The sequence below is a fragment of the Equus przewalskii genome, chromosome 14 (assembly GCF_037783145.1).
Source record: "Equus przewalskii isolate Varuska chromosome 14, EquPr2, whole genome shotgun sequence".
Taxonomy (NCBI): domain Eukaryota; kingdom Metazoa; phylum Chordata; class Mammalia; order Perissodactyla; family Equidae; genus Equus; species Equus przewalskii.
In genome coordinates, this window is record NC_091844.1 from 34,096,746 (window position 1) to 34,385,103 (window position 288,358).

The 288,358-nt window shown below is 38.1% G+C and overlaps 1 protein-coding gene and 3 long non-coding RNA genes across 6 annotated transcripts; 3 read left to right on the top strand and 1 right to left on the bottom strand.

Annotated features, from left to right (window-relative positions):
- Positions 1-53,207: 53,207 nt before the first annotated feature.
- LOC139075741 (uncharacterized) lies at positions 53,208-86,040 on the top strand. Its single transcript, XR_011526492.1, has 3 exons — positions 53,208-53,622; positions 55,677-55,770; positions 85,383-86,040. It is a non-coding gene; the product is annotated as an uncharacterized lncRNA (long non-coding RNA).
- ETAA1 (ETAA1 activator of ATR kinase) lies at positions 74,521-89,168 on the bottom strand. 3 transcript variants are annotated; one of them, XM_070573856.1, is made up of 6 exons: positions 88,735-89,168; positions 87,424-87,552; positions 86,369-86,445; positions 83,141-83,253; positions 80,825-82,881; positions 74,521-75,523 (listed from the first exon to the last, which is right to left on the bottom strand). In XM_070573856.1, exons 1-6 carry the CDS (start codon positions 88,955-88,957, stop codon positions 75,405-75,407), a joined length of 2,718 nt encoding a protein of 905 aa, XP_070429957.1. In that variant the 5' UTR covers positions 88,958-89,168; the 3' UTR covers positions 74,521-75,404. The 3 variants fall into 3 exon arrangements, with proteins under 3 accessions (XP_070429957.1, XP_070429958.1, XP_070429959.1); XM_070573857.1 differs by having other exon boundaries at positions 87,424-87,548; positions 88,735-89,093; XM_070573858.1 differs by lacking the exon at positions 88,735-89,168 and having other exon boundaries at positions 86,369-86,439; positions 87,417-87,546.
- Positions 88,279-181,813, top strand: LOC139075742 (uncharacterized). The gene is made up of 4 exons (XR_011526493.1): positions 88,279-88,491; positions 162,355-162,459; positions 177,075-177,182; positions 181,754-181,813. It is a non-coding gene; the product is annotated as an uncharacterized lncRNA (long non-coding RNA).
- A 43,029-nt stretch (positions 181,814-224,842) lies between these two features.
- LOC139075743 (uncharacterized) lies at positions 224,843-250,715 on the top strand. The gene is made up of 2 exons (XR_011526494.1): positions 224,843-225,047; positions 248,771-250,715. It is a non-coding gene; the product is annotated as an uncharacterized lncRNA (long non-coding RNA).
- The last annotated feature ends 37,643 nt before the right edge of the window (positions 250,716-288,358 follow it).

Here is a 288,358-nt window from a genome sequence, read left to right on the forward strand (position 1 = left end):
CCCCCTTAAAAGAATACATTGATTGCAGTTAGGGCCCATCTGGATAATCCAGGAAAAGCTCTTCTTCTCAAGATCCTTAATCACGTCTTTTGCCATAGAAGGTGATATGCACCCTTCTGCCATATAATGTAGTAGTCACAGGTTCTGGGAATTAGCAAGTGAGTATATTCTTGAGGGCCACCCCTTCAGTCCACTATAGTGACTTCATGGAATGCCTCATTTGTAAAAGCGAGTGACAGTGGGACCCAAAGCCTGGGGCATCAGCTGTCCATGTTCTCAATACCTAGATCCCTAGTCTGAGGCAGAGCCCCTCTCACTTCAAATGGCCCTGGTTTGTGCCTGGTGCCTAAGGAGTGAGCAGTAAACATTATAGATTATAAGAAGTTCCTTCCCCTTGAATGCCTCTATCTACCTGCCCACCTGCCCCATTCTTGTCCTTCCAGAAGTCCTTTTCTACCCATTCTTTGGGGCCCAACTGGAATCCTTGATCACAAGGCCATTCTTTTTTTTTTTTAAAGATTGGCACCTGAGCTAACAACTGTTGCCAATCTTCTTCTTTTTTTTTTCTGCTTTATCTCCCCAAACCGCCCCCCGTACATAGTTGTATATCTTAGTTGCAGGTCCTTCTAGTTGTGGGATGTGGGACGCCGCCTCAACGTGGCCTGACCAGCGGTGCCATGTCCATGCCAGGGATCCGAACCCTGGGCTGCCGCAGTGGAGCGCTCGAACTTAACCACTCAGCCACGGAGCCAGCCCCTCACAAGGCCATTCTTGATCTCCATTGCTAAAAATAATCCTTCCCACCTCTGAATTTCAATAGCATTTAATGTGACTCTTTCATGTGACTGTTTTATGATACATATTACTTTTTAGCTTGCATCCCAGTAACTTATACATACTTTCTCTTTCCTCCTAAATCCTGAGTTCTCTGAGGTTGAATCCGTCTCTCACCAGCACCACCGCAATAGCCTTCCACCTGATATCTCGCTTCTCTCTTCCTTACCTGCAGTCAGTTCTCCATGCAGCAACCAGAGTGATCTCTACAAAACAAAAATCAGATCATACTATTTCCCTGCCTAAAAGATCTTGATGACTTCCTGTCACACATAGAATAAAATCCAAACTTCTAACCATGGCTTGCAAGATGCGGCAACAGCTCTAAACCCTCCCCAAACCCTCAACCAGCCAACACCACCTTAAACTACTTTCCCCCCAGGGCCCTGCCTTTGTGGATTAGAAAGTGTACTGTTGCGGCAGACCATCCACAACACAGCAGCCTTCTGGGAGACCCATTCAAGGGCACCCTTTCCCTGGGCTCATGCAGACTGTGTCAGTACACACACCTTCTCTGGCAAGTAGAGCCCAAGCTGCACCCTGTCCCCAGGTGGCCCTGTCCACTACAAGCCTCTCTGTGGGTCACGACCTGCGTTTCCCAGTGTAAATGGACTCCTTTCCCTGACTGTAAAGATGGAATATATTCAAGCAGAAAAGTAAAACAATGCAATAAAGTGTGAAGGAGGAAGTACATAAGGATGTTCATTACAGCATTTTTGTAATAGTGAAAAACTACGAAAGACCTAATTATCAGTAAGGAAATGACTGAATTACATTAAGTGCAACTACAGAAAACTAAGCAGTTATTCAAGAATAGGACAATGGTCACCTGGGACTGGAGGATTAGAGGGAAGTGGAAGAGATTGCTAATGGTTACAGGGTTTTCTTGAGGGTGAGGAGGGCAATGAAAATTCCTAAATAGATTGTCATGTTGGTTGCACAACTCTGTGTATATGAAAAAACACTGAATTGTACATTTTAAATGGGTGAATTGTATGATATGTGAGTTATTTATCAATACTGCTGTTAAAAAAGAATGATGGGGGCCAGCCCTGTGGCCAAGTGGTTAAGTTCACACATTCCACTTCTGCGGCTGGGGGTTCGCTGGTTCAGATCTTGGACGAAGACATACACACCGTTCATGAAGCCACGCTGTGGCGATGTCCCACATTGAAGAACTAGAATGTCCTACAACTAGGATATACAACTATGTACTGGTGCTTTGGGGAGGAAAAAAAGAAAGAGGAAGATTGGCAACAGATGTTAGTCAGGACCAACATAAACCAACAAAAGAAGATAACCATGCTTTTACTTTTTGTTTTAAATAAAAATAAATTATAGAACAATTTAAAAATATATTTACACTTCTAGAAAACAAGGAAAACTATATATACATATGCAAATACATTAATGCATACACACATGAGCCCATGTGTGTGTGCACACAGAGAGACTGAGAGAGAGGGCAGAGTGAAAATGGCGCCCTGGAGAGTGAACTCTGGGGAGCTGGATTGGTGGAGGGATTGGAAGGTGATTCTGTTTTTCATTCCTCACCAGTTAGAAATGGTTTCAGCTGCAAGGACTTGAATGTCTGACAAGCTGAAAACAAGGAGACAGAACAGGAAGGTGGAGGTAGATGGCTTGCCTCGATTTCAAGCTTCCTGCTATCAGGCTGGTGTCTCATGGGTTATCTTGGCTTCCCTTACGGCTGTTTTGTAATGGGTGCTGCCTCACTACACATCAAAGTCAAAAGATTCCCCTGCACCCAACACAATTTTACTTTTGCTGTATCACCAGAATTATGTCACATGGCCACTCCTAGTTACCCAGGAAGCTGGGAAAGTATGTCCTTTTCCAGTCTCAATGGTGGAAGGTACTAAGGCAGAAGAGGGTTGGGAATAAATGCTGGATCAGCCAACCAGAAGAATTTACCCCAATGTGCCCCAAGTGTAACCAACTGGTACCCTTTGCATGTGTATATATGTACATATACGTGTGAATGTGTGTATACATGCAGAGACATATATGTAATTTTATGTAAACAGAATCATACCCTACTTCTTATTTTCTAACCTGCTTTTTTCACTCAAAAAAATCATGGAGCTCTAATTTCAATAGATATGGGTAATTTCATCCTTTTAATGTTGCATTGCTATTTCACCATTTTTATTAAACCAACTTCCTATAAATAGACATTCATCTTATTTCAAATTTTTCATTATTTTAAACAATACCACAGCAAACATCTCTATCTATTTTGGCACTGTATTACTAGTGTCTATCTCCCCTGGATATAGTGGCATAATTATTTAAATTTAAAAAATATCTATCAAGGATATAAGAGATGCTTAAAGTGTTCATAAATAAAATCAAGATTTCTCTTGTGTTTTTCAGTGAATAGTTTGCCTCTTCCTCAAAATAATAAAGAACATTTAGAGAATAATATCTCAAAATAAATCAAAAATATCTCAAAAGTATCTTAAATATTCCCTTTAAATAAGAGAAGAACTGAAAGTGTGAATTCAAAGCACATATTAAGGAAAGAAACTCTCCTTCCTGGTATTCATTTCTTGGATATAAAAATAAAAGTCCATTTCTTTAGTTGTTTTAAAAGAGAGAACTTCCATGTTATTTATACTGAAAAGGAAAGATTACATTAAGGTCTGACACAAATTGACAAAGGCCAGGGGATGCAAACTGAACACCATCCTCTATCCCGGTCTCAAGCTTTTTAAAGCCCAAATGATTCTAACAGAACTGTGCTCCAATCAATCAAATTACGTCTTTGGAAGATATAGTGGTGACTCGTAGGACAGTCAAAACTGTATCTAGCATTACATGCTTCCATTGCAGGGACTCGAAACATTTTTATGAACACACTAAAGGAGGATAATGGGAGAGATCTTGCCGAATTAATGGCTAGAGAGAATAAGATTCTGGCAAATCCGACCCAGAGAATAATCTTGCAGCTGCAAAGGCAGATAAAAGGAAGACATAAAACAACCTTGCAAATAACCTGCCCAGACGCGTCTGCATTTTCTTTTCTGCAGTTACTCTGGAAGTGGGTAGTTGTAGGAGGGAATAGACTGTCTGTAAGGAATCTGTGTATGAGCTTATGCGAACTAGCCTTAAGAGCAGTACACCCCATTTGTTCTCCAAGTGAGTCATTCTGAATGAGCCATTCATATTTGAATTTGCTCTTTTCCAGTGCTATTGTCCATTGCCCAACCTTTGCCAAGTTGCCTTCTAAATCTACCTCATTTGTAAGGGACTTACCCAGATTCACCACAGTTTCCTCTTCAAAAGCTTCAGCCTCTTCCATCACTTCCATCCTTCACTCCTACCTGCCTCACCCTCATGCTCGCCCCCACATCTCTACCCAGAATTGGAGACCACAAGGTCCTCTCTGGGATCCTGCTAAGATGGCAGATTTAAGAGTAGTTGAAGAACCCTCTTACTAGATATGATGAGACCACTTGTTAATCAGTTAATCCAAAGTTGGTTCAAGTGGGGAATGATTTAAAATGTTGCACTTAAACATTTGTCTAATGCACATTTATTTTGTGTCTGTTGATGCAGGAGTGAGGCTGTTTCCTCCTGGCTGGATCCTCTTTGGAGTTCGATGGCATCTTTCTTGTATAAACCACATCCAGAATGCATTTCTACAATTTCCAGTTTGGGGTTTCTCTCAGAAAACTTTATGATACTTGCAAAACAATTTGACTGCCAAGAAGCTGTCCACATTTTTTACAGCTTTTTCTAATCTTTTACAGTTGTCTTACCCACTCCTATTTCAACTTTTTAAACTATTAAACTCCAACTCCTATATATATTTTTTTTTAAAAATCACCTATATCAAGTCTTTCCAAAGCACTTAGCTTAATTTTTCATAGATATAACCCTTTCTACTTTCCTATTTTGTCTAATTGTGTAAGATTAGGTTAAATGACATAAGTACACTAATAAGCACAATGATATAAGCAGGTTTGGAGACAAACTACAGATGTTATTGGTTCTTGGTGAGCATTCAGTTCCATGGTGAGGAGCCATTAGCATTCATGCCGCAGTTTTAGGCAGTGAATAGAGAGCAGTGGCTAATCGGGTGGGTCTAATGTTGGCAAAGCGGTTAAATGGGGGCCAGTTAAGCAAACTTCTGCTGTAGATCTGTCAAGCTATAAATTTTAGAGTCTGAACAATTTCTGATAACTGGTAGAAAAATTCAGGACTTAGCTGCTTGCCACAAACTCGCTATGTGACCATAGGCAGGGGTGCAATTCAAAAATATCCAAGAACCATTGGCCAGGATAGCCTGGGCTCTGTTCAATTAGAACACACGGTGGTCATAAACAACCTGTGTGTTCTAGCTGGATCCCAGCTCTGACCATGGATAAGTTGACATTTGGGCTGTATTCACTTGCAAATGAGGGAGGTTGGTCAAGCAAAGCTCTATAGTTCCTTCCAACTCTGAAATTCTTTATTGAGCTATATACAACTCTAATTAATTTCCTCCCATGGGATGCATCAATTCTCTGATTCAATTGTTTGTTCTTTCTTTGGATAGGTGTCGTGTCACAATTGTCACTGAGGCATAGACTCTCATGGGCAATGACATAAAGACAATAGCAAGGGAGGCATGCATGCTAAGGTACACATGAAATATAAAAATGCAGTAAGTATTCTGTATTTTACATATGATCCATAAAAAAACAGAGTTACTTCCATGTACTCACATCCTCCCGCCTGATTTTCCAGGGGTCTGTGTTCTGCGTGTTTCATTTTGTATTTAACCTGGGGATGATGCTTATTTTTGTGCCTTGTGTAGATTACACAGATTGGAGCCTGTTTTCCACATGCAGCTTCTTGTTTGCCAACACGCCCAGCTGTTGGGGGGCACGGAAGATCACCCAATTACAGAAAACAATCGTGAATACCTTTTCATGTCTCCCTTGTCTACCCTAGAGGATCTTTTCCAACAACTGAAATTCTAAGGGCCTTCTTCGTTTACAGGAAACATTTACTCCTTTATTGCTTTTTTTTTTCCCCTTTCTAACTCATCCTAAAAGAGTTTCCCATAGAGCAGGTAGGGGGCCCTTTCCAACCGCCTCTGACATACAGACCAAGGGGGAGCCAAGTCCATCTGACCAGACTTTTATTTTGAACTTCCTCTGAAGGGAGACAGGATGCAACAGATTCGAACACTTGCTTGGGAAAAAAAACCCCAAAAACCTCCAAACTACTTTACAGTGTTAGCCCAGGCTCCTGTATGCCAAGTCGCAGCCCATAATAAATTTTATTGCAATGTTATAAACTCCTGAAAAGAGGAACTTGGAATAGAAGTGCTGACACAAGCTGCCAAAGCCGCGGCATCACATTCTTGTGGGTTCTGTCCTGACATCAGCACACATTTAGGGCAAAACCCAAAATATTAAAACACCAAAATAATGTTTTGCCCATCAGATGGATTCTTTGATTTTTCTCTTAAATTAATTTTAATAAAAAGAGCTAGGGGGTCTCATCAAAGAGAAATGGGCACTCTTGCAAACAATACATGACTTCGTGTGCAGACCCTCATGGCTTAGAGCCCAAAGAGTTATTCAGCCAAAGTTAAATTCATCTTGCAAATAAAGCCGGCCTTTTTTCTGGGGGAGGGGTGGGTGATTATTCATGTAAATGACAGCTTTATGTACTATAATTACAGTCATTAATGAAGGCACAATTACTTTATCATACATTACCAGGATCAAAGAAGGTCTCTTAAGAATCAGTTGTCAGCATATAGAGTCAATACAGAAATTAGACCAAATATGAACTGGAAAATTTTGCTTAAATAATGCCCTAGAGGTTAAAGAAACAATGAGTTGAAGTTGTGAAAGGAGAAAATTAAAAAGACACACTAGAGGTCACTGTTGCTACTTGAGCTGAAGACGTATCCATATATATATATATATATATATACACACACATATATGATTTTTTTGGTAGCCTGTGTGCACATCAGAAAATCTCTAAAAAGATTACTTTCCTTAAATTAAGAAAAAATCTATCATGGTTTTCTTTTTGTTTTCCTCTAGTCATATGTGGATAGGTGGATACCCAAAGACGGGATTAAAAAAGAAACCTTAATTTTAAGGATGTTTTTCATGATCACACCAAATACGTCATCTGTGATGAAAATCTTGCACCTACTTTGTGTGTTCTGAAAAACACCTTTTGACTATTCCCTCACTTGAATCCAAAAGTAAAAGTAATTGAAGAATTCTGGTTGGCCCACCTCTTCTTCTTAGGGGAAAATGATTCCATCTCTTAGCACTGTGTGAAATGTGAGATTGTTAAATATGGACAATATATTTAGCCCCATCTTTGAAACTGTCTAAAGAGTCTCTTAGGTATGGCAAGTCTGTGAAAAATCTTGGATCGGGACTTGGGAATCGTTAGTAAAAAGTTCCAATTCTACATACATAAAAGGAAATTATTTTAGGAAAACAACCCATGTCCCAGGTGGGCCATTGTAAACGTAATGAGTCTAACAGAAACAACTCTCCTGTTTGCAGCTCCTGAAGGAGACTCAGGATCTGTCTGTCTCCCACCGAGATTTTTGGTGCTCGATAAATGCACATTGTTGATAGACAGAAGGACCCAGGCCCTCCGAGAGGCCCAAAGCCTGGCTCCTGAGTGCATTAACAGAAAAGCTAAAGCCTGAAGGGTCTGTCCCAACGAGAGTATCACGTCATTGCCAAGAAAGGGACTCAGCATTCTTTTTCTCAGAGCATTCATCGTAGATAGGTGTCCTGGTAATGCAAGCATCAACCTGCAGGCGTATGGGTGTACCGAACTCTAGGCCTTGAAACAACATTTTCAGAAAGACACTCACCTGAACTCCTTTGCTTTCGGTTCTTTGCCCGTGAAATAGATCACTGTCTGATAACGCAAGGTCCATGAAAAAGAAGGAAGGAGGAAGAGGGGAGAAAACTGCCACGTCTCTTTCCTCCGCTGAACCTCTACTTTGCTTGCAATTGCGTTATTTGCTTTGTTCATGTGGCTCAGAGTCCTGGGAGTAATTAAAGTTCAAAGACCTGAGTAATAACTCCTCAGGAACTGGGTACTTTCTACAAGTTTTACGGGTGTGAGTAAAGTAATTTTAAATTTAATTTTAGGGTTTTAATGGGGAATTCCATATTTTTAATGGTATTTTCCAAAGTATCCTTTGTTAAACTCGTGGTGGGAGAGAAGACTATTCAAAGGCTCACAACCTCGGTGTGAATCAGAAGGAAGCGTCTTGCCCCTGCGATGGTACAGTGGGGAGGAGAGGCTGGGGGCCTGGACTCAGTGCTTCCCCCTTGGCCCAGCCAGTTGAATTGGGCTTTAGATCTTTATAAGTTCTCGACTCTTCCAAGCCTAATTTTTCAATTATAAAAAGGAGATGATAATTTCTGTCTCTCCAGGCAGGCTTACATAAATGAAAGGTTGTGAAGTGCTCGGCACAGGGCTTGGCGTGGGGTAAGTGTTCAGTAAATGTTAGTTATCATCTTTGTCACTGCAGGAGTTCATTGAACTCCTTCGCACCTATCAAGGAGGAATACAGGCAGTGTTTACATCCACAAGCAGGTTTGAAATAACAACACAATAAAAAAAAATAACAGTTGAATTCAACAGCTTGTTGTTTGGGAGGGAAAAAAACAGGTCTTAATTAACAGTTGTGTTTTTGTTTTCGAAACAGTTTTGTGTATACAAACTCAAATGTGGACTTTAGGGAAAATAGAACACTTTACTGTTATAACACAGAACTATTACCAGAATTTTTTTTTGTTAAGAAAATTATGTATATTTTGTTAGGCCCCAAAAAACAGACATTAAATGTGTTTGTGTTTTGCGCGGTGTAACTATTTTTTGAAAATGCCCTGTGATCCGCAGCCTGGGTGGAGGACTGGGGCTTCTTTGAAGGCAGCTGCATTTAAAAGCAGGCCCACAGTGCTCCCAAGGTTGAAAACCACTGCCATCTCTGGTTCTGGTTGCAATTATAATATGCAATACGTTTTGTTTTAAATGGAAGCTTTTATAATGAAATTTGGAAGTCAGCGTCATTTCCCTTCCTCTGCTTACTACAAAAAAGAGGATTTGAGGGCAGACAATAAAGGAAATGGCAGGGAGCTATTATGTGACCTTGGGCAAATCTCTTGGTGGTTAGGCCAAGCAAGAGACACACACCACACACACACACACTCTCTTAGTCTTTAAATTCTTTTTCAAAGCTATGTCAAGCAAAAAGTGGAATGGAGATTTGGCCACCCTTCACTTATTTTGAAGAATGGATATTTGATCAAATTGAATGAATAATTGTTACCAAATTTTCTAATTAACCAAGTAATTGCTAAATCTTCAGTGTAGTTTTACTTAAGAAGTACTGCCTGGGGTAGAGGAAATGAAGTTTCTTCTCCACTTGCGTATACATTGAGAATTTATAAAGCAAGGAGCACTTCAGTGGAGAAATGATCCAGGAGCAGAAAGTATCCTAGTTTCGTCTTCCTGTAATGAAAGTCCTGGAATTGCCTTTTTAAACTAGATTCAAACATTTTTAAAACCCTTGTTCTCAGCCGTACCCTGGAACATCACTTCTAAGTTGTCCTTATTTTATTAGCACTCCAGGTTGACAAAACATGGCTTGAGCAGAAATACAGCAAGATGTCTACCACTTACAGAAAAAAATCCCAGGATCTTTCCCCAAATACTCCCAAACGGATAAAAATAAGTCCCCCGAGTCAGCGAATCTGCTTTGCCTTCCCGATGGGCAGTTGTCTGACGGTGGAGTGTCCGTTGGGTGCCGTGGGGGGAACCAGTGCGGTTGTGTTCACATAGCATAAAAAGAAGTCACACGGCCCAAGCTGAGGAACTAGTCAGAGGTCCCACCTGATGTGGCAGCTGCGCTGTGAATGCCTTCAGGTATTTGTTTTTCCCCTGTGTTGATGCACTGTTGCCACATTAGGGACTCTTAATGCCACAGTTTGACTTTAGGGATAAACAGAATGTCACAGCTCTGCTGAAGAAGAGACACCCAGTGGTGAGGAGCCGCTGAGCAGGAGGGGCTTTTGCAGAAAGCTAGTTAACATGGACCGCGGGCTGAGCAAGAGTGAGCAGGCACAGAATGAAAAGGGACTGAAGAGTTGACACCCACTGTAGCTTTTCACTTCACTCATTAGTTTAGCGTGTGCCTTCAATTGGAGAATTTAGTGCAAAAGGACCTCTTGCCAAAGGGAGATGCCTGTGCTTTGTATAGAGGCCTGCATTCCTGAGTTGGCTCTGCCCCTTTCTGCTTCATGAGTTCAAACAAATCCCTTCTCTCCAGACTTTAGAACTTTTTGGTGCAACAAGGAAAATGCACTCAAGTGCCTTCGTATGTCTTGGGATGTTGCGGGAAGTATGAGGAACTGAGTTTCTGGACCTCAAACACAATGATGCAGGTCCAGGGTGAAGTCTTTCACCCAGAGATCCATGGCAGGATCTTCTCCAATGCTTCTCAAAGTTCCAGCCACTGATACTGTCGTCAGAATCACCCATAGCCTATCTTTAAAGGTAATGTGCCCTAGGCCCTACCCAGGATCCACGGAATCAGTATCTCTGGGCATGGAGCACTAGTTGGATCCTTGGTTACTTTTGTTTTCTTTGCACACGATTGTGTTAGAAATATCGCCAGCTCAGCACCAGTTTTTAGTCTTAATAAGGGCTAAGCTCTGAGCTTAGTATGGACTCTTTCCCGTGGCTTATGGATTGAGCAATGTCAGGCTCTACTCTTATTAAAGGACATCAGGAGACGGCAGTTTATTTCATGATTTGCTTGACAAACCTGATTCTGAGACAGTGCTGTGTAGAGTGCTAGGGTATCAAGAAATTGTTGATCAATTGAATGAGACACAGGGATGAATCCACATCTCAGCCACATCTGCCATAGTGTGGATTCAGTCACTTCTACTAATCACACATTTAATTAGAAGGACAATCGTCACAACTAGTGAGGCAATATTATAAGGTAGGTTGTCGTCAGCTTGTTGTTTTTCCTTAAACTACTCTATAAGTTCGGAATTATTGCTTTGAAAGGATTGTTTTCAAGTAGAAAATTAGCTGTTTTAACTGCCACTGCTCTTGTGATTACTAGAAACACAGGGCTTTCCACTCCCTGAAGATTGTTAAAAATCCTTACGTAAGAAGCCATCAGACGCTATAATTATGCGTGTGTCAAAGGAAGATATATCAAATTTTAAATATCTAAGTTACTCACTTTGTACTATATTCCTTTTGTACCATGTGTAAAAATATATAACATAAAAAATAAACATTTAAAATAAATATATATCCAGACTAACAAAAAAGCATATGGCACAAAAATGTCTTTGTATAAATGCTGAATAAGATAGGGTAAGGGGATATTTATAGTTCCGCAGATGACTTAATACTTACTGTGCTAGGAATTCATCCATCCTTCCAACTGGCTTGAGAGGCATTTGAAACCAATAAAGCATATTTGTGTCCAAGCTGGGAGTGGAGTCCAGGCTCCACATAGCAGACCTGAGATGCGCTGGCCCAGGGAGCTTAACTGATGTCAAATGCAAACCACTTTTCAAAAGCATGTTATCAGGTCCACACCAGACAATCCATTTTGATAATCTCATTTCATTTTTCATTTTATTGTTGAAAGGAGAAATAGATTAATGAGAGTTCAAATCCCCTTAGAAAGAAAACCTTCCTTATAAGGTATGTCTGAAGAGAGATTTGGAAAAATTACTTACTCTGCCTTTGTTTTGCCAAGTAAAGTAACATTTAGACCATTTATATTTGAAAAATTCTTAACCCAGGTCAGCGTGGCCTACTAGATTAAATCTGGAGGGAAAAAAATGAAGGAAAAATGAAGACGATGACGATGACGATAATGATGCATTTAGGTAAGTTGTAAATCTCTCAGACCTTCATTTGCTTGTGTATATGACGGGGATTTGGAGGCAAACCCCTATGATCCATCTCAGATCCAAGAAGAAAAAAATTGGCTCCAAATGGCATTTGTAAATGGTATACCACATGAAAGAAACATTTGTCTAAAAAGAATTTTAAATGTTTAGCTCCTAAATACACAAGCTATATTCTTTCAAGTATCTTAGAACAATAAGAGAAAGCCTTACAGAGAATGATAATCAGAATCATAGCATAGTCTGTGTTAGAACAGAAGGAGCCTTAGAAATCTTCTTGTCACATTGGTGACATCATTTTGCAGATGAGTAAACCGGCGCCTGTAAAGGTGGTCTTCACGATTTCAAAAAACTTGTCCTTATTAGTCTTTCAGTGCATTGGGGCAAATGATGCTGCAGCGGTTTCAGGAGGAAATACCAAGTTCTGGAAACTCTTTAGCCATCCAAAGTTGGAACAAGAGCCCGGCTTTCCAGACTCCCAGGCAAGAGGGCTGCATTTAAAAGGATGGGAGGCTTTATTTTGAATAAGGACATTTTGTTAACCAAAATGCTCAGACAGTCAATCGAGATGTGGTAAAACGTTGTTTCTGACCAAATGTTCCTGCCCTCCGTGAGGATACAGTAAACTGTATTTCTGCCCTAAACAAGTTTACTACCCAAAGGTCATTTTTCAACTTTACCACCCCCTGAAACCCAAGATGATTCTTGGAGGCTGGCACCATCACTGTTAATCCAAGTTTTCAGCAAAATAAGCCCCCATTTTGCTGATAACAGGGTTGTACATTGAATCCTGCCTGTCGTCCTTCCCCAAGGCCATCACGATGCCAGGATCCTATCCGCTGAATTGGGAACGGATCATCAATGTTACAGGAATTCAGAAAAAAGAGACTTCATTGTCTTTGGAGGAGAGACTAGGTCTGATCCAGCTTCATTGTTTATCATAAATAATTGGGCACAGACTCCATGGGTGACAACTGTACCCCAGTTGGTGGATTATGTTCTATTCATCTTATTAGAAATTTTCTTTTTAGGATTTTGATGTCTGCATTTTAAACCATCTGTCTGTCACCTCCATTCCCACAGCACATGGGGAGGAAGGCTGAGTCTTTGTTTGTCCCTGAGAGTTAAAGAACACCTAGGGCCAGGAGGCACAGAGAACATAGTCTACAGCCTTTCAGCCTCAGACGCCATCTTGGGTGGCATCAAGGCACACCATGAGAAGCAGTCTTGGCCAAGCACTCTACATCGAGCAAGCCGGGGAAGCCCCTTCTGGGCCAGAAAGGGTGGGTCATGAGGCTGAAAGCTGGCCCGAAGGGAAGCAGAGCCTCAGTTTGCTCTGCCAGGAAGGGACTACGTGTGCTGTCAGACGAGTGAGGCCTCTGCCCTGTGGTTTGCTGAGCCAAGGCGTCATGCACCTAAGGCTCTCCCACTAAGCTGCCTCCCAGCAAATGCAAAACCACGTTGTGACACAGACACCCCAGCAGAAGGAAATTAATTAAGACCCTGCACTGACATTCCTTTCTGAGCTCACGCCACTCTCCAGCTAGGGCCGCACATCACTCCACAAGAGAGCAGACACAGCTGTGGGAGCTGTCTAGACCTGCTGTGATTAAGAAGGACTCTGCTGCCTTAATGTCGCGTGTGTTTTCTTATGTCAGTATTGTCTCCTAATTTTAACATGGCTGAATTGTCAAAGGTTATTTTTTTTGCCTTGCCTATGAAATGACACAAGTCTTCTCCTTTTCTGGTATCCATTATATTCCATCACGTACCCATGCACAGAGTCAACAATTTTTTTTAAAGTTTGGGAGTTTTCCATCTAATACTGTGCAATAACTATAATGCATAAATATGTATTGGAAAAAGATTTTTAAAATCAAAATGCCTTATGTCACTCATAGGCATGCAGTACTGAAGATGCGTATGTAACTGAGCATGTCGATTACGTAGTCAGAGGAAAACGTCCCTGTAGTTACTGTGCATGCTTCACAGCCACTTTTCAGAGGAAAACGTGTCTGTCATTAAAATAGCGTTTTTATTTTGTCAAGACATTAAAAGCAATTAGGGGCCAATGCTGACTGATCACTTGCCAATTTTCAATTTTTAAATCAAAGCTGCTTTGGACTTAATATGTGTGAGCTCCCCAAACATCCATAGTCACTCTATTTACATTTTACATGCATTTGAAATAACTACTTTCTCCCTTTAAAAAAAAAATGACTGAAGAAACATTTGCTCTCAAGTTGAAAAACATTACACCACAGAGCAATCTGGTACAGCTGAATGATGGTCCTCTAGATATCATGGTTCTTAGGAAAATTGTGAGGAATTTTCTGCTCTCCGATCCTCAAGGGGATTGGGTGTGGGGGGCAGGGAGCCATAAGAACAGCGCCTACCCCGAGGGGCGATGACGTGTCCTTGTTCTCCAGTCCTCAAAGTTTGCTCCCTAATTATTTTAGATATTCTGTCCTTATTAATTGTTTTAGATGTTGTCCTTCTCCCACAAATAAAAGGAAAGTCACTTTTGCACAAAATATAGTATGCTGCAAAAGGATAGGATCATAGCAATCTTCTGACCTTAGGGACCGAGTCACTTAGGATAGAAAAGCTCAAAGCTTATAATTCTTTGCCATTATTAACATTATTTTTAAAGCTTTCAAGTGTGAGCGCCAATTAAATGGCCAGGATTCTAGCTATTTAATTAAGGTGTGGTGAGTTACAGAAGTTGTGGGGATGGTAAACAAATATTGCTTGGTTTGCATTGTCAAAGGCATCAGATGAAGAACGGTTTCGATCTAAGCCGTGCTTCTCAATAAGTGCTCCATTCACCCAAGCTAGAATGTTTATCCCAGAGGATTTTATTGATCACATGTAGTTGTTTAGATGAATCACTGAGTAACTATGAAACCATTAAGAACCTTGTCTACAACACACTTTGTATCTAAAGACCATGACAACGACTAGAGATTCAAAGACGAATGCAATGGTCCCGCTTTCAAAGACTCGCAGTCTAGAACAGGAAACAGATATAAAACAAAGAAATGCCATCTAGTGTAATACATATAAAATCTCATTTGTTTCTGTACAAGAACAGGCCAGAGGATAGAGTGACTCATTATTTTTTTTCTGGAGAAGTCAAGGAAGAGGTAAACCTAAGCAGGATCTTAAAATATGAATAGTAGCATGCTAGGTCACAAAAGGAAGATTTATACACAGGGAATAATATTTAGAAGAACATGGAAGAGTGAGCCGTGGATGACTTGACCCTTAGCAACGAATCCCAGTGCAGCGTTTAGGAAAGGGTGGTATCCACAGATGCAGATGTTAGAGGCGGTCCTAAAATTGTGTTCAATTCCTTATCACTAGCAACAACAACTTGTTCATCTAATATTCCGATTCTGCCTCATGTTCTCTTTATTCCAGAGATAGGGAAGTGGCATGGTCCATCATGCACTACCCCACTTGGCATATTCCTGGAACAATTGGGTAACTGCCTTGGAGGCTCCATGAGGGCAGCCCAGAAATTACAGTCAACAGAGTTGGGCCTCGGGGCCGGCTCCGTGGCCAAGTGGTTAAGTTCGCAGGCTCCACTGCGGTGGCCCAGGGTTCGGATCCTGGGCGCGGACATGGCACCGCTCGTCAGGCCACGTTGAGGCAGCGTCCCACATCCCACAACTAGAAGGACCTGCAACTAAGATAGGCAACTGTGTACAGGTGGGGTTTGGGGAGATAAAGCAGAAAAAAAAAAATATTGGCAACAGTTGTTAGCCCAGGTGCCAATCTTAAAAAAAAAAACAAAAAACAAAAAACAGAGTTGGGCCAGAACAGACCCTGGCCAAAACAATCAGTTGGACAGGGGAAAATTCAGCAAATCGTTGAGTTGTTTGGTCTCTATGATCCCAACCGTTACTACCTGCAAACCTGCAAGAAACTCCTACATACACGCAAACACACACACAGAGGCACTCAAACACAGCAGAACAATGGGAGGAGTATTTCTACAAAGATGATTGGATATTTTGACTGTAAATGCCATGTTCACGGAAACTAAGATGATCTTAACACTGAGGGAATCCACTCATCTCAAGGGCAAGCATTTATTTTAGAAATGTGCTGAGATGCCAGGATTTGTTAGAGGAAAATTTGCTCCTGGATATTTCTCTCATTTCTGCCCTTCCTATCTCTACTGTTATCCCAGAGATCTGAGCCTTTTGTGTATGTGTGTGTGTGTGTCAGGAAAATTGGCCCTAAGCTAACATCTGTGCCAATCTTCCTCTATTTTATGTGGGATGCTGCCACGGCATGGATTAACAAGCAGTGCTGGTTCTGCACCCAGGATCTGAACCTGTGAATCGTGGACTGCCGAGGCAGGGTGCGTCAACTTAACTACGCCACAAGGCCTGCCGCCTGAGCCTTTTTCAATAGAGTTATTCTCTGAAAATGAGTATACGTATATTTAGCTATTTCCCAGGCAGTGTGATGTATTTTATATACTTACCTCATTTAATCCTCACAACAACCTACAGGTTGAAGCTGGTATTACCCCAATTTTCAGATAAAGAAACGGGAGCAGAGAAGTTGAATAACTTGCCCAAAATCACACAGCTAGTAAATATATAGACGTGGTTCAACTCCAAGGAGTCTGACTACTTATCCAAATGATCTTAGTCACTTTCCATGTCTAATTCATTTGGTCTTACAGATGAACCAGGTTTTCTCGTACACAAAGACCTCCACTCAACAGTTTCAATCATTATTGCCAATTATTATCATCATTTTACAACCTCAAAATTCAAATCTGTAGTCACGTGATCCCCTGCAAACTCAGGAAAGCCTAAAATGATGAAATCAAGCTTGCCCTGTCTGGCGACTTTGCACTGAGCTCCAGCTGAACCGTATGAATTGTCAAGGCTCAAACTAGGACCTATATCTTAGCTAACACCTGCCTCTCTCTGCTGAAATATATTATAATTAGCTCCTCTTCCTGGGAGAGACTGTAAAACCGAATGCAATTAAACAAAAAGAGAGACAGCAGATTTTATAGCCAAAAAAAAAAAAGTGATTTGGAAAGCCAACTAGATGGATGCATATTCAAAGGCAGCGATTTCAGAGGCAGGGCAGACCTCCCTTATTTTGCAGTAATGTACTGAATGGCACCTAGCATAGGCTTCTGCACGTGCTTGGACCCTATCCTTGTTCACTGGAGCTCACAAAATGGTTTTGGTGGAATTAGGACATTTACAGGACAGCCATCCTCTGGCTATGGTTTCACAATGGCCAAGGGCCACATAAGCAGGTGATCTGTGCCATCCGGTCCACGATCCTTACTAGCCAAACAGTCCAGTGGAAAGACTCCAGAGTGCCAAGTGTGAGTCTTGGATGCTCCTAGAGGGTCCTGTGCTTGCTAAAGGTGTGCAGGGTGGGACCAGTTGCTTTGCATCTCTTGGTGCAGTTTCTCTAGCAGTGAAACGACAATTTCCCTCAGGAGAAAATGGTGGGACTCAGAAAGGGCTACAAACAAATCGGCTGTTTTATTCAAATTTGGCTAATGAAATGCCTATAATACAACTACTTATAGGAATAAGTTCATAAGTAGTTGCAGAAGAAACACTAGCCCCTGAGAAGAATTCTAGGAGAAGACCCAATTACTCTGAATAACGACTCATCACTCTCCTAAAACTGAATGTAGGAATTGTCACTGTCCAAAGGGTAAACCAGAAAAAACCCATGGTCCAGTCCCTAAACATTGAAAAGATTTATACATGCATCAGAGAAGATCAAGCCTTAATTGGAGAAAAAATGTAGTCAAGACAGATGTGTACTGCAAAAGATTATAGCTGGGCAAGAGCAGCCTTGGGGAGAAGAATCGGGGAAAAATTAAAGCTAAGTGTTAGCCTCACGCTACAACATAGCAGCCTGGAGATACTCTGTGTTTTATTGAACAGTGCGAGACTGCTTTAATTTAGCAGTGTTTATTTTGAAAGGTTTGCTACACCAGTGCTCTTTCCAATATACTTCATTTGCTGATGTGTTTTTGGCTGTATCTGGAGGCCCACTGTGGGCTGACGGATGTCCAGGTGTGGAAAAGCCAGTTAGGCATTTGTTTACGCTGTGGATTTATTTCTTTACACTTCCTCTGCCCCTCCTAATTGAAATAGTAGACATTACTGTACTCAAAATTTAAATAGTCCTTGGATACCAGAGTGTTATAAATTAATCACTAGACATATAACTCCTTTAGTATACCTCTTTCTCATATCACATCTTCCAGATGCAAAGCCAGTTTAGAATAAGAATCAGAGAAATGTAAAAGGCAATCTGATATTGAACTTAAAACTAAACAAACTGTCACAAAACAAAGCAGCATAGCAAGCAGAAAAAAGAAAAGAGAATTTTGAAAATCATCTTCCTAAGGCATAGGAATCCCCAGTGCTCTATTTTTCCAGGTTAACAAAACTCAGTTTCTTCTAGGTGTTCTGAACTAGGTTACTGACTAGCCATCTGTAGCAGGCCTGCTCCTGGATGTCATGCCCCTGTTAATGAAATCTGGACGTGCACTCGTAAACGGACCTGGTGAATGGTAGATGTCAGGCGTTGCATGATGGGCAATCATCAATCATCCATTGTCAGTTATTTCTGTCCCAGCGAGTAAGCCTTCATTTAAAGCATGAAGTAAGAATGTTGCCAGACCACAGGAACAAGCCCTGAGCTGTTTGCAGGTGCTGCTATTCACAGCTGCCAATTAAACCCCTGACATTTCCATATTGGCCATGAGGCACAGCGTATGCTTTGGACATACCATTTTTTTTTTAAATCATCAATCTCAGGTTATTAATACATGTATCTTTTTCTTTTCCTATACTTGCACCACTAGGCTTTTAAAAACAGCTTATTTTGGAAATAGAGGAAGAAGAAACAGAAAAACTCTAGTGAAGTGAATTATTAAGATGTGCACATTGTATTCTTTCTTGTAACTGGGAAAGTGGTCAGCATTTCAGATGTGGAAAGTCTCCCCTGATGCCTAAATCTACACAATACAGTCTCCTTTCAGAATTTCAACTTTGAAAAATCTTTTTCCAGCCTTTCTTTCTTAGATTTTTTTTCTTACTTTTTGATAACCAAATGCTACTGCTTGTCTCATGTAATCCAGTACTACAAAAATTAGATGTTAAAATTTTGATCATGTAACTACGTTCCATTCCTTTCACTGGAATTCAAACATAAATGTGCTTGTGTTTGAAGAATTTCGTGAAATTTTCCAGAAACATTTTATTTAGTCTCGAAAGTTAGTCCATGAACGGATGTATTCCTCTGCAGAGTTTACACGATGCCTTTACTTTCACATATTTTAGGTTGAAGGATAAAAGCTTCCAACCACTCTTGGGAAATTCTGGATATTGTGGATGTGTTCACCTATAAATAGGCAGAGAAAAAAGAGAAATGTCCACATACACCTTTCAGGAATATTTCATCATTTTTAACCCATTTCCCAATTTTTCTAGATATAGGTAGCTCTTGAGAAGAAATGAGGAATGAATTTCTTCATAAGAAATTGTGGTGACAATCTTGGAAATTTTAACTAAATTATCTTTTCTGATCAGTCTTTAGAAAATGACGACATACTCTGCATGGTTTTATTTTGTTGCACCAAGAATGAGACCAAAATCATTTGTGATTCTAAGTTTGAGTCTTGGTTTTCTAGGTTGAGCAACAGACTTTGATCTGAGACCGCCTCCCCTTTCCTTTCCATCGCCCACTCATCTGGCTGAACTAAGCACTTCCTTCCATGTTCTCTGAAATCCCTGATTCCCACAGATTTCAGGGACATCTGTTGGGGAAAGCAAAGTTGACAAAACCAAGATCTCTTTCAAATAAACTTAGCTGATGACTCTAGCAGGTGACTTTTTTTTCCTGTGTTGACAATTTTACATTATTTTCTCACTTCTGAGAAGGGAAAAGGTCGCCATCCTCTCTAAGAGAGGCTCAGCCAACTTTCATTTTTAAAAAGGAGAGAAAATTTTTTACTGCTGTCCACGTAATAAAGGGCTGCTAGAAGAGCTATCTTTAAAAAAAAAAAAAGATGCTTTCCCTTGTTTCAATGAATTTTACAAATAAAAGCTGCCCTACCAACGTGTTGGGTGTGAAGAGCTTAACAAGAGTGAATATTTTAACATTATATCAAGAATACATGTGTGTTTGAAATGAAGAAAAAAATTGAGTGGCTTACAGTAGCCTTGAGCCCTTGGGCTATGTGAACACATTTAACAGAACTGAGGATGCTGTGCTGTGGCATCGGCTTTGGGTTGCTCATTTGGGATGATGTCTGTCCACAGCTTTGTGTTAAGAGTGAAAGGGAAGTGCTGGCCTTGCCTCCGTAATGCCGTCTCTAACTAGCACGATACGGGCCACTTATCGCCACTTGAGACCAGGTCTTCCATGTGCCTCTGGTTGTAGTAATAATGATAATAACAAGAATAGTGATGATGGCAGTGATAAAAACAAAAATAATAATAATGGTAGCTACCATTACAGAAGGTAGCTTTGTGTAGTAGTTGAGAGCACAGATTCTATAGCTAGCCTCAGTAGGTTTTGATCCTGGCTCTACCACTTACTAGCTGTGTGACCCTGGTCAAATTACTCAACGCTTTTCTGTTTCAGTTGCTTCCTCTGTAAAATGGGGATAGTAATTAGCAGCTATCTCATGGGTACCTCAAATGCTTAGAGCAGTACCTGGCATGTACTATAGGAAGCGCCACAGGAGCGATAAATAAATAACTATTCCTAGAACATATACGAATCTCTATCTTTATTCCCATATTTCAGGTGGGGAAACTGAGGCTGTATGAGGTTGAGTAATTCTCCCAAGGCTGCCAGCCAGAAATAGGCCAAATTTTAACCTGGGTTGGTGTGACTTTAAGATCCATGCTATTTGCATCCATCTCCCAGGTTTCCTATCATAGGCAGTCATTTCACAACTATACACCACTGGTCAATGGAGAGAAGGGGCTGAAGAAAATAGAGACAGTGTGAGAAACTTTGGAGAACGCAAGAATTCCAGAGTGTCAGAGCAAAAGAAATCACTTAAGGACAGGGGAAGATAAACATTTCCCCAAGATCAGAGGGCCAATTAGTCATCACATATATTGCTCCTGAATGAATGAGTTCATTTATTTATTCAACAGATACTATGTCCCTCATCCTTCTGCACAAAGGATAGCAGCCTCATGTGTAGCCACTTAATAAGTAAGAGGATATGTTTCATGTGATTTTGTCAAAGAGGCCCACAATAACCCTAGAAAAAGATATCAGTGAGAAGATGTCAGTATTTTCCTGGCAATTGAGTCCTGTTTGGTAAATGCTGGGACTTCCTTCTCTCTGGTTCCTCAATGTCTTCCGGGAGTGCAAGACGGCCATGGAACGAGGCAAGGGCTGGCTGTGCCAGGGCTGGGTTTCATCAGCACCTCATGTCTCCTGTGGTTGTCTTTATCAAGCCTAACCAGTATTGTTTTTGGCACTCTGAACATTGTGATGTTATTTCACATGTTTCCAAAACTGAAACACACAAGGTCTTTCATTTCCTTTCTGCCTACCAAGATTATTTCAGCTCCACACATGCAAAGCAGAGTATTATGCAAGAAATTAATCATATCAGAGCAAAGTAGCTACTGAAAAATTGCCAAACACCATAAACATTGGTCAAAATGGAGTCCAACCATTTGCACAGAGAATAATTGAAGCTATGGATTCACTTGGGGTAACTAAGCAACTTTTCATTATGAATTATAAAGCTTTTCAAACATAAAACGATATCTGAGAGGAGTGCATTACCTAAAAGGTTTCGATAAGCAATGAAAGGAGCTTTAAAATATGCAGCAGGGATCAATCATCCAGCTATATAGCGTTACTTATACTTTGTGGCATCACCTACATTCCTTGATAAACAATGTCCATAACCTCTGAGCATTCCCATTATTTTCATCAGCACCCAGACATAAGAAGTGACAAAAATGTCAGATGATGTTTTATTTACTAATATAAAACAAGTTCTCGTGGAAGTAGACATTCTACGACAATGGAGGTTTATGAAGCACATTTCCCAGCACCAAAAATGATTCACGTTGTCCAAGAAAGATATAAAGCCTGCTGTTCGTGATGAATTTTAATTGGAATGTTACTCATCGTGGGCATGAATTTCTTTCATTTGGGAGATGACATGTCCTGCTTCTATGGCTGAAGGACAGTCGAAAAAGAAAGTGAATAGTTAAAATAGACCTTTTGACATCCAAAGACAGAGGTACTCACGAGTTATCCTGGGGTCACCTGCCCAAACAAGTATTCTGATGCCTTTTACGGTCATCATGTTGCAGGAGATATTTTCACCAATTACACGAGAAATCAAACCCAGCATTCTGACTCAGATGCGGAGCAGTCCTGCCTTCCTCCACCCTGTGAATGAAAAAAAAAAATGAACGGGAATGCCAATGGGAAACAACTTGATGGTAGGGAAGAGTTCCTCATTTGGAATTAGCTGTATAATGCTACCCAAGATGGCACAGGATAGGATATTAAGCAGCAGGGAAGAAAGATCATTGACAATTGTAGATTCTCTTCCTTTTGACAGAACAAGGCGGGGAATGTGGTCCATCAATGTTGATTAATGCTAGGTATTAGAGAAAGGAAACTAATTAAAGGTCAGGAAGAGTGGAGTTAAAGAGAGTGAAGCGCATGGGATTGGAAAGGTTAAAAAAAAAAGGAAGAAAGGCTGGATATGTGAAAACATGGTTTCAGGACTTCATGTTATTTGCAAAAAGAAAATCACTTACCAACCTTCCTGTGTTTCAGGAAATACTTTGGTTTAGTAAGATTGAAGCTAGTGCGATAAACATCCATCTCTGCTTGTGGGGGTAGATACCTTTCTTGACTAGGATGAATAGGGTAGCTGCAGCCAGCAGCCTCTGTGGATCTCAATATGAAAACATCAATTGCATCATGGAATCTTGACCAGCCCTGCTTTATGGAGGTGGTACAAAACAGTCGATGCTCTACAGATATACAAATTGATTACTTCAATTACCAAAAGCAATTTTGCAGAATAGAGTGAAATATATGGAAATGTATCTCAAAAGGTCATTTAAAATTAGCTCAAATGACCCACTAGGCCCTGCATTCAGAATAGCACCTTGCTTGGCATGTAACTCTCCTTCTCCTATATTTTTGCCTACACAAGGTCTGTGGCTCAAAACACCCAACTGGAATCTGGTAAAACAATGACCAAATTGCATCGCTCCCTCTGCTCTCACGAATTTCTTCATCAGCTCACCTGATACAGTTCTCAGCACAGAACCAGGGTTTGCTCCTGTAAATAAAAGGGTCAGATCCATTCATGGTGGTGGTTGTTTTTTAAATTAAATAGGTGTTGTTTGAATTGTGGTTTTCCTTTTTCAACTGGCCCACCATGTATGTTTTTGTATTTGTTGTATGTGTCGTATAAACACATAGACTATTCTCCATTCAGGTATGACTTACACACAATTATCCACATACAGAATGTCTCTCACACAAATATACACAAATTCATGAAGATGTTCTGATCTCTTAAAATCCTCTCAGGTTGCTTGGATGATTTTCTTTACATGTTTTCAACTTACCTAACGGCAAAGCTCACTTCATTCTGCACTAGTCTAATTAATTTGACAGGGCTGGAAACTTGTTCTTCCTGTTCACACTTATTATTCATCATTTAAGAACTCCCTGTAGGGAGGACAAACACCAATAAAGCAGTATTTACCAAATGCCTCTATGCTAAATGCCCTTTCAGGCTGACTCGGAACAAAGGTGGCAGTGAGAAGATCTAACTTTAGGGCAGCTGGAGGAAAATGACATTTTCTAGAACATCATCTATTTGAACAGATCTTAAAGAAGAAAACTATGTCCATTTCCCCCCGAAGTTTTATGGCAGGATCTGGGGACTCCAATTTATCCCCACTGTATCTGAAATCTTCACTAAAGAAATGACAGATGTATCATATTTTGCAAGATAAGTCCTCAGTCTGCAATGGCGAATGTGGAGATAATTTCAAAGTTTTTAAGGGCTGCAAATGTAACCTGAAACATATCAGATATTTTGCGAAGGGATGGGTTAAAATGCAGAATTGACAAATGCAACTAGAAAGAAGTTCTTTTCCTTTTTGGTTAACTTTGAAATTTTCCTCAGAGAGCAAACTTTTGATAGGGGACAAAGATTTTTTTACAAGGTTGGTACAGGTGGGTAATTAAAAAAATAAGAGTGAATTTATCTGCATACATTATTTAAATACCTAAAGCATTTCTCTGCTTTAATGATAAATTACGATCAGTAAAATCTGCTGGCTGCCTTCAAGCTAACTAATGGATCTCTAATCAGCAACAGTCGAATCATCCTAGCTAAGGTGAAATAAATATCTCCAAGGAAGCTGCAGCTAATTTTTACAGTCTAAATCTGTAAAGATGCTTGCATGTATATCTGCATTCTCATACTACGCATGTGTATGGATATGCGCATATATGTGTGCACATGCACGTATTAAAAACCTGTTTTTTGACACTTTCTTGTCCACCTACCATGGCTCTATTCTCCTTGGTATGTTGTATAAGAAAGATTGTTCCTGCAACTAATTAATCCTTATAGAGATCTCCTGATACATCTCATTGTTAGCAAGACATTTTTAATTGTTCCTTTTACTCAAGCACCATTTGAACACAAGTCAATTTGCAATTTCATTAGAGAATAGAAAAGGCCTGGGGTGTATTCCTGGTTTTTTTAAAAAAAGGAGAGGATTAAAGCGGGCAAAATTTCATAGGGGATGTTAATCCTCTAATTAATTTTATGTATCAAGCAAGAATTAATGTGTCCTGCTATTTGAACAGGAGTCTTCTTGCCAAGAAGTGCATTTTGTCATACCTTCCCCTCCAGAGAAACCGCTTTAAAAGCTTTGTGGCCAAATACCCTGGCAACTAATGACGAGCTGTGAAGCAACATTCACAGACCATTTGCTCTGATGGCATTTGGAGACTTCTCTCCCGCCATTCCAATTCTATTGTAAGTAGAGTACACATGCGTACAGCCTTTGAAAACTAATCAATACAGTAAGATTTGTCAGGTTGCAGCTGACTAGTATCACATCTCAACTCTTTTCTGAGCTGACTCGTTGCACACATTTTTAAGTTAAACCTTATGAAGAGAGTCGGGTAGATTATCCTGACCATATTCACAGGCACACTAGTGTGAAATGGCTCTTTCTACCATATTTTAACATCAAAAGTTCATAATCTGTGTAAGTTAACCTTCCATAAAACTAAAATTATATGGTCATCATACATAATCTGATGATTGATTACAGCTGTCAAAAAGTCACAAATTGTGAATGTTTACTCCAGTTGCACCACGAAAATGATTACATACTCTTAAAAAATCCATCTAGAGAAAATAGACAGCTTACATTCATAGGTTGCAGAACTGAAGCATATATGTTTTCTTTGTGACTTTTAGCTCCCTTAAAATCAATGTTAAAACCCTTAGGTCTGATTTTTCATTTCAATGTCTGTGTAATGTGCCTCAACCATACCTCATCTAATTTAATAAGATGCAAGCTAAGGAAGTACTTAAGTTACTTATCAAGAGTTTCAGATGACACATTATTATTGTATTCAAAAGTCAATATTTGCTAATCATGTTAGTACAGGAACTGTTCCAGGCCTACAATTCTTAAATTGCAGAGATATTTAAGATTAATTAAACCTATCTCCCCTGGTCCTCTCTCTCCACCTCTGTGGAAGGAGTCAATCAATGACATCCTAAGCAGGTGCAGAGAGCCAGAGCTTCACGTCTGAAAGCCTCTAACATCTTTAAGCCTCTGTTTGCGTCGGCGCCCCAGAGTTGAGCTTTGCCATTTCTCCACGGTTTAAGGAATATCTGCATGTTTTGAGAGCAAAGTTCACTAATTCACTTGACGTAATTAGAGAGGTATGACCATTCCTGAACATATAACACGGACTCCAATAATTTTTTAAGTCAGGAGAATGCTGAAATAACATATGACCTGACTTCCTTTTATATGACAACTTGTGGGTAAATTTGTGGCAAACAAAGATGAAAGGGCATCTGCCCTTTCTCAAGCTGGGTGTGATGAGAACAGGTGACTAGGTCGGCGTCCCTGGAGGAGTCCATGGAATGACTCAGATGATGCCATTCCAGGGAACCCCTGACCTCTTGTCTATATCCTGGAATGGAGACAGCCAATTGTGCAAAGTTCAAGGATCCCTTTACTTTTAGAAAGTGAAGCCATTACACAAGAACTATCTCTAATCTAATGTTAAGTATAGAGCCCAAAACTTGGCTGAGATTAGGTGCTAAATAAAAGTTTGAAGTTTTATTAACATGTATTGACTGGGAGAAAAGTGGAAAACAGTACTTCGGTGCTGACTTACAGTAGCTGCTAGTTCGGTTCCCTCGGGGAAAAAGACTAGTGCATTAACCTGATGTGCCACTCAGGATATATTTACAGGTAGTTAGTGAAAACAGTAATGCTATGCAAACTGAATATCTGGAACATGAATCAATAGAGGTCAGCTAATTAGGTTATAAATGCATTGATTTTATTTTGAATATGTCCTCAAATAGAGTCTGCAAGTAAGCATTCTGAAATGGGGCTCTTAAACTGAGAGAAGCGACAATCAGATTATTCTCTGCCACTCTCCAATCAATCCAGAAGAGCTGGGTAAGATACTCTGATGCATATTCTATATAATCAGAATGACACATCCTATTAATATTCCAATTACTGTTGCACTATTAGCCATGCCCGAGTCTGGTGTCTTAGAGCCTCGTAGCAGTAATCCGGGAACCTCATGTCATCTTTTGTATTCATTCAATTTAAAATGAGACAATTTTCCCTTTAAAGCATTTTTATTAAACATTATTTTATGCATGGATTTAACATCCTAATTGATTTAGGTGGGCTCTCAGAATGAGTTACTAACTCCTTTTGTTCTTTTCTTCACTGAAGAGGTCAGCAGTTGTGATCTTATTTATAAATTTAAATGCCAAATTTTAGCACAGCAAGTTATTATTAAAATAATAGTTATTCATGTTCATAAAAAGTCTCTATTCACACTGTAAAAACTAGGAATCCAATAATTTAATAAAGTAGTACAGAGTAAGAATGGGCCAGAAGTGTCAACCCCATCTTAGAATACATAAAAACCATAAAATTGTAGGGGCTGGCCCCGTGGCCGAGTGGTTAAGTTCGCGCGCTCCGCAGCAGGTGGCCCAGTGTTTCGTTAGTTCGGATCCTGGGCGCGGACATGGCACTGCTCATCAGACCACGCTGGGGCAGCGTCCCACATGCCACAACTAGAAGAACCCACAACGAAGAATACACAACTATGTACCGGGGGGCTTTGGGGATAAAAAGGAAAAAAATAAAATCTTAAAAAAAAAAAAAAAAAAACCATAAAATTGTAGACCTGAAAGTGACTTTGGAAAAAGCACTGAGATGTTTCCAGTCTTCTGAGTGTTTTCTCAACCTAAAATTTGCTTCTTTTTACTTTTAAACTCATATAAGAAAATAGCCAGTATCATAGACAAAATACAGTTCCATAAGCTAAATATTAAACTACTAGCTGAAAAAGGCAAATTTGCCATTATATTCATATATGTATAGTTAGTCCTTTAGGAGATTTGCTTTATCTTAAATTGAATTCAGTTAAACAGGTTTGTGTGATGATATAGTGTTGATCTACCTCTACTATCTTATATCATGTAGCTGCTACCAGCCATGAATGACAAGAATATGACACTCAATGCAGGTGCCTTGGCACAGCTTGAGAGGAGTGGCGATAGAAAGAGGTAGATGGATTTGAGAGATATTTTGGGGATAAATTCTAAAAGATTAATGAGTTGAACATGCGGTATAAGTAAAATGGAGGAGTCAAGGAGGACACTAGACCTATGGCTTAAGAAATTGAGTAGATGACTATTTCCAAAGACGAAAAATATTGGGGAGATGGAGTTGAGTTTTGAGAGTTCTCTTTGGACAGAGTAGGTTTGAGATGCCCAAGTGAAGATGTCAAGGATGCAGTTGGATATTTGAATCTGAAGCTCAGAAGTAACTCTTGACTAAACATGTCAACTTGAGCATTGTTAGCATATAGATGGTATTTATAGCTGTGGAAATGGATGAGCTCACTTAAGGCATGCATGTAGAGAGAAAAAAGGGACTGAAAACAAACCCTGCAGAATTGCCATTTAAACGATAAGCAGTAAGTAGCCTTTGTGTAGGGATCAGAGACCATGCTCCAGAAGCCTTGACAAAATGATCCAAGATGAGATGTGAAAGGCATTTCTTTCCTCATACTCTAAGAAACTGTGCCAAGTTGAGATATTTGTTTATGAAGGATTGCTTCATTGTTCTTTTTTTTTTAATTAACCTTTCAATAGAAAAAGCTAAGCAATTGATTTGAAAATAAGTATAGTAAAGGGCTAAAAAAAATGAAAGAGGCAGAGGGGCATGCTAACCACACTCCTGAATCAGGACCTTTGCAGTTGCTATTCCTTTTGTCTGGAACATCCAACCCTCAGAAAGTCAAGTGGCTCACTCCCTCACATTCTTCTGGTGTCTATGCAAATTTTATCCATTCAGTGAGGACTTCACTGATGACTATATTTAAAATAGTAACACCAATTCCATCTCTATTGATGCAGGGTCGGTGAGCCGAGGAGTCGAAAGAAAGATTTCTTAGACTCTCAAGATCTGGCAGTAGTGCTCTTTTATTTAGAGAATAGTGTGGAATAGCATGGGGACAGGACCCATGGGCAGTCAGAGCTTCTGCTGCCGCCGCTTCTGCTGCCCCCGCTGGCATGGGGACAGGGCCCATGGGCAGGCAGAGCTGGTGCGTGGGGACAGGACCCACGGGCGGTCACAGCTCCTGCTGCTGCCCCGAGTTGAGGGTTAGGGCTAATTTTATAAGGCATGGGTACGTGACTTATTTTTACTGGAGAAAAGAAAAGATGATGTAAAAAGTCATTAAATGATTTCAGTGCAGATGGGGTCTGGTTATTGTGCGGTCATATAACTTTAGATACGAATCTGGCCATATAGATCGGCATGTAGGTGAGGATGCCCTGGGCTTCTCTCCCTGGGGCGGTCCTAATTCATACCATAAAAAAAGTCCACTGGGTCGTATAGTTTGGCATGTAGGCTAGGTCACCTTGCGCTTCTCTGGCTGGGGCAGCCTTAATCCACATCATCTATCACCATCTACTTCCCTTCCTCTGCCTCATTTTTCCCCATAGAATATATCACCATGTGATACATTTATTTCCTTTTGCCTGTCTCCTCTCACTAGAACATAAGCCTTCCAAGGGCAAGAATTTTGTTTTGTTTCACTGCTGTGACCACAACACTCCCCAAATACTTGACACATAGTAGGTGCTCAATAGATGTTTTTAAATGAATGAATGAAATAAAGAACCAGCACAGGAGGTAAAAGGGAGCAGCCAAAGAAGTAGGAGGAAAACCTGGAGTATCTCAGAAGCTAAAAGAATAGTATTTGAAGATGGAGTATGGTCAACTGTGTTGAATGCTGCTGAAGGGTCCAGGGAGATGGTCAGGCAACAAGCACATCAGGTCTGGCATCATGAGAGTCATTGCTGACACTGAAAAGAGGAGTTTCAGTGTATTGGTGAGGGCGGGAGTCAGAAGGATTAGTGCTGAGGAGAGACTAGGAGGTAAGGAAATGGAAACAGAGTCAGGGAACTAATTTGAGAAGTTGTGCTGCAAAGAAAAGCATTGATATACAGCAGTTAATACAGAGGAATATGAGATCAAGGGAGGGTATGTTATTAATTTTTGCTGTGGATTTTTGAAGTAGTATATTCTTCTATCTCCTGCCACAATAATGCTGCTTAGCAAATAACCATAAAACCTTAGTGGCATTCGATAACACACATTCTCTGCTTCTTTATCTGGAGTGGTTAGCTAGGTGGCTTTGCTTCATGTCTGGATTTTGGCTGGTGGTTGGCTGATCTTGGCTGGCCTCAGCTGGGATGGTTCAAGTATGTTCCCCCGTCTCTCATCCTCCAGCAGGCTAGTCTAGGCATGTTCTCATAGTGATGGCTGAGGCATAACACATTCACGGAAACAGGCAAGTCCTCTTGAGCTCCAGGTTCAGAACTGGCAAATTGTCCCTTTCTCTTTATTCTATTGACTTAAGCCTGTCCAGAGACTAGCTAGAGTCAAACGGGAGCTATTCCAGTTAGTATTGTCATGAAACAAACTACTCTAAAACTTAGCAACATAAAATAACCATTTCATTATGCCTACAATTTCTTTGGATCAGGAATTCAGAGAGCACACAGTGGGACTGGTTTGCCTCTGCTCCATGATGTCTGGAGCTTCAGTTGGTGAGATGCAAAGGCTGGGGGCTGGAATCATCTGGAGGCATCTTTACTTATGTTTGATGGCGCTGTTGGTTGTCAACTAGGACTGCAGCTAGGCTGTTGACTGGCACACGAGCATGTAGCTTCTCTACGTGGGCCAGGCTTTCTCACAGCATACCAGAACAATTGGATTTCTTACATGGCATCTCAGATCTCTAAAGGCTGGTGTCTCAGTGTATGAGGCATAAACTATGTCTCCTTTTATTACCTAGCCTCAACAGTCATGCAACATCACTTCCGACACATTCTGTTGGTTACAAACCAATTCTCAAGTCTTCCCCAGATTCAAGAAGAGGGGAATTATACTCCATTGCTTGGTGGTGGAGTGGTAGATTTAGGAGCGGGGTACAGGCACATTTGTGAGTGTGGCAGTGGGAAGAAGAGAGTAGTAGTAGTTTACTTTCTAGTATTTCCTTGGTAAATGTAAACCTAGTCGTACTTCACTGGATGTTGCTTGTCCTTATCTCCTCATTCTACCTAAAAGTAGGAGGTACAGACGAGAAGACTCTTTACCCTACAAGAAAAGCAAGCGTATTTTTAACAGGAGGCTTGAGCCTCCAGGATAGAGTTCACTCAGATTGACTTACCTAGTTGATTTTGAGGTTAAGTACCTGGAGATTGCTGGGCACGGCTGCTAGGAAAGCTTCTTTACATTTATAAGCTGTAAGGAGGAGAACAGAAATGCAAGTCTCAGCAAGCCTGTGTTATAGGGGTTGGTTCTAAATGTTTGACTCAGTGATACCCAGGGCCTTCTCCTGGGACATTCTTAGGGTGGCCTCATGTCCAGAAACTCCAGTATAGCGATGTCTCACAGACCGTACTAACTGTGGATTCATTTTGCAAAAGCCCATAAGACACTGCAGATCTTTGCAGTTATTTGATTATTCAGTTTAATTTTAACCACAGATATTTGCATGGGATTTCTCTTATTTCATTTGTTATATTTATTTATAACTTGACATTATTTCAACAAATCGCACTTTGGATATGCTAAACCTAAGCAGCTGGGAAATAAATAGAACTTTTAAAAGTAGATTTTACCTTTTCTTATGGGTTTTCTGGACTAAAACATCAAAAATAAGTTGATGTCATCTGTAAATTTACATGATATATTTATGGTCTCTAAAACCATATACAACTATATATAATACAATAAGCATGTACAATGAGTTATATGTATATAGATTATAAATTGATATACGATAGATCTAAAAACAATTTGCTGATTTTTAAAAGAGAAAGTCTCAATTCTTCTGTGTTGCATATTGGATGTAAATGAAAAAATAGAGACTGAATTATTGACAAAACACACAATTTGAAGAAGATGGAATTTTTTTCTTGAGTAGGGAGAGAAGAGTTTGTATAAATATCATCAAATGTTATCAATATTTATAAACTATTTTGTAGTTTAAAAAAAGTTCTTTTGGTCTTCTTTTGCTGGGGAAGATTTGCCCTGAGCTAACATCTGTTGCCAATCTTGCTCTTTTTCATGTGAGCTGTCACCAAAGGATGGCCACTGACAGATACATGATGTGGTTCCACTCCTGGGAACCAAAACACCAGCTGCCAAAGTGGAGCATGCTGAACTTTAACCACCAGGCCATTGGTGCTGGCCCTAAAACAGGTTTTTTGAATCATTCTTTGTATAACCTTCTGTGGTAGTTAAGGCAGGCATTACTGTTTTATATTCATTTTACAGATGAGGAAACTGAGGATCAGAATATTTAAATGACTTTGTTTCACAAAGTAAGAAAATGGCAGAGCTAGAATTTGAACCCAATTTCTCTTGCACCCCACTAAATGGATTATGTATGTTTATGAACATACATCAAAATTTACACATATTTACACACACGTATGCAATAATATAGGTTGATTTTATGTAACCCATAATCACATATCTAATTGAGTGTATGTCTATAGAAATGAGTATACTAGTAATTATTTAGATTTTAAGCAAAATTTCTTATATTTTTATAGATACAAATGTATATTTATATATCTTTTTCCATCTACCTATCAAACTTCCATTTGCTGTCTAGAAGTATGTTTGCATCTAGTACATGTTTTGATAAAAAATATTTAAAAGATTATAGCTAATAAAGATGCCTTTAGGTTTTTGAAAGTTGAACAAACATAGAGCCTTAGCATTCAAACCTGGCATTTTACCCACTCTCTTTTTGGAGCTAAAAGGATTCAGCAGTTAAAATTCCTTGAAACTTTATGAGGAAGAGCCAAGACAGAGAAAATAGTGTATATACATAATCCACCCTCGACCTCAACAAAGCTTTTGATAAAGTGCAACATATAAAACTCATCTGTAGACTCGAGGGCAAAGAATTTATGAAAAAATCCAAATGGCCGGGAGTTTAAAAGGCAGCATGTGCATGTAAGTGGAAAGGAGATGATGGATGTAGGCAAAGCAGAGAAGGTCTCCAGGATTAGTGACTTTCTAATACTGATCCAGCAGAAGGAAACGGCCAAATGGAAGAAGAGTCAAAAATACCAAACTACAAAAGCTCAGGCCTCAACTCACAAAAGGCAAAAATGCTTTAACAGAGAGCCAAACTCTCAGTGAGGGACAGCTAAACAAGCAGTTGAATAATCTAGCACACAAGTGCTCAAACACGCAAACAGTCAGACTGCCTCCATCACCGCTCAGTGCACAGAGCATGAGTCAGAAGAAATGATTTCAGCACCATTGAAAGGAAAAGCCGTGTGGGGCTAATTCTGGCTGACTTAACACAAATAAGGATCTCAGAGAAAATGAGAAGTTTACGGCAGACAGGAGATAAAGTTATTCAGTGACTCAAGGAAACTCATTATAGAGGAAAAACTCAAAAACTAGGTGTGTCTGTCCTGACCTTGTTGGGGGAAGCAAGGACAACAGGTGTTGCTAGGGTGGATACCCTGAAGGGATCGGCATTGATAACAATTGAGAAGCACAAAATCCTCAAGAGAGGCAAGCATGAACAACATCTAATTGATATCTCTCATCCCTCTCCTGATATTAGTTAATATTGGAAAGAAAGGGTTCTGAGACGTGATTAAGATGAATGCAAACAGCCTACATATGGACCTGATTAAGAATTGAGAGGGAAACAAATAGCCTCTCATGAAGGCACTTTTAATTTTTACTTTATCCGGACTTTTGCTGACCCTGACCCTTTACTTAAGCAGAAAAAAATGTGCCCCTATATTGTCGGGAACTGGGATGTGAATTCAGGCTCTAAGTAGACTTTATCTCCAACTAAGTTTTAATATCAGGGAAATTTTTTTCATTGTTTATTCTTGGTATTAAAATACTACATGAAATGATGAAACCTAAGTAGTTTGTTCTAACTGCTGTTCAAACACCACATTTCAGCTGTTACACACCACACTTATGACTCTTAGACTCAGACCCAAAATAATCTCAGGGATGAGACTATGTGAGAGCTCTCAGATGTCTGCTCCCTCTCTTGTTTAAGTCATTTGCATCTAGATCACAGTGATTTCAGCTTTTAGTGAAGGAGAACTGAAAGAAAAAAGTGCTCAAATCTTATAAACCCAGGTGAACCCTTTACAAACTTTATAAACCCAAAGATGAACAACAGCTAAAGGAAAATGCTCATTTGATGTGAAAGGTCGATCAGGACATCTCTTCAGAATATTTCTACACTCACCTTGGCATTCAAGAGGCAGCTTTGGATTCTATTAAAAAGAACCCTCAAGAAAGCCCAGAATTTGCCTAGAAAATAACTAGTGAAAACTGAATGCCCTTAAGCCTCACTATTCTGTTGTTACCAGTAAGGTCACATTAACAGTAATGTTCTTGGAGTTAGGAAGGCTTTTCTTAGAACACTATTACACTTAGACACCTTAATAAGAGAAATGCATATTGTATTTCCTAAAAACTTTAAATGTCTGTATAACCAAAGGCAATATTAACAGAGTTGAGAGAAAAGTGATAAAATGCTAAAATATAGTTTAAAACTATACAAAAACTTATTATCTTAATATAAAAGTCTACTATCTTAATATATAGAAGCCCTTGAAAATCAAAAAGAAAAGATTGATAATTGCAAGAGAATATGGACAAATAATAGAGACAAAACAATGTTCAATTGCTAATCAAGGCAATGCAAAATGAAATAATATATTTTGTCTCTCAGAAAAATAAGTTGTCAGTAATGTGAACTGAGCAGGGTGTGGGGGGAATGATAAAACCTCTTAGATGAGATTTTAAATTGGAATATTTCTAGAGGGAAATTTAGTAAGATGACTAAAAACTTTAAATGTATATATTTTGCCTCAGCAATTCCACTTGTAGGACTATATTCCAATCAAATGATTGGACGAGCACACAAAGATTGTGTGTACATACGTAGGAATTTTATAACAATTAAATGATACAGAAAGATTGAAAAAGTTCTTAATATTTATCAGTGAAGTTTGGTTAAATAAAGTATGGTAGAGTTACAAAATGAAATGCTATAAACCCTTCAAAAGGGTAACGTAATTATTATGTAGAGTTTTTTCCTGAATGCAAGGATGGTTGAACACTAGGAAATTGAAGAATATAATTTCTTATATTAATATATGAAAGATCATATGAGTATATCTATGAATGTTTGTTATAGACTCGATAATGCCCCTCCCCAAAGGAAATTCAGACAATGAGACCATGTAGACAAAGATTAGAAGGATGCAACCAAAAGCCAAGGAATGTCAGTAGCTGCCAGAAGCTAAAAGAGGCAAGGAATGGATTTTCCTCTAGACTCCAGACGAACACAGGCCTGCAGACGTCTTGATTTCAGTTCAGCGAAACTACTTTTGAACTTCTGGCTTCCGGAACTGTGACAGAATAAATTTCTGTCGTTTTAAGCCGCCAAGTTTCTGGTAATTTGTTATAGCAGGCACAAGAAACTAATACAGATTTGGTACCAAGAATGGGATGCTATTGTAATACATAAAAATGTGGCAGTGGCTTTGGGACTGAATAATGGATAGAGGCTGAAAGAATTTTGAGGTGCATGATAGAAAAAGCTTAGATTGCCTTAAACAGACTATCGGTAGAGAAACGGATATTCAAGATGCTGCTGGTGAGGGCTAAGAAGAAAGTGAGCAGTGTGATAGAGAAAGCCTATATTGTCTTAGAGAACACAAAAATTGTCATAAACAAGATGTTGGTAGAAATATGAATGTTAAAGCTGCTTCTGGTGAGGGCTCAAAAGGAAGTGAGAAACATGATTTTGAAAACTGGAGGAAAGGGGATCCTTGTTATATAATGGTAGAAAGTTTAGATGAATTGTATCCTATAAGGTTGTATGGAAAGCAGAACTTGTGATGACCACGGATATTTAGCTGAAGAGATTTCCAAGCAAAATGTTGAAAGTTCAGCCTGGTTTTTCTCTTGCTATTTGTAGCAAAATGGGAGAAGAAAGAGATAAATTGAGGGAAGAACTGTTACGTAAAAAGGAACCAGGACTTGATGATTTCGGAAATTCTCAGCCTATCCAGACTGCAAAAGACACCAAAATTAATGGATTCACTGTTAGGAAAATGTGCTCTGGAAAGAAGACCAAGGGTGTAGCTGGACAAGCTTTTGCAGAATAGACTAGGTGTGTGACTCATGGATACCCTCAACTGTCTCAGCAGAAGGGAGGAATAAAGAAGGGGGGATCCAGGAAAGAGCTTTGGAAGACTATCTTGTCTAATGGTGTGAATCTCGTGAAATAATGGGAGATTCACAAAGTTTTTGAAAATGTCATACCAACACTGCTAGTTGGCACTGAAAAGAACAAAGAAAGAAGGAAATGAAATGAGGTTATTGGACTCCCCAAATTCTACAAGCAAGAAACAGAATGACAAAACCACTCAGCTGCAAACGTGCTACCCTTCAAGAAAGAGGAAGAATGACTCTGAGGGCAGAACCTTGGGCCCAAAGGGTAGAGCCATGGAAATGTGTATAGTTTTATAAGCACATATTTTTACATAAATAGCATTTGATCTCATTCTATTTCTTTTTTTATTCAACACTATGATTTTAAAATTTAACCACGTTGCTATGTATACATCTAGTCTGTTGCTCCCATCTCCCAATCCTTCCAGTGGATATTCTTGTATATGCCCCTTGTCATGATCGGATTAGCTCTTCACGGTAGCACAAGGGAGGATTGTAATTCCTGACCCCTTTGTGATCAGGTGGACCATGTACCTAGTTCTGGCCAATGAATTGTATGAAGGGTGACATGGTGTCACTTCTGAGGTAGAGCATTTAATTGCCCATTCAGGACTCCCAAAACACGCTTTTCTCTCTGGTACAGGGATAAGCATGTTCAGAAAAGGCCTGCTTTATGAGCATGAGTCCCAAAGAGATTTGATGAGTAGAGACTAAAAGTTGGAATGGGAAAATGTTGAAATGTTAAATGTTTGAATGATATGCTTTCTGGTAGTCTTGTTTTCCTTTTTGATATTTGTTGAGCACTCACTAGGTGCCAGGTATGGTGCAAAGTGCTTATTTTATTTAATTCTTACAGCATTGCTTTGAGGAAGATACCACTAGGAATTCCATTTTACAGAAAAGCAAATTGAGGCTCCGAGAGGCCATGTAAATTTCCCAAGGTCTTAGAGCTAATAAGCAACAGAAATTGGATTCCAATCAGGTGGTCCATCTTCAGAATGTCATTGTTTGTAGATAAAGGATAGTACAAGTTCAGGGTTCAACTGATTGACATGTGTTTATTGAGCATCTATGTATGTGTCACACACCAAACAAGCCCTGCCCTTCGGAAAGGTCATCATTTCTTAGATGTATATATTTCTTTTAATATTAAAATAGTAAATAGCTTTCCTTTTTACTTACTCCATAAGCATTTATTGAATACTTACATTATGCTAGATGTTATGTTAGATGCTGGGACTTGGCGACAAACAAGAAAGGAGAGGTCTCTGTACTCCTGGAGCTTATAGGAGGAGACAGTGAATCCCTAAATATCACAAGTGTAAATTAATTGTGTGCATGCATCCAAGGAGAAATACAGGGTTCTCTGGGAACAAATAAAGGGGGATCTATCCTAGTGTGGGATCAGGGGAGTGGACTGGGGAAGGAGTCCCTGAAGAACAAACATTTGAATTGAGACCTGGGAGATGAGTTGACCTCAGCCAAGCAAAGAAGTGGACGAGAACATGCCAGCCAGCAGGAATGGCATGGATGTTAGGAAAGATAGCGTGCATTTATGCAGCAAATCCCTATCGACCACAGGGTTGTCTCTTTGAAGAGGAAATAAATAGAGAAAGCATTAAGTTCCCATAGGATTTAACAAAAGCCCACAAGTTCTTACTCAATATGTCCCATTTTAGCGATTAACTTCATGAGGTTAATCTCTTAAGATAGAAGACTATAAAAAACCCTTTGTTATAACACTATAGTTTGTCATCATGGGATTATTTTAATTAAAGTACTTGATAAAACCTTAATTGTTAAGTGTTTAATTAAAGTATTTGATTCAAATCAAATCACAGAAATCAGTTTTTTCTAATGTTCTTCAAATACACACACACACTCATATTCACACAGTTACACTGATACATTCTCACACATATACACAGTAACACACTCTCACTAATACATGTACTCATAGGCACAGACCCACATTCATGTATGCACATTCATACACCATCATGCATATTCATATGCAATAGTGCACCCTCACATACACAATCATATAAACACATACATGCTCACACATGTTCTCAGGTACACACACACTCACATTCTAAGGAGTGTAATGTATACACATGCACTTTGCACCTAGAAGCACAACTCATTTATTTATTCAATAGTTTTACAAATACTTATTGATAATATACCAGGTGCCAAGTTCTAGAGATATAATAAAAGCAAGAGTCATCTCTGGCCTCATGAGGCTGACATTCTAGTGGGACGTATGGAGACTCAATGAGAAAGTTACAAATGAAGATTATAATTTCAGATTGTGATGAACGGCATGGAGAAATAAGGCAGGCGGTGCGAGAACAGTTCCCCGGGGGCAGATGGGGAAGTCTTCTCTGGAAGGCAGCATTTGATCTGAGGCCTGCATGATGATAATGAGCCAACCATTCAGAGAGAGGGAGAAACAACAGTGCAGGCTGAGGAGAGGAAGTGCCTGAAGAAAGGGCTGGATGGAGACAAGGAAGTGAAATGTGGTCCTGTGGCTAAACTTTGGTGAGCAAGGAGGACACATGGTATAAGATGAAGCTAGGAAGAGAGACAGGAGTCAAATTAAACCAGGGCTTCTAGGCCATGGGGCCGGGTTTGAATTTATTCTAAGAACAAAGAGAAATAATGGACAGTTTATAAGTGTCCTCACTTGATAAGATTTGTAGTTTTAGAAGTCTTCTGGCTACAGTTTAGGGAATGGACCGGAGAGGATAGGGTTGAAGCAGGGGACCCATGAGGAGGCGGATGCAGTTGGCCAGGAGAGAGATGATGGTGGTTTGGGCACGAGTGATCACAGTGGAAGTGGGAGAAGAGGACGGATTTAGGACTTAACATGGAAAGTAAGAAAGACAGGACTTTGTCAGATATTTGATGAGGTGATGAGATTGGGTAGGGTTAAGGATGCCTCCCAGGTCCTTTGCTTGAGTGTCTGCAAGTATTGTAGCTAGCTTTCTCTAATCACTGTCTGTGTTATAGTAATGGCTTATACTTATCCAGTGCTTACTGTGTGCCAAGTATGTGCTTTATACATATTATCTCATTTATTCTTTACAACAACTCTGTGAGGTAGGTCCTGTTATTATCTCTGTCTTAGAGATGAAGAAAGTAAGGCTCAGTGAGGTTAACTTCCTCAGTTCCAAGGACTCGTATGTAAGTGATGAAACCAGAATTTAAATGCAAGAACTCTGAACCCAGAGCCACCTCAGTGAGACACTGAATAATTATACTTCAGGAACCCATCACTCCACATTTGAATTGCCAGCATTCTTGTTACTAACTTTTCTTTTGTCCTCAAGTTGACTCAAATGGTGATCAGGTCACTGCAGTTTGTATTCTCACCTTAGATATGGAAGAACAAGAAAAGTACTAACAATTCATCTTTCTATTTGTGCTAGAAAAAAGGTAGTGCAGGTGGATTGAAATTATAAATGGAAATGAAGTTTGAGGATTGTGTTTGGGTTTTGTTTTGTCTCCAATTAATATAAATCAGATTTAGTCATATATAAATTATATATATATATCAAATGAACAATTTCAGAGACGAGTGCTTTGGGTGCAGTTGTTTGCCCCATTCCTAATTAGGGATGGGAACACACTGTTGGTGTGAATCAGAGCATGTTACTAAATATGATATTACTCTTAGTTGGATTGTTCCTTTTCTGATACTTCTAGGTCTCTTCCCCCTCCCCATTCAACAATGCACACATCCTTGACTCATGACCCTCCTTTCTTCACACTTACTCCCAATATCATCTGCTTCTGTGACTTCAATTCTCACCACCTGGCCAGTCCTGACACATCTGTCCCCTTGACCTTGCTCAGAGCTCTGAGTGGCACCTCTCGTCCACTCGCTCTAGGCAAGAGGGAGATGTAGGAAGAGCGTGAGTAGAGAGGAGAGTGGTGGGAGGTGATGAGGATGACGATGACGATGACGACGATGACGACAATTACTAGCCATGAAGGGAGGCAAGCCCTATGCAAAGTCCTATTTAAGCCATTTAAAGAATGTCTTATCTGCACTAGCCATGCAGGCTCTGTGAGCTTGGAGACAAACTAAGATTCTGAACATTGGACTGTTACTGTTTATAGATAGAGAGCATTCACTCTTCTGTGCTCAATTTAATATATATAATTGCACACACATTACATAGGGACCATAATCCCTATATCTAACACTTTAAGTCCCATCCCTTGTATATAAAGACAACAAACATAATTTAACCAGGGACAGTCCTGGGAGGCCAGTGGAAGCCACAGAGGAATGCCAGGCTGGAGGATTTACAAAATGGGGGAAAGAAGTCCTAACCCATTATACACTGTTTGGAAGATTTCTAAACAAAATAGAAATTACATTAGTGCCTAAAAGGAAGGATGAATGCATTCTTTACACTATGTCCAACCCTCTCAACTCCCTCTGTGCCATACCATGCTGTCTCCTTCAGAAAATAAAACAGCCAGCCAAAACATGAGGCAAGAATACAGACGGAATTAAAAACAGCGGAGAGGGAGGAGGGGAAAGACACCCATCAATTAATCCTCCCATTTTTCAAATCAGAGAAAACCTTGGCATTCAGCAATGATGAAACAATGCTGCTGACAGATACATCATGTTAGGATCCCAACAATCTAATTCTTCCATCAACAGAAAGGCAGGTAATTACCACATTGTCAGAAGGCTTAAACGTACAGGAGGGAATGCCATACAAGTACTGGTGCTGCATTATCTGACTCATTCCTAGTTAAAGACGTAGAACAATGTTCTAAATGATCAGCACTCCTAGAGAGGGTTGGGATGGGGGTGGAGGGAGTAGGGTAAAATCCAGCAGGGCAATTCTTCCTAGGAGAGGAGTGTCTTTTGATTAAAAAACAGAAAAATGTGATGGGTCATATCAGCTGTGGAAAGACAGGCCTTAGGATATGGCCAGTTGTGAGATAAAGAGGTAAATAAAGAGGGCATTGAATTGTTCTGCATAATAAAATGGGAAGAATTTTTAATTTTCAGGGACAAGCATGAGAGAAGGATATCTCATCTCTGGACAGACCAGAGATGAAAGGAGAAGGAGGAAGATGATGTTCAAGGAAAAGTCACAAAATGACTAATTCTCAATAGCACAAATAGCCAAAGGACTTTTAAGAACATAAATGTCTAACATTAATCGAATCTGTTGTGCTATAACTCAGTGTAACTATTCACCAAATCAACAATAAAGGTCTATGACACAACTATCTTTGATAACTGCCTTGTTTGGATTGTGTTTGGAGAATTTTAAAGAAGGTTCTAGTCTATGTTGAGTCAACAAAAGAAAGAAAAGGGAACTTCCATAAAGAGGTCAGAGATAAATGAGATCAAAATTTAGCAGAAGCCAAAAATCTGAACTGGATGTGACTACAAGAAATAAGTCCACAGGATCCTCAAAGATACACGCTGCGATACACACTGGCTTTTCTACCTTAGTGAGATGGAGGCTCAAATTATTTGAATTTAAGTGTTAAAACCCTTAATGCTAGAAGGCTGGGGCTTACATCTGAATTATATTGCATACATCAAAGAATTGTTTACTCTTCCCCATTGTTTAGAATAGCTTAAAATGGAAATAAATACTCAACAATAGAATGATGATTAAGAAAAAAATAACACATCTGCTAGATAGAAAATTCTGCAGTCAATAAAATAATATTTACAAGGGATTTAAAATAAAATGACAAAAGACTGTTATGTTGTTTAAGATGAAAATAAATGATAAAAATTGGATACACAATATGATTGGAACTCTGTATTACCTAAATTCATCCTAGGAATAAAGAAATGACTTGATTCTAAGAAATTTATTAATATACTTCCACCAATTAATAGATCAAAGAAGCAAAATGCATTCATTTCCATAGATACTAAAAATACAACATGTATTCTTGCTTTTTATAACTCATTAATGTAATAATAGATGGATACTTCCTTAACATGATTTTCCATCTAAAGCCAAAAGCCAAGATCTTGCTTAATGTTGGATAACTAAGTACATCCCTATTAAAGTCAAGTACAATTTAACATTGTTCAAGCTGCACTAATTGGCCAATGCAGTAGGCTAGAAAACTAGCAAAAAATCATAAATAATCTTGGTATACGTTAATAGAGAGCTGATTAAGTAAGTGATAGAACACACACACAGTAGAATACCAAGAGGCATCTGCAGATGAGGGACTAATTCCATGTTGCTAAGATAAAAATGAAGAACAAGGTGTAGAGCATTGAAAACATTATATACATAGCACCCTTCTATTCGTATGGGAAAGAAAGGAAGTTTGTATGTACACAGACTGTTTCAAAAGGAGGAGATGTGAAACAGATAATAAGGGGAAGATGAGGAATCTAAGATCTGGGACGGGAGGGAAATTTTTCATATAAATCCTTTTTTTACTGTTTGGGTTTACGATTTGTATGTATTACTTTTCCAATTAAGAGAAACTAAGAATTAAAAGAAAAAAAACTATCACAGGTCAAAAAGTAATGGGAAACTAAATATCCAGTAATAAAAAACTGGTTAAATGAACTATGGTAAATGTACTTCAGGAAATTTTATGCAGCCATAAAAATTATACGTATAAAAGTAAAATAAAATGAAAACATACACTGTTTTGCTTGATGAATGAAATGATGAATCCCAAGTGGGAGGAGAAACAGGATAAAAATTGAGGATACTGAATAATCATAATTAAATAACACTACCCAAATATATATATATAAAGAAAAAAATGTCAGAAGGAAAGAAAGGAAAACGTAATAGTGGTATTTTCTGCTTGGTGGTATTACAATGTATAGTTTAAAACAATTCCTTCTATTTTTCTGATTTTCAGAAATTTATATGATAAATATGCAGTAATTTAAAATGAAAAAATTATTTTAATTTAGGAAGCAAAATGCTCTATCTAACCTTCTGAAGAAAAGTGGAAAATAGAAAAGGAATTACTCCCCAAAAGTGGTTCATGCAGATCCTACAGTGTGGGCACAATTTCCTTAATGTTCACCCTAAACTCAACTGTTGATTTTGAGTTTTCCTTGCAAAATAAACAGCGAGCCAAAAGTAAAACACTGAAAAAATTGAACTTGATCTGATTTATTCTAAAAGCAGAGACTTGCCTACGGCAAAATCTTTTAGGAAAACATTCCAACAGCTCAAAGAAAGTTGTGAGCTTATACTTAACCCAGGCGAATTTTCATTCATAAAATTCTTTCCTGCTCCTATTACAACATCACGAAAAAATTAAAAACTGCTGCCCTTGGACTTTCGATTTAGTATGCGTATGCTTTGTAGGAAATAAGTAAGTGGCCTTGTGAAAAATGTATAAGGCCCTCAATTAGCGTTTGCTCATGTGTTGTTTTAGTAAATATGTTTGAAGTCAATTGGAATCAATGTTGGAAATCAAGTCTTACTAAATAAAGGGATTTTGTTGTCTAACACATATTTAGATTTTTTTAGATTAAAGACCAAACTGTCAGGCCTATGGTAAGTAAATTTGTTGTCAGTTTCAGTATTTACCATTGATTGGTGAATTTCACCTCAGATACCAAATCACCTGTTCTAGTCAAACTCTCTGCCCACTTAAACGTTCTTCACAAGAGCGGTGCTCATCTTTCTTTCTTTTTTTTTCTTTCTTTATACAAAACAGTGAGCTGATTTTTCTTTTGCTAATTTACAAACAACAAAATATTTCCCCTCTGCATTTGAATTATTATGTTTTTTAAATTATGTCTCCAAAATTTTGAGAGGAGAAATAAAACAAATGCCCAAAGACTCCTTATTCATATCAAGTATTCAGTAAATCTTTCAGTATCCTCAGTCATCTACATTCCCCTCAACACACACACAATTCCTAGGCAACGTACCTGTGTCTCCAGGCGGAGTACCGCAACATATCATTTCAGTCCCACGTCATTCCCCTGTTCATTATGTTCTTCCCAGTGCCTTGTCTTCTCTTCTTGGCCTGAATTGTTTTGGCTTAAGGTCTCTCATGAGGTAGGTGGCAGTCAAGCTGTCAGCTGATACTGCAGTCATCTCAGGACCTGACTGGCATTAAAGAATCCACTTACAAGCCACTCTCGTGGTGGTTGCTTGTTAGCCAAGGCCCCCCCTCCTTCCTACATGGGCCTCTCCATAAGCTGTCTGAGTGGTCACACCACTGGCTTTCTCAGAGTCATTAATGAGAGAGGGGGAGAAGACGACAAAAGCCACAAGGATGTGAATACCAGGAGTGGGGATTATTGGGAGTTATCTTGGAGGCTGGCTATCCTCTAAGCCACCAGCCTTGGAAGCCCAGACTGAGTTCCAGCTTCTCCTAGAGGTTTTCTTTAACCACTGCTCCATGATTTCTCTCTTCTCAGAACACCTTTAGAACAAAGTCTCTACCATACTTGGCTTTTAATAATGCGTTTTTTGAAATTTTTGATTTGTTTCATTTTATTTTATTTTTGTTTTGGTTTGGTTTTTTGGTGAGGAAAACTGGCCCTGACCTAACATCTGTTGCCAGTCTCCCTCTTTTTGCTTGAGGAAAATTGTCCTGAGTTAACATCTGTGCCAATCTTCCTCTATTTTGTATCTGGGACACAGCCACGCACCACAGCACAGCTTGATGAGCGGTGAATAGGTCCGTGCCCAGGATCTGGGCCTGTGAACCCTGGGCTGCCGAGGCAGAGCATGCACTTAACTACTACACCACTGGGCCGGCATCTAATTTGTTTCATTTTAAACAATCCTTCCCAGTGCAATGTAAGCTTCTTAAGTGCAGTAACTAAGACTCAATATATTTCATAATTCCTATCTCAATTTTAGCAATTTTGGGCTTAGTAAATATAGGGGTCAGTCTACTTTAGATAACCTAGTTCAGTGATTCTCAACACTGAATGCCAACTAAAATCATCTTAGGAGCTTTTAAAAAATACTGATGGACACCGGAATTTATTTAAATGCTTCCCAGGTGATTCCAATGGGCAGTCAGTGGCTTAGAATATTTCCTGCCTCCATCATAAGATTAAGAAGAACCTATTTTGAATTATGGATTGTGTTCATTATCCTACAATTCTACCAAACAAAACATTTGCTATTTTTGATACAGTTCTCTTAGTTAAAAGAATTGGGACACTGATTAACAGAATCTAGTTTTTTCTCAGATATAGCTTTTACTTCATACTCTGTCAGAAATGGAAATATGCATACTTTTCTAAAATGTGCAATTATCATGTCATCTAATAGAAAAATTAAATCACTAAATATAACTAATAAAAAATTGCCCAAGAGTCATGACAATCAACTGAAATGGCTACAACTGCAGGTCATAAAATTATTTCTAATAGGCAAAATTAAACTTTATAGTTTGAAGATTGCTTTCAATTCAGCCATTTAGGATCTGTTAGGAGAGGAAGTGTCTATTTCACTTAAAGTCTTTAAATGTCTTCCTTCTTTTACATTGTCCATGAAGTTTGTAAATTCCCTACCAGTTCTGCTTCCAAAGCTTCCCCAGCACCCTCCATTTTCCCCCAACTGCAATCCTGAAAAGGATGGAGTAAAAAGGGCCCTTCTGATACAAAAGAGATTTTCAAAGTCATAGCTTCTATGGCTTGAGATGTCGCAAGGAAAAGAGATTCTTTACTGCCTGGTTAGAAAAATCAGCTGTTTTCAATGGCTTGTTTAATAGTGTTAGCCTTAGTTCTTTTGCCACTCTGATCCTCATCCTCTAATTTGAGGAAATAAGTAGTGAGCTCATTTGCCTCTTAAGGATAAGATGCTTCTGTGGTAGCAGGAGCTCTTTTGAAAAGGTTAACTAATTCAAGTCAAAGGCTAAAGTTTAGGACAATTATTCTCAAGTGTGGTGCCCATCCTTTACATTTTTTTGTAAAATACTTATCTGTGAACTACACCAGACTTAATCAGCATCTTACAACATAAAATTTGTGCCGATGGGCACGGAAAGAGATCAAGACAGAACTAAGCTTTGCTCAGCATCTCGGCACTCTAGGGTATTTCTGGAATCCTTCTCCATGTCCAGTGTAAATGGATCAGACTAACACGTAAAAAGTACATGACTGTTAAAAGTAAACTAAGGAAAGGTAAAATTGAAACACTTTAAAACAAAAACAGAAATTCTGGTTATCATTGATGTTCCTGATTTATACATGAAATAATGCAGAATTATAGAAGGCTTATAACAGTGCCTAATCATAGACCAAAACAGAACTGATCCAGAACCTTTTCCCCCACCACCACATAAAAAAAGAAATCCAGTAGATCTCCTCCATGCTAAAAAGCTTCAAAGCCAAATTTCTACCCCATGGCAGAAAACGAACAGGACTTAACATACATTTTGTATTCTAACCTTACTCCTGGCTCATGTCAAATGCTGTCTGAATTTCCTCTCATATTATGCCAGATTCTTTTGGTTGCATGTTATGGAGTGCTTAATTTTTAAAAAAGGACTTTATATACTTCCTAAAAATCAAAGTTTAGCAATTTCATTCTTTTTCTTCCCACTGAATTTTATAAAATAGAACAATATGCAATAAATTGTTTGCATAATTGTCCAAATATTGCTGTACAAGATGGCAATGTAGTCAAAATAAAACTATAGCCTGCAAACAGATCCAGAAAGTAAGTGCTTTAATTGTCCATTCAACTGATGAACGAAAATCTGAGTCTGGCAATAGAGTTCTGGTAGTATTAACATAAAATATATGAAAGTACAGATTTTTATTTATTTTTTATTTTTTTATTGAGTTATTGATAGGTTACAATCTTGTGAAATTTCAATTGTACATGTTTGTCAGTCATGTTGTAGGTGCACCACTTCACCCTTTGTGCCCACCCCCCACCCCACCTTTCCCCTGGTATCCACTAAACTGTTCTTAGTCCATAATTTTAAATTCTTCATATGAGTGGAGTCATACACAGATTATCTTTCTCTCGCTGGCTTATTTCACTTAACATAATTCTCTCAAGGTCCATCCATGTTATTGCAAATGGAATGATTTTGTTCTGTTTTCCAGCTGAGTAGTATTCCACTGTATATATGTACCACATCTTCTTTATCCATTCGTCTGTTGCTGGACACTTAGGTTGCTTCCACGTCTTGGCTATTGTAAACAGTGCTGCAATAAACACTGGGGTGCATAGGACTTTTGGGATTGCTGACTTCAAGCTCTTTGGATAAATACCCAGTAGTGGGATGGCTGGATCGTATGGTAGTTCTATTTTTAATTTTTTGAGGAATCTCCATACTGTTTTCCATAGTGGCTGCACAAGTTTGCATTCCCACCAGCAGTGTATGAGGGTTCCTTTTTCTCCGCAACCTCTCCAACATTTGTTGCTATTAGTTTTAGATATTTTTGTCATTCTAATGGGTGTAAGGTGATATCTTAGTGTAGTTTTGATTTGCATTTCCCTGATGATCAGCGATGATGAGCATCTTTTCATGTGTCTATTGGCCATCAGTATATCTTCTTTGGAGAAATGTCTGTTCATGTCTCTAGCCCATTTTTTGATTGGGTTGTTTGATGTTTTGTTGTTGAGTTGCGAGAGTTCTTTATATATTAAGGATATTAAGCCTTTGTCAGATATATGACTTGCAAATATTTTTTCCCAGTTAGTGGGTTGTTTTTTTGTTTCAATCCTGTTTTCATTTGCCTTGAAGAAGCTCTTTAATCTGATGAAGTCCCACTTGTTTATTCTTTCTATTGTTTCCCTTCTCTGAGAAGGCATGGTGTCCAAAAAGATCCTTTTAATACTGATGTCAAAGAGTGTACTGCCTACGTTTTCTTCCAGAAGCCTTATGGTTTCAGGTCTCACCTTTAGGTCTTTAATCCATTTTGAGTTTATTTTGGTGAGTGGTGAAAAGGAATGGTCAATTTTCATTCTTTTACATGTGGCTTTCCAGTTTTCCCAGCACCATTTGTTGAAAAGACTTTCTTTTCTCCATTGTATGCCCTCAGCTCCTTCGTCAAAGATAAGCTGTCCATAGATGTGTGGTTTTATTTCTGGGCTTTCAATTCTGTTCCATTGATCTGTGCACCTGTTTTTGTACCAGTACCATGCTGTTTTGATTACTGTAGCTTTGTAGTATGTTTTGAAGTTAGGGATTGTGATGCCTCCCGTTTTGTTCTTTTTTCTCAGGATTGCTTTAGAAATTCGGGGTCTTTTGTTGCCCCATAAGAATTTTAGGATTCTTTGTTCTAATTCTGTAAAGAATGTCATTGGGATTCTGATTGGGATGGCGTTGAATCTGTAGATTGCTTTAGGTAGAACGGACATTTTAACTGTTTATTCTTCCAATCCATGTACATGGAATGTCTTTCCATCTCCTTATGTCGTCATCCAATTCTCTCAGAAAGGCCTTGTAATTTTCATTATATAGGTCCTTCACTTCCTTAGTTAAATTTACCCCAAGGTATTTTATTCTTTTTGTTGCGATTGTGAATGGTATTTTATTCTTGAGTTCTTTTTCTGTTGGTTCATTACTGGAGTATAGAAATGCTACTGATTTATGCAAATTGATTTTATACCCTGCAACTTTGCTGTAGTTGTTGATTACTTCTAACAGTTTTCCAATGGATTCTTTGGGGTTTTCTATATATAAGATCATGTCGTCTGCAAACAGCGAGAGTTTCACTTCTTCCCTCCCTATTTGGATTCCTTTTATTCCTTTTTCTTGCCTGATTGCTCTGGCCCAGACCTCCAGTACTATGTTAAATAAGAGTGGTGATAGAGGGCATCCTTGTCTTGTTCCTGTTTTCAGGGGGATGGGGTTCAGTTTTTGCCCATTGAGTATGATGTTGGCTATGGGTTTGTCGTATATGGCCTTTATTATGTTGAGGTAGTTTCCTTCTATGCCCATTTTGTTCAGAGTTTTTATCATAAATGGCTGTTGGATCTTGTCAAATGCCTTCTCTGCATCTATTGAGATGATCATGTGGTTTTTATTCCTAGTTTGTTGATGTGGTGTATCACGTTGATTGATTTGTGGATGTTGAACCATCCCTGTGTCCCTGGTATGAATCCCACCTGATCCTGATGTATGATTCTTTTGATGAATTGCTGAATTCTGGTTGCCAAAATTTTGTTTAGAATTTTTGCATCTATGTTCATCAGTGATATTGGCCTGTAGTTCTCTTTTTTCGTGGTGTCCTTGTCAGGTTTTGGGATCAGCATGTTGTTGGTCTCATAGAATGTGTTAGGAAGTGCTCCATCTTCCCTAATTTTTTGGAATAGCTTGAAAAGGATAGGTATTAAATCCTCTCTGAAAGTTTGGTAGAATTCCCCAGGAAAGCCATCTGGTCCTGGGGTTTTATTCTTTGGGATGTTTTTGATTGCTGTTTCAATCTCTTTCCTTGTGATTGGTCTGTTCAAATTGTCTGCCTCTTCTTGAGTGAGCTTTGGGAGATTGTAGGAGTCCAAGAATTTATCCATTTCCTCTAGGTTATCCATGCTGTTGGCATATAGTTTTTTGTAGTATTCTCTTATAATCTGTTGTATTTCTGCAGAGCCTGTTGTGATTTCTCCTCACTCATTTCTGATTTTGTTTATTTGAGCTTTCTCCCTTTTTTTCTTTGTAAGTCTGGCTAGTGGTTTGTCAATTTTATTTATCTTCTCAAAAAACCAGCTCTTTGTCTCATTGATCCTTTCTACTGCCTTTTTCGTTTCAATAGTATTTATTTCTGCTCTGATTTTTATTATTTCTCTCCTTCTGCTGACTTTGGGCTTCATTTGTTCTTTTTTCTCTAGTTCAGTTAGGTGTGCTTTAAGGTTGCTTATTTGGGATTTTTCTTGTTTGTTAAGATGTGCCTGTATTGCGATGAATTTTCCTCTTAATACAGCTTTTGCTGTAGCCCATATGAGTTGGTATGGCATGCTATCGTTTTCATTTGTTTCCAGGTATTTTTTTATTTCTTCTTTAATTTCTTCAATGATCCATTGCTTGTTCAGTAGTGTGTTGTTTAGTTTCCACATCTTTGTGCCTTTCTCAGCTTTTTTCTTGTAATTAATTTCTAGCCTTATAGCACTATGATCTGAGAAGATGCTTGCTATTATTTCAATTTTTTTAAATTTGTAGAGGCTTGCCTTGTTTCCCAACGTATGGTCTATCCTAGAGAATGTTCCATGTGCACTTGAGAAGAATGTGTATTCAGCGCATGAAAGTACAGATTTTAAATCTGCACTCTGCTGAGAGGTTTTTCCTCAAACAGTTGAAATATAAATTTCTACAATTAAACATAACTACTATGTTACCTGAATTCATGTACTATATATTTTAGGTCTAAACATTTGACAGGTTAAGAAAACTAAGAGGAAACAATTGTGACTTAAATAGTGAGAAGTCAGAGATACAACTGAGAATTTCTTAAATAGGCAAAAACAAACCAAGAGAAACTCAAATGGAGTTGTGTTTGAAAACCGTATTTCCTGAAATATGCTTTAATAATCTCTGTAAATTGGAACAAGCCAATGGAGATAACCTCTACCCTGTTGAATATAAGATCTCAGATAGGGTGGCATCAAAAATGAAGGTGATGCTATAAAGTCAGTTTTCCCCAGTTTCTTCCTGGAAGTCATCCAAAGCAACACAGAAAAGGAGATAGAATAACACAAACTCTTTTTAGCAAAACAAGTACTAAAACAATAAACTAAAAAATAAGTGTAGGGTTCCCATAAGAGGGGAGGTCAAGCAGGGATGCATGCACAAAGAACAACAGAAAGAGTTACAGCTTCAGATCTTAGAAACAGTAAGCAAAACACACTTCTTAAAAATAAGGGGCACTCTCTTAGATGCAAAATCCAAATGCCTTGTGTGCAACAATGCAAATAGGATGCATTTGCTAGAGACAGGAACTCCTCTGGACCTGGTTTACTTCTGAAAATCAAAAGGAGGGCAACAAATAAGGAATCATGCAGATCCGCTATATTTTCAGGAAGAAGTCTTTCTTGCAGAAAGTGAGAGTAGAAATTTGGCATTGTGAAAAACCTCCATAATGCCTATCCTTATTGACTTTGAAAAGTGAAAGACTAGACAAATTTATATATGAAATTCTGGGTTCTCAAGATAATTTCAGCTAACCTGAACTACACTCATGAACTCTCCCATACACAAAACTCCTGAAAACAAGTGATCCTGGAGAAACTCATCTCCTTTAAAGATGAGTAATGAAAAAAAGAAGTATCATGAGAGCCCTACGAATATACTACAAGGAAAAGAAGAAAACAAACAAGAGGAAACAAATAAGAATATCTTACAAACAAAGACTATTAAGCAGAAAAATATTCTACCATAGCAGACAAATTGGGACCAAATTTTTCAACAGAAATTTAAAAAACTCAATCAAGCAATATCCTCTATGAAGAAAGAGCATGAAAAAGATATTGAAGAGATCATAAGACAATAGGAAGAGATAAAATATAAATTCAACTATAAAGTGAAAGAAAAACATAACAAAACCATCATAAAAATAAAGACAAAAGAGGAAGAAGCACAATGGAGAAAAGATTGCAGAAAACAATAAAATAAATAGAAGACATAAAAAAGTAAGGAAAATAAAATAGAAATAAAGAGGTAAAATGGAATAAAGACAAATTGACTAAAGATTTGCATAGAGGCTCAAAAGAAAAAAAGATGAAAAAGAACAAATAATTTATAATATAGTTCAAGTATATTTCACTGAAATAAAAGATTTGGATTCACATAGTGAAAGGAACTCTGTCAAAGAAATGTGTATTCAAAATATCCTAGCAAACTTATGGGATTTCAGTGAAAAAGAAACAATTATTTGGGTAACCAGGCAAAAAGATCAAGTTACTATTAAGGCCTGGCATGTGGGTGGGGGATCAAGCTTGTCTGAGAATTTTCTATAGAAAAGTTCAAAGCTAGAGATTGCAGAGGAATTCTACAACATCCTCAAGAAAAGAAAATGAAGCAGGGAGGGCACTAAAAATTTTATACCTAGCCAAACTATGATTTTAAAAAATAAAGCAATATGCAAGAACTCAGGAAATACTAAAACTATAAGAGCTCAGAAAATATTATTCCCATGGGTCCATCCTGTGTAATCTACTAGAATAAGAAAAACTGTAGAAAAAAATGATTGATGTTGAGCATTGATTCTTTAACATTGAAAATTAAGAAAAGATGTAAGATTTGAGTTACAAAAGAGTGAAATTAATACGACTAACAAAAGATGGAAACGCAGGGCCAAAGGTCAGAAGTAGTGTAAATTTTTCAATTCTCTCATCTTTAATAGCTGTAGTTGAAAGGACATCACTAAAAGCTAACAAATCATTAATACAGATATAATTACATATATAGAGGTTAATAGCATGAAATATAATATAATTAAAAATCAAATGATAGAGGAGAAGGAACAGAGAAGAAAAAAGGAAATGTAAATTTATCATTACTTATGATAACAACTTAGGTATGTTTAAAGAAATAGGGAAATAGAAGATTAAGGAATTACATGATGTTCTTATTAGAAAGGTATTCATTAGAACAAAAATATAAATTTCCTAATTACCAGAAGAAATGAATAAATATGCAGATGGGAGGGAAAAATTCTACATTTGAAAGATTTTTAACATGTATAAAAACAAAAAGCAAAACATAAAATAATATGACTAAGACCAAATATGTTTATCATCATAATAAATATGTTGACTCATTCTTTAAGAGAAAGTGAAACCTAACTCTATAGTGTAGAAAAAATACTGTACTTGAAACAAACTGATTCAGAAGGGAAAAGAGAAGGATGAGAAAAATTTCCTAAGAAAATACAAGTAACCAAACAGTGAAGGTCACAATTTTAATATCAGCAAAGATTGAATCCAGCCTCCAAATCACTAAATGAGACAAAGGAGTTTACTTATAAAACCAGATGGTAAAATTTAAAAAAGAAAATATAATAGTTATGAATGCCTGTATACCAATGCCAACTTAAAAAGCAAATTTGCCTATTTTATCTCAAAATTAATTTATTTGGGAATAGCCAAAAGAATCACAGTTCATGATGTGCACGCTATGGCAAACCATAGGCAAATTCAGAAAAGAAAGGAGAGAGATGCTTTTGTAGAGAAAAAAGGGGAGTAGGGAGGGGCCATTCTAAATGGGGATTCATTGGGGGAAAGGAGCAGTTCTGGGCGGCAACGACTTCTCATTGGCTGAGCTGTTGCTGGGTGGGGAGAGAAGTCTTGGTTCAGCAGTACTTTCACTTCCTGTCAAAGATGCAGCCCTCTCTGTAACTGACCATGTGTGATAGGGCAAGAGTGCTCCCCTTACAGGCCTTCCCGACTCCAATTTAGTTAAAATTTCTTTTATTAATTTCCATGCTAAATAACTTGGGCACGTTATTCAAAAGACAGAAATTGTTGAAAAAGAGTCCCACTTCTCTTTAGGATATAAGAAATCACAAGAGAATGTTTCTCCCATCCTAAAAATGAGATACAGCTGGATAATCTAAGAAAAAAAAACAAAAACTCTTTCTGGAACCTCTCAGAGAGCTGAGGTTACAAGCAATCTATTGAACTGAATTTTAAAAACTGACAAGTTCCGCTAAGGAGAGGCAGGGCACACAACTTGCTTCACGAACTTTGGCAGAGAACTAGAGGAAGAGGCAGCTTCCGTAAGAGCAGGTAAGAAAATATTTTGTTAGTTGTGCGCTATTTGTGTCTTTTGTTCTGTGTTTTTTTCTTTACCTGCCTTCTTTTAGATTAACTGAATATTTTAATGATGTTAATCACCTCCACTATTGCCTTCTTAGTTTTACTCTTTTTTTGTTTTTAGTTGTTCCTCTAGGTTTTCCGATATATATCTTTATTATCACCTTTTACTTAAATAACTTTGCATCACTTAAGTATATTGTAAGAAACTTACAACAGTATATTTACATTTCCTCTCTTTCATAGTTTATAAATTGTTGAATTATGTTTAATTCTACATATTTTACAATCTTCACAATACCGTGTTACTATTTAGCTTGAGATAGTCAATTATCTTTTCATGAATTTTCCTAAAATTACCTGAGAAGAGACGGAAAATCTGAATGACCAATTACCATAGGATAAATAAAATTATCAAATAGCTATTCCTCCAGTAATACCAGACTGTGAGGGTTTCAAAAATTAGTTCTATAAGGAATATATAATCCAATATATGAAATTATTCTAGAATATAGCAAAAAAAGGAAATCTTCTAAATCCTTTTTATAAAATAGTCATGTCATTGATACCAATGTATAAAATACATTTCACACAAAAAAAGGAAAACTAGTAGCCAATTTCCCTGAAAAAAATCTCAGACAAAATATTAGCAAACAGAATCCATCAGCACATTCCAAGAATAGTACAAGAATATGACTGAGTGGGGTTGGATTATTCTGGTTCTACAAGAATGGCTTAATATTAAGAAACCTAATAATACAGACATAAAAGTGAAACAGAAAAGCAACAGAGAAAACTCAGATGGTCACTTTATTAATTAGGCAGCAAGTTTACTTGCTGTAAAAAAGTACTCCAAATAATAGTAGCTTAAACAAAATAAAAGTTTACTTCTCTCTCTGAAATAGATTGAGCACAAGCAGTTAAGAAATGACATAGTGGCACCCTCTTGTTGGGAAGCTTATGGACCCACCCCAAATTAGAAAATTTTATTAGTAAATGAAGAAAGGGAGAATAGCTATTGGGGGAATATCAAATAGTATCTGCCATAGTCGTCTCCATTAAGCATGATAATAAGACATTTTTTTAAAACCTGCAATCCTTGTTTTTTTAAAAAAAATTAAGGTAAATAATAGGATAAATACAATAAAAATTATTACAGGATATGTATCTCATTCTAAAAGCCTTAAACATAGTTGTTAATAAAATACTAGAAGCACCATGATTAAAATCAGAAATAAGACAGGATACCCACAATGACCACAATTACTTAACAATTTTCTTGCAGGTACTAGCCATTACAAACAAAAATGTATGAATGATGGGGCCGGCCCGTGGCGGAGTGGTTAAGTTCGCGGGCTCCCCTTCAGTGGCATGGGATTTCGCCGGTTTGGATCCTGGGCGTGGATATGGCACTGCTCAACAAGCCATGCTGAGGCAGCATCCCACATGCCACAACTAGAAGGACCCACAACTACAAATACACAACTATGTACTGGGGGGCTTTGGGGAGAAAAAGGAAAAATAAAATCTTTAAAAAAAATGTATGAATGAGAGAAATAAAATTTGTAAAGGATAAAAAGAACTCATCAGTTATTTTGGTTATCTTTTGATGCATACAACCCCACACCTAAAAATTATGAACTTACCACTTATTATCTCTCATGATTATATGGGTTAAGTAGGCAGTTCTTTACTCTCTGGAATAATTCAAAGCTTATATTTTAAATCACTCAATTAGTTAACAATTCTAATATAAGATTCTAATATTAGACAATGCTTAACTATGTGGAGAAACATTTTCAATACTGGGTAAATTTTATCTGTAGGTCTTTGGAGGTTTTTGCTCACATATTCCCTCTATAACGTAGTTACCTAAAGCAGAATAGTAGGACAATATTTAGTTTGTCCTCTTTTAACTAAATGATGAATATGTTTCAAACCCAAGATTTCTGTGGTTAAGTTTTTAGGATGACTTTTTCAACTTGGTTCACAAAGTAATATTAGGACTCATGTATTTATACTTCCAGACACAGCACAGAAGCAGAAGCTTGATGAGGAGCCTGGCTTCAGAGAAGTGAAGATGGTGTAGACGGATTACCAGATTGTCACGGCAGAAGAAAGGTAGATGTTCTGTATGCGAACCTTCACTGGGCACATTTAAATAATTTCTGGCTGTCACATAACACCATTTGAATTGATTATTTGTTGTTATTTTAAGCTTACTTCATCAATTTTAGAGGTTTTTTCAGACACATAGAAATGTTCCTATGTTTTATCCCATAACTTGCTTAAAGTATTTGGCTCTCTTTGATGTGGAATATATCCAACTTGGAACCAAAAATGAGAGTTATGTGAGATTTCAATAATACTTTCCTAAGGTAATCCACCCCTTTCATCAGAAGTATTCTGTCTTCTCTCAAATATAAAGACTACATCCAACATTTTCAAAAGAGGCAAACGTGTTTTTGACATTATATAGTTGTCTGGTGTTGAAAGGAACTGTATTATTTCTTTCTATCTCAGAAAACAAAGGACAGTAAGTCTAGAATAATGATAAACAGCATTTTTTGAGTGGGGACAATGGCCAACTCAAGAAAATAAAATGTCTTACTTTTTTGTCTGCCCCACATCTTTTCCTTTTGGAAACTGCATCTCTTGTATATCACATAATTCTGGTAAAATTGTCAATTAAGGGGCAATTTACCTGCTCCAAAAATTGCATTGATCAAGCAGTGATAATCAGAGCTCTTTTTCAGTGATTGCAATGGAAACTTGGAGAGAAAGGGGGCCTGGATCCTTGTAGAGATTAAGATTTAAAACCAGATAGAAGTAGAAATGTTAGGATCCATTTTTCTTACTATGTGAAGTTGACAGAGAGGGACACAGAGGTGAGAGAGAGACATAGAGTGACAGACAGATGGACCCCAAGACATCATTTGAGCACTTGGATCAAGCTATACCTAAAGCATGGATTATAATGAAAATTTAAAGAATAGGGTAAAATGTTTAATTTCATTAAACTATTTTCGACTATTTTGAAAACAAACCTATTTGCAGGATATAGCTTTAAACTTAAAATTTTAAATGCCACACATCAACAGTTCTTAAACCTCTTTTCATATGCCACACTCATTAAAATTACACTTATGCACCTCATGAAAGCCTACAGTTCTGTTTTGTTAGTATTACCATCTTTATACAATGGTGATTTTGCCGTTATTTGAATATTTTGATATATTTTACCCATATTTTACAAAATTGAGTGAAAAACTGAATATTTAATGTGCTTAGATTAGTGGGTTTAGATAATTTTAAAATTAGGAAACAGAACCTCTTTTTGAGTTGACTGTTAAATTTTTAGGACTTCAACTTTCACATATATTTCTTAGGTACTTTATGAGAAAAAAATTAAGGAGCTAATCATAGGTAGTGTTAAAACAGTGAACATAACCCAAAGAAGATTATACATAACAGATCAATTAGAAAAACAGACACATAAAAAACTGCTACCATACTCTGCTACAACTATCTTGACATCAAAAATTTACTCATTTTTTAAAAGAAGCTGAATTTATTACGCGTTGGAGTAGTTGAGAGCTACAAGAATAAAAACAAAAGCCTCCACTCCAAAGATAATTCAAAATCTACATATTTAAATAGACTGATTTGTATAAAGAGGGAATTACATTACATTTAAGTAAATCAGTGACTAGTCTGCTCACATCAAGAATTGTAACATCAGCATAGAATTGAAAATGAGGGCATAAGAAAATACTAGCAAATTAAGCAATAATGAAACAAGACAAGTCGTAATTTAATTTAGAATGTATTTTAAATGATTTGTATTGTCTGCATAACCTCTTTTTAGCTGGGTAAAAGACTGAAAATGTTGAGTTCTTTTTTATATTCGTATTAATTAATTAAAATGATATAAGTACTTTATTCAACAACAGTTATCTACCTGTAAAAGCCAATAATCTTATACAACAAAGCTTATAAGTTATTGCTACCTCAAATCATGACAATAAATTATATCATTAATTCTAATATTTCTAACATAAAGCATGTATCTGTCATCAGTCTTTTTGTGGAAATATACATTTATACAAGTCAAGTTAGGAAGTGATTATTTTAACAAAAAGGATCTCTATAAAAGAATAATCCACATAATTCCTGTAAATGACAATCATCCATTATGTATTCTAAATACTATCTGATATTAATTACCTATTCCAGGAATTGTTTATTATATGACATTATATAACTAAAACCTCCTAATTAAAACTTTGGTATTTAATTGAAGCATTATGATTTTCAAAATATACTGATACTATATTTTGAACACAAACAAAAAACAAACACACAAACAGAAAACTGTATATCCTATGTGGGATGAACTTACTTCCTTTAGAAACATAGAACCTTGAGAAGATCTTAGATATCTAACTTAATCCCTCCATTTTCATAGTCAGTAAACAGATATCCAGAGAAATTTATTTAAGCAACTAATTAGTGACAAAACCAGGAGTAGAACTTTGGTATCCTACATAGTTTAGAAACTAAAATATGGATTTCTGTATCTAGATGTTTTATGTTGTTTTGGACCTGGTGAAATATGATATGTTTATGCCCATAAACATATGAGATTGAGAGCATCTCATGAGCAAAATTTATAGATTATTTCTTTTTATTCAAAATATTTATTTATTTGTTTATTTAGAGGAAGATTAGCCCTGAGCTAACATCTGCTGCCAATCCTCCTCTTTTTGCTGAGGAAGACTGGCCCTAAGCTAACATCCATGCCCATCTTTCTCTACTTTATATGTGGGATGCTGCCACAGCATGACTTGAACAAGTGGTGCCTAAGTCTGCACCCAGGATCCGAACCAGAGAACCCCAGGCCACTGAAGTGGAATGTGTGAACTCAACCACTGCACCACCAGGCCTGCCCCCAAAATATTTAAAATTGGCAATTCTTCTCTAATATAAAGAAAGCTCCTAACAAACAGACTGTCTCCTCATTCCTCATAGGTAACGACTAAAAACTCTGAACAAAATTAAAAGTTCAACCATCTAAGGGCTCTAAAGCATCAACAAAAGCAGACAGAGTTTAGAGCGAAACAAAAAGCGGGAGGCAACAATCTTCAGAAGGTGAATTTTCTCTATTTCAGGCTTCACTTTGAGGTCAAACATAGTTGTGGAAAAGTGCAAAGTGGCTAAAATGCTGAGAGAATGTTTGTCATCTTTCTGTCGAGAGGAAGTCAGGGAAGGAGCCAAGGCATGCAGAGTTGCCAGAGAGAAAATATCAGAAAGGAGACAGCCAGATAAAGCAAATCTGAAATTCTGTGTAAAAACTCTGCTCTAAACTCTGGCTGACTCTTGAACCACACATGTGCTAAGCTGAGTGAAAAGAGTGTAAATTGAAATCTGAGCTGCTACCCACCTGAGGCAAGGCAAAGCTTGCTGTTTGAGTCTAACCAAATTGCCAGCTCAAAAAAAAAACCATCAAGACTCTTCAGAGAAATATAACCAAATTCAGAATCTCTACAACATAATCAACACAGTGTCCAGGATACAACCCAAAATTATTTGATGTATGAAGAGCCAGGAACTGAGTGACCTCATCTCCAGTGGAAAGATAATCAGCAGAAGCTAGTTCTAAGATGATCTAGTATGTTAGGATAATAAGACAAGGATTCTAAAGCAACTTTTAAAACTGTGCTCAATGGTATAAGTGAAAATATGCTCGCAGTGAATAAAATGATAAGAAAATTAGCAGAGAAACTATATAAAAAGAACCAAATGAAAATTTTAGAACTAAAAAATAAAATATCTGAAACTTTTAAAATCCATATGATGGATTAAATAGTTACATGAAGATGACAGTGAAAAAATTCAGTTAACCTGAAGTTAGATCAATAAAAATTATTCAGTCTGAAGAAGAGAGAGAAAAAAGATGGAAACAACATATAAAGAGCCTCAAATACTTGTAGTACAATATCAAAGGGGTAATTGGGGTTGCAGAAGAAAATGAAAGGGAATGAGGCAAAAAAAAAAGTGAAAAAATACTGACCAAAACCTGTCCAAATTTAGTGAAAGACATAAATTTACAACCCAAGCATCTCAATGAATCAGAAACAAGATAAATATGAAGAAAACTAAGCTTGGAGATATCATAGTCAAACTACCAAAAATTCAAAATACTCCAAATATTTTTGACCATGCAAAGTTTTTAATAAATGTTTGTTGATTTTAAAAGTAAATCATTCTGAAAATATAATTCAGCAGGAAACTTCTTGAGTTTTTATTACATCTTATTCACAATTTTAGGTAAGTATAGGAAATTTCATTAAATAAAGTGTGCCAATAGAATTGTTACGAAAAACTGAAGAAAAAATTGTAGTCATGGGCTCACTAAAAGTAACATAATTTTATTAAAATATACAAGAGTAAAAAGAAGCCCATAAAAAAAGCCCACTATTTTTTATTTTAGATAATGTTTGGGAACATAGAAGTTATATTTCATGCTTTTGAATATAGCCAAATTATATTGTTTATTGCATATTTTCCTCAGATATACTTAAAAATAGACTCTTTAGCAGATGAAGATTCAAGAACTTGATAGATACATAAGCAATTTTTAAATTTCCTAACTCTAAACAGAAAAGAGGTTCAGACCTGCGGCTTGATTAATTACAGTGCAAAGTTCAGTAGAATGAGATTGGGAAGGTCTGGGTTCTAGTACTGGTTCTAGCCTTGAATCCAGCCTTGACTAGTCACCTAACCTCATTTGGGTCTCAATTGCCTCACGTACAAGATGTGGATGTCACATTTTCCATGGGAAACAGTAGAGTAATGGTTAAGAGAATGAGCACTTGTGCCAGACTGGTTTGAATTCTGGCTCTATCTCTTATTAGCCATGTGATCTTGAACAAGTTAACCACTTTATGTTTCCTATGTTTATGTTTATGTATTTCCTTATCTACAAAATGGGGCAATACCCTTCTCACACAATGCATGTAAAATGCTTAGGCCAGTGCCCAATAAGTGTTTGGAATTCGCTGTTTTTAAAAATGATCCTGAAATGTGAGGCACAAATGAAAGAACTAATTAAGTGAACAATAAATATAATTCCCTTTGTGCATATTAGAATTCTGAGGCAGGAAAATACTAAGAATATACCTAAGAAAATAGAATAAGCCTGTAATGGAAGCAGAAATAATAACAAATTAGATTTTGTTTCATGTATAGGTGACAATTCACAAAATTAAAATTTAAGACTAAAAAATCAGTTAATATTTTGTCTATCTGTCTATTTACTTTTGCTTTAAAAATACATAGAAGTATTCCAATAACTGGTTGAGTGCTTCTACCTGGTAATTTTTTTTCTACATTTTGTAATAAATGAAAGCAAGCTATCCTTCCTCAACTCCCCACCCCTAAAAAATATGCTTTTTTTGTCTGTCACTAATAACACTTTCAACATCACAAAAAGTGCACTGGCAGAACCAACTAAAAGATGTAATTTATTAAAACAAACCTTTGAGTCTTTAAGTGTACCACCACACATTATGGAAAAATATCATTGTCAGCTGAAATCTTAAGCAGAGGATTAGCAGATTGATGAACTATTCGAACAAGCTCATCAGTAAAGGACATATTCACAAGTGGTGGTACTGTCTACAGAGCCTACTACTGTGCTTCCCTTTCTGAGTAAATCATTGACAAGTTCTGGAAACATCATTTCAACTGTTTTGGAAATAATTACAGCTTAGAGATGTGGAGGTTCTCTTCCCAAGCGTTTAAAGCACGAGTGTCCCCATGGCTTAAATTTCCCTCTTTGTGTATTGGGATAGAGAGACAATGATTTGCATGTCTCATATCTTAAAGCTATAAAGTGCACATTAAAATGTATATTTTCCTCTAAATTTAATATATTTACTCAAATATTTCACATATTTTATTAGGCCCCTTATTTCTTTTCCCTGCGTTTATTTTAAATACTGCTTGATAAAAGCAAAAACAATTACAAAGCTAGACAGTCTGGCAAGTAATTAGTTGGTATATTTAAGACTAAATTTTATTTTTAAATATTCTTAAATGTCTTATGAAAGCACCCTTTATTTTAAAGCTTATTTTCATCTTTCCTCCCTCAGCATTTTCTGTTTCTTGTACGTCTTTTGGGAGACTGAACAGCTGAAACGGTACTAAACCACAAAGAAATCTGAGGTGACTAAATAGTGTCAGGGAGTTCTCTGCATCTGTTTCACTCTGTCTTATAGAGTTCTCCCAGGCTTGGAGATATAATAAATGGCCCAGGATATCTTCAGCACTTAAACCATGTTGTCTATATCTGCATTTAGAAGACACTACTAAATTCTTCATACCAAAGAAGGAAATGTTTTCTATTAAACATTCAAAATTCTCATCCTTTTAATATAGGAGTCCAGTTGTATTGGAGAACAAAAAAGAAGCCCTGTACAGCACCATAAACCAATCATAGCAAAAGAATGGATGAATTTTCAAAGAATAGTAACAGTGACCATGGAATATATGAAGTAGAAAATAATGACTGTGGAAAGAGCATGCAGTTTGGAGTCAGCCTGAACTGGTCTTAAAACTGAGTATGGCTCAGGATGGTAAAACTGAGCCCCAGTCTCTTCATTTCTAACCTGGTAATAATGCCACTGGGCAGCTGTGACAATTAAATGACATTAAACTTGCAAAGTACGTAGCAGAGGTATCTGACAAATAGTTACTCAAATGTTCCCCACTCCTGTCAACCTACTAAGTCTGCCTTGTGTACTTAGGACTCTAATATTTATGGCTGATGCTAGTTCCATCTAGGTGTTCCATCAAAGGACTTAACATTGCAAGACTGTTCATGGAAGTAAGAAAAGACATAAAAAATATTAGAAAATGGAAACATCTATGAGTAAGAAATTAATGGACTCAGACTTCTTACTAAAGAAAGGATTAGAGGAAAGGATTTATTCAATCATCAGACAGTTATAAGGGGCATATTCTTTGAAAGCTTTGTATTAGCTGTGAGGAAACTCCCAGATCTCTGAGTGTTCCCTTTCTCGAGATGCGGATTGAAGACGAGTAATGAGAAAAAGAACTAACCCTTCACCCACCATCAATGACAGTTTTGTGCAAATAAGAACTATGGTATCAAGTAAAGAGAGACATTCTAGAGTTTCTCCACTCAGGCTCCCATGATGAGACAAACAATGACAGTTCAGAATAGCCGACACCAGACAAAGCTCTTCCCCGAAAGGAAGTTCAGGTGGATGCTATAAAGGAATAGATTCTGGGGCTGGACTCAAAAAGAATGAACTGAGCAAAAAGGTCTCTCACATTTGAAAACAATAAAAACGACAAACAACAGGAATAAAAACCATTAGATTTCATTTTACTACCCAAGACAAGAGTAAGAAAAAAATTTTAGAATTTTGTAGTTAGAATTTTGCATTTTGACTCATATTTTCATGGCTCACTTCTTGCCACTTCTTGATTTTTTTGTTCTTAAATGTACTTTTCCATTGCTAGATTTTCATCAATATTTAAGAATTACTAAAATTATTTCAACACTCTTTAGACAGTAATGCAAAAACCTAGAATTGGCCTTATATATTAAAAAATATAAAAATTAACCTAGCAATTGCCTTTGTTGAAAAGAAATGAGGTTTCTCAACCCCATCACAACCATCATAGGTGTTTGATATGTATCCTTTAATCGTTCTTTTAACAATTGTTCTTTATGTACATATATATTTTTCCTATTACCTTTTTCCCCCAAGTTTTGTTGAGAAATAATTGACATACATCACTATATAAGTTTAAGGCATATAGCATGATAGTTTGATTTACATATTGCCTATATTTTTAATGCAGCCATATGGTGTCCTATAATAGATCTTTTTCTACTGCACCCCTCCCCCCCCAACCTCCTGGGACCGTTAATATCTATTCATATTGCTGAATGTAATTCTGTTGCTTCTAATTGTTGCATAGTAATCTCTAAAGTAATGTTTCTCAAAGTGTAGTTTTCAGATCCTGTGGGGTCCCCAAGAGATCTTTTCAAAGGGTCTGTTAAAAAACTGTTTCCCTAATAGTACTAAGACATTATTTCTTTTTTCACTGTGTTGACATTTACACTAGTGGTTCAAAAGCAATGGTAGGTAAAACTACTAGCAGTGTGGTACCAATCAAGCGAATCGCAACAAAATGTACTAGTAGGCATTGTATTCATCACTGCCACACACTTGCAGTCAAAAAAATAAAACAAAAGGAATTTCACTTAATGTCCATGATGAAATAATAATTATTAATTTTATCTAATTTCAACTCTTGAGTATATCTTCTTAATGTTCTATGAGGCCAAATGGGAAGTACAGTCGTGTCACTTAACGATGGGGATATGTTCTGAGAAGGGTGGTGTTAGACTATTTTGGCATTGTACGAACATCAGAGAGTGTACTTACACAAAACTAGATGATATAGCCTACTACACACGTAGGCTATACGGTACTAATCTTACGGGATGCTGTTGTACATGTGGTCTGTTATTGAAGGAAACATGGTTATGTGGAGCATGACTGTATATCAATCTTTTTCTCGTGGTAAATTACACATAACACAAAATTTATCATCTTTAACACTTTTAAGTGGTAAGTTCAGTGATATTAAAAACATTCATAATGTTGTGCAAACATCACCATCATCCATCTCCAGAACTCTTTTCATCTTGTAAAAACTACAACTCTAAACCCATTAAACAATAACTTCCCGTTTCCCCTTACCCCCAGCCCCTGGCAACCACCATTCTGTCTCTATGATTTTGAGAATTTCATATAAGTGGAATCATACAGTATTTGGCTTTTTGTGAATGATCTGTTTCATTTAGTATAACGTCCTCAACATTCACCCATGTTGTAGCATATGTCAGAATTTCCTTCCTTTTTGAAGCTGAATAACATTCCATTGTATGTATACACCACATTGTACTTATCAGTTCATCTGTTCTTGGACACTTAGGTTGCTTCTATGTTTTAGCTTTTGTGAATAATGCTGCTACCAACATGAGTGTACGAATACAACTAACTTTATTTATTTTTTTGAAGAAGATTAGCCCTGAGCTAACATGTACCACCAATCCTCCTCTTTTTTGCTGAGGAAGACTGGCCCTGAGCTAACATCCGTGCCCATCTTCCTCTACTTTATATGTGGGACGCCCACCACAGCATGGCTTGACAAGTGGTGCCTAGGTCCACACCAGGGATCCGAACCTGTGAACCTCAGGCCGCTGAAGCAGAACATGTGAACTTAAAGTCTGCACCACTGGGCTGGCCCACTAACTTTATTTTTAATAAACAGCTTCGAGGGATAACTGACATACAAGAAGTTCTGCATAAAGTGTACAATTTTATAAGTTTAATAAGTTTTACAGCTATGAAAACATCACCAAAATCAAAGATTAAACATGCCCATCATCCCCAAAAGTTCTCTGCTTTGTAATCCCTCCCATCCATCCTTCCCTTCTCCTCTCAGCCCCAAGCAGTCACCGATCTGCTTTTCTGCCACAATACATTAGTTTGCATTTTCCAGTTTTATATAAATCAGAAAACCATTTTCTAAACCGTTTTTACCATTTTACATTGCCATCAGCAACATAGGAGAGGTCTAGTCCCTCCAGATATTGCTAATACTTGACATAATCAGTCCTTTTAATTCAATCATTCTAATATGTGTGTAGTGGAATCTCATTGTTGTTCTAATTTTCATTTCCCTAATGACTAATGATGATGATCTTTTCATGTGCTTATATGCCATCTATATATCTTCTTGATAGATTGGCTGTTCAAATCTTTTGACTGCTCCCTTTTTTGATTGCATTGTTTTATGTCTTGAGGTTGAGATTTGAGGGTAATTTATATATTCTGGATACGAGTCCTTAATGAACATGTGACTTGCAAAATTTTTCTCCCAGTCTGTGGGGTTTTTTTTTTTAATGACATCCTTTGACAATGTGAAAGGCTAATTTAAACCTTAAAGTTTTTAATTTTGATGAAATTCAAATTACCTGGTTTTCGTCATGTAATTTTTGTGTCACATCTAAGAAACTATTGCCTAAGTATTTACTCCTATGTTTTGTTCTAAGAGTTTTATAGTTTTAGCTCTTACATGTAGGTCGATGACCTATTTTGAGTAATTTTTTATACGGTGTGAGGTAAGAGTCCAACTTAATTCTTTTGCATGTCAATATCCAATTGTTCCAGCACCATTTGTGGAAAAGACTATTCTCTCCCTGTTGAATAGTCTTGGCACCCTTGGTGAAAATCTTAATTGTCTTTTGAAGAGCAGACGTATTTTAATTCTGATGAATCCCTATTCATCAATTTGTTCTTTTATGGATTGTGTTTTTGGTGTCATATCTAAAAGAGCTTTGGCTAACCCAAAGTCACACAGTTTCCTCTATGTTTTCTTATAGAAGGTTTATAGTTTCAAGTTTCATATTTAGGCCAATGATACATTTTGATTGAATTTTTGTATAGCATGAAGTTTTGGGTTTTTTTTTTACATATGGTATTCAATTGTTACAGCACAATTTATTGAAAATATTATTCTTTCTCTACTGAGTTGCCTCTGTACCTTTGTTAAAATTCAATTGTCCATGTATATGAGTCTATTTATAAACTGTCTATTCCCCTTCATTAATCTATTTGTCTATCTTTACGCCATTACCACACTGTCTTGATTTCTGTAGCTTTATTTACAAGTCTTGAAATCAGGTAATGTTAGTGTTTCAATTTTATTCTCTTTCAAAGTCACTTTTGGCAATTCTAGATCCTTTGCGTTTCCATGGGAATTTTAAAATTAGTCTGTCAGTTTCTACAAAAAATTGGCTGCTGATATTATGATTGGGATTATGTCAAATCTATAATTTGGGGATAATTGATATCTTAGCAATATTGTTTCCTGAACCATAAGCATGGTATATTTTCATTTAGTTAGGTCTACTTTAATTTCTTTCAGCAATGGTTTATAGATTTCATTGTACAGGTCTTCCACATCTTTTGTTAGATTTATCCCCAAGTAGTTCAGATTTTTTAAAGTATTTGTAAATAGTATTTTTTTTAAATCTTTTTCCTTTTTCTCCCCAAAGCACCCCGGTACATAGTTGCATATTTTTAGTTGTGGGTCCTTCTAGTTGTGGCATGTGGGATGCCACCTCAGCGTGGCTTGACGAGCAGTGCCATGTCCATGCCCAGGATTCAAACCGACGAAACACTGGGCTGCCTGCAGTGGCGCGCGAACTTAACCACTTGGCCACAGGGCCGGCCCCTGTAAAAAGTATTTTTTAATTTCAATTTTATTTGTGGCTAGTATACAGAAATGTAATTTACTTTTGTATATCAGTGTTGTATCCTGCAACTTTGGTAAACATTACGTCTAGTAGCTTTTTGTAGATTACATTAACTTTCTCAATAGATGATCATGTCTGTAAATAAAGATAGTTATACTTCTTTTCAATCTAGATGATTTTCATTTCTTTTTCTTGCCTTACTGAACCTCCAGTACAATACTGAATAGACAAAGTGAGGGAAGAAATCTCTGTTCCCAATCAAAGGGGGAAACGTTCAGATTTTCACCATTACCATGTTACCTGTACCTTTTTTGTAGATGCCCTTTATTAGGTTGAGGAAGTTCCCTTCTAATCTATTAATCATGATATTTCTTTTATAATTGCTAATACAGTCAATTTCATTGACTTTCAAATGTTAAGCCAAGCCTGCATTCTTGGGATAAATGCCATTTGGTCACAATGCATCATTCTTTTTACTTAATGTTGGATTTGCTTTGCTAAAATTTTGTTTAGGATTTTTGCAATTATGTTCATGAGGGATATTGGTTTTTAGTCTTCTTTTAATGTCTTTTTCAGGTTTTAGTATCTGGATAATGCTCACCTCTTAGAATGAATTGAGAAACAGTTCACCCTTTTCAATTCTCTGGAACAGTTAGTGTAGTATTGGTATTATTTCTGCCCTAAATGTGTTGTAAAATACACCAGTGAAGCCATGTGGCCTGGAGTTTTCTTTGTAGTAGTTTTAAACTACAAAAACTACATATCAATTTAAGAAACATGTGACTATAGTGGTTATGTATTTCTTCTTCTTTCTTTTTAAAGATTGGCACCTGAGCTAACAACTGTTGCCAATCTTTTTTTTTCCCCCCACTTTTTCTCCCTGAATCCCCCCAGTACATAGTTGTATATTTTAGTTGTGGGTCCTTCTAGTTGTGGAATGTGGGACACCGTCTCAACATGGCCTGATGAATGGTGCCATGTCCGCAACCAGGATGCGAACCAGCACAGAGCACGCAAACTTAACCACTTGGCCACAGGGCTGGCCCCTATGTATTTCTTCTTAAATGAGCTTTGGTAATTTGTGACTTTTAAGGAATTTGTCCATTTCACTTATGTTGTTGAATTTGTTGGCATACAGTTGCTTATAATATTCCCTTATCATCCTTTTAATATCTGTAGAATCTGTAGTTATATCACTTCTCATTCTTGATATTGTTAATTTGTGTCCTCTCTTTTTTTGATTAATTTTACTAGAAATCTATCAATTTTATTGGTCTTTTCAAAGATCTGACTTCTGATTTTTTTCTGGTTTTCTATTTTCTATTTCATTCAGCCTGCTTTGGTCTTTATTATGTCTTTTATTCTTCTTATTTTGACTTTCATTTGCTTTTCTTCTTTTCTAATTTCCTAAGCTGGAGGCTGAGGTCACTGATTTGACACCTTTCTTATATTTTAATATAGATTTTTAGTACTGTAAATTTCCCTCTAAGTACTCTTTAGTAGCATTTCATTGTTGTGTTTTCATTTTCATTCATTTCAAAATGTTTTAATCCATCCCCGTTTTTTTTTTTGGTCATTGGGTGATTTAGAGTCACATTGTTTCCAAATATTTGAAGATTTTCTAGGGATCCTTTTGTTATTGATTTCTAATTTAATTCTACTGATACCAGAGAACCTACTTTGAATGACTTGAATACTTTTAAACTGAGACATTTCATGGGACAGTGTATGGTCTATCCTGCTCCCTGTTGCATGTGTTCAAGAGAAAACTGTGTATTATGCTGTTCTTGGGCATGGAGTGTTCTATCAATGTTAATCAGGTCAAGCTAGTTGACAGTTTTACCCAAGTCTCTTCTATCTTTGCTGATTTTCTATTTGTTCTATCAATTATTGGAAGCGGGTATTCAAATCTTGGACAAAAATTGTGAGTTTGTCCCTTTCTCCTTACAGTCCTATCAGTTTCTATTCCATGTGTTTTGCAGCTGTTGCTAGGTGCACAAACATTGAGATAGTTATGTCCTCATGACTGACCACTTTATTATGACATGATCTTCCTCTCTGATATTCTTTGCTATAAAATTTACTTTGATATTAATATATCTAGTAAGATTTCTTTTTTAGTGTTAGCATGATAAAACTTTGCCATCATTTTTACTTTTAACTTATTTGTGTCTTTAAAGTGTTTATCTAGGCAGCATATAGTTGGGTCTTTTTTTTCATCCAATCTGACCATCTCTGCCCTTTAATTCAATTGCTTAGACCATTTACACCTCACATAATTATTAATATGGTTAGATTTCGTTTTATTATATGCTATTATTGTTGCATGTTCCATATGCAACATATGTTCCATATGTTCTTTGTTCTCTATTTACTTTTTCCATCTTCCATAGTTTTCGTGATTTTTTTTTTGTGAGGAAGATTGGCCCAGAGCTAACATCTATTGCCAATCTTCCTCTCTTTGCTTGAGGAAGATGACCCCTGAGCTAACATCCATGCCAATTCTCCTCTACTTTGCATATGGAATGCTGCCACAGCATGGCTTGATGAGCAGTGTGTAGGTCTGTGCCTGGGATCTGCATCCAAGAACCCCAGGCCACTGAAGCAGAGTGTGTGAACTTAACCATTACTCCACCAGGCTGATCCCTTCATTCTTTTAATCACAACGACCTCCCTCATTTATGTTCACAAGTTTGCCTTCATTCTGTGCCTCTGACTGCATTATCCAGGAACTCCTGAAAGGTGGTACTGCCAACATTCACAAGGACAGATATTTATTCTATAATTCAATTAACATTTGATTTGAATTTCACTTCTGATATTATTTTTCTATTTGCTGCACTTTCATCTTTGTGGGTTAAATTCTTCTTTCAATTATCCATAAAAATGTCATATGGACTTATCACTAGGCACAAGGAGGTAACTACAAGCTTTGCCATTTGTATATGAACTGACTTGCAAATGTACAGTGACCAATAAACTGACAGACTTCAAGTGACATGAGTGGTCATGCATCATGATCCACATCTGTTATTTAAGTAGTCATTTGTGGACTGAGCTAGCTGTAAAGTTTGTACTTTATGCAAGTATTCAGTTAATATACTGTGTTAACAAAAACGTGAACTGTATTGTTAGGGGACTAGTTTTACATAATTGAACCCCATGCATGTCAAAAATCTGAAAAACTAGGACTGTCTACTCTTCTTTTTCCTCCTGGCCTTTATGCTATTATGTTTTTAAATTTTGCATGTTATAAACCCCACAATATTGTTATTTTTAAGGAGTCAATTATCTTTTAGAGATGTAAATAATTTTTTAAAAAACCTTATACATTAACACATGCGTTTATCATTTCCAGTGTTCATCATTCCTTCATGTAAATCTACATTTTCATCTACTACCATTTTCTATCTACCTGAAAGACTTCCTTTAATATTTCTTGTAGCACCAGTGATGAATTCTTTCAGGTCTTGTATGTCTGAAAACCACTTTATCTCATCTTTGCTTTTGAAAGACGCTTTTGCTGGGTATTGAATTCTAGGTAGTGTTCTTTTCCTTTCAGTACTTTAAAGATGTTTCTCCATTGTCTTCTCAGATAGCTTCTGATGAGACTTCCGACGTTATATTCATCTTTGTTCCTCTGTTCTTATCTTTTCCCTTTAGCTGCATTTATAATTTTATCACTGTGATGTGGCTCGTAGTTTTCTTCGTTATTTCTTGTGCTGAGGTTCACCGAACTTCCCACATCTGTGGGTTAATAATTTTCACAAAGTTTGGAAACTTTTAGGTCAAATTTAAAAATTTTTTAAAATAAAGTTTTATTTATTCAAATTTTTTAATAGTCTCCACCCTTGCCTCCTTCAGGGACTCTAATTAAGCAGATACTATGGCATAGAAGTTGTTGCACTACTCATTGACGTTCTTTTAATTTTTTTCAATTTTTTTCTTCATTTCATTTTGGATAATTCCTGTTATTATGTCAAGTCCACTAATGACTAATCTTTTCTTCTGCAATGTCTAATTTGCCATTAATCCCATCTAGTGTATTTTTCACCTCAGACATTTTAGTTTTCATCTCCCTAAGTTTGATTTCGGTCTTTTTAATATGCTTTACGTTTCCACTTAACTTTTTGAACACATACAATACTTATAACTGTTTTAGTATACTCATCTGCTAATTCTAACATGTGCCAGGTCTAGGTTGGTTCCAACTGACTATTCCTATTTTGGGCTGTTTTCTTGCTTCTTTGCATGCCTACTGATCTTTAATGAGATGACAGCCATTGTGAACTTTACCTCATAGGTACTGGGCATTTTTGTTTTCCTATAAGCATGCTTGAACTTTGTTCTGGGATGCAGTTATGTTACTTGGGAATGGTTTGATCCTTTTCAATCACTCACTGGTACTCTGTCCTATGAACTCTAGCTATCTTGGGCTCCTCAGACTCTCAGCTCTATTTCCTCAACTCAAGGAGTCTACTGGATTCTTACTTAGTTCCCCTTCCTTGCATTGCAGCCTGCAAGCTCCTTCAAGGCAGTAAGCTGGGAAAATTTTAGGGCTCCGTCTGTTTGTTTCCTAATTCTCAAGGATCACTTTCCTCATTGTCTGAGGTCCAGTGTCTTGAAATTCACTTTTCCATGTAGTTTGTCTGTTTTTCATTTGGTTGTTTCAGCAGGAAGGGTACATTCAGTCTTTGCTATTCCATCTTGGCTAGAAACGGAAGTTTCAGCTAACTTTTAAGAAACTACCACATCTTGAGTTTTTGTGTATTATCAAAGAAGAATATCTACAATTATCTGAAAAGACCAATACAATACTCCATTTCTCAACTACATATCTGTGTGAGATTGGACTTTCTTCACATACTTTAACCATAACAACATATTGTAACAAATTTAATGCAGAATACCACTATTCTATATAGTGTGCAACTAACCAGAAACCTTAATTTTATTACCTGGATTAGAGTTTTACTAGCAGCTTGAGGTAAGCCATTACATCTTGAACTAGGCAATTAAGTTCTCCCCAACAGGTTTAAGACCAGAACACCCAGAAGTTACTAAAATAGTGAAGTAAAACGACATTTTAAATAGCTATACCTTTTATGTATTTCTCTATTTTTTGGTTTAATAGTTCAATGAAAAAAAAAGATGACCTCTATGTGGATTCATATGATCAATAACCACCCACCCACTCACATACACATAAAGTACAGGAGTCACCTATAACAGCAATTGGGACTGGAAAAAAATTCTCCTGAGCTATAAAATTAAGCTATAGGATTCTAGTGAGTTTTTTGGTACACATGCCTGAAATGCTACAATTCTTTTTTGTACATACTGATAATTTACATAGACCACTAGTTTTTAGGAATAGTTTCCATGAATGGCAATATACTTAATGGTTAAGATCACAATATTTGGAATTAGATTGTTTGGGTTCAAAGTCCAGCTCCAACTTCTTTATAACTGTGTGACCTTGAGAAAGTCACTTAATACACATACTCCAGTTTCCCTATTTTTAAAATGGTGATAAAATCATTACTTATGGGATTATTTTGAGAAATAAATGAGATAAAGTAAATTTCTTAAAACCATGCATGGTAAATAAAACATTTAGCAACCGTTAAATAAGTTTAGCAATTACAATTTTTTTTGAACCCTGTACCACTAGATGTACTCATTTATGAAGTCTAAGGGAAGCACAAGGACCCAAGTATGTTGTTTTGTTTTTGAGTCCCACAAGTGATTTTGTTCACCACATCCCAGCAAGAATTGAAAACCATGGTCAGACTTTAGATAAATTATCACTTAGATTAATCAGTATTAGGTTAAATTTAAACTGTTCTTGGAAACATCTTCCAATCCTGAAGCTCAGCGAATGAGAGTCAAATTGCTTCAAGTAGGGCAAGGAAGAATCTCTGCCATTAGAATTTGTCTAAATTCATTCAACATTTAATAAGTAACCACTGAATATCAGTATCAGGTAGACAGAGATAAGTAATGTACCTCTGTTCTCAGGAACTTAAACATTTGTGATAATAGAGTATAATGATATAAGCAGTGTTTCTCAAAGTGTGGTACATGCCTGCCCACCACTGACTGTATCTGTAACATACAACCCAAGTTTTCCTGAGATTGGGGTTGCACATCTGCAGCAAGAAAGAATAATGATAGACAGGCTCTACTCTGCAGTAGATTTTCCTGTAATAATGGCATTATTAGCATCAGTTTTTCTGCAGCCAGCCTGAGATACATAAACAGCAGCAGAGCTTGAGCTGGAATAGAACTGCCAGGGCTACCAATTACTCCTTCCCTGTGTGGAAACAGATTCCAGAGAGACTGGAAAGAGACACTATCTAGACAGAGAAACTATCTACACCTCTGCATGCTCATTCATGGTCCACTCAATGCCTGCTGTTTCCAACAACAGGAAAGGGAAGAAGAATCAGGATAGGAAAGCAGAGTGTGAACAGCAGGAGTAATCCTAGAAACTCAATTATGTTCAGGTTCAGATGTGCTGGGCCAATAGTCCACCCAACATTCACAAGTACTATAAAGTATCCTTTTAAAGAGAAAGAGGTCACTTTAAGACAACTATTAAATAAACAGCAGTATAGGCTATATGAGAATATGGCAAAATGAGAAGTTTTAGAAATATTACTAGAACTGAATAATGAATTGCCCCATGAAAGATGCAAGAAATAAGTACCACCATGATCAGAGAGAAGAAGTCAATTCCAGTGAGGATGGTCAGGTATGAGTTTCAGAGAAGCTGAGACGTATTAGGCTGAGTCTTAATGAATGGACAGAACAGGCTAAAGGAACTCTGGAAGAAGCAAGTGGCAGGTAGGGAAGAGCTTAAGCAAAGGTAGACATACCCAAAGCATAGTAAGAACACAGTGAACTCACTTTAGAAAAAGATAAAGATTCTCAGTTCTTCATTGTCTTACATATAAAACTTACCTGTATTTATTTAGGTTCTTTATTATCTATTCTTAGACAAATAATAAAGGTTGCCTGGAATGTGTTATTTCACTGTATATATGAAAATGCAGTATTCAAAATGATATATCTCTATATGGCAATACCTTAAAATGCATTAATTATTTTGATATTATCATAGCTCTAAGATACCTGAATAGTGGTGAACACCCTAATAGGTATTTCACATCTATAACTTTTGTCAGGTCTCTTAAAGCCATTTGGGATGAATAAAGCATCCTTACTGCCCTTATGCTCTCTAAGATTTTTACTTCTGGCTTAGCAAATTCCAAACAGGCAAAAAGAAAAAGGAGCAATAGGATGAACAAATTACTAAAATCAGGAAATTAATCAAGGTAAAATTACATAGTTATAGGAAAACTGAAAATAGAAGATTCTCATTTTTATATCCTGGAATGATTAATTCTTTAATACAAGAAACAATGAGCATTATTATTAAACAGTCCTTAAGGTAATTTTAGTTACATTTTTTGTTTTATACTATAAAATAATTAATACTCCCACAAACAAGTTATTTTATGTGCTAATTAATACCCTGAGGCAAATGATACAACTGTCAAAGTATCCATTAGAATGAAAAAAATTCTAATCCTAGCACAGCTTTAACTTGCCTTGTGACTTTCAGAATAACAGTATTCATTTCTCACCTATACAAGAAAGAAGCTGAACCAGATGATATCTAAAGTTTCTCACAGTTCTAAGTGTTGATGATGTTACATTACTTATATAGCCAATCCACTTTCTTTTTTCTAAACCAAACTTCTTAAATCAGCATTTTCCCTAAAAATGGTGGAAACTTTCCAAAATGTATCACGTTTTAGAAAATTAAAATTCAAATATATTTCAGACTAGGAATTGAAAATAGTAATTTCCTTACAAATAAATTGAAGTACTTTATTTCCTACCAACCATGTTCCTAAGAATATGGAAGTATTAATTAAAATTTAGAAATGTATAAAAACTTCAAGGAACTGCTACTGAAAGTAAAACTATTACAAAAAGTCTCTATTAACTTACTAAGTCGAAGCTTTGTAATAGGAAAAGATTTATTACAATAAAAGTTACATAGATTACCTATTTTTTGATGATCCTCTGTCACAGTATTTAAAAATGTAACTATTTTCCTGTGTATAATTTTACCACATAATTGCTAACTTTGCAGAATTTCCAAAACATACGCAATTACTTTCACACACATCTCCAAGGAAAGGTTTCACTGACTACTGCAAACACTGATTTATCAAATAAAGTAGAAGTCCATGCTTTATAACTCAGCATTAAATTTCTCATAGAGAAACTAAGAAAAAATATTTTCTATCATAGATAGTTATCAACTGTCTTTGTTAAGTCCTCCAACTAATATTTCATTAAAGAAATCAAGTTAAGTGGGAGCTGCCTTTACAGATGATGCCTGTGATCTGGCCATTCTTCGAACCAGTGCTTCTTGCCTTTTTCTCTTAATTTCTTCAGGAGAATACCTTCTATTTTTCTCTTCTTCCTCTAAAAATTAAACAAAATATAAATATTAGTTTTATAGACTATGAAATCATTCTGAATATGAGTCTTCATTTTTACTTGTTTATTGCCCAGATTTGCCACATTGGTTTGGCCATTAAATCACACTAAATTACTGCATGTAAGATTCCAAGTACAGATATAACGCTCTAACCCAGAAAGAAATCAAGCACTGACCACTTTGTCTCCATTTGATGCACTCTTTTTCACAGTGTGATAAAATTCATTGTATTAAAAACTGTACATTTTGACTACCCAGCAAATAATTCTTGTGAACAATGACATCTAATTTATACAAGTGACAAATGAATACATTTTAAAAACAAACTGGGATTTTAAATGTTGTATAAACTTTAATACAAAAGGAGTCAAAATATAACTAATTAAATTAGATATCAATATAGTATTTTTACTATAAGATAAGCTATATTAAAATCACACCTACTTTTTTCCTCTATAAAGCTCCAAGATTTTCATTTCAGCCACTTAGGAAAAATTAAACTAGAGTGATAGAGTGAAATCTATCATGTCAACAAATGTGTAACTTACTGTTAGATATTATATTTTTATTTTGAGAACACATTTTACTTAAACATTAGAAGATTATTTCAAATAGCAGAATATTTGAATAAAATCAATTTGAATATCTTTTTAATACATAAAAATGCAAAGCATTCTGACATTTTTTTTTCCCAAGGAAGATTAGCCCTGAGCTAACTGCTGCCAATCCTTCTCTTTTTGCTGAGGAAGGCTGGCCCTGAGCTAACATCTGTGCCCATCTTCCTCTACTTTATATGTAGGATGCCTACCACAGCATGGCTTGCCACACAGTGCCATGTCCGCACCCGGGATCCGAACCAGCAAACCCCGGGCCACCAAAGTGGAATGTGCACACTTAACCACTGCGCCACCAGGCCAGCCCCCGATATATTCTTACATAGCACATGTTAGTGTGTATCTGAGATAAACATACTGTAAAATAAACGTTTTGTAAATTAAATAAATGAAAATAAGAAAGTGCAGTTTTAATAAAGCCTGCAATTCTACCTCTGCCAAAATACCAAATTCTAATAAAATGAATTTCAGTTAAGTCACTTTGAGCTAAAATTATTAGATTATCCATATAATGCTAATAAGAATCAAAGTTCGAAATTAGCAAACCTATTTCTTCACTTCAATGTTGTTTTAAAAATTAAGATCATCACCGCAATATATATTTACGTGACCTTGTGTTGGTAAAACTGTTTATCTTGTAAATTCTGCCTTTCAGAGAAGTGAATAAGAACCCACAGTACTGTCAGCAGAGCAATATTATTTACAGTGACATCCAGACAAATGTTCAGAATTTATTTGTTATAAGACATTTCTCTTGCTAACTAAGGGAGATATTTGCCCAAAATATATCATCAGTCTGTCTCCCCTTCCTTACTTGGTATAATCAGAAATGAGAGTGGGTGTTGAAGGCAAGATAGCTATAATTTGAATAAATTCCCCAGATGATTCTGATGCCTTTTATTTCCTAAATTAATTATCTCACAGACTGTAGCTATTTTTTCTTACAGAAAGATACAAGATATTTCATAATTAGCTTGACTATCTAATATTTTAGTCTCAAAGCTGAGAAACACAAACTCAGAATACACACAAACACAGTTTATATTCAATTGACCATAAGTTTGGAAGAAAAACAGGTTAATAATCCATGATGGCAGAAAAGAACACAGCTCCCTAAAATTGGCCTTACAATTGGCTTGCTGATATTCTGGAAAATAACTTCCAATGATATAATAAAGTCACACCATGAAAGTTTGACTTAAGAGTCATCCATTTCTCCCATCAGCCTTTCTTTAACTCAATCCGCAATAAAAATACATGGCAAAGTCTCAAACTATTGCAAGGTACAAAGCAAGAGTTGCTCTTCTTAATCTTTACCCTAAAGCAGGGGTCAGCAGTTTTTTTTCCCTGTAAAGGGTCAGAAAGTAAATACGTTAACCTTTGAGGGTCATATGCTCTCTCATTGTAACTGCTCAACTCTGTCACTCTAGCATAAAAACAGCCCCAGATGATACATAAACAAACACATGTGTTAAAATAGAATGTTGTTTATGGACAATAAAATTTGAATTCCATATAATTTTCAAAAGTCATGAAATATTCTTTTGATTTTTTCAGCCATTTAAAATGTAAAAACCATCTTAGTGTGCTGGCTGTACAAAAAACAGGCAATAGGCTGGATTTGGACAGGCCATGGTTTGCCAAACCCTACATCAAAGCAATGAGGTAGTTAAATGGGTTTTGTTTCAAAGACATTCCCTGGAGAGCAGCTTGATTGCTACATACCAATGCAAAAGGAAGTGGAAACAATAGAAAATATCAACAAGGTTAATATTAATGAGAAAATTAGGTACTGTCAATTAACTTAAGGGAAAAATTGATAAAGTTAGTTGAAAGGCAGATCATCCATCCAGAAAAAATGCAGACAGGAGAGCAGACAGGAGTTTTGGGGAAACTCAAATATTCCAGAGGGTTTAATGGAGTTGTAACTATATGTAAATAAATTCACGTTGGAAGTATAGTTCAATTAATTAGACGTATTTAAATATATAAATTTAAATATTTAAAATTATTAGAGATGGACAACAATATTTAAAGTTTCAAAAATCTAATTTGGGCTGTAATGTAGAGAAATACTCATTGTCAGTGTTGACAAGAATATAAACCGATATACCTTTTTGGGAAGATTTGGCAATATCCATCAAAATTCAAAACATTCTCTTATACCAATTTTTCAGTAATTAATAGATACAAGTGCATGAGCATGCAGAAATTTACATAGAAGGATATTCACTGGAGGATTGTTTGTAACACAAAAAACTGCAACCAAACTAAACTTCCATCAATAGAGAAAGTTAAATAAATTATGGCGCATACATATAATAACATAATTTGTAGTCATTAAAAGGACTGAAGCAAAACTATATGTACTAACAGGAAAAAAGAACTATAATATATTAAGTGAAGGTAAAACCAATTTGCCAAATAGTGGGTATATAGTATATAATTCTATCTATTTAAATAAATCTACAGGTATACACACACACATTTGTATACGCACAGAAAATTCTACATGATGTATTCCAAACTGTTAACAGTGGCTTCCCCCGAGGAATGGTTGTGAGAAAGGAGAAACAGAGGACTTAACTTTTTACTTCAAATTAATCTATATTGTTTTCTTTATTTCTTTTTAAACAACCAGCATAGTCCTGTTATAAGCTACCAAAAAGGTGGGAGGGGTCATTTAAATAGGAAAGTTCTAGCAGTAATGCCAATAAAGCATCATCTAGAATCTAAACATTAAACAATAATCTAATGTTAAAAGAAACTAAAAACTCCCTCACCATATTAGCATTGATCTACATAACAGATAAGAATCCTAATGTTAGCTCCAAGTGAGGGAAACTGGTTAAGAAAATCCATAATTACAAGCTAGAATAGTAAGTGCTGTAACAGAAGTTAGCACTAGGTATTGGAGAAACCCAGAGAAAGTGACTCTACATCATTCGGGGTGGTTAGAAATACAGTGTGTTTTAAAGACAAATGGAAAATGGCCAGGCAGATCTGGTGTGTGCATATGGGGGCACTATGTTTCTGGTGAAGGCAACAGCATCTGCAAGGGATGAGGCTGCGAGAAAACACTATGCCTAAGAAGCACAAGTAGTTATGCCAGACATATTCCCTTTTAAAAAATATTACAGTACCAGGGAATAACAGACTTTTCACATTATATCGTACAATGTTTATTCAAATATTTATTTATTTATTTACTTTTTGGTGAGAAAAGATTGGCCCTGAGCTAACATCTGTTGCCAATCTTCCTCTTTTTTTTGCTTGAGGAAGATTGTCCCTGAGCTAACATCTGTACCAATCTTCTCCAATTTGTATGTGGGATGCCGTCACAGAATGGCGAGTGGTGTGTAGGTCTGCATCTGGGATGCAAACCCACAAACCCCAGGCCACTGAAGAAGAGCATGCAAACTTAACCACCATGCTACCAGGCTGGCCACTCAAATATTTATTAAACATCTAGTAGGTGGCAGATGCCCTGGCAGGCCTAGGTATTCACTAAAAAGACAGACAATAATCAATATTTAATTGAAAATTGTAATAAAGGAAATGAAGGAAATAAGAGAGATAATGGAAATAACATGGAAAAGACCTACTTACAGATTGTTCAAGGAAGAACTCTATGAGAGGGTACTACTTAAACTGAGACCTAAGGATAAACAGATACCAACCAAAGGGTTGGAGTGGGGGTCAAATGTTGGGAAGGAGCAATCATAGTTGGGAATAGCCTAGTCCAAGCTTCTGAACCAGGAAAGAATCTATTCTGTTTGAGGAATTGAAACACAGCTGGTATCCCTGAAGCTTAGTAGGTAAGGGAAAAAAGAGGACAGGCAGGTTAAGGAGAGATATTCCAGGGCCTTGTAGATCATAGCGTAAAGTAAGGATCTTATTTGAAATATTATGGGCATCCATTGAAAGTTATGCTTAAGCACTGAAATGCCATGTTCACCTATTTGTTTTTAAAAGATTCTTCTGCTATTTGGAGACTAGAATTGAAAGGAGGCAGGTAAAAAAACTGTGGTAGTCTAGTCAAAATATTGGCTTGGATAAGAATGAGAGCAGCAGAGTGAGAAAAATGGTTTTGAGGTAGAAGCAACTGAACTTGTTGATAGAAAGGAGAAGCGGGGAAAGGAGGAATTAGAAGAATCAAAGACGACAGGCTGTACCCAGTAAATTAAAATTCTAACCATCACAACTTTTATAGCAGATACTATATTAGCAAAAGTGTCTAATTAGAATGCTCTAAATTTTCAAATACTGTTCACCTCAATGTTCCACTAAACACAGGATTACGATTATTCAAGTTTTAAAACAATGAGATATTTAGTAAATATACACAATCTCACAGTGCAATACATATATCTAAAAGTATGATTTTCCAGGAAATAACAGAAAACATTCAACAAATAATATTGAGTGCCTACTATATGCTAGTCATTGCATTAAACATTGGGAAAGAATTCAATGTGGTCTTGTGAAAACATAAATCACCCACTCTTTGTATATTCCAGCATAATTATTTGTAAGAACCACTTTAAGCATTCTAGTTAAACATCATAGAATAGTATTTACCTTATATGTTAAACAAATTCAATACAACAAATAACTAGTTCGGCTATTTTCCAACATAATACTTTTCAATGAAAATTATTACATACAAACCTTTTGAAGGTTGTCTCAAAGATTCAGAAAGTTTCACCAAAGATTGCGGTTGAACAGCCTTCCCACATAATGGGATGCCAGGAGTGTTATTTTTCTCCAAATCCTGTTTAATTTTGGTATCAGAAATACTTCCTGTTACACAATTTTCATTAAACTGGGAACAAATCTGAGAATTTTCCATCTTTGTAAACGTATACTTAGAAAATCTAACTGTCCTGTTAAGGTCACTCTGTGCTTCAGCTGTTATGGTCCTATGGGATAGATGCTTAGAACTCAATTTCTTCTTACAAGTAGCAGTTTCTGTAGTCATATGATCTGAACTCACATTGAAACTTGAACCTCCTGTAAGAATTGATTTGGAACCATTCACTTGTATTGGAACATCTGTGTTATTCCAAGAGACATGGAGATTATTGGCCTGACAATTCAAGTTCTTAGGGTATATAGTCAAATTTGTCGTAGCACCCAGAAAACCTGGAGAATTTCCACAAATTTCCCTTTTCTCCATTTTCATTGATTTATTTATTTGTGAATTATTTGTCGATGAAGACATATGCACTGAAATGCTATTCAGATTCAAATGCTTCCGTTGCATCAACTGGCTCCTTTGTTTAGATGTAGTAAACATGTTTTTGGCTCCGTGTGTGGAACTATTATTGATCTCAAGTATACTTTCTGATGTCTTGCTGTCTCTTCTAACGTCTTGTTGCTGAGTTAGTCTTTCAACATCATCACACGCTTGGTATAATAAATCATCATCTACATCATCTGCTTCCCAGGTATTCTCTAATTGGTGACATGCTTTAACAATTTCATTGGCAAATGATGGATCACTCCAATCATCAAAGAAAGAATCTAACTTGGATGCATTAGTCTGATTTGGGTTATGAACACTGGTTTCATTGTCCAAAGCTGCAGAGCCAAAAGGATCTATAGTAGCAGGTGCTTTAAAAGACTGATTAAAAATGGCCTGATTTTTTTGTTCATTAGAATATCCTGTGTTCAAAGTAGACTTTTTTTCAGAAGCATTTACTTTAGAAGTAAATTTAGTATGAATATCTTCCTTGACTTTTGTCAGATCAAATGCAGCTGCACAATCTTGCATTTTGTCTTGAACAACAATTTTATTGAAAGATTTCTCAAATTTCATTTTATTTCCAGTGGATGGTAATTTGTTTGGTTTACCATTTGGATCTGGCAAAAAACTATATTTTCCAGCATCTATTAATTCACTGTTATGTGTCTTTGAAGGAAGATCTTGTAAAATTTTTGAATCTTTTAATCTGGCATCTAGACTTGAATTAGTTCTTGACTTACTTTTATCATTTTTATTGTTAAAGGTACAAATTCCTCTTCGATCAACAATTTGGGTTGTTTTAGAAGCAGGGAAAAGTTCAGACATTTCGCCATTTTGCATAACAAAAAGTTCATTACTTAATAAGTTTTCCCAATCATCCTCAAAATCACTGGTAGCAAACGCATCAAGGTGCTTATTAAAAGCTTCCGGTTCCTTAGTACTGGAAGTCGCACATGATTTTGTCATTCCAGGATTATCTACTTGACAAGAAAGCGATCCTGGGGTTTTATTTGGCAGTTTTTCAGTGACCCGAGTTTCGTTAGTAATGATTTTCTCCTCTTTCAAAACACTCTTCTTTCCAAAGGTGGTATTACTGATGTTCAAAAAAGTATCTGACAGATCTTGGCTTATCTGTCCGCTACATTTCTGAGTAGAACCATCAAAAATGGCATTAAAGGCTGCTTCAGCATTTTGGTCAAATGGCTTCTGACTGCTATTTTGATCATTTACCACAGGTATCTTGGTGTTTTCGTTCACTGGCTTCCTTATTATAGCATTATCGATCTCGAGAACTCTATCATGGAATAACTGCATCTGTACATTATCTTCATAATTATTTAAAGTCTCTGTTTCTGAAATCATCTGGATAAAATCATGATTTCTCTTGTTTTGCTCTTGAATCACATCTAGCTCTTCCATATTTTTATCAAATTGCTTAGCCAATTTCATAAGTTCTTCCTCTCGACTTTGTGTTTTTAACCTATTAAACAAATATTTTAAAATTATAACTGAGAAAAGTTCCGAGTTATTATAAATATTCAATTGGTATTTAACATATTTTAATGCGTTAAACTTGAAAATTTTATCTTACATTATAATTATTTTGTCCAAAATTTTACATGTCAAAACCAAGGAAAATAATTTATAACCATTTTGATATATTCACAAAACCAAAATAGGATATTATTAAAAATATTTACTTCACTGAATGTCAGAAAAGCTGAAAAGTTTGAGCTTACTTTGTGCAGCTGATTTTTGCTCTTGATTTTCCTTTTGCAACATTAGGAGTGCAAGGAATGGCAGTTTCACCAATCCACATGCCCAGCATGGAGTTTGCTGCTGGTTTTTCATCCTTTGGCAAAAGAGGAAAAAAAGAGGTTTAAAAGCAAAAGGATAAAAAAAAAAGAAGAAAAGAAAAAGAAAACTTCAATTAAGTTGAATTATTTTCCTAAAGCAATAAATTCTGGTACAGTGATAATTACTAAACAAACTCCCAAACAATGAGAAGTTGAAAGATGGCAATAATAAATTGCAAGAAGTGATTTATTTAAGCTTCAGGGAATGAAAACATTTAAAATTGGGAATTTCTTATTTTCAAAAAGTTATAAGAATTTAATTAATTAACAAATATACATTTAATAGTAAAAGCACGTTTTTATCAAAAGAAAACTGATCAACTTATTTCAGCTGTCATAAGATATTCATAAAAATAAACATTAGTATCAGAAATAAACTGTGTAGCAGAAATCATCGAATTAAGAATAGAAATACATATGGAATTCTTTCTGTATTATCTGATTCTCCAAATTTTCCCTATGCCCATTATAATCATTACCTAAAGTTGGACAATCCATGTTGACCTGAATTGAGAACACTGAGAATTAAGGTCAGGCCTGAGTTAGAGGATAAGTGCAAGGTCAGAACTGATGCTAAGAATAAGGCAGGGATAAGAACAAAAATAAGTAGTGAAAGCAAAAAGAGAAGTTTAACCATTGTATAAAGGAGAGGAAAAAGTCATTTCAGTCCTGGATATTTTTGCTATGCTTTTCAGTCACTTGATCATACAAAAAATTAGAGAATGAGCTCATGCATGAGTTACAAACCAAACCAACAAGTCAAATAGGTTATCATTTTCTACTCTATTTTTATAGTACTACAATGAACATAAATAACTATCACATGAGGTAAAACTAATCTTTTCACTAGATTACAGGTTACTTGAAGGTAAGGACTATTCTTATGAGAGTTCAGCATCTAGCAAAATTCTGGGCATAAAGATGTCAGTTCATGTTTATTTACTAGAAGGTTTAGGTGAAAAGCTCCCTACAACTTGGTACTTTAAAATCCTCAATCAACAAGCAGTTTTCTGAGATGTCCAGTTGAATCTAGTAGATTTTAGCTTCACAAAATACTCAAGTCAACCAAAAATTTCACTTTCAGACGCAATATATATTTTCCTTTTTATTTCAATAACAATATTGAATTTAGGGAAAATAACATTCTTAAAGATTTAATGATGGACTTTTTGTCCATTTACAAGTAATTTTAAATTCATTCAAATTTTATAAAAGTATGACAACTTTATAAATTTTTATATATGTGTGTGTATATATATATATGTGTGTGTCCTATATATGTTTTTACACTATTTATAAGTGTTATATTTAAAAAAATTTCTTCATTAATAATTTCATAATTTATTGATTCCCAACTATAATCCAGGTGCTGTACAAAGTATCTAAACACACTACTTCATTTAATCCTAAAGAGCATACTGTATAGAGATGTTTAAAAATGGTGGGAAAATATACACCATCTTCCCCAAAAAATACTGTATGAAAGGTATCCCTAAAGAAAGAAATGACTGTCCAGTGAAAACAAAAGTGTGTATTTAATAAAGAATGTGATCCCTGAAAATACTAAGGTGACTTAACTATTTGAGGGGGATAAGTCACTTAAAAATAAACATGAATATGTCATTCTGAGAACACGACAAGCTTTAAAAAGCACCTCAAAACTACCAAAGATTTATATGCTTTAAAAGTGTTCAGTTGAAAAGGGTAACATTTAAAAGCAACTAATTTCCTTGTATTTATTCTTATACACAAGTTACCACTTGCATACTGTTGCCATTTCTTTATGTGAGCTTTTATTTCTAGCCCACTTAGGTAAAGGGTCCAATAATTTACTCAACTGTTATCTTTTTATCACTATTTAGGCTGGCCAGCCCAAACACATTTTATTATGCTTCTTTCATGTGAAACCCACAATTAATGAAGATCTATTGTTAACTTATGAAGTAAGTAGCAGTATGGCATAAACGCTATTTAACTAATGAACCATTTGTAAAATGAGTTTCTATGACATGCCAAAGATGGAATGCAGAGCTAGTAGCAACAGAGTTGTTTTGACTGTGCTAATTGTAATTTCAGATATTTTATAGCCACTAAAAAAAATGTTATTTCCTGTCTCCTCTACCAGGATGGCGGTGCTTCCTCATAACCACATTTTGGCCAGTGCCAGCCGTTGTTTATGGTCAACACATAGTCGCCATCCAAGCGCATGTCAAGGAAAAACACCATACCTCCTACAGAGAAGATACTGAGCAAAAAGTGGATGTTTTCTGGATTTAAATGTTATTAAATAAGAAAAAGAGAAGGAAAAGTAAAGAAGTTCAGAACAGAGGCTGACTTACATTTATATTTATATTTCACTCAAGCAGTACAAGTGAAATAAACTTTCGAAGATGGTTCTATTACAGCAAATAATTTAACTATCATAATTAACTGTAAAATAACCTCACATTTATAGTGCTCTATACTTTACAAAGCACTTTTATCCTAACTGAATCCTCATAATAATCCAATCAAAAGGGCAAGACAGGCAATACCTCCAGTTTATGACTGAATAAACTGAAGTTCTAAGAGATTATGTGACTTGTTTGGGGTCACCCAATACATGAGGCCAACTGAGAACTAACTCCAAATGCAAAGTTCCTTCCACCTTTATAAGCATTTCTTGATGATCTTCTCAGTCAGTAAGTATTAAGACGAGCAGTTTCAATGGGGAAAAGGTGTGCTATAGACAGTAAACAAATACCAATCACAAATAACTGAAAAGTTCACATTTTTATTGACTATTATTTTAGTAACTTGAAAAATGGTGCCATATACTGTTAAACAACATGAAAGAGAAAAGAAACACAAAGCTCTAGTCAAAAATCATCACTCCAAAAAAATTAAAATAAGACATATGCCTAGAAAAATATATATTACCAATTACACATTATGTTCCTTTCTTTGAAAGATGCATTTCAGTAGTAGAAAAGGTAAAAGTAATCTGCTGCTTTATCTTTGGAAAAGAGAATAGTAAAAGACAAAATATTTTTCACACAAACAAACCATACAAGGATTTAGGGGCACATTTTTCACTGTTTTAAAATAAACTATAAAACTAGTGATATTTACCTGAGGAGCAATACGACTAACAATATGTGAGATCTCATCACTATCTGTGGTGTAAATCTGTTTTTTTCTTCCTTTACCTAAAGAAATAAAGACGTTTCTATAAAAATCATAAACAAAAAAACCAATTTTTAAAAGTAGCAGTCACTTCTTAGAAAATTTTCATTAGCACAGCTTAGATCAGTATGCACTCTGACATCACATGCCTATCACAGCAATACAATCACACAAGGTTCTCAAAAAACATCTGCTGTATTAAAGTTCCTGATGTCGTCAGAGAAATGCAAATCAAAACTACACTAAGATACCACATTTAGACCCATTAGATTGGTATAACCAAGACAAAAAATAACAAATGTTGGAGAGGTTGTGGAGAAAAGGGAACCCTCATACACTGCTGGTGGGAATGCAAACTGGTGCAGCTGCTGCGGAAAACAGTATGGAGATTCCTCAAAAAACTAAAAATAGAACTACCATAAGATCCAGCTATCCCACTACTGGCTATCGATCCAAAGAACTTGAAATCAACAATTCAAAGAGACTTATGCATCCCTGTGTTCCTTGCAGCATTATGCACAATAGCTAAGACTTGGAAGCAACCCAAGTGCCCATGACTGATGACTGCACAAAGACAATATGGTGTAAATATACAATGGAATACTACTCAGCCATAAAAAGACAAAATTGTCCCATTTGCAACAACATGGATGGACCTTGAGGGTATTATGTTAAGCGAAATAAGCCAGACAGAGAAAGACAAACACTGTATGATTTCACTCATATGTGGAAGATAAACTAACACATGCACAAAGAGAACTATTTAGTGGTTACCAGGGGGAAGGAGGGTGGAGGGTGGGCACAAAGGGTGAAGGGGCACATATATATGGTGACTGACAAATAATACTGTACAACTGAAATTTCACAATGTTATAAACTGTGACGACCTCAATAAAAATTTTTTTAAAAAGTTCCCGATGTTGTTACCTCAGTAGTTCTACAGCTAGATCATAATCATTTATGAAATATTTAACCAGATAAAAATGTTAATAACAAATTACCTAACTGCTTTGTCATTGGAGAATTTTGATCCCAAAAGATATCATTCTGTCCATCTGGATCATTAGGAGAACTGAAGGTAGATGACAATAAATCCATTCTGAGCAATCGCTTTGGTGTTTCATATCTTTCTACATAAAATGAGATTAAAATAACAATTGTTGCATTTTAAAGTTTTACTTACTTCATCATACCCCCAAGTCAAATAGTAGCTTACACCAGACTACTTTTTATAGTCCAATTATAAGACTCTCTCCCAGAGATGGCTATATTACTTTAACCACAATTGAAATGTTTGCTTCACATAAAAATCCTTGTAATACTTCACAAATGTGACACTGTAACTAGCAAATTAAAATTGACAATCTAGTAACTCTATGAATGTATAATACGGTATAACCTAGCCAGTCTATTCATTACCACTAGAACTTGGCAGCTTTGGGAACCACCTATAATTTATCGATAGATTTCAAAAATCAAAAGGGTCCCAACAGAAACTTGAGTAAAAAATCTAGTTTATCCCCCTTTTACCCACTCTAGCAACTTACAATAATTACTTCAAAAGGCTTTAGTAGTGATCATCCATTTCTTAGGAAGTTTTGTCTAGTACCATTTTTAAATTTCTACAAAGATTTATTTTTGTTCATTCCGGAATTGCTTTAGGGGAGTAAACTAAAGACAAGTAAAGTAACAAAAGCTGTATTTTAAGAACATGTTCTAGAAAAGACCTTTTGTAAGAGTTTCTGTTCCTACCAGGATTTACTAAAACTTTTAAAACAGAACACCCCAAGTTGATCAGAAGGAAATATTCAGGTGCACTCGGGTTCCTACTCCTAGGAACTTCCGATTTATTCATCAGGTGAGACAACACCACGGATCTGAAGATGCAGACAGCTGGAGCTCGTCCTACAGGCCCTTCTCTATAGCAAGTCAGGGCACACGGTGTCAGGGGAAATAAGTGCCCAGGGAACTAGTCAGCGGAAGGCCTCAGCGCTATCAAGGTTCTCCTCGCCCGGCCGCCACTGAGGCCCGGAGGCGCAGCCGAGCCAGGCGCCGCCCTCCCCAGACAGGTAAACCACACGACCCACTCCTGTGGCTGGGGCGGCAAGTGGGCGGTCAGACCTAACCGGGCGACGCTCAGACTCAGGGACCAACGCCTCGGGGGGAGTGGTGCCGGGTTATTTTTGGATCACGAGGGGAGAAGCCCAGAGAGGAGCGCACTCAGACTCCACCCCCTACCCCCGCCCAGCCTGCCCGCGGGGCCGTGGGGCTGCAGCGCCGAGGCCCGCAGAGGCCGCGCAGACCCGCCTCACCCTCGGGGTGACTTTTACTGCACGCAGCGGCTGCCGGAGGCTGCTCCTGCTGCGGCCGGGCCCGTGGCGGCCCCTCTCCGACCCCGCCGAGCCCCGAGCCGCGGGCCGCCCTCAGCCGTCTCTTCCGTGGCTCGACCACTGAGCTGCATTCCTCGGCCGCCGCCGCCGTCCGCGGCGGGTTCTTCAGGCCAGGGCTGTCTCCATGTTTCCTTCGCCGACTCATTGCCTAGGACCCCCTCCACCAGCCGCTTCTCCTTTCACATTTTGCCACAGGCAGATGGGTAAGGCAGTGGAACTATAAGCAGGATCCCGCGCCAACGGCCGCCGCCATTTTGGCCGGTGGGGGCGCTCCTAAGGGCGGCCGCTGATTGGCTGTCCGGACGAGGGGCGGAGCGATCAGGGTGCCGGCGGCGCGCGCTTACGCAGCCCGCACCGCGCCTGCTCGGCCCTGCTCAGACTCTCCGGCTTTGAAAGTGACAGCCAGGGCTAGTGGTCTGGCCTCCCTAGCTGAGAGTGAGAGTATGTGAGGTGGAAAGAAAATTGAATCCACTGGCATTTTTTTAAACTGAATTTACAATTAGAATTACACTCTACTACGATTCAGGTTATTGTGGGTATTGGTAGTTTTTAAGAAGAGAAAGTAAGGTACAGATTAGGAAGAAGAAATAAAACTTTTTCATAAATGATATGTGCATAGAAAAATCCAAAAATAGGAAAAGTTATTCATAAATTTATTAAACAGTTACTGATACAAAGTCAACAAAGATCAATTGTTTCAGTAGATTGGTAACAAATGTAACATTGACATTTTAAAGAAATGATTTATAATAGCATACAAGATATCAAATAACTAAGAATAAATTTCACCAAAGATTGCAACACCTCTACAGAGAGAAATACGAAATAGGTTTGAAAGAAATTGAAGACCTAAATAAATGGAAGATTATACCATGTTCATGGGTTGCAAGACAATTTTGTTACAATGTCTGTTCTTCCCAAATTGCACTATAGGTTCAATGCAAATCCATTCACAATTGCAGTAGGGGTGTGTGTGTAATATAACAAGTTTATTTTAAAATGTACATAGATATGCAAGGGGCTGAAAATATCCAAGAAACTCTTGAAGCTCTCTTTTTGAATAGTAGAATTGGATATCTATCAGGTATCAAGACTTTCAAATTTATGATAATTAAGATAGTGTGGCAATGGTGAAAATAGGCAAACAGATAAAAGAAACAAAATAGCTCAAAATCAGACTTTTAAATAAATGGACACTTGATTTAAGACAAAGATGACCCTCCTGAGCAGTGGGAAAAGGACTTTTTGATAATAAATACTACGTGGTCAATTTGATACTCTCATGGAAAGACAACTTATAAGAAAGGCAACTTATACCTCAAACCATATCCCCAAATTAAGTGCAAATTGTTTATATGTTTAATGATGAAGATAAAATAATTAACATTCTAAAAGATGATAGAAATTATCTTCATGACAGATAACTAATTTTAAATTGAAAAAAGATCACCAACTATAAGAAATAATTATACATCTGACTGCATTAAATTGATACCTTGAGAACTTCTGTCCTTCTGAAGACAACACTAAAGAGAATGGAAAGCAAGTCATAGATTGGGAGAAAATATTTACAAGATACAAGATTAAGGGCCCACACATAAAATATATGAAGAACTGATATAAATCAGTAAGAAAATGATTGACCACCAATAAGAAAAATGGGTCATGGGGCCGGTCCCATGGCAGAGTGGTTAAGTTCGAGCGCTCTGCTTCGGCGGCCCAGGGTTTTGCCACTTGGAATCCTGGGCATGGACATGGCACCACTCGTCAAGCCATGCTGAGGTGGCATCCCACATGCCACAACTGGAAGGACTCACAACTGAAAATACACTTCTATGTACCGGGGGGCTTTGGGAGAAAAATAAAATCTTTAAAACAACAAAAAGTAAAGAAAAGTGGGTCATATACTTTAGCAGGCTCTCCAAAAGAAAATCTAAATAATCTACAAACTTGTATAAATGGGCTCAACCTCATTTGTAATGAGGAAAATGAAAATGAAAACCACAATGTGATACTCCTTACACCCATCAGAATGGCTAAAATTAAAAAGACTGACAATAGGGGTATCCAGGAAGTAAATGAGAGATGAGACCACAGCCCCAGGTAAACTCCTTGATTGCAGCCTGTGAGAGACCCAGAGCTAGAGGACGCAACGAATGGGAACTGTCACAGGCTCCTGGTGAGAGCATAACTTGGTGCAACCACTTTGGAAAACAATTTTTGATCTAGCAGTGCCACTCCTAGGAATATAACCAATGGAAAGGCATGGACTTATGCATCAAGATACATTTTATGGAAATACTTTTGGCAGTAAAATTTGAAATTACCCCAAACTGGAAACAAACTGAATGCAGTTCAACAGTAGAGTGGGGAAATATGTTGAGCTAAGTTTGCTCAACAAAATGCTACACAGTAGTGAAAGTGATGAACTACAGCTCCTGGCAACTATGTGGAAAAATCTCATACAGTTGAGCGAAAGAGGCCAGACTCCCCATCCTCCCTGCCTCTTCCTTCCCAAGAATACTATATAATTCTATTTGCATAAATTCCAACAGGCAAAATTAACCTATATTGTATAGTAATGTAAGCTTAAATGATAAAATTGTAAAGATAAAGGATGTGGTTACCATAAAAGTCAGGATAATGGTTACTTTGGCAAGGGGGGAAGGGAAAATGATTAGAAGGGGATGGGGGAGGGGAAGCATCTGATGCGTTGGCTTTGTCCCTTGTCTTATTCTAGTTGCTGATTTTGTAATAATTCATTGAGCTGAACATGTTTTTTGTACTTTTCTGTGTACATGTTATAAAATAAATAAAATAAAAATGTTTTAAAATTTTAATGTAAGGCAAAAAAATCTTTTGTTTCTGCTGAGGAACTGATATATATCTCTTCTTTGTAATTTCCTCTGTTTTCCTTCTTCAGTTTGGCTGACAGGAATCCTAGAACTAAGTTTGAGGTTCCATTCTAGCAATTATGTGGACTATTGTGAACAAATAATTCCTTTCTTTTTGCTCAGTGCTTAACTTTCCACTAATATTTCCCTTGCCATGACTGTTCTTAATCTACATATTTTAAAACCATTATTTAGTTTTATGTATTTATAACTGGATATGACTGGTAGAGAAGTTACATCTCTTCAAATTCAAATTAACTACTTGAATCTCCAATTGTCTAAATTAACAGGAATACTGTTATTTCTCTCTAGAATCTCTCCCACCTCTCAACTGACCAAGAATCCCAGAAGCAGCAAAAAAAAAAAAAAAAAAAAGGCCAATATCCATTATGACATGTTATTAAATAGATGGTGATGAGGATTTTTAGGCTGCTTAATTTTAAAATGGCTTATGATGAGGATTTTTAGGCTGGTTAGTTTTAAAACTACAGCTGAGATTCAGGCTCCAAGGAGTGGAATTTGTTTGCCCCTTTGTTGGGAAACATTCACATTTCTAAGGGAAACCTCTATCTGTGAAGATGCCTCCCTCTCTGTGCCAGGAAGAAGGGGGATGGTCTTATCTCTAGAAGCTCTTGGTCAATGCCAGAGGCAAGATCTTAAGTTGGTTACTGTCTGGCAACCTCATGTAACTGACCCTCCCCCCCACAAATCCTCGTTTGTCTTTAGCCGAGGATAAAATTCAAGCAGTGACTTCTGCCATTTACTCAATCCGGTTTGATTCTTATCTAAAAGTTGTGGGACCGCCAAATGGCCAGACCGTACGGGCACTGATACCATTTTAACTTTTTTACATATTCTTTGTCTTGTAAAGAGATGACTCACATACCTATGCCTTAAATTTAGTCCTAACCCTCAACTCTGGGGCAGCAGCAGGAGCTCTGACTGCCCGTGGGTCCTGTCCCCACGCACCAGCTCTGCCTGCCCATGGGCTCTGTCCCCATGCCAGCGGGGGCAGCAGAAGCGGCAGCAGCAGAAACTCTGACTGCCCATGGGTCCTGTCCCCATGCTATTCTACTCTCTAAATAAAAGAGCACTACTGCCAGATCTTGAGAGTCCAAGAAATCTTTCTTTCGACTCCTCGGCTCACCGACCCCGCATCATTTCGCATCATAGTTATCTAAAAGACTTAATTTACCCTAAAAAACACCTAACTCACACTTAGGAAATAGTTAAGGTAGTTCGAAGAATTTAATGATGCCTATAGGAGTAATAACCATGTGGTAATGCTTTAGAGCATATTAATGCTGCAAATAAAATAACAATGAATAATTTCCCGTAACTGTCCCAATTCTATAGTGCCCAAGTAACCCTTGTAAAAAGGAACAGCTTGAGCCCAAAGAACAGACGTGTTGTTACCTTAGCATGCCCAGGATGGCTGTAATCTGTAATCATTATGTGGAAGAAGACAATCATAAGTTTTAGCTGGAAAGTTACTTAATTCACACAATCTGTTACAGTTCTAAATGTAGTTCAAATTTACTGTATTTCCTGAGTATAATTCCTGAAATAAGTACAGTACAATTAACTCCTTGATAAAATGTTTTAATAAACAAAAGATAAGTCTTGAAGACATTTGAATGCAATATGATTCAAAACCCCAAAACAGCATTTCCAGGCATTTGAATAATATGTACATATAAGTAAGGTGTAATACAACTAAAATCTTTTTGTGTGTGTGTGAGGAAGATTGGCCCCGAGCTAACATGTGTTGCCAGTCTTCCTCTTTCTGCCTGAGAAAGATTGTCGCTGAGCTAACATTTGTGCCAACCTTCCTCCATTTCATGGGGGATGCTGCCACAGCATGGCTTGACGAAAGGTGCCAGGTCTGTGCCTGGGATCCACACCTGAGAACCCCAGGCTGCCAAAGCAGAGTGCATGAGCCCAACTGCTATGCCACCAAGGCAGCCCCACAACTACACGCTTTTTAACAAACCAGAGTTAAACTCTTACTTGTTTTACTTGCAGAAATTATCCATAAGCTTGATGGGGATTAGTAAACAAAAATTGAGACATTGAGAGTCTGTGCTAAGGAGCTTTTTTGTGGAGTGATTGCCTTGTCACTTGCATTACAATGATACTATCTGCTGGATCAGCGGCCAGTTGTGAGAAGTCTTTATTTCAGGAAAAAATATAAAAATCATAATGTGCTATTGTGTAGCACAGTGTATATACAAAGCCTGCCCCAGTACCAAATCTATCAGGATACAATTGACAGAATCTGAACAGGCTACAAAATGAGTAGAGAATTTTTTTACAGTCTTGTTACTATGTTCCTTAAATATACCCCAAAGTACACCTGGTAAGTACTGGGCCCATTTTCTCTCAGTCCTGACCTACTACCACTTATAATTAAAATCACCTACCATGCCTGTCCCTCTCCTGAGGGAACTGCTCCGTCAAGAGCCTCTGCTGCCTAGATGACTTTGGTCCCCTGAGGTGGCCCCAATCAGGTAAAACTGATTGGACTTTGGGAATCAATCCATAGGCTGGCTGTCCACTTCTGAGTGCTACAGAAAGATACATTGAGACACAGACATTTGGAAGCTATTTTAAGTACACATGGGATAAACTATTGGTAAAAGTTTATCTATAAACTCTTACCTCATTTACATCTAAATCATTTGTTCCCAACAATTATGTTTAGATTACCCATGAAAACATCATGAGACATTAGACAAAATTAGCTGTCATTCTAAGCTATTTCTGCTGACAAACTTGTAACAGGGATAACATGAGCTTATTTCACTAGTAAACCCAGGCTGCATGTCTGCATCATATCCAATGCTGATAACTCAGGACATGTCTATTTTAATCAAACCAAGAAACCTGAAAAAGTTTTCATTCACCAAAGATGGTTTCATGTCATGTTAACTTGAAAGCCATTTGGGTTAGTTTCTTTTACATTTAGCAATAATTTATGTAAGCTCTTACTTTAAGGCAATTAAACGGAGCTCTTAATTTTGGTCGTACCATCTGGAGGTAAAATATCACATGTATATAACATACATATAGACACACATGAACACACAGGTTGACACAGACAGAGACATTAAATTTTTGTTATGAATCAGTTTCGATACAAAACTCACTAGTTTATGAGAAACATTGGCATGTCAAACAATGGCTCCCAGGTCCTAGAGAAGATGGGAGCAGAAAATCTACATCATGGAGACATAGAGAAAGCAGTCAAGTTTTCTTCAAGTTTCTGGGGTTTGGGGCATATTTGCCGGATCAGTTTCTAATGTCTCAATCTTTTGTCTCAATGAATATCTAGGAGCATTTTGAGAGGAACAGGGGAGGCTTTGGGATTGGCAAGCGAACTTTGAACTGCTTTCTGGAGCCATACAACTGGCCTTGCAGAGATTCGCAAGACAAAGACAGTTGCCTCCAGTTCCCCAAAGAATTGAATTATAGTTTGAATGACAAAAGAGGTTAACCCACCCTTCCAGCTACATTTTTCCAATTGTTTCTTTACATCAGGGAAAATTTTAACTTAAGAGGTGAATCAAAAGATTTGTATGTTCTAAAACTTCAGGACAATGTACCACACCTTTAAAAGTCTGCACAAAGCATTTAACAGAGGCACTTTTTCTAAGTGTGCAGTGTAGCCCTAGACCATTTTACCTTGGGGGTGGGAGAACTTTTATTATCTTTTTTATTAGCACCTGATATTAGTTTCTAGTTTTTATCTCATACTGTGTGGGCTCAAGCAACCCTATTGACTTCTCTTTAGTATGTTGAATTAACATTGTTTGAAGGGCAGATTTTTATGCTCTTTTACAATCAGGCAGAGGAAACGTTCCCCAGTGAGACACAATGTGTATCTCCACAATACAACCTATAATGCAATCATGTAAAAGGTATGTAATCATTTAATTCCATCCACTCCTACACTTCTAATCATAGCTTTCATTAGGACTTTATCAATAGGTCTTGATCTTATAATTTTGGATAGGGGAAGCATTCCCAGTCAGACGTAATGTCCATTTTTAAAACACATTCATTCAAAGTTGATATTACCTCTTTACATAAAATTAGCTGAAACCTTCTAACATTTATAATCTTATCAACACTTCTACTTTTACATTTTCTCAATTCAAATGTAGCCCGAGTCAGGGTCTGAAGGCTAGTCATTATATTTTTTGCATTTCTTTTTTTTTCTGATTTGGACTTTTTGTATGTACCAATAAAACAATTATGATGAGAGCTCTCGAAAATGTTTTCCAATTTAGAAGTTTTTCCAATTTCAGTGATTCATCATCTGGCCACATTGATAAGTAGGATCTTAACAGTGACGCATACCAATAACCATGGATGCAAGAGGTGTCCTTAAAAGAGATTGACAAATAAAAATAGCAAGCAATAGGATATATTGGAGAATATGAGGAAGCCATTTGGTATAAACCTAATTCGGCCTGACCTTGTCTTTCCAAAAGGGCCTGACAGTGGCTGTTGAGCATGCATTGCATATCTGCTTTAGATATTCCCTACGGCAAGAACAAAGGCCCTTGAGATAAAGGTGCAACTTCCCTCCCCCTCCCACGTTGGCATCTCCTTAAGGATTAAGCATCTTTCCTTAGGCTAGAAACTGATTCTGCTGCTGCTGCGCTCACTTGTGACACCCAGCTCGAGTAGATAAACTTGCCTCTTGCTATGCCCACCAAGATAGCAGACCCACTACCTGCTGTGTCCATGAAGTGCTGTGCCCACAGGGCAATCTTGTGACTATTGTGGGAGGGACATTTCATATGTGAAACACCCTGTTTGGGGGTATATAACCACTTTGTGCACCCCACTTCTTCGGTGCCCTTTCTTCCTTTGGGAAGAAAGGCCCTGGGCCATGGTCCTCAGATTTCAGCTCAGAATAAACTCACCCAAATTTTCATTTATAGATTGGTTATGGATTATTTTTGTTGACAAGATCCAGAAACATTACTCCCAAAAATAGTCTAAGAAAACAAAGGCCATCATTGCACAAGTAATGAAGTTTGAGACTACAAAGACCCCTTATGAAAGCAACTGGGACCCCTCGTGTCAAACTCCCCTGAGAGCTGAACCAACCAGACAAAGAGAGTGTGTCCCAGAACCCCAGTCTATTTGCCTTGCCTCCAAGATGTGTGGCAGTACATACATCCTCCGGATGGCGGACACCAGCAAGGTCACAAAGCCACTCTCTCAAGACATAGAACAAGGCAAAAGAAAAAGCCTCATCTTATATGCACATTAACAGCTTTAGCTAAGCCTTGGGTCTCTTGGAATCAGATTAATACCTAGGAGGGAGCTGCAGTGGGTTTGGGGAATGTGTGTGGTTTTACAGAGTACCTCATTGTTGCATGGACATTTTCTTGAAGTTGGCAGGGGTCCTGTCATCTACCCCATTCTGTGACCCAACTTATCCTATCCTAGGAGACTTCTTGAGGTGACAAGTGCCCTAATGGCTCTTAACTGCTTGACTCATGCCCACCAAATTTGTGGCCTTTTTGGCTTCCAAGAACTTAACAACAGCTTTCACCTCATGTGCATGTTCCCAGACAACAGGCTTATAGAGATGCCTGTGTCCTATGACAAATGACAAAAAAAGACAGAGACAAGGAAAAATAGTGACTATCTCTGGGAGGAAAAGGATACTCAAACCAAATCTAGAGTTGCTGAGCCCAAGAAGCTAGCTTTACCAGTATTTTCTCCTGCTAATCAAAATTTAGAAAAGGAAAAAACCTTACCACTCTCGCTTCCATTGGACCCTGCAGACAGAGATGCCAGAGAGTGACATGGTAAGAACTTAGTTCCTGCTGGCTCTTGTCAGGGGTCCAGGAGCTCTCAGCTGCAGTAGTCTAGGAACAAGCAGTGTCCAGCCAGGGAAGTTTTATCCCGTCCCATCTTGATCACCAAACTGTAGGGGAGGAAGAACATTTCCTCTACCCTGTCTCCATCCTTCTGGCTGGCCTAAGAGTTAAACCGGCATGAGACAGAATAACAGGACAAAATCAAACAAAGCTTTGTAACTTGTATACATGGGAGAAACTCATGAAAACAGGGAAATGTGCCAGAATGGCTGAGGTCACCACCTTCAGCTAAAGACAAAGGAGGATGCTGGCAGGGATGGGGTGGGGGGGCGGGGTCAGTTATGGGAGATTACCAGAAAAGCACAGTAAACAATAGTAAGGTTATTATGCAGATTTAAGTCCTTGCCTTCCACATTGATAAGAGTTTCTAGAGATAAGGTCATCCCCCTCTTCCTGGTACAGAGAAGGAGATATCTTTACAAATGGAGATTTCCCTTACGAGTGTAAACGTCTCTTACAACTACTTGGTTTTCGGAGCTTCTTCCATGTCTGCAGTTTGACAGTTTAAAAAAAATAATCAGCCCAAAATAATGCTCATGCCAAAGACATACATCTTGAGGTGGCAAATTCTGATCCCCTACAGCCCCTTCATATTACTTTTGTTCATAATATGTAAGTTTATGTAATTTACTTTTGATTAATGACTATGTTTAACAATCAGCTCACAAAATTCCTATAAATTTAACAGTCAGCTCTTAAGAGAGAGTATGAGCTGGCTCCAGCACATCACTGATTTTTTACCTCTCATTTTCCTTTCTCTGGTATAAGTAACCTCAGTTCCTTCAACATTTCCTTGTCTTACCTATTTTTCAAACCTCATCAATTTGAAGCCTCTCAATTCAGTGATTGAGCTCAGAAGTTGACCAAGAGAGTCCTACACTATAAGTTATAGGCCTAACAATGAAGCCAAGCTGGGCCTGGCCCAGTGGCTGAGTGGGTTACAGTTCTATGTGCTCCACTTCAGTGGCCCAGGTTCATGGATTCAGATCCCAGGCATGGACATACTCTGCTCACTGTCCACACTGTGGAGGTGTCCCACATACAAAAACATGGAGGAGGATTGGCAGAGATGTTAGCACAGGGCTAATCTTCCTCAGCAAACAAAAAAAAAAAAAAAAGAAAAGAAGAAGAAGAAGAAGCCACACTGTAAATGTTAAAAGGAAAGAAAGCCTGAGGCAATTCACTGGGGCTAAGAAATTAGAAGGTTACTGGGAAAGGGAGTGACTGTAGGCAGGGACACTTTCTAACTAAGTGACCCTTGGGAGGTCAGTCTGTGGATGCTAATAGGAGAAAGGAAGTAAAGAAGGTTATTCAGTTCTGGAGTGGGGCATAGTTTTTTGCACACCATGTTTTCTGCAGGCACCACTTAGCACTACCACTAATTGAATTCACCCCACTGATCCTTTCAGGTACCAACCCCCATCAGGCCTATATCTACCCAGTAATAATGGCTGTGGGTGGCATAGAGGGAATTTGAAAAGACATTTTTTCTCTACTGCTTTAAGTGAAACCACGGGGGAGAAACCTTTGAGCAGCCCCAAAATGTCTTATTTAGGGTGAATAACTTTCTTTTCTCTGACTGTGACGGAATCTAGTCATCATCTATGTGTTTTTGCTTTTGTGAATACCAGGAACATGACCTGATTTTAAAGATTGCTCTCGACTCTTCTTCAAGCGGGAAGATCCAGAGCATTCACTCTGTCACCATAATTTTAAAACACTTCTAAACTCTACCTGAGAGTATTACAAATTTCTTTATTTTGCAGTAAAAATAAAGTCTTCTTAAATCTTTGACAAATGTTACTAGTGTTTAGGTTAGCCCAGCCAAATGCTTGCTTGGAGATGGTTGAAGTGTCCTGGATGCAAATGGTTCTTTTGGTGAGTGGTGATTCATACAGAATACTCTGGCCAGAGCTGAAAATGGCTTTTGATTGTTTAGGAATGAAATTAGGGCATTTAAAACATATTAAAGTTTTAAATAACATTTTAGATCGATTTGAATGTAAAAGACTAGATAGAAAAGAAGTTAGTTAGGTTGAAAAATCTATATTACAAAAGTAACTCTACTCATATCCATTCAATTCCCAGTAGAAGAAAATTTTTCTTTCAACAGGGCTTTTCCTGTCTTTCAGACTACTGGAGAAAAATGATTGGTGTATTTCATATGAATGTAAAGGACTCTTTTGGCTTTGGTGTATTATCAGTAATCTGGGTAACAGTGTTGGGGAAAACGGGACCCTGGGGGTTGACATCCCATTGGCAATAAACGTCTGGAAAGCACAGGTGCATTTGTTCTGCTGTTGAACTGCTTTCCTAAGCTGTTACCACAGCCTCTACGCGCATCAACAGGTGGCCCCTTTACCTGACCCTCCTTGTGCTCTACGTCCTTGCTATTCAGAATGTAGTATGTGGAAGAGCAACCTGTGTATCTCCTGGAAGCTTGTTAGAAAGGCAGAACTGGAGCCTATCCCAGACCTGCCGATTCAGAATCTGCATGGCCACAAGATCCCCATTCATTCAGGCCCGCAGGAAAGTTTGAGATGATCATCTTCAGGGACTTTCCCTAATAATTTTGGCCCACAATGATTAATGCCTCTTTTCTCTGAACTCCCACCTTACCTTTAGTCTATTCTGTGTAATTTAGCTTTTGATTATATAATCCCATGTTTCTCACTAACTATTGGACATACACGAATGCATTTCCCTGACAGTATTGTGACCTCCTAGAGCAGGGGTTGGCAAAATTAGGTAAAAGGCCACATGGTTAATATTTTAGGCTTTACAGGCCACATACTGTGTCAGTTGCTTATTCTTTTGGGGTTTGTTGTTTACTCTTTAAATATGTAAAAGCCATGAGGGTCTGCCCGTGGCCAAGTGGTTAAATTTGCATACTCTGCTTCGGAGGCCCAGGGTTCGCTGGTTTGGATCCTGGGCGTGGACCAGGGTGTCCCACATAGAAGAACTAGAAGGACTTACAACTAGGATATATAGCTATGTACTGGGGCTTTGGGAAGAAAAAAAAGGGGGAAGATTGTCAACAGATGTTAGCTCAGGGCCATTCTTCCTCACCAAAAAAGCAAACGAAAAAAAAGCAAAAACCATTTCAGGTAGAGAGCCATACAAAAACAGGCCCCAGGTTACATTTGGTCTGTGGGCAGTAGTTTGGCCACCACTGCCCTAGATGGCAGGGCTGGAGTTTGTTTGGCTCCTGGTACAGTGCTAACTTTGATAGAGGTTTATAATCAGTGCTTATTACTCAATGGTTTGTTAAAGTCATTTCATATTCCCTTCTGCCTTATGTTCTAAAGCACTTTGAGGTAAGGTTTAGGAAAAGTTATGAAAAATTATTTTAATATCAATAAAAAGAAATAACGTACTTTAGAAAGAAGCAATTAATAAGAAAGGAAGATTTCAAATGACCTCACATATAGTTTTTCTTTTCTTATGGATGGCAAGACGTAAAAGTAAACCATGAGTCCTCACTTGGTAAAAGAATATAATCTTAATCCTTAAGTTTTCGTTAAGACCATTGTCGTAAAGAAGTGTTGATATTCATTTCAGCTCAATATAAGTACAACAAGAGCAGAAAGAATAAAGGTAATATGCCACGGGAGTTAGTTAAAAACTTTTTATGCCAATATCTATTTTGTGACTTGACCATAGTATTATTCTTTAGTCTCTAAGTCCTTATTAGATTGCAACTTAATATTATTTTGAGCCATCCCTTGTGTTTGTGGTATATATCCATCGAGATTAGTTCTTTGATTGCATGAATACTAAAAGAATTAAAACAGTATTAGCAAGAGAGGGATGAAAAAATGTTCTAGGAAATGCAGCAACATAACACATCTGTCTGTCTGTCTGTCTGTCTGTCTCTCTCTCTCTCCACACACACACACACACACACACACTCAAGCATGCTGATCTGTGTTACTGCTCCAGGTAATGTTGGGGAGAAAAATGGGTTTTCTGTTTAGGCTGATATTCTGTGGACTTTTTTTTTTTTTTTTGACCCTATAAGAAACACAGCAATGAGCTTATTTTAAGACCAGGAAAAAAAAAATGTAGTTTTCCTGGTAGGAAAGACCAAAAAACATTACTGTTACGTAGCTATAGATTGTTTCTTTCCATGGTATCAAAAGAACTGGCTTGTGTTTGAAGTTCTGAATTTAATTAAGGCTTCACAGAACATATTTCAAGTTGTGAAAATATTTGCTATCAATACGATAAATCGCTTTTCTTAAGACGTTCATCTACAGAGAAAGATTGTATAATATTCAAGATTTAAAAGTCAATTATTTCTGTTTATATCTTTTTAAGCTCAGATTTTGTTTAACACATTCACAAGAAGAGGGCCTTTAATTTATTTATGTTGTAAGAATAGTTAACTGCTAATCTACAAATAATCAGCTAAAATACCATTATTTTTGTTTGGTTCCCACAATATTTTTTTCATTTTTCCACTGAAGGTTTTCCAAATTTTGTTTTATTTCCATGTCTTTTTTCCTCTCTGGGGTTATTTTTAATAATCTAAGAACACCATTGTAAACTGAGCGCAGTTGACCCCACATCCCAGAAGCATTAGATAATCTTCATCATTTTGAGGGACTGCCCATTCTGCAGGTATCTGCTGGGGTTCCTGGGAGTGAAAACGTGTACTTTTTCAGCTTGGCGTGGAGAAGGCTGCTCTGAAATGTGTCCAGGACTGTCAGGATTAGGTCTTCACAGCAAGTCAGGTCTGGGGGAATCATTCATTCAAGATGATGATGTTAGGTCGTGGGATTCAGTTAAGGTAATTTCAGCGGTTAGAGGTCATGACCCCACATTCTAATTCACATTCTAATTACTGTAATTGTGTTTGGAAAATTCCATTTTTCCTCTTTACACATGCACATAAATGTGTAGATCCCTTGGAGATGTGTCTGTGCAGACTCCATCTAGAACCATGAAGAAGAGCTGAGTAGAGGCAGATTTTGTACTGCTGCTGTCTTGGGCCCACCGGAATCAACGCAGAGACACAGCTTGTCTCTGTTCCTGCTTACACACAGAACACATTCTTCTATATATAGAGGGGCCTTATAATTTAACACCCAAGCTAGGACACTTCTGATTGTAAAAAGGGATGCTATTAATAATTTCCGGTGAAAACGGGTGTATACTAGGGGCATCCATTAATAACATGATGGATTAACAAGGAATGTTATTCAGAAGAATGAATGAACACCTTCCAAATTTTTCTTAATGGATTCTCAAAGGCCCTAGATCTCCAGACTTGAGAAGAATGTGGTATAGCAAAGCACAGGCTTTGGAGATACAAAACTGGTTCATATCCTACTTTATCACTTGCTGACTGTGTGATCTTGGGCAAATTTCCTAATTGTTCTGTCTGTCAGTTTTCTGATTGTAAGTGGGAATACTAATCCTAACTACCCAAGGTTGTTTTCAAGGATTAAAGAGATGATGTCCGTATAGTATTTTTCATAGTGTCTGGCACAGAACAAGTACTCAGTAAATAATTATTATTCTTTGTTATTGTCCCTACTTGACCAGAATCTAGTCCTCTGTATAAGAATAATGACGCAGCCACAGTCAAAGTGGAAAGAAGTCTTTTTGATTTCTTGTCCTGTATTTGCTCCATTGGTCTTCCCAGACAACCTCAGTCTGATGTCCTACCGTCATTCAGCAAGCTCCTGCCATGGACTCCCTTCATAAAAACTGGCCTCTTGCAGATGTTTAGGCTGAATCATGAGAGCCAGGACCGACTGCATGAATAGATTAGGACTTATGCAGCCACAATGACCCAATTTTCCAAGACATTTCCCTGACACTGCAATATTTGTCTTCTTGGAAGAACACATTAGCAAGATGGAAGATGTTCAGGCTACTTATGGATACATATATTCCATGGTTCTCTTTATGAATGTACAAATAAAATGTGGAAATCCACTTTTTTGGGGAACACAGGGGAGCTGGGGCCAGTGGTTTGCTCATGGAAACATTTCAGGAATTTTGAAAGCCATTATTAAAAATTAATTTATGTGAACACCAACTATGTTATTTTAAAAACAAAGTAAAAACTAAAACTCACCAATTACTAATAATTTTACCACATTTAACTATTATATATGCTTTTGAGCTTATTTCTGTTCATTGTGTCTATGTGGTAGAATACTGTACAGTGGTCTGCTGCTGTCACTGCACATCCCTTCTCAACTCCACGTTTAGTGATGTGGCTTGGTAGTTTGGTCAGCCATGATGGAAATAGTCACTCCGAGGAAACTGATGAACACTACAAATCAAAGCTTGATTTATTGTTCGTTGATTGTCTAGACTTTAGAAAGTGATGGAGAAAATGCATCTTAAACTTAAAAGAATGCCTTGACTGTAACCAGTATGGTGTGAATAGCACACAAATTGAGGAAGTATTCTTCCAGTTCTCAAAAATAATTCTCTGATTGAGCAAAGAAGTCACTCAGATCATTCACAAACTACTGAAGTTCCTACATTTATCTTCGTTAACCTACTTTCTCATTAACATGAAGGAATGTATCAATCAGCATTCATGTCTGAACTATACTCTTGCTCTTCAGTCGCAGCCTTAGCTTGGCTATGAATGCAAGAATTTAACAAAAATCTACAAAAGCATTCTGTGAGATTCAATTAGCTATATGGAATTCGCAGTAAAGAGTGTTGTATATTTTATTATTTGCAAGTTGTGTGCTAAGCATCCTTCATATCAGTAAAAGTTTATAATAAATGAATATGTGTGTATGTGTGTGTGGGTCTATCTAGCTATATCTGTATCAATTATTTATTTATTTATTTTTTGCATTAGGAGCTGATTGTTAACCATTTATCAGACCACTTGCTGGGACCTGTGGAGCTACTCTTGTCTGATGTCAAAACTGCCCCTGAGGGCAGTATTTAAGCACTGGAAATTCAGGGCTTGGCCATTGTTGTACTGTTCGTCCATGGAAATGCCAAATCAGTAGGGATTAAAGCCAGAGAGATGAAGTTTAAAGATCGAAAAATAAGAGGGTAGAGTGAATGGTGACTTAAATTGGAGGCACACACTCGAAAGGGACAGAGAATAAGTCAGGATGGGAAACCACAAAGCCAGAGAGAGACTGAGGTGAAGGGTGGGAGTGGCTCCTAATTCATTCATTAAAGCAGGCCCATTTTGTGTGAGGCCACCAGAATATTTATTGTTCTGGATACACTCCTAAAGGCATTATGTTCTCCCAGACAGGTGGGGAGCCTGTGAGGTTAGGGGTGTTGGTGAGATCATAAGAGAAATTTGGTTTGGGTAAGCTTCCAACTCGAGGAAATTGGGGAGAAGTGATAGCCATGTTAGGGAGCATATTTTCTAGTACCGTAGAATGATTATTAAAAACATTGCAAATCTTATTTATTCCATTCTGCAATTTTATGTAAGATTTCTTGAAGGCTCAGTCTTAGCAATTAAACTCTTTCACTTCTCACATGGTATTTATTCTTGTGCCCATTATTTGCATCCGTGCCATATAATATTTTATGCATTTTTTTTCTGACTTTAAAGGAACTTCATATTCATCATAGAAAATTTGGAAGTCCCAGAAAAACTAAAAATTTAGTCAAGTGCCATACTTCAGATGTAACTATTGTTCATACTGGAATATTTCCTTGTGGATATGGGTATATGTGTACGTATGTGTAAAATATATGCTCATATAGATACATATACTCACATATATGCAGACAATGTATTAGCATATGTAGATTGCTTTTATTTGATGCTACATTATATTATGAACATTTTCATTTGTTCTTAACATTTTTTACTTATACTATTGTTCATATAGAAAGAATGTCAATCCTTTGTTACAGTTTCTAAAAAAATTTATGTCAGTTGCCTTTTAAATTTGATTGTGTTTGTGTGTTCTTGCTTTAAAATTTATTCTAAAACTTTAGATAGTTAAATGTATTGATATTTTTATTTGTGACTTGTTGTCCTTCCTTTACTCTTAGAGTATCTTTCCACAATTCAAGGACAAAAAGAGCCACAAAAATTTCCTTTCAGATATATATGTGTGCATGTGTGTGTGTATGTATATATGTATATATGTACGTATATACATATAGAGAGATATAAAATCTTGAATCCATCTTAAACTCAATCTTGTGTATAAAGGAAATACCTAACTTTATTTTTTTTCTGAAAGGCTAGTGAATTTACTCAGCATGATCATCAGCAGGATATATTTTTAGTTAGAATTGCATTTGGCTTTTACAGAGACCTGAAAGACAATGACTTAAACCAGAGGTTCTCAGACTTTTAAACAGCGTCAGAATCTCCTGGAGGGCTTGTTAAAACCCAGATGTTGGGCTTCTCCTCCAGAATCTTTGAGTCCATTGGTCTGGGGTAAGGTCCAAGAATTTGGATTCCTAATAAGTTCCCAGGTGATGCTAATGCTCCTGGTCTAGGGACCATACTCAAAATGACTGTTTTAAATGAATAAGTGGTTGAGGAATATCAATGGAAAGAGAATGATCATCTAGAGCGGGCTACTCAGGCCTGGTACCTGATTATGTGATAGGTACCTGGGAAACTAGGCTCCTTGAATTTTTCTGCTTCTTAATCTTAACATTGGGGCTTCAGGCCTCATGGTCCTGTGATAGATCCTGCAGTTCCACGTTCCCTCTAGGAAGAGGAGGAACAGATTCCACCCGGACTGTTCCTTTCCCTTCCCTACTCTCTCTGCTCCCCTCCCACAAGCTCTACCCAGGGATTTCTGCTAACAGGTTTTTAGCTAGAACGGTGTCACATGGCCACCTTTCCCTGTAATAGCAACTTGGATGTGTAGTTTTTGTTTGTTTGTTTTAGCCAGCTACATTGCTACCCTGAACAAAACTGAATATGGCAGGCATTTGTGTGTTTGTGTGATTTTGGTGAAAATGTTCCCAGTGTCATCATTAAGATATTGTTGGCTTATCATATTAAGGAGATGATATCTTATTTTCCTTCCTCACTTATAGGAGGCTATCAAGCACAGAATCTTTAAATGTGATAACATGTTTTTCTTATTTGGTGTATTGATGTAGCTGGACTCATTGCACAAGCACGTGTCCTAATACTAAATCATCATTGCATTTATGCCCATTATTCTCTAATAGTCTGTTGAATTCAATTGCATATATTTTATTTGGATTTTTACATCATTTCTCATTAACTAAATGGGTATGTTGTTGACTTGACAGTTACGTTTAACAAGTTTTTATATCAGGGTAGTTCTAGCTTTCAAAAAGAAACTTGTCAAGTGTGCACTGTCTCCCTGGGAATCTACTAAGCTGAGGTTTACGTGAATTATCCCATCTAAATTTCATAGACATTTTATAAAGCTCATACCTTAACTATTCTCATTTTATAGATAAGGAAACTGGATTCGAGAGCAGTCATCTAAGTTCACCTATCTAGGAAATTCTAGCCTCTTATTCCCTAGACTCTGCTTAATTTATTTGGCACACGGTGAAGCCTTCCATCTTTTGTTATGTTGTAGAATAGTTTGTATTGTGTGGGAATTATTAATTTCTCAGAAGGTTAAAATAATTTATCTGTAAAATAAATCCAGATATCCATTATCTGATTCTGTAGTCTTTTGGGGAAGTTATTTCATGATAACTTAAAATTTTCCTGATACTTAATTTAGATTTTCAATTTATTCCTTGTTGAGGTTGTCAAATTTATTAGTTAGAATTGAACACAGTAGACACAGATGAAAATTATCTCCATATCTGTCACAATCTCTTTTTATTAGATTTATTAAAGAATTATAATTGCATTATGTTTTTCTCAAAGAGCTAGACCTTGGCTTTATGTGTCATTTTTCTCTTTCTATTTTCCAATTCATCATCCTATAAACATAACTGACATTACTTTTTACCCCCTGCTTTCCTTAGAACATTATTATAGTTGTTTCTTTTTCAATATCTTAATTTAAAATTGATTAGTCTATTTTCTCTAATATTTTTTTATTTTTAAAAATTAATGCAAGCTTTTGACTCTATCAATTTATTTTTAAATTTACCTTTTGGTTGAATCCTTTACCTTTTTATATATGTTATTTCATTTTGCATTTGAGTTCACGTTTAGCCAACAGCTGTTTAGAAGAAGTTATCTTAATTCCCAAAGGATTATAAATATTTGTCTAATATTTTACTATTCATTTTTAGTGGTTTTGTATTTTTTTTATGTTTTGTTTCACTATGATCAGAATGGCCAGTACAATTTCCATTTTATCAAGTTTACTGGGATATTCTTTGTCCCTAGAAAATGATGAAGTTATATTTTTGAAAGACACTTTAAAAGAAAATATTATATATGTTTGTCATAAAGATACATCATATAATTTGTCTTTCTTAATTAGTCATCAATTAAATATTTTCTATTAGATGTTTCATAGACTAATAGTGGTTTAGGAAGAATCCTACTATAATCATATTTCTGTCCATTTCTTCTGTTTTATCAATATGAACTTTTTATATTTTTATTTATTTTCTTGTCAATGTTAATATCACTGTCTCTGCTTTATTTTTTTTAAGATTTGTCAGAAATATTGCAGCCCATCTCATTCTCTTTAAGCTTTTTGTTTAATTTCGTTTTAGATATTTTTCTTGCAAACAACAGTTAGTTAGGATTTTTATAAAACTAGATCTAAGCATTTTCTTTTTCTTAATAAGGAATTTTAAGTCAATATCCCTTCATTGTTATAGTTAATCTTTTTGATCTACTTTGGAAATTTTGTTTTATTTTTCTAAGTTTTTCCCCCTTGTTCTTTTTCTTATTATCTTCCTTTTACTAGATGAACTATGTATTTTGTCATTTGTATTTCTTCCAGAGATGTGGAAGACAGAATCCTGCTTTCAGTTCTATTTAGGGATTATTTTTCAGTTAAAAATACAGAAATCTATCAATCTTTAACTGTTTATTAATTAAGCATTTTTTTGGAGTGGGTTTTCTAAGCTAAGTACTATGTTATGCTATGGGTTACCATAGTTGGCAAATATATAAATAAATACATAAATAAAAATGGTACAATCTCTGCCAGTATGAATTTTGTAGTCCAGAGACTGAAACATATATTTACCAAAGAATCACACAGCAATGTTGTAAAAGTCAGATTTCAACCAGAAAGGTAGAACCAGTAGAAGACATGTGTTAAGAAATTTTTTATAAGAAGGTGGCTTACTCCATTGTGTGCACTAGGTAGGCGAATCTGAAATTTGTAGGGCAAGCTATCAGAAAGGGAGGGCTGGAATCTCTCAGGCATGGGCTGAAGCTACCGTGCACACAAAGTAATTTCTTTTTCTTTAGGGAAAGCTCAGCTTTCCTTTTAAGACCTTTCAACGGAATAAATCATTGCAGGCACTTTCTCTGCACTTTAGGGACCCAGATGTTTCATCCAATTGAAGTTTTACTCAACAAATAAACTTTTTTTTCTTACCATTTCAAAGATGCGGGTAGCCTTTAGAGTTTTCAAAAAGTGTTCATAAACTAGGAATTTTTCTTGGGTGACTCAGTATGGATACACTGGATAAAACCCAGGAGCTGGCTGCAGAGAGATGTCAGGAGCAAATTTCATCCTGAAGATAAAGAGAATAACTGTCAATTCATCCATATTCTGCTCCAAAACTCTAGAAGGCCAGCAATTCTGGAGTGGATAAAATCATTTGCCAAAGTCTCTACCTCACTTTTTTTCCCCTTCTTGAAGATGCAAACAGTCCCATCGATTCCAGGGCACATGGCTCTACCATGGCCTCCATAGCTGTGAGAGGCTTCTTTTGACTGGATTTGAGATAAGGAAATTTGGAGGATACTTCTGACAAGTGTTGTGTGTTAGAACTAATCCAAGTTTTGATAAGGTTCTAGTCTTTACACAGTGAACCTCCTTTTTAGGCAAAGATCTGTACTGGTGTGTTGTTAGGATGAACAGTTGTAAATTTTTGTATCAGCCTTATAATCCTCATATTTTTGTAACGAGAATGTGATGCGTTTCCTTGGGTACCCTTTGCTTTGATCTTGAAACTACCTGAGAACAGAATCAGGCATTTGTCCTATCCAAAAGAATGCAACTCTAATTTTAAAATCATTGGCAAAGAAAGACTCTATTTCTGGGTCTTTTTCTTCTCTCTCCTCACTCTATTTACCTTAGCACTTAGGCTGTTTCTCAAATTGCATTGTCCACTTGGCAAAACGACAGCAACAAAATTCCACCCAGCAAAACAACAGTCTGAGGGAAGCATGAATCAGAGGAGTGTGACTACAGAAGCAAGCATGTTGAAGATTGCCATCACTATTTTCTCTGAAGGAGCACTATCTTTTTTTTTATTAAGATTTTATTTTTCCTTTTTCTCCCCAAAGCCCCCCAGTACATAGTTGTGTATTTTTAGTTGTGGGTCCTTCTAGTTGTGGCATGTGGGACACCGCCTCAGCATGGCTTGATGAGCGGTGCCGTGTCTGTGCCCAGGATCTGAACCGGTGAAACGCTGGGCCACCGAAGGGGAGCGCACGAACTTAACCACTCGGCCATGAGGCCGGCCCCAAGGAACATTATCTTTAACATTAAAACAAGACAAAACAAAACAAAACTCTACTGGAGACTGTAATCCACCAAAATAAGGGAATAAATAAAAAAAGAAAAGTCTTGAGACTCAAGAGACAGATAATCTAAGTCAGGAGATAGTAAGGGAATTGCTAGGACAATTAGGAAATGATATACTAAGATATTAATTGCACAACTAATTTCTACTCTAGATAAAAGCAGAAATGGAAATTCTTAGGAAGGAAGGCTTCGAAAACAAAGACTTCTCTTTGCTCAGGAGGGAAGAGAAAATTATTCTCACTATTCACAAATGTGTGAACAATTAGAAATAAATATAAGGAAAAGCTAAATAAATGAAAACAGACAGGTATCTGGGATGCCAGGTGGCCTGGGTGGAGATTTCCAGTTATGGCAAAGTGAAAGGGCCCGGTAAATCCTCTCCTCCCACCAAAAATAAGTGTAAAACTTGACAAACTTTGGAAAAAATTTTTAGAATTCTGGAAATCAAACAAAGGCAAACACCACATCGTGAAGTATTTATTACTGAAAAAATATGCTGACTTTCAGATAAGAGCAATGGAAGTCTGTGCCATTCTTGCCTGGGGCTGTCCTCATTCAGTCTTTCAGCTCAGTTGGGTGGGTATTTGCACCAGGCTGGGGCTAGCCATAAAACCAGCAGCTATACTGTTGAAGGGCCTTACTTGATTTGGAGTAGAGGGCAAAAAAATCCCACACTCAGAAGTAATAGTAGCAATCTTGGTAGAAAAAGAATGACGAAAGCCACAATCCTGCAATGTAAACCTGAGGCTATAACCCTGGTTAGAATGAGTGGCAGACCTGTGACCTACCAGAAATTTAGCAGGAGATGCCAAAAAATTAAAGAGTCATAGAAGAGCTAGAGAAGGTCTTCACACATCACTGGCTCACTGGGACGCTGTGCATGAAAACAAAGAATATCTGAAAGAGCATGACAGAGGGTAACAACAGGGCCGAAGATTCAAACTGCCTGAAATTTGGATAAAATTTGGAAACAGATCTATGAGCACTGACTCAAGGTGTTTGAGCACATCTGGCCCATTATGGGGTGACCAATTTGACCCCAGATTTAATCTGACCAAGACAAAAAGAGAGAAAATACCAATTAATAAATTCAAGAATAAAAGAGGGGGGCTGGCCCTGTGGCCGAGTGGTTAAGTTCGCGCGCTCCACTGCAGGCGGCCCAGTGTTTCGTTGGTTCAAATCGGCACGGACATGGCACTGCTCACCAGGCTATGCTGAGGCAGCATCCCACATGCCACAACTGGAAGGACCCACAACGAAGAATATACAACTATGTAGCAGGGGGCTTTGGGGAGAAAAAGGAAAAAAAATAAAATCTTTGAAAAAAAAAAGAATAAAAGAGGGGACATCACTACCAACTCTCAGAAATTAAAAAATTATAATGAAATATTATCAACAATATTATGTCAAAAAATTAGAAAATTTAGATGAAGCAGATGATTTCCTAGAAAGACACAAACTAGTGAAACTGACTCAAGAAGAAATAGAAAATATGAATAGACCAACAAGTAAAGAAAGTGAATTGCTAATTACAAATCCACAAGGAAAAGCCCAGGCCCAGATATCTTCACTAGTGAATTCTATGAAACATTTAGATAAGAAATAATACCAACCCTTCACAAATTCGACTAGAAAATAGAGGAAAAGGAGATACCTCCCAATGCTATGAGGCTAGTATAATCCTGATACCAATGCTACATAAGGGTATGTCAAGAAAAGAAAACTATAGACCAATATCCTCCTTGAAGATAGATACAAAATCCTTTAAAAAAATAGCAAATGAAATCCAGCAATGTATGAAAATGGTAATCCATGGCCACATGGGATTTATCACAGAAATGCAAGGTTATTTTAACATCTGAAAATAAGTCAATGTAATATGCCATATTAATTGAGAAAAGGATAAAGCCACATGATCATCTCAAGAAACACAGAAAAAATATTTCAAAAAATCAAGTACCTATGAATGATAAAAACTCTCAACAAATTGACAATAGCAAAGAACTTTCTAAATATGATGAAGGACATCTACAAAAACCTACAGCTAACATTATAGTACATTTTGAAAGACTTATTTGCTTTGTCCCTAATATCAAGAATGAGGCAAAATGCCCACTCTCACCTATTCTATTCAGCATTGTACTGAAGGTTCTAGCCAATATAATAAGACAAGACAAAGAAATTAAAAGCATATAGATTGAAAAGGAAGAAGTAAAACTGCTTTTTTTCCAAAATAACATGACCCTGAATATAGAAACTTCTAAGGAATATAAAAACATACTAGAAAAAATGAGATCAAGGTCAAAGAATACAAGATAAATATGCAAAAATAAATTATGTTTCTATATGCTAGCAATGAACAACTAGAAAGTGAAATTCCATTCCTGATAGCATCAAAAAGAATAAAATACTTAGAATAAATGTAACGAAAAAACTACTTCTTATTCACAGAAAAATACAAAACTGCTGAGAAAAATTAAGATTGAAATAAATAGACATTTTACATTCTACACTGAAAGAGTCAATGTTGTTAAATGGCAATTCTCTATAGATTCAATGCAATCGCTATCAAAATCCCAGGAGGATTTTTTTTGAAGAAATTGACAAGTTGCTCCTAAACTATATGGAAACACAAAGAACCTAGAGTAGCCAATGCAATTTTGAAAAAAAAGAACAAATTTAGAGGACTTGGAATACCTGATTATAAACCTAACTATAGGGGCCAGCTGTGTGGCCGAGTGGTTAAGTTCACGTTCTCCACTTCAGCAGCCCAGGGTTCACCAGTTTGGATCCTGGGCATGGACCCATGCACTGCTCATCAAGCCATGCTGTGGTGGCACCCCACATGGAGGAATCAGAATGAATTGCAACTAGAATACACAACTATGTATTAGAGATTTGGAGAGAAGAAAAACAAAAAGATGAAGATTGGCAACAGATGTTAGCTCAGGGCCAATCTTCCAGAAAAAAAAAAAACATATTATAAATCTATAGTAATCAAGACAGTGGAATCATTAGGTAAGGATAGACATCTGGATCAATGAAACAGAATTGAGAGTCCAAGAGTAAACCCTTACACTTATGGTCAATTGATTTTCAGCAGAGATGCCAAGGCAGTTCAATGGGGGAAAGAAGAATCTTTCCAAAAAATGATGCTGGAACAATCAGATAGCCATAAGTTTAAAAGAATGAACTTAGACCCTTATCTGACACCATATATATAAATTAACTCAAAATAGCCAATACATATAATTGTAGGAACTAAAACTATAAAACATCTAGAAGAAAACACTGGAGAAAATCTTTGTGGCTTTAAGTTAAGCAAAATTTTCTTAGATATGGTATTAAATGAAAAAAGCAACAAAGTAGATTTAATAAAGATGCGTCTTCTTTGTATTAGTTTGCCATGCTGTGTGAAAAATTACTGCAAAATTAGTGCCCTAAAACAACATATACTTATTACTCCACAATTTTTTTATGAGTCAGAAATCAGAGTCAGTTGGGTCCTCTGCTAAGGGTCTTCCAAGGCTGCAATCAAGATATAAGCCAGGGCTGAGACCCCATCTGAGGCTCACCTGGGGAAGGTCCATTTCTCCACTTGCGGGGTTGTTGGCAGTATCTGGTACCTGCGGGTTACAGCATTCATGGCAGCTTGCTTCTTGAAAGCCAGGAAGGAAAAAGAGGGAGAGAATCTAGCAGGAGAGAGACTCTAGCAAGATGGGTGTTATGTGGTAATTTGTTAGGGCAGCAATGAAAAACTAATTCAGTGGGCAACAGATTTGCGTAGACATTTCATCAAAAAGATCATGGGCCCGTGAAAAGATGTTAAAAAAACTAGTCATTAGGGGAATGTGAATTAAAATGAAATGCTGTTATATACCCATTAAAACGGCTTTAAGAACTGACAATTTCAGGTGTAGAGGAGGATATGGAATAACTGGAACTTTCATACATTGCTTGTGTGAATGTAGAACGAGACAGCTATTTTGGAAAACAGGTTAGTAGTTGCTTAAAAGTTAAACATAAACTTGCTATACAACTCAGCAATTCCATGCCTGGGTATCTATCCAAAGGAAATGAACATATAAGTCCACAAAGACTTGTACACATATATTCACAGTGGCATCATTTATAGTAGCCAAAAAGTGGAAATGATCCAAATATCCATCATCTGGTGAGTGGATTAGCAAAGTGTTATATATCCATAAAATAGAATACTATTCATCAATAAAAAGGAACAAACTACAGACACAAGCTACAACATAATGAATTTCAAAATATTATGCTACATGAAAGAAGCCAGACACAAAAGACTACATATTGCATGATTCCATTTATACGAAGTTTCTAGAACAGGCAAATTTATAGAGACAGAAAACAGATGAGTGGGTTCCTGGGGCTGGAAGTGGAAGCAGGGATTGACTGCAAACAGACACAGGGGAGCTTTCTGGGGTGATGGAAATGTTCCAAAGCTAGATTGTGGTGATAGTTACACAACTCTATAAATTTACGAAAATTCATTGAATTGTAATGATAAGTGCATAGTATGGTATATAAATTATATCTCAATAAAAAAAGATGGTAATAAAAAGAAATTTGGCAAAAATATAAGAAAGGAAATGTAATCATAGAACAGTGCTCAGCTGTGAGTAATATTCACATAGACATAACTGGATATTGATTTAATCTAAAAAAAAATGAGTACAACTACACTGAAATCATGGTGCAAGGAGAGCAGAGGAGATGGGAGAATAAGAGAATAAAATGCTCAGCTATCGTAATAGGAAGTAGTTAGATTATGTCCCAAATTGATGAATCTAAACATATCAAAATACCCGTTATTTAAACATATTAAGTTAGGTAAATGCCAACAAGAAACAGCTGAAAGAGTCAAAGTGCTTACCTCTGAAATCACCAAGTAGGGAGTAGGAAAAAGTGGGCAGGGGAACTAATCATTTATTTTATTATAAGCCATTAGTACAATTTGACCTTTTAAAACATGTACATTTATTTATTAATCAAAATAAGAATTTAAACCAAACTCACAAGATTTCTTATTTTTTCTCTCCTATTTTCTCTTTCATTTTTCTTCTTTCTGAGAAATTTCTTAAATTTTATTTGCTGATAAATCTATTGACTTTTAAAAAAATTTATGGTCTCATATTTTAAATTCCATGACCTGGCTTTTGTTCTTTTTAGTGTTCCTTTTTATAGTGTCTTATTAACTGCTCTTCTCTCCCTAGGATTGTTGAGTTTTTCTCAAGCTTTCTGTTCCCTGCAGAATCTTTGTTTCCAATTATCTTTTTTCTGTTTGCTTGATCTCAACTATTCCTGTTATAAGGTTTCCTCAGCTGTCTTGGAATCTTGGTACCCACTTACATTTAAGAGTGTCAGATGAGGCTAAATCTCCAGAGAATTATTGCTGGTCTTCTGTCCGGTGATTGGGGAGTATTTGCTCCACTTCACTGAATAGAGGAGAGTATCTGGTCTCTAGATGCTCCTTAAACTGTTCCTAACCAATTTTCCTTATGTTAGCATCCCATTTCTGCAAGTTCTTGGTCCTTTCAATACTTCAGCTTTTGGAAGACTCTGTAAATACCTTCAGACTTTCCTCACTTGCCAGATTAGGATTCATCTTCTTCTAGTCTTCTTAATAGTTATTGCTCTTCCATCTGCTTTCCCTTTTCCAAAATGTTGTTGAAGTCGTATTCCCTCTTGTTGTATCCCTACTTGGGGATTTATGTCTCTAAAAGCAAAAATCTCTTTATTGCCATTTTATTAGAAGGAAGCAAAAGTAGATGCATGTATTAGATCTGCCATTTTTACCTACATAAGTCACATAGATATGTTGATTGCTGGGTCATTTTTAATGTTGCATAAACAAAGAAACAACTACATTTTCAGTTTTTAAGAAAAATTGCTAAGTGATCTTTGGAATGGACATCCTTACCCTAGACCGGATTGTCCCAAGTCCTGGAGAAGTCACAAGATTGAGGGAGCTTAAGGTCTGAGGATGAGGGAAGTTTGGGATGGGCTGGCATTGGTGCATTGGGTGAAGATGAGGCAACTGTTAGGTAATATCCAGTAGAAAACTGCATAGAACCGAGTATCATATGTCTATTCTATCACAGGCTTTTCCCAGAACCATTCTGAGCAAAGTGTGTATTCATTCTCTGAGAAAAATACTTGTATCCTACATGGTACACATATCGAATCCTCTCATTTCTCTTTTAAAATAATAATAATTTTAAATAATACATGCATTTTTCAGTTGAATGATGATACATGTTTTCCACTGGAAAATTTAAAGGAACCCTCTGCTTTTGATAGGTTTCTTGATTGCAATTCCCAAAGCATAGTTTGAGAAATTCAGGAATGCACTTCTTAATTTATCCCAATTGATGATATAAATAGAGAAATGTCCCCCAGTGGAAAGTGTCTTCTTTTGTTTTTAGTCAGGGGTGTTATCAATTTGTTTCTTTTTACATACAATGTTAATTTTTATCTGGTATTTAGTATAAAGTAAGTGTAAGAGAAGGGATATTTATCTTATGTTATGTAGTCCTTTTCTCGTCTCCAGATTACACAGGATATTCTCAAGTAATTTTTTCCATCAGTTCTTTTAGTATTCAATATTACACATATATTTAATTGGATACTTTAGGCTATTGTATAATAATTATTTAGGGGCTATTGACACATCCTTAGAGGCTAATTCAGTTATAAAACTTAAAAAATTGTTATTGTTAGTTCTAAAAGTAATACATATTTGTAAGAAATTCATGTCATATCAAAAATAAGAAAGTAGAAGGTGAAAGCCTTAATAGTGAATAGTTTTGTCTGCTAAACAGCTTACTTGCAAAAGTAATAATATGCTAGTAACAAAGTAATGCTTTTACTTTCTGACAGATTACTTTGGATGTTATAACAGCTAGGATAATGGTCTCACTGTCCGTTACATTGTGATCAACAAGTCTGCTTCAAATTGCTCTGTCCTGTTGATTCTTGTTACTGTTGCATCCTAGGATGGTTCAGGATGATGCAGGAATGGTATCTGAATGCAAATAGGAAAAGAACAGCTTTGGAAGTCATGGAGGAGAGAGATGTTGCTGGAATAGAAGATAATGCGTTTCTGGTAAATGCAACCAGACATCTTTGAGTTGGGGTGTGGTCAGTGATGTGAATCAAAGCCTTTTCTACCTTCTAGGTACCTCTTCTTAATGTTCTAATTCACATATTAGAATCTGAGCCATCCAGGAATGCATTTCCTAGTTCATCTTTATTGTTTATAGAGATAGCGGAAATTCCTCTGAAGTCTAGGATATAGTCTTTTGCCTTCCATCATGTAGTTGCCAGTTTTTGTCCTTTTATGGATTTTCGTAAGTATTGTAATTAGAAGTCTGGAGAAGATGAATTAGGCACTGCTAGTCTCGTTGCTATGATAACAAAGAAGCTCTTAAATATTTTATAAATCCTTGCCATGGAGGTGAAGACCAGAATTTAAATGGAAACTTGTAGGATATTTATACAGACAGGAGATTCAAATGTACCATGCTTGTTTTATTTCTGCTCTCATTTTACAGCTTCCATATAGTAATTCTATATGGCATACAAAACATGGTACTATGGTTTCCAAAGCAGGGCTTTACAGGACTCTGCTCTATTTCTATTTGGGAGGAGGAGGTGGTTCAAAGGAAACAGTACTGGCCTTGAATTCAGAAGACAAGAATTTGAGTGCTGATCTTTACTTACTGTTGTATGAAACCAAGGTAAATTACTTAACTTCTCTGAGCTTCAGTTTCCTCATCTAAAAAATGAGATAAGTATGACCTACCTTGTGGTGTTGTCGTGAGACTTAAAGAAAGATTCTATTTGGGAAAGTGCAACATCAACTGTATAATGGTAGATAATGACAAGTGGGATCTTTGCCCTCGTGGAGCTGGCTATCAAGAGAGACAGTAGGTCATCAGATAATCAATATCAGTAACAAATGTAAAATTACACCTGTGACAGGTGCTGTGAAGAAGAAACTCTTCTTTTCACACCCCATATCCCATCTCCCAAAAAATTTGATTGTCTCTGCCTTCAGAATACAAGCCATCTCACTTGTGATTCTGACAGGTACGAATTTCAGTTACCGTGATTTAGTTAAATAATACCAGTTCACCAACAACATGGTTCAAATTTCAGTTACTGTCATTTATTAACTATGAGTAATTACATAAAGTTCAACCTTCATTCCTAGTTCTTCAGTCCACAAATCCCTACATAAATAACAGATGCACATCAGAATCAATGAGCAATCACATAACTTCTTTTAAAGCCTGTTGGTGATTGGCCACTTCACATCTGTTATTCAGTTCACGCACAGACAGCAAAGTGTATACTGGTGTTGCCTCCTTGTTTATTAGTGATAAACCCACACGAAATTTTGCAAAAATGGGTAATCAAAAGAAGGAATTGACCCACAAAGGTGAAAGTGCAGCAAAGAAATGAAAAATGATAATACTGGAAGTGAAATTCAAATTGAACATAAGTGAAATTGTAGAAGAAGTACCTGCCCATGGGAATGTTGGCACGGCCATCCCTCAAGAGTCTCGAGGTTTGTAGCCAGAGGGATTTAGTTAAGGTAGACATCAACATAAGTGAACAAATTGGTTGTGACAAAAAGGACGAAGATGCCCCAGAGGACGTAATACTGACAACTTCACATTAAAGGAACTCTCAGAGGTATTTCAAGACATGGAAAGTGCAAGGATAAAATGTTGGAAGCTGACCCAGACTTAGAAAGGAGTATAACAATTTGCCAGGGCACAGGAAATACACTTGCTCATTATTGTACGATATATGACAAGAAAACAAAAGCAAGCTCAGTTCAAATTACTCTCAATGAGATTTTACAAAGAAGTAAAACACTAAATCTTGATATTTCTATTTTAAATTACAGTGTCCTAAATAAATAATTGTTTTACTATTTTTTTTCTTTTCCTTGTTGTTGATAACTGACAGTAGAGAGTTTTTAATGTTTTGAGAAAATTTTTTAAAGCTTTCTGGAACAATTGTAACTTTTCTCATTGATTGCTAAGATAAGATTGATTATTGATTATTAAGATGCATGGTTTCAGTTTGCATGGACATAGTTACAGTTCTGCAGTCCATTCAAAGCAAGGACTGTCTGGATATAAAAAATATTCAACCACCCCCATTGCTACCACTCTGATCTGAACCACTATCATCTCTTGCCTGGATTATTGCTATAGTTCCTTAACTTTTTTTTTTCTTCTGCTTCTGGCCTTGCTCTCCTGCAGTTTGTTGTCAGTATAGAAGCCAGAGATCCTGAAAGACGTGATAGATCATGTTATGCTTCTGCTAATGGCATTCCATCTCACTCAGATCAGAAGCCTTAGTCCTTACTTTTATAAGGCCTTATGCGATCGAAGCCCCAGGTACTTTTCTGGCCTCATCTTCTACTCTCTTCCTGTTTTCCTTTGCTCCAGCCAAAGAGGCCAATTACTGTTTCTCAACCCACCAGGCATGCTCCTACCTCAAGGCTTTTGCAATAGCTGTTCCCTTTCTGGAATGCTCTTCCTCTAGATTTCTGCATGGCTCATTCTCTCATTTCCTTCAGTCTTTTTTTGTTTTTGTTTTTGTTTTTGAGGAAGATTAGCCCAGTGCTACCATTTGCCATCAGTCCTCCTCTTTTTGCTAAGGAAAACTGGCCCTGAGTTAACATCTGTGCCCATTTTCCTCTACTTCATATGTAGGATGCCTGCCACAGCATGGCTTGCTAAGTGGTGCCATGTCCGCACCCAGGATCTGAATCAGTGAACCCTGGGCCGCCCAAGCAGAACATGTGAACTTAACCGCTGAACTACCAGGCTGGCCCCTCCTTCAGAGCTTTATTAAAAAGACCTACTCCGTGATTACTTCCCTGGCAACTCTATCTAAAATTTCAACCCCTCCCTAAACATTTCTCATATCTCTATTCTTCTTTATTATTATTTTTTTTACCTAAAAAGTATCAGTAACACTATATAGTTTACTGTTTTTATCCTATTTACTTTTTATTACCCTTATTATAATGTATATTACCCTTATTATAATTACAAGGAAGACAGGGTTTTGTTCTCCACCTTACATCCTGAGTGCCCGGAACAGTGCCTGACACATGGCAGGTGGTCTTTAAATATCTGTTTAATTAATGTTGAGTACCTCATTCAGAGCCTACAGTTTTTAACAAGTTTTAGAAATAAAATTATTTCTGTATCATAAAGGAATTATTTTAAGCTATTTGGCAAGTAAATGTATATTTTTCCTGCCTGAATATTAAGTTCTACCAGAAGATAAAAACAACTAAGTATAGTTGTGCCTTCGATCACATATGTTATCATTTAGTTTACTATTAATCTTCTGTTTGTGTATGTTGATGGAAGTTATGCCTGAGTCCGTTTACAAATCTGGTACCATAATTTTTTTTTGGTGAGGGAGATTGGCCCTGAGCTAACATTTGTTGCTAACCTCCCTCTTTTTAACCCCCCTTCGCAAAGCCCTAGAACATAGTTGTATATCTTAGTTGTAAGTCCTTCTAGTTCTTCTATGTGGGATGCTGCCTCAGCATGGCTGGATGAGTGGTGCGTAGGTCCATGCCCAGGATCTGAACTGGTGAACCCTGGGCCACCAAAGCTGAGTGTGTGAACTTAACCACTCTGCCACCAGACTGGCCCCGTACACAATTTTGATTAATTCTCTTCTTCCTTTACTGTCTTTAATGCCTCAGTTCACCAGATGGTGTAGATCTAAGTGTGTCATATTATGTACTGAGTGTCTCTAACAATATAAAGTGACAATATAAAATGACGATGAATTTTTGGTGGACTGAAAAAATGTCTATTTTTGGTAGAGTACAGAATATTCGATAACCACTTGATGAGAAACAAATAAGTCTCCATCATCGACTCTTGCCCCAACACTGTCATTTTCAATAATTACTTCTATAGCTCTCATTTTTTTTGCTAAAAATAGGTATTCAATCTCTAAGAATGTATTCCTTGAAATTTTATACATTATACATTAACAGTTTACTTTGAAATAATTTCAGGCTTACATGAAAGTGAAAATAGTACAAAGAATTCCCATATATCCATCACCCATATTCCCTGAATGTTAACATTTTACCATATTTGCCTTATCATTCTTCCTCTACATGTATATGTACATATACAAATATTATTATTTTTCTTCAACCATTTGAGAGGAAGTTGCAGGCAATGCCCCTTTAGCCCTAACTATTTCAGTGTTATTTTTACAAACAAGGGCATTTTCTTAGATAACTTCAGTATAATGATCAAAACCAGAAAATTATACATTTATGCTTAGACACAGCATTTCTAAAGCTGTATATATTGGTAACTGATACCATCTTGATTATTATTATGACTATAATTTAATCTGCTTTCAAAGGGAGCACTACACCACTGCTGTCTTTTGTTGTTACTTTACAAATTTTGCTTCAAATGATGTCAAAGTGAAGCTTCTTGTGTCCTGACAATGGTTATATCACACAGTTTCTTCCCTGTGAATTTAAAGCTGCAGATCAAAAGTTATTCTGAGACCTCCCAGAAATAACACATCTGTCTCAGTTTTTGCTGTTACTATTTTTGGTCTGGTAAAATTAGAGAAGACCCTTGGGATTCCAAGATTTGTGATGAATGGCTTTGAATGTTCCCAGAGCCATTTCTTCCCACAAATTATGATGCCCTTTGTTGCTGTGATGTCACAGCACTGCCCCCCTCAAGCACTGTATCACTCCAACTTTTATAGCGTGGTGAACACATGATGGATTCTTCTTGTATTCTGCTCTTTTGGTTTGCTCCTGCCAGCCCACCGGGTGCTGAAAAACTTTCCACAAGTTCTTTGTAGACAAGTCTTAGTTGGTACAGTTCTTACTATAACTCTCCAAATCATCTTTCTGGTCAGTTATCTATTATTTTACTGTCTTTACCTTCCCTTCTTTCTTCTGTTTGGGCCTTTGAGTGGTAACAACTTTCTTGCCTCTAGTGCCAGATTCCTGCATTATCCCATGTGGTTCTTTTACACCCTATTCACACCTACGTAATCAGTTCCTTTCTAAACGAACCCTCAAGTTAAAATTATTTTAATTTAAGTGTGCCATTTGTTTCTTAATAGGATCTTGACTATACAATGTCCTTACTGTTTAAAAGCCAGTTTTCATTGGGTTTTCTATTCTTTCCAGCCAAAACAATCCTAAGGGGTATGTTATGTGTGTTTGTACGAGTAAGTGAGTGTGTGTGTGCACACACCCACATAGAAACAAACCACATTTGTGAACATATGTTTGTAATTATTCTGTATATTCAATTTTCCTAACATTTAATGTATCACATAAGCCTTTTCTATGATATTAAATAGTCTTTAGAGTTCTCACTTTTAATAATTGCAATGTTTTATATAGTGGCCGATTATAAGGTAATTAAGTTACATGTTTTCCTCTTTGAAATATTTAGGTCCTCCCAAACCTTCCAATTTCTCTTACTGTAAATACTGTACAAATATCTTGTGTATAAGGCTTTGGTGATCAATTCACCAAAGCGAAATTATTTGAGTTAAAGTGTACATTTGCATTTATAAATATTTCTTTTAATTTTATATTTTATAAATATCTTATATTTGTATTCAATATGTTACAAAATTGCTTTCCAAAAGAATTAGAGCAGGCCAGCTGTGTGAAAGTTATTTTGCTGCATCTTAGCAAGCAATATGTACCTTCGTTTTTTCACTCTTTGCTAATTTATTAGAAGAAAAATATCTTGTTTGTACACTTTTGTTATTGTGAGTGGAGTTTAAATTATTATTATTTTTAATTTTTATTTATTTATTTATTTTTGCATCTTCTTTTTTTTATTGAGTTCATAATAGTTTACATCAATCTGAGATTTCAGTTGTATATTATTTCTTGACTGTCACCACATAAGTGCTCCCTTTCACCCCCTGTGTCCCCCCACCCCCTTTCCCCTGGTAACCACTGAACTGTTTTCTTTGTCCCAGTACTTGTTTATATTCCACATATGAGTGAAATCATCTGGTGTTTGTCTTTCTCATACTGACTTATTTTGCTTAGCATAATTCCCTCTAGGTCCTTCCATGTTATTGCAAATGGGATGAATTTGTCTTTTTTTCTGGCTGAGTAGTATTCCATTGTATATATATACCACATCTTCTTTATCCAATCTTCGGTCAATGGGCACTTGCGTTACTTCCATGTCTTGGCTATTGTGAATAGTGCTGCAATGAACATAGGGGTGCAGATGTTACTTTGGATTGTTGATTCCAAATTGTTGGGTAGATACCCAGGAGTGAGATAGCTGGGTCATATGGTAGTTCTATTTTTAGTCTTTTGAGGAATCTCCATACTGTTTTGCCGGAGTCCAGCTCCAGCCAGTAGGGTTTCCTGAGGGATGAACGGCGTCGGCGAAAAAAGAAGTTACGGTGAGACTGGAAGTGAGGTTTCCAAGTCTGATTTATTCGAAGCATTCAAGCACTTATATAGGGTCCAGGTCATGCGTTTATGATTTCATGGAATTGTCCCAGTACATAATTTTGGCAAACAAAATGGGTACATAAGCATATCTTGTTACAATATTAGCACAGTATGTCTGTGAGAAGTAAGCAACCTTTATTAAATACAGATATTGACCTTTTCTATATGTCTATTAAGTGTCTAGATGTCCAAGACTGATTGCAAAATGGGGTGTAACGTCTAGATTCAGTTCCTCATGGGTCGAATGGCCGTAAGCCTCTATCTTTATTCCTGTAATAATGAAAGTAGAAATATTGCAAAGTATAAGGGGACTGAAAGCCACACAGGCACAGTGCTTGGGGTTTCTCTTTTACCATTAACTATATTATAGGCTTCCCAATCCTCATCATAATCCCAGTTCCCCTGTGTCAATATATTATGATATTTCTTTGCAACTTTATCAGGATCGTGAGTTGCCTTAGGAAGGGGTAATTTTTATATGCCTCTGCTCCTGGGTGGGTGCCATCATTTACCTCCTGTCCTAACAGGCCTAGGATAATATCTACCTCCTAGAAGGACCTGAGGAGGGAATGTTCTCCTTTGAGGCTGATTATTAGAAGGCTTCCTCCTTGAGGGCTGTCCAAGTTCCTTTACCGCCTTTCCAGGAGGGGATCAGAACGTTTTTTTCCCTTCAGGCTGTTGTTCCCTGAACCCTCCCTAGAAGGCCAGGTTACATCAGCTTTTTTCCCCTGCTTGGAGAGATTTTCCCCAAGATATCTCCATGTACAGAAAAAGAACAGCAAGAGCAATATTGCTAAGATTAGTAGCATGAGTAGGATCAGGAGTGGCCGACTGCCATCTTCTGAGGGTCTGCCGTGCGTTCACTCATCTCTCTCCCGGACTGTTGCCCTTGGGTAGTGGCTTAGCTGACTGGTGGGCGGCTCCCGGCACTGTTTTCCACAGTGGTTGCATCAGTTTGCATTCTCACCAGCAGTGTGTGAGGGTTCCCTTCTCTCCACAACCTCTCCAATATTTGTTATTTTTAGTCTTAGTGATTATAGCCATTTTAACAGGCATAAGGTGGTATCTTAGTGTAGTTTTGATTTGCGTTTCCCTGATGATTAGTGATGTTGAACATCTTTTCGTGTGTTTATTGGCCATCTGTATATCTTCTCTAGAAAACTGTCTGTTCATCTCCTCTGCCCACTTTTTGATTGGGTTGTTTGCTTTCTTATTGTTCAGTTGTGTGAGTTCCTTCTATATTATGGGGATTAACTTCTTGTTAGATATGCAATTCGCAAATATTTTCTCCCAGTTGGTGGGTTGTCTCTTTGTTTTGATCCCAGTTTCTTTTGCGTTGCAGAAGCTCTTTAGTCTGATGAATTCCCACTTGTTTGTTTTTTGTTTGTTTCCCTTCTCTGAGAGGATATGGTGTTTGAAAAGATCGTTTTTAGTTCAATGTCAAAGAGTGTACTATCAATATTATCTTCCAGGAGTTTTATAATTTCAGGATGTATCTTCAAGTGTTTGATCCATTTTGAGTTTATTTTTGTTTATGGTGTGAGATAGTGGTCTACCTTCATTCTTTTGCTGTTTTTGGATGGGGTGTTCTATATATGTCTATTAAGTCTAACTGGTTTAGCTTTTCATTTAATTCCACTGTTTCCCTGTTGATTTTTTGTCTGGATGATCTGTCTGATGATGTGAGTAGGGTGTGGAGGTCCCCTACTATTTTCTTTTTTTAGGAAGATTAGCCTTGAGCTAACATCTGTTGCCAATCCTCCTCTTTTTGCTGAGGATGACTGGCCCTGAGCTAACATCCATGCCTATCTTCCTGTACTTTATTTGTGGAATGCCTGCCACAGCATGGCTTGCGCAAGTGGTGCCATGTCCACACCCATGATCTGAACTGGCAAATCCCAGCCTGCTGAAGTGGAATGTGTAAACTTAACCACTGCACGACCAGGCTGGCCCACTTGGTCCCCTACTATTATTGTGTTATTTTTAATATCTTCTTTTAGATTTGTTAATAGTTGCTTTGTGAACTTTGATGCTCCTGTGTTGGGTGCATAGATATTTATAAGCGTTATTTCTTCTTGATGGAGTGTCCCTTTGATCATTATATATTCCCCCTCTTTGTCTTTCCTTACCTGCCTTATCTTGAAGTCTACTTTGTCTGATATAAGTATTGTGACACCTGCTTTCTTTTGTTTGCCATTAGCTTGGAGTATCGTCTTCCACCCCTTCACTCTGAGCCTGTATTTGTCATTGGAGCTGAGATGTGTTTCCTGGAGGCAACAAATTGTTGGATCTTTTTCTTTAATCCATCTTGCCACTCTGTGTCTTTTTATTGGAGAGTTCAATCCATTTTCATTGAGGGTGAATATTGATGTATGAGGGCTTAATGCTGTCATTATATCACTTGTTTTCCAGTTTTCCTGCATTTCCTTTGTTTCTCACCCTGTGTGTTTTGGTCTACCCATTGAATTATGCAGTTTTTTATGATGTGTTTCTTTGTTTTTTTCCTTATTTATTTTTTGTATCTCTGTTCTGCTTTTTAGTTCAGTGGCTACCCTGAAGTTTGTGTATAACAGAATCTCGTGTATAACATAGTCCATTTTCTAGTGGCCTCTTATTTCCTTAGCCTAAACTGATTCAGTCCCTTTCTTCCTCCCCTCCTAAGTTATTGTTCTCATATCTTATTCCAACTTGTGTTGTGAGTTTGTGGTTAAAGTGACAAGATTGTCTTTGTTTTTGGTGTTTTCCTTCCCTTTAGCCTAATGCTATAGTTGAATATTTGCTATCCTATTCTGATTCTGCCTGTTTATTTGTCTCCTTACTCTGTATCTTGTGACCCCTTTCTCCCCTTTTTTCTTTTCTCAGGTATGAGAGCCTTCTTGAAGATTTCTTGTTGGAAGGATGGTCTCGTGGCTATGAAGTCCCTTAGCTTTTGTTTGTCTGGGAAAGATTTAATTTCTTCCTCATATCTAAAGGATATTTTTGCTGGGTAGAGTATTCTTGGCTGAAGATTTTTATCTTTTAAAGTTTTGAATATGTCATTCAATTCTCTCCTAGCTTGTAAGGTTTCTGCAGAGAAATTTGCTGAAAGTCTGATAGGGGTTCCTTTGTAGGTTATTTTCTTCTGCCTTGCTGCCTTGAGTATTCTTTCTTTGTCATTCATTTTTGCCAGTTTTACTACTATATGCCTTGCAGTAGGTCTTTTTACATTGACAAATCTAGGAGATCTGGAAGCTTCCTCCACACATATTTCCCTCTCCTTCCCTAGATTTGGGAAGTTCTCTGCTATTATTTCTTTGAACATGCTTTCTGCTCCATTCTTCTCACCTTCTTGAATACCTATAATTCTTATGTTGCATTTCCTTATTGAGTTGGATATTTCTTGGAGAATTTCTTCATTTCTTTTTAGTCTTAGTTCTCTCTCCTCCTCTGTCTGAAGCATTTCAACATGTCTGTCTTCAATTATGCTGATTTGCTCCTCTGTGGTGTCCACATGAACATTCAGGGAATCCATATTTTGTTTTATCTCTTCCATTGTGTCTTTCATCTCTAATATTTCTGATTGATTCATCTTTACAGTTTCAATATCTTTTGTGAAGTAGCTCCTGAACTCGTTGAATTGTTTCTCTATATTCTCTTTTACCTCATTGAGTTTTTTGGTGATAGCTATTTTGAATTCATTGTCATTTAGTTTACTTATTTCAGTATCCTCAGGGCTGAGTTCTGGGTGCTTATCATTTTCTCTCTGGTCTGGAGATTTGATGAAGTGCCTGATGTTGGAAGGACGGGATTTTACCATTCTGATATTATTTGGTTGCAGTTACAGCCTATCGCCACTGAGTGGGGGTCGAGAGTCACGTATTCTGAACTCTCTGCCTTCAGCCGAGATGGTGCAGCGTGGGTCAGGGGAGGGGCGCTTTCTCCTGTGTGCAGTCCCCAGTTTCCAGATCAGCTTTTGCTATCTGGTCTCCTGGGATTTTGGTTTGATGAGGTCACCCTGTGCAACAGCTTTCACCCTGTTAGAGGGCCTCCCTCTAGGCTGCAAAGGACCCAGGGAGTTCTGGGTGATTCAGCGGATGTGTGACCCCCTCCCCCACTCCTTCCCTCATGGAGCCTCCCACGGCAGCAACCAGAGTCTTTAGGGGAGGGATGGAAGTTCTCTCTTATTGGGTCCCAGCTCCTCCGAGGGGGGCTCCAGCCTCTCTGCCCTCCATTGTGTGGCCGGGTGACTCTCTGAGGATTTTTGTGCTGTTAGGGTATTATCCATTGGAATATTGCTGCTCCTTTTTGTTGTATTTTGGAGCGGAGACAGTCCCAGGCAAGTTCACTCCACCATGACACTGACGTCACTCTCCTCCAGTTTAAATTATTTTTACACAAACGTTTTCATTTCTTCTCCATAAATTTTCTTCTTTGTGTAGTTCAGAAGTTCCTTTAACTTTCTATTTCATGCCTTTCCAAAAATTATGTAACTAAGAGAAATTAAACCAGCACTTTAAAAAACCCTAGATTCTGGAATTTTAATCAATTAGGAAGAAATTCTTGGCCTATAGATACTACTTATAAAGTATTATCCTTCATTGGAGGCTGCTTCTTTAATGTTATATTACTGTAATCAGATGCTAGAATTTCTATCAACTAAGAGCAGTCAGAGATCAAGCACTGGTATAGTTTCCTGTAATACAAAAAGTTTCTTTTTCTTTGGAAAGTGTGAGTGATTCTGGTGAGGAGTGGTATGAAGGATGTTTGTTTGGGTTATTGGTTTATGGCATTGAGAGTAATGGAGTTAGTCAAGGGATATCATTCATCAAGGTGCTGAAGGATCTAGTTCAACATCAAGGTGTTTAGTTACATTGACCAGCCAGTGGAATTGGGAGGGAGATATTTTGTTCAAAAGAAATCATAGTTAAAAAATTAAAGAAAAAAGGGGACAATTTACAGAATAATATCCTTAATTATCCATTGATTTTAAAAAAAAGAGAACTAGAGTAGCTCTTGATAGCAATTTTTACTTTTATCTTCAGTAAGAGTCATACTGTTCCCTTCCTTCAAGTTTCTAGAACTATTTTTAGTATATCACAATTTAAAAAATTTTCTCCCTCTTCTATTTAACACTTTGACCAAACTTATGAATCCATCACTTTCTGCATTTTTGTTTCTCATTTTTATTCCTATCCTTTCCCCTGCCCTGTTCCCTAAACTGAATTTGGCTTTCTTTTTCAAACTAGCTATTTCTTTTTGCCCAGTTCTCTCCTTACACTCTCTTTTTCTATGAAGCTTTTAGAAGTTTGTTTTTGTGGAGATGATATATATACTTAAGTTAGAATGAAAGGACAAAGAAAAATGAAATATTGAGGGACAGTTTTCCTAGATTTTCTTTGCTTTGCCCAGTTTAGCGAGTGCCGGGCTGAGGCCTCTGCTTACAGGATGAATAGGAATATAGCATGTGACCTCGCTAGTCTTTGAGTCTAGGCCTGTGTTGGGCTCAGCAGCCCCCAGCACCCTAGATTCCCTGCAATCTCAACCTGTGCAGGACTAGGAACCACTTTGTCCTGGACCTCACTTGGACCCTTGAGACCAGCTAATTGCCCCAAACTGCTCCTTTCAGTTGACCTCAGCTGTGCCCTAAATGCCAGCCTCTCAAGTCATCTGTTCTTTCTAGTCCTCTCTCCCTAAACTCTGTATCTTCTCACTGCCCATCCTTGTGTGACTGCCCTTCTTCCTGGTACTTTGCCCTCCACCCGCAGAAGCCTCTGCTCTATAGTAAATAAATTCTCCTCTTAGTCTTCAACACTCCATAGATCTTCCTCACCTCGGTGTCTGGAAAAATATCAGCTCTCCCCCAATGTGCTGCTCCTTTCATGAGCACTCATCACCTGATCAGCAGAACAACCAGAGGGAAAGCGGAAACAATCTCCAACTTTTTATGCCTACTCATTATTACCTTATTGTAAAAAATTGTCCAGTTTTGAGGTTTGCTATCTTCAGATGCTAACCATTTACTATACCAGGTGTTGTTATTCACTGAACCTCTGGTCCGTGCATCCACCTTCATGAACAACAGTGGCACTTGGTGCAGGCATCCCCCTCTCTAAGTCTCACATTCACTCTTGGTCTGTTGTGTCTACTTTGGAGGCCCTTTCAACCATCAGGAGAAATGCCCAGGGTAAGCCAAAATTCATTGACTGTTTTTTTTAAACAGTGAGACAAAATTTCAGAATACTAAAAATAATAGTCTATATAATTGTTTACAAATATTCAGGCCCTATAGAAGAATGAAATGCCCCATTCCTTTGTATTGAGGAGTGGCCAAGTAACTTTCTCTGGCTAATGAAGCATGAATGGACCAATCATGTGTTAATTCCATTCAAAAGCTTTAGAGCCAATGAGTGGCTCATTACATTTTTCCTGCCTCCGTGGTTGTTGAGTGTAAAGGAAAAAATTCAATTATTACCTCCTTTTCTGTAGGGAAAAACCCAATTCTTCCTTACTGTGTGTTTCTCTCCTGAGGGTTTCCTCTACTACCCACAGGGAACATTCACTTCTGATGTTTCTGGCCAACAAATGTGTAGAGGTTTTATCCCACACCAAGCAACTCTCTGTGATGCCAGCTGGATGTCCTACTGTTCAACTCAATTCTGACACTAGCTAAGCAGAGATAGTGTCAGATTCCGTAGGTTGTGGGCTTAGTCCCACAAGACTGTCCCCTCTCCAACTTCAGATGCCAATTGCAAGTCCAGGTTGTTATCTGTACTTCTGACTGACTGGCTGTAAATCAAAAGTTCCCACAACCCTGTCCTTGCGTTCAGCTAATTTCCTAGGGTGGCTCACAGAACTCAGAGAAGCATTCTACTTATGTTTACTGGTTTATTATAAAAGGATGTGATAAAGGATACAGATGAACATCCAGATGGAAGAGATGCATAGGACAAGGTGTGTGGGAAGGGCGCAGAGCTCCCATGCCCTCTCTGGGCGCACCTCTCGCCCAGTACCTCCATGTGATCAACAACCCGGAAGCTCTCCGAACCCTGTACTTTTGAGATTTTATGGAGGTTTCATAAACCCCATTTTCAGCCCTTCTCCTTTCTCAAGAGAATGGGGGGCAGAGCTGAAAACTCCAAACTTCAGATCATGGCTTGGCCTTTCCAGTGACCAGCCCTCATCCAGGAGCCATCCAGGAGCCCACTCAGAGTCACCTCATTAGAACAAAAGACATTCCTATCACCTAGGAAATCGCAAGGGTTTCAGGAGCTCTGTGTCAAGAACAGAGGTCAAAAACCAATATTAGAACAAGAGATGCTCCCAGTGTTCTTATTACTTAGGAAATTACAAGAGTTTAGGAGCTCTGTGTCAGAACCAGGGTAGAGACTAATGTATATTTTCTATTGTTTCACACTGAGGTATGATATAAATGTGCAATAGACTATTGTTTTAAGCTACTGATACTTTCTGATTGTTGATTCTCTCAGCACAATTTACCATGTACTGATGGATATGTTAAGAAACAGCGATTACCCTCCTCCTCTCCAAAAATGTTTTATCTGTTTTTCCTTTTATTTTCTATCTAAAATAATCTATGCTGGTGACTATGTGTGTATGTGTGTGTGTTTTGCAATTTTTGAACATCCAAGCACATTGAACTCCACCAAGATAAAGGAGCATATGAGAAGAGTTTTCCTTTTCTGGCTAAGTTTTTCTATTACCTGCCTCTAATGGGAACTTTACTGGAACAGATATAATTGATGATGATGTCATCTAAGTACACCTTTCTTTTGCTATTTCAGAGACTGAGAAGGAGATTTCCTCTAACAAAATATTAAAACATTTCTTCTCTTTCCTTCCTTTGCTGCAACGTGTGGACGTCTCTTCTTGGGCTGGAACAGTCAGAGCCTTCTAGAGCTTGGTCTGGAAATTAAAGTGCCAGCTCCAAGCTTCAGAAACAATTCTGATAATGCTGATCAAGTCCGTATCTTCCCAAGAAAATGAAGCTATCCAGAAAAGCTCCTTGGCCTATAAATAAGATAATTGAAGAGTCTTCCTGGAGGAGTGATAATATTCAGAACATAATATTGATTCTGACCTCTTCTTCAGTCTCCATTTCTTGTTTTCATTGTCCCAGAATGAGAAGGATATTCTTATACATTTTTCCCTGTCTGGTTAAAGTTCTTGAACATCACATCCTCTTTCTTCTTGAGGTATCACTCACTCTCTCTTTCAGTGGGTGCTGGATCCAGCTCCCACAGCCTCCTGAGAATGGATTGCATATTTCTTCCCAACTTCAGGTTCAGTGACTTCACGCTGGGTTCAGTGACTTCAGGCACGGTCACTGATTTACAGAGGAAATAAAGCACACTGGTTTATTTGTTTAAAATTTCATCCCCACATATATATCCATACAGATAATTTTCATCCAGGACTTGAACCTAAACCTCCTTAATGTCTTTAACTCCAGGCATCTTCCTACATATTCCATTTCTGCTGCTCATTTCCAAGTCATATTCTCCTTGACATAATTTGGAACTGATTCATCTCTGAAATATTCAGCCAAAATACCCTACCCTGAGTTCAAACTCCAATATTTTCAGCTCATTGCCAATTTTTCAGGGCTCCAATCCATTTATTCTTCCACTTCCTCAAATATGTCAGCCCTTTTCTGTCTATGCTTCTTTTTCTCACAAGCCTAGTTCCTGTGATCCAATACATCAATTATTTTTTCCTTCTCCCTTAATGCCTTTTGCTCCCACGTGGGTCAGTCAATCCCTGTAACTCATGTGTTGCAGGCTGTGAACAGAACAGGAGAAGTTCAAGTAACCATGGAGAAGCCTGCTGCATATTCATGTTTTCTGACCCAGGGGTTGGCAAATGTTTTCTGTAAAGGGCCAGATAGTAAATATTTTAGGCTTTGTGGGCCACATACCATCTTATTCTGTGTTATGGTAGTTGTTTTCTTTTTTGTACAATACTTTACAAATGTAAAATTCTTAGCTTGGGGGTTTATAAAAACAGGCCAACCACTGGAACTAAGAGCCAACCGCGGCTCTTACCTCAGATTGACCACAGTGATGCTTGGCAAGTCTCATCGAGAACCTTCATCTGATTCCATTCTCGTCAGTTTCTCTTAACTTTCGCCATTGAAAGGTCCCTACGCAACCTCCCTTCTATTTCAACTTCCCAAATTGTGAAGACTGAATTCCTGAGTGCCAAAGACTTTTTGTATTGACAGTTCTGGAAGAGAGCTTTAGACTGTCTGTCACTTCATCCTTTTCACCTGAGGTTGCCCCTGCCTAGAAGACTCTTCAACCGCCTCTCCCCCTTTCTTTACTAGGGTAGGCCCTACTTCTGGGATTAGTGGGTTGAAATACAGAAACATTAAAATGTGATGCATATCCTTGAACTATTTGTCAGAAATTTGTATTGACTTAAACTCGCACTAACAGCTGGTGTGCTTCCCGCCAAATGGAGGACATATTTTTAATATTGTGTTTCAAAATAACATGAATTAAGTTGTTTCAGAAGAATGTTTAAACTATGTAATTGCACACATGTCCAAACCCAATGCTCTACTTTGTGAATGTTTAATATGCTATAATTACAATACCAATAACTCCCATAATTCTTTATCTTAGTTTATTCTATGGAATTATTTTAGCACTTTGGGAGAAATCATCCAGGGCTTTTTGTAAAAGTTGTTTTCCTAGCTATGAGTAGCACCTGAAACTGTAGGTATTGAAGTGACTGCTTCTTGGGAGGTGTTCATCCAAGTGCAAACGAGTTTGGCTCTGAACGGATTTTAGCAGGCGTTTGACAGCTTGAATGACTGGCACGTTGTCATCTTCGTAACACACCTAAAATGCAGAGTGCCAAAAATCACAAACAGGTTGGGTGTAGTTAAAGATCTGAGACCTTGTCCAACTTAGTTAATCTTTTAAACCATACCAGCAGAAATATGCCAACATTAATTAAAATTGCTGCCTATAATGTAAAATATGATCTTACCTGCAGATAGATATTTTTGCTTTAATATTCCATATTTGTGTTAAAAAGCTGTCTTTGTGAGACTCACATGTGATGTGGGGTTGACATCTGATGGGACTGGAGACCTCCGTGGGGAATGGAAGGTAATTTTGGTATACCAAGCAGCATTTTCTTTCTCTGGAAATTTTGATGTTTTTAATCTAGGGCGATAAAATGTGGGGAATTTTTATTGATGAGGAGCAAAATGCATTTTTGTTTTATTGTATGTTGATGGTAGACATTAATAAAGCACAGCGATGGGACCCTGAGAGAGTAAGTAATTCACAACACATAAAAAACACTCTTTTCTGGAGCTTCTTGGGTTTAAAAAAGAAGGAATTTGGATCATAGCATGTGTGTATTTTAGTTAATATCCACAAATTAGTGAAATACAAAAAGAGAACAAGGGCTTAAAAAGGTATAAGACTTGGGGCTGGCCCGGTGGCATAGTGGTTAAGGTCACGCTCTCCACTTTGGTGGCTCAGGGTTCATGGATGCGGACCTACACACTGCTCATCAAGCCACGCTGTGGCAGTGTCCCAAATACAAAAAATAGAGGAAGATTGGCACAGATGTTAGCTCAGGGCCAAAAAAAAAGGTATAAGAGAATCATTTTTTAAAAAATTTGGTTTTCAGAAATTTCTATCATATTGCAAAATGTTCTCTAGATGTTTTTATTCCTAGCAGGATAAATCATAAACATATATTGAGTACCTGTTATAAATTTCCTAATTTTTTCCTCCCAAAGTGAGAATGTAGGAATCCTGATCAGTTAAAGACCTGAGCAGGGATAGGACATAAGTAAAGTAAAAAGAGAAATCAGGGAAGGAAGGAGGATCAGGAGAGTCTGCTATCCTGAGACTCAAGGCTGAAAGTGTCAATATGATGGAAGCATGGAGGCAGTTTAGAGGGATGGAATGGAGAAGAGAATGCTCAATTTCATTAGTAAGTAAATTACTGATGCTCTGGCATTAGTGCTGTGAGGAGGGTACTTATCCTAAAGCCACAAATATAAGAGCTGTGAGAGACTGTGGTGAGTATTTTATTCCATTATTCATTTTTCCAGACAAGGAAATTGAGATCCAGAGACGTGTCCAAGATCTCACAAGGAGGCGGGGTTAAAGAAGAGACCAGGAGGCAGATTTTTGTCTTTTCACTTCTGCGATCTCTCTTTACGACTCAGAAAATATGTCCACTTGGTAGTTTGAATCCTGTGAAATCTGGAATATTTGTGACTGATGTTTCTTAAAACAAACATGCTACAATTTATACATTCAAATGAGATTTATCCCTCCCCAGAATCACGTTAAGACATTATACGTTAATGCCAAAACTGATCTATGATCTGGATAGCCTTGGGCAACTTTCTTAATCTTTCTAAACTTTCATTTTCTCATCTGTAAGATGAAGTTCCTCTTGACCTTGCAAGGTCGTTATAAGGTTTAGAGAGAATGTATATAAGCACTACAGGTACTCACGAAACAGTGGCTAGTGATAAAACAAAGAAATAAAACACAGCTTCCATTTATCGATACATACTACTGTTTAGCACTTTACATGAAATATCTCGTTTGATCACTTAGACTATTTTTATGAAGATTGACATTTAAAACATGTATATTGGCATTGCTCAAAGTATGTTCTAGTTCCTCCTTTGAAATTTTTACATTCGAGCGATCAGAAGAGCCAGCTTTCCAAACGTGAAGTTGCTGCTTCCCTGCTCCAGGAGCCTCTTTCCCCAGGACCATCTCATGGACAGAGCTGGACCACTGTCCACGGTGCTTCTAATCATGACGCTCTGTGTTGTTTTACATGAAGGTGTATTCGATTTCTATTGCTCCTATAACAAATTACTGCAAACTTAGAGGTTTAAAATAATACAAATTTACCTCATGGTACTGGAGGTCAGAAGTCCTCACTGGGCTAAAATCAAAGGGTCAACAGGGCTACACTCCCTCTGGAGGCGCTAGGTGAGAATCTGTTTCTGTGCCTTTTCCAGCTTCGAGAGGTTGCCCGCATTCCGTGGCTTATGGCCCTATCCCTCCGTCTTCAAAGCCGACACCATTAGGCCAAACCTGTCTCATGCCGCTGTCTCTCTGGTTCTCCCTTTTCTGCCTCTCTCTTCCACTTCTGAGGACCCTCAATATTACATTAGCCTATCCAGATAATCCAGGATAATCTCCTTATTTTAAGATCAGCTGACTAACAAACTTAATTTGATCTGCAACCTTCATTTCCCCTTGCCATGTAGTTTAATGTAGTCACGGGTCCTGGGGATTAGGATGTGGACATCTTTGGGAGAGCCAGCACAGTCATGCATCGCTTACCGACTGAGATTTGTGCTGAGAAATGCGTCATCAGGCAATTTCCTCACTGTGGGAACATCATAGAGTGCACTTACACAAACCTAGATGGTATAAACTACTACACACCTAGGCCATATGGTCCTAATCTTAGCAGACCATTGTCTTATATGTGGTCCGTCATTGACCGAAACGTTGTTATGTGGTACATGACTGTATTCTACTTACCACAGGAGAGTGCCTAAAAGGAAGTAGAAGCTGCTAGTTAGGGGCTGAATAATCTTAATTTACTATAATAGATTCTCCAGGGGGAAGAATCTGATAGCCTTGATGTATCCTTTAGCCTTGTTTTATCATCAATGCTGCCTTGCAAACGCGAGATTTCTCTGCCAGCAAAATAGTTTGTCATATATAGTTTGTGTGCAGCAACTTCTTTCCGGTATTTTAGTATTATAATCCGTACTATTTCTCAACAATTTGCCCTTGAAGAGATAGTGTGGTAGGGGAAAGACATTCTTGGGAGGACGTATGGGAGCTGAGTATTGTGGGGACCTGGAAATGGCCACCCTAAGATATGTCTCTTTGGCATCAGGATTATTTGAGGCTGATTGCTTTTGATAAACTGGGACAGGGAAGGAGGCTCTGAGGAATGGAACTTGCCCTTTGTTAGGACACGTTTACATTTGTAAGGTTAATCTCTATCTGTAAAAGGTGCCTCCCTCTCTGTACCAGGAAGAAGAAAGGAGATGACCTACTCTCCAAAAACTCTTAATCAATACCAAAGGCAAGGACTTAAAATCTGCATTCTATTGTGCTAGTCTGGTAACCTCCTGTAACTGACTTCCCTCCCCCTCCCAACGTTGGCGTCTCCTTAAAGATCAAGCATCTTTCTTTAGGCTGGGAACTGATTGCAGCGCTCATCTGTGACCCCCCCCCCCCAGCCCGAGGCAACACACCTGCCACCCCGCGGCGCTCACTGGGACAGCAGACCTATCTGTCGTTTCCATCGAGTTCTGTGCTGACAGAGCAGCCTCGTGACTATTGTAAAAGGGACTTTTCAATCACATGTGAAACACCCTGTTTGGGGGTATATAACCACTATGTGCACCCCACTTCTTCGGTGCCCTTTCTTCCTGCGGGAAGAAAGGCCCCGGGCCATGGTTCCTCATAAAGCTTTGTTTAATTTTCTCTTGCTATTCTGTCTCATGTGAATTTAATTCATTCTCCGGCCAGACGAACCCCAATTTGGGGAGAGGAAATGTCGGCCTCCCCTACAGTTTCAAGCATATCTTTGCTGCGTGCACCTGGCTTCCCATCGCTGTGTCTAGGAACACAGGGCAGGAGGCAGATGAAACTAGGTTTGAATCCCAGTGACCCTGGTTAGCTAGGTGACCTTGGGCAAGGTATTTAAATTTCACAAGCTGCAATTTGTTCATATGCAAAGTAAAATGTTAGTGCTTATTTACAAGGTTATTGATAATAAATGAGATAATGCAAGTAAAATGTTTAACGTAGTAACTAACTCATAATGAGGACTCTGGTTCACATGAGAGTGACTGTTATTTCCGTCTCTGTGAAGTTCACTTCCTTTATCAGCAAGAAAGGGTTGGGCCGGGTGCTCTCCAAGATTCATCTAGTTCTAACAGTCCATGATTCTGGCCATGGTTCTCATTGTATGAAAGAATTAAACAAATTAACTTTGTTTTGTTTTGTTTTTGGAGACTGAGGTGCTTGGATTTTAATTAGGGATTAAATATTTGTGCTCTAAAGGTTACACATCCATTTACTTTTTTTATTTTTGTTTTTTTTGAGATGGATCAGATTGTCACTGAGCAAGGGCTCTCTCCACCTGATGCTTGCAAAAGCCAGTACTGTGGTATGCTGGTCTAAGAGGGGAGAAGCAGTTTATTATGCAATCCATCAGTAAGAAGACAGAAGGAAAGGCTCTCAGCTCTGTCTCCTGGATCCAGGGTATGGAGTAGGGTTTTCAGGAATCAGGGAGGACAGGCTGGTATTTGGAAGCGCTGGCAGGATGGGTTTGATTGGCAGATCAAAATTTTCTCTTCTGCCCATGCCCCTGGCTGGCCCTCCACCCCTGAAAAATCGCCTTAAAGTTCTGTTAAGATGAAGTCAGCACAGTAACCAAGGATAAAGTTGTTATGCAGATTTAAGTCTTTGCCTTCTCCATTGACAAAGAGTTTCCAGATATTTGGTTATCCTGTCTTTCCAGGCACAGGGAGGAGGGCACCCTTACAAATGCAGATCTTTCTTTTAAATGTAAATTTCCCTTACAAATGGGTGACTTCTATTCGGTTGTCAGAGCTTTCCCTGTGTCTGCTGTTTCTTAAAAATAATCAGCCTAAAATAATTTTTATGCCAAAGAACCATGACAAGGTATATATTTTTAAGAGATTATCCTTTTTATCTTGGGTTTCAAACTTTATCTCATAAGTTTGTCCATAGTATTCACTTTTAATTTAAAAAAGCTCTACTCTTTCTGTAGATATGTCCTTTTCCTCATTTTTAATATTATTTAATTTCCTTTTCTCTTTGTTTTCTTTATCATTTTGTCTAGTGGTTTGTCTAATTAGTTTTTCGTTTTGAAATCAGCTTTTGCTTTTGTTGATTCTCTTTATTTTCATTGTTGTTTTTAGATATTAATTTTTGTTTTTTTATTGTTTTGTTTCTTATACTTTGTATTTGTACCTGTTGCTTTCCTTCTAATTTCTTGAGTTGGATAGTTTAGTTATTGATATTTACTATTTTTTTTAAGAAGTATATGCAGTTAAGAATATACATTTTCTGCTGAACATGCTTTAGCTGTATCCCACAAGTTTTGATATGGAATCTTCCTTGTTGTTTATAAATATTTTGAAACTACCATTGTAAGAATTAAAATCCATGAATTATTTAGATATGTCTTTTTTATTTCCAAATATATTGGTTATCTTTTTGTCTTTGACTACTAATCTTATTGAATTTATTCAGAGATTGTGGTCTGAATTGATGCGGGCTCAGTGAGTTGAGTCGAAAGAAAGATTTCTTGGACTCTCAAGGACTGGCAGTGCTCTTTTATTCGCGAGTAGCATGGGGACAGGACCCATGGGCAGTGAAGAGCTGCAATGTGTTGAGGGTTAGAGCTAGATTTATAAGGCATAGGTATGTGAGTTATTTCTTTACAAGACAAAGGAAAGATCATGAAAAAAACCATTAAAATGGTACCAGTGTAGATGGGGTCTGGTTTTTGGGCAGTCCTATTGATGTGGATTAAGGCTGCCTCAGGTAGAGAAGCCCAAGGTGACATAGCCTACATGCCAAACTATATGACCCAGTGGATTTTTATGGTATGAATTAGGGCTGCCCCAGGGAGAGAAGCCCAGGGCATCCTCGCCTACATGCCGATCTATGTGACCAGATTCGTATCTAAAGTTATATGACCGCACAATAACCAGACCCCATCTGCACTGAAATCATTTAATGACTTTTTACATCATCTTTTCTTTTTCCAGTAAAAATAAGTCACATACCCAAGCCTTATAAATTTAGCCCTAACCCTCAACTCAGAGCAGCAGCAGGAGCTCTGACTGCACATGAGTCCTGTCCCCATGCAGCAGCTCTTTACTGCCCATGGGTCCTGTCCCCATGCTATTCCGTACTATTCTCTAAATAAAAGAGCACCACTGCCAGACTTTGAGAGTCCAAGGAATCTTTCTGACTCCTCCACTCACCGTCCCCGCATCACTATAACTTTAGATAAGAATCAGATCAGATCAGGTCAGGTCCTATGCTTCCCAGAAGATGATATGGATTGGTATGTAGCACAGGACGCCTTGGGCTTCTCTCCCTGAGGCAGAGGCAGCCTTGATCCTTGTCATGAATGACAGAGATTCTTTGATATTTGCTGAGATTTGCTTTGTTTCCTAGTGGTCAAATATTTGTGAATTTTCTCCATGGGCTTGAGAAAAGTGGTTAGTCTTTAATTGGTGGATGCAGTTTTATATGCAAAATCTGACATAACACATACTGATATTTTGTCCTTGATTTATCAATTATTAAGAAAAGAGTATTAAAATCTCTTACTATGTTTGTGGCATTATCAATTTATTCTTGCATTTCAATAGGTTTTTGCTTTCTATATCTTGAAACTACTTTGTTAGGTTCATACAATTTTGCAATTTTTTTTATCTTCTTTGTAAATTGTTAAATTGCTGATGCTTTCAGTATATAATGAGCTTTTTTTAAAAAGACTTTTTGGCCCTAAATTGCATTTTGTCTGCTATTAATACAGTGATGAAAGTCTTGTTATTTTTTTGGCCAGGAATCGTTTTTCTCCCTTTACTTTCAAACCTCCTATGTCTGTGTATTTTGGATATCCCTATTTCAAATATATAAAGGTGAATTTCTTTGCTTATTCAATCTTAGCAAATTCTTCAAAATTTGTAACCAATTTGCTTTTATCTTCACTGAAAATCTTTTTAAGTGGAGAATTTAGTTCTTTTATATTTGCTTTTATGAATGGCATTAGGGATTTATTTCTTCTATATTGCCTTATACTTCTCCTGCTTTCCTCTTTACGAGTTAGATTAGAGTTTAAGTGTGGAAATTATGTACATACATAGATATGATCTATGTATTAGTGGTAGAAGCCATTGGAGTAGATTGACAAGATTGAGAGTAAAAGAGGTGAAAAGTGAGGGCAGAACTTCGAGGAAGGTTTAACAACAGAAAGAGATGCACAAAAAGACAAAGAATGTCTGACCTGAGAGACAGAAGAGGATCTGGAAAGGCAACATCTTAGGGTCTAGTAGTTGAAAAAATTTCAATAGGAGCACGTGGTAAGTGATATCAGATGCTATAGAGTCTATGAAAGAGGATTAAATTTGATGATTAGAAGATTCCTGAAGACTTTTGAGAAAATTGCTTCAATGGAGTAGTAGGAACAGAAGTCTTGTGGGCAAAGAAAAGGCCTGATGTGGAATATAATGTTTGAGTAAAAGATTTACAAGGATAGAAGGACTTCGGCATGGGAGAAGATGCCTGTCAAGATGTGGAAGCAATGATGCAACAGCACAGAGGTAACGGATGAATCAACGTCTTCAAGATAATAAAAATCTCTGCACTTCCTTCTGATACAGGTTTCTCTTCGAGAGTCCACTTAGAGACCGCACAGATTACATGCCTAATTACGAGTTGGAAGAAATGCAATATAAATGACGAGGGTGTCTCAATAGGCAGCACTGATGAATCCATTAATTTGGGTATCATTGATCAAGCACTGTGAAGTTAATCCTGCAACGTGGGTTAGACCAGAGCATACATTAATAAACGCACTTGCGCTTGACCTATAAAATGAATGATCAACATGTCCCATAGGGCCATGAAACCGGTGAGCTCTCTGAAGAATCATCACTATCACTAAGCCATTTTAAAGGCCTGGTTTTAGATTTTCATTAGGAGAAATATATCTGAATGCCTTTCCTAATGAAAACCAAGTGCCTAATTTCTGCTAAAACAGACTCAGGGCAATTATGAAAGTTTTTGCTCTTAAAGTGAAAATAAAGTAATTTTACTTTACTTGCACCTTTTGTCTGCTTTCCTTTGGGAACTGACTCCAATTACCAATTTATTTCGTAAATATTTATTGGACAATGCTAAGAGTGTGTCACTCAACCTGAATGTCATCAGCTTATAAAGTAGTTTAGGAGGAGCTATTTATATTTTATTTAGGAAAAGAATACTTAACTAGCATGTACTTCCTCTAGGCATCTTACATAAAGCACTGTTTTGGGGTAAAGGCAGTTATCCATATGGCTGGGAGCTTTGCCTGCTTAGGCAATTTCATCTCCTAGAACTCTAAATATTGGATATTGAGAACAATATAATAAAAGGTGGCCTCCCTTTGAGATGGCTACCTTCAAAAAAGAGGATTTCTCTTTTTGTAAGGAAAATCCTTTTTTAGGCTCTTTGGTTATGAAAAGTGAGTGACCCTGAAACTCAGTTAGATATTAGGGAAAATGCTTTATTTGCTTTACGTAATCAAGTAACAAGAATTTGGCAATTGTCTCCTAGTAACTCAAGAAGAAGTTGTTTTAGAGCTTGAGCAGTATTCAAAGAGGAGAGATGGAGTAAAAGGGTCTTAGTAGGAAGATAACATGGCCAAAGGTCAGGACTGAATGAGGATGAAGGTTGGGAAGAGGTTACCTGTGGCAGAATGGCTGGATACACTTATGGTATAAAATATTCCACTTGAAGCTGGTTTTTGATGTGAGGTAGAATTTAATTTTCTTCCATAATCCTCAATAAAAGTCAATTTTGCACAGCAGCCCTTATTTAATGGTGCTTTTGGTAATGAAAGAAGAGGAGCTCCCCTGTGCTTGTGATAAAGTGGGAATGAAGATTTCACCTGGAGGTGCGATGGCAAGAAAGGTGATTTCAATTTCAGGAGTAGGAATTGGACAGAGGAAGCTTCTTGGCAACCCATGGAAGTATTGTGGAGGGGCCAGTCTTCTCACAGAAAGTGGAATGGTTACAGAGTGAGTTTATTTATAAGAACATGGTTCCTGGTTCTTGAATGCCAGCGAACTAGGGGTAGCTGGTTTATGCTTGAAACACTGATAGGAATGTCAGCTGGTCATGAGAATTTATTCACTCCAAGCAGTCCAGGAAAAAATAGACCTTGAAACCTCTAGGATTAGAATTGGAAATAATAGACTTTTCAAAAAGGGAAATAAATATGTTACATTCCAACATAAATACCATTCCAATATTAACATTTTCCTGGCTAGTTAGCACTTCTTTTTCAAGCCATATTCAGCTGTAGGGAAACTTATTAGGTCAAACTTAATTCTATTCAGTAAGAATAGATTCATTCTTTTGAGAACTTTAGTGGCTTGTGGCCCAAATGAGGTCAGACTCTATTTTAGCATTTGCTTTGCATCTCAATAGCTTTTAGCAAAGGATTCTTATGCAGAATGTAAATTCAGTCATGGAGGTTAACATTTGCTGAACATATTAATAATGTCTTCCAGTGGGAATTATTGTTTTGTTACTTTTCCTGGGCTAGTATTTGTTATGATAGAATAGGTCATGCAACCATATAAGAGAAAGCTGAGAAGTCATGATGTGTCCGATAAAGCTTGGGAGGAGAATAACAGTTAAGGAATTGATAGCACAGACAATGGTGTTAAAACTGAGTGGGTTGAAATCCTGACTCTGTCTCTCACCTGCTGTGACTCTGGATAACTGACTCATCCTTCCTGAGCTTCAGTTTCTTTATCTGTAAAATGAAAGGATTCAATGTTACCTACTAGAAGAGTGCCTGGCCCATGGTAAGTGCTTAAGAAACACTAGCTTTCACTGAAGGTGATTCTTGATGCTACCCAAAGAAGTCATCCATCCATTTAACATCTAGTGCATGCCTAGGATGTGCCAGGATCTGTTAGACGGTGGAGATATTAAAAGGAAACACTGCTCCTTTCTTCTAAGACTTCACAGGCTTTAGAAATTTGGAAGAGCCTAAGGCTAAGACTCACTCTTCTCTTCTGTGGCTTTATAACCAATGAGAAATAGCCAGGAGAGGCTGGAATGAGATCCAAACTTTATTCTTGGGGGCTCAATACTTCCATAGCACAGGGCCCCCGGTAGAGAGATGGGAAAACGGGGCATCCCAAAGTCCACCTATCGTTGCTTTGTAGACTGAGCAGCAGAGGGAACCATTTTTCCCTTTTAGGGAGGAAGACCCCACCAAGGTGGGCTTGCTTCATGCAGACAGGAAGTGGATGAGGAAACCTCTGCCCCGGTGAACAAGCAGGCCTGAAAGAACGTGGAAGGGCCACCTTCCCCAGTTTAAATCAAAATAACCCCGCCCAATTGTGGGTGGGACTTGGCCCGATCTCGTCATCATATAAATGATTCCTGGTCTAGCCTCACAAATGTGCGTGTGTGTGCAGTTTTGAGCATTCAAGAGGCATTTTGTATTAAAGATGTCTCCATTCACGTTTATTAACGGAGAGGTTGTAGAAGCAGGACTGGTGTTTGTTTCGTTTATTTAGCACTTGTGACAAGATGGTTCTGGGCCTGGCTGGTGCGAAGGCATTACTTTATTGATTAAATAATGTGATGAAAGGGAACAGTGCTTATGTGTTGAGAGACCATTACCAGAGACACTTGGCCAACAAAGTGCTGAAAGGAAAGCAGGGTGACACTTTCACTGTAAGTAATTAGCAGCCAGTTGGAACCAAAATGCAGTGTCCTGGAAAAAGTTCCAGTTAATACTGCAGGTTTGGGTTTTTGAAGGCATGCAGAATCATACATTTTGTTTCCCAATTGAGCTCATTTTTTTGACTCTGAAATAATAAAAAGTAAACATCTGAAAATGCAGTGATATAGAAAAATATATTTGAAATGGCACAAAAGAAATCTGTCCAATTGTATAAAAAAGGGACATAATTCTCATCTCAGGAATTGTATATAAAATGGTAAAAATTTTCAAACAATACGTTTAATACCTTACTTTATTGCAATTCTAAAAAGTCTATAACTCTGAGAAATGTTGCAGGATCTATGTGAAGTGGATGTGTTTGTTCACGCATTTCTGGGAGAAAATAGGACCGGACTGCTCAAAAGTGTAACTTGGCCTATGATTTAAAAGATAGACATTTTGCCAAGAAAGATGGGGATCTTTAAAAACCTGAGGCACTGGTGGATCTACTTCAACTGGCATTTACTCTCTGCCCCATGCGCATAGTCTAGTCCAGCTGGAAGGAACTGCATGGGACATTTGTGGCTCCTTTTGATAACTTGACCTCTATTCTACCATTTCCATTCCACAAATAGGTCAGAGTATTGCTTTCAGCTTTCTGTTTTGCATCTTTTTTTATTTGCCTGAATTCTTTATTTTCTTTTTCTCTCTCTCTCTCCCTTACTAAATAGTTAAAGCACGGACTCTGGAGTCTGTCTTCCTGTCTTCAAGTCCTGGTTCTGTGACTTATTAGCTATGTGACCTTGGGAAAACCACTTGACAGTTCTGTGCCTCGGTTTCCTCATTTGTGAAATGGTGATAATAATGGTACCTATCACATGCAGTTGTTATAAGAATAAAATGTTTAAAATATTTAAAGTGCTTCAGTCATTCTTGATGCTATCATACTTTGTATTTATACCACTAATAAATACACTGTCTTGATACCTATGGACTCAAAAACATTTACTGGCTCCCTATGACCTGAGAAATGAGGTAAAGGATTCAAGCAATGTGACACTTTCACTGTGAGTAAGTAATTAGCAGCTGGCTGGAACCGAAATGCAGCATCCGAAATGCAGGCTTTTGGCTACAATCTGTCTTTCAAAACTTTTTCACAATATGCTTCAGCATACTCCATATTCTAGCCATTTGGTTCTATTCATCAACAACTTGAATTTGCCATATTTTCCTACTTCTCCAAACTATTCACTCAGCTGGAAATAGCCCCATTTCTTCTTGTTTTCTGCCACTCAAAAGCTGAGTGCCAATGTTTTTATCACTTATCTTAAGAAACTGGACACTGTAAGTATCTATGTAAGTGTGTAGACTGCTCCCATTTAATGTGGTTGTGGAAAGTGAATAATGGTTCCCCTCCCCAAAATATTCACGTGCTAATCCCTGGAACCAGTGAATATTACTTTTTATGGCAAAGAATTTGCCGATGAGATTAATTTAAGGATCTTGAGATGGGGAGATTATTTGCGATTATTCACGTGGGCCCTAAGGCTATCATGAGTGTCATCATAAAGTGAGGCACAGGAGACTTCACGCAGTTGGGAGCGGAGGGGGCCATGTGCCCGTGGAGCCAGGGACCGGAGGGGTGCAGCCGCGTGTCAAGGAACACCAGCAGCCACCGGAAGTTGGAAGAGGCAAGGAACAGCTGCTCCCTCAGGGTCTCCAAAAGGAGCGTGGCCCTGCCAACACCTTGATTTTAGCCTGTAAGACTCATTTTGGACTTCCGGCCTCCAGAACTATAAGAGAATAAATTTATGTTGCTTTAAGTCACCAAGTTTGGAGTAGTTTGTTACAGCAGCCGTAGGAAATGAAGACAATGGTATTGTGGTCTAGTATTTTATTTCCGACATTTTTCTTCAATTATTTTTAAATTTACATAGAGTAAAATTCACCTTTTTTGTGTGTACAGTTCTATGAGTTTTGACAAATCTATAGACTCACGTAATCACCACCACAATCAAGATATAGAATAGTTGTGAAAGAAGAACAAAGCTGGAGGCATCATAGGTCTTGATTTCATACTATACTACAAAGCTATAGTAAGCAAAACAGTATGGTACTGGCAAAAAACAGACACATAGATCAATGAAACAAAATAGAGAGCCCAAAAATAAACCCATGCACATATGGTCAATTAATTATGACAAAGGAGCCAAGAATATACAGTGCGGAAAAGGTAGTCTCTTCAATAGTGTTGGGAAAACTAGATAGCCACATGCAAAAGAGTGAAAGTGGACCCCTCTCTTACACTGTACACAAAAATCAACTCAAAATGGATTAAAGATTTGAACATAAAACATGAAACCAAATAGAACTCCTAGAAGAAAACATAGCGGGTAAGTTCTTTAATATCAGTCTTGGCAATGATTTTTGGACCTGACACCAACAGCAAAGGCAAGAAAAGCAAACATAAATAAGTGGAGCTACATCAAACTAAAAGCTTCTGCACAGCAAAGGAAACCATCAGCAAAATGAAAATTCAATCTATGGAATGGAAGAAAATGTTTACAAATTATATATCTGATAATGGGTTAATATCCAAAATATATAAAGAACTCACACAACTCAACAGCAAAAACAACAAAACAAAAAAAAAGCAATCTGATTAAAAGGTGTGCAGAGGAACTGAGTAGACGTTTTTCCAAAGAGGTACAAATGGACAACAGGTAACAGGTACATGAAAAGGTGCTCAACATCACTAATCATCAGGGAAATGCAAATCACAGCCACAATAAGGTATCACCTCACATGTGTTAGAATGGCAGTCATCAAAAAGACGAGAAATAACAAATTTTGGCAAGGATGTGGAGGAAGGGGGACCCTTGTGCACTGTTAGTGGGAATGTAAATTGCGCAGTTGTTATGGAAAATAGTATGGCAGTTTCTCCAGAAGTTAAAAATAAAATTACCAGATGATCCAACAATCCCATTCTGGTATATATCCAAAGGAAATGACAACAGGATCTTGAAGAGAAATCTGCTCTCCCGTGTGCATTGCAACATTATTCACAATGGCCAGGTTTAGAAACAATCTTGGTGTCTATCAGTGGATGGATGGATGAAGAAGATGTGGTACATATATATAATAGAATATTACTCAGCCACGAGAAAGAAGGAAATCCTGCCATTTGCAAAAACGTGGATGGACCTTGAGGGCATTATGCTGAGTGAAATAAGCCAGACAAAGACACAGACTGCATGGTATCACTTATATGTGGAATCTAAATAAAAAGTCAGATTCATAGAGAGGAGGAAAGTGGTTGCCAGGAGATGATGGATGCGGGAAACAGGGAGAGGTTGGTAAAAGGGTACAAACTTTTGCAATAAAGTGAATAAGGTCTAAGGATCTAAGGTAAAACGTGGTGACTATAGTTGATAAAACTGTGTTGTATAATGGAAAATTGCTGAGAGAGTAGAACTTAGATGTTTTCACCAAAAAAGAAAAAAAGAGAAAGTAGTAAGGTGATGGATGTGTTAATTAACTAGGTGGGGGAATACTTTAACAATATATAAGTGTATCAAATCACCATGATGTACACTTTAATTATCTCACTATTTTATTTGTCAATTATACATCAATAAAACTGAAATAAAAAAAATAGATATAGAACAGTTCTGTCACCCACCCCCAACCCCCACCAACTATCCTTGCTCTACTCCTCGGTCATCAAACTCTCCCCACACACTTAAAATCTGGCAACCGCAGAACAGTGCATCACTATGAGTTTGCATTTTCCAGAATGTCATATAAATGGAGTCACTCAAATATATAGCTTTTTGAGTCTGCTTCTTTCACCTCTTAAATTCTTTTGAAATTCATCCCATGTTGTTGCATGTATCAATAGTTCATTCCTTTTTTATTGCTGAATAGTATTCCATTTTGTGACTACACCACAATTAGTTTATCTATTCCTCAATTGAGGAACATTTGAATTTCTAGTTTTTGGCAGTTATGAGTAAAGTTGCTATAAAGATTCATATACAGATTTTTGTAGGAACACAGGTTTTTATTTCACTCGGGTAAAGATGTAGGAGTAGAATTGCTGGGTTGTAAGGTAAGTGTATGTTTAGCTTTATGAGAACCTGCAAAACTCATTTCCAAAGTGGGTATACTATTTTGCTTTCACACCAGTGACATGTAAGAATTCTAGTTGCTCTACATCTTTGCTAGAACTCAGTATTGTCATTTAAAATTTTTTTTAGTATTTTATTTTAGCTGTTCTGATAACTTGTATATTGGTATCTCATTGTAGCTTTTATTTGCTTTTCCTTAATGACTAATGATGCTAAGCATATTTTTCTTGTGCTTGTTTTCCATCTATATATCTTCTGTGATGAGATGTATGTTTAAATATTTTACACAACGTTTTAATTGTTTTCCTAATTTTTAGCTTTGAGAGTCCTTTATATATTCTGACACAAGACCTTTGTCAAATATGTGATTTACAAATAGTTTTTCCCAGTCAGTTGTTTTCCCATTCACTTAACACTGTCTTTTGTAGAATAAGTAGTAATTTTGATGAAGTCCAATTTATAATCTTCTTTTGCTTTTCAGATCACGGTTTTGGTGTCATACCTAAGAACTCATTGCCTAACCCAAGGTCACAAAGATTTTATCTTACATTTTCTTCTAAAATTTTTATAGCCAACACTTCACATTTAAGTTTATTATCCATTTTGATGTGGTTTTTGTAAAAGGTGTGAGGTATTTGATGAGGCATATTTCTTTTGCACGTGGATGCCCATTTGTTCCAATTGTTGAAAAGGCTCCTTTCTCCACTGAATTGCCTTTGTGCACTTTTGTCAAAAGTAAATTAGCCCTATTTTTGTGGGTCTATATCTGGATTCTCTTCTGTTCTATGAATCTATGTGTCTATCTTTTTTTCTAAATTTTTTTTTAAGATTTTATTTTTCCTTTTTCTCCTCAAAGCCCCCTGGTATATAGTTGTGGGTTTTTTCAGTTGTAGATCCTTCTAGTTGTGGCATGTGGGACGCCGCCTCAACATGGCCTGATGAGCGGTGCCATGTCTGCACCTAGGATTTGAACCAGTGAAACCCTGGGCCGCCGAAGCAGAGTGCGAGAACTTAACCACTCGGCCACGGGGCCAGCCCTTGTGTCTATCTTTTTGCCAGTATTGCACTGCCTTGATTTCTGTAGCTTTATAGTAAGTCGTGAAATCAAATTGTGTTATTGCTTCATCTTTGTTCTTCTTTTTCCAAATTGTTTTGACTATTCTAACTCCTGCGCCTTTCCACATGCATCATAGAATTAGTTTGTTGATATCTACAAAAAAGCCTGCTGGAGTTTTGGCTTGGATTTCATTGAATCTATAGATCAATTTGGGAAGAACTGACATTTTAACAATATTAAGTCTTCCTGAATTTGTTTGTTAACCTCCATCAATAAGTCAGGATTTAAATTATTTTTACAGCCAACTATCATCTGGATATTTTCTTTGTCCACTGTTACCTCCTGCAAACTGTTCTTTATTTCTGCGTCCAATTTCTTTGCTTCTGAAGTGCTTCTTCACTGTGACCATCAGCAATCAAAATAGGTAATTTTGAGAGTGGCTAATTCTTTTAGTATTTGTGCGAGATATCTTTATTTCATCTCAATTGTTGCATAATAAGTTAGCTAGGTATTGAATTGCAGAATAATTTTTCCTCTATGTGTTGAAAATGTCTCTTCAAAGGCTTTCATTTTCTAATACTGTTTAAAAAATTGTTATTAGCCAGACAGTTTTTTCTACCATTTTTTTCTGTTTGCTTTGTTTTTAGTGGTCTGCATGGTCACTATGGTGTGTCTAGACATAATTTTAAAAGTCTTCTCCTGCTCAGGACTCATGATTCAGGAATCTGTGGACTCATGTCTTTAATCAGTTCTGGGAAATTCTTGGTTATTATCTCTTCAGTCATTGCCTCACCCTTTTTCTCTATGTTATTCGAGAAGACCGTGTGTCTGCATGTGTGTTGTACACGTGCTCATGTAATCTTAAACTCTCACATTTTCCATCTCTATATGAGATTGTCTGGGCAATTTCTTCAGATCTATTTTTCAGTTTGCTAATTCTTTTATCATTTTGTCTAACTTTTTTTACCATTTCTATTGCTTTTCATTTTATTATAGTTTTCATTTCTAGAAGTGTCATTTGGTGATTTAAAAAATCTGCTTGTTCATTTTTCTTAGTGTTTTGTTCTTAGGGATTTTCATTTCTTTTTTGGCTTTGTTCATTTTGCACTAATTTATTTGAGACATTTTTAGATAGCTGTATTGTATAACTTTTCTCTAGATTCTTATCCTGTGTATTCTGTCTGCTGACCCTCACTATGTGGCTTCACTTCAGGTGAATTTTGTAATTTTTCTTCAGGAGATAGCTTTTTCAGTTGTTGGGGTATCAAATCTATGGGGTCAATTTTTATGTAATTTTCTGGTCTTTGGATCCCAAATCTGCAAAAAGTAGAGGCCTGTGGTTTTGATTTCTCAAGGGCAGTTTTTTGTTTGTTTTTCCCTCATACCCTATGCTCGAGGATAGACTTTTCTCTTTTCCATCATCTCTTACCTCCTCCTACCTATCCTTTCTATAACCCCTCAGCATTGTATCAGTTCTCCATGGTAACTACTCTTTGTTTGTGGACCTGGACATTTTCCTTTATTTTCTTACAAGCTCAACATTTACTTCAGACATTTTGTTACTGTTGTTAAATGCTTGTATAACCTTAATTCTTGAGGGAGTGAACTTTACTGTTGGCATGCTCTGCCCCTTTGCTTGAAGAAGTCCTGTAGTTTGTCACTTGTCTACCCTACTCCACCATTCCTTCAACATAAGCACCATTTCTTAATGACTTTTTTCTTCCGTAACACCTAGCATAGTACATATGTGTAATAGATACCAAAAATTGCTTGTTGAAGGAATGAAGGAAAGTAAAGTGTGTGTTTTGGGATTCTCTGGTAGAATGGAGAGTAAGGTATTTCTAGAAATGTGGAATAAAGATAAGACTAAATATATCATTTTGGCCAGGTCAAATTCTGTTTGTCTTCCCAGATTCATTCTCTCTGCACTTTTCTGCCCTGTTCTGTGTCCTGGGGAGATGAACTTCTATGACTGAATCATCTAGGCTCCCTGGCCCTCTGGCTTCCACTAAGATTGGGTTAATGGGAAACCAGTAGGACAATGAAAAACAAGAAAAGAAATAGGTTAGAGTGGGGCTTCTTAAACTTTAATATGCACAACAATTACCTGGGACATATTTTTGATGTGAAAATTCTGACTCAGTAGGTCTGAGATGGAGTCCATGCATCTGTATATCTACCAAACTCCCAGGTGACTGCTCGTGATGCTCTGAGGCCCACTCTGTTAGTGGCAGGGGTTAGAGTATTTTTCCTTATTGTCTCCCTTCACCTGGTGCCTGCATTCTGGTGGTGGCTTCATCCATCCCTTGTTGACAATGGTTCTCTAATCTGGCTATGTCTTAGAATTACCTATGAGGTTTTTGAAAACCTGATGTGCTGGCTACATACCAGATGAACTAAATTAGAATCGCTAGGGGTGGGACTCAGGTGTCACTAATTCTTAAGCTCCACTATGCAGCCAAGGTTAAGAACATGGATGGATCTTTGACTAGAGCTTCTGGCCTCTCTTTTATGGCTACAACTCTCCAAAGGCTGTGATAACCCTGTCCCCCCCACTCCTCGCCCCTTCGGGTCTATAAGAAGTAGTGGCTTTTGGTTGTTGCTAGTTACTGAGTGTCTCAACATCCTATTTTGGTTCCCTTAACCCTGCCCACACCTCTATAAATGGTCCCTTTAATGAATAATCTTTAAACTCCCAGCTCTTTCCTGCCACAACTCTAGTTGATATATGAAGATAAGAAAGAGGCCAGTCCCAGTGCCCTAGTGGTTAAGTTTGGCATGCTCTGCTTTGGTGGACCGAGTTCAATTCCCAGATGCAGACCTACACCACTCGCCTCTCAGTAGCCATGCTGTAGTGGCAGTTCACATACAAAAAGAAGATTGGGAGCGGATGTTAACTCAGAGCAAATCTTCTTCAGCAAACAAACAAACAAACAAAATCTATATATATATATAAATTTGATTTTTATTTTGCAGGTAATTGGAAACCAATGTAATCTTAGGAATAGTGAGTGTCATGTTCAGAATTATGCTTTAGTTATTGCTTCCCAATGAAACTTTTCATTTCACATATTTTAAATTTAGAAGTATTAAATTTTACTATAAGATACTATGCTTAAACGTTTTTTTTATGTAACGGTTCTGCTAAAAGTATAACTCAAGCTGACACTAACTTTTTGAAATTAGATAAAAAGAGTACATAGCATTAACTCAGTTTCTAATTACTATTGTTCTTTAGCCGTGACGTAGCTGTAACTTAATCTGTAGATCAGAGTGATATCTTCCTCATTAGGGTTTTCTTAAATTTGTGCCTTTACTTAAAAGCTGACCGAAGTCACCATGCTATTGGTCTCTTGTTTTTCCTTGGAAACCATTGGCAACTCCATCACTTTGTGACCCACTTACAGTGTCATCACTTAAATAGTGAGTTTGAGTATATCTTTTCTTCTTAAGTACTATCCTGTTCCTTAGAATTCACATTTCAAGAACTCTCTGGGTATTCTGACTAAATTTCCATTTTAAGAGGCTCTCCATTTCAATTTCTCAACTCTCTACCAATAATCCTGCCTTTAATCCTAGCAAAGGACTTCCCCTACAAAAGACCCCTAAGCCACCATCCTTCCCCAGGAGAAAATTATTCTCTAATCTTCCCCTCAGTTTCTTCTCGTAAACATTGAGTGTCTGACCCTCTACCTAGAGCCTTGTTAGCCTCTTGTCTCTTCTTCCATATGAATGGGCTTTTGCAATCAGACTTGAGTATAATCTTGAACTGAACTCAAGTGAACAAATGACTTCCTCCCTGCTCTTGTATTGCAACTCCGTAGTGGAAAAAAACGCTTGATAATTTGTTTTCACTGCTGAGAACAGAGTAAGGGTTTGCTGCTACTAATCCTACTTCAGGGGCATTGCCCTATTTTTAAGATGGGGATAAAAAATAATCAACTTGAGAAAGTGGTTTTTGAGTAAAGCAAAGTGTTTTGTAGTTTCAGCTACAGATTTAGATGCCTTGGCCCAGCTCACTTGGAAATATTCTCTTCCTCGCTGTAATTTCTTCCTTCTCTTTCAGGAAACTGGAGAGAGGGGATGGGGTCAGTTTGAATTTTGGCTATAACATGACAGCAAATAATCATGTTGGCGGGTAACTTCTCTTTCACGTGATAGAATAAGTTGGCTTGAAAAATTTTCAGAAAATATTCAGAAAAAGAGACATGTGTAAGACACACTTGCCCATGCGTTTTGGAACCATTTATTCCTAAAGTATCTGCTTGCTGCTATATCAATGCGATCTAAGAGACTAGAAAATTAACACCATTGATATGCAGTGTGAAAGAGAAAGAGCTTCTTAGGCTTTAGTGGACTTTTAAATATGTGACTTTTTTTTGGTAGGCTAATTCAAATGCTAATAAAAAAGATAAGAGAATTGATCTGAATGTCTTTATTCTTATACTCATAAACCACATTCTGCACATTAGTACAGAAATAATGAACCTTTAACCAATTATAAACACCTCTATTCTAATTATTTAGATTGAAGTACTTCTAGGGATTGTATCTAAGTATGCAGTTATTGAAATGAATGTTTTTGTAAGGTTTTTTTCCTATAATGTCTTCGATTTTTTTCTTTTTTAAAAACTTAGAAATGTTTCAGGCGTTTTGAGATATTCTTGTAGCTTTTCATGGGCACTAGATGAATTGATTAGTAACAAGCCAATGGACCACCTGGTTCCCCAGTTTGTCCTTCATATTCTGTGGTGTAGGTCCAGATTTCTAAAAGGAGAGTGAAACTGTACTCCCACCAACTATGCCTGCTGAGGGAAAGCTGCAAAGGCAGCCCAAATCTCGAGCAACCATCCACACAAATCCATGGCTTTGGAATGATGTTTGCTGTCTTAAGTACGTTTTACTAAAAACCAATATTAAAAGCATTTTGCCAAGGAAAGATGAGGGACTGTTTCAAAATAAAGGAGATTAAGAGAAATGACAACTGAATGCAAGCGTGACCTATGATTGTTTTGGCCATAAAAACGTTATTGGGTTACTTGGTAAAGTCTGAATAAAATCTAAAAATTAGATAATAATATTGTATTAATGTCAATTTTCTGATTTTGGTAATTGTATGTAGTTTTGTAAGGGGATGTCCTTCTTTAGTAGGAATACACACAGTATTTAGGGCTAAAGGAGGATCACGTCTGTAACTCATTCTCAAATGATGCAGAAAACATGTTTGTGTGCGTACACACACATCATATATATGAACATGTAAGGCATGTACGTATGTGTGTGTGCCTGCACGTGTGTTTGCATGCACACAAAATAGACATAAAGGAAATGTGTTAAAATGCTAACATTTGGGGAATGTGGATGAAGGCTATACAGGAATCCTTTGAGCCATTCTTGCAACTCTGTTGTGTGTCTGAAATTATGTCAAAATAAAAAGTTAAAAGAAAAGAATAAAAACCACTTTGGATGTTTTTGACAGGGGAACAGGTTGCACAAAAGCAATAAGATAGCAAGAAAAATTCACCTAAATATGGGAAATTGAGGGTCCTATTAAAACTTAGTTGACACTCTTTAGGCTATATATTTTCATAGGGCTGTTTTTCAAAACCACAACTAAATTTTCACTTAGGAAATCATGTTAAATGAATTAGAACAAGTACATCCAGAAAGTAGGAAGGAGTAATTTCTGTCGCATTTTACCCTGTGGTTGTTGACAAATGCCAACCTGGCTTCAGTGTATTAAGCAGGATGGTATGTGTATATTTTCATGAACATTGATACTTTTCAGATGTTTGTTTCATTACTCTACCTAGTTTTCTTCTTTCTGGTAACAAAAACACTAGGTCCTATTAAGTTCAGAGCAAACAGGAAATACATAGTGAATTCTTTATAGATACGTTTCTTTGTTGTTAAATTTGCTAGTTTTTCTGAAACATCAAATGCATTAAATGGTGGGGAGTGGTTCTACTTTATATTTCACCAAATCTTTCCTTCAAAACATTTTTCCATCGGAAAATGGACACTTGCATCAGACACTTCTTACTCAGTATATATTTTCCCACAAGACCCCACCTTCCTTGTCCACAGACCCATGTGCTTCAGGACACGCAACCTCATCCTTGCTTCCAGGGGTGAGGGCTCTCCTAACCTAGTCATGGTGATCCCATTTCCCTTGCCAGTGACTGGTTTAGTAATAACAGGTAGCTCACTTTTAGCAAAAGAAAGATGCTGATTAGCATCTAAGGAACATTTAATTTACTCTTGAGAAAGAGACCTTTTGCCTTGCCATTGTGGAGTCTGGATATGACAGCTGGAACTGTGTGGCTGTCTAAGGGCAAAGCTGGCGAGGGATGGGCGGTAGGAAGATGGAAAGACTGAGTCCTCAACAACATTGATGAGCTACTGAATCAACCAGTCCTGGAACCAGAATTGCCTTTGGACTTTCAGATGTTACAGGCCCTATAACTGGGAATTGGCGTTAACTTGAAAGCAAATACATGCTAACCTACTATTGTATACTCTGGAAGTTTTCTGCAAATTTTTTTTAATTCCATGATTTATTACTAAAAAGGCTTACAGTTCATCAAACCAACCTGATGATACAGGCTTTTATATTTCATTTAAACAAACTGTAGAAATGCAGATTCCTTGAGTCAGAGTCACAATCTCATTCCTCTTCTGAGGTATATAATAACAGTTTGGAAAGGGAAATTTGTAATAAAGAAGATGAGGAATTCTGGCTATAAAGTAGAAGTAATGATATTTACCTACTTCATAAAGTGATAGAATTAAATGAGTTCTCAGATTTAAAACTCATAGAACAGTGACTGGCAGGTAGTGAGTTCACAGTGATTGTTAATAATAGCAATGATAATAATCATTATTCCTTTTAATGGCTTTTATATCTAAGAAACGTACCACCTCTATGTTAAATTGTTTTTATTCTAAGAACCAGACTCTTTGAGAAGCAAATGAACACTACCAGCGAATTCAACTTCATGAGAGTTTTAGGGAGTAAACGTTACAACTCTCAGTTCTGAGATGAAAAACCTGAAAACTTAAATCATATTGATGGAACGTTCTATGTACTACCTGCAGGTACAATTTTGGTCACCATACTGATACCAAGTTCTTAACATAGCAAAATTTAAAATTTTGAAGGGTAGCGTGATGTAGCGTGGTTTTTATCAAATTGGGGATCATGCTACAATAGTAGGTTGTGAGACCAGTTTAGTGGAGTTGCAACCAGAATTTTAGAGAATTGAACTATGATAGAATAGGATGAGTGAAATCAGAGTAAATTGCATGTGTATAAGTAAGCACTGCTTCCTGAAACTTTGTTGCAGTAATGTATGTGTATTGCATATGTTATAAAATATATCTCCCATTGTGCGTTTTGGCCACTGGGATGGTGGAAACCCATGGGCTCGGTAGAAAGACAGACTGGCTTCAGATATTCAACTCCTTGGTTTGTTATGTGGAAGGAGCGTGGAACTGTGCATATGACATAATAGGCATCCAAACAGTGTCACTTCTTTCCTGCCCTGTCCACAAGTTCCCTTCCCTTCCTCTTGTGGGCTTGAACTTATAAAATCATAGAGTAAAGCAGCGCTGACATTAGCAAGCAAAGTGTCCTCAAACAAACAGATATAGCTGTTTTGTGTATTACATATTCATCCCAGCTTGAAACGCCAGGGGCACATTGAGTGATCTGGGTCTTGAAGCGGGGAAATCAATGTTACTTAAACTACAGCAAATAGCATCTCCTGCGCTCCTCAAAGCTAAGAAATCACTCTGACCTTATTCTTGAAATAACAGGTATTTGGGTAGACCTATTGATTGCTTTCAGTTTTGTTGCCTCAGCAGAATAACTCACCATTCATTAAAAATCAGAGTGGGAGGACAGTGGGCCACCCTGGTAAGCTAAGCGCTCAGATGCCACCCGGCCATGTGTGCCGAGGCCACTCTGATGCATAGCTTCCTCCTATTGGAGGTGAACAAGGGGAGATGAGAGGATAAATGTCTTATCACATGGTGACCATCATGTGGTCATTATTCCACAGAGGGCCCACATTACCATAGGAACGGACCATTTGTTTTTTCTCCAAGTCCAATGCTTTTATTTGATATTACCTTAACTGTTCATTTACCGTGTGGAATGCCGCAGTGAATCCCAGGCAGAAGAAACAAAACATGTTATTTGGTTTCACCGACACAATATTGAACAAAAAAGAGACTGATTCTCTTCTTTCCATGCCTCTCTCCTTCCCTTCCTCTCTCCCTGTTTCCCTGCCCCCCACCGTTCCCTTCTCCTTCCTTCTTTCTTTCCTTCCTTTTCCTCTTCCTCCTCCTTCCTCTCCTCTTTCCTTTTCTTCTCCTTTAATAAAATATCCATTTTTGTGACAGAACTTAGTGAAACTGCTGAGTTAGTCAAGGTAGTAAATCGAACTGGTCCTTTTTACCTCTAGAAAATATGAAAGCCTCCTTTTGCCACTGAGCTGGCACCCATGGTGGGATCAAGTGCTACTGTTAACGGGAAGGCAGGAAAGTACATTATCACTTCAGGGCTGTCATTACCAGAGGGTTTCACTGTGAACTATGGCATTCAGAGAAAGCAGGCGGGAGGGAAAAGAGGGTGCCAGATGCCGGGGGAGAAAGGGAGGGGAAAAAAACACAAGTTTTTTTTTTTTAAGAGGCTGACCAGGATGGTGGTGATATTAAGAGCTGAGGAATTCAACTTGAATGCAAAACGCAATACTGCTTTCTTTTAAAAGGTGATTAAGATGCCAGCTCCTTCCATTATCCTGTAGGTACATATTTGGAAAAACACACCTGAATGGCTTCAGCTAATCAATTTATGCGCATCTTAAACCTGTCAAGACAAGATCTCCGATTTAGTTATAAACCTAAAGATGTCTGTTTTGTACCAGTGAAATTCCAAACAGATCAGTGCATTTTATTTTTTCTTGTTGCTTGTAGACGAAACTCATTTTAAGATATTTGTTTCCTCCCTGGTGTAAATTTTTTTTTTTTAAGATTTTATTTTTTTCCTTTTTCTCCCCAAAGCCCCCCGGTACATAGCTGTCTATTTTTAGTTGTGGGTCCTTCTAGTTGTGGCATGTGGGACGCCACCTCAGAGTGGCTCGATGAGTAGTGCCATGTCCGCGCCCAGGACTCAAACTGACAAAACACTGGGCCGCCTGCAGCGGAGGGTGTGAACTTAACCACTCGGCCACGGAGCTGGCCCAACCCTGGTATAAATTTTCAAATTTATTTTAAATAAATCACTTATCTAATATCCTAAATTACAGCAATAAAATGACTAAAGATATGGGAGTGCTTTAGACTTTTAACTTAGTTCATAATATTGCTGCCGAGTGCGATTTCTAAGATGTATCTCCATGTTATAACAGGAGAATTTTGCTGGAGGCCAAGGAGGAAAGTTCAGAATCTTGGGTTTTGCTTGCTTCATTCCTTTATACCCAGGTTGCTGAGCACAGACACTGAGCTCTTAACTGAGAGTGCTTATAATCATTTTTATCTGTTTCTTCGAAGTCTGTTTTCTGTCTGGGTTCTGCTGTGCAGCATGTCGGATAAGCAGATCCCTAATGAGTTCAAAGTTGGCTAGTTAGTTCCTGGATGTGTAGCAGGCCTTGTTAATCCGGTTATGTGTAGCTGGTTACTCATTTTTCCCATTTCTACCCTCTACCCTGCCTACAGTAACATTTCTCATTTTGATGCAGAATGATCCACCTTTTAGCAACCGAGAAATCATTATTTTTTAAAAGCAATAGTGGTAAGAGTAACTCGAAGCCAAGCGTTATAGAGAGAGTAACAGTATGGAATGGCTTTTCTATTATTCCCTACAGAACCATCTGTTTTCCCAACAAAAAAATCTAGTGCTTCCCCAAGTTATTTTTTAAAGGGCTTAAGCAGTCATTCAGATAATCAGACTTCATTGCTGTGAAATTTCATCAAAGTGTACTCAATCCTTGAACTCATATCTGGGTCCATTTTGCCAATCAGATAAAACTTCGTAGTCTTTTTCCTAGAGGCATGAGGGTTAACTTGATCTTATTGCACTGCAAAAGATTTTGTGCTACAAACCATTTTTCATAAAAGCTATTTGTTGTGTTAGGAGAACTCCAGACAGGCTCCTTGTTAGAATAGATTTGGGGGATGGGACGGCTTGCTCTGCTTTGTCATTTTGGATGAAATGAAAATTCTTGGAAATTCACACAAGTTAACCACAGAAGAAATGGACAGACAAAAAAATGATACAGGGGAAATTAGCATCTTAGTAAGTAAAAATGTTATTTCTCCTGCACAGACCAACAATTATTTAAAACCCAAAAGAGGAAAAAAGAAAATAACCCCAAGGAAATCCTTGATTTGGAAGCGGTGAATTAATTTGTCTTAAGATTGTCACTTGCTTCTTTTCTTTTCTTTTCTTTTTTTGGGCATAGAGGCTGAAGCCAACTGACTCCTTTCTTTCCTTTGTAAAGGTCAGCTACCCAACGCACGCCCACTCATGTCCACACCGGCACAAACAGCCTTTGCATCGAAAAAGCACTAGGTGGTGCCCATTTTCTTTGCCGGTGAAGGAGCTGGATTTCCCCAAGGGAGTCACTCCAGGGACGTTCATCAGCCCCCAGCCCCGTCCAGTGCAGTCCTTTCCTCTAACAGATGACCAGGAGCACGTTGTCATGTTCTGCCATCTCCCTAAACCATCCTGGGGCTTGCCCATTTGGGGGACAGAGCTTTGGTTTGGGGAGACCACGTTTTTAAATGTGAAGGTGGGAGTGGAGGGGTGGTGGTGGCAAAAAGCTTTGAATATTCCCTTTGAAAAGGAAAGATAAGAGGAATAAAGGCTGCAACCCTGCCATCTGTGTCTCTAAAAAGTCAGGGTAGAATATCTTTGCCAAGGTTTTCCTCCTGCCAGATCAGGCGGACAATGCAGTCCATGTGCTACTTTAATTTTTCCCTTTTTTTTTTTTTTACCCATAATCAAGCGGTTAAATTAATAAAAGAAAATAAAAGTTAATCTTAAATTTCAAGTTGCCTCCTCATGAACATAATTCTTTGTCAAATGAAGTATGGTTGAACTGAGAATTTTTCCTGCCCCTGTCCACCCTCATACCTGCTATTTGAAGAGATGGCTTTATACCACTGGGTTTATTTCTTAAAAAAGAAAAATCTTATTAGGCACGCTTAACAGATTGTTGCTTTGTGTGAAAGGAGAGCAAATAACTGGCTAAGAAGATGTTTTCTTCAGGATAATTTTATCCAGGAGATATGCCCATCCAATTTGTTTTAGAATTTAGAAGCATTTGGAAAGTTTTTGTTCTTGTAAAGATCTGGTAGCAGCAATTGGCGTAATCATATTATTGCCACAAAATGAAAAGAAGAAAAGAGTGTATCCATTTTTTTCCTATTAGAAATATGTAAAATGCTTGTCTCTCCATGAACTATTCTCTGAAATTTGGCTGAATGGGGTTAGTTTGTGCAATTATATTTATTTTGATTTAATGAAGGCAAGAAAATAGTTTTTCGAGTATCAAAATTAATTTCTTGTGGTAAAACCTGAATCCTCTTTCATAGTTGGTGAACCATACTCCAAAATAAAGGGGAAATAAAGACTGTTAGTAGTTTTAAAAGTTGAACTAAGAAAAAAGCTTTATTATGAAACTAGAACGATTGTTTCTGTGCTCTAGCTGCCCTGTCATATGTCATGACATGTGGCAGGTTGACTGCTCATTAATTCTATTTATATCAGTATGATAATCCACCCCACTGAGTACACATGTGTTAAAATATTCATAAATTATGTTTATTGCGAACAAATATACATTAAATGCCAAAGGAAGACCATTATTTAAAGACAAAACTAGTCAACAATCAAACAAGCATAGCCTTTTTAGTGTCAGTCCAGGACATTATGTTTTATCAAATTCACATTAATTGCCTCTCCTTCAGATGCCTCATAGGGAATGTTTATCTTTTGTTTTTAAACTGTGCAAAAGAAATACATTTCACTGAAAGGAATAGACTTGGAAAACAAAAGATATTATGTTGTCTCAAACCAATAATAACATCAACTCGAATAAACTGTCTAAAAGGAAATGCACTTCTGGCCTCCACAATTATTAAAAATATGTCGTTTGAACCCTAATACAGACTTGAACTGAATTTGGTGGTGTTTCATGAAATTGCAGACCAAGTTAAATAAATCAGATAACTTCTTGATAAAAGGCTGCAAATAACAATTTTAAGTTTATATGTATTTTGAAAACAAGTTCCATAAAAGATAGGTAAGAAAATCTAGAACGTCGAGAACTGAAACCGATAATTAAAATAGACTGCAGCACACTGTGTTTTAGAACTTAGGACTTCCAAATGAAACAATCCTGCATACTCTTGTTTTGAGTGATTTCAGGAAGTTGAAAAAGTTGAGGTGATTATTCTTTTTACAAGCTGCCTGTGCAGTTGCAGAGCACAGTTGAAAAGTTTGAATTCCTTGTCAAAATCCAAAGTGGTTTTAGTTAAAATATATTGCCTAACATACCCAATTCATCATATTCTGAATTAATGCCATGAAAACATCTAGGGTTATTAATTATTAGGACCACACTTCAGGTATAACTAAAATAATGGTCATTTAAAAAAGTGAACTGTGCGCAGGCCTAATAGTCTATTTGCAATACTCTCTAGAAAACCGTAATAAATTTTCAAAACTTTAATTATACTTTAAGGGGCACTTTTTTTCTGGAGAGAAAAGACAAATGATGAGTAAACAAAATAGGAAGTTCTGATTGTATTTCATTGTTATTTGTGTGCTTCTTTTAAAGAGAGAAGGGCAGGACACAACAGTAAAAATGAAATACTTTTCTCATGTTGCCTGCGCTTTGCTCCAGGAATGAAGCCATTAGCTTCGGATTACACGTTCACTTCAGGTAAGATTTTTGTTTCTTTATTTTTTTGAAATTTCAGCTTTATTGAGGTACAATTGAAAACAAAATTGTAAGATATTTAAATTGTATGTAGTGATGATTTGATATATTTTGGAAGGATTCCCCCATCTAGTTAATTAACACATCCATCACCCCACATATTTCTTTTTTTTTGTGGCAGGAGAGTGAGAACCTTTAAGCTCTACTCAAAAAATTTCAGTTATACAACAGTGTTCTCAACTACCATAGTCACCATTTTATGCATTAGATTCTCAGACTTTACTTATCTTCCAGCTGAAAGTTTGTACCCTTTTACCAACTTCTCCCTATTTCCACTACTCCTGGAAGCCACTTTGCTTTTCTACTTTCTGTGAGTTTGACTTTTCTTTTTTTTTTTAGATTCCACAAAGAGGTAGTATTTTCTCTATAGTGATACCACACGGGATGTATACTTTCCACTTTCCCTTGGAAGAAAAATTTCTTAGTTATGCATCATTGAAAGAAACTTGTAGGTGTGGGAATCTATCCTAAGGAAATAATTCAAAATGTGGGAAAAGTCATATCTACAAAAATTGTCTTTATAGTGTTATTTATAATAGCAAACATTGGAAGGTGTTTTAATATCTAACAATGGAAGCATGGTTAGAAAAATGGTACTCATTTGATGAAATATTATACAGTCAATAAAAATTATGACTACATAGCAGTAGGGGAAATGTGTAATAAAATATCAAATGAAAAAATGTCAGGTTGCAAGATTAGGGCATACTATTATCACAATAATTTTAAAACATGCAAATAATGAAACACTGAAAAGGGATGCACAAAAATGCTGATCACCATGTTAAGGAATGAAACTGATTTTTTGCCCTCTCTTTTCAAACTTTTAGTAGGCTGATTTACGAAGATAATTTAAAATGCATTTTAAAATTTCAAAGAAATTGTTTGAAAGAAATCAGTTGTCAATTTCCATTTTTTTCTTTAGATGTCTTAAACGATTACCACAGATTTTTGAAGAGAAAAATTAGATAAGTCTCACTTCCAAAAATATGAACTTTGAAACTGGGATCCCAATGTGTGGTTTTTAGCAGTCAAACCTAATTTGCTTTTTAGTGAATCACAGTGCACATATATTTTATTAGATAAGAATTCTCTCTCTTTTTTTTAACTTCCCTTTTACTATATTCAGCTCCAAACCACAGCGTTTCATCTATCAGTTCTCAAAAACCTGGTGCAGCCATTTCAAAACAAAACAAAAGAACACATATCAAAACACCACCAAATCGGCTCCTGGAGAGCTCTGCAAAGTTTCGAACGTACTTTCATGTGAATCTTGGCCTCTGTACAGCATGGCTGCACAATCGTTTTCATCTGAGATTTGAACATATTGGAAGAACCAGAGCCTTCCTTTCTTTTATCCTGTCATTTCCCCCCCTGGAAGTGACGGGCATATGGCAGGCACCCTCCCTGGATTCTCAAACAACAGGAGGGACCTGATTTCAATTCCTACATCCTGTCATCAGTGACTCTCGGGATATTTTGTTCTTGCAAGGCTAAAGATGGGATTCGAATTTGCCATACGGACAGAGCTTAATGCGATGCCATTTTTACCACTGGAGCCCTCAATCAGTTAATTAAACATGATATAAATCACCGCGTGTATTTGTAAAGTAAGATTAATATGGCAAAGTCAAAGTAAATGAGGAATCCTCCCCATCCTAGGAGTGTGAATCACCCATAGGAAGATTACACTTCTGGAAACTCAATACTTGTGAGCAGGCTTTGTTGATTTAATCCCTCAGACTGCTTTGTGCAACTTGAAACCTGGAGCTGTCATCTTTAGCCAAAATTTCAGCCATAACTTCCTCAGCTTTCACCCCATTATTGAAATCAGCATTCACAATACTTAACAAAGATCAAACCTTTCAGCGGACCACAGGGCAGCCTCTGACCACCTGGGACACCAGAAACATGTTTAATAAATATTTCATTTTGTTTTAACATGAAGACTTTCCTCAGTTCCCCATTTTTTTTTTCCTTCCTGGGGAGCAAGGGCTACCCCGAAGCTGCACATTCCATCAGTGTGGTCAGCTAGGTTTATAGCCTTAATAAAAGGATTTTCTCCTTTCCCGTGCTAGGGAGCCTTGTTAAACCAGAGCAATTATCGAAACACAAGATACGTGCTCTGCGAAGATCAAAGCTCACCTAAAGACAGCTCTGTAGGAATTTGGAGCTCTCTTTGAAAAGCGCTCAGTTTACAAAGTATAGAGGTATTAAACCCCAGGAATTAAAAAAAAGAGCCTAGTTTCAAATAATGTTAAAAGTCTGACAGTAGTTAATATGGGATCTCCTTCAGCCACTCTTTGTGTATTATTCCTAATATCTATTCACGGCATATCTGTAATAGCTCCAAAGGAACCATTATGCTCAGAAGACATACGCATGTGATGGATCCTTAATACCAAATACATTACCTACTCAGTAGGTACATTTTAACCTCAATATCTTCGCTCAGGGGGAAGGGTGAGAAAATGGGTTTGAGGACGCCTTTTTTGATTCAGCTATCTGCAAGCCAAATAATTTCTTTTGTGAGCAGCAGCATAATACAAGAGAGCAGTGTAAATGGGCTCAGGCTGGGATCTTGGAAATCCTCATTTTATATCAGCATATCCATTTTTAAGAAAACATTTTGTTGATGATAAAAATAAGAGCTGATATTTATTGAGTGCTTGTTCTGGGCCAGGCTCCATGCCAAGCAGGTTACGTGGAGTATCTTATTTAATCTTCTTGACAACAATAGAGGTAGGCTCTATTGTTATATTTATTTTATAGACGAGGAGACTGTAGTGCAGAGAGGTTGTGTAATTTGCCAAAGATCACACAGCTCGTAAAAGGTGAAGTTGGGATTCTAATCTGGGTTATGTGACTCTAGAAGCCAAGCTTTTAGAGCCTGTGGCTACCGGATTGGAAGTTTATTTTGTACTGTGACCTAAAGTTTCTATTTTATAATTTCTTTTTATTTAGCAGTAACTTGTAGGAGTTGACATTAAAGTTAACCGAGTTTTTTTTTTTTTTTAACTTTCTGCTTTAAATTTTGGTGTTAATTGAATAGTATAACTTTAGTTTTGTGTTTTTCATAATTTACTTTGGGAAATGACATTCACCAAAAGTAAACTGAGAGAGTTTCATGATAGTAAGCAACCTTTTTTTTTTTGACTTGGAATCACCGTTTCATAATTCACTTAAGAAAATGTCATTATTGAAAGTAAAAACCTTCAATTATCTTGTTTGCCTACCCTATAAATAAAGCCTTTCCTTTGACTAGCTCAAGATTCTGATATTTTATCCAACGATGAAGGAGATTGTTCCAGATTTGGAAGTATTATGTTGGAATCTTAGTCAGGCCTGAATGAGAATCTTAGATTCATCAATATTTGGTTCTGTAATCTTGGGTAACTGGCTAAATTCTCTTAGGGTCAGCAGATAATCATTGGTAAAATGAGAAAAATAATGCCAAGCACGTATTGTTATTATGTGAATAAATAAGTAACATTTATATAACACCTAGCAGAGGTCTGACCTATAGGGGTTCAAGAAATATTACTTTCCTCTCTCCTCCCTTTGATTGCGTTTAAAATAGATCTGGTTGAAAAGGTTCCCCCTTCTCCCTTAGAAAGGCTTTGGAAGTCCTGATTTCACAGTCTGGCACTTTATTGGAAAATAATTCTGATCAAGCTTGAGTGTTTGTAACAGGAAGCCCTTTAACCACCTTGTCAGGCCTGAAATTCTGAACACAGGGAAACTGACTTCTTCTCAGGGCTTTGCCTTATCTTTGGACGTCAAGAGGACCCCTGAAATAGAAGGAAATGTTCAGTTTCAGTTTTTCGATTATGAACATTGTAGATTTTAAGAATTTTTCTAGCTATCTTTTGTGGATTGTCAGATCTCATTTGAACAAATATCTCAACCCGCTGTCGGCAACAACATATGTCATCTTCCCTTCAAGACCTTGTCACCCACTGCTCCAAGGCAGGCCACTTCCTCCCGAGGCTGTAGAGCCCTGGCCTGCGTGTTTGAAGAGCCTCTAGCTTCTTGTTGGTATGTAATAAATATTAATAATTATTCAATCAATCAATCTGCCACCTTTCATAAGCACTACATTTCTTTCACGGTATAAAAACACAGTTGACATTTTATCAAAATTCCAGACTCTTTGAGGGGTCATTTTTATCTTTGATCTGAATGTATGTCTATAGAAACATATATGCATACCAATAGCCTCTTAAAAGGGACTGTTAATGTCAAAAAATATTTATTCTGCCTCTTGACATCTCCTCTGTCTTTGCTTTCTTCACTTTTTGTAATCTTTCTTTTTCTCCATGTCATACTCTCATTGTCTTTGGAAGCTTTCAACATGCAGCATGGCTGTGAGATCAGCCCCTTTAAAAATATCATTTTACTGAACTATGAAAAGTTGGTTATCACTGAATAATGCATCAAGATGATTCTGCCATTGCTTCTTACTCAAAGGTTTCCCTACTCTACCAGAGTCTGCATGCATAGAAATATCTGGTATTTAGTCAGAACATTTGCTTTCCTTCTGGGATTGCCATATTTAGCAAATAAAAATACATAGTTCCCGCTTAAATTAGTTTCAGATAAACCAGGAATGATTTTTAATGTAAGTATGTCTCATGCAATATTTGGGACATGCTTATACTAAAATATTGTTCCTGGTTTATCAAAATCTGATTTAATTGGGCTTCCTGTATTTTATCTGGCAACTCGATTTCTTCCACCTCTTTAGTGAGTAAAATAATAAACTCAGTGCTGCATCTGTCAACTCTTAGGGGATTCAATGACATGCCATTTGGTTGCCGTGGGAGGGGGGGGCTCTGCCTTTTTGTAAACACTGGGAGGACTTTGAACCAAAGGTTGAGTTCTAAGTCAGAAGAGATGGTTTTGGTAGTCCAGAAGGCCTGAGAATATCAGAGAGCTATCAAGCCACAGATTGTAATTCAATTTTCTGATTTGCTTTACTCATTTCTCTTAAAGGTAAAAATGAAAATGACTCAATTAAAATAGCATAGGAAAGTGGCCTGCCTCTGGATATGTTACTCATTTATTCATTATTCATTGTTTCATTAATTCAACAAATATTTATTGATGACCTACTATGTGTCAGGAGCTGCATTGCAGTTATAATAATAATTTCATGTTTATATTATATTTACATTCAGGTTCAAGGGCATTGTGTGTACCTGGATTTTAATGATGATCATTTGGAATAGCAGTGGCCGTTGCTGCCTAAGTCATGCTCGTTGGCTTCTAATCAAACATTAATGGTAGACATCATCTGTACTCATGATAACTAATATTTTTTTTTTTTTTTAAAGATTTTATTTTTTTCCTTTTTCTCCCCAACGCCCCCCAGTACATAGTTGTATATTCTTCGTTGTGGGTCCCTCTAGTTGCGGCATGTGGGACGCTGCCTCAGCGTGGTCTGATGAGCAGTGCCATGTCCGCGCCCAGGATTCGAACCAACGAAACACTGGACTGCCTGCAGCGGAGCGCGCGAACTTAACCACTCGGCCACGGGGCCAGCCCCTAAGATATATATTTTATTGAAAGTCTTTTGGTTTCCCCTTAAAAAAATAGCTGTATGTTTAGAAGATTGTTATATCAATACCTATATTTTTATATCTGCAGCTACATCTTTGAAAATAATATGTTTCTCCATAGCACTAAGGTAAATTATGATTCATTCTATATTTTTAGAAACTAGGAGGTCAAAATATTGTTCAGGTTTATTGCTTCATCTGTCAGACACCAAAATGACTCCTATCAATTGTCCTTCTTAATTTTTAAGTCATTTTTCCCCATTTTGAAGTTATGGAGAATCGTACATGTGTTTGATCGGCTTCAGTCAAATAGACTGTGCAGCTTTTACTATGCCTTGTAAGTTTTTTCATTACAATAAAAAGCCTTTTAAATCACTGCTACTTAGAATTATATTGAAAATACTTGTGATACTTTTATATACAGTGAGTTTAATGCCAGGATGTGAAAGCAAATTGATTGTAGGCAATTCTGTGCTTGAGCACCCCAGAGTCAAAGAAATTACACGAGTAACCCTGGGGACCTCCTGCTCTTGGCAAGGCTGTCTGTGCACTCAGACATCCACTGGCAGGTGAAAAAAGAAGGGATTGCTTAATTCTGATATGAAATTGTATAAACACATTTTAATTCAGAGAAATAATTTTTGAGGGAGAAAAAAAGCACCTCAAGAGACATTTATGTTTAATGTTTTTAATTTAGTAAAATGAGCTACAAGGAAAGTGTGTCATCTTTGCAATGAGCATTTGAACATCTTCTAACAGTAACTCCAGCACAGACAACTTGCCATCTGGAGGGTGTGTTGGGTGTGGAGGGGCTTGACTGGATCAGTAGATAAAACCCTCATGGACTTTTTACCTCTGACACCCTGGTCCGAGTGAGAAGTACTTGGGACTTTTAACAGGAGTCTCCAATGACACATACCTCAGTCAGCTTGAGGAGCAGCTGACGTGTTTTAGGAGTGACCTTAGACTGTCATGCAACCATTAGAGGGAATGAATTAATATTGTTGGGAGGGGACTTTGGTCCAGATTATGATCCCTAGCGAGTCGCTCTTGAGTCTTTCCTGGGTCTTCAAGGTGAAATGTTTGTGAAACCACAGAGTTCTTGGCTTTTCAATGAAAGTAAAAACCAGAGGAGTCAGGTTTGAGTTTAGCAAGCAGACTAGCTGCATATCCTTGTTCACTTCCCTTCCCAAACTTAGGTGGGGCAGATACTGAGAGAGGGAGTGAAGAGGGGAAGTAAAGAGATAGAATGTGTCTGTTGACATGGGCCGTTAGTACCTGGAGAGGCCAAAAAGGAAAATCTGCACAGCCTAGTGGGCCTGGAGACGACATGGTTCCACGTGAAAGTCAGGCCTCTCATATGTAAGCACATCTCTATCAAGGATACGGCCTTGAACAATTTCTAGAGGGAACTTCATAACACAGTGGCCACAGCCATTCACTGGGACTCAGGCCTCTTACCACCAGTTCTCTTGAAGGGTGTGCCTCCCCCAAGAACTTACCTCTGGGTTCTAATCAAAGGATGCCCCCTTACATTGACTCTACGATGTAGGATATCATAATGGTTATAAACATAAGTTCAGGAGCCAGACCAGCTGGGTTTGAATCCTGGTGCCAGTACTTACTAGCTATGTAACTAGTCAAATTTATTGACCTCTCTGGGCCTCAAATTCTTCATCTGTAAAATGAAGATAACAATAATACCAATGTCATAGAGGTATGGTGAGGATAAAGAAGTTACTGTATATAAAGTGCTTAAAATAATACATGCATAGAATCAATCCCTTGTATATTTTTGTTATTATTATTTATTCTATATTTTTGTTAGTCACGTTTTATGAAGGTCTCATCAAATTTTTGAGCTTGATCAGAAGCAATGTCATCCTTATTATCTGCACCAAATCAGAGGCAGGTTTAAGTTCCCACTAAGAAAATAGGATATTCAAAATTTCATGCAACAATTGAAGCTCTAACATACAACTTTTGCTCTTAAAGATAACTACTCACAACATCTTTAATTTTCCATTTCCCCTTCAGGTCCATTATATTTTATGGACATATGTCAATTATATTTTAGGATTTAATTTTAACTTCCTTAAAATGTACTTGCCAAGGGAATACAATTGGATAGTCACTTTGCCTTGTGAATTCCTGCTGTGATAGCTTTGTTCATGTTATATCTCTTACCTGGAATGGCATTTCTTCTCCCACCCATCTTACAAGGTCCCGCTCAGTGTTACCTGTCCCATGGAACCTGTATTAAATATTCCAGCTCACCGCTGGTTAGTCAAAGCAGGTAAGGGTTAATTCCACATTCTGTTTTGATAAACTGGAGCCAGTAAACATCTGTGATATCTCACTGTCCTTTTATGAATATTGCTCAACCTAGACCTCTGCTCTTTTAGGCCAGAGCTGAGTATGTTTCTACATGCAGTCTGACCATCTGCACTATGGACTAATGCAACTTCTTGTTGTCTGGTCTTCCTGAGAATGCATTATATAGATTGCAGTTCATTTAGAATGCAGCTGCCAGGGTCGTGACTCACACAGAGATTAATCATTACGCCTGGGTTAGCTTCATTACTTTGACTACCCATTACATCTTGCCGAGATTATAAAATGTTGCTTTTAACTTGCAGGGCCTACACTAGCATCCACTTACCTCCAAGACACGCATTTATGCTGTTTTCCTTGGTATTATCAGGTCACTGGAAATTGGTAGTATTTCCCATAAGCTTTGACTTCAAAAATTAAGACATGCTGAAGCTTTCTGACATCGGATTGAGTAACATGTATAGAAAAGAAAGTATATCATATGTTTTATTATAAATAGTATAAAAATTACAGGGCACATACAAAGGGCTAGGATGAAAGTGTTAATAAAATAACAAAGCTTTTCTTGGACTTTAAGTTAATAATGTCATCACAAAAAAATTAAAGATTGTCCTGCAATTGTAGAGTTATTTATAAATCATCAAAGCACTTGTCTCCGGTTCTATTGCTTTCGGAACAAGGAGGCAGGCACATCATTTAGAAAATAGTCTGAAAACATTCCTGCAATCTTTCCAGTATACCCCCCACTTCTGGATCTAAACATTTGTGTCAAAGAATAGAATAATGATTTGAACGAGAACACAGACAAAGTTAGAGAGAATTTGTTCATGTGGATAAAGTGTAAGTCTCAACTATTTTAAACTAGCAGAACTTGCAGTAGTCAACCAAGGACCAGCCACAAAAAAGAAGCAAAGACATAGAAAGAAAAAAGCATGTAAGTTGTTATCCTAGCTCTGGAATTAACATGTCCCATGGATTCAATAATACCAGACCTTCTTCCTAGTTTCTTGGGAGCGTAAAGAAAAACTGTATGCACCAGTGCCTTAAAATCACAAAACAATCGTTCAGAATTTTTTTATTGTTATTAGAAAAGCCAATACATTTATCTAGTAGTGTGAAGTGTTCTCCTGCGCTGTTCTTTTCTGTACCATTGGATTGTAATTTCCTTTGACCAAGGACATTTCATTTTTATAATTTATTCACCATACCTTGAATAGAGCTTTTCACTCAGGAGAACTTCAATATGTGTTGACATACTAAATGTAGAAACTGGAGTTTGATCCAGTTTACCAAACATGAGTGGGCTGTTGACTGCGTTAACAGGAGCTGTGCTAGGCACAGGGGACTGAGTGGCTTAGAAGTGAGCCCTGCCCTTGAGGGACTTAGTCTTGTCAAATTCCCCGTAAAGCATTTACCTCAGGATCATTGGCGTAGATCCTGCCAGTCATCCCATAGATTTCCTCTCCAGTGTCATATTCTTGCTGGAATCAGTTTGTGTGTCTCACCCTTAGCCACTAAATCCTGTGAACTGGTGAAAACTTATCTGCCATCCATCACTCGGAGGCTTGGCAAGTGCCATTTTTTCAAAAAAAAAGAAAAAAAAAGAAGCAAAGAAACGCTTTCTTAAAAAACACAAAACAAAGCAATAAAACATCACGACATCTCAGAGTAATTTTTGATATCAAGTTATGAAATTTGATATTAAAATGAATTATTGGTATTAACTTTTCTTCTAAAGAAGAGAAAAGACCTTAGTAAAGCATGCTATAACATAGCTGACATACTGGCTGAGTCATTTATATTGTTTTGCCAAATGGAAAACAGAGCTAAGAGCTCTTTTCCTTACTTTCTGTGTTCCTGGTTTATATCCCAAATGGAACACATTTGGTCTAATAAGCAGCTTAAGCATTTTAATTTGCTGTTGTGTTCTATAAAGTCCCTGTCCTGTTTCTAAAAAAATCGACTTGAAATTTGACTTGAACATTTTTTCTATGTCAGGGTTTATAATTCTTCTCTCATCACTCTACAGGGGGGAATAATACATCAATAACACAGTTACATGAAACTCATAATACAAGTCAGCAAATGTGCTGGGGCAGAGTTCTTCATGATCTTACCCAGAGGTTGACAAAACCCCAGGGCCAAATCTGGTCTATTGCCTGTTTTTGTAAATAAAGTTTTATTGGAATGTAGCTATAGACACTCACTTACATATTGTATACGTCTACGTTTGCACTACAATGACAGAATTGAATAGATATGAAAGAGATCATATAACCCACAAAGGCTAAAATGTTTACTATCTGGCCCTTTACAGAAAAAGTTTGCCAATACCTGGTCTAAACTATCCTCCAAATAGACGTGTTCTGGGTAAAAAAAAAAGATGCAACTTTAAAATTATATGTAGCAGGCTTTCAATCTATTTTTGACTAACATGATTGAAGTATAACAAAAGTTAAGATTTTTCTTTTAACTGATTTAATGATCAAAGATGCAGACATTAGACTCCTATTCAGATTGATTCATTAGACACAAGCTGGACAATTTTAATTTGGAAGTAGTGGGTTAAGGTATGTGGGACTAGAAAGATGACTAGGAAGAGCCCTAAAATTTGCTCATAATCCAGAAGTAACAATAACAAACACATAAATAACTATCATACAGATCCAATGCAATTAGATGTATTTGAGGAGGGAATAAAATATTGAGAGGAAGAGGAAATGCTGGGAGTGTTTCACAAAGAAGGTAACAGTAGGCCTAGATCTTAGAAATCTGAAGGATTCTGCCTGCACAGTTGAGGAGAAGTCATTTTAAATAGGAAGAAGAATGAGCAAAGACATGGAAGTAAGAAAGCATATGGTGTTGGGTATGGAATGTCATATTTTAGAAAGAAGCAGTTAATTTTTGTGGAATGTATTTATTCTAAATTTAAAAAATTGGTGTAAGAGCTAATGATTGCACAATGGATTTAGAAACGATAGAAGACATGGTTCTGGCCATGGAGAAGCTTAAACTTGAATTATAGATTCAAAACTAAAGCCCATAATGATTTTTTAAAAAAAGAAATGTGAGACTTGTATATTGAAAACGATAAAACATTGTTAAAAGAAATTAAAGAGGACCTAAATAATGGGAAGACATCCATGTTCATGGATTATAAGATTTAATATTTAGATGGCAATATTCCCCAAATTGATCAACATATTCAATCTTTATTAAAACCTCAGTTGCCTTTTTTGAGTAACTTGATGGACTGATCCTAAAATTCATATGGAAACGTAAGAGACCTGGAATAGCCAAAACAATCTTGAAAAAGAACAAAGTTGTAGGACTCATACTTGCTATTTAAAAACTTACTGTACAGCTTACAATAATAAAGACTGTGTGGTATTGGCATAAGAATAAATATATAGCTCAATGGAACAGAAGTGAGAGTCCAAAAATAAACATTTATGGTCAATTGATTTTCTACAAGGATGACAAGACAATGAAACGGGAAAAATAGCCTTTTCAACAAAAAGTGCCAGGACAACTGGATCCACATGCAAAACAATGAAGTTGGACTCCTCATACTGTTTATAAAAATTACTTCAAAACAAATCAAAGACCTAAATGTAACACTAAAACTATAAAAGTCTTAGAAAAATATAGGTGTAAATATTTGTGACCCTGGATTAGGCCATTGTTTCTTCAATAAAACACTAAAAGCACAAGCAACCAAAGAAAACATAGATAAATTGCACTTCATCAAATTAAAAACCTTTCAAAGGACACCGTCAAGAGAGTGAAAAGACAACCCACAGAATGGGAGAAAATATTTATAAATCGTATATCTGATAAGGGTTTAGTATACAGTATATGTAAAGAACTCTTACAGCTAAACAATAAAAAAGGATAACCCAATTTAAAAATGGGCAAAGGATTTGAGTAGACATTTCTCCATAGATATCATACAAGTGTCCAAACAGGTATATCGAAAGATACTCAACATAATTAGTCATTAGGGAAATCAAAATCACAACCACAGTGAAATATTACTTCATACTCACGAGGGTAGCTATAAGCAGAAAGATAGACATTACCATGTGTTGGTGAGTATGTGAGGAAATTGGAACCTTTATACATTGCTAGTGGGAATGTAAAACGGTGCAGCCGCTTTGGAGAACCATTTAGTAGTTACTCAGAAAGTTAAACATAGAGTTACTGTATAATACATCAATTCCGCTCCTATGTATATGCCCCAAAGAACTGAAATATATGTCCATACAAAATCTTGTGCATGGATGTCCATAGTAGCATTATTCATGGAACAAACTGAATGTCCATCAACTGATGATGGATAAACAAGATGTGGTATTTCTATACAATGGAATATTATTCAGCCATAAAAAGAAATGAAGTACTGATTCATGCTATAACGTGATGAACCTTGAAAACATTATGCTGAATAAAAGAAGCCAGGTACAAAACACTACATGTTGTATGATTCTGTTCATATGAAATATCCCAAATAGGCAAATCCCTAAAGGCAAAATGTAGATGAGTGGTTTTCAGGGGGTGGGAGGAGAGAGGACTAGGGAGTGACTGCTAATAGTTGTGGGGTTTCTTTTTGGAATGATGAAAATGTTCTGGGGTTAGGTAGTGATGACGGTTGCACAATTTGGCAAATATAGTAAAAAACCACTGAACTGTATACTTTAGAAAGATGAATTGTATGGTATGTGAATTATATCTCAGAACAAGCAAGACAAGAAAATGAAACCCTGTGAAGCAATTAGCTAACTGGATGAGGATGAGTCTATGGGAAATGGGAATTTAGATAAGAGAAAGCTCCTATGTACTAAAGGGGCTAGAAAGACCAGAAAGATAGATGAGGTAGCCTTGACTGCGGCAAATTGAATGCTGGGAAAAAATGGAAAATCAGTTTAGAAATGAAGTTGTGGTTGTGGTACGTAGTGTCCTTAAGAATCAATTAGAAAAATTTCATAAAGTGTTAAACATGGAGAAATAGAGAATCATTGTAGGTTCAGGAGGTTGAAAGTAGAAGGAGGAAGAAACGCCACAAAAAAGTCAGAGGGGCTGGCCTGGTGGTGTAGTGGGTAAGTTTGCATGCTCCACTTTGGTGGCCCAGGACCTAGCACTGTTCATCAAGCCATGCTGTGGCAGCATCCCACATAAAATAGAGGAAGATTGGCCCAGATGTTAGCTCAGTGACAATCTTCCTCAAGCAAAAAGAGGAAGACTGGCAACTGATGTTAGCTCAGGGCCAATCTTCCTCACCAAAAAAAAGGGTCAGAGATGAAATAGTAGAATTAAAATGCAAAAGCAACAAAATCTCTTTAACTGGGACAAGGCTAATTTAAACAAGTCAAATATATTCTACAATTATATATGTTATATCACATATAACATATAACTTGTGATATATGTGATCCCATATAATAGTGTTGTAGTGCACTAAATTCTGGCACATATTGATAATTACCTCTTTTGTTTGAGTTAGACACATAGACTCTGTTGTTTTATCTATTCAAGAATTATTCAAAATTAAAAAAAAATTGCAGATGTTGAAGCTCTCTGCAAATAAAAGTGATTAAATAAAATCCTTCAGTTTATTGATTTTCCCATATTTAATGTTTGCTGTAACAACCTGGCGTACCTTTATAATAAACTAAATGACTCTCTTTTATTAATATGTAAGTCTAGGTTTTGGCTATGCTCCCCACCGAATATCACAAAAGGAAGATTTTATCTTGTTTATTAGCTGCCCTCTTGAAAGTCATCACAAATTTGTCTAATGTTTGATAGGTCTGTTGATCGAAAGCTCTGATAGGACAAAGTGCTTCCAAGCTCATCTCAGTTTTATAGGGTGACTAAAACCTATGGGCAGAACCAAACTTGTAACTTTGAATTTGTGACCAAGAATGCAGGACCCACACCTAATCCTCTGGCACTTTTTGACTTGAATGAAGCAAGATCTTGGGTTTGAGTTTAGTGCCTTGGGTCTCTAGCTATAAACGAGCTTCCTCGTTTTGGCGGACTTGTCTAGTCCAGTGATTTTTTAATAGCCATCAACCATAAAACTCAACAGAGCATGTAGGACTATCCACGGCGAGGGTGTGTTCGTCAATACTCAGTGTCCTGTAAGTCACTCAGCCACCGGCTTGATTAGTTGGCATGAGTAGAGTATGAATAAAGGGTGTGGGCATCTTCACTCGCCTAGTTTATGTATTTAGTTAACAGAGCTTTTGCGTAATTTAGACATTAGGGAAGAAGTGATAAAGTGTTTGCAATAGGCAGGGATTTCCCAGAGTGACTCATCGTATAGTATTTAGAAGAGACTTGCCATACTTTTAAAGTCAGTTGTGGCATATGAAATTCTCGGTAACTTTCCACCCTTCTTTGTGCACTGAACGAACGCGTACTAAACTTCTGTCAGTTGCAAAGCACTAGTTTGGCATGTTGTCAAAGGCACAGTCCTGGTCCCAGCATTTCAGAAAAGAAAAGCATTAAAAATGCAAGAAGAATTCTGTAAGCTGTGTTAAGATCAGACCGAAGATGATTTTGATGGTGGGTGTATGTATTTTTTTTCTGCGTTTTTAACATTTTCAGTACTTTAAAATTTTTCTATAATGAGTACTTATTACTTTGATGACCAAACAGCCAAACGACGGCAGAAACAAGAAAACATTGAAAAAGTCGGTGCTTGAGAGAGGAGACCAAGGAAGACAGCCAGCCTCCGAGGAAGCTTGAAGGATGATCGCAGACAGGGTTGGTACGAAGGGGTTTTCTATTCTCTGACAGAGGGAATGAGGAAAGGCTATATGCGAGGAAATTTGAAGGTGACCTTCACGACAAGCAAACATCCATTGCCAGCCCATGGCCCCCCTATTGCTTGACCCTCCTTTTCTGACATAGCCTCTCAATGGCTGCAGTCTGCCTCTCCTTTCTCCTGCTTCTTGATTCTAAAAGCTTCTACCGTGCCTACGCTCAAAGCTTCACAAATTTTTCTTTTGTCAGACAAATGAAATTTCATCTCATCCTGCCATTGAAGACCTCTGGTCAGCTGACTGCAGTTGTACAACCCAATTTGAATGCTCAGTAGATGCCTCCATTAACCTTCCTGCCACACAGGCCTACTCTGCATCCTCTGATGAACCTTTATCATTTCCGCCTCCAGCCTTAGTTTTTGAACTTGTTCCTCACTTTCTGACTAAATAACTCTGACACATCTTTCAAACCTCCATTTGAGAGCTCAATTCACAATGCTTCCACAAAGGGATTCAGTTTATTATGTCTTACTTCAGTATTATTTTGGCACACATTGCTCAAGTTTTTGACTGGAAATATCACTTAACATTTGTGTTACTGACTCCCTCTTTCTATTTATAATATAGATATGAATGTACTGTCTCCTCAATGAGATTTTAAGTTCCTTGAGTGTGGGAACTATATATCATATCTGTTTTTCTTCCAATAACCTTAATATGGCCTTTTGTACATAATTGATGATCAATAATAGTAATTTCAATGTGCAATTATGTAGCATTTGCTATGTGCCAGGTGATGCCCTAAGTACTTTACATATATTTAATTTATTTATTCCTCACAATACTCCTATAAAGTAGGAACCATTATTATTCCTATTTGGCAGACATGAAAACAAAGGCACTAGATTTGCACTGTCCATTATAGTAGCCACTAGCAGTATGTGGTGATTTTAATTTAAATTAATTAGAATAAAAAAATTAGAAGTTTTATTCCTCAGTAACATTAGCCAAATTTAAAGTGACCAATCGTCACATATGGCTAGCAACTACTGTATCGCACAGCACAGATTATAGGACATTTCAATCATTGCAGAAAGTTCTATCAGCCAGTGGTGGCCTCTCTGGTTAGATGACTTCCCCAAGGTCACACAGATAGTTAGAGTCAGAAGTTCGAACCTAGTCAGCCTGATTCCATGTTAACATGCTACAAAGATTGTTCATGAGCACAGGTGCATGAGCAAACACACATATATGCACGCACTCAGGCACAAACACACACTCACCGAGGGCTGAAGAGGGCTGAAGAAGAAAGGCCTTGAATAAGATAGACGTGAAAGCAGAGTTTTCACTGCCGGATGGAGGTACAGTAAACGGCAGCCTGCTCTACCTAGTGTCGTGCTGCTTATTGTATGTAGAAAAGGAAGAGGACCCAAAGGAGACCTTCAGCAAGGTTCACAGAGAGGTCCGAGGCTGGCTGCCAGTGCTCACTCATCACACCCACAAATGCACAGCTTTTGATTTCCAGAAGAGAGAGGTTCTTAATCTTGGGTTGAACTTCTGGGGACTATGAAATATAAAAGTTCAGTATATTCATGTCTGTGCACCCTTTTCTTGGGAGCAAATCCATAACTTTTATCAAATTCTAAAAGGGATGTGTGACTCCAAAAAGTTTAAGAATCATTAATCTAGGATAACAAATCACTTATATCATTAGTCTGGAATTTGGACTTTATTATTACTTTTAAAATTTGAGTTGTTAAAGAACTCTCATTCATTTTTGAGGGTTATGTAAATTGGTACCAACTTTTCAGAGACCCATATGGCAGGCTCTAATAAAATTTAAGAATGTGTTCTTTGGATCAGCAATTCCCCTCATGAGTATCTGTCCTACAGAGATATCTGATTATGCATGTCCACAAAAATATACGTAGAACAGTCCACTGTAGCCTTGTTTATAAAAGTGAAAAAAATGGGAAATAAACTGAATGTTCATGAATAGAATGATTCATGAAATAAGGGAGGGAATAGCAATATTTGGAATATTCTGCAGCAGTAAAAAGGGTGAGATAGATATATTATACTACATAGAAAGATCTTCGATCGTATTGTTAAATGAAAGGAAAATTGAAAAAAGGTACAGTTTTAAAAAGCTTAAAGGTTATACACACTTGTAATTGTGTAAAAAACTTGGAACACTAGTCTAAATTCTTAACAACCAATAAGATGGAAGTGATCCTGGGAGCTGGGAGACAGGAGGATGAAGAGAAACTTCAAGTTTTTACTCTGTTTGCTCCCATACAACCAAAATGCATTTATCTACCGCTTATATAGTTAAAAAATAAAAAATTCAAACAAAATTTGTACTGGACTGTAACATAAGTCTTTAATTTACCAGGCAAATCGATCTTTTCTGTAACCTAGATTTCCTATATTTCTAGTGATAATTACGAGTCACATACATTTTTGATGTCAAGTCACTAAGTATATGCAGCTCACCAAAATCATCTTCGTAAAGTAGTGCTTTGACTAATATGCATCTTTGGATGATTGTTTCTCTGTGGATCTTCAGTCTCTAATACGGTATCTAAATCTCTCCAGTGGTGATGATGATGATGATGATGATGGTGACAGTGATGACAGTGATCTTGATAGCTAACAATTTCTGAACTCTAACTGTATCCCAGCTCCTGGTCTAGGTGCTTTACGGATAGTAACTCATTAAATTCTCACAGCCACACTAAGAGGTAGGCACTATTGTTATTCTCATGTTATAAGAGAGGAAACTGAAGCATAGAGAGGTTAAGTCATTTGCCAACCCCACATGGCTCCAGAGAGGCAGAGCTGGGATTCACGTGGTCTGGCATTCCAGAGTCTGCATGTCTCACCATGATGGTTTTCAGGCTCAAACCCACTTTTCCAGCCTCATATTTTACTCACCTCTAGTGTTTCTACCTCCCCCACACACTATGACTCAGCCACACAGTGCTCTTCAGCATTTGCCAATATCCCCTGTGTTTCTGAGGAAGATGGGATTTCTACAATCCTTGGACACACAACTTGTGGATGTCTGGAACACAGTGGACCTGCAGCTTGGGTCTTTGCCCACATCATTTTCTCTAATTTCCACATCCTTTCAGGACTCAGATCAAATGCTATTTCCTCCATGAAGACTGTCTTGCTTTCCTCCACCTGAATTCCTTCCTCCTACTCTGTTCCCAAAGCCCCTCTGTCACTTCTCTTACAGTGTGTACACCACATTCTGTCTTTTATAAGCCTCATTGTTATTCATGTCTTTCTCCTCCACTGGATTCTAAGCTCTCTGAAGGCAAGGGTCAACTCTTGTTTATCTCAAGTGTATTGCCTTAGCAATACCTTTTTGAATTTATTTGACTTTGAAAAATTGTCAAAAAGTATACTTAATATTTAGATCATTAGAGTCAGACAATCAACTTAGAAGCTTTCTGAGCAGAGTTTTATGTGTGTATATAAGAAGTTAGAATTCTCATTTTAGCAAATAAGTGTAGTCAAAAATTATCAGCAAAACTAAGGGTTTCACGTGTCTCATGTTTGAATAATAATAAATAATAATAGTAGTCATAGACATTTATTTAACACGATGTGTCAGTACTTTAAATTATTTCATTTGATATTCAAACAAATGTTTGAGGTTGGCACTATTAAATTTCCTTTTTATAGAAAAACTCAGGCTTGCGTAGGTTAAAATATGTTGTCCAGGCTCACAGACGTGGTCAGAGTGTGAGTCAGGACTTGAAGTCCTGTCGGTTCAGGAGCCGTGGCTTCTCATGCGTAAGGCTGACTTCCAACAGTGTGCAGTGCGGCATCACGGAGGCAGCATTGTGTGGTGGGTTTAACAATGGGCTGGATCCAGTCCTGGCTCTTCAATTAATTACACAAACTTTGGACTGTCCTTCAACATCTTTAGGTCCCATTTGCCCAATGTGCTGAGCTGGGTTGGGATCGTGGATCAATAAATACTCAGGATCCCCTCTAATTCTAGTCTATGATTCTCAGAAGAAGCCAAGCTCTTTGACGTTTACCAAGCATTACATATGGCACGTGTCAAGAGCTGTGAAAATTTTATTTAATCCACTGTGTTTATTTTCTTCAACATAAAGGTGAAATATTTTTACATTTTCCCAATGCATTTCTCAGTAATAACATAGCCAGTAAAAATATTTTTGTTCGTGTAGAGCAGTGCTATTATATCTCAGCCAAAGAAAAAGCACACTATTATATACTGGTGGAGGAAAAAAAGCCTCATTTGTTATCAAGAAGGAGAGGAAATATAGCAATTATTATACTGCCCTTTCCCTAATTTGACTTAAATTAGTGACTTTAAGTTATCAGAGGTTATGAAATATACAGTATGTGCACATAGGAGACAAAAATATTGCTTGCTACTACCTACGTTTATGACATTAATCTATCTCTCAATGATCTAATATAAAATAAACCATTTGAAAGCAATTTCATTGAAATACTTTCAGAAATGTTGAAATGAAAATATTAATCTTTTGGAAGTGTCATGTTGGATGTTTTTTTTTATCCTAGGAAGATGGGTTAGGGAGTGCTGAGAATAAAGCACCAGCCGAGAAGATTCAAAACCAAGAGGTAAAGATGTCAGCTGCTAACCAATAGTGATGTTTCCTTCTTACCTTCCACTTTCCTCTCTCCTTCTCTTTTTCCCTCTCTCTCTTCTTCCTTTCTTTCTTCCTTCCCTCCTCCTACAAATATTATGGTGAACAAATGCTAGATAAGATATTGTGCCAGGCACAGACATACAGACGTGAAAGAAAGCAAGAGCATATCCCACAGAGTCTGGGCACTATGGATTTTTCATAGCAGTGGGTCGGGTTCCCTGGAGGGGCTTCCAAGTGTGATGATAGGCTGAGGGGCCATACCTAGTTCACTCACGGGTACTCGCTTTAGGCTGGTGCCTGTTCAACAGGTCCTTTTTAATTTTTTTTTTTCTGCCTCTTGTTTGGTTCCACTCCTGCATGTTAGCATACTTTCTTAGTCAATGTATTTTCTCCTTAACCAAAAAGAAATAAATAATAGAAAAGCTAATTTTAGTCTTTTAAGAGCATTGAAATATGTTCGCTATATGTAATTGAAGCCATTCCAGAAAAATATAATCGAGGCTGGGAGTTGTATGCATTTTTCTACCTCTGACACACAGGTCTATTTCATACCTATCCACATAGCTTCTTTGCAATAGGAACAGAGGACAACTTTACATCAAATATGATCTTCAATAACTACTGCTTCACCTAAAATAAAATCCAGTCTGCTCTCTGTGGTCCAGGACGATCTGGCCTTTCTCTGCCTCTGCCTTGTCTTGTCCCCTTTCTGTACCTTGCATATGCCATGGTCCTTTCCAAATCACCTGCTCAAACCACAGTCTCTGTCTTGTTTGTGGTCGCTTACTCGTCCCCTCCACAACATGTGAGCTCCATGAGGGAGTCCCTCTCTCTTGTTTGCTACCATATCCAGAGGGTCTAGCATAGGTGCCTGGTACATCTTTGCTGAAGAAGCGAATGAACAAACAAATGAATGGGCATACTCATTTGAAACTCAGAGAAAAACAGAATGGCCAACTTCCTGGAAGAGGGAATAAAGTGCTAAGAGTACGAGATGGAGGCGACACAGCCAGGGTTCAAACACCAGCTTTACCACTTACAAACTGTTACCTTGGGGGGAATGGCTTAACTTCTCTGTGCCTCAGTTTCTAGAGACTGAAGATAATACTGATATCTACCTCAAGGTCTGATTTGATTGTTAAACAAAGTAGCACATCTAAAGTAGTTTGATTAGTAAATACTCAAGAATGGGCAGTAAGTCTCAGATTCAAGAACTTTAGAAATGCCATCAACCACTAGGATTCAAACGCTAATGGAAGTTTGGAGGTAGGATGTCCCATTGCTCTTTGCTTGGTGCAGTGTGTGAACCTGAGAGCCAGTAGCCGCTGCTAGACAAGGGAGGACCACGGTGCCCCCTCCCACACGGTGGGCCCGGCACATTCTAAATGCACATGGCTCTCGTCTGGCTTTACTGATAGAAACAAAGGCCGTTTGCACGTAGGTGCAGTGTGGAGGTGGCTATCACTGGCAGTATTTCACTAACAGTTCAGAGGAAAACAACAGTGAGATAACTCAGTGAATGCCTGCCCAGCGGCCAGCCTCCACAGCATCAGGGGTTTGCTAGGCACAAAGGACAAGACATTGACATTTTTCAGACTCTACATTGGAATTTGATTCAGAATCAAGGTTTGTAACAGGCTGAAAGTGACTCATCAGTTCATTTTTGTAGATAGATGAACAGTCTTGTTTCCCTGGAAACTCGGACCTGAGCATATGTAGCTCAGAATGCGCACCCTCATGTTTTCAACTGAGCAGATACAGGATGAGTTTCTCCCAAGAGATTCAATATGTTGCCTTAAACAGAAGAAACAAGAATAGGAGAGAGTTGCCATGTTAAAATCAGATACTACGAACACGGCTGGATCTCACAAGGCATAGTAATTCCAAACAAGAGAGACAGACGTGCTCATAATCTGGCCCTTCTTGGTTAGCGGATTCGTTCATTTGCACAAGTTATGTTTTTCTGAATTGAAAAGTGAGTGTTCTTCTTGAAATACCTCTTTGTGTACATTTAGAATGTCTAATGTTTATACTGCTTACTTTTTGGGTATCTTCATGAGTTAAATCAAGCATTAAGCCCCTCTTTCTGCATAGTGGAATGTAGAGAACCGGATAGATTAATCCTTGCCCTGGAATATTTATGACATACTTGAGGTAACGTTAGCCCTTAAAGGAAGTCTTAAATATAGGATGATCTTCAGTTCCTAAGATGCTCCCAGTGCTGCCTCTGGCTAATGGTTGGGGCCTCAGAATGCTCTGGCTCTTGCACGTTTGCCCCTAGCACATTTAAAACACCTGCTACTTTCTACTACGACTAACAGCTCCTTTTGTGTCAGGCATCCTGCTGGACCTTCTACATACCTCCTTTCAAATTCTCATGTTTTCTCTGTTCAGCAAATGAGGAAATTGATGCTCAGAGAAGTTAAAGCAATTAGCCTGAAGCCACACCACTTTTTTTTTGGTGAGGAGGATTGGCCCTGAGCTAACATCTGTTGCCAATCTTCGTCTTTTTTTTTTTTTTCTCTCCAAAGCCCCCAGTACATAGTTGTATATCCTAGTTATAGGTCATTCTAGTTCTTCTATGTGGCATGCTGCCACAGTGTGACTTGACAAGCAGTGTGCAGGTCCGCACCCAGGATCCAAACTGGCGAACCCCAGGCTGCCAAAGTGGAGCCTGCAAACTTACCCACTAGGCCACAGGGCTGGCCCCAGCCACACCACTTTTAAGTGATGAGACCAATAGTTAAACACAGGTCTATCTGAATCCAGAACCTGTGCCTGTTCCTCCAGACCTACTTTATCCACCATGATAAGGCAGAGTGGAAGGATGGAGTGCTCTGTTCAGTTAGTATTCTCTCTAATAAAAAGTTACACATATATCATTTATAATTTAGTAACAGTTAAAATATTAGAATAAGGCAAGTGAGTGGCAAGGAAATAGACATTAACTCAGTGTGGGGCGAAAAAACCAAACTTAGCAAGACTAAGAGTCAGAGCTGCCACAAAACAGTGTGGGTATCCTGTGAAGTCGTGTGCCCCCTTTCATTGGGTCTGTAATTAGAGACTGCAGGACCACATGGGAAGCATATAGAAGAGGTTTCTGCTTTTTTGTGAAAGATGATGTTGGAGCTTCATAGCAATTTAAGACTATGAATCTAGACATCAGAGACCTACAGTGAGTGAGACTTAATCTTTGCTGATTCAGAAGGTAGTTCAAGGCCTTTCAGTGCTTCATGGACATAACTGTGACCATCAATTAGGAGTCCTTACCTGAGAGGAAATATTGGATTGTTGGCTAAAAGAAGACTAGTTAAGACAAACTTTTTTATTTTTAATTTTTTTAAACTATTGCCAGGAGCCAAAGTTCCCCCTAGATCAGGGGTCTGCAAACTTTTTCTTAAAGGGCCAGTTTGTAAATATTTAAGCTTTGCACACCATATGGTCTCTGTCACTACTACTTGACTCTGCCATTCTAGGGTTAAAGCGGCCATAGACAATATATAAATGAATGGGAATGGCTGAGCGTGGTTTTATTTATAAAACCATTTGGTGGTACAGATTTGTAATTTTCCAACCCCACCCCTAGACTCAACATCTCCAAATTGTCACACGTATTTCCTTATCTAGTGGCTATATGAAAAGCCAGACCCCCAAACCTCATAACAATGGCTTAAGATCACACAAGGGTCTTTTTCTCTTGATGCACAACAGAGCTAATACAATCAAAGATAATGCAATGCCAACTGGCTTCTTAGAAAAAGGAAGCCAATAGAATAAGTGTATTTGGAAATGATTTCCAACGTTAAAAAAGGAGTACTTGAAAAAAAGAAAAGAGTTTTCAGAATAGCCTCTGGGAAATTAAGTAGGACCATCAATTATGCTGAAATAATCTCCAAGGATTTAGTTGACACATAGCCAATGTTCAATGTGATAAACGTGACCAAAAATTATTTGTGAAAGTAACTACAAATGAGTTTAGAGGAAATTGTAATTTTTCCCTTTAGTTATTTAAGTGGTAAAAAGCCCATCAGAATAATGACAAATGTTACAAGCTGACTTTGCTCCATGGAAATGATGTTCAAATAATACAGTGTCTGAGCACCTCCACCTAATTACCTAGGCACTAGAGTGACAGATAGTTTAAAAGTATTGAGGTAGCTATTGATAAAGCACATGGAAAATGCGAATATTCTTCAAATTTCTGACAGTAGGGAGAGACACTGAACTCCTGGTTTAAATGGAGAGCTCATGGCTCTCTGAATTGCTTGGAGCTTGCTCTGGATTTAGCTCATTTCAGGTCCATTGAGCGTGCATTAGAATCAGTAGGGGTCTTTCTGTGGGATGTCATCCTTACCCTTGATTTACAATATTGTAAACCCCTCTTTTTTTCTCTTTTTAAAGAAAGAAAACCTACCATTGACTCACTTGTAATTTGAAAATACCTAACTTATGAAAAATGCTTGCTCGCAACACCCAGGAAATTCCCCAGAGGGAAGAGTCTGAGGAAGGGCCATCTCTGGAGCTCTACTTATGAGTTGGGTTAGTCATGGGACCTCTCAGCCTCATTTTCTTCAAGTTTAAAATTAGATCCGCAATATGTACCTGGAAGTCCATTGTGGAGACTAAGAGATATAACAGATAGGGGAGCATTCTATTCTATAAAATAGTAAAACTATGATGGTTATTAATGTTAAGTGATTTTAAAAATAACTGTGTTAAGAATATTTAGGCAAAACAAAAGTTAATTAATGAAAAGTCAGTCAACTCTCCTCTTTGCTTAAAAAGTAATCTACTTTAATTGAGTCAAAATAATTAATGAAATAGCCAGGTGTTAAGATAGCCACAATTTTCAGATTCATGAGGACTCCCCTACATGGAATTTCTCTGGCTGTGGCTTTGTTTGGAAACCTTACAGAGAAATTGGTATGACTCTCTTGGCTGAGTGCAGGGGGCTTGGCCTCTTTGACATCGTTCCTATTCAGAGGGATTTATTGGCTTGGTCTATGACTATGCATTTCTGTAGCTACTCTGAAAAATGTTTACCCCCAAGTACTTAAATTCAGATTCTGCTTGTGCAAAGTTCATTGTGTCTGGAGGCCAGCCTGGTGGTATAGTGGTTAGGCTTGTGTGCTCTGCTTTGGTGACCCTGGGTTCACTTGTTTGGATCCTGAGTGTGGACCTACACACTGCTCATCAACCCATGCTGTGGTGGTGACCCACATACAAAATAGAAGAAGACTGGCACAGATGTTAGCTCAGGGACAATCTTCCTCACCAAAAAAACTCCCCCCAAAACAAAAATAATTCCTTGTGTCTGTTTCCTGATGAGAGAAAAGCCAAAGTGATACACTCAGGTCAATGACACTCTGAATAATCCCTTTATTTTTTTCTGTTAATCTTTCAAGTGCAAGAAATCTGGAGTAATTCAAATCACTATGTTCTACCTGAAGACTTGCTGTTTAGTTAACTAAGACTAACAAAGTTAGTCTTATTTAGTTAACAAAGTACCAAAACATATATATATTATTAAATATAAGAATCATATATTATATACAATACTATAATATATACATATTATATAAGAATCAGGTGGCTTACCTTAGCCTGGAAGAAAAACTCCAACATTTTATTGCTTAAATATGAATTCCTCCACAAACGTTTTTCCTTTTACAGTCCATCCCTGGACTACCCCCAGACCTTTGGGTCATCTCCCTACTTAGGTTCAACTCTTTAGCAACTGAAAATCCATAAACCTTGCAGTTTGTTCAATAAAAAACTATGATTCTTTCTGTTGTTATTTTTATATTAGAAGCAGAATAATGCTTACAGAGATATTGTGTTAAGTTCTTTGCTTGAATTTTATTCATCTTTATAACAACACTCTGGGAAGCAGACATTGTTATTCTTATTTTAAAGATGAGGAAACTAAATATTAGTGAGTAAAACTGTCTAAAGACATAGTACATTTAATGAATGGTGTAGCCAGTATTCAAACCTAAGGCAATTTGATATGAAAACTCAAATTCTAATGCATCTTTCATAATCTGTTCCTTGAACCAGTAAATTTGGAAACTACAAATGAGAATGATATCTTGATATTAATTGTATATAAATATTATATATTATATTATTGTAATATATATGTGTCATATTGTATATATGTATAGATGTATCTGTAGCGTATGCCAAATATGCATTATATGCATACACATATACACATATATTTCATGTACACCTAAGTAAAATTCTGCAGCTTATTGCAAATGCAGCATAGACCTTACATGGTCACTTACATTTTTTCTGCATGTCTACAAAGGAATCTGTAATGAAAGCCATTAAATAGGATATATTTTGTAAGCCTTTCATTAAATAATGATTCTCAGCTGGATTGCTGAAAAGGGAATATTAATGCAACCACATGTAACTAGCATTGCAAGAAATTAGCGTTGCTGATTTAGTCTTGAATCAATCATTTTAAGCTACGCGTTAGACTCTTTGGTGATACATTTCTGTCTTTGACAACTTAGCTCAAATTGTGGGCTGAATACAGCCGTGTTCAGAGTATAATTTTTGTGAAATACCACTAGTATTTTAAGTTTCTTGGGTTTGGTGGGAAATGATCAAATTCATATGCAGAAAGTCGAAGTGCTGCCACTCACGTTCTAGTGGCTAATTATTAATCTCTAGCATGTACGTCCTTGGGCATGATGTTAGGTGATAAGTCACGTTTCCACTGCCAGCCCAAAGCTAGACTTCTGGATGTGGAAGCTGGAATGAGTTAGGATGTGGGTGTGGCTGCTGTGTATTAAAAACTCTAAAGCCCTAATCTGGTTGCCAAGGTTTAAGAATGCTTTAAGACACTTTGGGATTTCCTTAGAAACTGTGTTATTGGGCCAGTTCTACAGCATTTTTTCCAAGATGGAAGGGTTGAAGTATGCTATTGTTCATGCTTATTTTACTAGTCACAAGAAGCTGTTTTAATAACAAAGACTGTCATCACCTCATGACAGAGTTTTATCTAAGATAGATCACTAGAGGAGAGGAAGCAGAAGGATTCTAAATAGAACTAGATAAGACATGTCTTCTAGGGGAGAACATGTGCTAAAATGCTTTGCTTGGTGAGGCATATGGATTTGGGGCTGCTTCAATGTCTGAAATGTTCACTTTAGACAGAACTTTATGAAACTTACACCATGGTTGTATTTGATTATTATTTATCTTAATTTCCTTTTATTCTATATTAACTCCCCTCCGTCACTTTTAATTTGAATAATCAGTTATTTTTATTCTGAGGAATAGATTTTGTTGATTGCTTCCTCTTGGTGTCGTTTAACTGGTTTCTCTATTTCCTGCACACTAGTGAGATCTAGACATTTGATTAGATTATGGTTCAAACTTGTGGCCAAACAGACTTCAGAGGTGTTGCTGTGTCTTTCCTATTGCATTGTATCCATAAGCACATAATATCTGGTTGATCAATCAGTGAGCGGCTTCCCAGGTGGCGTCAGCTTGATTTATCCATTGTAAAATTTCCCATCAACCTTTCACCTAATGATTTTGGCAGCAATGGATGACGGCTACCTTGATTCATTATTTCATTAGAAGGAATTAAAATCTTTTTGAACGAAGTCTACGCCAGCTAAAAGGAGAAGATGAAGTGGGTCACAACCCATGAGAAATAGCCAAGGGCACTAGGCAGTATGGAGCAACTGAACAGAATGATTCAAATGGGCAAGCTTGTAAGAGACCTTCAACATTCTCAAGTATGTTTCGTAAACGTATTTGCCAGTGTTAAGTGATAAGAAAATCTCCAGTCTGGTAGAGCAGCCAAAGCCTCAACTCAAAATAACTCAATCAAAATAAAGGCTCAAGAACAGAATGGCCATAATCTTTACGCTCCTTCGTGTATCTTCCTCTGGTATCCAGGTGGTTTCAGTCTCATTCAAGCCTCAAGTAAAACTCAAAGGAAGGTAACGAGGTGACTGTCATATCTCTTTCTATGAATATTGTACGTGTATTTCTTCCAAGATAAATATTTAGTTAAAACCAAACAAATTGTAGAAGCCAAACTGTCTTGCTGTTTCTTAGTATATTTATCCCGTAATAACAGCCACAAATATAGATGGTTTGAATGTCTTCAAAAGTAAACAACTACCACCAAAAATAAAACAGAGCAGAACAGGTTTAGGATCTGTTTTTTATCCATACCCCTTTCTGTCTTTCTTACTGTGGTTCCTCAACTCTACCATAGAAAACAGAAAGCGATTTGAGTAACTATTTTCTCAATTATCCCAAGGAAGATTCATAACTAATAACACTCTGGCCGCTTATGAAAGAGGTTAATTCATTACTTAAAATGGATACCCAAAGGCATTAGGCCTTCTCTTGTGAGACCCCAGTGGAGAAAGGCTTATAGACTGGAAACACTTAAGCATCTTTGTTGGCCTGAAAGATCCTTGAAAACATTCCGTGTTCGTCTTTGTCTTCACCATGTTGCCTAGCTCAGCATCTTGCCCACAGCAAGTAATCAGATAACATTTGACATTCGTTAAATAAGAGTTTGATTAAGCCTAGATACATGGCCTTGGTTGTCACAGTCCACAAAATTTGCTCTTTTGCAAGAAACATAAAAATGGTGCCAACATTTCCTATTGCTCTGCTTGCCAAACATGTCTATTTCCCTTTTCTTTTCAATTTTCTTTATAGAATTATTATTGTCCAACAGACTCTATACTTTTACAAGTTTTTTTCTATTCCCCCCTTGTAGAATATAATTTTTTAAAATTTTCTTCACTGCTTTTCTCCCCCAGTGTCTAGACTATACTATATGTCTAGGCATATAACAGATATCTAACAAATATTTAAGGAACAAATGAATACTCAGGGGCTTATATGAAATGTATGAGCAACATGCTCCCTGCCCGTTTCTTTAACTCCATCTTTGTTTCCCAAATATTCCCAAGTTCTTCTGTTTTTATCTTTAATATCTAAATAAAGCAACTCAAACTTATTTCCCATGTAACTATAGGAAATCCTGCCCCTGAATTATTTTGCTGATTCCTGATAGGTGCTTAGATATACCATTCATTGTCTGTCACGTCTCATCCTGGGCAATGACCCAAAACTACTCTACTGTTGCCACTTGCTCTCCAGGTGGCGCTTGGGGGGTGACATGGCCTTTTCCCTTCCTCATTCCTGTGCTGGCCATTTCCCTCCTTTGGTCCAGGTCTCCTGTCATGTTTCTGGGGCCCAGGCCCTTACTCCTATCAGAGTCTCCTTTCCCCTCTTCTCTCTTTTCTTGTCTGTACACTTAGCTCCTCCCCAAGGCCTGCGCTTTGATAGTATCAGAATAACATCTCTACCTGTAGAAAACACTTTGTTTTACATTGCTGGTTACTTCCCATTGCTGGTGGCTTTCCTTCTAGACTAGGCTCCAAGCCTTGCCTTTGAAAACCAAGCAAGCCCAATAAACAGTTTTCCCAAATAAAAATAAACGACTCCCCCATCTGATACACTCTGCTGCCACTTTTACGAGTGTGACAAAATGTGCTTGATTTACCCTGGTTTCCCTCCAGAGAGCACAGCCTGAGACAGATTTTTTTTTGGAAGTGGTTCCAGGGAACAAGAAATAGGACTGGGAAAGTAAAACAATTCAAGAATGCATTACTGAGCAAGCCACCAATGTGGTTAACAAGCTTGATCCCACTGGCACTGTCTCAGGAACTGTGCAGACAAGTTCCAGAATTGACTCAAAGAATGATTGGGAAAAGCCTTTAGCCACTCCCGCCACTTCCAGGCACATAATGGATATTTGTATACGTCACAGTGTCACAGGACCTTCAGGACCTATGCCATACAGCTGAGGGAGGTGCTCCAGGTTGTTCCTATGCGAGACTGGCTGCCACCACTGTGGCTGGGCTGAAAGGTGGGCTGAAGGCATAGAAGTTAGTGCTGCTATATTGTTAAAATCTCACACTGGGCAGGGACTCAGAAATCTTGGGTTTGTAATCCCACGCTGCACCATCACTGACTGCAGGAACTTGGGCAAATCCCTTTACTTCTCTGAGCTCCGTTTCCTCAAAAATAAATAATACCTACGTCAGAGGATTATTGAAATTTGGAGACAATTTAACTAAAACCCAAAACAGTGGAATCAAGCATATAGGTGCCTCAAATAGAGTAACTATTATTATAACATATGTATTTAAGTAAAAAACATTGGCTATTGTGGGGGCTGGTCCTATGGCCAAGTGGTTAAAGTTCCACCACTCCACTTTGACGGCCCAGAGTTCGCAGGTTCAGATCCTGGGTGCAGACCTACTCCACTCATCAGCCATACTGTGGAGATATCCCACATACAAAGTAGAGGAAGATTGGCACAGATGTTAGCTCAGGGCTAATCTTCCTCAAGCAAAAAAAAGGAGGAGGATTGGCAATGGATATTAGCTCAAGGCGAAGCTTCCTCACCAAAAAAAAAAATTGACAGTTCAGTGACTATCCAAATTGAACTCAAGAAATAATAAACTATTTCTGCAGTAGTAGGTAATCAGATTTCCACAGTAGAGGATGCTGCTCCTCACTGGGGGACTTAGGTGCCTACATTTGTGTCTTTTTTTAATTCTGGAGAGTTATGTGAAGTGTAGATGCCCTATTGCCTGAGGAGGGCCTTGAAAGCATGGGAGCAGATGCACCACAAAGATGGCGGCATGCTTGAGCGTCCCTGATGTGCAGTAACCTCAGGCAATGTTAGTGCCGTAACAAACAGGCAGGCTTTGGGTTGTAAATGAAGGAAGGAAGAGTAGCAGTGTGATAATGATCCTTCCCAAAGGAGGAAATCTATCCAGTAAAGCCAACCACCACCCAAGGCTGGAGGCTTTTCCACTTCAGAGCAACATGGCTGCCACACTCTCTCATCGTGCTTGTGAAAAGTTTAGCAATGGAGGCAAGATATTTGACCAAAGTTTCAAATTGGTTTTTGAAAAGATAATTGATCCTTCCGGGAAGTAACAAGTTTAATGAACCTGTCACTGGTTTGTCTAGACACATCTACAAACAAACTACATCAAGAGATGTAGGCAAATCCAGATTTGCTCCTCAAAATGTTATCTTGAGGCATAAACAGAGCTGCCAGGCCAAAGTGAGGCACATCAACCAAATACTACAAAAAGTTTTCTCGTGTCAGATATTCCAGGAAAATAGCAAAATGGTAAGAAGGACCACATTTCTCTAAGAATTATTGTATCTTACAATTACTAGAAATTCTTTTTGTTGCAGTAACGAAATACACCACTAATTCGTACTCCCAGAGCCTATGAATGTAAAACAAAGTTTAAAAAAAAGAACCAGCTTTTGTACACATATATAGCTTTGCCCAAAATTACATGCTTTACAAAACAGGACAGTTTATATTGTTGTCAATGTCTGGTCACAGCAAAATGAGTGTGGCTGTTTCTGTCACCTGATAAAAACACTATCTTAAAACTCAGTTCTTCAGGTGATTCTGCAACCAACTGAGTTATTTGGGATTTGCCTGGGCTAGTTCATGCTATTTCTGTAACTCTTTATTTTTTCTGTGATTCTTTATTGTTTCTTTATTTAAAGGAGCCTGTGTCAAATGAATCAACACACATTAGCACTATATATTTATAAAATCTGTGTAAGTTTTCAAGGTTGTCTCATATTTGTTCATCTCACGTTGACATGTCTTGATATTTCAATTTGAAGTGTCTGTGTATGTCTGTGTGCGTGCGTGTGTGTTTGTGTATATACGTTTATATACGTCTCTGGTTGAACACACAAATAGAAAAATCCCAGGAGGTCATCTCATCTACAAGGTATTATTTCAGTGGAATCTGGAAAACTCCTTTTCTGCCCTCACTGCTCTTCTTCAACTACTAATGCTCAGAATTCCACTTTTTGTGATTCATTGCTTTCGCTCAAATGTTAGTCCTTTGTAATTCCCCTAAGAGAGGTGAAACATCAGACATTGAGTGCCTATAAGCCAGTTTGTCAGAAATGTTTAGTTTGAAGGAGGTGAGTAGCTTGTGAGGGCACTGGGCACCCAGAGGGCAGGAGTAGAGTTGCTACTGAAGGGTGGAGGATGGTAAAGGACACAGAAAGGAGGAACTGGAAGCACTGGGACCTGCCATCCCCACCATGAACCCTCTACCTAACTCTAATGGAATGCAAATTAGAAACTACGAAACTGATCAACCTTTCATTTTTCTTCACATAAATTGTGTCCTATTCTTAACAGTTACTCTCTTCTCATTGTTATAGAGAAAGGGGGAAGGCAAATATCACTCTTGGAAGGATGACGAGATAGAGCAAGAGGAAATCCCCATGGCTTGACTGAGAGAGGAAATAAAGAAAAGCCCTTTTGGTTCTCAGGGACTGTGGAGAGAAGGCCATGGGTAGGTTGCGACTGGTTTTCTAAGTTTCCTAAAGAAATTGAGGCAGAGTGCCAGGCAAAGCACGGGTTGACTTGCCAGCATGAAAGGCTGGGTATCTTCAGAACAGCGAACATGCAACATGTTAGAATCAGCCAGCACCCGCCAAGCACCAAATGAGACGCTGAAGCAGAGAACAGCCCAGAAGCCAAATGGAGACCCACGATGGGCTCTACACTCCTGCACCAGTTAGGGAAGGGTTTGGGTTGGGAAGAAAGTTCTCACAGGAGGTCGAACTGTCAAAATTAGAAGAAATGGGAATAATTTTAGGTCAGCTGTAGAAAATAAAGATGCTACAATTTTCCAGTACACCTGACTCATATGAATAATTTTATGACGGCAATAACAATTTTCAGGGAAATAAACACTTTTTGGGATCTTGTCCACGCCATTGTCTAGGTGTTTTATTGGGGAAAATTCCTCAAAATCCTTATTCAAGGAGAAAATTCTAATGCTCTCCTGTCTTTCTCAATGGGCAGAAACAATAATCACTAATGTGATCTGTTTCTGTCTTCAACAGGACTCGTAATTTTATGAGATCAGATCGGAAGCCCCTGTTCATGATGAGAATACCATAGCTTTGGTGGATATATTTTGTTAGCAGATCCGAATTGTTAAATTTTGTAAAAATGATGAATATCTGTCAAGAAAATACTGCCAGAAACTTGAGAAACTTTCAGGTCTTTGGGACTCCTAGTTCTGTTTACTAACCCCAGTCCTATAATTCTGTGTTTTGGGGTCATTGCATAGATTCTAGGTAAAAGCAAAATAGTGGCAATCTTCTGAATAGGCTCATTGATGGAGGACCCAGGCTCCCTATCTTTAACGGCTGGGACTTGGGCCTATGGTGGTGGGTGGCAATAAAAGTTATTTGAGATGTTACATTATACAAAATAATAATGACTTTTAAAAAAGGTGTGAATTGAAATGAAAAGACTGCAACTCTGAAGTTTCAAGACAAACTCTGCAGTATAAATAATCAAAATATCATTTGGCTTCAGTTTGAGTCTTAATTCTAAACAGCTTACACATTTTCAAGTCAGAGCTACAGGAAAAACATTGATAGCTAAATAAACAGAGTGAGTACATGATTAATGTTTTAAAATAGTAAACACTTCACATTTGTAGCATTCCTTGAACAGACTGGTCTGGGAGACCTTGTTTTCATTCTTGCTTTGCAATCTGTGTTTTGTTTATTTATTCTCTTTATGTTGAATTCCTCTCTTTTAATTTACCTTTCATCTTAATTTACTCTGGGGGGCAAAGTGAAAATGTCTAAAATAAGTGAAAAATCTAAAACAATTAGAAAATTTAAGACTGAGCAATAATCAACTCTAAGAACATAACTGCCTTTTTCAGCAGGATGAATTGTAGGCAATAAAAAGATACTATTAGTAGCTATTTTCTTTAGACTTTTAAAGACTCATAAAGTTGCATTTTATATTTCTAACAAAGAAATAAAAACGTCCAGGAAAATTTGGAGGCTAAGAAGAGGTGGTGTCTTTTTTGCTTATTATCTTAGGAATGATGTAAAAATGTGGGCGGATGAGGGACTCTGAGGGGGGATTTTCCCTCACAGACCCCAACAGCCCTGGCCAATATGTGCACATATTGTGTGATATTGAGTATCAAACCCATTAGAAAAAAGAATTAAAGACATATGTGATTCCTGTGGTTTTTAAACATCAAAAAAAAAAAGATTCTCTAGAAACTGCTTGGAGATAATGCTTCACTCAGATTGGATCTCAGATCTACTCCAACTGGAGATACTAATATGCTTTTTGGGTGGAGAGAATAAAAAGTCCTGTGCAAAAAGCCTTGGTGGTCATGACTGGGTTGACAAACTCAAATGGTGAGCGTGTGGGTGCATTATTTTAAATGTTCGCTACTGCCATCCAATGGGAGAAGGATAGGGACACATGATCCCGATAATTTGTTGGTGATATGATCCATGTCCTTGTTACTCAAAATAATTTCCCTGGGCGGAAATGTGAATTCCTTCTGTGAGCTGAGCTGAGCCTCTAATGCAAATGTAGACAGCTCTCATTCATGGGAGAATTATGCAATGTAAAGCATGGCCCAGGTATACACAGTCTGTGCACCTCCCTGGTTCTTCCTTTGATTAGTGATATGCCTTCCTGGGACACTACCAATGTGTTGTTGTCTTGTTCGTTATCGCCTTTGGTCAAAGGTTTGCTTTTGGGAGATAGTTTAGAAAATGTCTGCTAGTGGTCCAGTACTTTCATGATGTGATGTCATTACTTTTGTATAAGTAAAGTCAGTTTTAATTCTTAAAAATCAAGAGCCCATAAAAAAACAGAGCTGTTCTAAGTCTGTAGCTTTCCAGCAAGAGCAGTACCCACAAAGGAGCATTTGGGTTCCAGGCTCCTTTCCTCAGGTGGGGAGGGTAGGCCTTGTGATGCACCCAGAGGGTGCTGCAGAAATAATTTGTATCGGAAATTATTAAGAAAATAAATGGACTGACTGTACTGTGTGTTTAGATCAAGTGTCACGGCTTTCAGTCCTTTAAGAGTGTGACTATCCTTTCATGCTGCCATAGTGGAAGAAGCCTAGATATCTGGCATTAAGTAGAACATGTAATGGAGATTAGATAAATTTTGCACTCATCATCTGAAAGATATTGTGCCTGATATTGTTGAAAAGCCACTTGATATGCATAAATTCTAAAATACAGCACTTGGACAAAGTGGGTATTTCACAGAAATGGTCTGAAAGGCCTGCCACACTCTCCCTCCCTCTCACCCTCTTATGAGTATTTACTGAGCACCTCTTTTAGACACGTATTTTGAGAACTACAAGCATGAATAATTCCTTGAGGAACATACAATCTAGGGTGAGTGCAGACAAGCGTAGACCAAGCTATAAAGAGCAAGCAAAGAATGGAATGAAACAAAGATTATAATGCTAAAGTACACAACGAGCTATGGACATGCTAAAGTAGGACTAATCTTTCAGGAAAAATTCCTTGGGAAAGTGCATTTCGAAGGATGTATGTGTAGGATTTCAGTACAGTCTTGTGTTACTTAATAATGGGGATATGTTCTGAGAAATGCGTCTTAGGTGACTTCGTCATTGTGTGAACATCATGGAGTGTACTTACACAACCCTAGAAGATACAGCCTACTACACACCTAGGCTATGTGATACTAATCTTATGGGACACTGTTGTATACACGATCCGTCATCGACCAAACGCCATTATGCAGCACATGACTATATACAGAGAAAGAGAAAAAGGAGTTTAAGTCAAGTTGGGGGAGTATACACCATTGAAATATAGAGGGGAGAAAGGGGGCATAGTCAAAGACAAACTTAAAATGTGGTTATGGACCAGATTGTTGAAGAATACAAATATGGATTTGACAAACACTTTTCTAGTGCTGATGATGTGCCAGGCACTCATAACAACTTTATGAAGTCAGTGCTAATATTATCCTCATTTTACAGATGAGAAACCTGAGGCTCAGAGAGGTTAATCAGTGGTGCGAGGTCCACAGCCAGTAAGCCCAGAGGTGGGATTCATATCCAGGCTCTCCGGCTCCAGTGTCTGGGCTCACCTTGGCAAGATATGAGTCTTAGGACTTTGCACCATGTTCTTTATTTGATGAAGAATCCTCGGCAGCTTTTGAAGAGGCTGGGGAATCTAACGTGGGTGGCAGGAAGATCATTCTAGCAACAGAATGATCGCTATATTAGAAGTTACAACCAACAACACAGAGGTCTTAAGCAAAAGAGGTTTTGTATTTGTTGAAGCCTGTTACATTCAAGGAAATGTTCTGGGCTTTGTTATACATACACTGAATTTTCCCAGCTTTCACCTTAGGCAAAAAAAGGTGATGTTAAAGAGAATAACTCCTTTTGCACCAACTCTTATCTCTAACTGCTGTTTCAGGACCTCATTCCTTTCCCTTTGTCACTGCCGCTGCCTCAGTCTTTGGGCACTTCAGAGGTCTCTAGGGCATCTTTCACATGTGCTTTGGAACAAACTGATGTTCTAGTCCAGTGCTGTCCAATAGAACTGTCTGCAATGATGGATCTGTTACTGAGACTGAGGAACTGAATTTTTAATTTTTGTTCATTTTGATTTAAAGAGCCACATATGGCTAGTGGCACCATATTGGACAGCACAGCACAAGTTGGTGTTTCCTGCTCACTTCTGTTCGTTACCGCTTCTCCCACTGGGTACTTTTGGGGGAATGTTCCTTCTCTGAGCACGGCAGCTACCTTTGTTGGGAAAATCCCATTCTCCTATACCACTGCTTCTGCCAGGGACCGCTGCCAACTCTCTCCAGGATCCGCTGCTTCCACCAGGCATGGCCATTGCTACTGACACCTCCCCATGGTGCCGCCCTGGAAGTGGGGAATACAGATCCCCAACGAGTACAAACTCGAGTACAAATGAGTATGTTGTGGAAATTTCAAAGAGACGGCTCTTTCGATTTTAACTTGGAGTTATTTTTGACTACTACACTAGTTCACAGAATGACAAATACCAAACACCAGTTAACGTCACTCCTCTCCACCAACTTGGAGGCTTGGTTTCCGTTTGTCTTCTTGCCTGACCCCCTCTTCTTTTGGGATGACTTTTCTCTCCAAAAGCTCTACAGTACATAAGACACCAAAGTTTGAGCAATTTCAAATCTTTGGCAAATTAGAATGCCAGTTTAGGTGCAGATTTAACTGTCCTCATAAACACAAACTACTTCATTTAACACTTACAGCAAAAATACCCCCCTTAGTAGACAGATGGGCAAACGGAGACCCAAAGTGTTTAAATGATTTGCCCAAGGTGACCCAGTTTATAAATGGTTGAACTAGGATTCAAATCTAGGTCTGAGGTCTTGATTCAAATCAAGTCTGACCTCTTTCCGTTTGTAACAAGCCACCCCTCTGTTAAGAGCCTATTGCAAAAAGAGAAGAGAATTTATAATTACATGAAAAGTTTATATGTATAAGATACTGGTTTGAAATTTAAGTACATTGAAAGTAAAAAAAAAGAATGCATATTTAAGAATAACTAGCAAATCTCAAACAGTAGATTAGTTCATAATTGCAAATCATTGTTTCCAAATTAACTGCTATTTGAGTTGGGATTTCATGTTTCAAATCAGTTTGGCATGCACATGTCACAAAGTACTAAATCAGATATCAAAATCATATACTAGCTGATGTTTGAGTGGCCACAACCACGTCACTCCTTAGAACCAGCTAGGAGTCATCAAGGAATTATTCATGGTGTCTGGATTGCACACATTGCTTCTCCAGTGTACATGTAACTTAAGATGGGAAATCCTTTGGAACGGCCATGCTATTACTGCAGAGATCTGTATAGGGTCAGCCCTGTGTCTCCAACTGCATCAGGAACACAGTTGCTTTTGTAAAGCAATGACTAAGACTGGAAGATAATGGACAGGCAGCAAAATCAACAAACACTCCCCCTTCCCACAGGGGCCTGTGGTTTAAATATTTCGAAATAACAGCACCTAATACTTTGCAGCCTTTGCTTTAAGTATGCTTTCTCCTCAGAGTTAAGATCAGGGGAAATCCCACAGGATCTCATAGCCGGTATTATTTTTAATACTGAACACAGTGTTGAAATTTCTTTGCTGGAAAGGAAAAGAAATCTTCTCTCTCCCTCATCAAAAATCCATTCTTCCCCGTTTCTTCTCTAATTAAGCAAACTATAGTTTTTCATGTAATAATGACCTTGCAAAGTTTGGAATTCAACTGGGAGAATGTACTTCATAGAGGGCAGATGATTTGTTGTATCCCTTCCACCAGGCTATATTAAGACTGATCGTATCATCCATTATCTTGTTCTCTTTATGTTTTCATCACATATTCCAAACATACTATCATCTGGGCAACAAATATATTTTCCAGTATTTTTTGGTAAGTAACAACTTTTAGATGCTTTGAAAAATAATATGACACCCCACACATGATTTCTCCCCGTGCTGTCGGGACTCTCGGTGTATCCGTTTTCCCTATCAGTCATGCAGCATTGCACCATTATCTAACCTGGGTTCCGTAGTGCTAAGTGGGCTAAGCAAAATCTTTCTGCTTAATCAAATCTTATTTAATAAATGGTATTACCTTAGGCCACTCCTTTGGTGTGAAGGTTTTTTATTTGATGTGAGGACAAGAGAAACTCTTAGTGTCACCTCCCTTCCAAGCCTAGGAGGCGTGGGCCTTCCGCCCTGGCATATGAGGTCTAAAACTGAATTTCCAGAAATCAAACTGCAGTCTGCCATTCCTTGATGTCCTCCCAGGTGAGCTCCTGGGCTTCATGCACATACTTCTAAAGCAAGCAAACTTTAAGCTAATTATGTGCTGGAGTATTCTCCCTTGCTGAATTTTGGCAGGTTGCTTCTGTAAATTATGAAAAATAAATGTGAAATATGCAGATGTCTTTTGTTTGAAGCAGATGTTTGGTCCGTCTTGCCAGAATCCAATCAGCTGTCCCCCTGGGGGCCTTCCCCCACGACATTATCCCAGAGCAGCTTGGAAACATGAAGAGGTGATCAGAATAGCACTTCTCAGGCCTTTGAGGAAGCTTCTGGACTTAGAGGTCTTTGTTAAGGAGAGATAAAAATAGAAATATCTCAATCCACAGGAATCAGACTGTTTCTGGTAAAAGACACTGGATGCAGAACACCTTTCTCTGGTGGTATCTGATGGAATTGGGAAAAGGGTGAGTTCAGTGTTCCCATGGTATTCTCGGGGGGCTTTCCTTTCGTTCCACCATCTTGATGATTTATAGCAATACCTTGGGCTGTTCCAGTCACAAAATTGCTGCCAGTGCTGCTCATACCATGGTCCAATGGCCCCTCACACAGAAATCCCACCCTAGACGATCGATTCTATAATTCAAAAGTAAGTCGACATTTGACCACTACATGGCTAACTGACAGAGTTTACACAACAGTACAGGATAATTCAATGAAAAGATCCCTTTATTGATGTATAGCTAGATGACAGGAAAATAAATATGTTCAGGGCCACATAGTCTGGTTTATTTTTTTTTTTAAATCTGAGGTATAAACTGAGAGTCCACAATATATTCTTACAATCAATCACTTTTCTATCTTTTTTTCCTGAGATCAAAAGTCATCTCTAGCATGTTTCTTTTTTTTTTTTGAGGAAGATTAGCCCTGAGCTAACTACTGCCAATCTTCCTCTTTTTGCTGAGGAAGACTGGCCCTGAGCTAACATCCATGCCCATCTTCCTCTATTTTATACGTGGGACGCCTACCACAGCATGGCTTTTGCCTAGCGGTGCCGTGTTCGCACCGGGGATCCAAACCAGCAAACCCCGGGCCACCAAGAAGTGGAACATGCGATCATAACTGCTGCGCCACCGAGTCGGCCCCTCTAGCATGTTTTTGTATTTATGCCATTGCATAACCACACACATTTTCTGTTCCCTCCCTCCTTTCTCCTCTTCCTTCTTTCAGTTGCTTCCTGATATACCTTTTTTATATGTAAAGCTGTTACATCCCAATCTGAGATCAATTTCCCTTCCGCACATATTCTCTTTTGAAGATAAAATCTCTCTACTTGCTGACTCAGTGCTTCTATTCTATTGGGCTCTAATTTTACTGTGAAATCTAGATCAGGAAGACTTAGTAAGAGTAAAATATTTGCATAGGTATTACATCTCTTTTAGCAAATAACTGTCGGAGGCATTAGTAAAGGTCATGTTGAGACTGAATGTGGTGGGTGACTTTGCTGACCACTGCAGAAGGTAGAGGTGTAGACTCCTTCCAGGCTCTGCTGACCATGTGACTTTGGAGAAGTCACTCAGCTGCTCCTAGCCTCAGTTTCCGCCTCTACAATAACACCTATTGCAGAAAACTTGTTTAATGAGACAACATAAGTCAAGTACTTAGACACACAGTGTCTGTGCCTGACACATAGCTAAAGCTCCATGGTGGAGAGCTAACGCCGTAATTTTCTTTTACGCTTTCTACCCTTTCTGAGTGAGGGTTTACTTTACGTATGTATTTATGTATTTACTTGTTTACTTTTGCTAACGCACATTTTTTGTACCACAGATGAACACATTTCCCCCGCTTTTTTCACAGCAGAGGTAAGGAGGCCCTTGCCAAATGTTTTGCTTTGTTATAGATATCTTATAAGAAGCTGTGTGATACTCATGCTCTCCCCTTATTTTTCTCTTTTTGAGTAATAAGTTCTTTACTGCCTTTGATGGAGTCCATCTCCAACACTGTTTTCTTTTCTGAATCCATCTCAAAATTCTGAGTTCTTTTTTAAGTGCAGAGTCTTCTAAAGGTCTGATTTATATCAGGAGAAGGAGAGACTTTGTACTTAGCTAATGTTTATTGAGCACCAACTATGTGCCAGAACCCAAAATTTGGAGAGTGAACGAGAGAGACAGGGCCCCCCTCAGACGGAGTTTGCTTTCTACTGTGGTAAATAACGAGGAAATTCCTCACAGCATCTGTGCCTGAGCCATTGTGCATGCTTTCCAGAACCGTGTACTGTACCTTTTCTTTTAGCAACAGCATTATAAAGTAGATGTACATTTTATTTCTGTACTTCGGGAATTTCTTTGCTTTCCAAGAATGTTTTACCTTGTGCATAAGACCAGTACAACTGATTAAAAAGTGAAAATTTTGATCAAATGGCAGATTATCTTTTTTTCCTGACATCAAGTAAAATTAATTGGTTACTCTGGTGACATACAGACATAACCTTATTGAACATTTATCTTGCCAAATAGTTTGTTATCTGTACTGGAAAAATCTATCTTAAATCTATTCATCAAGCCACCTAAAAGAAAGGAATAATAGGAAACATTAAAATAAAATAAAAAATAAATAAAAGGTAGATATGGCCTGTATCCTAAGGCTGTTAATATTAAATTGATGATATAAAATCTACAGACCTAAAATAATAACTTATGCTGTTAAAAATAGCATTTTCCTATAACTCACATAAAAATGGATGAGTAATAACGCTTATCTTATACTATTTGTGTATTAAATGAGATAAATACGCAAGAATTTTATATACCCAGAGAACTGTACAATTATCAGGTGACATATTGCCAACTCTGCAAAGCACATAGGTAGGTTTTTTTTATTCCTCTTTGACATCTAAGAAACTGAGTCCCAGACAAACTGAATACACGCAGCTAATAAATCACAGAGCTTCAGTGTGAGCCTGGGTCTTCTGACTCCAAATGGGACCTTTCCCTACTATATCTCTCTGGCTCTCAATGATTTATGAATAATTTAAAAACTCCATAACAATAAGACCATATCAATGACATATAGACTTGATCCATAAGTGTTTGAGAAATATAAAGAAAACAAGCATAATCAGAAAGGCTTCCTGAGAGAGGCTGCAGGTTTTGATGAAGATGGAACTGGATTAATCTATACATTACATGTGTTGTATGTATGGTGGTCTTCCTAATCCCTTTCTTTGCTTCTGGCTTCCTTTCTGATTCAGGTTCATAATTCAAAATTATTTTTCCAATTGGAAGATATTGTCCCTGTTTTCCAGCATTTATTGTCTCACAGGGACCAGTTTCCACATCTTGAGGAGGTATAACCCTGGCCAAGGGGCAGCCTTACATGAAACAGAGGTGATGGCAGAGCAGAGAGCACATGCTGACAGCTTTCCTCGTTCACCATTCAGGGGGGCACCCCAAATAGTGACCCAAAGCTAAAAGATACTATGAGCCATGACCAACCCCTTGAGGCAGTCAACGTTTAATTTCCTGGCCATTTTTTATTGGAATTTTTCTTGGAAAAATGGAAAATTCTGGAAAAAGACTGATAATATCAATAATAATAATAACAATAATATAATAATTCTTTGTAGATCTACATCCAGAGTTAAAGGGAATATATTTTAAGGACACCACTAAAGCATTTGTCTAGCTTTAACTGCCTCATCAAAGAATATTATTTTTTAAAAAGAAGCCTCATAAAGATGTATGAATATATAGACCTATGATTATTCAAAAAAAATTGTACAAATCAAAATAAATTTGCCAGAGCAATTTAAAATAATTAACCTTTGACAAACTTCCCTCTCTGGTAATGGAATAGTAACTATATGAATAAAAGATAAGTCGTGACATTCAATGAATTACAATATTCATCCCATAAATTACTTGATATAATAGCTCTATAGCCTACATTTTTATAACACTAAAATGTCCCAAACACTAAGGAACTCATTCATTTCCAGTGTGCGGTTTGCAGACAGGGTGGGTAATTTCTTTCGCCTTCTTCAGATATCCTTTAATTAAGTCTTCACTATTATTTTCCTCTCAAAATATACCTTGTGGCAGCCTGTCAACCATTTCTGCAGTACAGACTCCTGGAAGAATCGAGCCTTGTGCTCACCGCCCCAGTAACTCATGGAAGTGAGTGTGAACCTGATTTGCATGCTGGGTTGGATGGTTAAGGGGGCTGGTATTGCCATCTGGCCGATTGCCACATTTACGGGTCCGGTGGCCCAGCCACTTGTGCAGACGGGGGCCCTTCAGCAGACTGCTGCTCCTCTCCGTGCTTTCTCCATGTCCACTTCCTTGAGATAAAAGAGTGGCAGTCATCTGCCCTGCCAGAGTACACCGAAGCCATCTTTGACCACATAAAGATGATCAGAGACCACGGCATGGAATATCAGTGCTTAGTAATGATAACTAGGACGTGTTCATTGGCTTATACAATCTTAGGATGACAGAATGGTTGCAGAATACCCAGAGGTGGTTGGTCCAAAATGTGTTGATATTTTAAACAAAGAATGGAAATCTGTGGCAAGAGGATGTCTCCTGAGAAATGGCTGCTTCTCTGGCTACCCATTTTACCCATTAAGTACAAGATTTGCTAATCATCTAGGGGTGACCAATGGTTTTCTTCAACTCTTCCGAGCCATTTGCTAAAATAAAGTGAACAAAATGGACCATGAAGGCAGCACTAGTTTCCAATTCAATGTGTATACCTCCCCAGGGTCTCTCTAAATTATTTTACATCACAGCAGACTGTGTCTACACCAACATATCATTTAAAATTTCCTTATCCTTGCTCTCTTAATCATGGTCTAGATTCAGTTATACCATAATAGAAATAGACACCAGTTATTGAGCACTGACTATGTATCAGATACTGAGTCAAGCCCTACGAATATCTTTTCTTATTTAATTCTTTTCACAACCCATGAGGTGTGTTCTCATTTTATTCCCATTGTGCATGAGGACATTGAAGCTTGGAGTTCTCAGTGAGTTGCCTAAGTTAACATCACACTTTTAGCTATTGTGCTGTGCTTCCCCAGATAAACCATGCTCTCCAGTTCCCCAAACTGAGAATAGCTTCCCAGGAGGGGTTATCCTAGTTTCCTAACTCCAGCGTTAGCAAGCCGGGGTTGCTTCTGTAGGTGATGGCAGGTACAACTCCAGAACTGGGACTCCTGTGGCTCTTCTTTTATCCCAAAGTCACAGACGTAGATGGATCGTGTTTGTGCTAATTTCAGGCCTCTAAATAGATGCTGATACTACAGAATCACTCCTGAACAAATGGTGCAGAGTGCCCGTTGCTCTGTTGTTTTTTGGGTAAGATAGTGATTTGAGCCAAAAATGCTTTGTATTTCTCTGTCCTTTTTGTGAAAGACCAGATGAATAAAAATAAAGGACATGGGAAAAAAAAGAGGTCACTAATTCACAGCCAAAACTATTGTTCCTTAGTTTGAGGAGCTTAATAGAATCTGGTCTATGTAGTTGGATATACTTTTTGTTTTCTATTAAAGAAATACAGAGTGATTATTACTATGCTTTTTAAAGGGATGCTTTTGTTTTGTTTTGTTTTTGGCAAGGAAGATTGGCCCTGAGATAATATCTGTTGTCAATCTTCCTCTTCTTTTTCTTTTCCTCCCCTAAACTCCAGTACATAATTGTATATCCTAGTTGTGGGTCATTCTGGTTTTTCTATGTGGGATGCCACTATAGCATGGATTGTTAAGCGGTATGTAGTTTGGCACCCAGGCTCCAAACCAGTAAACCCTGGGCCGCTGAAGCAGAGTACATGAACTTAACCACTCGGCCGTGGGGCCCGCCCCTATTTTGGATTCTTTTTTTCTTTTCATCTTCTTTAGAGACTGTTGTTTCTGAGCCAGGAAGTTAGGACTTGTCAGATGATCATGAATGAGGATGGGGAACAGAATGATCTGTTGAAGGACCACCTATTGACTATCAGTTATAAATGATTTTCATGGGCTGTCTATGAACGTTCCATGGAAAGAGTTCTGCAGATGTTCCTGAGAGAAACACTGCTCTTGCCCAGCCATTTCTTTTTTATTGCTGAGAAAGCTGGAGCTCAGAGAAGTTAACAACTTGGCCTAGCTTTGCACAGCAAGTTAGGAGCTGAGGCTAAAGTGGTCTCCTGTCTTAGTTCAGCATTCATTCAACATATATTATTAAACATTTACTATGTACCAGGAACTGAGTAAACTAACTTTGTTTTCCACCCCAAACTTTGGTTTTAGGAAAGAAAAAAATATGTCTTAAAACCATGAAGGAATGTTCTGTTTCCTTTTTTGTCTTATGCACTTATCCTTTTTCCTAGTTTCTTACATTTAACGTTTCCTTATTGGTAACCTAGGGCAGAGAGAACATTCTAGGCTGCAGTGATTTCAGAAAAGTAACTATTTAATGCAAAGTTCCCCAAATTTTTATGAGAAGGTGCTATTTTATATTTCCTATTTTTTTTTTTTTTTTTAAGAAGGTTGGCTGGGGCTAAAAGTGAAAGTCTTACTGAAATGAATTTCCATCTTTTTAGTATGACCCACAGTAAGAAAGATATTATAACCAGCCTAAGTATGTGTGTGTATACATATAGATATAGTTGAAACATGAAAAGTTTCATGAGATAATACTCTTGTATGATATAATAAAAATGACAAAATTTACCTCAAATATGACCTTATTAATATTTAAACACTATAAGATGTGTCACACTGCCTATTCTACTCTATTTCTTTTTCTTTCTTTCTTTCTTTAAAAAAAGCTAAACAAAGCTCAATAAATTAACCAACACAATTTGGGCAAATGTTTCAATTCTCTATTTAGTTTTGCTTGTAAAAATACCAAAAGGTCAGGTGTCCAGTGAATTTTGCCTGGCGCAGCCCTTGATCTCAGATGGAGTCATTTGCCATTCAAATGCTAAGGGTACAATGAGAACTCTGCCCCCAACTTCTCTTTAGCCTTTAGATTTCCTGAAATCTAATCATGTGAGCAACCTGGAGCCACAACTCAACCTCTCTGAACTTTCACCACGTATGTTGAATGAGAGGGTAGGTCTTGTGACTCTTGGGTCCCTTCCAGCTTCAAAGGTAGGTTATTCCGTGATATTTTTTATTTGAAACCTGTGAAAGCAAAGTTGCCTCAAATGCAGTCCACGTATAAACTAGGAATTTCTAGAACCACAAATGTATTCCACTTAAAGTTTCTCTAAAATGTTGACAGATGGGAGAGCGCGAATTACCGAATGCTTAGTTTTAGATTTGCATTCAGATCTGTTGTTTCAATGGGGGCATTTTTATAAAATAAAAATATGTTACCGCTGTTCTTGGAATTCTCCTGGTTCTGCAGTAGATTTAATTAGCCAAAGCACTGCATACTCAGGTGCACTTTGGTTTTGGGGAGGCTTAGCCACTGTTGGGTTTCGGGTATCCCAGGGAGAGAGGTCCAGTTTTTCATTGTCGTAATATTCCGACTGTAGTGCCTCTGGGTGTGCGAGGGAATCACTGTGGCAGCAATGCCAGCACCAGTGCATTTATGCACGTTCCTCAGAGGCACAGGGATGGCATTTTAGCTAAGTTTAGTAAAAGTAGTCTGGGTAATGGCCTGAAGTGAAACTACCTTTATTGGTTATGTAGCTCACTTGCCAAAAAGGTGAGTTGTGTTTCTATTTTCTCCATAGATGGCTGTGTGAACATTTTAGTCCTTGGATTAATAAAATAAGCAAATCAACTGAGAGACAGCATTTAGGGATGTGGAGCTCACGTGGGTTTGTTACAGAGTTCGACAATCAGCAAGGCCTTAGGAAATCTTTATCCTTTCAGTCCAAAAGCAACTGAACTGAAGTTTTTGTCAAATTGATTTTATATAGAACAAAGCCAATGTATTCACTTACAGCGAGAAATATGACCGCCATATGGTCTGGAATATTTACATAAGCATGACCTGCTTGTACTTTCACCGTTGGCAGCGGCAGGAGAAGCCAAATGATAACCAGCAGGTTGCTGGGTGATCCAGAATTCCAACAAGGGGCATTGGTTACACAAGTGCCATAGGGCCGAGACAGTCTGTGTGTCTATCTCAAAAAGAGGAATTGGAGTGCTCACAGCCTATTGGCTATGCTTCCTGTCTCTCTAGACAGCTGTTGGATGCTGGGAAGAATATCATCTATTCTTCTTGCTGCTGTGAAGGATGAGATAATACACACCTAGCACCGTGGCTGGTGCGTTATAAAAGTGCTCGTAAAATGGTAGTTATTTAAACCTTTGTAACAGGGCTTTTATCTGACCAAGTATTCTCCTTCACTTCTGAATGATATTTTCTTTCTTTTTTCTGTTACGCAGTGATAATAATTTGCAGAAATTATAGAAATTTGGAAAATTCAGAAATGCATCCCAAAAAAGATAAAATAGTGAGTATAATCTACACAGACCAAAAAACTCTTGTTTTTTTAATAGAAAAATCTTTTTCAAAATGTGGCTTCATTTGAAATACAGTTCTTTAAGATGGAAGGACAGAACTCATTCGACGGCAGTGAAAATGAGTCTAGATTCACCTTTTCTATGAGACTGACCTAGTTCATCTGCCCCTTTTAAAAGTTTTTCATAATTCAGTTCTTCCTTCTCCATCTCTGGCTAAGGAAAAGAAATAAAGAGAAATAAAATCTCTGGATTGGGTCTTCAAATTACACTAAGCCAAGTGGATACATAGCAGGCCAGAAATAATCTGTGGAAAAAAATCCTGGTGTTGTGATTTGCCATGTAATTGCTGGGAGCCTGAATTTCAGAGCTGCAGAACTAGGGCGAAGGCGGGGAAGAGTCGCGGGAGGGCTGGAAGAGGTGGGGAAGGGAAAAGAGGACAAGGGAGGTGTTTAGCTTTCATTTGCAAGCATGATACCCGCTGCTTTGTTTATGGATTTGATGCTATTCATACAGTCTTTGCAATATTAATTTTTAATTTATGATGCTCATTAGGAGACACTTAAAACAGAACAATTATCATTTATCTTGATATATTATTTACTAGGACTGACTGTCATGGTTAGGGGCCCATGATTAGTAAGAGGGGGATGCAGAAGAGCTTCTGCAAGGTGCTGGGGTAAAAGGATAGGAGCCTAGGAAGCAGTTGTCAAAACCCAAGGCCCGAAGTTCTGATGTCAAAGTGAAAGCCACACAACCCCTAATCAAGGCTCAGGAGGCCCCCTCCAAGACAAGCCTGGAACAGTACTTAATGAACCTGCAGGATCATATTAATGAGACTCTCTGTTAGGCCACCAGCTCATCAATTATTCATCCAGCTGCATTCCTGAGACTTTGCTATCTTCCTCCTCTTTTTGCATTGGTATGATTACTTTTTTTAACCCTCCCTTTCCTTACCTGGAGTGTAAACAAAGCCTTCTGTTCTATAGTTCTCTTTTCTTCTGCTCCGACACTGTCTCTTCTCAATACGCAGCCACGTTATCACACATGATGATGGAAGTCTGCTAGAGTGGGGTCTGGCTTCTCAGAGTCTTCAGGGAATCAGGGCACTCCTGTCTTTGTGCCTCCTCAGTACTGTGGGCCTACCTTTGACAGTATGCGCATCACACTGTGCTATAATTATCTATTCATGTGTGACTTTTCTCCCCTAGATTGCGAATTCCTAGAGAACAAGGCTTAAGTTTTATTTATCTTTGTATTTTCAATTCCCAGCATAATGCTTGATGTATAACAGACACTCACTGAATGAGTAAATGAGTGACTGACTAACTGAATGAATGAATATGAGTACTCAGTCATGCCTAATACTCAGCCCTGTCTGTCTATAGTCAAGCAGAGTGTGAGGTGGAGGCCTGAGTACCGCCTGCATGTTTCACAGGAAAATAAACAAAACAAAACAGAACTTTGCGTTTACAATCTGGGTCATGTGGCTGAAGATGTGTCTGCAGGCTTGAGAGAAAGTACCCAATTCTGTTTGGTACCCAGTACTACATATGCTTATTTAATTTTTTCTTTTCTTTAGAAATTACCTATTAAAGTTGGATGTGATTTTAGGAACCAGTTGTGTTTTACTAGGACTGTCTGACATGGTTAGATGGCTGTTGTGGTCTAGATGACTAGACAAGTGAGAGGAGGATTTCGATGAGCTTTCACAATAAAGACCAATGAGGTTGGAGTGGCTGAGCTTTGGAGTGGGCCAGACACGGAGGGCCGAGGCTTATACCCAGTCTGATGTGGTTCACTCACTGGAGATCAACTGGAAAACCAAGAAAGCCAGTTTCCATTCCTTAGGAAGTAGAATGCTAGAGGCTGTGATGCTGACCAAGGTCATGACCTCATAGAGTGAGGAGCAGAATAGGAGAGGACTGGAAGTATTTCCCTTTTGTCCTGCACAGGTAGGATGATGAACAGTAGAGGTGGTATTACCTGAGAGGTGGTTTGACAAAACAAGGAAAAAGGAGAGATGGGTGTGAGGAAGTGTTTTGACAGTCCACCCCCTAGCAATATCCCCGACCAGCTGAAACTAGTCAAACACTAGGAAAAAAGAGCAAGCACGATTCAAATTGCCCGAAAGAATGCAAAAAATGAGAAGGCATGGATATAAATCCTCAGCTTTTGCCATGTAGACTGCAAAGCCAAAGGCAAGTAGTGACTTTGGCCAAATGGATTCTAATTTGTTACATCTCAACTAGTTACAATTCTACAGTCATATTTAGAGAAATATTGTCCAGAAGTTCTCTCAATAAACCTCTAAATTGGCTCTTCTTGTCAGTGTGCCAGGCTGACAATGGATTCCGGCTGTGCTTGAGCTATTGTCTTTCCTCCTTGGGGCACCTGAGTGGGCCGGGGCTGCTGGGGCCCTTGTACTGGTTGCCCTGGACCAAGAGAAACCTTACCCATTTATCCTTATTTCAGATGTACATTTTCTCTTCCTCATTTAGCATCTCTGAAATCCGAATGTGGTTCCCCGTCACTATTTTACAATCACTTTTGGCCAGGTGGCAGTGATGAGGTAGTTGTCGCAGCCTGCACATGAAATTAACAAGGTAGTTGTCATAGCCTGCACATAGCCTCACTAAACGTGGCTGCAACTGTCATTATTGTCCTACCTTCAGTTGAGTAATGTATATTGTTGTGCTGCTTGCATTGGATTGAGTTTCCCTTAAGGTGTCTTCAGTAAAATACACTATGATTCAGCATTGAAACCAAAAAGTTATCATGTGCACAGAAAGGTGTGGGAACAGAGAGGTGGATCTAAGTGCGATATGGATGCCTTAGGAGGGATGAACAATCAAACACTTTGTGGTTCTGGGGAAAGGAAGATGCCCCCCAATACAGGAAGCCTATCAGAAGCCAAGTTTGGCAACGAAAGGTGGGAGAAGTGATTTTCTTCTTTCTTAGTGATATATAAAATAATGGTGTGTCTTCCAGTGGCTAGAGTCTTAGCTTCTCACCATTTTCTGTGTGTGCCATGATGTGTGCCACATTGAGAAGCATGGCTTTAAGCTCCTGGAGTTTTGTTTTTTCCTCAGTTAAGCTTTCTGATAAGGAAGTAATTTCAGTTCAAATGGAAGTGTTGATTGTATTCAAAAAGAGCAAACTTGGGATTAATTTACCCTTTGTCTATATTAATTTCTATCTAATTTCAGTTCAGCTCTACACGCTAAAGATGGAATTGAACTGTGGGTCCCTGAAACAGGTTAAACTCAGGCAATTTACATAAGGAATGCACACGTGGTCCAGCATGGCCATTCCCGTTGGGAGCAGTGCGAAGTGCTCAGAGAGCTAGAGACAATGGGTTCTTTCTGTATTACCTGTGATATTTATGTTAAATACTCCACACTGACTACACGCAGTTAAAAAGGATATAGTTTTGCTTATTTTTGGGGGTGTAATTGGAAGCTGGCCTCCAACTATCATTGACTTCCTTTTTTTATCTAATTGTTTTTTTACTGAGGTAACATTGGTTTATAATGTTATATCAATTTCAGGTGTACATCATTATATTTCGACTTCTGTGTAGAGTACATTGCATTCACCACCAAAGTCTAGTTGTCATCTGTCACTGTACAAACGTGCCCTTTTTCCCTGTCACCCTCCTCCCTCCCCCTTCCCCCCAGTAACCACAAATATATCCTCTGTATCTGTATGTTTGTTTATTTTTGTTGTTTTATCTTCCACATATGAGTGAAATCATATGGTATTTGGCTTTTTCCATCTGACTTATTTCGCTTAGCATAATACCCTCAAAGTCCATCCATGTTATCCCAAATGGCAAGATTTCATTTTTTTTTATGGCTGAGTAGAATTCCATTATATTTATATATACCATATCTTCTTTATCTATTCATCCATTGATGGGCACTTACATTGTTTCCAAGTCTTGGTTATTGACAATAACGCTGCAATAAACATAGGGGTGCATATATCTTTTCAAATTAGTGTTTTCATGTTCTTTGGATAAATACCCAGAAGTGGAATAGCTGGATCATATGATATTTCTTTTGATTTTTTGAGGAATCCCCATACTGTTTTCCATAGTTGTTGCTTCATTTTGCATTCCCACCAGCAGTGTATGAGGATTTCCTTTTCTCTGCGTCCTCTCCAACACTTGTTATTTCTTGTCTTTTTAATGATAACCATTCTGATGGGTGTGAGGTAATATCTCATTGTGATTTTGATTTGCGCTTCCCTAATAATTGGTGATGTTGACCTTTTCACGTGACTGTCGGCCATCTGTATATCTTCTTTGAAAAAATGTCTGTTCAGATCCTTTGCTCATTCTTTAATCAAGTTGTTTGGTTTTTCATTGTTGAGTTGTGTGAATTCTTTATATATTTTGGATATTAACTCCTTGTGGATATATGATTTGCAAAAATCTCCTGCTAATCATTAGGTTGTATTTTTGTTTTGTTGATAGTTTCATTTGCTGTGCAGAAGCTTTTTAGTTTGATATAGTCCCATTTGTTTATTTTTCCTTTTGTTTCCTTTGCCTAAGGAGACATGATATTCAGAAAGATACTGCTAAGACTGATGTCGAAGAGCATACAACCTAAATGTTCTTTTAGGAGTTTTATGGTTTTAGGTCTTACATTCAAATCTTTAATCCATTTTGAGTTAATTTTTGTGCATGGTGTAAGATAATGATCGGCTTTCACTTTTTTTTTAATTATTGGCTTCATTAAAACAAAGTAGATCATTCAGGAAATACAACTTTAGGATATGAATTAGGAAATCAAATAGTTTTATGTAGAAAGGACCTTAAGATCATTGAGTTCAGTTCTTTCATTTTACAAATGAGTAATCTAAAGCCCAAATGAAATGGCTAGCTGGGATCTCTCAGCTAGTTCATGGCAGTAACTAGGTCTTCTACCCATGGTGGAGTGTCCTGCCACTGTCACACACATTGGTCTTGCAAGGCAAATTTTCACATATATAAAATGTAAAACCTTTTTTGTATTTTGGTTTTGCACAAAACTTTTTTAGGTTCAATTCTTCTACATCTTTGTGCTATTTGCAGTGATGAACATTTATTAAGATTTCGTCACTGGTTAGGGACTTAATTCTGGGTTTAAAGAAGAGTCTTCTGCCCCAGAAGTTTTTACTTCTAAGTGATTATAACCTTGGTGATTTTTCACTCTCCACCCTCTAATCTTCTTCCTATTTTCCCAGTGAAAAACTTAAACCTGGAAAAATGCTACCATCTCTCTTGGATTTAAAAATGCATCAACATGACTCTAACCAAGAGGACAGAGCAAGGGGAGGAGGTGGCAAAAGTCATTTTCTCTTGTCCCTACTCCGCTCCCTCCAATGGAATTGACAATATATTTTACAGAGGGTTATTAATATGATAAATACATCCTGGGTAGAATGACCCACCTTACTGATTTTGGGATGTGACATGCAGGGTATATGAAATAGAGCAGAGAGAGCTTGTCAATATATCATAGTATACAACAAAACAAGGTTTATCCTGACTTTTTTTTTTATGTTTTGCTGCAGATGAGGCTTCAAAACAAAAATCAAAAGGAATTTATTGTATAGTGTGTGATATAGGTTTGTACATTTGTGAGGGTCTGTGATATAACACGTGTGGGTATATACAGACATATACACCTAGGAATTAAACATAAGGCATAGATTTTCCTTCCCCCCCTAAAGGATCTTAAAGTCTAAGAAGACCACTGTCTGGGATCACCATGAAAGCCTGAGTTAAACATCTCCCTTCTCTATGAAGACACTTATGTGTCCTTAGATGGTTGTTCTAAAAATCAGCTTCATCTTGAATGTGTAGTTTATCTAGAGCAAGTGTCAAGTATTTTTTCAAATAAAAAAATTAAAGTAAAAAAGAACTTAAGAAAATAAAGAAGACGAGAATGAAAAAGAAAAAAGAACAAACTCTCCTCCTAAGTATCAAATAGAAGGGGCATGACATAATAATCTAAGGGCCTTTAAAAGTCACATCTGAAAGCCTAGTGCCTGGTCAGGTGATACACGATGAACTGAAACCTATGGCCTCAATCACTATAAAAAGAAATTTTATATATATATATATATATATACATATATATATATATATATATATATATATGTATAACAAATCTTCCTCTTGATAATCTATAGAGAAATGTTATTAGGGTGAATCTCAATATTGTACTAATGATTATATACAAACTCTATTTAAAGTAGAAGTACTTTATTTTACTTGACTCTACCTGTGACTATTTTATAACATAAGAAGCTTTGTCAGTATTTTTCTTGAAAATGTTTTGCTGTTGTTTCAAATAATCTTTGGGAAAATAATTCAAAGCATATGGAAAGCAGTGTTGAGCCATGGAGTGAGTATGGGAGTAGAGGTGAGGGTGACATCCAGTCCCTAACAGGGACTTACAGGGTAATTTACAGACCCATCACCCAGGGAGGGCAATCCTGGGTCTGCATGTCCTAAACTGTGAAGGGGCTGACCAAGTTCATTGCTATCATTTCTTCTAACTTCAACATCCTGTGGGCCATTTGCTTATCTTGCATCATGGAACCTGCCTGGAAGCTTTAGCATGAATAAAGGTAGGAAATAGTCATTAGGTCATAAGAACAAATTTTAGTTAAAAAAAATATGAAATTGATTTCCATTGAAATCCTTTTCTGGCCTCAATTACCAGCATATACACTTGCTAAGAAATCAAATTTGTCAATTCTTATTTCCAGTTGCTAGCAGGGCATCATATTTTCCAAATGCCATTTGTAATCATTCTTCCTCAGTATGGTGCAGCATCAAAGTTGAATGTCTGCCTGGACTTTCTTTTCTTAGCCCTCATGTCTCAGTCATTTAAAGAACAATGCTTTTGAGTAACAGAGTTACTCTTTCCTCCTGATTTTTTTTTTCCTACAAAATTCAGTTTCCTAGGCAGCTTCTAGGGAGAAAATTCAATCATGAGATGCACTGTAGAAGAGGGCACCATGCTACTTTTAATATTAGCCACTTTTAATCTGGGTAAGGTCATCGAACTTTCCTGATTTTTGCCTAGGGAGAACTTTCCCCTTATTTTTTAACATATCCTTTTGTCTGGTTGGCCAGTAATTGACTTTGTCCCTTTTTTCATTTATTTCCCTGTCTCCCGATTGTAGCATCTTCTCCCTGGAGTCTCAGGTTAGAAGTTTTCCCTTTTGTGAAACCATGACAGGTGCCTAATTGAATGATGAATGTCCCTTTATTACTCTGTAATTGAACTGCCAGCTTTTTGATTGGTTTGTAGAGATGCTCCCCCCAACATCAGACACTGCGGGGGGCTTGGTAGTTGGCAGTCTGGTCCTACACTCCATCTGTCTAATCCCATCGAGCCCCCACTTGCTTTTTGGGGGCTGGTGATAGAGGTAGGGAATGAGGGGGAGGGGAGTCATAATAAATTATGCTAATTCGATATGGCTCTGACAATGAGAAGATCGTATTGTTCCGAGCATCTTGGGGGTAAATGCTTCAAGACATTTTGTCGTCATGGGTGCCTAGCCTGACAGGCCCAGGATGAAGATTAATGGGCCTCACCTGAGTGACAGAACAGGGGATTGTGGGGAAGAGAGGGTCATTCATCATACTCTGACAGGTGTCATTCAATCCGACAGCAGCTCCACCATCACCCGGCTAGCAGTTCCATTTTTCTGCCAGTTAAGCAAGGAGTTTAATAACATCCCCAGAATTAAAACTCATTCTTTGTAGCAGGTCTGACAGCCGAAAATAAGAAAATCAATTCTTCACATGTTATAGAACAGTTAACTGACTGGGGCTTTGACTCTAATTTAGTCTTTGGGCTGCACTTCAAGCAAAGAGCTTTTTGTAAGACATCATCTATTAAAATTTATCCATAGTGCTAACTTTGGTGGTAGTGTTATTGTGGGCAGATTAAAGATTCAGGCTTTCATACCCAGTGTCCTTTTACTCACTGCGTACTGAAACACACCCCTGCAGTAGCTGGGGCTTTCCTGCTTCATCCTCATTAGCAATGTTTACTGCTTCTCTCTTCATTAATATTGATCCTCTCCCCAACTACCAGCAACAACAAGACAGACACTAATTTGAAACATTTGGTACCATTAAACTGTTTGGATTTCTGGTTTCAGGGATGTTGGAAGGCAGAGAAGATGGTTCAGAGATGAGAAGAGGAGTTAAACTTTAGTGCTATAGGATTGTCTTGATGAATGATGACACTCTAGGTTGAGTGAGTATGGCAAACTGCAAAACATGGCTCTAGATTCCTTTCCTCCCTCTTCTCATCTGGAGGAGGAGTCTATTTCTCCACCTCCATGAATCTGGGCTGCCTGAGTCTGTCACTGGTTTTGACCAACAGAATATGGCAGAAATGGTGCTGTGTAACTTCAGAGACCAGAGCTAAAGAGATCTACATCTTCTAATTTCACTCCCTGTGGAAGCTAACTGCCATGTAAGATGTCAGTCCGCCATGCTATGAGGAAATCCAAGCTAGCTACATGGAGAAAGAGAGGCTACACAGAGATGCACTGAGACCCTAGACATGGGAGTGAAGCATTCTTGGATCTTCCAGCCCGTCTCAGCTGCCAGCTGGATGTAGCCACATGGTAGCCATCTTGGACGTTCCAACCCCAGCTGACGCCATATGGAACAGAAGAACTGTCCTACTGAGCACTACCCAAATTTCTGGCCCACAGAAGTGTGAGCAAATAAAATGATTGCAGTTTAAAAAAATTAAATTTTGGCGTAGTTTTTAATATAGCAATAGATAACTGAAACAGTGAAGGAGAGACACCATAATTGCAACCCTTTAGATTGCTGAGTAATAATCTTGGAAAGAACTGGGACAAAAAATGTGATATGAGGGGATGGTTATTTGTTTAAAGAGAAGTTCTATAAAGATACATGCTATAAGCACACAAAAGGCGTGCAATAACTGTTTTGGATTTTCCACATCCACAAATCATGGATATTTATTATAGCAGAAGAACAGCAGAAGCTTGGGAAGAAGAGAAGAATTATATGGGGCAATAGCATCATGAGAAAGTCTTGAGCCCATGGTTAATTCCAGGGAAAGAAACAAAAGGAAAGATCACCATGGCGTTGTTTATTATAATAATTTACACAACAGAACTTTTCCTTTCCTTTAGAACAGCCTTTGAAACAAATATCTAAAAGTTCAGACTTTGGGTTCATGATACAGTATCTTTGAAACCAGTGAGAATTACTTGCCTTAAGAGTCTTAAAAAGAGGCCACGGCTGAATACTGTTGCTGTGAACTTGAGTGTACTATCTGCACTGGCCTTGCCTTCTTAAGAATTCCTGCTGTCCTTAATTTCAAACTGCCCTGTAAACTTGCATGCCTGGCTACAGCAAATATTTCCCAATCCCCATATACTCGCACTCTAACCTGGTGCTTTGAAGGCATCTCCTTAGCATCTGTCATGGTTTTTTTTCTCCTGGTTCAGGTTTAGCTACTCAGTTTCAACACTGATATCATAAATAAACCACCCTGATACACCACCCTTAGTATAAATGGTGGCCCCTCTAAGGTTCATTATATCTTTCCGCTGAACCTGAAAACCAAGAATTAATTACAAAAACAAACTTTTGACAGCCAAAACGATCAATTCCTTTTAGAGCATCTGGAGTGATGCTCCAATACAAAGTAGACTATATTGATTAATAGCTCATTAGCTAGTGGAGAACCTGGCACATAGCAAGTGCTCAAGAAATGATTGTGAATAAATATTAACAAGTCAACCCATAATTATCAGCTGCTTCCTGCCTGTTGCAGGTAGGAGCCTTACCTAATATGGAAAAGGCACATTTGCTAACTTCTAAAGACATAGTTGAGACTAGCAAGGCAGTTTTATATATGCACCAGCTGTATCTGAGAGCTAGAAAGATTAGTGAATCTAATCCATTATCCTGAATCCCTGAATTTCTTTGATTGCAACCAAGTACCAGACTCTACCATCCAAATAACATTTTGGAGGTAGAACTTTGGACTGAGTCAGAAGATTTGGATTTTGGTCATTTAGGCTCTGTCGCTTAGTGGGTAACTTGGGGCAAATCATTTCACTTTTTTTTTTTTTTTTTTGAGGAAGATTAGCCCTGAGCTAACATCTACTGCCAATCCTCCTCTTTTTGCTGAGGAAGACTGGCCCTGAGCTAACATCCGTGTCCATCTTCCTCTACTTTGCATGTGGGACGTCTACCACAGCATTGCTTGCCAAGCAGTGCTGTGTCCGTGCCCAGGAACAGCACTGGCAAACTCCGGGCCACCGAAGTGGAATGTGTGCACTTAACTGCTGCTCCACTGGGCTAGCCCACTTCACATCTTTAAACACCAATTTTCTTACTTAGAAAAATTAGTTAGTCTCTAGCCCTCCTGCCTAACATTGGTTTTCTGAGGATCAACTTACTTGATGAATATTAAAGCAGTTAGCCAAAGCTTAGGTTAATCCCATGCCCAACCCTCTCACCATCTTGCTGCCCCCAAAACAGCTGAAACTTATTTAAATATTTTTGTATTGTAACTGTAACTCAAAACATTATATTTTTAAAAACCTTAAAGACAGTCATCTAGGAGCTTCTAAAGTATATAACTAATCATATCAAACTTTATTTTGTCTCTAGTCCAGATACACCTTCTGCATAAACATCTATTCCATGGCATCTTTACGTATGACCCAAATGTTTCTCAACAATAGAAAACAAAAGTATATCCTTGGGTTTTGTAAATGATGCAGCACAATGTCTACGGAAGCAGAATCTGTACCAGGAAGTCGTCTTTTTTTGGGAATAGAAGATGATGAAGAAGAAGAAGGGAATTGAAGGAGAATGGAAAAAAGGAGGAAGGAAAGAGAACAGGCACCTTATTTATCAAAGATAAAGGTCCAGAGGGTAGGACTCTGGAAATCTGACAGTTTTGACCAAAACTCAAAACCTAGGAATGAAAAATATGAATGCTAAAACCACAAGTGCTCTGTTGGCCTTCTTTTCGCTGGGTGGAAGAGCGCAAATAACTGACCCACCATAACGATCCAAAAAGGCCAACAGCATCGGCGTGACAGGTCCTACTTTGCACTAAGACTTGCAGTTTCCACTCTAGGGAAGCTCCAGTCAGAGGAGCAACATTCCAGTGGGTGGGTCTGATGTCAGGGAGGTGGATTCCATCTGACTTACAGCTGCACCAAAGGCTGACTTTGGCAGCAATTCCTGGGCTATAATTTTATAAACATTCTTTTCTTTCCAGACTTCCAATGTGAATTTAGACCTCAGCACAGATCCGTCTCACATCTTTATTTTGTGTCATCACATTCTAATCCGATGACAAACAGTTGGTCTGAGATTTCAGTATGTTACTATATTAGTGCAATTTATGTCCCATGTGGAAGTTGATGATGTGTAAAGTCTATATTGTGGACTAGCCTGGATTCTAATCCAGGACCTAAAAGGATAGTGTTGCTTTGCTGGATCACAATGGCGCTTTATTATGCAATCAAATGGTTGGTTTGTGGTGCTGGCTTGCCAGTAGACATTGGCAGGAATATTAATTACATTTCCCCAAAGCTCTGCAATTCACCTTTGAACAATCACCATTATAATTTAGCATCTAATTGTACTATTTCTGCTCAATATTGTTTCTAGAAATATTATTAAAACTTTTATGTTTTTAAACAAGCAAGATATATAGAATCTGTGGATCCAGCTGAGGAAGGGAGAAGATAACTACCTAGATGACTCATAGGTCACATGAGTAGACAGTGGCTTGATTCTCCCTGCTTAGTAAGAGATGTAGCGCTAGATGGCAAACCAATGAGCCAAGTGCCTTCTCATCCCAAGTCTCCTTTAGTTGTTTTTTGAAAAGAAATTTCCACAACTTGAAAGCAATGTGGTCTCTTGGTACATCCCAGAAGAAGTAGACCTGAAATAGATGAGCTCAAGAAGAATAGAAAGTAAATCAATTTCCACTTTCACAAGCCCGAGTCTGCTCATTTTCAGAGAGGACAACTCATGCAGAAAATAGTGCCAAATTACTCATGGTTTAATGACAATTTCACAGAAAAGACTACTGATCTCCCAAGTTGTTGTGCTCAGGACTATGTTGGGATAGAGGTGCTTTAGACCTGGATTGGGGCATCAGGGCAAAGACTTAATGCCTCAGGGCCCAAAGTCTCACTCCTTCTCCCTGGCGTGGCGTGTTGTTGTAAACAAGGTGCTCTTCCCTGGGCAGCTGCCCAGCTTCTCTGCAGCGCACCATGGGTTTTGTTGTGTTTCCTGTGGCTGGCCTTTTATCCTTGCTGAGATAAGAGAGATCAGACAATGTCATGTAGTATTACATGGAGTAAATTCTTGGCAAACTCAACTATTTGCACGGTAGCCTCTGGTTTACAGCATCTCATTGTTTTTGCTAGGTCAACAGCTATTTTTCAGGCCACGTTCCTTTTTGGAGGGATGAGTATACAGAGTTGGAGAGGGGCTGTTTACCAACTTTGTTGGACTATTTTAAGACTTTTGAAAGGAAGAAGAGTGGATGATTTAGCCTTTAGTCATGAGACACGAACTCAGTCTTCTCATAATATTTAAGAGGCAGATGTTGACTTACTGAGCAATTCTTTTCCTTTTTGTTTAAGATATGAAGTCAGTGGAATATCATCAGAAGAGGTATAGAATAATAGTACATTTTCTACAAGTGTATATCAACTTTCCTATCTGATTGGGCTTGCCTTCATAAAGATTTTTTATTTCCTCCACTAGAAGGAAGTTGGTTTGTAAAGCTTCAGAGCAGCACGCTCTGAAAGAAATACAACATGAGACACATGGATAATTTAAAATTTTCTAGTACACATGTTAAGAAATGAAGAGACAGTGAAAATAATTTTAATAATGTACTTTATTTAACCTAATATATTCAAAATATTATTTCAACATGTAATCTTACAAAAAATTACTGAGATATTCTACATTTTTTTTGTACTATGTCTTAGAAATCCAGTGCGTATAATGCATCTCAATTTGGCCTAGCCACATTTCAAGTACTCAATAGCCACGTGTGGCTAGTTGCTACCATATTAGACAGCATGGATCTAGACCAAGCATGATTACCTGAAATGTTTTCAAAGTGTGTTTGTAATACCAATGAGCATCTCTAAAATTTTGGAGTATTTAGCAACAGTCTAGCCTATCGATGCCTTATGTTTTATCTGGACACTTTCCATTTGTAAAGGCTCAAAATAAGTGTGTATGAAGCTGGTTGCCTGCAGGATTTCTTCTTACTCAGGTTTTTAATGACAAGGATGCCAGTAACCCATAGTGAAACCATAAATATTAGACCATTATTCCACCTTTTGGTGACTGTGTATCAAAGAAGAAAAAAAATTACAATTGCAAAACACGTGTTTTATTATTTCAGTCAAATTCATACTATTTTTAAACTAAGAAAAATCACATGATAAGTCAACTCTTGATCAAAATTCAGGCTGTTAGATGTCCCTTGGCTTAGGAAAAATTCTAGAGGCAGAAAAGTAAGGGGATGCTGGTGGGGTCTTGAGGTAGAACAGTTCCTGTGTGCATGGAAGTAAGTGCTCATCAAAGCTGCAGCTGAAATCTGAGGGGAGCCCACCCCACTCAGGGCCAGTTATACTCCACATTAAATCCACTCTGTCCCCAACTCTTCAGAAAGACCTAAAACGGATATCTCTAGTCCTCTCTGCTACTGCTGCTACCAGGCTAACGAATCGTACTCGTTACCTTCCTCTTCCTCTGCTCATTCTAGGTCTTCTTTAGTCTCAGCCAAGTGGTTAGATGGCTTGTTGGAGGCCCCATATCTTCCTTTCCGAGGGGTCTGTCTCTCGATTGCCTTACTTTTGTCAGGCTGTGGTTGCTACAATCGCCCTTTCACTGTTCTCCCAGTCATGACAGCACCAAGAGATGCCCCGTGAGTCTCCCAAGCTCCATACACACTCCTCACTGCCCACATTATGAAGCAGCAACCCCAGTTCCTCATAATGAGTCTGATTAATTACTTTGCCATTATGGTAACCCCTTTTCATTGCCTGCAGGGTCACCAGCATGAGGAGCCCAACGTGACCAGGCAGTTATCATAGCCTCACATTTAGAGAACTCCCTACTGTGTCCCCACATGAAAATATTCCTCACACTCCCATGTCACCCCATGGCTTTGACCTTGTCAGGGTGATCAGGAAGGCTTCTCTGAGGAGATGATAATTGAGCTGCCATTTGGAAGACATTTAGAAGTTAACTATAAGAAGAGGAGCCAGCCCTGGTGGTCTAGGGGATAAGATTCAGTGCTCCCACCTGTATGGCCCTACTACATTTCCCAGTTGGGGAACCACACTACCCTTCTGTTGGTTGTCATACTGTGGCGGCTGCGTGTTGCTGTGATGCTGAAAGTTATGCCACTGATGTTTCAAATACCAATAGAGTCACCCATAGTGAACAGGTTTCAGTAGAGCTTCCAGACTAGACAGACTAGGAAGAAGGACCTGGCCACCAACTTCTGAAAATCTGGCCACAAAAATCCTATGAATAGCAGTGGAGCATTGTCTGATGTAGCACCAGAAGGTGAGAGGATTGCATAGAAAGACCGGGCAGGGTTCTGCTCTGCTGTACACAGGGTCGCTAGGAGTTGGAATCGATCTGATGGCACTAACAAAGGTGAAGAGGAGTGGGAACAATGGTCCAGGCAGAGGGAAAAGCATGTGCGAGTATTGCAGGGTCAAGGAAATGAAGGAAGGTCTCCCGATTTTGGGTAGAATTTGGGGGCATGTGGTGTGAGGAAAGGATGGAGAGAGAGGAGACAGACCATGCAAAGGCTCTGGAGGTCAAATGGAGGAGTTTTTGTTTCATCTTCAGTGGAATGGGAAGCAACTGAAGCACAGTGTGTACAAGAGCTTGGGTGTGTGAAGAGGCGGGGCCGAGATAGGGAGAGAATCAATTTTGTAAATCAACTTCACAGGGCCCACCCTGGTTCTATATGGAGAAGACATCAGAAGAGGCCAGAGAGGGAATACAAGTATATCGGGTTAGGAGGCCTCTGAGTGTCCAGCTGGGAGCTGAGGGCAGCTTGGCCCAAAGGAAGCTCTCAATAAATTGTGGTTGCTGCAGTCGGTACTATTGCTGTTTCCTAAGGTAGAGGACAGGCTTGTGTTGGTTGGAAAGCATAAGCTTCTTTTGTATTTATGTGGCATCTTTGCTCTCTCAGGAGCAAATGTGCCCCTGTGAAGGCACAGACTTGGGAGTAGGATAAGCAGAGGCACAGCATATGCATGTCAGCACTGCTCAGATGGCGCCTATGCTCATTTTTAGAGTCTATAACATGCACCCAAAGCACTGCTTTATTAATCTGGTGCTGCCTACAGCTGAGTGGCCAAATCCACAGCAGAGAATTGGATGAAGGTGATGGAGTGACGTGGGTAAATACAGGAGTGAAAGGGGAGAGTTAGCATGAAGGTTCTCCTCTTTAATCTCTAGTCCCTTTCTTTTCTAGAGGTCTCAGGGATTAAAATAGCTGCCTCTTTTTGGACCTTTTACTTAGAGTACAGAAGGTGAGTCACTGGGCACACCAGGCTATTTCTGGGTCATGAGATCCACTCTGACCAGAGCACGATCCTCCTAGTCACCTCTTTTCCTTCACTAATGTACTCTCTTTTTAGAACCCAAATCAGCTCATGAATCATTTCCTCCAGTCTTCTCTGACCAGCCTACCCCCCCCCCCCCACCCCAGGCTGGGTTTCTACCTCCTCTGTGTTCCCAGAGTCCTCTCTGCTTTCCTCCTTCTTCACTGTCTCTCCACTCTGGACTCTCTCTGATCATATGTCACTCTCCTTGAGTTGTGAAGGCTTTGGCAACAGGTGATGGCGTCTCATTCATTTTTGCATCCTTAGCACCTAGCATGGTGCCAGAAACTCAATTATAGACACAGACGAATGATCGAAAGAGAAATGGATAAAGGTGAATATCATCTGCAAAATGTGGTGAGTACACATGGGGCTTTCAATCCCCTCTCTGCTCCTTCCTACCTCAGGTGTCCCCAACATGTCACTTAACTTCAGGGAACCTCAGTTTCTTTGTCTGTAATTGGAGATGATTCTAGTTCTTTCCTCATAGGGTTGGTGCGAAGATGAAATGAAATAATGCCCTCTTAGCACAAGGCCTGGCACGTGGTAAGCCTGGAAGAATGTTAGCCAAGGCTATTATAATAGATTAATTTACATTAATGCAATTCTATGTTTTAAATAGTCTTAGGTTTTTTATCTATGAATCTTTCCAGTACAAGGATCATTCACATGCATAGATTTCTCAAATTATTCTGCATATTTATTCTTGAAATTTGGCAGATAAATATAAAGCTGAGTATATCTTAGAATAGGATCTTCATTTTGCCCCAATTGATTTTATCTTTTTGATTCAGGAAAAAAATATAGTACACTTCTTTATCCTTTGAAATTAATCAAGGGGCCGGCCCAGTCGCATAGTAGTTCAGTTCGCCCGTTCCGCTTCCGTGGCCCGGGGTTCACAGGCCCGGATCCTGGGTGGTGACCTAGTAGTACTGCTTGTCAAGTCATGCTGTGGTGACGTCCCACATAATATAGAGGGAGATTGGCACAGATGTTAGCTCAGGGCAAACTTTCCTCACCAAAAAAAAAAGAGAGAGAAAGAAATTAACCGAAATTGCACTTGTTCAATTTATTCAATTCTGAGTCATTCTCAGAAGCATTATCTCAACTGGGAGATATAAAATCAGTATAACTTTACATCCTTCCGCTTTATCTCGATGTGCCTAAACTTAGCAACTCAGGGGAGCCATGTTCCTGCCAGTTGGGGAAAACGACCACTAGTTTAGCTCCTGGCAAATACAGACATCTCTTTCAGGAAGAATTGAAATTGGGTAAAATAAATCAGTTACCCACAATGACATTTACGGATATTGTTAGCTTTTCTGAAATGTGGTCCATTTAGGGTTCAGACTAAAGGCAGCATATTGTACTAGAGAGAGCATGAGATTAGGAATCTGGAATTCCAGTTTAATCCTTACTATCTGTGTGACCTTACACAAGTCACTTAATCTTCCATTATATTCGACTGAAATGAGGCTAAAATAATCCCCTTTCTGCTATGAATATGGCTGGAGATTTTATTATTATTGTGAGGATGTTACATACATCACCCACTTCTCTCCCTGAAAGACAGGTTTTCTAAGATTCAAATATATGAATATATTAAAGGCCACAGAACTGGTGATGTCGGCAGTGATGAGACCTACTTATCTCATACTTGCTGTAAAATCAACATTGATATATCTATAGTTCTCTAATCTAACCAGGAATATATGAGAGAGAAAAAATGTAAGCAGTTTATCAAAGGACAAATATTTTTCAAACATTCCTGATTCTTCAACACCAAAAATTTATTAAAATGGAACAAACTTTTCTTTCCTTGCAGACTATAAATAATTCTCCTTTGAAGTGAGTTTGCTGAGTTAGGAATCCCACTTCTTGCCTAAGGAAAAAAAATTCTTTCATAGTACAATAACATTTTCACCTTTTTTAGTTCTTCCAACATAGTTCATATTTTCATCTCACTTTGTGATCTGAGAAGCAATTATCGTGTTACTCAGGGGATCAGCTCTTCGGGAACTTATCTCAAAGTCTCCCTCTCTCCTGGGGGACATGCCTTTGTTATTCTCAGAAGCTCTGTCTCTGAGCTTTCTTCTCTTGGCCAAGGGTATAAATCAAGAAGCCAGTTCAATTTGGAATTTAGGCCTTAGCCTTAGTTGCTGTAAGAAACAGCCTGGATTATTTATAACCATGAGTGTCCAGGTTTTCATCACCACAGACGGTTGGGTGTTTGAGAGCATTCACCTTTAAGATATCCAGAATACAAGCTGTTGATCCTCTGTGGATTGTAAATTTCTAGAGTTGGGCTTCTTGGTTCTTGTCGGCGAGGCAAGTTTTATGATCACCATTACATTAGCTCCTCTGAAATGCTGGGAAGCTGGGAGCCTCCTTCCTATTAGGAAGCCTTGCCTTGACTTTCATACCAATAAAGTTGTTCTTACACTAGAGTTCATCCTAATAAGCATCTTGAGAATTGCACCTGAACTAAGAAATATTTCTCCCTCTGTCTGCCCTAAGCCTCCGAATCTCAAGCAGCCTACATGCTTTGAATCTAAGACAAGGCTTACAGTCTAACAGCTTTTTTATCACCTTCCATCAAGCAGAAAAGCCTCCAGGTGGATTAGGCTGAGTGTGTAAGAAGCTTACAAGGTAGCAGATGTCAAGCCTCAGTAAAGGTCATTCTATTAGGGCTATTCTCTTTCTAGGCACAGATTTCCTTCTGGACTAGTGTGGACCTGGGAAGGAGGATTGGTATGCTGCCACAGACCTTTGGAATGCTTAAGAGGAAGGGTTATGCATGACAGATGTGCACACGGTTTAAGGATCTAAGCTTCAAAGGGACAGCATGTAAAAGGACAATGGAATACAAATGGGAAAATGTTACTTGAGAAATCTTTCCAAGTAAGACACACCAAGGATTACTGGAATGTGATGATGCTGTGGTTTCGGGATAAAGAATCTTTCTCTGATACAGAAATACACATTTTTTTCAACAGAAAAAGCAGTTGGAAGTCCACATATGGTTCTGTCTGAGAAAGATAGATATAGAAAGTTCTCTACCATCTGACCAGAGTTAAAGCATAAAGCTCTTACCTAGTTGAATGTAGCACAATAAGTTGTTGAAGGGATGCAAATAAATGTGCTAGAACAGGAAAAAAATTGGCTGTAATCAACTCTTCCTAAGAGCCAAGCTCCACATTATGGTGGCAAGCTGCACAATGGTAGAATTGTCTTAGGGATATAAAAACTCCACCTAGAACGTTGGCTTAATGCTCTGGCTCAGTTGAGTCAAGTGACTTTGGCCAAGTCATGGCTGTTGGTGTGTCACTCACTGGTGGGGGCAATTGGAGTGATATGATTAATCCTGCCATTTACCGTCAAAATGACTCTCCTGTCATAAGTACAAGTGCCAGGATCACACCGATGGGTGGGGGGAAATCAGGCTGCATTTATCCAGTTGCTTTAGTCGGTCAGTATCCAAATGCATAGCACTCCATTCTCCTGGTCCCAGCTTTTCCAAGAAGTCTGGCCCTCTGGCAGACGACCTAAATTAATGTCAAGTACAAATGGGTTCTCCATTAAAGCATTTGACTAATTCATTGCCTAGATCTTAACATTTGTGGCCAAATTTCCAGCCTTCCTGCTGAATAACTTCTTGTTGGAAAATGTCAAAAGAGCCTTCTGAGTCAAACTATTTCCTCCCACACACCTGAGTCATGGGTCAAGGGTTTTACCAATTTCCTTTTTCCTAGGCTCTTCTCTAAAAAGAGTTTAATGCCAAATGGTGGGAAGTAGGGATGTGATCAGGAACTCATTTGTATTTTTTTTTAATGTTGGATACAATCTTATTGCCGCGGATTTCCATTCACCATCTCTGAATAGAAATCTGGTATTTCTGAGGAAGTAGTGGCGTAGGAGAATGTCTTTACATGGCAATACAAAACCTGTCGCAATCTGCTGAGCCCTTGGAGTGTCTTGCTTAAAAGGGTTCTTGTCACTGGGAGTACTCACTGGAGCCAAGCCAGTTCCCCGGGGAAGGCTGGTGTCTGCTACTTGCAGAGCTGGTTGTCAGGTTGGTCCTGTGTGTTTGTAATTAACTACGATGTCTGGATGTTGATAGAGTGAGTCTGGCCAATGGTTCCCCTCCAAAGAGGGGTTTCCTGGCTAGCTCTCCTGTGTCAGAAATGCCAAGTTGGGAGTTGCCTGGAGACTCCAGAGATGCAGATTCATTTGGCTGAGTTCCAGTTGTGAAGCCAAGTGCTGAGAAAGCAGATCAGAGACCTAACCTGAATTATAATCAGTGGGCTTCTCCAACCATTTGGCTCCTCTGCTTTCCGATGTTATGTTTAATGTTTTAAAGCATATTTAGTAAACATGTCACTAGCAATTGCCAGTCCTCAGTCTCTCCTCACTCTTCTCTTAATGGTTTTCCTTTTCCCTTTAGGTTAGTGTGGTAGGTTGGTTTTGCAATGTGTGTGTAAGTGTCTGTGTATGAGTTGTGTTTGCTCATGTGTATGCATGTGTCGTTCAGGCTATGCAGACTCAGAGATTTGTTTTTACCAGCTCAGTAGCTTGTTTATAGCATCCACTACTTATGAACCAGGTAAATAATCTGAATTCCTCACTTTTTTCACCAAATTTGGCCAGTTCTCCTCTCCTGAGAAAGCTGAGCTTAGGGTACATATCAATTACCACCTTATTTTGAATTTATAGACTCATGCAAGCTGAACTCTTTTTTCCTGAATTGAGTTCAAAGAACAATATTCCTCTGTGTTTTGATCTATGTAGAATATAGACACACTTGCCAACTGGGAAGTGAATAGTTTCCAAAGTCCATTTTGTTAATTATTCTTTCTCATTAATTATCCGAATGGGATTAAGTTAGGATCCTTGGTCTTTGCAGTCCCTGCTTCTATCTTTCTCATTATCTCTGCTATTCCTCCCTACATGTATATTTGACTCCAGTCATTTTCCATCTTCTTATAGATCTCTGAATGTATCATGTTGCTTCATGCCTCCTTGCCTTCATATATTGTAATAGTTCTCTAAGGATGCTGTAGGAAATTACCACACATTTAGTGGCTTAAACAGCTGAAATTGACTCGCACAGTTTTGGAGGCCAGAAGTCCAAAACCAAGGGTCAGCAGGTTCATGCTCCCTCTTGAGGCTCCAGAGGAAACTCTGTTCCATGCCTCCTCCAGTTTATGGTGGCTGTCTGCGTTCCTTGGCTGGTGGCCACATCACTCCCATCTCTGCCTTCTCTTCTTCTGTCAGTGTCAAATCTCCCTCTGCCTTTCTCCTATAAGGACAGTTGTGATTACATTCAGTGCCCACGCAGATAATCCAGGATAATCTCCCCATCTCAAGAACTTTAATTTAATCACATCTGAAAAACTCTTTTTCCATATAAGATAACATTTACAGGTTCTAGGGGTTAAGACCTGGATCTCTTTTGGGGAGCCTATATTCACTCTACCACACACATACCTGGGATACTTTTCCACCCTTTGTCACCTAGTTACAGCTTCTCAGACCATCTCTAATAAAGGATCTTTTTAAAAAAAAAAACAATAAATTTCAATTTGTTGCAGACCAATACTTTTTCAAAATCTCATGCTTGGACTTCACAGCAATACCAAATTGCTATAAAAGCTCCCAAACTCTTAATTTTATCTCATACTAGACCAGTAACACACAGTTTGAAGACTCCCACTAGTTGACAGGCCATACTTTAAGTAGCACTGGTCTAAAAGACTCCTGCTCATTCGAGTACTGCCTTTCCCAGGAATCTTTTCTGGTTTAATGTCGGACATGAGTTTAATGGTCCTGCCGTATGCTCCTGTATCCTTCCGAGGATACCTTCTTCTGTTCATTAGAACATAGTTCCTCATTATTTGAATCCTCTTGATCCGTTAGCCTTGAGCTCCTTAAAGGTAAGAATCATGCTTTGGTGGACTTTGAGCCAAGCATAGATACTGAGGCATAGTAGGTGTTCAATAGATATTTGTGGCATGAATGAGTGAGATAGATGTGGAGTCTGGAGATTGGATCCAAAATGAACAGAAAAGGACTTCTTTGGAGAAAATGACAAGACAGGATGATGCTAACAAAACTGAAGGGAGTCTAGAATGGTGTGATAGATTGCAAAAATGGTCACAAATTCTGCCCATCAGGAAGGGAAATCTATTTCCTTACCCTTTAAATCTGGGCTGGCCCAGTGGCAGAAATTATACATGAGATCTCAACTAACATTCAGAGTTTTCACAGCGTCTGTTACCTTCTGCCACCATAGGAACAAGGCTGACTTAGCCTCTGGAGAATGAGAGACCTTGCAAAGAGAGGTACCAGGCATCCATTTGAGACCCCCAGATATGTATGTAAGTCCATTCAAGAACAGGCAAGCCCAGATTAGTCCAGAAGAACCCCAGTCTGGGCCCAGCACAAATTGGTAATACACAAAATTGTGAACTAAACAAAATGGTTATTTTAAGCCATTAAGGATGGTGGTTTGTTACATAGCAAAAGGTAACTGATCCAGAGAGACATCAAAAACAGGGATGAAAGTTACTGAACAGTTGTCCTCTGACTGCACCCAGGGCAGAATGGAGATGGATTCAGATTGTGACAAGGAGAATTAGGATTAGAGATTAGAAAGTACTTTTCCTTGCAGACTGTGAGACATTAGAAAACTAACAGCCAGCAAGAGAGTTTATCACAAATATAATTTGGGTCTCTGGCTGTAAAGCAGAAGGACACTAACTTATCTATGTGGAGCTTAAACCCAAGACCTGTTGTCTTTAAAGATTTTATTTTTTTCCTTTTTCTCCCCAAAGCCCCCCGGTACATAGTTGTATATTCTTTGTTGTGGGTCCTTCTAGTTGTGGGAGACCTGTTGTCTTTAGAAACAGAGTCAACAGGCCACAGTTGATGATCGTGCAGTTCAGCCCATCTTCATAAAACTGACAATGAGTTTTACTGAAATTTGCAAACAATACTAAAAAGGAAAGAGAAAAGCAGCTGAGAAATACAGCTTTCCACTTTGATAACTCCAATTGAACTTGTGCTTCTCCCTCCTCATGACTCATTGGTCACCCTCTTACTCATCCCTTCCACAAATATGTACTCTGCACCTCCCATGTGCTGGGTGCAGGGCTGGGCACCAGATATTCAGTGGTGAGTAGAACAACACAGACCTCACAGATCTTACAGTCTTGCAGGAAAGACATCTCAACACGCAACTATGAAGCTTTGAAGTTTAGGCCTTTTTGCTTTTTTTAGACACATCAGGCATACTTTTCTGCCTTTGTGTATAAGCAGCCTCCATCAAGCTCTTGGCGTCTGTTCCTTTCAGAATGACACTTAGACTGCTTCATGACTAGTCTGGAATCAGCCATTTGAAATCATGCATCGCTAAGTTACTGATGTGGATCATGACTGAATCAGGGAGAGTGGAGTCAGAAGGTGTGAAAAGAGAAGTAACACATCTAGTGGAGGCTTTTCTGGGCTTACAGGTGAGCTTATCTGTGCCAGGCTACGGTGTACATTTTTAACTTCCACTATAAAACATCTGAGGCCTGGAGATCACAAATCAGATATATTGCATCCAACGTTAAAAACATCTCGTAATTTACCACAGTAAATCAATCCATGTTTTCCTAGAAATATTGGAACTAAAACAAGAGTTGAGTGAAAACAGAAAAATCTCTGGAGGTTTAGTTGGCTTAAAGGTACTTCTTGAAATATTGAATCCCAGGGGCTAGACCACTGTATTAGAGAGATCCTTGAAAGGTGTTTTTCCAAGTGATGGAAAAATGGTTTCCAGAAAGTTGTTTATTACTTGCTGGAAGGAACCAGTTAGTCAGATCACAGGAAGTCAGCTCTCAATTATCTGGAGGCCACTTATTCCAAACCTGTGCCTCTTTGATCCTTGTGTCTGTTTCACCACCCCTTAGAACTGCCATCCAAAGGATTGCTGAGGGAGGCAGAGGACACGTAACTCAAATCAGCTATAATTTAACAATATATTAGCTCTGCTGGTTCTTTAAATAGCTTTGTGAGAGTGGTTTCATCTTTCTACCACGGCAGTCTTATATACCTGTGGATTTTATTTATTCTGCTATCTTTGTCCATATTTACAGTAGTGAGTAACCAATTAACTAGTAAGAATATCGTTTTCCATTTCTTCCATTATTTTTGCTTCTATATTTTAATTTTTAGCATTACCTTTTTTCCCCTCAAAAAAAGTTCTTTCTAGGTGAAGTAGAAAGGCCATAGGACTGGGTTTCAAGAAACAGACTTCTACTCTTGGCTCAGAGATCATCTAACCTCTAAACCTGGGTTGCCTTATCTAAAAAATAGACACAAAATAGGGCATTCCAGTCCTTGTGGTGGGGAGGAGGATGTGACACTAATAAACAGAAAACGGAGGTACTTACAGAAGTTAAAAGCACTGTGTAAATGTAACATGACATTTTAAATTTGAAACTCTTGATATTATACTCTTTGGAAACTACCCCTGAAGCAGCTCTCAGTTCTGACCCCGGTGCAAGGTGAGGTTGTAAAGGGCTGGCTGTGGGCCCTTTCGTCCCCTATTTGAAGGTGCAGCCCCTCACCGTGGAATGTCTTTCTTCTTGTTTTGGCATCAAGCCTCAGCAGCTCACCTTTCCAGGTTGGCAGTTGTCCACTTGCTGTCTCCTGAGAAACCCTGATTGGCCTAATTCACGGGCATGGCATTAAACTTGGAAATTAGAAGATTATTTCTTCTGTCACAATATTCAGTGTGCACAGAGCACATTTCAGGATTTGAAATCTCGATAACATTTCTTTAAATGTCACTGCTGTATCAATTCCAAAACCTTAGAGACACTTTCTTTAATATGAGGACACTGTGAAGAATTTGAGTCCTTGAATTACTTTAAAATCATTTTACTTGGATAAAGAAACCCCTATAGACATTATATCTTGCTCTCTTCTTTAAATTGCAAGGGAAAACACACCCACACATGCACACACAAACCCATGCATACACACCAGAAACAGGAAATGCTCCATTATTAAACACCAAAACTGATTGTGTCAATCTATTACATTAAATAAATAAATAAGTACGTCATATATTACTTAATGGTTCTAAGAGAAGTGCACTTTGCTGTTTGAAAACATAGAGAATGTTGACACAGGCCAGAAGCTCTCACTAGAGGCCTCACAGTATAAGGGAAAGGCTCTTGGACAAGGGCCAGGACATCTCTGCTACAACCTGCAAGTGACCATGGGAAACCACTTGACTCTCAGAACCTCGGTAAATGACAGGCTGAGCTCAGTAACATTCATGAGATTCCTTCCAAGTTTAGTATTGGATTTTGATACCAAGAGCAAGTCCAGCGTCCTACATTTTTTGTGTTTCTCCATGTTGTTTAGAGTCTAGGATAACTTCTTCCTTCTTCCCTCTTTTCCTCTCTCCATCCTTCCTTGTCTTCCTTCCATAACAATATTTCTTGCGTGTCTATGATGTGCCTAGCACCTTGCTAGGACTGACAATATAGCAGTGACAAAGACAGATGAAATCCCTGCCCTGTGCAGCTTGTATCAGTGAACCCAGAGAATAAATGATGAGTTCAGTAAAAGTCTAAAGATTTTGTGAGTCTCTGCCAGGGTGGTTCCTGCCGTCTTGGATAGCTGAAGGTGATAGACTGTTTTAGGAAAAGCCAAGGTACGTCCCTCCCTGGTCATTTAGGCAAGATTTTAACTTCTAATTTGTGTCATCTGACAAGAGAAAGTTTAGATTTAGAAGCTGGAACCTGGAAGGCAAAGAGTAGAGCATGCATTGATGGGTACCTGTCACCCAACTCTTAGGTCCTGTGGTCTCTTCTCTGATCTCTATTTGAGGGGTAAATTGAGAGATCAGGTGTCTTGACTGGGTCACATAGCAATAGTAGCCACATTTCCTGTTTGTTAGAGGGGAGCATTGACTGTCCCTTCCCTTTCCCCCAACTATAGGGCTCTGTGTGGTTACAGATGATGAACCAGACAGACTGCTTATATTTTAATTAGCTGCAAAGTACGAAAAGTTCCTCCTGAAGGGACCCTTTGTCTTCTTTGTTGATATTCAAAAGAGGGTGAAGATAAGATGGTTCTAGACACAATCTGGAGAAATCTCCGGAAAAATTGATCTGAAACTTGTGATAATCTTCTGCCAAATGAAACTGACTCATATTCTTTGATGCAGATGCCATCCAGCACGTTCAGGAATCATTACAGTAACTCTATTTATCCCCGTGAGAGGGGTCTGCATTCTACAGCTTCATGTGTCACAGGAAGGAAGGGGTCATCATAAATATCAAATGGAGGTTTATGTCCCTTGTTTCATAATCCAGCCAGATGTGCTAATGAAGCAAGGCCTTCTATGAGGGTTAAATAAGTTAGCGGGTGTAAACAGCCTAGCACAATACATGGCACAAAATGAGCATGTAGTGAAGTAGAAATTGATAAATACATAGATTGCAGATACATTCCTGGGTCATTTGATATCACCAAAAATGCTTAAGTGATTGAGCATGCTGGAAATAAGCATAGTTAGGCTTTATTTTACTTACTTGATTTTTTTTTTTAGTGGAAACAACATATTTATTTCATTTTATGATACTAGTCAGGTACTCACATCTCTGCTTGTTATGGGACCAGAAATTCATTACTGGAGTTTCAATTGTTAGAGAATGGGTATTTCCCAGTTTTCAAAATTCTTTCTGGGATTCTTTGGGAGAGGGAAAACTTGAACTTCTTTAGATTCATGCCTAACGAGATAGTTAGGAAGAACAAACCAAATAATTTCTGAAAATAGCCTTTGAATACAATTGTGACCCAAGACAGAAAATAGAAGCTGTTATCTATTGAGAGACTGCCATGAATTAGAGCAATATTAGGCATTCTCAGCTGATCTTTCACTTGTCATATAGCATCCCTACAGGGAAATGTAGTTATTTTTATTTTAATAAATGTAGGTATTATGGCTCAGCGGGCTTAAGTCCTAATCTGGATTAGGTGCTAGAAATTAGGATCAGGTTTGCCTAATGTCAAAGTCCCTTCTCTTTCTCATCCTGCCAAAGGTAGAGGGACGAGTGGAGAATAAGAAAAGGGGTTAGGCTGGAGTGGGAAGGCTTGTAAGGCCTTTTGCATAGGACAAGTCTTGGGATAAAAACAGATGAACAAATAGGAAAAAATACTTAGTCTATTTGGGCTCCCATAACAAAATACCCCAACTGAGTGGCTTAAGCAATGCACATTTATTTTCTCACAGTTCTGGAGGCTGGAGGTCTGAGATCAAGATGCCAGCATGATCAGTTTCTGGTGAGGCTTCTTTTTCTAACTTGTAGGTGGTCACCATCTATCTGCATGCTCATATGACCTGTGTGCAAGTGGGGGACAGGAGAGAGAGAGCAAGAGAGAGGAAGTGTGCAAGCTCTCTGGTGTCTCTCCTTATAAGGACACTAGTCCCATCAGATCAGGACCCCATCCTTATGAGCTCATTTAACTTTGATTACTTCCTTATAGGCCAAACATAGTCACGTTAGAAGTTAGGGCTTCAGTATATGAATTTTGGGGGTTACAATTCAGTCCGCAGCAATACTTTTCTCTGAATTAATGCTTGTTTATGTCTACCTTATTTTTATATTACCAATGCTTAATATGGTCCCCATAATAAAACTCAATTACTTATTTTGGATGAAACAATAAATGAATGCATGAATAAAAGCAATCGCAGGTCTTTTCTTTCCAAGAGGCTATAAAAACTGAGGCCAAGGTATAGTAGGGCTATAAAAAGAACTTTCTACAGTTTAATTTTTAAAAAAAATTTCCCAAGAGTTTTCATTAAGTAGCTAATTAGACATTTTAGATATCTAGTTTTAATCTAGAACACGGTTTCTCGATAGGGTCACTGCTGACATTATGGGCCAGATAATTCTTTATTGTGGGGGCGGTATAGTGCGTTGTAAGGTGATTAGCAGCGTCCCTGGCCTCCACCCACTAGATGCTAGTAGCACCCGGCTGCCCCAATCATGAAAATAAAAATTGTCTCCGAACATTGCCAAGGTCCCCAGGCAGGGGTGGGGAGTGGCAAATTCATTTGAGAACCACTGACCTAGATTCAGATTCTAGACCATAGAGTATTATGGGTCTTAGAAAGGCTTTCCAATTCCAAAACACAGAATCTGCTTTAACTTCATTGGATGCATGATCCCTTGAGCCTTCCCTGAGTTCTCAAGCTACAGTCCCTTTCTTGACTGCACTTAACCTCTAACCTTAGTGTGTGCCTCATGTATAGTTGCACAGGTGGCCTACCTTGTGCTCATCTCCCTTGACCACTTGTCCTTCTGCTGTTCCTCTACTGATAATTTCTAGTCCTGGGAAGTGTCCGCTCTCTGCTCCTGCTCCCAGGCAGGTAAAGGTCAACTGAATAAGCTACAAATATGGCATCTTAGATACCCTTCTTCCTGGTTCTGCTACAATGTATACTCTCTAATCTCAGCTAAGCAGTGACCTGCAGCTTACTTCTCAAATTTCTAGTGAATTCCCCACTCTCAGATCCTATCGTTAGGTGAAGCTCATCTACAACTTTATTTAAATGATCAAGACTCTCTGCTTTGACTGATCTTAACATCTGTCTCCTCTTTAGGGACCTTCTCTTTCTTTCTTTGCTCTGAAGGAAAGTCCATTCTTCTATCCAAGGCACTCTTGGCCTTCTCTGTCATTACCTTCTTCAACTTTATGGCCCTCTGTCCAAGTTTCCTTGTCCTCACCAGCATTTTCAATCTCTCCCATTCTACTTGTCTTTTCTTCTGTTCCTGAAAATTTGCTTAGTTTTTTCTACCTTAAATTAAAAAACAAAAGTCTCTCCCTAACCCAGTGGTTCTCAGTCAGGAGAGATTTAACCCCCAACAGACATTTGACAGTGTCCAGAAACATTTTTGGTTGTCACAACCGAGGGGAGGGGTGCTACTCGTGTCTATGGGTAGAAACCAAAGGTGCTGCAAAACATCCTAAAAAAATCACAGGACTTCCCTCCCCAACAAAGACTCATCTGGCTCCAGATGTCAACAGTTCCTGAGGTTGAGTGTACTGAACCCTCCAATTCCCTGGAGGTACTACATCACTTCTGTGCTTGCTTTCACTTTTTAGCTTCTTAGAAGATTTGTGCACATCTGCTGCTCTGCTTGCTCACTGCTTAATCACACTCACTTATTCCTTAATCCATTGCAATCTAACTTCGTCCCATTGGTCACCAAATCATCAAATCCAGTGACCCCAGTTCAGCTTTTAGCTTCCAAGGCCTCTCTGCAGTAACACATGCCACCTTCCCAGCCTGCAGCTTGGGAAGTGAGGGAAGGACCAAAGGATCACGCATCCCAGTGAGACCGGAGCAGATCCTCTCTTTGGAATTGGGAAGTCTTCCATGACCCGCAATACTTTATGGTCTAGCACCCAGATTCTAGAGCAGTGGCTCGCAAGTGAATTTGCAACCCTCCACCCCCACCTGGGGACATTTGGCAAAGTCTGGAGACAATTTTTATTGCCATGATTGGGGCGGGGGGTGCTACTGATAACTAGTGGGTAGAGGCCAGGCATGCTGCTCACCATCCTGCAGTCTTCTTCCTTCCCGTCTCCTCCTTTGGCCTCCTTCCTCAGCTCTGCCTTGTCTTTAGTCTCCTCCAATTTGATAGATCTGTTTCTGTTAATTCTGCAGCCTCCTCCTCCCCCTCCTCTTTGTCTTATCTACTATGCTGGATTGTAAACTTACTGAGAGCATTTTAATCATCCTAGAATGCCTTGCAGGGTGCCTTACTTGGAGGATGGCTCAATATATATTTGTTTGCTTAAATTAGTATTAAATGACATATATGTCTAGGTATAAAATAAAACAAACAGCCCTCACACCTCAGGAAAAATCCTTGAGCAAAATTTGGGGCTTTTATACATCATGTGGTATGTCTTATCTAAATCGTTGTGTGATGGTAAAAGAGTCCTGTGGAAAGCTATGAGAAGAGGGCATCAGACTTGAGACACCACTGCTAAGGAGCTGTGTGACTTCACTAAATCAAGTATCATTCTTGGGGATGTTTCCTCATCTGTAAAGCAAAGGACTCTCGAGCAGATGAGCTTCAAGATCCTTTCTAATTCCAAATGTCTCATAAAATTGAATCCCCAGTAAAACATTTTTTAATTCAGCAAGTTTTTAAGTAAAATGACTTACTTAAGTTGGTCTAATCAATTAATATGCATCTACATTTTTATGGGTCAAACATGGTGTTTAAATAGATGTATGTATACATTTATAAGAAATATATATGTGTGAGTATGTGAGTGTGTGAGTATGTGTGTGTATTTTTAACTTTCCACCATGTAAAATTTGGTAAAGCCAGGCTTTATTCCTAGATCAAATGTTCCAGGGGAGTTCTAAGTGAGTTAAAAGAAGTCAATCATAAAAACATGGATTCAGCTTTAACAGTTTTGTTGGAGATAATGACAATGTAATAAGTGAGAATTTAAGAAACAATCAGAAATTATATGGTTTTTATCCCCACAAAGCACACGTTAAATTAACCAGTAAGGCTTGAAACCATACATACCTGATGATTATTTTACATTATCTTGTGTTTTAAAAAATGGTTCCAAAATACTAGATTTACAGCACTGCAGAATCCCACACTATTGCAATGCTCTCTTCAATTCAGCCACTTCATATTGAAATTTCACACACAATAATTGGCTGACCTTCACAGCTGTGGCAGAAACTAATTAAAGCTGCAAGGCTGTGCTAGTTATGCTTTTGTGTGAAATGTGAAGTTTGGTGATAATGAAATATGGGGTGCAGATGTTATTGTCTTAGATAGACTGTGCCCTTGGTTCACACTAATGAAGAACAGCAATTATTAAACAAAAAGTATTTTTTACTCATTAATTATTTTGTGTTGTGATAGTAGAAATAAAAACACAGTGGCATCTCTCCTACCAGCTCCTCCCCAAAGTAATTTTATGGAACTTTACCAGCTGACTTCTGTATCATTGGACATCCAGTTTCCACTCTCTTCTCCTACTGATCTTACACCTTTGGGAGCCTCATGCAAGGACCTGGCTCAGTTCAGAAGGCAAAGGGTAAAGGGCAAGCTAAATATGGTCACCCATAAAGAGTTCTGGACAGCTGGAGGATTAAATAAATGAAGCTTTTTGGAAATAACTTCACACGCCAAACAGAGATGTCAGTAGAAATATGATGCCCTCCACACTGTTGGTGTATGACAGACAAAGGTCACTGCTGCTATTGAGGTGCAAGTGGAGAAATAAAGCAGGCCTGAGCTCTGTTTCTTGGTTGTTAGGAGGCTGAGTTTCTTTTAATAGGTCAGTGTGACTTGCAAGACTCCCTCTGGGTCAAATATAACAAATCACCGATATGCAACAATTGAGAAAACGCGCTAGAATAAAGAAAAGGCACATTGTGTAGTTAAGTCTTAACTTTCCATGGGCTAATGATCGACTCTGCTTCTCTTTATCCCGCTCCTCATTGATTTTGGGCCACTCAGTTCTCATTAACAGGGTAGGGATGGGAGAGACCTGAGTTAAACTCAAATTGGCCAATTTCCCTATTTGGGAAAGGGGACTGAAATTCCTTGCCAAAAATAAAACTTAACAATTACTTGTGTAATTTTTCCTATCATCCATGTCCCGTGTTATCCATATCCCACTCCACTGGCCTCTTAAGGCATTCTCTAGGAGGCGCCGGCCGTTAGCATACAGCAGTGATGAGGGTGGGAAGTGGCAGACAAAGCGGTAGGGGGAGGTGGGCATCACTGGGTCATGTCACCTTGGATGAGGCAGGAAGCAAAGGTCAGCGCTTGGGAGGGACAGGGGTAATGACCATGGAAATACTATGTGGGGGAAGATGTGCTGTAGAATAGAGTTAGTCTTTAGGTGACAGAATATTCAGTGGGACTGTGACTGAATTTGAGGAGTAATTAATATAGCTGGTGATGGGTATAATGGCTGTTGAGAATACGTGTCTCTTCATTTTGGGGAAAGGGTAAGAACGTCTTCCCTGGGGAAACCATAAAGGATAGCTGTATACTGTTAGGTGACAACATAGACTTGTTCTGTGGTTGTATAGAAGTTCAATCGTGTGGAGAAGGGTGTGTACAGAAGCTGAGTAGCCAAACGAGTGGACTGTGCCAGTGATCAGACTATTGCCTCCCCACTCCAAATCCACCCTTCACTGCCCTGCTTTGGGTAATGGAACATTTCTTCCTTGCCAGGTTGCACATTGTTAAAGTATTTATTGAGGGCACTGCAGGGGCACTAGAAGAGGAAAGGGCTTTTCTTCCTGGTTCCAGTGTGTTCTCTGTTTGCTCCTGCAGTGTAAGGTGTCTGGGAGCTCACGCAACACCAGTGGTGCTCAGCACCAGCAGGTTTCATCATCTTTACCCCGTTATGTTGTGTGGCTTCTCCCGCACCCCAGAGGGTAGCTTGGCAGACAGTTCCACTGGTGCAGCAAACTTGTCTGCCACGCAGTGACCATGGTTCTGTGCTTTCCCACTGGGCCTGGATCTCAGCCCTCAAGGAAAAAGGGATTCATTGGGCGCTCTGCCTCAGGCCTAGAGGTGGTGGCTGCTTTCTTTTTTTTTTTTTTTTTTTAAAAGATTTTTTTTATTTTTTCCTTTTTCTCCCCAAAGCCCCCCCGGTACATAGTTGTGTATTCTTCGTTGTGGGTTCCTCTAGTTGTGGCATGTGGGACGCTGCCTCAGCGTGGTCTGACGAGCAGTGCCATGTCCGCGCCCAGGATTCGAACCGATGAAACACTGGGCCGCCTGCAGCGGAGCGCGCGAACTTAACCACTCGGCCACGGGGCCAGCCCCGGTGGCTGCTTTCTTTATCTATGTCAGTAATGTTATCCCTTAGTAGGGAAGAGTTACCTACTGCTAGTAGGCAATCCCCTCCTGTAGTTAACGATCTTTTTCATTAAATGTTCCTTGTTCAAATTACTGTGTAGTTTTTGCCTCCTGATTGGAACCTGACTGAGTCAATGATCCTCCCATCTTCAGTTCAACAAGTTATAAAAGAAATAAATGAATTCCTTTACTATCATGAGCAACCGAGTTAAATAGGAAAAATGTGGCAGGCAAGGAGGTATTGGTAATAGCAGAAGTACTAGAATATAGAAGAATGCAATTAAAGCAATTATCAGCTTTCAAAAGAAATAGACATGTGTTACAAAAGATTACAATCCCATGCAATTTTCAGTAGAAAGAACAAAGCAACAATTTGTCAAAATTCTTGACTTTACTAGATACCAAATAAAACAGTAAATGAGAAAGACTGAAAATACAGAAAATGCAAAAAGGTGATGATGCAGGCATTTTGTCCTACGTCAAAACTGCAGAGTATCCACTTAGAGATTATAAAAGACCTTTAATATTAAATCTTTTGGGCCAAAATGTGAAACAACTACTTTAGAGTGGTTCTGGCTTCCAATATAGAAGGACGCATTAGATCTTCTCAATCTCAGGATCTGGTTTTGCTCCTATCACCATTCATCCAGAATACACCTCCAATTCATTTACTTGAGGCAGACTCCATAGCATCGCTAAATTGTATAGACACAAGAGCCTATACACTGCCCTGTCTTTACAGCATAACCATCATTTTCCTCAGCAAATGTACCATTACAAACAATATGATCAATATTGGAGTGGATACAGTTAAATAGAGCAGTAAAGAGACCTAGCTGGGCACATTAATGAGGCAAGGCAGAGCAATGGAAGCCTGCCCTTCCCCAAGGAGAGAAATTGCCCCCTAGAATATCAAACTATGTTTCTCCTCAGGCTGCTTGGCACATGGACCTATCAATACGAGGAGTGGAGTGTTGTGATGGTGGAGGCTGCCCATGGGAATGGCATGTAGGGACAGCAATTCCAGCAAAAAAGGAGAGGGGAATAACTTGTTCAGTGAGAAATAAATGAGTTACAGTGCTCCTGACCAGGTGTCTTGTCTGATATGTCGATGCTAGGAGTGCCCCTTTGGCTTAGAAAAAATAATGTCAAACTTTGTTTCAAGCCATAGTCCAGGGGACAGCTAAAACTGGGTTACTGCAAAGAACTGCTTTTTAACAAGAGGCTGAGCAAAGTGCTGCTAATAAAACATCAGATGTCTTTATGGTGGTTTCTTTCAGATGAGGCTGGCTTCGGAGTGATGAGTCTTTGGCATCTGCTTGTTTTTAGCCAAGTTTTAACTGTGAGACCCTGTTTGCGTTGGAATCTTATTTGTCCCCATGAAGGAAATATTGCTTTAAGTCAGAAATAGAGAGTGACAGTGACTGTGAAGTTGGTTCTTGTGTCTCTAGGTTACTCAAGGAGGGCAGTTTGCACCCATCCTACCAACTACCTATAGGAGTAGGAATAAATTGCTACCCTATTCAACTAGTGCTATAAAGTATATTGCTGGTTGTCTCACTAAATCAGTAGTTCCTAAATCAGATGTACTTTCTGGATGGGCCCTACCTCTGGGTATTCAGATTGAATAGGTAGCTATATATGGACCAGTATCCCAGTTGGTTTCTAAACAGCTGTTCCAGGGACTATTGTTTAGTAATCACTACATTTGATGATACAGATTCTTCAAAGGCTGAGGTGATGTGATTGGATAAAAAGTAGAAAGTAGAAAAATTGATGCTCTTGGAAACTTACTACAAATTAGAAAGAGACCTGGTAATTTGGAGTGGTCTATATAAAGCCAGGAAAAATAAAGATGGAAGAGTTTAAACTCGATATGGTACAGGTTTTGGTATAACATTCTGGCACATTATGAGTCCAGTATTCCCAGAACCGTATTATACATCTTGAGGGACTATATTCTCATTGTGTCCTTCATCAATGACACCGTTGGACACTGTGTTTGGTAATCAAATTGGATATTGTGTTCAATAATTGAGAAATCAGAAGAATCATTCAATATGGTTCAATCCAGCTACTTCATCACCATGCCCTCCAGGTTAGGGAGAGGTGACCACTATTGACCAAAGGGGATCTGTGTCTGAATGAGTAGTGGCAAAGATGCCAAGGCTGATGAAGTATTGAGAGAATGTTCTGTCTACATCATTTTTAGTTTGAAGCATAAAAGACAATTTGCTATCCTCAGTTCCAAATCAAGAAGAACTTGCTTATGGAATGATCTTGGAGAATATCTTTTATTTCCCCATAGTGATAATTCATTTATGCTAATTTATTCACATTGTTTTATCAGGAATCCATTAAAAACAATGCAAAGTTGAGAGACAGATGATTGATATTAGGGTACAGCCCATAGCCAGGTAACAGGACAAAGATTACTGGCCCATGTAGGGATCACATACGTGATGTTGATAACTTAGCACTGCCTTCTAAACAGTCAACATACATTAGAGTCAAGCTAACATACACAAAATATTTGTTGACTCATTCTAAGGATAATGTATATTCTGTGTAGACTCACACGATAATAATCTATCCACAATATACATCATAGTTCTGAACAATTCTTTTATAGTTACACATTCCACATCTGCAGCCAGGCATTCTTCAGGGGTTAAAATATCTTAGACCAAGTTGATTAGGTTTCCTCAGTCACATTCATTGAAACCTGGTTCAAAGGTCACTTCCTTAATTATTTGGTTGAACCACAGTGTATTACTGTTTGTTAATATATGTGTGTTTGGGGGCTGGCCCCGTGGCCTAGGGGTTAAGCTTGGCTCGTTCCACTTTGGCAGCCCGGGTTCCGTTCCTGGGTGTGGACCTACACCACTCGTTGGTGACCATGTTGTGGCAGCAACCAACATACAAAATAGAGGAGGATTGGCACAGATGTTAGGTCAGGATGAATCTTCCTCAGCAAAAGGGAAAAGAAAATCTCAAAAAAAATAACGTGTGTTTGGATACATCTCAGGCCAAATATAGTTTTCAAGCAAAGAAAAAAACCCAAAAAATAGTCAAAACCAGATATATTGTATTTCCTTAACTCAAAGCAACAATTTGTAAGATTTATCCTCAAATGTTTTCAAGGAAAAACAAGATAAAACCCCAAACATTAAATGTATACATTGTTTTAAAGAAATATTTTGATTTTAGGGGGCCGGCTGGTGGCTTAGTGGTTAAGTGTGTCCGTTCTGCTTTGGCAGCCTGGGGTTCGCCGGTTCAGATCCCAGGTGTGGACGTGGCACCGCTTGGCAAGCCATGCTGTGGTAGGCGTCCCACGTATAAAGTAGAGGAAGATGGGCATAGATATTAGCTCAGGGCCAGTCTTCGTCAGCAAAAAGAGGAGGATTGGCAGCAGTTAGCTCAGGGCTGATCTTCCTCAAAAAAAAGAAATATTTTGATTTTAGAAAGGTTAAAATGTAAAAACAAAGAAAAAAAAAAAAGAAGAAGAAGAAAAGAAACAAACAAACAAAAAAACACCCAGATGCCTTAAAACTGAAGAAAATGAGAAAATGCAAGCTGTTACATAGGAGGTTCTTTCCATACCTTGACATTGTATCATCAAATGGGCTAGGGTATTTTGAGATGTAGGTCAATGTCATTCATGAAGCTCAAGAAAGTCTACTAGTAATTCAACACCAATAATATATTCAATTTTAAAAAAAGAACATCCAGAGTATTGTTTGAAATACACGTATCAAAAGGGGTTTTTATCTTGAATTCATAATCTTCGTTGGAGACTGAAACTTTTCTAGGCAAATTTATAGGACGTGTGGATGTACTTAGTGGAGTCTGTGCATAAGGGATGGAGGCATCTGTTAGAAACAACTGGATGGTAAGAAGAGAGATCCCCAGGGGCCAGCCCTGTGGCTGAGTGGTTAAGTTCGCACGCGCCACTTCGGTGGCTCAGCGCTTTGCCAGTTCGGATCCTGGGTGCAGACATGGCACCACTCATCAGGCCATGCTGAGGTGGCATCCCACATGCCACAACCAGAGAGACCTACAACTAGAAAATACAACTATGTACTGGGGGGCTTTGGGAGAAGAAGAAGAAGGAAAAAAAAGTTCATCCATGTCGTTACAGATATCAGTAATTCAGTCTTTAAGAAAAAAAAGAAGAGAGATTCCCCAAAGCATGGAAGCTTTGTCCAATGGCACCAGGCTTGGGAGAGGAAAGCAAGCCTATGGGGTGGCCCACATAGCTTTGGGCTTAAGTTCTAGGCAGAGGGAATTGTGAGCAAATAAAAGCAAAACAAAAATAAGTTCAGAAGGATCTGTTTTTTGGTAAATCTATAGAAAAACAGTTTGTTTAAGAGAGTGTAACACGAGAAGGCTGGAAGTTCTGACAAGGTTAAAGCATATTCAAGTGCAAATATGAGGGCTCAAGCAACGGTAGACTAACCTACAGCCAAGTGAAGAAAGACCGGGAAGGCCCTCTTACCTCATTGATGTCACAGGTAGCATCAGAGGCAGGGACACACTTGGAGGGCATTAGTGGTATCATACTGGCATCACCGAGGTCTTTGATGGGCACTAATGGTGGAGGCTTAGCAGCAAGTGCATGCCACTTGAAGGCAGCTGAAAGAGACGTTTTCAGAGAGAATCACAGCAGGAGAGGAGAAAAATGCTGGATGCCAGATTATAACCAGGAGCTCCAGAGGGACCCCCTCAGGAGCCTTCCCAAGGTGATGTGTGCAAGAGAGAGGGGGTGCATGAGGAGCATGACTTTAACAGAAACTTGGATTTCTTTCTCTTCTAGGTGGAGAGAGAGCCCACCAAAAACATTTTGTTGTGATTTTTAACTTAATTTTAACAGATTCATCTAGTGAGGGAAACCCATGTTATACTTGTAAGAGTAGAAGAAAGACATATTGCACATTCTAAATGAACTTCCATTTTAATAGCTCATATTAAATAATTCCATGTAAACAGTGCTCTATATTTTAAAGAAATAATACAGAATATAATAAATTATTTGGCTATTAAATATAGATGATTTAATCTTAAGTATTGTAGAAATGTATTATTGTCCTATTGTCTGTTCCTATTATTAATCAAGCAAATTAAGTTAGTCAAGTGGTTCCAAATAGAATGTGGTAATTTATCATACATATAGTGTTAAAAATTGTAGAATTAAACTGTCTATGGTAACTGTATTTCCAAATTCAAACATCTAGATGTTTATAAGTCTTGAAGACTAACTAACCAAATAAAGAGTTCACTGCTTGGTAGGGTTTTTTTTTTGGTGAGGAAGATTGGCCCTGAGCTACCATCTGTGCCAATCTTCCTCTGTTTTGTATGTGGGATGCTGCCACATCATGGCTTGATGAACAATGTGTAGGTTCCTGTCTGGGATCCTAATGTGCAAACCCCACGTCACTGAAGCAGAGCGTGCAAACTCAACCACCACACCTGTGGGCCAGCCCCTGTAGGATTCTTTAATAGTTATTTTTATTATGATTCAAAATAGGTTACAATAAAATGATTAAACAGTTTCAGTGTGTGTACATACACACGTGTTCACACACTGTGTGGGTGGTTTTTTTTTCCTTTGAACGAGATGCAATGTTAACAATCCACCTCTCGATAGAGTGTAAGATGCTTCTTGAGCCTTAGCCTGAGTTCTCTTCTCCCTTTCTCTGTGGCATCTTTGGTAATTTTAAAACCAGTTGGCAATAAAAATTGAATACACATAAACAAGTAAATGTGTTTATTTAATAGATGCTGCTCTTTATTTAGAGTCTTAAATTATATTTAAAGGAAGAAACATGATAAAATCTCCAAAAGGACAGCTCATAATTTTCAAGCAGGTTCATGAGATCTGGGTTGACTTCACCTTGACTTTCTATTCTTGAAACCTCCGACACCTGTGTGTTATGTGGGGCATCAAGACAATGCATGTTGCCATGAGAGACAAGATGAAGAAAAAAAGTCACGATTACTCCTTCTTAATAGTTTTGATTTTTTTAGGGCTAATGTGTCCTAGCCCATACACTACCATGTGAGATTCTTAGGCCCGCAAATGAATCGGTAAAGATGGAAATGGTATGCGTGTTGATGTTAGTTTGAAAAACAACGTGTGTGTGTTCTCCCCTGGCTAAGGCAGATGCACACAAAGTGTTTGTTTTTATGTGTGTTTGCAGATGAATAAACACAACGAGACAAAACCTCTAATTTTATGTGAACCCCAAAGGTGCAAGAAATTGTATTTATTAAACCTACAGTAAAGTCATGAGATAATATGAAATTGCTGTTCAAAGACTGGAATGCTTTTATGATGGAAGGAAATACGTGGGCAGGTATTTTTATGAAAATTATTTGGAAGGACTTTTCTTCCCAGTCCTTGGATTGTAGTACCACAGGATCCAAAAGGGCCGTTTGGATCATAACTCTCAAATGCTATCATCTTTCTTTTTTCTTTTTTTTTATTAGAATGCCAATCCATTGACCTTCAACTTCCCCTGAATATAATCTATACAATTTGGTCTTGCCTAGGAGACATCTGAAGCAAAGTTCTGAGGATTTAAGAAATGAAGCTTGAAAAAGTTTCTTCTTTCCCTTAAATTAGAAAATTGAAGTTACATCTTTCAAAGAATTCCAGATCATTAAGTAACTAAACACACACTTTTTTCTGCCTAATGTCCCTACTTAGACCAGGGTGTTCTGATTTTGTCTGCAAGGGATGTTTCAACTCTGAGGTCAGCGAGGATTTTCGTTGGGTTCACTGCATTGAATCTGAAGGTCTGATTAGATTGAGTAACTCCGCTGAGAAATAGGCACAATGCAATCCATGCTTAGAAATGTCCTCGTTAAACAGGACTTCGTAAGCTTGCAAATATTGCCAAATTTAATTTAATTCTGAATATTTTAGGAATGTTGCCAAAACTTAGGGTTGGCAAAGTTACAGCTAAAAATCCCAGAAAAAATATGGAAGATGTTGAGGCTATTGGTTCACGGAAGTATTTTGCAAAACATTACAATCTTTCTAGTAGTTTTGCGTGTCTCACTAAACAAGCACAGGAGTGTCAGTACCCAGGCATTTATCCACATCGAGGCTTTTCAGTGACATGACTATTTTCCTTTTTTTTTCAGGAAGATCAGCCCTGAGCTAACGTCTGCTGCCAATCCTCCTCTTTTTGCTGAGGAAGACTGGCCCTGAGCTAACATCCTGCCCATCTTCCTCTATTTTATATGGGAGATGCCTACCACAGCATGGCTTGCCAAGTGGTGCCATGTCTGCACCCGGGATCCGACCGGCGAACCCTGGGCCACAGAAGCAGAACGTGTGCACTTAACCGCTGCGCCACCGGGCTGGCCCTGACCACTTTTGTACGGGGAACCGCCTGTAACCTTGCATGGGCGCTGCTTTAGAGGTTCCAGACCTGCTGATCTCCTCCATTAGTTTAACTAGTCCAAACACTTAATAGCTGAAATTCACAGACTCTTTTTCTTCAAGCACATTGACAGTCTGAAAGTCAAGTAACAATATCTTCAGAAAGCTCTATTGTGAAGCTGAATTTTGGTAATTGACATCAATAACATAACAGCATTAAATCACCCATATTTTTATAGTGAATAAGCTAGTCTGCTTGTAAATATGTTCAAGGATAGCATATAGGTGGCAGAAGAATTATGCTACAACTTTAACAGCTAATAAATCTTTATTTAAGCAAGGGACCTCTAAAATTTAATTAGACATGTGAAAGCAGAGATCATTCTGAGGGTAAAAATATGCCAATTCTCACAAGAGAAGACATCTGCTTCATGGAAAAACTTCAAGTTAAAATTTACTCTTCTGTTACTTTGTCAATAGAAAGGCTTTCTGGTAGAAGAGCAAATATCTAACAAAAAAAAAGTGATGGAGGTAGACAGAAGGCATTTCTGGCACACACTAGAGAGCAGAAAGAAAGTCCCATTTGTGAACTTTGTGTGCATTATTTAACTAATTTAAGTAAACGCCTCTCCTTTCTTTTTCTCTCTGTCTCCTTCCTGGGTCACATAGGGGTAGTTAAGGAGCTATGTCAGACTCGATAGTACCCAAAATGTAGAATTGGCGGTCACGTCGTAAATCTAGACTTTGCAATGCAGTGCTCCCTAACTGCTGCCGACCTAAAAATGTCTCCTTCTCCACTGACATCACAAAGTATGGCTACAGTAAGGTAACACCCCACCTCCCCAAATTTACAACATATATATCTAAGTTATGATTGGCCCTTGAGCCCTTTATGATCACGTATGCCTCAGTACCTAACATTGCTTCTTGTTAAAATGCAGAGGCCACTGGGGCTGCTTCCATTCTAACTCCTGGTTCTCTCACTTAAGCTTGTGTTTTTCCTTGATTTCTTTCTTCAGAGAAGAGCTTCTGTCAGAGAAAGAGAAAGAGAGCAACAAACTTTAAACATTACTTATATTCTTTTAGCAAATTTTCTCCTTCTTACAATTTGGTAGGCATCGTGGAGGAATATATTTAAGTTACAGCCTCTACTCTCATTCAGCTTGATCTAGTTCAGGAGATGAGACAGGAATACTCGAAGCATGCAGTAACATTTCAATTGTAGGAGGTAGAGCCCAAGGCAATATATACATATGCACCACAGGACTAGCATAAATAACTCCAGTGTTTTTCCATTGGTCAATCCTAGTCCTTGAGCCAACAAAGCTGTTTTTGTTGTTGTTTGTTTGCTTTTCACTTCTCAAGACTTCTTCATCTAAAAACAGAATAACATATTTTAACAAAATTAGCTTTGGGAATACAACCTTTGTTTTTAAATTGTGCTGCTAAGAGATGTGCAAATGAAGCAGGATGAACATCATGAAAACAAAACCGGTCTATGATAGGATGTTTTGCTTTTTTCTGCTCCCATTTGATGTATCCTGAAGATGTTCTGTGGCTTGCATGGTATTTTCTCCAAGTCACTTATTTTATGCTAAGAAGGTAACATTGGTGACTCACTTCAAATGTCAATAAGCATCATAAATAATGAATTCAGAATTGAGCTCATATTGCCCAATTAAATAGTTCTTTCATCTGATCAAATGCCATTCCGTCCTTTCTGTGCACTTTTCTTTATGTTACTTTAAAAGTCATCCTGGTGTTGTTTTTAAAAAATAAATAAAGCAGATGCTTTCTGTTGTGAAAGACTTTAGATCTAAACTTAAACGACAACATATGCAATTTAACAAAACTAGAAGCTATGGTGTAAAGAGAAATGTAATCAGTTACTCTTTCCAAGATTCTGGAAGTCGAGAATCCTACACTAGTGCCCATGGCAAGTGCTCAGTGGACTGGGAATCAGGTACCTGGCTTCGCCCTGCTGCTGTGGTGGACTTAATTCTTGGATCTCAACTCTTTAGTCATGATATTGGAGGCTTGGACCAGATGACTTCTGAGCTTCATTTCAGCTCTAAGACTCTACGAGCTAGCCCAACTCCATCAAAAGGCTACTGTATAATGCTTGATACAAACTCGAGTCTCGTTTCCATCAATATGAGAAACTAAAAATTTTGTTAGAATCCAAATGGTTTTGGTCTTCCCAGAACTTACGTTAGGCTGGAGCCTGCAGTCTCCAAGACCTAGCAATAGGCTTTTAGCTTACTGGGAAATGACAGAGATTTATTGGAAACATTTGGGGGTTTCTGATTTATTGCATGAAGCAGAACCATACTTTTATACAGAAAGTTTCTCTTCAGTGTACTCCTTGATGAGGAGGGAGAGTTTCATGGTTTTACTGCCAATTATGATTGCCTTGTCAGTTCAGGGGTTTGTGGAGCAGTCTTTACATTCAATATCTGTCTATTCTGATCCACAGTTTCCTCAGTGTGAAATGGGTACAATACCTACTTCAGAAGGTTGTTCTGAGCATTGACAATACAGTAAAAATTATCTTGTATATCAGTTGTATACTGACATGTAACAAATCATGCCAAACCTTAGTGACTTGACATAACCACTATGTGATTGCTCATGATCGTGTGGGTCAAGAATTTGGGCAGGGTTCAGAGGGGCCTGCTTATCTCTGCTCTGCGTGGTGTTGGCCAGAGCTAGAGTGTTTCAGTGCTTGTCCATGTGGCCTCTCCCTCCACGTGGTTTCTCATCTTCTAGAGTCTTCCTCTCCCCATGTGGCCTTTCTGTCCACAGAGATGGGCTAGACTTTTTAATGTTAATGTAGGATTCCAAGAGTGAAAGCAGGTCTGGGCATGGAAATCCCAGAAAGCCAGTTCTGCTGCATTCTCTTGGTCAAAGCAGGTCACCAGCCCAAGCCAGATTCAAGGGATGGGGAAACAGCCTCCGCCTCTTGATGGGAGGAATGGCAAAGATACTTTGCAATTGTCATGGATCTAAGGAAGTTTGATTCATTACGGTCCATTTGAAACCATCAACCACACCTCAGATAAAGCCTGGCACATAGCAGGCACTTGATGAATCTATCACATCTTACATGTTGCAATTTTCATCAGCATTCAACCTTGTTGGATAGGCAGCACATACTAATTCTGTGAGTTCAGGAAAGTAAGAAGAAACGTTGTGTTAGTTGCCCAAATTGATAGAGTCAGTGAGTGATGATATTAGGATTTGAACAGGCTTTTTCTGACTCCAACTTCTCTATTCTTTCTACTATAAATTACTGCTGGTAGATTGGAAAGAAAATGAAATATGGAAAGTGATCAGTGAAAACGCCATAGCCAGGGAGCCTTATGTGGCTTTGCTATTTTAGAAAACTGCACTTCTTTGTTTATGAGCCAAATGTTGCTTGGAAACAATGAAAGAATATTTTCTTGACTACGTTTCGTAGATATTTTTCTCCAAAATTCAGCTACATCTGGGGCAACTTTTAGCTGAGCTCTAGACATTTATTTATTAGTAAATAATTTCTTGAAAATATATCCAAATTTTCGCATAATTTCAACTAAGAAGTCTACAGAGAAAAGAGATAAAGGTGGTGGAGTTTCGTCAAGCATAATTGGAAATCTATGCCTATCACCGTCTCCTGAATTCAATCTCTGCTCATTCTTTTCCTCCTTCAAGTTTGGTATGAAAACCATGACTGCTTTCGGGAAGAATGCAGAATGAAGAACAAGGGAAAACATATTGATATTTAAAAAAAATATAGAGTACTCATTCAGTACAAGCTGTTATATTGTGTTTATATAATACTTAACATCAATATATGAAACTCTTTACATAAAAGTGTCATACAAAGATTTTTATTCTTTGTATTACAGTTGTTATTATTGTCATTATTTTGATTGAGTCCCTTGTTGAACTCTGAATTCTATTTGAACCTGAAGCGGTAATCAAAACTGTGGGCTATTTGATAATCCCCATGAATATGACTGCAAAGTTTTCGTGAAAGCCCTACAGACTGAAGCCATTGAACTTAGAATAGTTCTCATTCCAGGAGAAAGAGGCAGATGTCTCAAAGCAAACACACTTGGTTGAATATACTTTTACATTGGCTTTAATGGACAGATGTTTTGACTATGACATGGCAAGACAAGGATTTGAAATGGTGGATTGGAAAGATCTTGTTCATAAAAGTAATTGCTCTTACATTACAAAGTGCAGGATTTACATGTGGAAAATGTCAGCCTGTTGCAGCATCTTGTGATGGATTGTGTTACCACAAGCCATGGAGTTCACCAGAAATAACCAGCTTACTTCTGAGGGGCCCTTTTAATAGGTATCACATACAGAATGGCAGGAAGGGGGAGCCTCAAACCTAGAGTCATTCTAGTTATGTAGCTGATCCTTGATTATACACTTTCAGGATTATCTGTGACTCTTTTATTCCCGTCAGAATTTGGCTTCTGTCTATATTATTTTACACAGTAAAAGCAATTCCTACATGCCAGGCACTATTTGAAGAGTTTTACAAATACAGATAACCTACTTTATTGTCATAAGAACTCCTAAGGACAGGTGAGAAAAATGATGCACAGAGAAGCTATTTAACTTGCTCAAGGTCACACTGCTAGTAAATGACCGAGACAGAATATCGCAGTCTAGTTTCAGAGTCCATGCTCTTAACTCAGACTCTGCTCTCTCTTTTATTATTCAATAAGTGGTAAGAGCTAAATCGAATTTTTTGTGTGGTTCAAGGATTTCATAAATGAGACAGATTTAAGTAAGTCAACCTGTTGCCCTGGAACTTCAAATGCTACCTTGCAACTTGTCTAGAAGTCAGTTCACCAGCAACCTTAATGTCAAATTTGGAAGTCAAAAGGGTCTTCCGGCCCATCAAATAGTCACAAAACACTTACACTGATTCCATGCACTTTACCTCTTGGGCTCTACTTCCTACTGCTTATTTTGGCTTTTGATGAGAGGAGAAAGGACAGAAAATTTAGAAAATATAAGCTTATTTCTACTACTACATAGCACAATACAAAATTTTACGATAATCGCTCTGAATTGTTAGCAAAAGTTTAGCTAATGTTGACTATCCTTTATTTAGAAGGCAGGGAAATAGACGATATATGTTAAAAGGTCTTTCCTCAAAACTATTCAGATTTTTAGACTTTGCTCTGCAGGCTAAACTTCTATAATGAAGGATCATATTCGTGGAATACCCTGTTCCCAGCAGTGCCAGATAACTAAGTAAAAGATGCATCGTTGTGGAAAGAACACTGGGCAAGTTGGAGACACTCTCCCACTAGCTTGCTGATAAATGATCCAGGCAGGTCATTTATCCTCTCTGTGCCTCAGACTGCTTATATGCCTCCCTCAAAGAGTTATTGTAAGGATTAAATGAAATAATGTATGTGAAAGTGCCTAGTATGTAGTGTGTTCTCAATAAATATTTATTAAAGAAAAAAGTAGCATTGCATTCCAATGTCAAAGATAAATTATTTTTGAATTATGCCTTGGATATTGTTTGTGCAATAATGCACATGTAGAAATATGGATAGAGGAACGGATGTGATTGTCTTGGGATTCTTCAATAATTATACTACCTTCTTTTTGATTTATCCAACTTTTTTTTTTCCATCTTTCACCTACTTTGAAGAATATAACTATTCAAAGACAGAATCCTTCTCTTTGATAAAACCCAGATGCACAAGGCAAAATGCATTTCCTGCAGAGATTCACTCGGGGACGAAAGGGTCTAGGAACTCTTCTCTTGTATTTCCACCACACATCCGTTTTGATTTCACTTAGTAAGCAGGGAGAGAGTGGGCCTTTGTTCATATGTATACTTGAGACAAGAGAATGAGCAAGAAAGGATCCAGCAGGTCATCAGCCTCTTCCAAGCACAGCCCTAGGCCCTAAGCATGGCAGTCAATGTAAGTAACTAACTGTATTTTGTTGTCCAAAACAATTTTTCACATAACGGGGGTTAAGGCAGAGGATAGGGAGTATTCAGGTTATCAAAACAATCTGAGATCTTTTTAAATATAAAAATGCATATGTCTCCTTTCCTCAATCAAAATTTTAGATACTTTCTCTGGGGTGGAGGTGGAGACATGAATATTTTCCAATACCTTTCCAGAAGATTCAGATACACACTCTTTCACCCGCCGCAACCATGAGGACTATTAGTCTAGTATATTAATTACACCTATCTATGTCTAATTTGACCTCACCCACGGCCAGCATATCCTCAGGGCCACAAGGAGCTGTAGCTGACTGCCAGCTGCCCGTTTAGGCTGGGCTGACACCCTCAACGTCCCCCTCATGGAGAGTGGTACGTGTCTTTTACACTAGGGCTACCAAATCATTTTTTTAATCTACCTGGCTTTTTTTTTTTTTACCCTTCCGACCTGGGTAAAAAGGGATCCTGTCCCAGTGTTTCTCTTTCGCGGGCTCCGTCTTGGCCCCTGTTCAGCCATGCCTCTCCCCACAAGGTGGGGAGTCCTTGGGACAAGTGGACCTACCTGTCAAGCAGCCACCCTTCCTTTTAGCTCTGTGCTTTCCTAACTTTAATGTGCTTAGGAAACTCCTGAGATCTTGCTAAAACGCAGATTCTAATTCAGTAGTCCTGGAGTGGGTTTGAGATTCTGCATTTCCAATTATTCCCTTGGTGCTATGAACAGTCTACATCATGCTCCAGGGACCCAGACTCCCGGAATCCCCTGAGCACGTGACGCCAAGCCTGCATGGCCTTTTCCCTGGGTCTGGTGTCCTGAAGGCAGGCTGGGTGGCCAGTGTGACACCCCAAGGCCTGAGAGGTGGCCAAGGGGGTGCTTAGGGTGGGGGTCTGTGAACACAACTGAGATGTGTGAGGCCCTTGACAGCAGAACAGAGCCAGAGATCAGAAAAGAAGGGAGGAGCACAGGATCCACTCTGGGATTGCGATCACAGGCCATGATCCAACTCTCCTCATAGTACCAAGTTCTAACACAATCCCAAGTAGTCCAAGAATTCTAATGCAATATTGGCCTTCTAGGTTGTTAATTAATGTAGGAGAATGGAACACATTGTACTTTAACAGTTTGTTACCTTGACTATATGTATTTTTAAATATAAAGACAGACAATATGTGAGCCTCCATTTGTACTCTTACTGCAGGCCCCCAAATTGTTAGAAGTGTGCCTGTCAGTAGACACCTAAATTTTGTAATCACCCTTTACCCCTCGTCTAGATCATTCTGAGTGTACTTCCAATGACAAAAGGATCAATGGAAGTTATTACTTTTTACTTGGATGGTTCTTTTGCAGCTGTGTGCATTTCTTTCCAACGTTATTTGAATCTCTTTCACTTGCCACATGTGTCTCTTTCATATGCAATTTGGGTTTTTTTTAAGACCTTTAATATGTATATTGAACTATGCAATACTGAACCCTCTGGGGTCTGGAGCAGTCACAGCTTCTTTTGGTTAACAATATTTGCAAATGTGACTCTAGTGTTGTAGGACGATGAAACGCACCCAGTTCAAAAGAGAAGGCTGGCTTGCAATGCTCTGGCTCATTTTTTGTTTTGTTTTTAAACTTATTCTCTCATTCTATTACAGTAGAATAGTTTTACAAGTCCTGGGTTAGGGGTCAAACTTCACCACGTCCAAGCTGTGCAATTCTAACTTTTCCAGGCATTAATTTCTTCCACCTCTAAAATGGAGATAATAATATTTACCTCACAGGGTTATTAAGAGGATCAAAGGAAATAATATACATAAAAGTATTTAGAATGGTCCCTGGTAGAGAATAATCATTCAAATTATATTTCCTATTATTTAGCTCAGTCAGGTTTTTAAAAACAGTTTTATTGAGGTATAGTTGATATGCAAGTAATTGCACATATGTAATGTATATATTTTGATGAGTTTGGACATATGCATATACTTGTGGTACCACTGCCACAAAGTAGTAAACGGTCCACTCAGGTTTTATCTCCTTATTGAAACTGTAAATGTTTTCTTGTGCCATTGATTTTTCTCTTCTTTGAAGTCTTTCAACTTTGACAATCATTATCTTACTATTTAACTTTTGCTTATATTCCACTGTTACTATTGGTTTAATATAGTTTTTCCAACCAGACTATAATATACTTTAAGTATATCTTTCATTTGTTTTGTATCCTCCACAGCTCAGTGTACGACACCCAACATAAGAAAGACCTTCAAATTTCTTGAGTGTTCAATTAATTAACTTTAAGAGAATATTTAAGAGCAAATAGGGCTGATCTGACTTGAATGTTCAAGAAAAATGAAAACAAGAAACGGCTCAACTAAGAAAGGAGTTGGAGTCACTAGAAAGCAAGAGTTGGAGAAAGGAAATCACTCAATTTGCTGAGCAGGAACAGAGATTAAACAACTGAATGTCATCTAGCAGAACTTGGTGGAAAGGCTGAAGTGCTTCTCCAGTTGAGTGAGGGATGGGGTTACTTGAATTCACATGAAGTAAGAGCCTCCTACATCAGGGGTAGGCTTATCTCTTTGCTTAGGGTTCCTACCACTACCTCAATAAACTCTCTGAACATATCTGTTACAAGACTGCGCCCTGAGAGCAGGCATCCACACAGTGGTCATCAAGAAAAAAATAGGATTAGAAGGTGGAGTTTTGCAAAGGCAGTAATTTGCACACTTGCATACTGCATTCTCACTCTCTGGCTAACAGCAAAACAAAATCTCGTCAGTCCCTTCCTTCATAGGCAACCTCATCTCTTCCCTCAGTTGCTTAAGGCATCGACCAAGGCAGACTTCAGCTGGAAATAGCAAATAGCGTAAGGCTGATTCTAGGCCACAACATGGGACCAAAACAACTGGAGGATTTAGCAAAATCCTAATTTGTTTACCCTCTTCTGACATAGAGAGATGTTTCTGTTTATATCTGAGGCTGCCGAACGATGTGGAGTTCAAGAGTTCTGACACTTTAACACAGCATGCAAAGTTAGAAGCCCATTCGTCCCTTATTAATTTGTTGGTGAATATATTTGGGTTTTCACTTCACACCAATAAATGCAGAAAAGGATGCAGTTTTGACATTGTTTCTTTACCCTTGCACTCCGCGTAAACAGAAGTTGTCTATCTGGCAGTCTCTGGCTGTATATAAAGCCCCTGTTTACTTAATCTGAATGTCCGTTCCTTTTCTGCTTGGTCTGCAAAAGAAATGAAATGAAAAAGTGTGTCAGAATTAGAATCGTGTGAGTCTGAAAAAGACATTTGGGTCACTGAGTAACTAAAAGCACCTCTGTTTACATGTTTCTGCAGTTTCTGTCACTGCAGCTGGGTTACAGCTTATAACAACTAATCTCTTTTTATTTGTATTTTATTTTATTTGGTATTAAAGGAGCTTTTAAGCCATGTCTTCCAAATGTGTCCAAGGTTTCATAACTGTCTTAATAGTGTATACACATTATAGTGACGGCAGTGAATTCCTTCCAATCTGGATTTTGTTAAGAGTGACTTTAAGAATAGTTTGTAGAACAATTAAAACGTGTTAATCTGTATTTGAAAACTTGATCCGGTTAAAAATTGTTTTCCTTTCCACTTATATTTGCCAAAGTTGTCTGCGTCATGTGCTGGGGTTTTCTTGAGAGGTGGAAAAAGAGGGTTGTGGGGAGGAGAGGGCTAGAGGACGGTGGGGAGTTATGCTAGATTTTGGCCTCTGGGCCAATGTCCTCTTAACATAACCTGTGTTCCACTTCAGGAGAAAATGATGCACTGAAGGGTTGGAAATGGGGCTTGAGCAAGCACACTTTTCATGCTCAACAAAGCCTAACGTCATTTCACTATACAATTTGAGTTATGTGTGTGCTTTTAATAAACCGATCCTCACCAAAAATAAATAGATTTGTTCTGCTTAAACTGGCATACAAAGAGCTTGGGGAAAAAAATCTTTCACACCTCTTGGGGATTGGAAGGTAACTTCACAGTCCAGTTTCACATCGGGAACGTGTGACAAAAATTTGACAGGAAATAAGCAGATCCTGTCCCAGGCCGTGGGAGGAGACCTGACCCTGGAGCATAACGGTGTGAATCTGAAAGGCCAGAGAGCTTCCCGCCCAGCAGGGGGTAGCCAAGCGCTGGTAACTGGGAAGGAATTCTAGGAGGATCCATTCCCTCAGCGCCAGCAACACAGCGCTCTATTCTGGAAGCTGACATTTCTTGCCAGTGCTTAGAGTATTTGCTCCAAAAGGAGCCACTTACCTGAGGCCTTCACCTGAGAGTGCGGGCCCATGTAACAGATTCTTTTGAAAAGGATCCCAATAAGGGAGTGAAAGAGTGTGTTAATCTGCCCAAGGCTCGGAATGGAAATTGGTGGGCTGGGAGGCAAGTTTTACTTTTCCTTCTGACTCTTTTCTGCTTCTCTCCCGGTGGGTAGAAACCCAGAGTTCCCTGGGAAAGGATGGAGAGAGACCAAGGAGTTGAGCCAGTTCCCCTGGCTCTGCGTGTATGTGTGTGTGTGTGAGTACATATGTGTGTGGTATGTGAGTGTGTGTTTGAGTGTGTGTTTGTGTGTGTGTGTCTGTGGATAGAATCCCCACAGCCTCCCCTGAGAAAACCTGGGATCCAGCAGGTGAGCCCCCAGGACGGCTGGTTGAGAGCCAAAGCCTGAGTGGAGGAGAATCGGTGATGACCTGCTGGGCTGCTGGGGAGAAAGACGCGCCAAGCTGAACTCGCCGGTAGGGAAGAAGAGGGACGTGGGAGGTGACAAGGTCACTAAAGAGAAATATTCTGAAGGAAGGCTGTGTTCTTACTGTCTGCTGTAGAAGGAGCTTCAGCCCGCAATATGGCTGGCGCCAAACGAGAACATTCCGGCCCCCGGCTCTCCCCAGCCTGCTTCACCTTCTTGCTTCCCACTCAGGCCATTTTCGGTTGATGCTGCTTTTCTTTGTTCTGTTTTCTCCCAGTGCAATGAACCCTCACATTACGGGTTTCTGTTGTAGTTCTAACCTCTAATACACAACCATTACATCTTATCTCGTCTTCTAAATTACTCTAAAATCCAATTATAGACCCCCGTCTCCTTCAAGAGCACACAACTTGCCACATTACTGAAATGCTGGGCTGCTCTTTTGTTTTTCTAAATTAATAATAACTACCATTTTCCGTCTGCTCTTAGCATGGGAGTCTTTTATATCACCACACAGCTTTCCAAAATGCATATTATGATTCTTTTTGCATCTTTGCTGGGCTACAAAAGAGCTAAGGATGATTTTCCAAATATTCATAAAAGATCTGTCAGTTGGTTTTTAGTATCGAGACATTTGAAACTCTACAATCCTTAAAAGAGAAAGCATTTAAAAATTTCTCAGTTAAAATTTCACTACTGCTTTGCTTTGTTAGGGTGAAATAGAAGTCCATCACTTTTAAGGTTTTAAAAGGTTAGAATGGATTTTGTTTGTTAACATTTTTATGGATTGAAAACGCTTAGCCCTACTAAGGTTTCAAAAGCACAAGTGATTTTTTAGATCCAACACGCATCGTGAGTTTCTTGAATCTATGGCAGGGAAGTGACTCTCTTAAACAGATTCAACTTCTACAAATTCTAGAAATGTTTCAGTGAAAGTGAACATGCCAAGAACATTTTAGGGGAAATTTTAACACTACTGAGAATATCCTCAAATGCTTTTTCTGACAGAGGGGCCATTGTGATTTATCATAGAAAATTGCTCTTAAGAAAATATGGTAAATTCAAATCCGATATTAGAAAAAGAAATCTGCCTTGTTTTAGTGTTTTATAATCACAAGCTTGTAAGTGAACTGCAGTTACTTTTCTTAGTTGCAAATTCTTACTTTTAGTCTCTGGGAGAAAGTGTATCTGACATACCTAAGGCATCTGATTATGCAGCAACAAAATATGCTTGACATGCAATTATTAAAAATGTATATCTGGCTAATCAACCACTCTCCTTTTCATTTCACAAGCTTGGGCAGTGTTCAGTGGAGCTTTCCGATGTAAAGTCTGTACTTGTGAATCCTTTCCCGTGTGCAGGCCTCAGCTGCTTCAGGATAAATATATTATAAAATGTGGGGAAGATCGGAAAAGTTCTGAAACATTGAACATTTAAATAATCACATCTCTGGTTAGATATTTTGTATATTTATTATGCCCTGAAGTTAAATCGTTATTCCCTTAAATATTAAATACATGAAAGGCTGGTTATTCTTTAATAAATTAGTTAGGTGATTTCCGAGGCCAAAGTGAAGGCCAGGGGAAAAGATGGACAGACAGAATGGGAATGATGTGGCACCACTTGGAATTTATAGGAGAAGTGAGATGGAACAGAAAGACATGCTAATCACTAAATAACATAATCAAGTACATAGGAACATGAGTGCTGTCATGAGCAAAACTCAGGGAAAATGGAGATCAGGAAAAAGAAAATCATAAACTGTAAAAAAACACCAAAATTATGGTTTTCATTCATATAGTAATTATATATTACATATACAGTAATTAGACACATGCAAATATGTACTTTATATTGTATGTTCTTTTGTGCTGTCTTGACAAATGGACTCCATAATCTTAATTTAATCATGATGGAAGTATCATACTGTCATTTACCATTTCAAAGTATAATGTAGCTACTTTTATTCTTTTTTTCTCTTTCTTTCTTTTTCTTCCTTCCTTCTTCCTTTCTTTCTTTCATAATTTTCCAATGAATTCCAATGAAAATAAAACATAACTTGGATTATTTTTCCCTTGCACCTCTAAATTCTGAATATTATCTTGTAGTTTCAGTGCAGCCTAAACACCATCCATTAGTTTTGTTAGACAGAATCTAGCACAACTCACACATATCTTTAAAGTTTAGATGTTTTAAGAATTGACATTATCTACTTTGCTTAGAAATACATGTACTCAAGCATTCTACTCATATCGTCTCTATGGCTCTCTGATCTGTTATTCCTAATTTTTAACGAAATTTTAACCATCTGGACAAAGCAGATTCAATTCACACAATTCATATATATTGGTAGCCCTTGTAGGATTTATTTATTTTTGATATTGAGTGAATTTCCTATCATGTGTGACTAATTATAGCAAACTTAAACAGAAACATTTAAATTTATAATTGCATTATTTTGCATACTTTATGGGGCTTCACTTTTGCAATTTTAAATTAAGATTTTTAGGGCTTGTTGGCAGGTTAATACATGGACTATGTGATCTCCAAGCTCTTTGAACTAATCTATTATTTATATCTACTGAACAAGTCAAAAGTGACTATGTGATACATGACATTTAAAAAATAGTATCTAGAAGATAAACCATATTCTCCGATTTTATAAGCCACCCCAGCAGGTCTTTGAGATTTTGTGTCGACTTGGAGATAGACCAGGCCTTAGGCCACAGGAGCACTATTTGGGGTGACGCAGCAGTAAATTACTCTGTGGTACCCTGGAGGCCCAGAAGAGTTAGTGCAGCTCCAGAACACGAAACACCTGGTTAGTAACTCAGGCAAGAGGACGCCTGATTGAATGTGTCATGAGCATGTCTCAATTGTGATTTTTAAAGAACAAGATGCAACAGGGCAGCAGGACTTTCCCCTCTTCTTTTCCACCCTCTGTTTCTAGGGGAGCGGGCATCCATGGTCCCCGCAATGTTGCCGCGTTGGGAGATTATTATGGTCTTAAACGTGAAAGGCTATTAAAGTCATAATTCCACCTTTAAAATGGAGATTGAAATACAGTAATATAAAATACATAAGGCATCAAGATGTAGCAAATGTCTTCTCCCATTAGATTTCTCTATTTACAAGGGGGACGGTAATATCAAATATATTTTCATAAGATTGTGCAGCTTCCCTATGTAAAACTGAGCAGGTGCTCCGCTAGACCCAAATTTCTTTTAATGCCTACTAAATGAAATTTCTTGGCCATAAAATAAGATAAAATGTGAAAGCCCAAAAGAGAAGGCTCCAACTTTGCAAGATATCAAATATTTCGTAGAAAACAATGTCTTGATCAGTTGGATGTAAATGAGCATACAGATTGGGTTTCTTAAGACGCCAACAGTAGACCAAAGCATCAAACAACGCAACGTGTAGAAAGGATTCCCATTGCCAGGTCCTTGACTTTGGAAACAAAGAATCTCAAGACATTTAGCAAACTCAAAACGTCCCCTCCTCTGCCTTTTAAAATAGCATTTGTGTATTTATTTCTTATAACATTTCAAAGCTTTTTCATGATGCTATGTCTTGATTTGAAAACACCAATTTTAAATACTAAATAATAGTGAAATAAAATTTGCTGTCAATCCATTTTTCAGCCACATGAAGAGAGAAACTGTTTGGAAAATGACTTTACTTTCACCGGAAGGGAAATGTCATGGACCTCTGAATTGGGGATAGAAAAAAAAACCCTTGCAGTGTTGCCTACTAGAAATTACTCTGAATACGTATCTCTTTTTTTCCTTGAAATAAAGTTCAAGGTAACATTTAAGTGAATAATTATTTACCGTTTTGTTAAATGCTGGCACGGATGGCAGGAATCATCTATTCGTACAAAGGCTTTTTCTGCCTGGAATGGCTCATTACTTTCTTTGTAGGCTGCACTGGTTTTAAGATTCAAATTCAAAATCTCCTCTGATTTTGCTGTTCTATTTCTGGCAGCTGTCCAGCGGCAGATATGCATAATATTTCACTGTTAGACCTTGCAAACATTATATCCTGCTGTGCTAAAGAAAACATTGTGTTTCTTACCACATGAAAATAATCCATCACTTTTCAATCAGCACACACAAAAAAGCTCTACCTGTTTTTTCCATCAGACTCAAGAAAAATTAATGGCCCCAATGTGAAAGGTGGACGCTCCATACATGATCCATTAAAGTACAAACTAATCAAAATATATCTAGCAGCTGATTTGCTAAGCAAGATGGAACAAAAGAGGTGTGATGAAAAAAATAGATTCTTCTAAGACTCATACAACCTTGTGCTATCAGTGTTAACCTTATTTATTTTAAATCTGGGAAGACATACATAAAAGATCATGAAGTGGATCCGTGGAATTCAATCAATTCAAATAGACACTCTGCATTTATCTGGAAGAGATGGTTAAAGACACCTACTGTGTGGACTGGAGAAAAATTTTATAATGAAAAAATGTTTTGAAAAATTAAGGAAAGACGAGTTATAATTACCCTCCTCCCCCAAGTTGGTCACTAGACAACATAATATATTAAAGTAAATATTTTCTTTGGGAGTAAAAATACCAGTATTTTGTCAACTTGTTCATGCCTTTAAAAATAACTTCATGCCTTTAGCAATTCTGATGTTCTAGCTGGTTTTGAGTGAGGCATGCAAACTTTTCTTTCTAGAGCCATATGACTTTTGCCACAATATTCTAATAAGAAAGATAGCAGCCATCTCAAAGGAGTGCCAATTAAAAAATAATCCATTTCATAACTTTTTCACACTTGCATTGGAATTGCTTGGATTTCTTTGCTACCACCGGGTTTTGGAAGACTTTTTTTCAATCTCTCTCTTTTTTCTCTCTCTCTCACTCCCTTTTGGTATGACTTGTGTCTTGTAGTTTAATGCATTAAAAAAAATGTATTAAGAAAAATGCAAACAGGCCAGCCTGGGTGGTCCAGTGGTTGGGTTTGGCACGCTCTGCTTTGGCAGCTTGGGTTCAGTTCCCAGGCGTGGACCCACACCACTCATCTGTTAGTGGCCACGCTGTGGCAGTGGCTCACATACAAAAAGAAGAAGATTGTCAGTGGATGTTAGCTCAGGTGAATCTTCCACAGCAAATAAAAATAAAATAAATAAATATATAAATAAATGGAATGTAATGCTAATACTAAGAAAGTATCTATACTGGTAAATAATTTTATACATAAAGTATGTTTTGGAGTGTTCTTATAACTTCATGTTTAAAGTACCACACTGTGCTTTTAATGGGTATTCCAGTTTCTTTCTTTTTATTTTCCATCTCTGATTTAAGTTGAAACATTGCTTAGGTTGCTCCTCCTAAAGTGAAACTGATTGTCTTACATTCCACTTTTCAAACTCTCTTTAGTTGACCCCATTGAATGAGAGAATAGAGTTTTAGAGTTGAAAGGCTCAAAAACCATTGTTTTGTCTACGAGGAAACTGAAGCTCAGAGATTTTAAGTGACATCCACAGACACTCAGTTTGGGAATGGTGGTCCTGGAAGGCTCAAGAATCCCAATCCAGTACTTTCTCCACTACACAGTGGGTTCTCCTCTCCTAGAGCAGTGCTTCTCCAACTTTGACTTTTTTGCAAATGGCCTGGGGATTTTGTTAAAATGTAGAATCTGATTCAGCACGTCTGGGTTTGGGCAGAAAGTCTGTGTTTCTAACAAGGTTCCAGGACATCCTGATGCTGGTTTGGAGACCACACTTGGAGTAGCAAGGATGGAAGGACTCTGTCAGATTCTTGGACTGGCTGTCAACATCCTTTGAAGTCTGGTCCTGTCTTCCACTGGCCTGTATACACACTCCATCTAGTTATACAGAGTAGCATCTCAGTTATTGAATACCCTTTGAGTGCTTTGACTTTGATTTCTTTCTTTCTTCATTCTCTCTGCCTCTCTCTGCTTCTTTGCAATTATGTGTCCACCTTTTTTTTTGATGACAAACTTAAATCTCAACTTCTCCACGAAGACTTTCTAGTGATCAAACATAAAATGATCTTTCCCTTCTCTGATCATCTCTGTCACTGCTTAGGGGAGCTTAATAAGTCTTCGTAAAACTGTTTATTGAAGAGAAGCACAAAACAAATGTATAAATGAAAGAGCAGTGGAGAATGAGGCACATTAAGTTGTAGAAGGAGAGAGAAACTGAAATTCCTGAGCTTTGTGGAAAATCTCAGAATTAATAAGGGGTTTTCCTCTTTTTCTTTTACTACATCTTATTCTGAAAATACTTCTGGACCAATTTCAGGAAACAAAATTTGGGAGGTGGGGGATTGTCATAGGTCAAGAGCCATCAAATTTTTTCTGAAGTTCCAGGTAGTAAATATTTCAGGCTTTGTGGGCTATGTGGTCTCTATGGCAACTACTCAACTCTGCCACTGTAACAGGAAAGCATCCATTGGCAATAAGAAAACAAATGACAGTGTTCAATAATACTTTATTTACAAAGAAAGGCACCAGCCAGATTTGGCCTGCCTGTAGCAGTTTACCAATCCTTATCATACATAGTACCCAAATATATTCCAAACAAAGAAAGAGAAGGAATAATTGAATCCAAAATTGTTAATTATAGCTTAATTAACTCAATAATGGAAAGCAAATCAGAAGAATTGGGTCAGGCCAGGGAGGAGAGGCATTGGGCAAAGCAAGGAATTTAAGAGATTTTTCTGTAAAATCAGCTTTTATGGACAACCATCCAAATCCTGTGTGTCACTTATCTCCAAACTCAATTTTCAAACTCTTACCACCTTGCTACAAAGGTGTGGCACATGAGTCTTGTCGTGGGCAGTACCCTGGAGCTCATTAGAAAAGCTTGTTAGAAAAACAGGCCTCACCTCTATAGAATCAGAATCTACATTTCAACAAGATCCTCAGATGATTCTTACACACTTTGCAGTTTGACATCTCAAAACCCGGTCTCTAGATCATATGCATCAGAATCATATGGGAGTAGCAAAAATGTCAATTTGGGGCCCAAGCCCAGACCTACTTAATCAGCGTCACTGGGGAAGAGACCTCAGATTGTTTTGTTAATCTTACTGGAGTTTTAGAAACATAGATCTACGCCAGAACTCTAAACCAATAATCATAAACTGCAAGACTGCCACCAATTGTTTCCATTCTATCGTTTTTATCGTGACTCCCTAGCCTCATTTCTTGTCAGCTGTACTTGTTTTGTTAACTCACTTCCAGTTCTCTTTTTTTCAGCTCTGAGTTTGCTGTACCTAACACTGAATACAATCTGCCTTTTGTTAATTTGGGGTCAGCATTAGCATATGTCAATACAATGATATGAAGACTGTGTTATTATCTTAGCTGTTGGTAGGCAGCTTCTTCTTGTGGAGATCGTGGAGGTGTTTGGGAGAAGCTTTTGATAAGCCACTTTAAGTGCAGAAGGCTGCAAAGGCAAGCTCAGATAATCACTTGGTGATTAGAATGTTTTCTAGTGATGGAGAGACCTATTATCCGCATGACCTTTTGTTTTCGCTATGAGTACACAGGTTTGGGGTGGAGGTGAATGGCTCTGTAAAGCAGAGGAGACAGAGGCTGGCATTCACTGGAAGTAGAAAAACAAAGAAATCTCAGTTGCCATAAGGGAGACAGGACTTTGGAGGAAGGCAAGTGTCACATGATTGTGGGGTGTGTGGTATAAAGCACGTGGTCTGACTCCCCTACAGCTTCAGCAAAGTCTCCATTGCTTACTATGCTTTATTTTTCTTACTGGATGTTATTTGGTCGTAGCGAGTGGGGTAGGAGGAGAAACAGAAGGGATGCCAAAAAGTGAGTTGGGGTAGATGTGGTAGACAAAATGGCCAGAGAATGAGAAGACAACTGATATCAAGGTGCTGTCCATATCTGATGAGAAGATTAGGTCTGCCCTAGCACCTCTGTTATCAGTTTGCGCATTTAATTTTCTAGTCTTGTCCTTTTAAGATAGTTTTTCAAATCCCTCTTGGCATTAAAATCACCAATCCCTGGCCCTTCTCTCAGAAATTCTTATTCAGTTGGTCTGGAGGGAGACCCAGATATTAGGAAAAATTTTAAGATCCCAAGTGAATCTAAAATATGCATCCAAGATTGAGAACTAAGGTAGAGAATCTAAACTAATCCAAACAATGCATGTTGTGACTAACAGAGTAAAAAAGTATATACGATTGACAGACAAGATTTCCTTCTCTTTCTCTCTTTCTTAATTTTACCCTCCTATCTCCCCCCTTCCTTTCTTTTCTTCCTCCCTCTCTCTCGCCCCAGCTCTCTCTCTCTCTTTCTTTCTTTCTTCACTGAGATAATTTTAAACTACCATTCTGATAGTTTTTATTATGTAAGCACTCAATATATGTGTTGAGTTCCTAATGAAGAGAGAATACCGTGAAGCTAATCAATCAGTACAGACACATTTAAATTGTTATAATCTACTTAGTTCTTGATTATTAAAGAGTATTCATAGATATTATAAATTTAGTAGTAATATGCTATAAATATACTTGCATGTGAACTGATGGTTATATGAATATATATCAGTCTACATTATATTTAAATTATCTTTTATCCCCAAATTAGTACATTTCTCAGAAGCCATCTTTTTTAAAAAACCATTTTATTATGGACGAAGATTTCTTTTTTTTTGAGGAAGATTAGCCCTGAGCTAACACTGCTGCCAATCTTCCTCTTTATACTCAGGAACACTGGCCCTGAGCTAACATCCATGCCCATCTTCCTCTACTTTATATGTGGGATGCCTACCACAGCATGGCTTGCCAAGCGGTGCCATGTCCGCACTGGGAATCCGAACCGGCAAACCCCGGGCTGCCAAAGCAGAACGTGCAAACTTAACCGCTGTGCCACTGGGTTGGCCCCTGGATGAAGTTTTTAGTGCTTGGGGTATTTCAAAAGAAAATGGTGCATTAAAAATGTAGACACATCTTAAATGAATATAGGTGTACCTCGTTTTATTGCTCCCCGCTTTATTGTGCTTTCCAGACATTGGGTTTTTTACAGTCCAATGTTTGTGGCATCCCTGAAAGTCTATTGGTGCCATTTTTCCACCAGCATTTGCTCACTTTGTGTCTCTCTGTCACATTTTGGTAATTCCCACAATGTTTTAAACTTTTTCATTATTATTATATTAGATACAGTGATCTGTGGTCAGTGTTCTTTGATGTTACTACTATAACTTTTTTGGGGTGCCATGAACTGCACCCGTATAAGATGGAGAACTTAATCCATAAATTGTTATGTGTGTTCTGACTGCTCTACCAATGGGCCGTTCTCTTGTCTCTTTCCATCTCCTCAGGCCTCCCTATCCCCCGAGACACAACAATATCGAAATTAGACCGATTAATAACCCTACAATGGCCTCTAAGAGTTCAAGTGAAAGGAAGAGTCTCAGATCTCTCATTTTAAATCAAAAGCTAGAAATGATTATGCTTAGTGAGGAAGGCATGTCAAAAGCCAAGAGAGTCCAAAAGCTAGGCCTCTTGTGCCAAGCAGTTAGTCAAGTTGTGAATGCAAAGGAAAAGTTCTTGAAGAAAATTAAAAGCGCCACTCCACGAACACACAAATGATGAGAAAGCCTTATTGCTGATATGGAGAAAGTTATAGTGGTCTGGATAGAAGATCCAACCAGCCACAACATTCCCTTAAGCCAAAGCCTAGCCCAGGGCAAGACCCTAACTCTCTTCAATTCTGTGAAGGCTGAGAGAGGTGAGAAAGCTGCAGAAAAGTTTGAAGCTAGCAGAGGTTGCTTGATGAGATTTGAGGAAAGAAGCCATTTCCATAACATAAAAGTACAGGGTGAAGCAGCAAGTACAGGTGTAGAAGTGACAGCAAGTTATCCAGAAGATCTAGCTAAGATAATAAATGAAGGTAGCTACACCAAACAACAGATTTTCAATGTAGATGAAATAGCTTTATGTTGGAAGAAGATGCTATTTAGGACTTTCATAGCTAGAGAGGAGAAGTAAATGTTTGGCTTCAAAGCTTCAAAGGACAGGCTGACTCTCTCCCTAGAGACTAATGCAACTGGTGACTTCAAGTTGAAGCCAATGCTCATTCCAAAAATCCTAAGACCCTTAACAATTGTTGTAAATCTTCTCTGCCTGTGCTCTAGACATGGAACAACAAAGCCTGGATGACAACACATCTGTTTACAACATGGTTTACTGAATATTTTAAGCCCTTTGTTGAGAACTACTGCTCAGAAAAAAAGATTCATTGAAAAATATTACTGCTCATTGACAATGTACCTAGTCACCCAAGAGTTCTGATGGAGCAGTACAATGAGATTAATGTTGTTTCCATGCCAGCTAACACCACATCCATTCTGCAGCCCATGGATCAATGAGTAGTTTTGACTTTCAAATCTTATTATTTAAGAAATAATACTTTTGTAAGGCTAAATCTGCCATAGGTAGTGATTCCCCTGATGGATCTGGGCAAAGTAAATTGAAAACCTCTAGAAAGTTTTCTCCATTCTCAATGCCATTAGGAACATCCGTGATTCATGGGAAGAGGTCAAAATATCAATATTAATAGGAGTTTGGAAGAAGTTCATTCCAACCCTCATGGATTTTGAGGGGCTCAAGACTTCAGTGGAGGAAGTAACTTCAGATGTGGTGGAAACGGCAAGAGAACTAGAATTAGATGTGGAGCCTGAAGGTGTGACTGAATTGCTGCAATCTCGTGATAAAACTTTAATGAATGAGGAATTGCTTCTTGTGGATGAAGCAAGAAAGTGGTTTCCTGTGATGGAGTCTACTCCTGGTAAAGAGGCTGTGAAGATTGTTGAAATGACAACAAAGGATTTAGAGTATTATGTAAACTTAGTTGGTAAAGCAGTGGCATGGTTTGAGAAGACTGACTCCAATTTTGAAAGAAGTTCTACACTGGGTAAAATGCTCTCAGACAGCATTGCACACTACAGACAAATCATTTGTAAAAGAAAAATTAATCTATGCAGCAAACTTCTTTGTTGTCTTATTTTAAGAAATTGCGACAGCAACCTCAACCTCCAACAACCACCACCCTGATCAGTGAGCAGCCATCAACATTGAGGCAGAACCCTCCACCAGCAAAACGATTACAACTTGCTGAAGGCTCAGATGATGGTTAGCATTTGTTAGCAATGAAGTATTTTTTAATTAAGGTATGTACATTGTTTTTTAGACATAATGCTATTTCACACTTACTAGACTACATTGTAGTGTAAACATAAGTTTTATATGCATGGGAAATCAAACAGTTTGTGTGACTCACTTTATTCTAGTGGTCTGGAACTGAGCTCACAATATCTCCAAAGTATGCCTGTGTTTATAATAGCCAAGACATGGAAACAACCTAAGTGACCATCCATGGATGAATGGACACACTGGAATATTTTTCAGCCATAAAAACAAGGAAATCTTACCATTTCAGACAACATCGATGGACCTTGAAGGCATTATGCTAAGTGAAATAAGTCAGAGAAAGTTAAATTCCATATGATCGCACATATATGCGGAATCTAAAAAAAAAAAAATGCAAACAAACAAACTCATAGAAAAAGAAATCAGACTTATAGTTACCAGAGGTGGGGAGAAGGGGAATTGGAGAAGGATAATGAAAAGGTGCAAACTTTCAGTTATGAGATAAATAAGTACTAAGGATGTAATGTACGTGTAATGTAATGACCATAGCTAACAGTGCTGTTTGATACATTGGAGACTTGTTAAGAGAGTAAATCCTAAGAGTGCTCATCATGTGGAGGAAATTTTTTTCTTCTATTCTTTTCTTTTTGTTGTATTTGTAAGAGAAGATGGATGTTAGCTGAACCTGTTGTGGTAATCATTTCACAGCATATGTAAATCAAACCATCATGCTGTATGCTTTAAACTTATACAGTGATGAGCATCAATTAAAAATAAAATAGTAAATAATAAAATAAATAATAACAAGAAATATTTCCTCCCAAAGGTTGATGACAGTGCTTTGAGTTTTATGTCCTTAAAAGCTCATGGAAGCCAATATGCTAAGATTTCACATATATATTGTGATATACATGGTACTTTATAATAATTCATGTGATTCTGTTCTTTATCTCTTTGAAAACTTATTAAACAAAATTATCACAGAAGACATTTTGTTTATTCTAAATTTGTCAAAGTTATCTGCCAAACAGTCATCCAAGAGATGAGAAATGAGACAGGTGAACTCTCACACGAGAACATTCTGATGATGGATTGTGCTCAGTTACCTGGTGAAGAGTGCCACACTTAATCATTTCTCACGGCCCTGTAAGCCTTTGCTGTGTGTACTTCTCTATCTCAAATGTCCCATCTACATGCAAAGGTGATTTCTTTCATAACCAGTAGTTTTACAAACTCCACATGGCGACCTCAGGCATCAAACTTTATCTTTTACACGTATCTTTGGACAACAAAAATTCTAAACCAGAATTTAACTGTAAGCTCAGCAGATAATGAAGGGAAAATCAAAGCTGACTCTTCTCTAACTATGCCAGTTATGTAATATGGAAATGAGCAAATGCTTATTTTGGTCAATACGGCAAGCAGATGCGCCTTGAAGATAGGCCAGGAGGAACTAAATTGAGTAAAAGGTGATGTTTTTACATAATTACTTTTCTGACCACCATGAAAATTTATATTGCACATTTGAAATTAAATGTTTCACAGATTGAAGACTAATCCAGGGAATTTTATTTTCCAAACAAAGTTTATATGCTTTCTAGTTTTATTTTTCATTTCACCCATTCAGGTAGAATGAAATTTGAAATGATATTTACAATTTTTAAAGATTTTTTTATAATCAATTTTTTAAAAAAAAATTAAGCACTACTCAAGATTGCATTCTTTGAAAAAAATTTGGCCCATATAATCAATCATATCTGCTTCACTGAACTATAACGATCCTGTGAACAGAAAAACACCTTCACTGGGGCAGACTTGTTTCCTTGAAGTCCTTAACATGTTAGGGGATAGAAAGCAGTTTCTACATTTAGCTTCTACTATGTTCAGTCATATCCACTCTTTTTTTCTTAGGCCTATGGTTGAATTGTATTGGTGTGCAGTTGTGGCAGAATATCAAAATATAAGTATAAGTAGCTCAGTAAGTCATCTAGCCTGGTTTTTTTAATACTGTTGTTAAGAATTCAAGCTAAGGAACAGAATCAGTTGTGTAATACCCAATATCACAATAGTCATTTACAAATAGTGAATAGTGGCAGCTGCCCTGGGTTTCATCAAGAATTATTTCCCCCAAATCGAGTAAAGTAAAAGAATTGGAGATAGATATATGACCTTGAGGAACAATTTCCAGGAGACATAAATGAAAATAATGTACTAGTGTCAGCATTAGGGAAAGTAGCTATAATGTTGAAAGAACTCACCAAATTATAATTGTGGCCAGTAAAACTCTGACAAATCCCAAGCACATGCTGCTTTATAGGGGAAGTCACTTTATAATCCAGTTTTCTGGTTTCTGTTTCCATTGAAGTTCAGATACACACCGAGTCTTTTATTCAGCTACTGAGGAGCTGAGATTAAGTGTTTAAGATACATGACTTTCTTTGTGCACGTTTCCTATAAGTCATTCCAAACTACTTTCATACAACATAAAGAAGAAATTGGAAAAATCTCTAGTAAACCTCCACTCTTTAAAAAATTATTCTTGAATTAGATGTGACATAGTGGACATCATGACCTCTAAGAATCTAATCTACATCTAATCTAAGTGTCTAAGCTTGACCAAGATGATGGTCTTGATGATGGTGATGATGAACTTGATGATGAGAATGAAGAACTTAATGAGGATGATGACGATAACAATAATACTACTAATGATAATGGCAGCTAACATTTTCAGAGTGCTTACCCTGGGCCAGCACTCTGCTAAGTGCTTTGCATGCATTGTCTCATTTAATCTTTGCAAAGCCCTGTCAGGTTGGTCCTGTTATTATCTCCCTTTTACAAGGAAGTTCAATGAAATAAATTACACTGACTCTACACTACTCTGTAAGCTCTCTCCATTCTAGTCTTGTCTCTTTGTTACTACAAAAAAATGGGACTTAGCTCTAATAATTATTATTAGCAGCAAAATTGGAGGACAGACAACATACAATTTGGTTGGAGGAAGAGCTCGATAGCTCTCAAACTGGATAACAATCAGTTAATGGATATAGATATCAGGAATAGGAGAGAAAGCTCTTCAAGCAGCAGATCATTATGCAGCAGCTCAGCATGTTTATTAATCATTGTGCACAATTAAAATGCCATTTCATCCCTCTAATTAAAACAAGTAGTTCCCTGAGGCTAGCACCTGAACTAATGAAGCCTGGTTGCCTAAGGATCTTACTTAGGGAAGGGAATTAAACAATGGAGGAAGCAGTATATTTACCAAGTTGCCCAGACAACGTCAAACTGTATATGACATCATGAGGGAGTGGACCAGTTGAGACTGTGATTTTAAAGAGCCAAGAATACTTACGTTTCTGAGCAAAGACCAGGTTTAAATGTTGGAATTATTCTAGTTTTTGAATTGGTCAGGTCCCACCTTTTATCATCCTGTATCCTTAACAATGAATTCTGAATTATCTTCCTTATTGGTATGTGGAATGTGAGTCTTGATGTTGGAGGACGAAGTTCCAGGGATTGTAGGTTGGCATCTAGGTATTTGTGGGGCTCCAGGGATTCCTGAAATTGGGTAATTCCACAAATAAAAGGACTATAGACAGGTTGCGGAAGGACAGGTAAAAACAAATGGAAAGATGAATGGGTTAGATGAAAGAAAGCCTAAGATTCAGTCCCAGTACTGCCTCCTCAATGAAATGACCCTGAAGGGCTCTGAGTTTCTTTCTTGTAAGATAAGAGGACTGGAGTAGGTAATCATCGAGTTTTCTTCTAGCTCTAAAATTCTATGGCTTTGGGTATTTGTGATTAAAAAAGCAGCTCAAAGAGTTTTCATTGTGCCTTAATGCCCTTACAAATTTGGCTGAATCAAGGCTTCCTTATTTTCCCCTTCTAATTCCTGCTTAGTTTACCACCATATCTTTAGTGTCTGGCATTATACCTTACATATAGCAGCTTCTTAATTAAATATCTGTAGAAAACATAAATCAGGTTAAATATACAGATCCCAGTAACTCAGTGGTTTTAGTGCTCTGCTCCTAAATATTTCGTACTACAAGGAGGAAAAACACCCTACATAGGGTTCTGCGTTACTTACCTGAGGGATGGCAAATCTGAGGATTCTGAGAGTTGCTTTCATTCCAGCCAGTCTGCCAACTCAGTTTCCTACAATTCTGTGCTTGAAAGGTGTGGTCCCATGTTGCCTCTACTTACACTAGGCAAAAAGTCATGGTTCATTCTTCTTCTGCTTTACCTGTTATTCTCTTGGTCCAAACAATTCCCTGATGTCCCAGAAAAATATCTATGCCTAGAAGTTTGAAGAACTTAGGAGTATTCATTCTTAACCTAGTTTTTTATGAGTCACAGAGTTCTGTGAGAATCTGATCGATTTTATGGAACTTTTTGCCAGAAAAATACATAGTATAATTTTACAAACACTGTGGGATGAGAGGTTCACAGACTTCCTAAAACTCATCTATGGAACTCAAATTAAGTTAAGAATCCTTATTTTAAAAGATCGTACAAGAATTTCCAATAGTCTTTTAGGAGGCCTATATCTAGTCACTTCTCTTGCTTCCCCTCCAGCAACTGAAGAAAGACAAGCATCTAACATGTGAGTAGCTATTTTTTTGGTAGAGACAGAACCAGTAACATCAGTATGCAAATGAGTTGTTTTGTACAGGGTGACCAGTAGGCTTCAGAAAGAGATATCATGCTTTCAGTTATTACCACTTTTGCCTTAGGTGTTCACAACCAGGAAGCTGGCTTCAGTGTCTTTATTTTAAACAAAGTAAAAATACAACAATGAGGTGGTAGTAGCCATACTAGTAGGAAACAGGTCAATTACAGAAAAATAATAGGGTCTTAATTTTCTCATACTATCCATCCTATTCTTAGGAGGAAATTGGTAACTGGAAAATACAAATTGCTGTCTTAGGATCTAAGAATCTAAGAATTTTATCTGTCTTATTTGGGGCCATTATTCGCATGTTGAATCTAAATTTTTCTTTCCAAACTACAGCTCAGTTTCTCTTGTACATCATAGTAGGAAATATAACTTAGTCCATAAGTTATCTAGAAACTAGCAGAAATCAACCAATAACTCAGATTAAGTGGCATGATAATTGGGTTTCCTAAGCATTTTTTGGTATTAAAACAGGTTAATCAACCATAAAACACAAACTCATCAGTATCCAAGGTCTTATTCAATTAACTTCTGGCCTCTCACACTTAAGTGTTTTTTCTTTCTTTCAAATCATTATGTCATATTTTGCCAAGAGAGAAAGGATTTCTGGGGTGGGAAATTCCAAAGATGGAATAAGAGCCAATTCTTTCAAACTATATCATTTTATTCATAATTATTATTTTTAGTAACAATGAAAACAAAAGTTTTCTTCTTGCCCAGAAGGGAGATAATGTCTTGAACTCACAAGTTCAAGCAGAGAGATTGAAGTTGTATAGTTCTGTGTTTGAAGTGACCCTCATATTCTTATATCATATTTACTCTAAAACATTGGATAAATGAGAAACTTAGGAGGCAAAATAACTATTAATATAATACCATCAACACATGCTTTTGTGCCTAGATGCTTTATTTTACATTGATGTATAACTTCTAAATATGTTTTCTTGATATTATAGTCACAGATTCATAGTCAAACTAGGCAAGTGTAGATCTTTACTAGTCCCCAAATCATAGCTGTAGCTTTAGTTTTCCTGGATGCCAACCTTTGGAAACGAAGCATGAACCTGTATGTTGTCAGACTATTGCGGTGCAGTTAAAAGAGCACAAGAGCACTTGTTTTGGTCAGGCAAAACTGGGTTAAAATCCCCCAAATGCAGCACATTTAGCTATGTGACCCTGAGTAAGTTATTTAATCTATGTGAGTCACAATTTCTAGCTGTATTTGAGAGAAAAATATTTTCTTTATAAGGTTCATGGTAGGCACACCCACAAAAACCCAGTTCCTCTCCTATTCCCTACGTCATCACTACATTTGGATAGTGTCCCTAAAACTTCAGGGTAGCAGAAAAGATGCAGTTAACTCTCTGGAGTAGGAAGTAAGACGAGATCAAGAGAGGCAGTGGGTCAAAATTTTGGTAGGTAACCTGAGTCTGAAGGCATAAGTAATTGGCTTTCAGATGTGAGAATGGACCTCTGTTCAAGAACACAGTTCAGTATACAGTGAAGATTGGCAAAGGGAAATCCAGAGGGTTGAGTACAATCAGTAAGTCTGGCCAACCAGGAAAGGGGTAAAGGAATCAAATATTCATTCATTCATTTACATAAAACTATATGCTGAGAACCTGCACTGTTTCTGATACTGGAGTAGCTCTGTCTACCTGGGGAGATAGACAATATACACGTATAAATTATAATACATTATGGTAAGTGCCAATGATATTAACAAAATCCTTTGGGAATAAAGAAAGTAGAACCATTAATGTTGGAGGAGTTGAGAAATCTTCTGGGTCGACTAAATATTTGTGGAATGAGGAAGAAGCATTTGATCTGGGTGTTAAAAGATGAGTAGAAGTTTGCCAAGGTGAAGATGTAGGATAAGAACATTCTAGGCTGAGGGAAATAGAGTGAATATAGCTTGAAATCATGAAGGTCTGATGTATAAAGGGAATGATGCAAAATTCAATGGAGTCAGAAGATTGGGCAAGGAGGGAAATGGGCCCTTACTGGGAAGTCTTCATAAGCTGATTCTGCTTACGTTGTGTAGGCAAATGGAGAGCTAACAAGAGATTTACTAAAGTTTTGGAAGACATGACAATTATGGTTTTTAAGGAAAATAGCTCTAATAGCAGGTTGAGGATGAACTAAACTGAGAGTAGTCAAGTCACAGAAATATCAGGAAGCTCATTGATTTAACAAATACTTTAATAATCTTTTGAGGGGTGGGGAATAGTCAGAGTAAGCATATTTATCTACAAATACCTTGAATTTTGCAGTGCTTCTGGTTTAAGTATTTCATTTATTCTCTAAAGACTTCAGTGAAGTAGATATTATTATTAGATTACTCACACTTTATAGATGAACAAAGTGAAACTTTGAGAAGATAAAAGACTTTTCCCTCTTCCAGTTACTAAATGGAGTGTTGGATTTAACTCAGGTATTTAATCTCAAAGATCAGTATTTTTTTCCTACCATACAGATGGTTAGAAGTCAATTGCATTTTCAGCTGAGCATGGAAATTGTATTGTTGCAAAATAGCTGCAATAATTCACCTTTCTGAGTCAACACACTTGGACAGTTCCCTCCCACCTTGACTCTGAACTTAACCATACGACTTCCTTTGGCTAATGGGATAATAGCAAACATTACTGAATTGAAGACTTGAAAAGTATTTGTGCAATGGGGCTCACCCTCTCTTGCTTCTCTTTGGATCTCTGAGCTTGCTGTGTGAAAAAGCCTTGGCTTGCCTTCTGTGTAACCAGAGACACACACCCAAACTAGCCCTGTTGCCCTGGTTGACTTCAAGACAACCACAAGATGTGAGTAAAGTCATCGTAGGTCATCTAGCCCCAGTGAGCCAACCTAGACCAGAAGGATCACCCCAGGACTCACAGACTTTGCTTATTGTTTCAAGCTATTAACTCTTGGAGTTATTATGCAGCAAATACTAATTGATAGTCTAGTATAGGGTATTTCTGCAAATACTCTCTGATTTTGGCAAAGCAAAAAACAACTTATTTATTTCTACCAATTAGAGCAATGCTTTTCATATTTTGTCATATGGGAGTTATCTTGGCAACTTGTTAAAAAACTCAGACTTGAGATCACCCCTGACCTACTAAATTAGTATTTCTCTGGCAAAAGCCCAGAAGGTTGCATTTTTAATAAACTACTCTGTGATTCTTATATTCACTGAAATGTGAACTAAACTAACGTATTATTTTCCTTATATCCTCACATGAATATCTTTTATTTATTTGATAAGCTACTGGAAATTAACTTTTAAACCATTATAAAAGAAGAAAATCACTGAAAGTTTTCTTTTTTCTTTATTTTTCCACATAGTGTCATTCTCTGTAGTCTCTGTGGATTTATGGCATAAGAAGAAACCAAACACTTAAAGTGACTAAACTATTACTAAGTGACAGTGAATGTTATGAAAAATTGGCAACAAGTGTATAAGTCAAATGTTTACTTTCATACTAAGGTTAAGTTACTAGTGGAAAAGAGAAAGAAATAAGGAAGAAATGAAGAGGGAAATGGTAGGCATGAATACTCTGGAGGGAGGAAGGGGAGACTTAATCATTGGGGAGTGAATAGAGTGTAGACAAGAGAGAAATAGAAGGGAAAAGGCTCAACAAGAAAAATAGGATAGACTTGCTTAAGCATGACCCCAACATGGTTTAAGATTAATATGTACTGTAGCCATCTCAAGTTTCTTTTGTGGATTTACACAGTATCGTAGAGACAGCAAGATTCATGAAGCATAAAAGAACACTACAATGCCTGCTAAAGTACTGGTGTCTCCTAACCAAAGGAAAGGGGAGCTGAGAGCCAACCCCCAGTGAATGAGGGGGTCCAGTTACACTATGAGCTCAATTAAGAGAAAATCAACTGGGTCATTATGATACACAAGGACATTCATTCTTCTGCGAGAGGGCAATGATTACAACTTGAATAGGAAAGCCACAAACCACTAATCAGAGCATCTCAGGTTTGACCTATTCAAGCATATTCCAAATTACCCAATTAGCTGGATTGCCAATAAGTTCCTTGTAGCAGTTATATTGGCACTGATGATACCATAATCAGTTGTCTTAATCAAGCCTTTGAAAACAAAAATGATGGGCTGAATATACTCATAACAAGGACTGGGAAATTAGAGCCACCAGGTCACTGCTGTTGGGTTACTCAATGTTCTGCCCTGGCAAAGCTTTCAGAGGACTGTGTGAGTTTTATTTGGTTTAATTTTGTATTGCCACCCACCCACCCACCATCTATTTCCTAACTTTCCAGCCTCCTATTTCCTAATTTTCCAGCGTCTCTTGAAGGAGCACCATTGCTACCTGGATGACCCCTACAGCCCTTTTCCTGGGCCTGAATTTACTGGCCTTCTTGAGCTGTTATCTTTGAAGGCTGGATTCTCTGCCCTCTTGTTTGCTACCCACCAGCTTGGAGCTGGGCCTATAATCCCTAAACTGAAGAAGATGGAAAATCAGGGACCCTCCCCGCTCTAGGCTTTTGTGGTGACGACAGAGTGCTTTTTGTTTGTTGGGAATTGATAATTGTTTGAGGGCAGGGACTATTTATCCCCGAAGCTCCAGAATATGTGCCTGGCACATGGTATGTAGTTACAAATGCTTGATGAATGAATCAGTAAATAAATGGGAAAAAATGACATTTTAGATCAGTCATAACACTGCACCAACAGAAGTAGGATGAGGCATTTAAAAGAAGTCTGACCATAGCAAACAGGGATCCTGTCAATCTTACCCATTTTCCAGAGCTTAGAAACAGGTCTGGAAAGGCATTTATCCTCAGGAAATTTGTTTTGAATGCCTGAATATCAGTGGTATTTTTTCCCCTTTCTGGTGGAAATCATGAAAAAGGGCTGAGTTCCAGATATGGGGTAAGCCCAGGGTAGAGATAAAGAAAGCAGCCACAAACAAGAATTCAACATTCATTGGAACCTGGAGTCAGAGACTGAAAAATTCTAAAGGCCCTGGAAGTCAAGGTAATCTTAGTGGGGGTCATTGGCCTTTCTACTGCATACAGAAGGGGGTTTGAATCAATCCTGTGAAGAGGTTAAGACACAGAGACACTACAACTGGGCCACTGGGTTACCCAATTAATTAAAATAACATTAATTGCAGTAACAAATGGGAAAAAAAAGGCTGAATGATTTTTCAACCATGGGCAAGTTGAGGAAAGATCCAAAGATTTAACATTTTGTCTGGTCTGTTTAAGCATTATGGTCAAATATGGATACAAAAGTTCAAGAAATTGTCTCTGTGTTGGTTTGGGTTCCTCTAGAAGCACACCCTGAGAGAAGCCTTCAAGCATGGGTGGTTTCTTTGGAAGGCAGTCCCAGGAAAACTGGTAGAGAAGTGAGGAAGTGAGCTGGGGAAGGGACAGAAGCCAGTGAAGGAGTGCTATCAAATCAATTGCCCGAGAGCAACCGGCGCTCAGGCCCTCTAGAAAACTGGTAGACAAGGTAGGACACTCCTCCGAGTTATTCCAACTAAAATGCCAAGAAGCTGGGACATTTTTCACTAACTCCCTGCCGTTGGTGAAAGATCTCCTTTTAGGGACATTAACCCTTCCCTGGTCCTGCAGGTAGGTCAAGCATGCTTCCTGGACAGAAAATCTCTCTGGGCAGACCATGACACAGTCCACTGCAGCCTCTGATTACGATGCAATAAAACTAACATCAATTCAGCATCAGCATAACTTGATTCTGTTTTTGCTTTTGCGACTGCTTCCCTTTCCCCTTCCTGCAACCAGGGCGCTATAATAACAAGAGGTAGTTAAAGAAGGCATTGTCCCTTTTCTTCTTGCTCAACTCCGACCTGAAGCAGAGTCGGATTACTTCCACAGAGCAAGGTAGTTGGATTTCTTCGCATCAGGTCAACAGGCAAAGTTTCCATGAGGCAACACCCTTGCTGATGTCCCCTGCCACCTCCGTCTCAGCACCTGTATAGAAGAACAGAGTTTCAATTCCCTAGACCCGTGGGTAACTGTTTGATTCTCTCGCATAACCTCTGACATTTCTGAAACTGCTTCCATATTCTGGGCTCCAGTCTCTCTGCCCAACTTTCTGGAAACAATGGCATTATATTATGAACTACTTAAAGGCAGAGTCTGATTCCTTTGTACCAATTTTGCATTCTTTCCTGCTTCTAGCATTGCACCTGGGACATAAAAGGTGCTTAAAATTATTGTTGGGTGGGTGGATGACAAGTGATGAATCAGTGAAGAAGCAAGTGAATGATTGATTCCTGTCCCCTATAGTATTTTCTCTTGACCTGCATTGGGGATCAGTTTGTTTCACCATCTTGATCCTTAGTCATCGTTACAAGTTATTCAACTTTCCCAAAATAAGGTGCTTTCTCTTCCCAAAGACCTTCTAGGATGTTACCGCTCAAGATGCTGGCTTTTGCGGTACTGTGTCTTGAACCCCAGCTTCCACCCGTCTTCTTCCCATGTCTTACTCTCTCAGTTCTACATTTACTTTCCCTACCCCTTTGGTATACAGGCCTCTACTTATTAGAAATCAATAAGCTCTGGCCAACTATTATTATACCATTGTTTAAAGATATTTTCATTTTAAAAGATGATGCCAGGGTTAATCTAAAAGAAGCTAGTGCCAAGTTCTCAAAATTGGCAAGACACCTATTTTAGAGCTAGGCACCCTACTGTTCCCTGATTCTGCCATAATATCACCTCCCTCCCTTTCCCACCAGCAGAGATTAGGCACAGGGATGTGGCTTTCCTGCCCTATCAACTGAGAGTAAATTATGTTCCTCCACAACTATTTACCTGTCTCATTCCCTCATTTTCTAACAAGAAGACAAGATCTAGTTTGGGGATTTCAACTCTCAAGTTCAGTAATGAGCCCTATCTACTGACTCTTAATCTTATTCTTGACATTAGATATCTCTGCTTATGTCAGAGTTCTTGCCACAGAAGACTGTACTACCCAGAAAGCCCCACAACTCATGGAATAAATCTCTGAGAAAAGGATGGTGGGTAGGGTATTAGATTCTAACCAAGGGTTACCATTCAGGTACCATAGAATAGTCCCAACATGAGTAAAAATGACCCCAAAGTTCTGGATTCATATATGAAAAGAAAATGAGTGAGAGAAATAAGCCCCAGGTCTCTAGCAAGAAAAGACAATGGTTTAGGATCAGAAAGCTTAGATCTGCCAGCATGAAGAGGAACCCACATACAAACAAATCAAGGATGGCACAACTTTGGACAATAACCAAACAGACTAGATGGATCATTCTCACCAAAAGGAAAACCTGAATGGTGGCAGAAGGTGACACGGAGGGAGCTTAGGGTTCTGGGAGGGAGTAGAGCTAATTAGAAAGGAAACAGATTTCTCTAGAAAGATGCAGGTGATCTATCTTGATTTTAGTGAATCATTTTATGTAAGGCCTCACAAAATCTTACTTGCAAAATTAATTCAAATTGACTTGGATGTGAGCACTGTTGCATGTATTGAAATGTAATGATAAATGGAACAGGGCAACAAGAGATGACAATATATCATGGGGAAGGGAGAGTTTTAGTACAGAGCTTGAAGATCTGGTGTTTTATCTGGTCTTATTTAACATCTTCATGAATGATCTTCAGGAGGGAGTAAACAATAATGTAATAATGAAATCTGCACATTTAAATGGAAAAGCAAACCCCAGTGAAAGCTGAGAAATGACGCAAAGGAATATTAAGAAATCAGAAATTGGATCGGGAAATGAAAGTTGGATGGAAAGGAGTGGGATGGTGTGTGTATATATATATACACACGCCCCAATATATCTTCTAAAAATCACTGTAAACAAAGAAATTTTTTTTTAAAAGAAAATCTTGAAAGCAATATATGTAGCAATATTGGAAAAGATTTTACAAGAGCGTGGGGCAAGAAGTGCCCTTAAGAGGGCACCTGGGCTGGTATGGCCACATAGAGCAATAAAATATTCATTGGGTAGGAAACTTGGGAAATCTATTTTTTCCCTGTTCCAACCCTTCCAGACTCTCATTTCTCTGTACTGAACACACACACACACACACACACACACACACACACACACACTCACGCATGTACATTTCCTGCAGGAAAAGAACAATTTTTTTAAGGATTGGGCATTTTTTGATCAACTTGAATTTTTACCAGTTACTGCTACTGTCAGGAAAAAATCGTTTTTGTGTTTAAACCAGATCTAGTCTTTAGAAGGGAAGTCTAGGGAGTATGATTTAAGAGAGAACAAGTCAAAATTTAATTTCTCAAATGAGAAATGTAGTACCAAACGTACTACATTTTCATGACTCTCTCCCTTTCGTATAGGCCAGTGCTTCCCAAAGATTTTGATCTAAAGACCCCTTTATGCTCTTAAAATTCTTGAGAATCCCAAAGAGCTTTGATTTATGTGGGCTATAGCTATCAATACTTACCATATTAGGAATTAAAACAAAAAATTTAAAAATGTTTATTTCATTTTAAGATAACAATAAACATAATATATAATAACAGTATATTTTATGAAAAATAACTACATTTATCAAATAACATAATTAATGGAAAATGGTATTGTTTTACATTTTTCCAAATTCCTTTAATGTTTGTCTTAATAGAAGACAGCTGAATTCTCATATTGATTTCTGTATTTAATCTGCTGGATATGTTGTCTTTGTTGAAATATATGAAGAAAATCTAGCCTTGCACAGATACATAGTGGGAAGAGAAAAGATAACACAGACTATCTGAAAGAGCCTTAGGGACCCCAGGGCTGGACTCTGAGGATCCTATTATAGGTCAAAGATTAATTATATCACTCATGATCTGTATATGCTGACATGAAATCTCTTAGTAAAGAAATTATATTTTTAACTCCAATTGTGTGGAAAAAACCTTTGATAGCATAGAAATATCTGAGTGTTTGGGATATATAGTGAGGTACTAACAACACTTTCACATTGAACATCTTCAGTTTTATAAAGCCACTATTCCATGAAGTCAGATCAGAGTATTTAAACAAATATAACTAGAAAAAGCTCCTGGGCTTACCAGCTTACTAGCGTGTATGAAGTTGAATATATTTTCCAAATTTACTTGCATCATTACCAGTAGGAGCTCAAGCAAACCATTTCCAATGCTGAATGCTTGATTTAGTTAACACAAATATGGAAGCTACGAAACTTGAAGGTCACTCAAGGATAATCTCTGGAACATAAACCACCAAAAACTTGAGTTGTGTTACTGAAGGAAATCCAAAGGCAAACAATAACACTATTCTGTAGAACGATAAGCCCAGAGAAATACTTTAAAATGGTTCCAAGTCAGACCATTGGGTCACCTTTCACACTGAATTAGCCAATGAGTTTGGAAAATATTTTTATTGTGCTGATGGATAGTTTGAATGACTTGATCAAATATTTGTTTTGGCATTCCCTGCAATATTACCAAAGTATTCGACATGCATTTCTGATTATGTAACTACCTTCCTTGCTCAGATTTCTTCAAAGACTTCTCTTTGTGGTGTGGTCCAAAAATCACATATGGGGAGTTTCTAAAACTGCAGAATCCTAGTGCCCACCTCAGGCTATTGGACTAGAATTTTGGGGAAAGTGGGTTCTGGAAATACGTATTTCTTTTTTTAGTGGAAGATTGACCCTGAGCTAACATTTGTTCCCCATCTTCCTCTCCTTTATATGTGGGATGTCTGCCACAGCAAGGCTTGATAAGCAGTGTGTAGGTCCGCACCTGGGATCCAAACCAGCTAACCCTGGGCTGCCGAAGCAGAGCTCACGAACTTAACCACTATGCCACTGGACCAGCCCCTGGCAATATACATTTTTAACTTTCCCCTCGAGTGAGTCTTTTGGTATTCAATTTACAGAAAAAACCCTCATCTTAGTGGGATTAAATGCAAGATTCTTCATGATCAGTCCCCAAACTTCCCAGCTTAATTTGATATTGCTCAACTCAACACTACCCACCCCAACTATGTATAATTCTCAAAATGTGCCCCATTTTCTCGTATTTCCATGCCTTTGAACCTGCTGCTCGCTTGGCAATGTGTTCACCCTCAGTCTCAGGTGCATTTGGCCAACTCTTATTCCTCTTTCAAAAGTCAAGTCAATATCAACTCTTCTGCGAAGGTTTCCCTGACTTACCCAAGGAGTGTGGCTTCTTCTTTTTGTGTATTGCACCTCAATTGCAGGCTTGTATGATTTACCCCATTGTAGAATGTGTTCATTTTCTTGACTACATCTCTGCTGAACTATTTGCTCCTCAGAGGCATAAGCTATATTTCTTTCACCCACACATCCCAAACACTTAGCCCAGTGGCACAAACCCTGTACATGCTAAATAAAATTTTTTGAAAATAAATGTAGTAGTTCCTAGAAAATATAACAGTGAGGGGAAATTCTGAGAGCATGCCTTCAAGTTTAATTAATGTTTTCTTTCTAAAAATTTCCCTTAGTTGTAGAGGAAGAAAATTAGAAACATAAGGAAAAATAGAGAGAGAGAGGAAAAGGGAGAGGGAGAGAGGTCATTGTATACAAAATACGGGGATATAAATTAACTTTATACATATAACATATGAAGATGGAAAAAAGGGGAGCTGCCACACACCTTTGCATACTCATTAGTATGCAATGCAATAAACAATGGATTCCAACTTCAAACTTAAAACAGTAATGAGTCAAAGCAATAAGGTGAAAAATGATGGGATCAGCAACAGCAGTGTCTATTAGCATGTGCATCTGCCGTGGGACAAAGCAACCCAGGGAGATGCTTGGGAGAAAATTCCAGTGCTGAGGTCAAGAGCAAAGAAGTTATTTTGAAATGGGTGAGAGAGGAAATAGAGATGCAGGATGCCTTGAACATTTTCTGCAAGGTCAGAATGGAAAACTGAGCTGTTCCAGAACGCCCCCCCCCCCTTTTTGATGACGAAGATTGGCCCTGAGCTAATGTCTGTGCCAGTCCTCCTCTATTTTGTATGTGGAATGCCATCTTGGCATGGCTTGATGAGCCATGTGTAAGTCTTTGCCCGGGATCTGAACTTGGGAACCCTGGGCCGCCAAAGCAGAGCCCATGAACTTAACCACTATGCCACAGGGCTGGACCTGCAGAACGCTTTCTTAATGACAAATGAACTCCAGGTAATATCTGTAAGGGTAAGTTCATCAGCATCTTGTGAAGTTTTCTAATGGCTTTGACTCACTGTTTGACTACTATTCTTGGTTTTGTTGATAGCTTGTGATCCAGGATAGTTAAGAAAATAGTTAGAATTATCCCTGGAGAGATAAAGCACTGTTAGCACGTCCAAAAATCTCTAGACCTGTGAGCAAACAGGTCCGTTTCATTCCTACCCAGATGCCATAACAATCAATGGACAGACCAAGCCTGCTAACCGTGTGAAGCCCTGAAACTGTCATATTCTCTAATTCCAGTGTCACCTGTGCGTGTTGGCTTGACTCTTTTTGGAGAGATTTACTGTTTCTGCTTTTGTTTTTTTTCAAGCTAAAGCAGCCAACAGCCACAGAAAAATCATTCCTGGTTGCTCCTAAAGAAGAAGATAAAAACATTGTACATGATTCTTGTATGTTAAGCTTTTACATATCAATCAGGCTCATTATGGCTTTTAAATAGATAATTCAACAAATAATCTGATGTCAAAAGAATCAGTGTCATTAATAAAACGTAGATTGTGGCTCTAACAAGCATTGTGACATTATTTAAAGTCAAACCTTATTCGCTATTTGTTGCCGGTAAAATTTGGCTTTAAATAACATGGTGAAAATATTTGTAAAACATTCTATTTTCCAATACTCCCACACTCAAATTAAATCAAACTCACCTTTCAGCAAAAAAAGTGAACTCATTAAATAACGGGGGAAGCCTCCTCAATAACATAAACATTTTGCAATTCAGATTGTGTTGATGTAAGCTCTCTCTGAATTCTGGCAATAAAATGTTTAGCAAATAGCCAGGAATAGCAAAGCTAACGTTTATTAAGGACTTACTGTGTGGTAAGCATAGTGGTTTTCTTATGTTCTCCAGATGCACAAGAGGGCGAGAGTGAAGATGGACAAAGGCAGCAGCAGATCCCAAGTCCAAGAATTATGAGAAAATAAAGCACATTCATTTGAGAAGTGAATCTGATTTACTTTTAAATAACTTGGAAACGTGATTTCCCCATAAATGGCATTTCTTTGGCTGCTACTTCCATATAAGAGTCAGGCTAGGGCCTATGGCTAATTTTTAGAGCATCATTCCTCTCTCCAGCTGTTTACTAGTCACTACTGATGCATTTTGTCTGTCCTGAGCAGAGAGTTTCAAAATCTACTGACATAGGTTAATTTCTTGCGATTCTTTCCTTTTCCTGGGTGGCTGCTATGAAGGCAATTCCTGTTCTGATCTCAGCCTCACCTCCTTGCTCCTCACTGCCGCTGCTTTGATCCCAAAGCCCTTTCCCACTGCTGCTTTGCAACAACCACAACGTCAACAATAACACAACAAATTGGCTCAGAATGCATTATTCAGTTCCAGGCAATTTTCAAATAACAAAACATAAACAAATATGTAATGAACTGAGTCTCTTCTTTGTGGTGATTAAACTTAGCTGTCAGGGATTTCCTACATGTTAACCATAGTGCCAGAAAATAAAGTACAGGAGTGGAACATAAATATCAAAAAATTACTTAATGAATACTGTGAAGAAGCTGAGACATCAGCTGAATCAGGAGAAAGCATTGCTGATTGCAAATCATTAGACTGCTACTCAGCTGAGCAAATTATTATATAAACCATAACTC

Bases quoted from the DNA above. Each gene is read 5' to 3' on its own strand.
- ETAA1 (XM_070573856.1), bottom strand. From the start codon at position 88,957: ATGAGTCGGCGAAGGAAACATGGAGACAGCCCTGGCCTGAAGAACCCG. The intron at 87,553-88,734 runs GTGAGGCGGGTC...CATTTTATGTAG, and splicing joins CAGTAAAAGTCACCCCGAGG to AAAGATATGAAACACCAAAG. The intron at 75,524-80,824 runs GTTTGTATGTAA...TTTAATTTTTAG, and splicing joins TTTGAGACAACCTTCAAAAG to AGGAAGAAGAGAAAAATAGA.